This window comes from Bos mutus, chromosome 17 (assembly GCF_027580195.1).
Source record: "Bos mutus isolate GX-2022 chromosome 17, NWIPB_WYAK_1.1, whole genome shotgun sequence".
Classification (NCBI taxonomy): Eukaryota; Metazoa; Chordata; class Mammalia; order Artiodactyla; family Bovidae; genus Bos; species Bos mutus.
In genome coordinates, this window is record NC_091633.1 from 3,950,455 (window position 1) to 4,193,085 (window position 242,631).

General features: G+C 51.4%; 5 protein-coding genes, 1 long non-coding RNA gene and 1 other non-coding gene across 15 annotated transcripts; 5 read left to right on the forward strand and 2 right to left on the reverse strand.

Moving 5' to 3' along the window:
* Positions 1-4,390: 4,390 nt before the first annotated feature.
* NF2 (NF2, moesin-ezrin-radixin like (MERLIN) tumor suppressor) lies at positions 4,391-79,056 on the reverse strand. Of its 4 annotated transcripts, none has more exons than XM_070385892.1 (17): positions 78,460-79,055; positions 50,919-51,044; positions 48,902-49,024; positions 46,076-46,159; positions 36,913-36,981; positions 35,859-35,941; positions 33,958-34,033; positions 31,012-31,146; positions 26,989-27,063; positions 25,686-25,799; positions 22,791-22,913; positions 21,916-22,133; positions 21,266-21,371; positions 20,664-20,791; positions 18,480-18,645; positions 17,021-17,065; positions 4,391-7,066 (listed from the first exon to the last, which is right to left on the reverse strand). In XM_070385892.1, exons 1-16 carry the CDS (start codon positions 78,571-78,573, stop codon positions 17,030-17,032), a joined length of 1,776 nt encoding a protein of 591 aa, XP_070241993.1. In that variant the 5' UTR covers positions 78,574-79,055; the 3' UTR covers positions 4,391-7,066; positions 17,021-17,029. The 4 variants fall into 4 exon arrangements, with proteins under 4 accessions (XP_070241993.1, XP_070241992.1, XP_014333718.2 ...); XM_070385891.1 differs by having other exon boundaries at positions 17,006-17,065; XM_014478232.2 differs by lacking the exon at positions 17,021-17,065.
* Positions 79,057-79,320: 264 nt separating this feature from the next.
* Positions 79,321-87,616, forward strand: LOC138991468 (uncharacterized). The gene is made up of 3 exons (XR_011467411.1): positions 79,321-79,694; positions 81,844-82,087; positions 85,777-87,616. It is a non-coding gene; the product is annotated as an uncharacterized lncRNA (long non-coding RNA).
* Positions 87,617-89,148: 1,532 nt separating this feature from the next.
* Positions 89,149-104,798, forward strand: NIPSNAP1 (nipsnap homolog 1). Its single transcript, XM_005887499.3, has 10 exons — positions 89,149-89,306; positions 96,436-96,563; positions 96,747-96,792; positions 97,015-97,109; positions 99,207-99,277; positions 99,434-99,574; positions 99,848-99,879; positions 100,217-100,311; positions 101,464-101,547; positions 103,121-104,798. The coding sequence occupies exons 1-10, from the start codon at positions 89,209-89,211 to the stop codon at positions 103,183-103,185; spliced, it is 855 nt and encodes a 284-aa protein (XP_005887561.2). The 5' UTR covers positions 89,149-89,208; the 3' UTR covers positions 103,186-104,798.
* Positions 104,799-105,827: 1,029 nt separating this feature from the next.
* THOC5 (THO complex subunit 5) lies at positions 105,828-136,602 on the forward strand. Of its 6 annotated transcripts, none has more exons than XM_070385894.1 (22): positions 105,828-105,957; positions 106,617-106,729; positions 107,583-107,714; positions 111,992-112,135; positions 113,054-113,170; positions 113,305-113,402; positions 116,425-116,571; positions 117,971-118,085; positions 119,755-120,001; positions 120,604-120,636; positions 122,156-122,233; positions 122,903-122,943; positions 123,147-123,246; positions 124,689-124,797; positions 127,074-127,175; positions 127,761-127,857; positions 128,414-128,528; positions 129,919-130,022; positions 130,169-130,256; positions 132,740-132,855; positions 133,512-133,702; positions 136,405-136,602. In XM_070385894.1, the coding sequence occupies exons 3-22, from the start codon at positions 107,619-107,621 to the stop codon at positions 136,466-136,468; spliced, it is 2,202 nt and encodes a 733-aa protein (XP_070241995.1). In that variant the 5' UTR covers positions 105,828-105,957; positions 106,617-106,729; positions 107,583-107,618; the 3' UTR covers positions 136,469-136,602. The 6 variants fall into 6 exon arrangements, with proteins under 6 accessions (XP_070241995.1, XP_070241997.1, XP_070241996.1 ...); XM_070385896.1 differs by having other exon boundaries at positions 119,755-119,887; XM_070385895.1 differs by having other exon boundaries at positions 113,057-113,170.
* An 8,483-nt stretch (positions 136,603-145,085) lies between these two features.
* NEFH (neurofilament heavy chain) lies at positions 145,086-152,907 on the reverse strand. Its single transcript, XM_005887524.3, has 4 exons — positions 151,982-152,907; positions 149,943-150,142; positions 148,887-149,011; positions 145,086-147,753 (listed from the first exon to the last, which is right to left on the reverse strand). The coding sequence occupies exons 1-4, from the start codon at positions 152,841-152,843 to the stop codon at positions 145,677-145,679; spliced, it is 3,264 nt and encodes a 1,087-aa protein (XP_005887586.2). The 5' UTR covers positions 152,844-152,907; the 3' UTR covers positions 145,086-145,676.
* Positions 152,908-190,638: 37,731 nt separating this feature from the next.
* On the forward strand, positions 190,639-238,756 carry AP1B1 (adaptor related protein complex 1 subunit beta 1). Its single transcript, XM_070385898.1, has 22 exons — positions 190,639-190,793; positions 208,745-208,807; positions 211,809-211,914; positions 214,435-214,570; positions 215,527-215,772; positions 216,869-217,059; positions 217,813-218,034; positions 220,164-220,284; positions 220,640-220,735; positions 221,396-221,511; positions 221,783-221,948; positions 226,877-226,975; positions 227,327-227,586; positions 228,135-228,336; positions 229,081-229,106; positions 229,568-229,703; positions 233,377-233,522; positions 235,325-235,454; positions 235,732-235,816; positions 236,337-236,423; positions 236,520-236,674; positions 237,892-238,756. Exons 2-22 carry the CDS (start codon positions 208,771-208,773, stop codon positions 237,964-237,966), a joined length of 2,838 nt encoding a protein of 945 aa, XP_070241999.1. The 5' UTR covers positions 190,639-190,793; positions 208,745-208,770; the 3' UTR covers positions 237,967-238,756.
* Positions 233,951-234,047, forward strand: LOC138991524 (small nucleolar RNA SNORD125). Its single transcript, XR_011467504.1, has one exon. It is a non-coding gene; the product is annotated as a small nucleolar RNA SNORD125 (small nucleolar RNA).
* Positions 238,757-242,631: the final 3,875 nt, after the last annotated feature.

The window sequence follows — 242,631 nt, forward strand, 5'->3', positions numbered from 1 at the left end:
GCCCCTGGAGCCCGAGGGCCTCCTGGAGCAGGGAATGGGGTGAGGATGCGGCCCAGGGATGTCCCTGGTGGGGACATACATGCCCGCTCCATCTGAGAGCTGCTCCCCGCTCTCCCTTCTCGGCATTTCCGGGGACCTTCCTACGTGGGGCAGGGAGCCCTGTTATCCCCAGTTGCTCCCCCTCTATTCCATGGGGAAAGCGGGGAGGAGAGAAAAGCCGTATTAATAAAAGAATAGGACGCTGAGACGGCCGCCCAGCGTGTGCAGCTCAGAATAGCAATGTGCTTTCTCAAGGCAAACAGAACTCCCCAGGTGTTAATGCAAATTCACTCCAGTTAAGATGAAAGAGGGTTGTTTCCCCTTTGCCAGCTAATATGAAGGACTTAATAGATTCTGCTTGAGGGACTCGGCTGGAAGCGGAAGACTGGGGGAGGGACCCGGGCGTGGGCAAAGAAGCTGGGGGTTGTGGGGTCCCCAGGGGTTTTAGGGCAGAGCACCTGTCGCAGCAGGCCTGGCTGACGCGCCGCCCCGGCTGCCACTTGGGCTGTCAGGAGCCGGACACGTAGCCGGAGACAAGGCGGTGCCAGGCCCCCTGCCCTGTTGCCCACTGCCCTTCATGCCAGCGCGGGGGCTGGCACCAGAACTGCCCACTCCCCAGTTTGTGCCAGAGGAGGGTGGGGCTGGGAGAGAGGGTGGGGTGAGGCAGGCTGACCCTGCAGGGTGCCACCCCACAAGACCCCTCTCCCCAGCCCCACCCCATGGGACCCTGGGTCTGTCTTTATTCTGCTCCCCAGAGGCAAAAGGGAGGTAAAAGAGACCAGCCTGCGGAATTCTTTTAGAAACACCTGCATTCATAGATGCCTGCAACAGGAAGGGGCCCAGGTTCCTCTCATCCAAAATTGGACCTGCACTCGAGGACAAGGGAGCCTGGAGAATTGGGGAAGGGACCTTCTTGGCCGCACAGCTGCAAGCAGAGAGCTGTTCTCCGGAGGCACAGGCTGGACCCCGACAGGCCAGGGCAGGACCGTCCGTCTGAGTGGCTCTGCCAGTCATGGGCGCCTCCAGCCGAGACCACCCCAGACTACTCTGCACACGTCTCCCTGAGTCACCCTCCCCTGGGAACCATGCAAGACCAGGCTGAGCCACTGCTGGGGAGGGTTGGGGCTTCAGAGGCCAGGCTGCCTGGTGGCCCAGGAAAGGCAGCTCTGGAGGAAGGGAGACTTCAGAGAGGTCCGAGGGGAGGGTGGACAGGAGAGAGGCTGTCCACTTCCCCCCAGTTCTGGGTTTAGCTCCATCTCCTGGGTAAATGGCACAGCAGGTGCCTACAAGGAGACACCTCCGCAGCCTTCTTCCCTTTTGTTTACTGACTTAATTCCTCCAGATCAAAGGCTGCCCCTTCCTCCCTGAGCAAGCAGGCAGGGGAATTACATTATTTATATTGAAAATGGGCAAGAACTCCACGGGGACTTCTTCCTCATGGCTGATAAGAGAAAATGAGGTCGCTGCGTGCCCGTCACCCCCCCCCACCGCCCCCACCCCAGCATCTGCAGTGGGTACCCACGGGCTCAGGATGGGCTGCTCCAGGTGCCGGGTGGGCCAAGGGCTGCCCACCCACCCACGCTTACCCTGAGCCTCCAGTAAATTATTGACCGGAGCAGCAGGTATTAATGTGACGAAGCCAGAACATCCTCTCCAGGCAGCCCCCAGCCTGGGTGATCCATCATCTCCCTGGGCTTTGCAGCTGGCACTGGGCAAACACAGCGAGGACAGAGAGGCCAGATGCAGATCATTAAGCTCGGGGTGCAGGTGGAGTGAGGGGCCCAGGTGGGGGCCACAGGTGGGCCTGGTCGCTCTTGGGCTGGGGTTTCCTCTGGGTCACCTACTGCCCTTTCCTCTGCTTCCTCCTGCAACTCCCCCCGCCCCATCCTCAAAGGAAGCCTCCAGAGACAGTCATTGGGCTTAGAGCTTCCCTGGGCACGATCAGCTCCCACAAACCCTGACAAAACTCCCTTATCGATGAGGAAACTGTTGTGCCCAAAATTTAGGTAACTTGTCTCGACCACATGGCTGCTAAGTGGCTGAAACCCGGGTCTTCTCTGAGTTCTAGGTCGGGGGCTTCGAGCCCTTCGGCCGTGTGATGTCCTTTGGCCCTCCCCACGGTTATGTGAACGGAAAAGATGCCACGTTTCTTCGTGTGTACAGCTCCTGGTACTTGTAAGGATACGGTGGTACCACTACACACCCGCAATCCCCTTTCCCTTAGAAATCTGAGTATTTTGGGGGGTCTCATCTTCATGTTAGCCTGACAGCACCTCAGAGGTGCCCAGAGGCGTCACTCCCAGCCCTCTTTGCAGAGGGGGAGCCAGGAGGCAGGGAGCGTGTATGCAGTGAGCGACCTCACTGGGAGGTGTCTCGATTTCTTCAGCTCAGAGGCAACGTACCAGGTGCTATTCTGGGGCTACTACTCCAGCAGGGAATAGGCATCACGTGGGAACCGGGAGGGGACACGGTGGGGGTTCCTCTGTGAAGGCTCAGGTCCTGGCACTGCTCAGTGGCCCTGAGCCGGCTCCAGCCTCCCTAGCGGTGCCAGGATTGCGGCCGCAGCATGCTGCCATAATGCAGTAATGACAGGCTGCCAGGGAGCCCCGCGTGGCCCGGGAGGGGAAAGGAGCCCTTGGCCTCCCTCTCAGCTGCCTGGGCTGTCTGAGAGGGAGACGAAGGAGAAATGCGGACGGCTCGACTGTCTCTTCCCCAGACGCGCAAGAGAAATTGGATTAGACACAGTTGCAGCAACCGTCTCACCAGTACCTTTCCCCCTGGAGTCCTGCTGCCAACTCGTCGTTACATCTGTGGGTGGCTCCCGACCCACTCCTCCAACGCGAAGGCTTCTGGGGTGGCCAGCCCTGGGGATGGCTGGAAGGCACTCAGCTCAGGCGAGGACCACAGAGAAGGACGAAGTGCTGGCAGGGATGCCAGGAGCCACTCAGGGACCCTCATGGGGCCGGGCTGCAAATACCACAGGGAAACATCCGGATCCTGTGGCAGCTTTGGGTTTATAGCGTGGTCAAAGCAAATGAAAAACGACACCGAAAAAAAAGCAGAGGAGATTTCAACCTGTCTCCCTGGTTAATTCCAACCCCACTGAATGGTGATCTTGACATCTGTGAGAGCATATTGTTATCTTTTTGGGATCAGGGATTGGCTTAAAAAAAAAAAAAGGTAAAAATATTGTCTGAACAACTTCAGATGACTGGTATTTATAAGGTTCTTTCTCTAGCTTGGGACTAGGTAGGAAATCAGACTATTTCCAATCACTGCAAATGAAATGTGGCAGTTTCTGCACACCCGAAACTAATACAACGTTGTAAGTCAATTATACATCAATTAAAAAAAAAAAACAGCAATTTCTTATTATTTATTGAACACAAATAGTTGAATTAGTTACTGACTCTATACATTTAAAATGAACAAAATAGTGAAGTGTTTAAAAACTTCATAATTCTCTAGCTTTACAACTTCATATGTATCTTTCCAATACATATATATAAAGCTGGTTTTTTATATATATATATATGTATGTATGGCTTCCTTGGTAGCTCAGCTGGTAAAAAGTTCACCTGCAATGCAGGAGATCCTGGTTCAATTCCTGCATCGGGAAGATCCTCTGGAGAAGGGATATGCTACCCACTCCAGTATCCTTGGGCTTCCCTGGTGGCTCAGATGGTAAAGAATCTGCCTGCAATGCGGGAGACCTGGGTTCAGTCCCTGGGTTGGGAAGATTCCTTGGAGAAGGGAACAGCTACCGACTTCAGTAATCTGGCCTGGAGAATTCCACAGACTGTATAGTCCACGGGGTTGCAAAGAGTCCAAAAACATGACTGAGTGACTTTAAACAAAACCCCCTAAGCTCAGAAGGGTAGTTCTCAACCCCAGGGGTGAATGGCACACGGCCCTGTGACCACACGGGGCCACCTCTGTCCCGTAGGCAGCACCTGGGCTCCCGGGGACTCCACATGCTGCCCACCACCCCGCTTCCAGAGCCAGAAACGGGGACCCCGGAAGCAGAAGTGCCTGGAGCGACCGTCTAGTATGGCACCCTTGTTTCCAGGTCTGGAACTGAGGGCAGGTGAGGGGTGTGGGAAGGTCACTGGGCGATGGAGACCCAGTACACAGCCTGCTTCATGGGAAGCACGAGGGGGGTGCCCAGATGAAGGTGCAGTCAGGGGTGCTGCCATCAGCCCGGAAAAGGGGGATCCTTTCCCCTCCGACATAGGGATAGGGCTGAGGTCCTAGACATCAGCGGGGGCAGAGGCCCATTTCCTCTGGGGCACCCGGCGCCCACCACTGCGGGGGCTGGAGCGACAAGCAAACTGAGGCCCGAGACCAACTTTTTACAGTTTAGAATTTTTATTAAAACAAACATTTAAATTACAACAGTCCGCCAGAATAGAAAATAGCCTTCCCTGGTCCGGCTCTGACAGGAGGCCCCATGGGATGGGGGAGGGTGGTTTGATGTCTTTGAAAACTGAGGGAGCTTCCCTGGAAGCCCAGAGGGGCCGGCCTGGCCCTGGGGCAGCGGCTGTCTCCCCACCAAGGCCGCCGGGTCTCAGCCCTGTCAGCGGGCGACGCTCAGTTGCTGTGGCCGGTTGTCAGCCTCAGAACGTGCTGTTTGGATTCGAAAGAGAAAAGAGAGGGAGAGAGAGAAGCCTGTCCCCAAGACTCAGAAGGCAGTCGCTCAGGAAGCGTTACGTAAGGCCGCGGGGGCCGTCCATCAGGGACCGCACACGGCAGAGGCCCCGGGGCCCAGCAGGGGCGGGGAGCAAGTCAGCGAGGTGGTCTGCGTGTGCCCACCAAGAGCCGCCGGTGCAGCCCCGCCGAGGCTCACTAGCCCAGTGCTTCCGCCCAGTGACCATCAGGGGCGCTTCTAACCCGACGATCCCAGGCAGGGCCCTGCTCTTGGTGGAGGTCAGGGGCTTCCTTAACTGGACAAGCCCTCAGCTCGCCCACTGGCACATCACAGTCGCCTCCGCTGTGGGCATGCGCCCTGAGAACGGAGCTCCTCTTTCAAAGTCCTTCTTCCACTCGGGCTCAAGACCCTTAGGAGGGCCCCGTCCTCTCCGTCTGTCCATCTCCGGGAGGTACCCACCCACTCTTGTCCCCAAGGAAAACTGAGGTGTTCCAGCCGGCCCACTCCCACCCCGAGGCAGCTCCCCTACACGGCTCGGATGCCAGCCCGCTCCCCTGTGGCCACAGACTTCAGACACACAAGCAGCAGTTAAATAATAATAATAATAATAAAAACCCCACAACGTTTTTATAAATGACCACCATGCTCTGGGCCCACAGCCACTGTTACAGACTAAATCTACAGGTCAGGGGTGGGTGGTGAGCCTGAGGAGACAGCCAGGCAGACGCTAGAGGACCCCCACCGGGAACCTTGTCTCAGGGTAAGAGGCCTTGGAGGGACAGGGGAGACGGAGGGGAACCTCCCAGCAACAGCCGTTCGTGCCTAGTGTTCAGAGTCCCACCCTGCACGTCCCGAGGGGCTGGCTGCCTGCGGGCAGGGTGGCCCAAGGCAGTGGCGGCCAGCCCAGGACAACCGCTGGGGCAGCTTGACCGTGGAATCTGGCAGGATCTCTGTGAGCGTCTCAGTCTCTCAAAACCACTTAGGATGGCCAGAGACCACCTCTGCCCCCGGGAAATCTCTGGGCCCTCACAGGTCTTCACGTGGGAAGCGTCTTCTCACTGGATGAGACTTCCCTCCTGCCACTCTGCGCAAGAGCCCCGTGGGAAGGATGTAAACAGGCTGGGGGGTCCAGCAGGCCATGGAGGAAGGGCGGGAGAGTGGCCCCAGACCGAGGAGTGAGTGTGGGTCCTGGGTGGGCGCATGGTGGGGGGGGCCACGTGCCAGCAGGCGCCAAGCACTGACTATGCCTCCCCGCCCCCACCCGGCCCAGGGGTCACCTGCACCCCTCCCCCCACGGCCCAGGGAGAAGGTAAAGTGAAGGCTCTAGGGAGACAAGGGCAGCAGGAAAGGAGGCCCCGGCACCGTCAAGGGTGGGGGGCTGTGCCGGCGCGTGGCCAGGAGGAAGGATGGTTCAGATCGACAAGACGGGCCGCGGCCAGTGAGACATCCCTGTGGGGCCTCAAGAGCCCTGCGGAGACCCTGGTCATGGCTGGGCTGACCACAGCGATGGGGATCCCCCTCACACCCCTGCCACCTGCAGGAGAGCCTCCAGCTGGAGAGGCCCACCCCACCTACGCCTGCCTCTCAGACCTGGGTCTGAGCGGGCAGAAGAGAGGCAGTGAGAGCTTCGTAGGGTGCAAGTTCCAGGTGCAGGCTTGGCTGGCCTCCCAGGCCCTCTGCCAGCAGCCAGTCCTTCACCACAGCTTGGGCCGGGTTTTCCCCGGGCACAGCTGCGTTTCCACTCCCCACCACGGGCAGCCAGAGCGCTGCCCCCTGGGGGTGCCTGGGCCGGGTGCCCATCTCCTCCCGGCTCATCATGGCCGAGCTCTCCGACGACGTGGAGCAGGCGGGCCACTCTGGGCCACCTTCTCCCCACACTAGCTCCTCACCAGGGAAGGAGATGAACGTTCTGGAACCCTGGGGGCAGGGGTGGGGGATGGCACCAGCCTCCGGGTCTCCAGGGGGTTTGTGTACTCCCCTCCCCGCAGCCACTTCCCAGCCAGGGGACCGGGGCGGTCAGCCGGGGCCGGGGAGGGGGGGACAGTAAGACACACACTCCAGGGTGCTTTGGACGAAGGAAGCATAGGACCCCACATCAGACAAGGAGAGACAAATACTTCTTGAAAAAGACCTAAAGACTCAGGTCAGGAGAACTAGAACCCCACCAGAGAACCCTCTGCGGGGTCATAGTTCAAGGCAATTGCACATGAAAGGCCTGGGCTCTCCGCTCGGCCTGCCTTTGGACGGCTCCCGTGGTGTAAGGCCCGTCCCGTCGGTGCCAGGGCAGGCGGGCAGAAGCAGCCGATCCTGGGGCGGCCGGGTCACCTGCTAGAGCTCTTCAAAGAAGGCCACTCGGGACTTGGCGCTCTGCAGGGTGAGCTGCAAGGAAGCAGAGAAGATGGTGAAGGCGGGGCTGGCTTCCTGCCCTTTCACGACAGGACACCCTCCTGCCTCGGGGACTAAGCTCGAAGCGGGTTTGGAATGAAAGGGAAGACGGAAGCCGGTGGTCAGCCCCAAGCAAGTTTCCAGAGTCCTCCAAGGACTCAGATTGGGAGGTGGCCAGTGAGGACACGCCAGGAGGGAGGGATGGCTGGCGGGCAGAAGAGCCCGGGGCATTTGAAGAGACTCCTCCATCCCCATCCACAGGGCGTGCTGTCCACACCAGGGCTCGAGGGTCAGCTCGGCAGAACCGACGTCTCAGTCCTCAGGCCCTGGGCATGCCGCTGGGGCAAGGTGATGGGCCTCGGGCGGGGCAGGCCTGCGTCACGTGAAGACCAGCTCGTCTCTTCTGCTCCCAGTTCCCCAGGGGACCCCAGAGCCGACTTGCCCGTGACCTGGCAGCTGAGAGGGCATTTCCATCCACAAACTGGGATGGAGGGCTCGGGCTTTCTAGGTGGGGCTGGTTCAGGCAGGGAGGGGGCAGCACGTGGTGGTGGTGGGGTGCTCTGGGCCTGAGGCCTTTCCTAAGAGGCAGGAGCTCGGGGAAGAGGCGGAAGGGAAGGGGAGGGCCGGGGGAGGAGCTCTTGGCTGGCAGATAAGGCCCGAACTAGGGTTTGCGACCTCTCGGGGCTGCCAAACCTCAATTCCCCAACCCAGCAGGCCCCTTGCCAGGAGCTCCCCAAGCAGAAGCATCTGGCGTGGGCATCCTCCCAGCGCCCAGCTCTGCTCCTGAAAGCAACCACGCCGGCGAGACTGCGCGCCACGTCCAGCTCTGGGACTTTGCTAAGGAGAGTTTCCGGGGATGCAGACACAGAGCACGCACAGTCCGTCCACCTTCATACCCTCGAGCCTCTTGGCTTAGTGCTGTGCATACAGTGGGAGCTCCGCTTGTCGAGTGAGCAAAATGCAGGTGGTAATTGCAACGAATGGTGAGATGCAGGGGGAAATTCGAGAGTTCCCCACCAGGCTGGAGAGGCCCAGGTGCTAATTCTCCATCACCAGCTCACCGTTCGGCCTCAAGAGACATGCTTGACCTCTCTGAGCCCCTTTTTTCTGGAGTTCAACCACAGGGGCAGGCTAGATGGCCTGGCCCATTCCCTCATTCAGAGACCTCTGGCAGCCTCTGAATCCAAAGAGCTTGGCTCTGTGAAGGGCGGGGGAGGAAGGCTCCAACCCAACCACTTCACCATCAAAGATGCACAGCATCAGTGCACTCGAAATGAGACAGCTTGAGAGCCGGCTCTTTAAATCCTGCCAAATCTTTTGGCCTTGAAGTTCCCGACTAACAAGCTAAATGCAGGGAGGCATCTGAGCTGTTTCCTTCAGTGGAACCAATTTCTGAAGCCCTTTGGAAAGCCCAGCTCTAACGGGAATGCAGAGAGCTTTCATTTCTTTGCTGAGACGGAACTCCCTCTAGAAGGACGGGCTTCTCCCTAAACATAACAGAAGAGAAGGACTGGGAAGGACACGCTCGGTGATAATGGGAACCAGGATGCGGAAGAGAGAGCCAGAGAGCCGCTGGGACAAAAATCATCCTGGGAGAGAATGAACCGAAAGGGGTGGAAGCCCGTGTACCACTCTGGTTCCTCCAACATGCCTGGGGGACCTCAGGTCAGCTCCTCCGGGGACAGGGGACCCGCAGGAGACACATTTGCCACAGCCCTTCTTTTCATGCACCCACTCACTCACAGGCACAGCCAGACCGCCTGACCCAAAGCCCACCTGGCTGCTGAGCTGCAGGGTGGTCCTGACGGTCCCTTCCTCACAGCGTGATCAGAAATGCCCGATGACACGCTACGGCTGGTAATACTAAGAGATCACGTCCCTCCTCCCGCAGCTGTGGCTCCTGGCCTTCCAGGGATCAGGAAGCAGGGCACAGCACAGGTTAGAAGGGATGCAGGCGAAGGGGGAAGGCTCACGGCCACTGAGGTGGGGCAAGCAGAGGCCCCCGAGGAGGGGGGCCTGGCACTTCCCTGGGCAGGGAGCCCAGCCTGTGCAGGCCTCCGAGAGCCTGCTGCCCGTTTGTACGATGGTGGCGCCAAGAATTCCTGGATTGTCTACGTGAGCTGTGTGCCGTCTGTCCCCTCGAGGTGCCAGCACCAGACTCCAGCTACCCACTCCAGCGTGAGCTTGTCAGGAGGTGAAGCCCTCTTCGGGTGGGCAGCACGCATCCCTGGACCCCAGCCCACACTGACCTCTTATCTCGCAAGAGCAGCTGTTGAGCCCCAGTCCAAGGAGAGGTGCGGGGACAGACCCAATGCCCTGGCCAAGCAGAAGCAGGGAGGCACCCCGGACGCACGGCCTCGGCAAGAAGACAGTACTGTGGTCTCCGGGCTGCTGGATGGACGGGTGGGGCCACCAGACTGAGGTGGCCGACGTGGCTGCTGACACCAAGGGCCCTGGGATTTCAGCCCTGGCCCACAGGCAGACCTGCCCCCATCGCTCACTCTTTCTGCACAGTTCGTGTAAATGTAAATCCTGTGTGAGTCGCTTAGTAGCTCTTTGTGAACCCATGGACTGTAGCCCGCCAGGCTCCTCTGTCCACGGGATTTCCCAGGCAAGAACACTGGAGTGGTTTGCCATTTCCTTCTCCAGGATCTTCCCCAACCAGGGATGGAACCTGGCTCTCCCACATTGCAGGGAAGATTCTTTACCATCTGAGCCACCAGGGAAGCCATGGCAGTTCCAATTTCCACAGGAAGCCCGTCATCAGAGGAAAATCCCACACGAACCGACTGGCGCCACTGGAACCCTCCCAGTGGCCACGGCGGCCCCCGCCTGCCCCAACTCAGCAGCATCCTTCATCCCAGGCATCACGCTGTGATCGTAGTCATGCTGGAGAGCAAGCTGGGGAGGCGGGTGGGGGGCGGGTCTGCAGGGAGAAGCCTGAGCTTCTTTCCTTCATGTGGGGACTCAAGCCCAGGGCCTGGGAGATGCGCCCTCGGGGTCTGCCAGCCATGCTCCCGGCCCCTGGGCTTGAGATCATTCCCCTCATCTGTGGGATCCCTGACCGCCAGCTCTTTCTAGAAAGCTCCCTGACTGTCACACTGACCGTGCAGCCTCAGGCAGGATGCATTCCTAACCAAGGAGGGGAAGCCCTAGCAGAAACAGCACAGAGCTGGCCCTTCGTAGCGTGAACTGCCCCCGTGGTCGTCTCCATAGACTCTGGAAGATGGGCTCACAGAGGCTGGGATCCCGGCCACCGTCTCACCTTCTAAGGTGTACAAGCCACTCAGTGTTCCGTCCACCTTCCTGGCTCTCCGCCTAGCAGGCAAGGGACCACAGGGGCGATGATCCGACCGAGGCCTTGCATCCTGCTGTGTCGCACAGGAGAGCCGAAGCTTGTCCCGTGAGCCCACCCCCCACCCTGCAGCCCCTTGGTGATCCAGCAACATGTGTCATCACCCCCAGAAGGACTGCTCGGGGCGGGGGGGCAGTGCCTCCAGGACTGGGGCTGGGGGAGGACCCCACCATTTCAGTAGATGGAGGAGCAGAAAGGCCTGGGGACATGGACGGAGAAGTGGTGCCTCGCGCACACAGGCTACCCCATCCAGGACCCACGGGGTCCGCTCCACCTTCTCTGAAGCCTTCTGAGGACGCGCAGCCTCAGCGGGTCCGCTCTCCGGCGCCCTGAGGATGACAGAAGACCATGAACATCTCCTCACCAGGCTCAGGGCTGACCGCGCCTCCCTTCCAGCTGTCTCCTAATACCTGATTCAGATCAGCCGTGTGAATAATACAGGAGGAATTAAGTTCTCTCTCTCTCTCGACTGAACCGGCTGTTCAAGTCTGTCACTAATCCAAGCTCCATTCCGAGCAGACAAACTTCCTTTTCTCTGCCAGCTGCAGAGCTGGACAGCGCGGTTTTCATCTTCGGGGTGTGTGTGTGTGTGTGTGTTGGGGGGGACGGGCGTCTGGTCCACCTGTGGCCTGGCCCCTTCTTCCTGCCCAGCCTTGACACACACAAGCCCGGCAGAGTCGCCTCCCGTCCCACCCACCTCCCCATGGCACTGCCCGTTGTCTGTGACTGCCACCAGGCTAGGCAAGGGCAGGACAGGGTGGGGGGTCACCTGGGGGGGGTCACCTGGCAGGGCCAAGACCTCTTCACACCACCCAAGCTGTGTGCAGTGCGACCGGACAGATACCTCCAACCAGCTAACACACGAGTTCAGACTCGGGAGCCGCATCTGTGCCCTTAAAAAGATGGGAGGCTGGCTCCCCCGGCCCTGGGAAGGACCTAGTAGCTAGCCGCCTCTCCCGGACTCAGGCACGGTCCTGAGACAGACTCAGGGGCCTCCAGCTCACTGGATGAGGACTTCAGGCAGCCCCTGCTGCTGGCCACTCCTGAGAGAGGGCCCCTGGGGATCTAGAGACAGCAAGCCCGGAGGCCTCAGACAAGCACCAGGCTCAGCGGGGGGCCCTCCCACCCTGCAGGGAAGGCTTCCAGCTCCCAGGCTCCTCCAGCCTCATTCATTCCCAGGACTGCCCCCTGCTGGAGGAACACAGCCCCCCACGCTGGTGGCTGCCAGCTCCCTCCTCCCCGGCTCTCCTCTAAAAGTCCTTTTGGGGGGTGGGGGGTGGGGGTGGGGGGGGAGGACTGCTTCCCAAAGTGAAGGGAGAAGAACTAGATGTATTCCGGCACGGGGCCTGCAGCGGCAAGGCTGCCTGATTAAGGATGAATTACACTTTCATCAGCGCATAGAGAAAATTGATTCACAAGGCCACACTGTGATAATCTGGCTCCTAAAGAAAAGGGGGTGGCGTTGGGGGTGGGGGTGGGCAGGACACAGAGCCACTTCGGCGATCAGTGACGAGACAGCAAGAAGAAGCTCTACAATTAAGCTGGGAGAACAAAACTAATCAGAGAGCCAGGAGTCCTCCAACTAGTCTCTGGGGGCCTCGCCTCAATCCACTCATCCCTGGTGGGGTAAGAGAGAAAGGCGGTGGGGGTGGGTAGTGGGGGAGTCTTATTCATTTTAGACAAGGAGACCCACAAGGCTGAACCTGTTTCAGACACTACCCTAAGAACTCCAGGGGCCGAGACCCTACTCTTCCCATAAAAATGCAGGGGAATTGAAATGCAAGCCCTAAAATCATGTTACACTTTCTCTCCGCCACTACATATTGAGAACAGAGGAGCTGGGAGGGGAGCGGGGGTGGCGGGCGTAGCACAGATACAAAAGGACAAGCAGCTTCTCCACCACTGGGAGCAGGAAGGTGAACGCCAAATTCAGAAGCAGCAGCCAATTCCCACATAATCTCTGGTTTGGGGTGTGATCAACATTCCCTTTCCGGAAGAGAAGCTGAGGGGGCAGGGCCGGTGGAGGGGGACGGCGGCTGGGAGCTGGCCGGATTAAGCGATTCTGTCATCTTGCTAGCTGACAACTTGCACCCGAATGTCATCTGGTGATGTGTACAGGGGCAGAGAGCTTGTCTACATGCTTATCCCGAAACGGAGGTGGGACGAGGGGCCGAGTCCACCGTCATGAACAAATCCAGTTTGGCATCAGCTACTTTATCTGCTTCTGGGAGAAATCTGCCTGGGAAAACCCGGAGGGTGCCTTTGGTTTATGCATCCTTTAGGCTGAATGGCGCCTGGAAACCGGTGTTTGCTGGCATCTCCGGCTGCCCAGGTGATGCTCGGCTCCTCCACCTGGAAAATGGACTAATCGGCCCGCTTCACCTCGCTGGCCACGGAGAGGCTGACGGATGGGCACGGAGCGCGCGGCACGGGCACCTGGGGGAAACGGTGCAGACAGACCCATGTCTTTTCAAATCGCCAACATCAGAAGGGAAATCACAGCAGGGATCGTCAGAACAGAACCTTGCGCCCGCAGAATGAGTTTACAGCCGGATTCGTCCCTCCCGTGGTTGCGGTGATAGATCAGGTGCTGCAGGAAAGCAGCATGGACACGTATGGTCCGTGCGGAGGGACCAGATGAGATGTTTGACTCAAACATCAAATAAATCCCACTGGTGCCCTTGGGCACTTCCAAACGGGGGCAAGATATCCTTGGAGGGCAAGGCAGGCTTTGTAGGCTCCTCAACACCTCCCACAGGGAATGGGCTCACCCAGGTAAAGCCCACCCACCCAAGGGAGGGGCTGGATCGCAGTCTTTTGGCAAAGAGGCTGAGCCAAGTGGGTCCCCGAGCTGGGTCTGGGGGCACTGAGCGTGTCAACCACACCAGCAGCACAGCCTGTGAAGGGTCCCAGGTCCCGGCAGGCAATGCAGATGGAGGTCACTCAGGAGGGAGGCCGGGCCGGTGGCTTTAACCAGGAGGGACGCCTCTCACGCGAGTCCACCCTCACACTGGGGTTGATCATGTCCCTGATGTTGTAAGTGCTGTACTTGACTCCCAGCCCTGCAGCTCCAGAGGGAGTCCCCGCAAATTGAAGATGTCATTGGTCTTTTATGTCTTCCTGATCTGAGAGCGGCAGCTGGGCTTCAGAGACATGCTGAGGCTCCTCACTGACGCCTCCCCACCAGCAGAAACCACAGCAGGGCCTCGGTGGTTCACACCACTTACGAAGGAAATAAGCTTTCTAAGCTCTCTGACCTCCAGGATTTCTCATCTGTCGACTGCCTTTGAGATCCTGTGCTTCTTCAGAGACCACGGGTACGAGACACGAGGACAAGCTTGCTGGCGCTCAGACCAGCCCAGAATGACGCTGCCCCTCGAGAAGGGGCGGGGGTGAAGGGTGTGACCACAGTGTCACCTCCACAGTGCGCTGTGCAGCTAAATCCCACGCGGCCACTGCGCACCTCGTTGGCACGGTGGCTCTGAAGGCAAGAAGCGCGAGCCCTGGACACCGTTTCCCCCTCCCCCAGCCTCACTGCCAGACCCCACGCCCTTGTTCAGAAGACCCAGAGGCCAGGAACGCCACTGTCGCTCTCCTCCCCACCTCCCCCCCGCCACCCCGAGAATGCCATGGGTCTACGTTCCCAAGGGCAGCCTTTGATCGCTAGTGCCGCTCAGACTCGGATGCAAATGTCAAACCAGTTGTGCTGATTATCGATCGGGAGAAGATGGAAATGTGCAGCGAAGATCCGTGGAAGCAGAAAAATACACCCTTGCAAATCCAGATCACACAGCACCAATGGTGTGGTTCATTCTGGCTTTTTAAAAGCTTTTACCTCCAAACACGTGGAAGCTAAAACACCACTGAATACGCGTGTCTCGAGCTGCGCACGCAAGTGTGGCGCTTCCCAGGCCAGGCTCCCAAGCAGGTTTGTTTCTTTATACAAGTTCAAGCCCTCGCTGAGCTTTTACACGGAACTGCTTGCCAAGCTGCGCTCAGTCGTAGCCGACTCTTTGCGACTCTGTGGACTGTAGCCCACCAGGCTCCTCTGTCCATGGGATTTCCCAGGCAAGAATACTGGAGGGGGTTGCCATGTCCTTCTCCAGGGGATCTTCCCGACTCAGGGATCGAACCCGTGTCTCCTGTGTGCGTGTCTCCTGCACCAGCAGGCGGATTCTTTACCACTGCACCACTTGGGAAGCCCACGGGGAACTCACTGAAACCTCATAAAAATCCTGAGGGGCACGAACTGTTTTATTCCCCTTTTATAGGAGAGGACACTGACCCTTAGCAGGAGGTAAGAATTATAGAGGAAGGAAGTGGCACAGCAGCTGGCCCCTGTGAGGCAGACTGGACTGCTTCTCGGCATTGCCGCAGGAACATGGTAACCCCTGCCCTGGGTAAACCCGTGGAATTTAGCCTAAGTGTCACCAGCCCCAGAGGGTCCTGCTGAGGCGGGTCAGACACAGGCCTCGAGGGGGAAGCTGGAGAGCAAAGGGGGAGGAAGACACCCGGACGGCCAGAGGGAGGGAAACCAGTCTTTCCTCGAAGGAATCTGTGGTCAGAAGACACGAAACATGAAACAAAACAAAACCAATGCAGGCGGGTTTGAACCAAGATTAATGACGAGCTTCAGGACAATGGAAACTCCTTGGTTCACCACCGATCTGCATTTCTCACCCTGGACTTTCTAGATGGAGCTGTGCCCTTGACAGTCTGGGTGCCCACATCTCAGAGCCTGCGGTGGTATTTCTCGTCATCTAGGCTCACTCTGGCCCAGACCACAGCCCAGGCACAAGGCCAGAGCCACCCCGGCATAGCAGGTGGCTGGCCGGCAGGCTTGGTTACTGGCTGCTGGAACCACCAAAGTCCAGAATGTGCCTCCCCTCCAACTTCATATGTAGCAAAAGCTACCACTGCTTGATCTGTGATGCTGAGATTAAGTCCAGCTGTGTTGAGAGCCAACTCCATTTTATTAACCCTCGATTAATCTGAATTCTGGGTTAACTGGAGCTTGCAGCCAGCCTACTTTGAAAACAAGTTCACATCAAGACATTAAAAAAAAAAAAAGAAGGCATCTGTGCATGTCCTAGGAGCAGCACACGTTTGACTACAAACGAAACCTCATTTGTCTGTAATCACAGCTCAGTGAGGGCTGACGGTCAGAACCGGGCCCCCGAAGAACTGAAACGTTCTGAATCATTACAGAAAGAAGAGAGATGAAATCATCCCGAGGTAGAAGAGTACGGTCACAGAGAATATCTGCCAGCACAGACTGAAACACAAAATGGGCTTTCTGTGGGCCCCTGTGCTCGCCACGGGGCCCGGGAAGCCTCAGTGGGCCCACCCTGGGTGCCGTGCTGCCTGGCCCACTCATTTCATGGTTCTCACTCCTGCCCAGCACAGAGCATGCACCGCTTGGTGACGGGGTGTTCAATGCCAGCACGTGGCGTGAAAGCTTGAGCAACAGGAGCCCGCTAAATAAAAGTGTCACACACAAATTGTGGTTCACGCCAGGGGTTCCTGGAGCCACTGACAGACCGAATCCATCTTATAATGAGACCCATCTGGGACTTTAATAGCTAACCTCTCCCGCTTGGATGGCAACCACAAATAGGATCCATCCTGTGCCAGATCGCACTTTTGGATACAAAGCTTCCAATGGGCTTGTTTTATTTTGGGAGCAAAAACCATGGTGAGGATAGCAAAGAACATGTCCACACGTGACCGCGGGTGTCGGCGGGCTCACTGGCGTGGGTGCTGCTGGGGCTTGGGTGAGGAGCAGGGGGAGAGTGTCATTTTATTATTGTGTGTAATAAATTCTCTCCACTGCCTAGGCCTGTGGGGAGAATAATGAACTGTCGCAGAAGGAAAGCAGCAATCATTCAATTAATTCACTTGGCGAGCGCTGACTGCCCGTCAGCCAGGACTGCGCTGTCCCGACGGGAGTTCCCGCCGAGGCGGCCGTCAGCACGCTCGCTGGTGGACAGACGGTCCGCTGAGCCTGACCGCGGCTGAGACCCCTGTGCTAGCGGGTTGCTTTACTTGAAAAGAGAATAGATGCGGACAGAAAGTGGGGGTTGGGGGCCGGCTCTAGAGGAAGGCAAAGCAGCACGGGCAGCTCTCTCCACCCCACCCTGGTCCCACGACCAGGAGCTGCCAGGTGTCACCGCGGACGGGTCTTCAGAGGCTGTCACCACGCGAAAGGTCATGACCTCGAGTTAAAAAGACACCCAAACAGACCCCGTTCCCATGCTAGGGTTATTTATCGGAGGGGGACGCCACCAAGACGAAGGACTTGAGACACACCTGACCGGACAAGAAGCCATGACCTTCCCCAGCCCAACAACGACACACGTGAAGGAAGGACGCCTGGTCCGACGGCCCCGGGACACGCCCTGGAGGTCGGCCTGGCCCCGTGGGGGGGACGCCTGCTCTCAGACTCAAGCATGCTGCGGCCAGGCCCCAGGTGCCGCCTGACCCCCCGGGAGGGCTGGGCGCGGCCCCGGGGACACAGACAGGCAAGCTCATGCAGGGGTTAGTACCACAGAGGGCGGTCCCATCACCACATAGAGTACCTGGGCATAACCTACTGTGAGGGCTCAAATGCAGATAGGTCTTCTGCCTTGGGCTTGAGGCTAAACCAGCAAGATAAAAATGAAGAAAAACAGAAAACACACCCTGTGATATCAACAACGTCACGGGTCATTGTGCCACTTGCAAAATGCTTTCAGACCAGGTCTGAAACTGTGACTGGCGACTTTACTTGTTTTGTTTTTTACGGCTTGGAGTCGGGGATCTCTACAGCTTTTAGCACCCCGGGGGCTGTGAGGCAGCTACATACAGCCTGTGCCTGGGGCTGGGGGGAGAGACAGTGGAGTGGGGAGGGGTCTGAGGCAGCTCCTTGGAGGCCCAGCCAGCTCCCTGGCCAGCTGGTCCTTCCTCCTCTCTGCCCACAGGCTGAGGCCTCGCTCTAGCTCCCCTCTCTGCTCAGAGTTTCAGACGTGGGTCCAGGAGGGAAACCCGTTAAGTTACAGAAGCTGGGGGAAAGAGGAACGTGGATGGTGGCGAGGTCTCTTCCTCCACGCTATTAAAAGGGATTCTCTACTTGGTGCCAATGCTAACTGGAGTCAGGAGGAAGGATTCGGGACTCCCGATTGTCCCCCTCAGTGATGGCAGGCACACACATCTCTCAGGGTTTTCAGATACGGCTTAACCACTGAAAACAGTCCTCGCACTGGGAGACTAATTTTAAAGACTCGGGTACAGAGTACAAAATTAAACACATCTATCACCATCTAAGTTCACTGAAGAGCCTTGTCGTTCTGACCCCCGTGTGACAGGTGTTCCTGGCTCTAGGGCAAAGTGTCAGGAGCTGATATCACCTAGCGAGAGAGGACCTTTCTGCTCTGCCCAGCGGAAGACAAGTATACTCTTGGGCTGACAGTATGGGACTTAACTTCCTCCCAAAGGCTGAAAGCTCAAAACATCCATGGAGAAAAAGACATGAAACTTGTTAGCAACATAAATGGGAAGTCTCCTCTTTTAAAACATTAAGGTTCTTCCAGACATTTCTTTTCAAGTCTGGACGAAAGCTTAACATTCAGAATTTGGTTTTGAATCAAGAATGGAATTTTACAGTCCTACGCCGCTTAGACACACAAAAAGCCGAGAGGGAGAGGCCAGTCTCGACAGCCTCCCTTTCATTTTGCTTTCTCATTAAGTAAGGCAGCTCCCTGGGCAGAACTCCCCTCGGCTTGAAAGACAGAACTGCTTTACCGCTAAATGATGGATCAAAACCCGTCCTGGAACCATGATTCATTTCATCAGAGCTCTTAACACAAGCTCCCCTTCCATCAAGCCAGTGGGTTCACAGTCATCGGCAGAGTAACTTCCCTTCCCGGCGTGAGTCAAAAAAAAAATTCCCTCAACTAAGTACATGTTAAAAAAAAAAACGACACCAGTGTGACGACTCGGCTGCCGAGGGAGCATATGCCGACCTCACACTTGGCGAGCGGCCGTCCTAAGCACAGAAGACGGGCGAGCCGGTACCTTTTTGATGGTGTTGTGCTTGCTGCCGCCGCCACCCCGATCAGAGTTCTCATTGTGCAGCATGTCCAAGGCCGTCTCCCGTTCTTTGAGTCTCAGGGCCTCGATCTCGGTCTTGAGCTCGTTGAGCTGCTCCTGCAGGTGCTTGCTCTTCTCCATGTACTCCACTCTGCCGGTGAGAGGACAAGCGTGTTGCGGGGCTGGCAGAGGGCGAGACCCGCTGTGGCTCAGAGGCCACAGACCCACGAGCGGCTCGGCCCGGGGATCCGGAGCCTGAGCTAGGGGGGGTTCAGGTCTCTGCTCAGCCTTTCATGGGCCGGGGGATCTTGGGCCAGTCCCTTAACTGCTCCACATCTGTTTCTCGTCCATGAAGTAGGGATGACGATCACAGAGCCGAGGTCAGGATTAAGCAGAAGGGAGCAGAAGAAAGCCTCAGTAAGCTATCCTACCAGTAGTAACGGCTAACAGAGAGCTTCTAATTTCTGTCCAAGAAACAACACGAGAAGCTAGCCTCCCAGAACCCAGAACAATGTCCTCGTCTCAAAATGGAAGTTGCATAGTCACATCCGACTCTTTGTGACCCCATGGACTGTATAACCTGCCAGGTTCCTCTGTCCGTGGGATTTTCCAGGCAAGAACACTGGAGTGGGTTGCCTTTTCCTTCTCCAGGGGATCTCCCAGACCCAGGGATCCAACCTGGGTCTCCTGCATTGCAGGCAGACGCTTTACCGTCTGAGCCACCAGGGAAGCCACGCCCTTCTTGGAGAAGTGACTCCATTCCGGTGGACCTCTCGGACAGGCCATGGCCCCATCCCTACTTGCTCTGGGCCATCATCTCCTAACGACGACAGATGCTCACACAGCCAACACCGGGAAGAGAAAGACGCCCGCCACCATCTGCAGGCAGGCACGCTGCTTGGGGTGTCTGACTGCTTGGGCGCAGCCAGGCAGACTGGGCCCAAGGCTGGTTATGGACTCTGCCTAGATGCTCATGGGGACTGAGTAAGGAAACATAAACTGTAAAAGAGCAGGGAATGGACAGGACGCAGCTCACCCCGATTATGACCAGGATCAACGCTGAACATGCCTAGGATGTGGGGAAGGGGGAGGGGAACTCACACCACGGGCACCATAGTCAGAGACGCTGGGGCCTTCTGTCCCCAGGACACACTGCCCAGCCTGGGGCTGCCCATGCTGGGCACCAAGCCGGGTACCTGAGGACACCGAGCAAGGTGAAGGCACCTGCCCTACAGATTCAGATGGGCGAGGGGCTGAACCCCCGATTTGTCCCTCATCCACAGTGCGGTGCTGGGGGGGACTTCCTAGGCACTCCAAGTCTGGGCTCCTGTTGATAACAGGAACACTAGGCCTGCCTCTGAAGTCAGTTGGTGGTAATGAAATGAACGCTAAAGATCTGTGTCACCAGGCGCCCCATGCCAGGTAGCTGCCATGACAGTCCCCTGGCCGGGGTGGCGGCTGGCTGATTCACCTACGGCTCAGAGCAGGGGACCCCGGTTAGATGTCCTTTGTAGGGGGGAGGCTCCCTTCCATCTCAGGGCCACAGCCCCCAATCATAAAGTAAACAAGGAGGTCAGCTCAGGGCGGGCTGAGCTCGGCCGCCAGAGAACACACTAGGAAACATGTTCCACCACCAGGTCAGAGCATGACCACCACCTGAACAGGGTCTGACTGGCTGGGAGACCCCCAACAACCAGTCCTAGACTGTGGGTGAGCTCTGAAGCCACTGTAAACTCCGGGTCACCCGTCAGGTGTCATTTTTATCCTGGAAGACAGAATGCTGGTCTACCGCTCTTCATTTCCAATCAGGAAGCTCCTCTCGGTGGACAATTGTGAAAGCGTTCGTCACTCAGTCATGTCCGCCTCTTTGCGACCCCGTGGACTGTAGCCCGTCGGGCTCCTCTATCCACGGGATTCTCCAGGCCAGAATATTGGAGTGGGTGCCCTTCTCCAGGGGGTCTTCCCGACCCAGGGATGGAACCCAGGTCTCCTGCACTGCAGGTGGATTCTTTACCGCCTGAGCCACCAGGCAAGCCCACAAAGAGGGGAGCAGCCGGGAGAGACAGGCAAGAGTGCTTGAATGTCTGGTGGGCAAGGACAGAGCAAACCCTCATGGGGTTAGGGACAGGCTGCCCACGTGGGGCCCCAGGGAGGCCAGGGACTCCGTACTTCTCTTTCTCTATCTCCATGGAAAGCCGCTTCATGTCGGTGTCCTTGAAGTCGAAAGACAGGCTGTCGCCAGTGAGGCTGAAGCTTGCCATGTCGGGAGGCAGCGGTGCTGGGAGTGGGTTCATGGGCTGTGAAGGAGAAACCTGATCATCAGAAGGGTTGGTTCCCCAGAACGGAGGGCACTGCCATGTCGGCCATTGACCCTCCAGAGGCCACAGAGGCCCTGGGCCCAGCGCGCCCACCCCTAAAGCGGATGGAGGCGAGGCAACGAGACTGGATGACTTTCTCCTCCCAGATCAGATGGTCACCTGAAATACGGCCCCAACAGACCTCTCCCACCACCTGCCCTACAAGGCTGTAAACAGTATTGTTTGTTAGTCTTTTGGACCACTATTTTGTACTTCCTGCTCTGTTCCTCTGCTTAAACCATGTTGCCTCCCTACACCCCATCTCACTTTCGAGGCCCTAGAATGTTCTGCACTGCTCACTCTGCCATGCATTTGCTTAACAGTAGCCCTGAGGGCCCCGCAAGGGAACCTGAGGGCTGGGAGGGCAGGGAATCTATGAGGCTAGAAGCAGGGTGGCTGGCAGCCCAGGCTCACCGGGTACGTGGGCTTGGTGGTGATTTCCAGCAGCTTCTGCTTGGCTCTTCGCTCTGCCTCGCGGGCTTCCTGCAGGTCCTGCTTCAGCTGATCGGCCTCCTTGGCCCTGCAAGGAGAGGAGGGGCCGTCAACTCCACAGAAGACACAGGAGGAGCTGGAGGTACATGAAAGTGGAACCCCTCTAGGAAGTTCAGACTAGGAACGAGCCAGTGTTCATCTGATGGCTGCGGGACAAGGACAACTGAGAGCCTCGAACTGTCTTTGCAAAGCACAGACCAGAGTCCCATCCTTGGACCTGGCCATGAGCCAGGGTGGCCTGTCCAGCCCCACTCCCCCGTGTAGGGCATGGTGAATACTGCTGTCTTCCCACGTGCCCCTCAAAAAAAAAGGGAAAAGAAGTGTATTGCGTAAATGTAAGAAAAGTCTCATGTCTCCTCAGCTAAAAGCAGCCTGTGGATAAGCTCAGCAGTTTTCCTGCAAACATGACCATCCGAGGCACAGGGGCTCAGTGCAAAGGCATGGCCGGGCTGCGGTCTGTGGAACCAGAGAACTGCATCCCTGTGCTCGCCCGGCTCCAGCCCCTCTGGCCACGCGGGAAGGGGCCTCTGGCCAGCCCGGGAGATGGACCGGTGGTGGGGGGACCCGCTCACCTCCTCTCCGACTCCTCAGCCATCTTCAGCGCCAGTACCTCAGCCTCCAGCACCTTCTGCTCCATCAGGCGCTTCTCCTCCTCCGTCCGGATGGCTGTGGCCTTGATGCGCTGCATCTCCTGTTCAGCCTCTGCCGCCTTCTGGGCCAGGAGCTTCGCCTCCTCCTCCGTGATCTGGGCCTTTTCGGCCAACAGGTCGGCCGTCTCCTCCGACCGCATCTGCAGAGAGGAGCGCGGTTCAGCGGGAATGGGGGGGGGGGGTCCCGATCCTGTCCTCCCACCCTGCTCAGGCCTCAGATGCCCAGGTCAGCAAGAACCAGTGTCTTGGACACCCTGGGGCCCTGCTGGTCCCCAAGCCACACCCTTCAACTGCTGAGAAGGCCCTTCAGGGGGTCCATCCACAGGGTCCCATTTGAGCTGAGGGCACACTTTATGAGGGAGAAAACCAGCTTAACTCTGTCCTTCTCTCTCTTTAAATAAGTGGTTCGAAAGTGGGGCGACTGTCCCCTCATGGGACACGTCACAGTGTCTAGAAATGACTTTGATTGTCACAAATGGGGAATCCAGCGGGCAGAGGCCAGGGACACGGCCAACCAGCCCTCAGTGGACAGGACGGCCCCCACCAGGGGACCACCTGGCCCGATGAGCGGGGGGCCGAGGCTGAGACTCCCCCGGGGAAAGGTGACCCACGGTGAGTGAAGTTTGCCTGCCCTGGGAGGCTGAACTCAGCCTAAATCTGCTCCTGCAAACACAGGTGGAAAGAAAGCAATTTTTTTTTTAAGCCAAAACGTCAAAGCAAGTGGCTACTCCATGGTCTTCGGGGCCTAACCCTGAGCCCGAGGGAGGCCTCCCGGGACCCAGCCCCGCGGACGTCACCAGGGCTTCGTTGGCCATCGTCGCCTCTTCCTTCATCTGCAGCAGCCGCCTCTCCAGCTCATCCCGCGTGCGTTCAGCCTCCTCTCGCATCTGCTTCTCCCGAGCGAGGCGCTGCCGCTCCATCTGGGGGGGAGGTGCGGCCACTGGTCACGGGGGCCCGCAACCTGCGGCACGCCAGTGCCAGGGTCTCCCTCTGAGAACCCTTTTCCTCCCTGCACTTTAGGGACCCAGGGTGACTCCCCTTGCCCACCACCCTCCATCCTTCTGAACCAGCTTGTTGAGTGGCAAGCCGTGCTCCTTGAAAAATCATCAAGCGGTAAATGAACAAACAGTGGAACGCTGAGCCAGCCTCCACCGGGATGGACAGGCGCGTTCGTGCATGGTGGGTGCAGAAGCAGCTACTTGGCCAACACAGTGCTTGTGCAGGGAGACCCTGGTGGCCCTGCTCTGCGGCTCAAAGGATGCAATGCAGGCTCCTCCTCCCAAGGGGCAGCTGCAGAGACAGACTGCCTTCTCCCCTGCACCCACGGACCCCTCCCATACCCCTAGTCTCATCGGCAACGGCTCCACTCTCGCCTCTGACCCTCGGAGATGAAGTTGTCCGTGTGAGGCATCAACAGCTCAAACGCTGTACTTTCCAGGGGAGGTGGCAGCAGCCGAGGTACAGACCCCACAGCCTCATGCGGAGGCAACTCCCGAGCCAGGCCTGGGACAGGAAGGAGCCGGGAGGGGACGGGGCCCGCTCCTCGCAGCACCAGCGCTAAGCCACCACCACTGGCCTTCTGGATCGCTGAATTAATTGGGCCACATGCCGAGCTTAATAAGGGGAACAAGTAGAGGACAAGCGGTATTCTCTGTGATCTTAGGGCCCTAGCTGTGTTCAGAAAGCAGGAGCCAGAAGTGACCACTGCACCATTTTCTTTCTTAAATAATTAAAGCACATCTAACAACTTATTTCTTGCTTTAACCTTCTCCCCAACTCAAGATTTCTAAGACTGATGCTTTTTCTAAATACTAAGCAAAAAAAAAAAAAAAGGCATTGGGCATCGAAGGAATAATGCAAAGACAAGCAATAAAATCCTGTAAATTCTTCTTCAGTTTTCCTCTTCCAGGTCAATGAAAAACTTGGCCAATTTGTTCTCGATTTCTACCATGTTAGAATCTCCATTACGTGGATGACTAGATCCCCGTTATCATCTGCTTGAAAAACGCCTACAATCCCTTCTGCTCCCAGCACTGCGCCTTCCCTGAGACCTCCACCCCAATCTTAAGGAATGTCCCCGTTTGCAAAGCGGTTTTGGCCGCAAAGACCCACAGGTACAGCGTATCCTTTGATCTGAGACGCAGAAGACAGATTCTCAGCTCCACTTGACAGATGAGAAAATGGAGGCCTGGCAGGTTAAGTCATTCACCGGGGTCTCAGACTAAGTCCCATGTGTGGCACCAAGGTCAATGTCTGTCCTGCTGGGCCACGGAGCCCCTGACCTGCGGCTGCCAGATGTCAGGAACGTGCATCTGCCGTCTTCCCAGCAGCGTGGGTCAGGGGTGTGTTCATGTTACTCTCTGCACAGCCTGGAGGCTTATACGCTTCCTTGCCCTGTTCAGGTCTCTCGCTTCTAAGCTCTGCTCTGCTGATAAGGAGGGCAGAGGGCTCTTTTTGAAGTTGCCTCTATGACCCTGCGCTGACCCACGAGCATTTCTTGTCCAACACAACCCATTCCACTGCCCTCCCCCACCCCACCTCACACACACACAAAGCATCCCAGTGAGTATGTCTGTGGCCTGACGTCTCAAGAGAGCGTCTCAAGAGACGGAGAGCTGGGAGCACAGTGGATCCAACTGGGCATTTCATCCTAAATCCCGGGGCCGGGAGCCAGCGTCTTTGGAGGATTCGAAGTAGAGAGCTGCACACAGACCGATCATCACCCTCCGAGCCTGCACATCCGAGGGCAGCTGATCGCAGCTGCTGCTCCTGTCTGGTGGTTCACCCACAACCTCGACTGACATTTGCAGCAGTGAGGCTCACATAGGCCGTGTGGGTTTCGGTGAGTCGGAAAGGTCTATGAGCGGAAAACAATGATGCGGGTGGTCCGGGCTGATGATAACGGATGCTAACGGAGGCTCCCGGCGCCTCCCAGTGCGGCCCCTGCGCCGCCCGGCCTGACCTGCAGCGGGGAAGTGCGGCCAGGGTCTAATTAGCATTCTGTCAGCGGGCTGCTGGGTGTGCCCTGTATTCCATCACCAGCTAATTAGAAAAGAACAAGGCTGGGCACAGGAGACGGGCAGGCAGAAAGAATGAAAGCTTAGCTGCACGGACCAGAGATGGATGGATGCGTGGATGGATGGATAGAAAGATGGACGGATAGATGCGTGTAGGTTTGGCTGTCTCTGCCCGAACCTGCGCTGACCACACTTCACTCGCTTCACTGGAGAAATAACCAGGGACGTGTCTTTGAGATACCTGTTACAGTTTATTCCTCATTTCCAGAGCTGACTCCCACCATCATTTATTCATCGGCCAGAAAGATCCAACAGGGATAGTATGAGATACCACTCCAGTACTTTTGCCTGGAAAATCCCATGGATGGAGGAGCCTGGTAGGCTGCAATCCATGGGGTCGCTAAGAGTCGGACACAACTGAGCGACTTCGCTTTCACTTTTCACTTTCATGCATTGGAGAAGGAAATGGCAACCCACTCCAGTGTTCTTGCCTGGAGAATCCCAGGGACGGGGGAGCCTGGTGGCTGCCGTCTATGGGGTTACACAGAGTCGGACACGACTGAAGTGACTTAGCATAGCATAGCATAGGCACTTTCACGATCAGAGGACGGCCACCCCTTACCTCCAGGCAGAGGCCCCCACGGGGCAACAGCAGCAGCTCCAACACCTGCTCACCTGCTTTCTGGCCTTCTCCTCCCTGGCCTGGGCTTTCATCTGTTGGACTTCCAAAGAATCGGCCTTCCTTCTCCTCATAAACAGGTCGTGATTCCCAATACACAGCTGGAGAATCTGCGGCCAGGAAAGCAGGGGATGTGTGAACACCCGTGGACACGGGCTGCGTGCAGAGCTACACGGAGACGTACTCTGAACTCCGGGGCAGCGACTGCCTGTGCACACCAGTGGGCAGACACAAGACGCAGAAAGCACTTGACTGTCTACTAACAGGAGCGTGGAGGAAAAAAAAATATACGTTTCATATAATACACAATGGAATACTATACAGCAGTGAAGTGTGTGTGTGCTCAGTCACTCAGGACCATATTTTTAAGCATCAACATGGATAAATCACACACACACAAAAAAGAAAAGGTAAAAAAGGCAAGTAACAGAGGAATACAGTTGACAGCACATATATACATTTTAAGAACATACAAAATTTGCTAGTATCCTTGTTTTGCCCTACTTGAAATAAAAGTTCTTGAATATCAGGCGGGGATACTTAGCACACAGCTGAGAACACTGGTCACCCTTGGGAAGCAGGGGGCTGGCAGGGTGCCAGTGTGGGAGGGGGTTCCCACAGTGATGGGAGTGTGCTGTTTCTTTTTTCCTTTTTGTTCTGCCAGACTGCATGGTGGGTGGAACTTCTCCAACCAGAGACTGAACCCATGTCTCCTGCAGTGTGAGCACAGAGCCTCAGTCAAGCACTGGGCCACCAGGGAGGTCCGGGAGTGTGGCATTTCTTAAAGCTGGGTGGTGGCTAAGGAGTTGTTTATTCCTGTCATTCTTTACACCTCACAGATACATTATACTTATCCTTTCATAGGTATGAAGTACTTTAATAAAAATAACTTAAAAAAAAAAGTTCCTCATCACAAAATGTAGATTTGACTCTTTGCTGTGGTGGTTTAGTGGCTAAGTCATGTTCAACTCTGGCTCTTCTGTCCATGGGATTTTCCAGGCAAGAATACTTGGATGGGTTGCCATTTCCTTCTCCACGGGATCTTTCCGACCCACGGATAGAATCCAAATCTCCTGCATCACAGGCAGATTCTTTACCAACTGAGCCACCAGGGAAGCCCGTAAGTGTGCCTCTTCTGGTGAAGCTAAAGAGAAGTCTTTCAAGGCTGATCAGGAGAGCACATGCCACGCGGGTTATCATTTTACACCTCACAACATGTTGCTCTGATACTGGTTGAAAAAGGCTTTCAGTTTCACAGAAAAACTACAATCCATAATAAAAACCAGGATCTTAACTTACCAGCTTATTGACACGAAGCTTTGAGGAGTTAAATTTGAAGACATCGATTTTCTTATCCAAAGGCTTAATGGTAAACTGAAAGGAAAAAGCAGAAAACAGCTTCGGTTTCCGACAGCCTAGAGCCCTACCACCAACTGGGCAATTCCACAAAGGTGGTGACCCCCTGGCAAAGATCCTCATCCCAGGAGGTTCAGGATCCTGGAAGCTGGGTTCTTAGCACCATCTTGGGCTTGGAAACCTGAAGTTAAACCTTAGGTGGGCCCGACCTTGAGGCCAATGCTGGACGGGCCACCCCGCAGTCTAAGGCAGCCTTAAGGAGGCTCTCAACCTGGCCAGAACTAAACCAACCACCATCAACAGCTCGACAGGTCACATCAATCATCACTACCTCGCTGGGTGGCACAGATCTCAAATCCTCAGAGTAGGAGGGACATGCTGGTCAAAGAACATGACAGAGAAGCTAAAAGGTAGGTGGGAAGGGCATTCTGGACAGGGCAAGCAACAGAAATAAAGCAGAGATGGGGAAATGAGCACCGTATGGGAATGTGTGTGCATGTGTGTGTTTGTATGTGCGTGTGAGAGAGAGAGACACACAGCATTAGCTCTTTGATGACTAAGAGAAAACCATGGGAGGGGCTTCCCTGGTGGCTCAGTGGTAGAGAATCCGCCTGCCAATGCAGGAGACACAGGTTCAATCCCTGATCCGGGAAGATCGCACATGCCTTGAAGCAACTAAACCCACGCGTCACAAACATTGAGCCTGTGTTCTAGAGCCTGGGAGCCATAAGTACTGAGCCCACATGGCGTGACTACTGAAGCTGGCGTGCCCTAAAGCCTGTGCTCCCCAACAAGAAAAAAAATGCCGCTGCAATGAGAAGCCTGCGCACCTCAACTGGAGAGCAGCACCTGCTCCCAGAAACTAGAGAAAAGCCTGTCTGCGATGACGACCCAGCACACCCAAATAGATAAATAAATAAAGTTATAGGTATATATATATAAGAGAAAACCAGGGGCCTAAACTGGGAGGAAGGCAAGAGCTGGGGGTGGTGAGGTGGGCTGGGGACGGACAATCAGCAAGGCTTAGATTCGATGTGACAGCGGTCAGGGAGTCACCCCAGACCTCCCAACACAGGGATGGCTTGATGATGCTGTTAAGAGAAGGAATGCAGTCACGAGCGATGAAGAATGGACTGGAGTAGAGAAGGAAGACATAACCCTCACAATGAAAGGGGAGAGGAAGATGAATAAGGATGGGGATGGGGGAGAAATCAGGAGGAGACCCGAGGGCCAGACTGGGGGCTGGGCCGCATAAAAAGAAAACACCAGCTGGTGCTCTCACCTCTTCCTGATGAGATCGGACAGAGCCCAGATTCCAAAGCTGCACTTCGGATGTGAAAAGCCCACTCCCACGAAAGACTTGCCAAGCAGATAAAGGCATTGGGGAAGCTCGATTCTTAGATATTTCCTTCCCACGCTATGCTGTCCAACAAGGGGGGAGCACACGGAGGACAGAGGAACGACCCTTTGTGTGGCTTTCGGTCAGGTGAGCTGAGAAGCAGTGCTGCTCTTGTGCAGGCTGCTATTTATGAATTTCGAGAGCTTATTTTTGGCCTGGCTGCCAAACCCCAGGGCTGCCAGTGGGAGACCTCAAAGAGCGGGGAATCCACGGGCTCTGTGCCACTCTGGGGCACGTGTGCGGCATCCATGGGTCACCCGGAATAAACCAGGACTTGTGTTGTCACAGCACGCGGGATAACGCCCCAGGCTCCTTCCCATCACATCCCACCCGCGCTGCGTGAGTTCCTGACGTGATGGCAGGTGATGGCGCCCGGCCCCAGGAGAGGGAACATTAGAGTTTCGTGTCGGGCTGTACAAGGGGAGCCTTCACTGCCTGGCTTCTGTGAAGGACGAGCATCTCGGGACCTTTTAGCACGCCAAGTGTGCGGATGCGCCGTAAGCAGACTTATGAAATTAGAGATGAAAAACTACCGGCGTACCTACTGCTGCTTCGAGTCACGTGCAACTTTCCATTTCAGGGCCTTAAAAAAAAAGAAATACCTCAAATGCTCATTTCTTGGGCTACGTGCAAAAAATCTGAAAGCCAGAATGTTTTGAGTTAAGAGGCTCAATCTGTCTCGTCAAGCGTGGCCGAGGGGAGCTCAGCCACGTATTGGCAACCGGGGGCCCGGTGTTCCTCTCCTCAGAGCTGCTACACGAGGGAAGGGCAAAAACAGGAAACCGGCTTGGAGGTGGGGGCCCTGCAGGCGACCACGTGAGCCGTCTCTTACTCACTCCCTCCGCGCTCGGGCCTGGCTGTGCGGGTACCAGCCCATCGCGGGGCACTGCCCGGGCCTGCATTCCTGGGCCCTGTGTCCTGAGTCTTGGAGCTCGTCCTCTGTGTCTCCCGGGAAACCGCAGGGGACGTGGCTTCTGCTGGTGTCCCCCGTGCCAGACACAGCTCCCCTGCTCCCTCTGGGTCCCCACTTCCCGAGGGGGTGCGGAGCAGCCAGAACACAGCCCCTCCTCCCGCGGCGGTGTTCCTGTGAGGGCTGAATCAGAGCCGGGGCGAAGCTGCTGGCTGGCAGGGACGCGCCGGATCGCCACCCTCTTTGTCACCGGCCCTTTGCGCTGCAGTTATGTGTCATGACAGCTGAGTCACTGCTTGACTAGAACTTCCTTGAGGGCTGAGATTGCATTCGCTCCATCTTTGTTTCCCTCACGAAGCCTGACACCAAGCAGATGCTCAAAAATTCCTTGAAAATTAACCAGGGAGGGGGACTTCCCTGCTGGCCCAGTGGTTAAGAATCTGCCTGCCAAGGCAGGGGACACAAGTTTGACCCCTGGTCCAGGAACTAAAATTCCTCATGTCTTGGGGCAATTAAGCCAGAGCGCTATTGAGCCCATGCTCTAGAGCCTGGGAGTCGCAACTGCTGAGGCCTGAGCGCCCTAAAGCCTGTGCTCCCCAACAAGAGAAGCCACTGCAATGAGAAGCCCTCACACCGCTGCTAGAGAGAGCCCACACACTGCAACGAAGACCCAGCACAGCCACAAATAAATCAATTAATTAAATAAAACGATTTTAAAAACTTAACCATGAATGCATGAATGAGTGAATGAACACAGGATTACAGCTTTTGGGAAAAGTCACCATCCTGTGTCAGTCAGCTCAGTCACTCACTCTTTGCAACCCCATGGACTCCTTATTACTATATAGGACCATCCTATACAGTAATACTTGAATTCTACGTTAGGGTGTTCATCCAAGTTATCTGAAATTCCTTATTCTTGAATTCTTATAAGCAAGTTAGTCTGATATCCTTGTTTATATCATTGCTGGTATGTATATATTATTTGTATAGTATATATAATATGCACAATTCATGTATATATCATGGAGATTTGAGTGAATGAGTACAAGTCTCTCTCAGTCGTGTCTAACTCTTTGCAAGGCCATTAACTATATAATCCATGGAATTCTCCAGGCAAGAATACTGGAGTGGGTAGCCCTTCCCTTTTCCAGGAGATCTTCCCAACCCAGGGGTCGAACCCAGGTCTCCCGCATTGCAGGTGGATTCTTTACCAGCTGAGCCACAAGGGAAGCCCTACGAAGATTTATGTATATATAAATATCTGCATCACATTGAATCAAGCTCTGGACACAGAGAGAGTTTAATAAACACCACACTTAAGAGACAAACAGAATTCTCACCAGAAATAGAAAGCCAAGGAATAAGAAAGGGTTACTTTCTGGTTTGTTTACAGTTCTCTGGGGCTTAGTCCTGACAAGTTGATCTTCCCGGTCTCTTGTTAGTCAGCAGGGAGGGTTTAGTGATACTATTTGAAAACAGGATGCCAATATTGTTCTGTAAATGCAATAAAAATCAACAACCAAAAACCCAAAGCCTGGGAATTAAAGGATCTTGCTGCTAACAAGGAGCAGGCTGGCCTGGGCTGCTCCGGAAGGAGGAGAGACAGAGAAGGTTCCGTTGGGCTGCCGGGGTGTCTGCTGTGTACTCATCCTACCTCCTTGTCGCTATAGGAGATGTTCCGGATTTCGTTCCACGGGAAGGAGATCTTGGGGGTCAGCTTGTTCTCAGGGTCATAAATGTGAAGCCCCAAAGCATCCACTCCAAGCAGCAGCTCTGTGCCCTTTTTATTCTGTAGATTCGACAGAGAATAGCCACTGTCAGCTCCGGCTGAGGCTCGAGGTCTTGCTCAGCATTGACATAGACCATTACATGTGACAAGTTTCAACAGCTCCTGACAGAAATCACCACTGTCCTCGAACCTGGAGGGGCCTCCAGCCTTCTGCTCTGGGGCAAGGGAGGCCACATGAGACGGTTCTTACGACTGGTGTGTCCCATGGACGGGTCACTGGGGGCACCCGTCACCACCTCAGGTACCTTGCACCTTTGCCAGCAAGAGACAAAGTGTGAGTGTGCATGCTCAGTCCTAAGATGTGTCCAGCTCTTTGCAACCCCATGGATAGGAGCCCACCAGGCTCCTTTGTCCATGTTATTTTCCAGGCAAGAATACTCAAGTGGGTTGCCATTTCCTTCTCCAGGGGATCTTTCAACCCAGGGATCAAATCCACGACTCCTGCATTGGCAGGCGAGTCTATATCACTGAGCCACCTGGGAAGTGTCAGAGGCTAAAACAGCGGTAATGGAAGTGTTGTTACTGCTAATTATATAGCCGGCTTATCACAGATGTAGAATAAAAACCTGTAGGGTTAAACACCCCTCATGTTAAAAGGAGAGGTGGTTGTACTACCAGAAAGAAAGTTCTACGAGCTGTGATCAGGTGGCCTTATTTTACTTGAAAATGCAGTTTCAATGTGATAAAGCAAGTTTGCTATAGTAAACTGTCCACTGGAATCCAGGCAGCGGGTGCACACAGGTCCTTACTCCAAAGTCTTCCAACTTCCCTGTATGTTGGAAATTTTTTATTGTAAGATACTGGGGAGAAAAAAATATCAAAATGAATTGAAAGTAAATTACACTCCAATAAAGCTGTTTGAAAATTGACAGGTTGCATGCAGGCTATGCCTCTAATGGTGGTCCAGCCAGCACCCAGCACCCCGGAGGGCGATGCCCTGGGCCCTCACGTTGCGGACCAGTGCGCACCTCCTCGGGTGCGGGTGTGGGCCCCTGCCCTGTGCAGTCTGGCCCTCGAACAGCGGTGGTGGCCAGCTCCCTGCGTCTGACTCCCTTGCTGACAACAAGCAATAGGAACCAAGACTCCAGGGCAGGAAAACAGGTCGGCAAGCAAAGGACATGCCCCGACTGTGAGGAGAAGTACCAAGTAACAGCAGGTGGAGGAGAAAATCTTTTTACTCCATCTAACACCCTGGAGTCAGGTGCGATCACCAAAGCGTGAGGGAGTCGTGAGCTCGTCTGCAGGGCTCTTAAAACCACTGCATTAACACAAGTGAGGCTTTGTGCTTTCAAAATCTACATTTTGGAAAACAAGATATTTCATTATGTTTCTAACTTAAATTTTTAGAGGGGAAAAAAAATGGATCCCACCCTCTTGTCTCCTATCATGATGATTCCAAGACTTTTAGAGAATAAACAGAGAGAGGCGAGGACTGAAGAGGCCCCTTTTAAATTGTTTCAAGCACACAGCTTCCGTAGATGATGGAGAAATTTTAGGAACGTTAATGCTAAGACACTAAAATACTCCTTACCCTCATCTGTCATGCAATATGAGACATACACGCACACGATAGTATAATGTAGTCTGACTGCTGCTGTAGAATTAGTGCCCCCAAAGAAACTGTTTTTGTTTTTTTTTTTAAAGAATTATAAAGATCCAGTTCTCTACAATGTAGGTGGTGGGGCAAGAGAAGCTGTATGGACAAAACCACAGAAATGTGTCAAATGAGTCTGCCCTTAAAGAAACCAAATGATCAGCAAATATGAATTGATAACATTTTACAAAACAACCTTCAGCATTATCATGGAAAACCTTTTAGGCATTTGTACACTGTACAAAATGACATGATTTGTCAGTGCACCTTATTTTATGCAAATGATCCATTAAAGATATGTATTTAGAAAACAAAGTAGAAAGCTATCCCGAGGGTATTTTAAATGTGTTTCAATTTACCTAAACGTAATACAAAATTTTGGAGAAGGAAATGGCAACCCACTCCAGTATTCTTGCCTGGGAAATTACATGCACAGAGGAGCCTGGCAGGCTACAGTCCATGGGGTCTCAAAGAGTAGGACATGACTTAGTGATTAAACAACAACAAATACAAAATTTATGGACACTCCAAAAAGGAAAGCAAGCCTTAACTGTAATGACTAAGGTGGCCCAGTGCGGATGGTTTTTTTTAACTGTCTGCTCATTTACAGTTTGGAACTGGCTATGAAATAGGTCAGCAAATCGCATGAATTCTTTGGAAGGCACTGCATCCAGCAACAGAACCTTGGGAGAAAAATGCTCAGGGTGCTAAAACAAAAATTAAAAAAGATGCTCTGAGGGATGGACGGGGGGTTGAAAACAAACGCTTCTCCAGTGTACAAGCCACAGGTTCCCAGAGGACAGCGGAGTATTAATGGTCTGAGTAGAAAACCAATTAGCCTGCCAGGGAGAGTTCCCACCCAAACAAATCAGTAATCTGTAAAAGCAGCTTTACTCTCCTCGTGTCCTGAGGGGAGAAAGTATTTACAGGTGATCCCCGTGGGCCCGGATCTCACAGAGCCAGAAATAATCGAATGTTCCACCAGAGCATTCAGACGGGCCCCCCCGAGGCTCCACCAACACTTCATTACCTAGCATCTAATTGAAGGCCCGGAATAGAAACGGGGGCGCTCGGACCCTCTTCCCTGCCTCTTCCCGTGTTGGCCACTGAGCCGGCCAAGTGTCTGCACCCTGGGACCAGGAAGGACCCGTTTTAGCAGTCTGCCCCTGACTCCGCCTCCCTCTACGCCCCGGGAACTCGCAGGGGCTTCCACATACCCGGATTGTGAAGTAGTTCACGCCATACATCTCCAGGTCCTGAGCTATCTTTAAATACTCCATCTCCGCTTCGTCCCTGCGAAGAGAAGGAAAGACTCCGTCACTGGAGGGTGGCGGGCGCCAAGCTGAGCCTCGAACCCACGTGAAGACGTGAGCCCGCCAGCTCCCAGCCCGGCTCTGCCCAACCCTGAGTCTATTAACCACACTGAGGTCAGGCAGAACTTCCCATCCCCGTGAAAACCAGAGAACAGATTCATTAGCGTGTCTCTTGGCTTCAATTTCACGCTTTGCCCTTGGTAAACAGTGACACCCATCTCAAGTAATTAGAGATGAGCACGTGGTGTATCTGTTCCCTCAAATGGATCTGGATGTTCACAATTTTATTTCAGCTGTTGCTTTATCCAACTGCGTGATTTCTTCACCTAGAAGGTTTTGGTAACAAAGCATCTCTGTCTGCAAGCAACCTGAGAGCTCCCTTCCTGATCTCATTCCTTTGGGTGTTGCTGGAGGTCGGGGTGAGAGCAATCCAGGCTGTAGAACCCCAGCCAGGACGCCCATTTCTAAGTTATGAGTCAGACTTAAAGGCAGCTCCTGAAGTAGTGATGACTTGCAAAAAACTCTCAGACAGGTAGAGTGTTGAAACATCTTAAGTCTATGATCTGCCTTCTTCTCTTCTCCAATCTGAAAATGGCCTCAAATGAATTTTAAAAATTCAACCCCGAGGGGACACCGTGGTGACAAACTGAAGTAACTTGAAATCACACATGTATTGTTGATGTACCATTGTTCGGAAGATTGTTTAATGTTATTCATAACAACAAAAACCAGGAAACAACCCAGCAATCTAAATGCCTGTCAACAGCGGGGTGGATAAATGGTGTGTGGGCTATTAACACAGTGGAATACTACATAGCAATGAAAAAGAAAGGGGGGCCACCGCTACAGGCCACAAGCCCAAATCATACAACACCCTGAGTAAAAGAAGTGAGGCCCAGATAACAGAAACTGATCGAACTTACATAATCTTTAAAACTGACCACACTAACCCATGGAGTCGGGTGTAGGAGAGTGGTCAGCTCTGGGGAGGAATGAAGGGGGATCATCTGGTGTTTTCACTTGGTAGGAGTCCATCAAGTGTTACATTTATGACTTGTCCACTTTCTGGTACACTTTTTTTAAGAGTTAAAAAAAATGTCATAGGAAGTTGGTTTGAAAAACAGGAAAAAAAATATGTTAAAGGCTAAGGAGAAGATGATTAATTTCCAAAGTGATTGGGGAAAAGCTAATGATACTTGAGATACAAAATTTCACCTTTGAGATCACAAAAGTTAGATTGGTAATTGTTGGGGATTGGATGGGGGAGGGAGGTGGGGCCCTTTCACACTCTGCCCACGGGCATGTAAAAAGGTACAGTCTTTTTGCAGGACGATTTGGGAGGCACCTTTTGAGACACAAAACGCTCACCTCCTTTGACTCAGCAACTCTTTTTCTTCTGAAGGATGTCTCCTCAGAACGACTCATACAAGTATATCATGATGTAAGATTGTATACTGCAGAACATTCTGTGAAACTGAGACCTACAGCTACTCCAAACGCCATCAGTCAAGGAATGGACGCAAAAGCTACGGGGCACGCACACAACAGGAATCTTAAAAGGGACCTAAATGAGCTCTGGATGCGGCAGGTCTGCACATCCCGACAGGCGGGAGTGCCCACGCCTCCACGCGATAGCAAATGGACACACACAATGCCGGAGCCCAGAGCGGCTGCCAGCGCTCCCTTTTCCTTTTGTGTACTCCGGTACTGCATTTTGTTCAACAAGCACGTCCCAGTTTTGCAGTTCCTTAAAAAAGGAAAAAGAGGCCCACGGGGAAACGTCCATCAGCGAGGAGCAGCCTCACCTGGCTCGGCCTCGGTGCTCCGCGTACCAGGCTGTGATCCTCTCCTCCCACATTTCCGGAGTCATCTGATACAGATTTATTACCTGGCGGGGAAGAGAGCAAAACAGAAAACCCACACACAAAGGAAGTTTGAGTACTGTGTGCCTTTTTGATAATTACGCATCATTTTTACAAAATAGCAAGGCATGTGTACGTGTGTGTGTGTGTTAGCCGCTCAGTTGTGTCTGACCCCTTGTGACCCCATGGACTGTAGCCCTCCAGGCTCCTCTGTCCATGAAATTCTCCAGGCAAGGATACTGGAGTGGGTAGCTATTCCCTTCTCCTGGGGATCTTCCCCACTCAGAGACTGAACCTGGGTTTCCCACATCACAGGCAGATTCTTTACCATCTGGGCCACGAGGGGAGCCCCAGAAGCAGCATACAGGGGGCCAGTCACAAGCAGAGGTGGGTGAGTAAATGAGCATCGTTCAACTTGAGTCACAACTCAGAAGGCTGCACCATTCCTTGGGCTGGCAGTGGCCCCTCTCTCCTGGGCCGTCCAGCCCAGAGGCAGGACCTTGCTCATTAGCAGGACTCCCTGGCCTGAGAGCTGCCTTTGACTCTTACAGAAGCCATCAGGGGCGCAGGTCAAACCAGGGGAAAGGGGGGAGCAGGCCTTTATCACACACGACAGCTGAGTGGAGCTAGAGAATCAGAAGTGGCTAAAGAGAGGGCAGGCCTGCTTCTGTGGATAATCAGCCAGACCAAAGACACCAGGGATTAAAAGCTACAGCACCCACCCATCCACCTGCCCCCTGCAGCTACAAACAGCTCACTTTGCTGGGCTGAACTCAGGTTGCTCCATACCGCTCCCTGGGAACCAGTGTTGCTCACCCACCTCTAAACAAAGGACCAACTACAGGCCAAGCCTGTCCTGACAACCCCAAAGGAATTCCACAAATCTTTACTCAAGACTGATAACAAAACATTCATGAAAACGTTCTCGATACAGCCATCGTGTATTCCTGCAGGTCCTTCGGTTATGTCTTCCCAAACAGGAAATTTGACATCTTACCCTTTTTGGAAGCAATTCCTCTTGGGCCAGAAATCCCCGCTTGTGAACAGAGGGGTCATAGTCGCCGTACTGGAAGGAGAAGAGAAGGTGAACGAGAGATTGAGATTCTAGAGACAACTGCATTTCTGAACAGGTCGACTCGGCCTCCGTCCCCCCAGCTCCCGGGAAGCAATGCAATTCCGATGACACGTCAAGATTTCAACCCTGCTAGTTTGTTATCCTCGGATGAAGATACGAAGCTGATTATATCTGTGAACAGAGTTGCATAATCCCATACGGGATGGATGGGTGATGTGCTAATAAGAATGTGACATTTGTAGAGAAATGTGGCTACATTTTCTAACTCCTGAAGGAAGCCACTGCTACCAAAACATTAGGTTTTGAAAAGAGACAACACAACTGGGTGTGAGATATGATTAGCATCGGGTGGTAAGAGTCTTACCTACACATACTTCTAAGTGGCTGGTAATTGGAGCCAAGTGCTAGGTGGGAGCTGGGGACAGTGCTGGCAATATTTTTAACAGCTTTCATTCAAGGCTCTGAAAATGCTTTGGAAAAATCTGATGCCAACACTGTCATCCTTACTGTACAGACAAAAACAAAACAAAACAAAAAAACAAATAAAAGGTTAACTGATTTTCCTAAATTTGCAGAGAGAATCAGTACTGCTACTGCTAAGTCGCTTCAGTCGTGTCCGACTCTGTGCGACCCCATAGACGACAGCCCACCAGGCTCCCCCGTCCCTGGGATTCTCCAGGCAAGAACACTGGAGTGGGTTGCCATGTCGTTCTCCAATGCATGAAAGTGAAAAGTGAAAGTGAAGCCGCTCAGTCGTGTCTCTTAGCGACCCCATTGACTGCAGCCTACCAGGCTCCTCCATCCATGGGATTTTCCAGGCAAGAGTACTGGAGTAGGGTGCCATTGCCTTCTCCGAGAGAATCACTAGGAGGGCCAGAAATAGGCCCTGCATTTTCATGTACCCACAGGGGACAATAACTTGGAACTTCCTGATTTCAAACAATTATCTCTTTCTTTCCTAGAAAGTTAGTCTGACCAGGAAATAATCAGAAATGAAGGAGTTTTTTAAAAAAAGAAACTAACCATAAAATATATAGAACATCAAACCCTGTCTCTTGTCAATTAGTATTCAGTGGTTTACCTCTTGATCCAAAACAACAAAGCTCAGTGTTTTAGTATATTCTTCTATAAACATTTATGCTTTTCACTACCAACACTGGCAAAAAAAAAAAAGTTTGGCTCTTGGTTCTACATCCCACCAAATTGGATCAGGACATGGTCCACCCCTCTCTTTCCAAGAATCTCAAGTTTAGATTTCTGGTGTGTTTTTCAATGGACACTCATGGGATTGAAAAAAGATGTTTCTCATCAACTGGAAAACATGTCTTCGTCCCATATCACTCTTCTGTAGAAGCCCCAAGGATCAATATCTCTTAGGAATCTGATAATTATTGTGCAAATAGCAGAATTGTACTATATTGTTTTTTCAGTTAAAAAAAATTCAATCTCAGCTTCTTCCCTTCTTAGCAGTGACCTTGGACATTTTGTGCTCCAGTTTTCTCATCTGTAAAATGGGGATAAAACCAGTACATATCTTACAGGACTCCCCCGGGGGATCAAATGGAATACCCATACATTTTTTTTTTAAACTATAACTAACACACAGCATTCAATACAATCTGATGTCAAAAGATAAAAACTCAGCTCATGCCACCTCTCCAAGCCTGCTTCCAAATTGTCAAAGGAGAGCGTTTGTCTTGGAGGGTTCTGAAGGGGCGCTCTGGACTGTCCCGAGGCCTTGAGTGGGGAACCCTGTCTCTAAAGCTCAGCTTCCCTGTCTGGAAAGCAAGGGTCGGAATAGTGCCTGCCTCCTGGGGTGTGTGTGCATGTGAGTGCGTGCGTGTGCGTGTGTGTGTGCATGTGAGTGCGTGCGTGTGTGCGTGCGTGTGTGTGTGTGTGCGTGTGTGTGACAGGGATGAAGAGCCAGGGAAGCATTCTGCACGGTGCCCGGCTCATAAGGCGTCAGGTGTCACTGTCGTGCCCTGTGTTATTTATAAAGACGCTGGTCACTCTTGGCTTCTCTAATTTTTGGAGGGACAGAATGATAAACAAAGCCCTCGCTGCACTTGCATGCCTCTCTGAGTGCTTCTGCAAACAGATATGCAAAGTGAGAGCTGTAAATTCAGGTTCCAAAGGCTTGCGAGAGTAATGACCCACATTATCATACTGAGCTCCCAGCTACGGCACTGATCAAATGATCAAACGTTACATCCGAGCACCAGGGAGGTGGCAGGGACGCTGCTGAAGGAACTTCTCCCCTGGACTAATTCCACTTCGGACATTAAAGCCACTTTGAGGTATGGGTCTGCTCTTAAATGTCTTTAAAACAAACCAAAAGAAGAAGATCCTCAAGTTGTGGTAGCTGGTGAACATAAAGGAGAGTCACACCACCCCATGGATGCAGACGGCTGTTCCCCTGTCTTTCATGTACAGAGGCTCCCTGATAAAACAAGGAGTGAATCTGCTGGGAAGCTATAATGAGGCTTGGGTTTCAGGCCTCTGCACCTGCATGGGCCTTGACCTAATTTTATATTCATAATATGGTGTTCTTGCATTAAAAGAACCCCCTAAATTATAGAAACTTCTGGCCCCACAAAACCTGGGTCCACCCCTGATATAAACCAATGGAATTTAAATTCAAGAAGGGAGTTCACCGGCCTCCTGGGAGGAAAAGCAAGCAGAGCAGCAGAGGTATTCTAGGCTCCAAGGGGAGATGATGGGTGGCTGGCCGTTCAGTGAATTTTAAAGACATGTCAAGAGGTGGTGTCAGGTGGGCGTAAAAACCTAAGCGCAGGGTAGACAGCACACACGGGGAAGACCCAGGACGCCCGGGGTGATGTTGTCCATGCTTAGGGCAGGGAGAGAAGGATTGGTTCACGTTGAGACCAAATTAAACTTTAAGAAACCAATTTGCCAGTGAATGATGAGGGAAGTCAAGAGTTTAATGATATGTGGATCTTTGCATCTTAAACTTCTCTCTCAGAAGCTCTCCGTTTTCATTAGTTTTACTTTACCACTTCTGGCCACTTGTGAGAAGTTTAGAGGTTTGAGGTAGCCTCCTGGCCCCCATCCCCGACTTCAGAGTTTAAAAAGAAAATGTCTCTGTTGCTATAAATAGCATGTTTCCATCCCTAATATATGGTTTAAAGAGAGTCTGAAGGTATCCGCTTTTCACTGGGGTAAATTGCGACACGTTTATTCACAATAAAAGAAATGAGAAAAAAAGAAAGCAGTCTACTTTTATAGGACTCTCAGAGTCACTTGTTGAACAGAAACCCATACTTTCCTCTGCTTCTATATGTGAAAAATGAGACCAAGCGCTCTGAACAGGATTTCACAAAACACAAAGGTCTAATCGATACATATATAGAATAAGTAGTCAGATCCCTACAACACACCAGTCACTAAATTCTGGATGGATTAAAGACTTAAACTTATAAACAAAAATCCATAAAAACATCAGGATAAAATATTGAAGAACATGTGTATATTAAGGTTGATGAAATCATTTGAAATCAAAAGTCACTTAAAACATAAAAAGAAAAGGACTGACAAGACTGACATGTAAAAAAAGACAAAAGATTAATATTCATAATATATGGAGCTCCTGTAAATCACCTGCTGTTCAGTTGCTCAGTCGTGTCTGACTCTTCGCCACCCCATAGACTGCAGCACACCAGGCTTCCCTGTCCTTCACTATCTCCTGGAGTTTGCTCAAAGTCATGTCCATCGAGTTGATGACTTAGAAACCAAACAACAACAAATCCCTGTGCTATATGGTACAACCTTGTTGTTTCAGCTCAGTCCAGTCGCTCAGTCGTGTCCGACTCTTTGCGACCCCATGGACTGCAGCATGTCAGGCTTCCCTGTCCATCACCAACTCCTGGACCTTGCTCAAACTCATCTCCATCAATTCAGTGATGCCATCCAACCATCTCATCCTCTGTTGTCTCCTTCTCCTCGTGCTTTCAATCTTTCCCAGCATCACGGTCTTTTTCAATGAGTCAGTTCTTCGCATCAGGTGGCCAAAGTATTGGAGCTTCAGCATCAGTCCTTCCAATGAATATTCAGGACTGATTTCCTTTAGGATTGACTGATTTGATATCCTTGCAGTCCAAGGGACTCACAAGAGTCATCTCCAACATCACAGTTCAAAAGCATCAATTCTTTGGCAACTTCACGGGTTTGAAATATTTCCATGTGTGTGTGCCTGCTAAGTCACTTTGGTCATGTCTGACTCTTTGCGACCCTATGGACCATGGCCTGCCAGGCTCCTCTGTCCATGGGATTCTCCAGGCAAAAATATTGAAGTGGGTTGCCATGCTCTCCTTCAGGGAATCTTCCTGACCCAGAGATCAAACCCTGGGTTTTTAAGTCTTCTGTATTCCCAGGCGGGTTCTTTACCACCAGCGCCACATTTAATTCTTATTTTTCTTGGTTACTGGTGAGACTGAGCGTCTTTTTGTATTTACAGATTCTTCTCATGTTCTATAAACTGCCTGTTATTCATACCCTCTGCTCCCATTTTCCTGCTATCTTTTTTCTTAGAACCTTATGAGTTCTTTATATTCAAGGATGTGTCTGCAATTCTACTTCTAGAGATGTACCTTAAGGGGAAAAAGCTTTAGCACATGTACACAAGGAAGCATGTAAAGAGTTTTCAGTAAAACACTACTTATAATAGGGCAACAGCAGAAACTAAACCTACCTCATCCTCAGGAGGATGGAAAAATAAATTAGGCTTACTCATCAATGGCTACCATACAGCAGTTAGAATCAACCAACTACATCTACACATCCAACATGACATATCTCAAAATCAACACTGAGAGAGAGAAAATACCCATTTGTAAAATGATAAGTCCCTCCAAAAGGGAGATATGCAGAGGACAGCACCACTTACATCAAGTTTTGCCTTCTGAATATTTTTTTTCCTAGATATTATATTTCTTTCCTGGATATTTTTTATTTTTTTTAAATTTTACTATTATTTTGGCTGTGCTGGGTCTTCATTGCTGCCCACAGGCTTTCTCATGTGTCATGCTCAGTCATGTCCAACTCTTTGCGACGCTGTGAACTGTAGCCCACCAGGCTCCTCCGTCCATGGGATTCTCCAGGCAAGAATACTGGAGTGGGTTGCCATTTCCTTCTCTAGGGGATCTTCCCAACCCAGGGATCGAACCCAGGTCTCCCACATTGCAGGCAGACACTTTAACCTCTGAGCCACCAGGGAAGCCTAGTTGCAGCAAATGGGGGCTACTCTCCAGTTGTGACACACGGGCTTCTCGTTGCGGTGGCTTCTCTTGTTGAGAAGCACAGGTTCTAGGCAGGTTCTAGGCATAAGGGCTTCATTAGTTGTGGCCTGAAGGGCTCGAGAGCTCAGGCTCAGTAACTGTGGCACACCCGCCCAACTGCTCCTTGGTATGTGGAATCCTGCTGGACCACAGATTGAACCCGTGTTCCCTGTACTGGCAGATGGACTCTCCGCCACTGGGCCACCAAGGAAGTCCTTTTTACCTGGATATTTTAAAGTCAGTCTCCTCCCATCCAGCTGACCACTGCCCAAGGTGTGAATCCCACAGTCTTGTCTGGATGACCACCGCAGCCTTCTACCAGGTCTCCTTGCTTCCAGACTGGTATTCCTCCATTCTGTCCTTCACACAGCCACCAAAGGATCTGTCTAAAATATAAACCCTTCCCTGGCTCTGCATCACCCACAGGATGAAGTTAAGACTCTTTATGATCTGCTCCCAGCAGACCTCTCCAGCCTCAACTCTTACACTCGCTCTCCCTACACTTTACAGACACCCAACTTCTGAGTTGCTTTTGGTGCTCTGCCCGACTGGCATCGGAGCGCACTAAGAAACAACAAGCCTCCTCTCCCTCCCACCAGCCCTTCCTCTCTCCGAGCACTAGGAATCTGCTGGCCAGCCCTGCAAGACTGGGGAATTATATACCATTCCCTCTCCAAGTCATTTTTAATAAGAACACATTTTCAAACTGTCAATATGAAATCCAACAGGTGGCTTAAAACATTGCAAGATGGTTTGGTATGTCACATGACTAGGCCAAAAGAAAAAAAAACAGCCCATATTTTTAATTGAAATATAACCTAAACTTCAACTATGAAATATGGTTCTTGTTAACTGAACCATGTGATTAATATTTGTACTTATGCTTTAAGGGTAGTTGTTTATGCTTTAGAATGAACTGTGTCGATATCAGCTGAACAGCTGAAACACTGTAATGAATACACTGGTGCGTAATTACGTCCCAAGTGTTAACGCACTCAAATTCACTTTCCGCACCACACTTCTACAGTTCCTGTCTGTCTCAGAAAGGTTGTGAAGAGAAGAAATGGAATATAATGGAAGAAACGGGTACAATTTATTGAAAAGTTTGCAGGGGTGTGACCATATAAATGAACCTGGGATTTAGTGAAAGGGGTGGTACCAGTGTGGTACCCAGAGACCCCTCTCATGGTATGAGCAAAAGCTAAGTGAGGCAATCAGACTCTAGGGTTCTCATCCTGGCTCCATTCTCTAGCTCCCTTTTCCTTCAAATCCTGTCCATCAGGCAGTGAGCTGTAGAGGGACTTCCCTGGTGGACCAGTGGTAAGATTGCCTTCCAATGCAGGGGGCACGGGTTTGATCCCTGGTCAGCGAGCTAAGATACCACATGCCTCTTGGGCAAAAATAAATAAATAAAAAACAGAACATAAACAACAGAAGCAGTACTGTAACAAATTCAATAAAGACTTTAAAAATGGTACACACATTAAAAAAAAAAATTCAAAAAAATAGTGGGCTATAAATTCCAATTAAAACAGAATTAAGATCAAGTATTGTGAGACAAATTATTAACCTTTCTTGATCCTTAGCTTCCGGAAAAGACTCCTCTGAGGAACCTCAAGAAATATTCATGTTATAACACTGTGACGTATAAGACCAGATCAGTGTTACAACCAGAGGCACCCTATTCATATCAACAGCTGTCCTAGAAACTGGAAGTATGGTCCAATAATCCTTAGCTTCCCAGACGCAGACTCCAAGCCATAGATCACCTTTGTTTGGACGATTGTGACAATTTACACCGGGAAAAACAGCTAGAACACGCTTCTCCATATGAACCACACATGCTGTCTGTGAATCACTTTCATCTCTAAATTAGGAGGATCCAAATCAGGAGGGCTTTCCTAGAGTGAAACCTGTTTAAGCAAACATCTGCTGGCTCCCTGAAAAGTTATTTTTTTTCCACAAGTGGCCTTTGAATCTGGGGCTCCCCCAATTTGTACAAAGACAGTGTGGCCTTTGAGAACTGAAGTCCTTCAGAGGGAGGTGGTATCCTTGGGAGCCTGGGCATCCTCTTGGCTGGGGAGAAAGCAGGCGGGAGAGGAGCTCGGTTCCGGGCCAGGAAGTGCTCGGATTTAATGAAAGTGACAGCAACTGCTTCATCACTGTCAGGGCGCTACTGATTGAAAGGACACGTTTTTTCCCCTGTTATTAATATTCTTAATCAAAGCAGAAAAGGAAGCATATGTTTTAGTTGAATCCAGGCCCATTCTGTTTTCTCAATTACTCATTTGTCAGGGCAGCGGGACAGGCAAGGCACAAGATGTAATCCCAAGGCTGTGGGTTCTGCCCTGAGCTTTACCCAAGGTTGCCCGAACGACCTTGAACAAACCGCTGAGGGCAGAGATGCTCGCTTCGTGTCTGTATCCATGACAGAGTCAACAGCCTCCTCTCCGGCCGGCAAATACTCAGCAAATACTAGACGAGTCATCCAGCGACCCGGATGCTTCTGTTGGTGTGACGAACATGTACAGACCCTTTTCTCCTCCAAATGGTGAGCCAGTTTTTTTCCTTCCTGGCTTTGATCTGAAATTATCTTAAGCTCCCCTTAAAAAGTGGGCTAAGAAGTTGAGGGTCTTATTAATTTCTGGAACGTTTCAGGGAAATGGCTTTATGGAGACCTCTAATTAAAAAAGAAAAATGATAACCGAAAAGACCGTGCAAAATTACAAAGCTAACGAAAGTGACCCCGTTCTGAGGTCATCTTCCCACGCTGCAGTGAAAGGGGCAGCGAAGGGGCCAAGGGCAAAAGGCAGGTAGGGGGGAACGATGGGGAAGGGACAGGGCGTTTGGGATGGACGTGCATCCACGATCCGCTGCATTTTAAATGGATAACCAAGAAGGTCCTGGTGTGCACAGCAAGGAACTCTACTCAGTGTCAACAGGCAGCCTCGATGGAGGGGAGTTTGGGGGAGAATGGACACATGTGTATGCATGCCTGAGTCCCTTTGCGTTTCAGGTATCCACCTGAAACTATCACAATGTTGTTAATTAGCTATACTCCAAGGTAAGTTAAAAAGCGAAAAAACAAAAGAGCAAGTGGCATGTGACTAAAGCAGGAAACCTGAGGGGCATGAAGCATCCTGGGTAGACCCTACGGTTCATCTTACAAAAACAGAGCGGATAGGAACACTGCTCCCTGCCCCACCATTCCCAAACTGCAGCCATTTCTCTGAAAGACTCTCAGGTCACCAGACAGCTCCGCTGGGCTCAGTGGGCCCGAGGGCCTGCAGTGCCCACCATAAGCAGAGCCAGCACACCCGTTGGGGGGCATGAAACAGAACATTCTCTAGGGTGTGGTCCTGTCACACAGGGTTGCTGGTCCTCAGAAGATGAGTTTGCAGTGAGGACCTGAGCCTTTCTGACCTCAAGGCCACGTCTGGCCAAAACTGGAGATGATAAACTCATTTTTCCCAGTTAATGAAAAGAGAGGTTGGCGCGGTGAATATAATTAACCACATGTGCAAACAGGATTACATAGAAAATCCATCAAGCTGTACACTTATCATTGGTAGGCGCGCGAGCACACACACACACACACACACACACACACGCTAAGATGGTACCGAAGCGGGACAGAGAGAGTGGTCCCCAAGCCCACACGTCCCAGAGCATCCCACTTTCCGGGGCAAGTCTCTCTGAAGCCCACAGAGTCCAGAGAAGTGGATGTCTGGCATGATCCCGTGACATGCATTAACACTCAGAAAGAATGCCTGTGTCTTCTCTGAGCCTACCTTGGCCTGGACGGCGTAAGAAGCCAGGAGCACAGACGCCTCCGGAGGGCAGTATATCTTTTCATCCAAGATCTGCTTCTTCACCTGCAGGGGGTGAAAGGGGAGGTGCGACAATGTGCGAGCGGAGGGGAGCCGTGAGGGCGGCTCGCAGCCAGTGCCGCAGAGTGTTCTAATGAGCCCTGCCACACCTGCCTGCTAATGATTTTCTGACAAAGGGTATGATTTTTTAATTTTTTTTAATGCTGCTGACAAGTTGGGAGTTCAGCCCTGAGAAGTTACTGGTAAGATGGCTAGGCATTAAAAAAAAAAAAATCCATATCTTATCTCTTCTGTTCATGATCAAATGCTGAAGAAGAAAACAATCTTTGTGGTGGTTAAGAAAGAGACTGACTGGGCTGTGACAGAGGAGAGCTGTGAACTTGAAGGGGTGTCAGGAACAGGCCAAGACTGCAGCCTTGGCCCCTGCTGAGCACACGCACAACCAGACCAATGGAGTCTGTTTTTTGAAGTCTTAACACGAGCCCAAAGTCAGGGAGGCCACTGAGTTATGACTGCAGGGAGAAAACCATCGTTTTCAATATGCCTGCTCTAAGGAAAAAAGGAAGCAATAAAAGCTTGATCGATTAAACCTTTAAGTCCACGTGAGGTCCAGGAAATATAATTCTTAAGCCATAATGTTGAATTAACATATCTCATGGCATCTAATTTCTTAGCCTGGTGGAGTGGGGGGATGTTCCAGACAGAGAGGCAGGAGGGCCTCCTCAAGTGGGAGCAGGCTGAAATAAACACAACAGGAAAGCCAATTCTCCTTCACAGACGTCAACAGTCACCAGATTCATAAAAGTAGTAAATTTTGCCTTGCTCAGCCATGAGAGCGCTCCAGCATTTCAGTGGAAGGGGAAATTGAGCCAAAGTCAAATGGAGAGTAGGCACTGCTTCCAAGAAAGCCATCTCTATAAGGCCGGGACGTTCTGGGGCCCAGAAGGTCATTGTGTGGCTTCATTTAAAGCATGGCAACTCTCTAACCCTCGGGTTTTTAAGCCACACTATAGAAAAGCTGGAGAAGGCAATGGCACCCCACTCCAGTACTCTTGCCTGGAAAATCCCATGGACGGAGGAGCCTGGTAGGCTGCAGTTCATGGGGTCATGGAGGGTCGGACATGACTGAGCGACTTCACTTTCACTTTTCACTTTCATGCATTGGAGAAGGAAATGGCAACCCACTCGTGTTCTTGCCTGGAGAATCCCAGGGATGGGGGAGCCTGGTGGGCTGCCGTCTATGGGGTTGCACAGAGTCAAACACGACTGAAGCGACTTAGCAGCAGCAGCAGCACAGAAAAGCTGAAAGGGCTTCCGTCTGGCATGAGAATGTTGTACAGGGAATGTATATACATGTGTATATACACACACTCTTTTTTGGGGGGGTAAACTTTGTTGTTTTGTTATTCAGTTGCTAAACCATGTCTGACTCTTTGCGACCCCATGGACTGTAGCCCGCCAGGCTCCTCTGTCCCTGGGATTTCCCAGGCAAGAATACTGGAGTGGGTGGCCATTTCCTTCTCCAGGGGATCTTGCCCACCCAGGAATCAAACAAGCATCTCCTCCACCGGCAGGTGGATTCTTTACCACTGAGCCACCCAGAAAGCCCCGTAGGAGGACTGGGTGATAGCCTATATGCCTGCTTCTGGGAAAAGTTAGAGTGAAGTCGCTCAGCCGTGTCCGACTCTTTACGACCCCATGGACTGCAGCCTACCAGCCTCCTCTGTCCACGGGATTTTCCAGGCAACACTGCAGTGGGCTGCCATTTCCCTCTCCAGATCTCCCGGACCCAGCGACTGAACCTGGTCTCCTGCACTGCAGGCAGACGCTTCACTGTCCGAGCCCCCAGGGACTCATATAGCTAATGCCCCTGCAGGGTTTTTTCTGTCGCTGATCTCCCAGCGCCCGGCACCAACCACGAGGGACTTCCCTGGTGGTCTAGCAGTTAAGACTCTGAGCTTCCACTGCAGGGGGTATGGGTTCGACCCCTGGTTGGGGAACTAAGATGCTAAAGACCTCAAGATACAGCAAAAAACAAACAAAAACTAACCCTGGAACTGGGGAAGCACTCTGCCCAAGCAGCAGGAACACAAACAAAACTAAGCGTTCTCACCCTCGCTCCTGTCCCCTGGCTGCCCCTCCAGGGGGCCAGCTCCAGCGGTCTCTGAACCTCCAATTATGGATCTCCTGATTTCTTCAATTCAGTGGAACAGCAACTTACGGAATGGCCACTGTGCACTCAGTGAGCCTTGCCTTAAAGAGGCTCACAATCTTGGAGTGGAAAATAAATGGAAAATAAGACAACCCTGGACAAACAGTGGCTTGAAGCCTGATGACTCTCAAGTGTCGGTGGAATGCTGAAGTCCCACCTTCATGAGAGTGAATTTTGAACTTTTGGTAGAACTCCTTTTTGCAAGACTCTCTGTTCAGACTTCCAGGGCAACTACCTAGTACTTTTAAGTTAGTGGGGAAGAAAACGGGATCCCTCTCCAAAGAGATGGATCTAGTGAGGGAGCTGCTATCGGCATGGGTTCTTTCGCCATCACACTTCCGCAATTTCATCTGATATCAATTCTCATCGCTCAAGCAGAGTTCTGTCCTGAAGCTTGTTTTTTCATTACAGAACCAGAGGGACTGGCTTTCCAGAGGGAGAAAGAGTTTTCAGGACGTGGAGGCATGTGTGGTCAACACAGAGGGGTCAGTCCAGACTGCCTCTGTGGCCACGCCTCTGGGGGGGTGGGTGGAGTGGGTACTTTTAGGATCGGTGGGTAGCATGGAAAGGGGTACCTGCAGGAAGAATAAGTGTTGCGTGATCTCCTGAACCAGCTCTTCCTCGGCATTCTCAGGGTAAAATTTGGCCAGAAAGTGAAAGGTGACCGGCTCTTCCTTTGAGACATCATGATCCAGCACCTGTGGGATCACAGAGCGAAAGGAAAACAAGCTAGGTTGGCCCCTGTCCCTCCCGGGGCCACCATCAAAGAACCTTCTGCAGGGAGTGTATAAACATTGTTCTCCCTTCTAAATTCGTCACATTCCCCAAGGGTTGTGATTCTACAGTCTGAAGCATTCACAGAGCCACCTATAACAGGAGGTGATGTTCACTCACATGGCGTCTCTGAACCAAATGAATCAATACCCCCAAGTGGTGAGTGGAGCTAAGAATATTAAGGCACCAATGTTTTCAAGGCTGCAGAGATAGCTAACAACTAGAAATTTATAACCTGAGGGTCTTAGGCACTATCCTTTACGGTAGGCTGAAGGTTTTTTAATTTTCTCAAGTCGTGGAATCTTCCTTTACTGTTTGGTCTGGCTGCCTACCTCCAGCATTTAAGTCCACAGTGGAGTGGAGCTTAGAGATGATAAACTAGACCTCTGTCGAATCATCTCATCATTAACTGAGCAACAAGAGGTGAAACCTGTCCATTGGGGCAACCCTGTGTTTCAAGGAACCTCTAGAGAGGCCCCCATGAGCTACTTGAGCACAGCCAGTAAACCACGCGGCCTTTAATCTTCTAACAATTCCATCCACCCACTGGAAAGCTTGAGCCATCTGCTCTCCAGAATGAATTTCATCTCAGGACATAAACATGCCATGTGACAGGCTACAAGGCTCCATTAACATGTGTCATAATTTATTTCTTTTGAGCAGCAAGCTCCATGGCTCCTGAGGCCCCCCAGTCTAATATCCATTTGGCCGACACTCAGGTACGACTGCAAATTTACTTTGCCGAGAGCCATAAAATGATACCAGTGGTTCTGCTGCCTTTGGTGGGTAACCCTCCAGGCTCCTGCCCAAATTCCTGGCCTTGGTGCCTGAGAAATTAAAAATAAACCTGATCAGGGACGTTCATGATCGTTGGGAATTTCCACGTGAAATTTATAACCGGCAGCCATCCCAATGAGAAAATTCGGATTTACGTGCGTAAACACAATTTGAACACTTGGGTTCAGCGTCAAACTGGTGAAAGACAGAAGGCCTGCACTGTTTATCATGCCAAGCAGCAGATAATAAGATGGGGTAAGCAACTGCAGGGAGTAATCTGGGCTAAGAATTCGACACTGACTCACTCTGAGATTTGGGGGTCTTTTAGGAGTTACTGACAAATACGTATGGCCCTGCTCTCAGCATCTTGGCGGTTAGGTAGACAGGTAAGTAGGTGACAGTGTCTCTGTGCGCATATAAGAACCCACGCAGAGGGTAGTTCCCCGAGGCAATATCCATTTCTCAGCCACATTAGAACTGCTGGGAGCCCAGACTTGTCCACCAGGCCTCAGAGGCCCCAGGAAGCACGAGAACAAAAGAGACATTCTTCCTTCACTGTGGGGACCAGGGCACTCTTTATTCCTTAGATCATGGTAATGAGTAAATTGAGTTGGGCCATGGTGTTTCTCAAAAAGACTTGAAAAAAATTCCCTAAAGAACATGAGCCCTGAGAAAATCTTTCAAAGACATAAATTGGGTGGGGGGGGAGGGAGAGAGATAATACAATAGTAATTTTTATTCACAAAGCCTGACTCCAGGCTCAGTCTACTGAACAGCATAAAGCCTGGAGCAATCAGGTGACATCCAATGACAAACGAAGAAGCCAGGAGTGGTGGCAGGTCAGTCCTGGGGGATTCTTCGGGCCTGGAGAGCAGAGGAGGGGCCTCCCCAGACCCACGTCCCACGTGACTTCCTCTGCCACCCGCCCCCTCTCTACTGTGCACCTGTAATGTTCCATGATGAGCAACAGGCTAGACACACACTCAGGGGAAATTCGGAGCCCACGCCAGCCCCACTAGTGTCCTCGGGGTCCAGGCCCACCTTCTTGTCCATCTTGAGCCAGGCCACGGTGTCCTTGATTGTGTACTGCAGGCCGAAAAACCAGGTTTCGCGAAGCCCCAGGGTCCGGCACACCAAGTCAAACAGGTCCTTCCCCTTCCACTTCATCTGCAAGGGAAGAACCCACAGGGAAGCTGGCTGAGCCGGAGTCGCAGTCCGCTCACAGGAAAAACCCTTTCCTCTGTGCCCCCCGCTCTCGGGTTCCGAAAGGTGGGGACGATGCTAGATGGCTGGTGAGCACAGAATTCCTAAATAATTGTGAAGCTTCCTGCACAAAACCATGAGTGGGAAAATACCAATTAGAGCTTAATGGCTTAATCGCTGCAAAGCATACACAATACCTCCCTTGGACAGTTCCTTTCAGATCTTAATATCCCCAAAGCTGCTAATTTTAGAAAGCTGGTAAACAGCATCCTCATTTAGGAGAGTCGAGCTTCTCCAGTTAACCCGGGGTGAGCTCCCAGGGACATCCATTTCCTCGATATTTTACTGTCGATCTTCTTTTTAATCACGACTCTGCCCTTCGATACAAGGCTAGCTTTTTAAAATGTAAAGACAAGTTTTACTAGATATTTTTAAAAGCAATATAGGGGAGGAAGTTATAATCAAAGTCACAAATCAGGAGGAAAAGGCACCATCAGAGACCAGCCAGCAAAATCACAGTCTCCCCCCGTAACGATGTATAACGGAGGCTGTAGGGGAAAGGGTCCCACCTATACTCACACAGCAATTTCACAGGAAACCCAGGGGACAAACAGACAGGAATACACTGCTGTGTGCTAATTCCACAGTGTTCCCTTAGAAGGACCTGAAGCAATGGCTGCTAAACCCTTTTTCTCTGCTCTTCAATCTTATGGCTGGAAAAGTAGGTTCAATATCGTAATAGGGGAAGAAAATGCCCAGCAGCTTAGTAAATGTTGCCACCTTGTGGCTCTCCAGTTATATCACCCAGGATGTTCCCACATTACTCCTTAGCAGCCCCTCGCCCAGACCCCAGCGGCCCCCAAGTATCAGGTGGACATTCAAATGGACACCCGGGTACATGGATGAGTGTAAGCCATATCATGGAGATCAATGGTCACAGATGGTGGATTCAAATACTACGAGGTCACCAAACATCAGAAGAGCAAGGACACAGGACTTCAGAGGGGCGTCTGTTCTTCTCCTGCCCTCATGAAAGAAATCTCCACCCAAGGTCCTGGCATATTCCAGATGTATGATGAAAAAGCACTGGGGAAAATTTCAGGTTCAGAGACTTCTTATAAAAGAAGGAAAAAAAGAAAAAAACAAGCAAGACCTCTAAGATTCAATTCGTTTCTGCTAAGACCTGACTCTAACAGAGGGATTTTTCAAGCAGGGTTTTTCTATTTTTAATGTATGTGAGTGGACAGTGTGTTCCCTACAAGGAACTCAACGGTACATTCTGGTCTGTACTGTCAACATCAATAGAGCAAAGGAGCAGCCTACACGAAAGCACACCAAAGGCAGCACAGGGACTTTCCTGGTGGTCCAGTGGTTAAGAACCCACCTTCAAATGCAGGGGAAGTGCGTTCGAACCCTGGTCCGGGAACTAAGATCCCACGTGCCACAGAGCAACTGAGCCCTGTCGCCATAACAAAAGATCCCGCTTTCCGCAACTACAACCTGATGCAGCCGGATAAATACTCAGCAGACAAGGGGTGGAGATGCGGGTTGGCTTCTGTCCCTCACGGGGGCCGTTTCTCCAAATGTCCCTCTAGCTCTGCCCCTGTGCCCACTCTGGGAACTCAGTGGGGCCCCAGCGCCACCCCAGAGGTGGAGGTCTTTACCAGTAATGCTTGTTGGCACATCTGTGTCCCAGCCTGACTTCAGGACAAAGGGCTTTTTAATTCACGGCAGGTTTTTCTAATTCCCACCGGCAGACTTCACCGAAGAAATGTTATTTTGGAAAACTAGGAGCTTCAGAACGCCGATGATCCTCTTGTCTCTATTTTAAGCCGGCACATAGTATATAAATTATAAATGACTACCTTGCTACCAGATAACGTAACGCTTAAGAGCAGACATTAACTTGGAGCAGTGGAACACCCGGCGGCCCAGAAGATCAAGGTGAAGGCGCCCCGTCCGCCATAGCTCACAGCCGCGGCAGGGAGGGCTCTGGCAGGCACGGGCTGTCTGCTGAGGGGTGTGCGCTGCCCCCGAGAGGATGCTGACTGGATCTCCTGACTTGGGAGCTTAAATCCTCAAACACAATCTCCTATCAAGGTATTCCTTTCTACCTCTTTGTTTCCGAAATGCAAAACTATCTCTGCTGAAGGCAGAGACAATGTCTTTGTTCCCATGGGGCTTGCAATGAGAGGTGTGTGTGTGGGGAGGGGTGGCTCTCACAATGACTCAGAATGCCTGTCTTGAATTTTCAACTTTGACTCTAAGAACTAAATGTAGGATGTCAAATTGGAAACGAGTCTGAGTCATTAATTACCTACTGCAGACCTGTCCCCTTCTTGTATAAATAAGGAGACCTTCCTTGGCAGCCTGCTACAGCAGACATGGGCTGTTTTCTTAATGGTCTAAGGTAGGCAAACCATCCCCAGATCACCTCTTTTTCTGCTCTGTGGGGTTTCCTTTTGGCTTGCTCTCTTACCAGCACTCCCCAGCCATCTTTTCCAGTAAATGACTGGGGTCTTAACACTCTTCTCCCACCTTAAAATAAAACCTGTTCTTGGAAGGGCCAGATATTATTCCTTTATAGCTCAAGGTAAATTAAAGTCTCTGCTTCCTCTTATCTAATCTTTTTTTTTTTTTTTGGCGGCACCACGTGGCTCATGGTTTCTCAGCTCTTGGACCTGGGATCGAACCTAGGCCATGGCAGTGAAAGCCCAGAATCCTAACCTAACTAGGCCAGCAGCGAACCCCCCGCCCCGTCCTCTGAGCTGATCTTTCAGCAGGCACCACAGAGCATTCTATGTGTCCAGCAACATTAGACACTCAAAATGCTGGAGGCATGTTCCCCGCCAGAGACTCAAGCAGGGACCCACGTGGGGAAAAGCGTTAAAGAACCCAGGAGAATTAGTTAAAGGAGGAAAGGCGATACATCTCAAAACAAACAAATGTCCTGATCTCTACAAAGAAATGCAGGTCATCTGGCAGAGGTGAGACAAGACAGCCTGAACTTGGGGGGGTGTGGAGGGGACCACCCAAAGACCCTCAGGCAGACGGATAATGGGATCGGACTTGCATTCTAGAATGCACACTGACAATATGGTGGAGAATGGGTTGGAGCAAGTGTGAGTCTCTCAGTCGTGTCTGATTCTTTTCAGACCCCATAGACTATAGCCCAGCAGGCTCCTCTGTCCATGGGATTCTCTAGGCAAGAATATTGGAGTGGATGGCCATTCCCTCTCCAGGGGATCTTCCCGACCCAGGGATTGAGCCTGGGTTTCCTGCATTTGCAGGCAGAGTCTTTACTGTCTGAGCCACCAGGGAAACCCAAAGGAGACTGGAATCAAGAAAGCCAGAAGGGAGGACAACTCCCACCTAGAGGAAGGCAAGTGGGAAGGAGAGGAAGGCTGAGAACTGGAGAAGCGTTGAGAGAAACACCTGAATTTCTGGGTTTGAGCGTCAGGTGGTCCCAGGAAAGGAGGGCTGGAAGATGGGAGAAGCAGGAGCAGCCAATTTTGAGCGAAACAGATGAGTAATTAAGTTCTAAACAAAGTAAAGCTCAACTAAGATGCCCAAGGAAACCAGGTGGAGGTGTCCTAAATACATCCGATTTTGTCTCCGCTCTATTTATAAAATAAAGTGTTCTATTCTTAAGTCATTAAGAGTCTCTCTTGGGTTACACCTGACCTCCAGCGTGCTGTTACCTACATGAGGTTGCACTTTTCAACATGCCTTCCCCCAAAGTTGGCGGGCAGCCTGCTGAGTCCTCCTAATGTGGGTTTCTACTTCTTCACAGACAAGAATCATTGCTCACAGTTGCTCCCAGCGGTTCTCAGGACACCCTGCAGAAGGGAGGTCTTGGGTTGTGATGGGGCGTCCTTGGACTCACCAGCACGTGACCACACCTGCCTCTAGTTCTGTTGCTGGTCCACAGAGCCGGTGGGCGCCTCAGAACAGGAGCGACACAGGTCATCTCTCCACTCCCCATGGCGCCCGCCGAGTGTGTACACACAAGACGTGGCTGTGCGACAGGACACACTTGACCACTTAAAAAACCCTTGGCTCCAAAAAAAAGGAAAAGCCCTTGACTCTGGACTTCTCTGGTGGTTAAGACTCCATGTTTCTAAGGCAGTGGATGTGGGTTTGATCCCTGGTTGGGAAACTAAGATCCCACACGCCCTATGGTGTGGCCAAAAAAACCCTTGAGGCTCAAAAGTGTAAAGCAAAAATGAACTGTTCATCCACTCCTTCAACAAACACTTAGAGAACACAAGTTGTGTCCAAGCACCAGATGAGGTACAGGAGGTTAATGAGGAACAGAAGACAGTCTCTGCTCTCAGAGAACGGGCCCGGAGCGGGAACCTGTCAGGAACAGGTGATCATTCCTCTCACCCTGCACACAGGTCAGCTCCCGGTGTAGCTGTCAGCGCTACCGCACTGTGAGGGCCCATGACAGGGACATTGGGGGCAGGAAGGGACACTCTACCTGGGAGGGCTGAGAAACTGCATCTGAGCAGGTGGAAAAGGGAAGCCAAGTGAGGACCAGACTTGGGGAAGGAGGAGTGAGCAGCGAAGTGTGTGACAGGCAGAGGGAAGAGCACTTGGGAAGGTCTAGAGGCCAAACAGCTTAGATGGTCCTTGCAGGAAACGACAGTATTGTAGTTCAGTGTGGCTGGGGAACACTTGCGATGCCAAACTTTCAACCACCGTCTAAAACCAATTCTTCAGGGACTTCCCTGGTGGGCCAGTGGTTAAGACTTCCCCTTCCAGTGCAGAGGGTGTGGGTTTGATCCCTGGTTGGGGAGGTAAGATCCCACACGGCTCGAGGCCGAAACATTGGAACATGATATTGTAATATAAGTAATATTGTCACAAATTCGATGAAGACTTTAATAAATAAACAAACCAATTCTTTGTCACCTAACCCTGCCTGTCTTGTGAACCACAGAAAGTTATCCGAGAGGCTGTTTTCTGGTTTCTCCCTGCAATGGAACATGACTTGTACCCATTCTTCATGCACAGGAGAGAAATTAAACCATTACACAAGATGGATGCCTCTGGAGATTCGAGCTTAATTCTTTCCAGGAACCAGCCTCCAAGGCAGAGAGAAACCATGGTTATCTAACCTCGGTATGAATCTCTTCGCTGCCACCGTGTAACCTTCGGCAAGTTATTGAACTTCCCTGTGCTCTGCAATGGGGATAATGAACAGAACCTGTCTTAGCAGATTGATCTCAGGATTAAATGCACTGATACATTTTAAAAGCCTGAGAAGGCGCTGCAGTAAATACTCAATAAAAGGGGGTGATTACTCATTCTAACCCCGCCTCTTCTCCTTACATTCGCAAGTGGCATCGTTTAAAGCCTCCCAGTCGTGTTCCACTCCACGGGTGATGGATGGCAGATCAGGAAGGGCACCATCAATTCTCATCGCACTAACCACGCCATCACTCACTTGACAAACATTTATTGAGCACCCACTACGTCCTCGTCACTGCGCTCGGCCCCAGGGATAAATGAGGGATCCGGGACAAGACGCTGTCCCTGCTCACGGCTGATGGGGAAGACAGGTGAATGGAGGAGGAAAGTGCAACCTGGCAAATGCTCACAGAACCGAGGACTCGAGGGGACATAGCTCAGGCCTGGGGGTCTGGTGGGGAGAGAGGGGCCTTCCGGGGAAGATGCTGGGTCTGAGCTGGGTCTCCAAAGCCAGGAGGTAGTTGGTCCTCTGATACAGGAATGGGGGGGGAGGGGGTCGTGCCAGCCGGAGGGAACAGCACATCTGCGGCTCGGGTCCAAGCTGTTGCAAAGGGAAGGAATGTTCTCTGCGCTCTTCTGGTGTCTGAGAGGCAACGTGGCTGTCCTGTCTGCAGTACTGAATGTTCAGTGCGGTACCGAGCACGCGGCTGCAGCTCCGCCTGTGACGGCTCACGCCCTCCTCGGCCCACCGGGGCTTGGGTCGTTCGGTCACTGTTTCCCAGCCTCCCCCCAGCAAGACCTGCCAGGTCTCTAAGGAGCCATGACCAGTTGGATGAGTCTCTTATTTATTCATTTATTTTAATATTTATTTGGCTGCAGCATGCAAACTCTTAGTTGTGGCATGTAGGGTCTAGTTCTCCGACCAGGGATCAAACCCAGGCCCCCTGCCTTGGGAGTGCCAAGTCTTAGCCACTGGGCCATCAGGGAAGTCCCCCCCTTTTTTTTTTTTTTTAATTAAAACATTTCCTCTTCTGACACCTGCTAGAACATAAGTCTTTCAGGCTTTGCACTTATGGGCCCTTCTTTTGGGAGGGTTTGCCATTTTTCCCAGATTGCCAGAAAGAGAACAGCTCCTTGGGCTGATGGATGGATTTGCTTGAATCCATCTCTTCCTCCTGAAGGGACGTGTCCCACTGCCTCCCCTCAGCCTAGGGAAGAGGAGGCAGGGGCTCACTTGCAGAAAGAAGAGGGGTGGTGGAGGGAGTGAGAAAGGCCGTTTGTGGGAAGGAGAAGGGCTCTGGACTCCATGGCGTGTGGGCTCCAGCCTCATCCTTCAGATGCCTGTGGTGAGCAGGGCAGCTGGCAGGGAGCCAGGGTGCCCGGTGCGTCGTGCTGCGTCCTGGCCGTGCGCTCACATTACTTTAACGGGCTGCAGTGCTATTTCCCAGATCCACCCCGCACCTCCATCAGAGATGGATATGTATGAACTTTATAAACAGGACTAAGTGCTGTCAGCTTGTTATTTTTGGTAGGGGCTGAATTTATGAGCTCTACCCAGAGTGAAGTGCTTGTCATTTATCAACCTCGAATGGTTTAAGGAAATAGCGCTAAGCACTTACGGCTCCGTGGCGGAGGACGTAGCGGGAATGCAGCACATTTCCTGCTGTTGGAAGCAACTGGCACCAATAACCTATGGGGCTGATCGGGGTCTATTAACTGGGGAAACGTTAACACAAATCCACAACCTCTTCTTACAACGGGCCAGGTTCAGACTGACAGTCCCAAAACGACGACTTGGTTTCTGGGCTTTGGCAGACATGGAGTCGTCTTTCTCCCACTGCTCTCTTTATCCCTTGTGCCTGCTGCAGACAACCACGCAGGGTGCGTGGAAAGCCAGACACGACACAGGAAGAGGCCACAGACAGAAAAGGGCAGACTTTCCCGAAGAAACAGAACTGAGTTTGACTGCCGTGGGTGAGATGTCTGAGAATTAGAAGACACTTCAGCTTTACAGAAAAGACTCAAGCCTGGAGAAGCTGGCAGAGAGGTGACACCCCGTTTCATAGATGTCAGGGGACAGAGTGATCAGCCACCCAAGGGAGGCTATTCGACTGGCTGTCTACTGCACAGAAGACGACAGAGAACCAAGGGACCTGGCATTCACTTATCAGGGTTTCTCCTAATTAGCTCACGAGCTGCCCCAGCATTTGCTGGAAAAACTGTCAAAAGGTTGGATCCTTTACAGACAGAGCAACAGAAGGAACGGCACCTCCCAGGGCTCAGGACACGTGCCACATGTTTGCCATGGTTTCGGGAACACAGAGCCAGAAGGGCTGTGACCTCTCTCAATGCTCATCCCTAAATGACCTCTGCCCTAAATGACAGCTGCCCTACAAGAACCGAGGCAGAGAACAGTTGACAATTTAAGACACTGCCGTACCAGATCCAAACCTAAGTATGACTTTTATTTGTCTGTTTTGCAAAAAAAAAAAAACAAACAGATGCCAGGGACTTCCCTGCTGGTCTAGTGGTTAAGACTCTGAGCTCCCAATGCAGAAGGCTTGGGTTCGATCCCTGGTCATGGAACTAGATCCCACACGCTGCAACCAAGAGTTCGCATGGAGCAACTAGGACCCAGCATCGCCAAATAAATAAATATTAAAATTTAAAAAGCCCAACACCTCCGTTTAGCAGATGTACACAGTGGGGAGAGCTGTAAAGATGATATTGCTGCGCAGTAGTGAATAATGAGTTCCAGTAAAATCTATTCTGGTTTGCAGACTTCCCTGATGGTCCAGTGGTTAAGACTCCATGCTCCCAATGCAGGGGGCATAGGGTTAATCCCTGGTCAGGGAACCAAGACCCCACATGCCATATGGTCTGGCAAAACAAAAAAAAAAAAAAAAAAAAACCCACCAGGCTGGTGTCTCATGTCTGTGTTCCCTATCATGGTGAGGACACATCACTCCCCCTTTTTTCTGAGATGTCTTAAAAAACACTTTATTTTTAAAGAGATGATTTTGCTCAACTGTAGACTAATGCGTTTTGAGCAGATCTAAGCTGGGCTTTCCTAGTGGCTCAGTGGTAAAGAATCCACCTGCCAATGCAGGAGACTCAAGAGACCTGGGTTCAGTCCCAGGGTCAGGAAGATCCCCTGGAGGAAGAAATGGCAACCCACTCCAGTATTCTTGGCTGGAAAATCCCATGGACAGAGGAGCCTGGCAGGCTATATAGTACATGGTGTCACGAAAGAGTCAGACATGACTTAGTGATAAACAACAACAAAGCTAGGCCAGGCTAAGCTACGATTCCCTGGGCTAGGTTAATTAAATGCATCCTCAACTCTGATATTTTCCACTTGTTGTTCAGTCACTGAGTCACGTCTGACTCTTTCCAACCCCAGGGACTATAGCACGCCAAATTCCTTTGTCCTCCACTACCTCCCAGAGTTTGCTGAACTTCATGTCCTTTGAGTTAGTGATGCTATCTAACCATCTCATCCTCTGCTGTCCCCTTCTCCTTTTGCCTTTCATCTTTCCAAGCAGCAGGGTCTTTTCCAATGAGTTGGCTAGGACACACCACTCCTACTCAGCCATTATTTCTGAGGGAAAAGGGGAAACAGGATTTTAGCCAAAAAAGAATCGTATCTCTGCTCCGTACCAATCATGACCCCCGAATCCCTTACCTTGATCTGTGCAAAATTACACAAACCTGAAACCGCCCTTATGCAAAACAAACGTTTCAGCTGTCATCTTGCCCTGTCGGTTTCTGCCACAATCAACCACAGCAAGTAATCTTCCTCTCCCGGTCCTCCGATCATTGCTGTTAATATGCCCAATCTATCTAAATTATTGGTTTCAAGGCCTTCCACCAATTACCTCCTCTCTCTTCCAACCAACTGCCCCGCCTTGTGACAAGGCAGCCTGTGTTCTCCCAGCTCAGCACAACCTATATGCTTCCATTTTCCCACAGTCAGACCTTTCTCAGGTCCCTTCCTTATCTCATCAGTCTCCTTCCCCAGCATATAACACCAGATACGTGAGTTAATATGCAGTTTTGTTGCTTTAGTTGCGAAGTTGTGTCCAACTCTTTTGAGACTGCGTGGACTGTAGCCCGCCATGCTCCTCTGTCCGTGGTGTAGAATAAAAAAAAAAGAATACCGGGATGGGTTGCCATTTCCTTCTCCAGGGTATCTTCCTGGATCAGGGATGGAACCTGTGTCTCCTACATTGCAGGTGGATTCTTTACCACTAAGCCACTCGGGAAATCCAATATGCACTTCAGATCAGATCAGATCAGTCGCTCAGTCATGTCCGACTCTTTGCGACCCCATGAATCACAGCACGCCAGGCCTCCCTGTCCATCACCAACTCCCGGAGTTCACTCAGACTCACGTCCATCGATTCAGTGATGCCATCCAGCCATCTCATCCTCTGTCGCCCCCTTCTCTTCCTGCCCCCAGTCCCTCCCACATCAGGGTCTTTTCCAATGAGTCAGCTCTTCGCATCAGGTGGCCAAAGTACTGGAGTTTCAGCTTTAGCATCATTCCTTCCAAAGAAATCCCATGGCTGATCTCCTTCAGATTGGACTGGTTGGATCTCCTTGCAGTCCAAGGGACTCTCAAGAGTCTTCTCCAACACCACAGTTCAAAAGCATCAATTCTTTGGTACTCAGCCTTCTTCACAGTCCAACTCTCACATCCATACATGACCACTGGAAAAACCATAGCCTTGACTAGACGGACCTTTGTTGGCAAAGTAATGTCTCTGCTTTTGAATATGCTATCTAGGTTGGTCATAACTTTCCTTCCAAGGAGTAAGCGTCTTTTAATTTCATGGCTGCAGTCACCATCTGCAGTGATTTTGGAGCCCAAAAAAATAAAGTCTGACACTGTTTCCACTGTTTCCCCATCTATTTCCCATGAAGTGATGGGACTGGATGCCATGATCTTCGTTTTCTGAAAGTTGAGCTTTAAGCCAACTTTTTCACTCTCCACTTTCACTTTCATCAAGAGACTTTTGAGTTCCTCTTCATTTTCTGCCATAAGGGTGGTGTCATCTGCATATCTGAGGTTATTGATATTTCTCCCGGGCAATCTTGATTCCAGCTTGTGTTTCTTCCAGTCCAGCGTTTCTCATGATGTACTCTGCATATAAGTTAAATAAGCAGGGTGATAATATACAGCCTTGACGTGCTCCTTTTCCTATTTGGAACCAGTCTGTTGTTCCATGTCCAGTTCTTTTTTTTTTTTCTTTTATTATTATTTTTTTTTAATTTTATTTTTAAACTTTACAATATTGTATTGGTTTTGCCAATTATTGAAATGAATCCTCCACAGGTATACATGTGTTCCCCATCCTGAACCCTCCTCCCTCCTACCTCCCCATACCATCCCTCTGGGTCATCCCAGTGCACCAGCCCCAAGCATCCAGTATCCTGCATCGAACCTGGACTGGCGACTCATTCCATATATGATATTATACGTATTTCAATGCCATTCTCCCAAATCATCCCACCCTCTCCCTCTCCCAAAGAGGCCAAAAGACTGTTCTATACATCAGTGTCTCTTTTGCTGTCTTGTATACAGGGTTATTGTTACCATCTTTCTAAATTCCATATATGTGCGTTAGTATACTGTATTGGTGTTTTTCTTTCTGGCTTACTTCACTTTGTATATTTGGCTCCAGTTTCATCCACCTCATTAGAACTGATTCAAATGTATTCTTTTTAATGGCTGAGTAATACTCCATGTGTATATGTACCACAGCTTTCTTATCCATTCGTCTGCTGATGGACATCTAGGTTGCTTCCATGTCCTGGCTATTATAAACAGTGCTGCGATGAACACTGGGGTACATGTGTCTCTTTCAATTCTGGTTTCCTTGGTGTGTATGCCCAGCAGTGGGATTGCTGGATCATAAGGAAGTTCTATATCCAGTTTTTTAAGGAATCTCCACACTGTTCTCCATAGTGGCTGTACTAGTTTGCATTCCCACCAACAGTGTAAGAGGGTTCCCTTTTCTCCACACCCTCTCCAGCATTTATTGCTTGTAGACTTTTGGACCGCAGCCATTCTGACTGGCCCATGTCCAGTTCTAACTGTTGCTTCCTGACCTACATATAGGTTTCTCAAGAGACAGGTCAGCTGGTCTGGTATTCCCATCTCTTTCACAATTTTCCACAGTTTATTGTGATCCACACAGTCAAAGGCTTTGGCATAGTCAATAAAGCAGAAATAGATGTTTTTCTGGAACTCTCTTGCTTTTTTCCATGATCCAGCGGATGTTGGCAATTTGATCTCTGGTTCCTCTGCCTTTTCTAAAACCAGCTGGAACATCAGGAAGTTCACGGTTCACGTATTGCTGAAGCCTGGCTTGGAGAATTTTGAGCATTACTTTACTAGTGTGTGAGATGAGTGCAATTGTGCAGTAGTTTGAGCATTCTTTGGCATTGCCTTTCTTTGGGATTGGAATGAAAACTGACCTTTTCCAGTCCTGTGGCCACTGCTGAGTTTTCCAAATTTGCTGGCATATTGAGTGCAGCACTTTCACAGCATCATCTTTCAGGATTTGAAATAGCTCAACTGGAATTCCATCAGCTCCACTAGCTTTGTTCATAGTGATGCTTTCTAAGGCCCACTTGACTTCACATTCCAGGATGTCTGGCTCTAGGTCAGTGGTCACACCATCGTGATTATCTGGGTCGTGAAGATCTTTTCTGTACAGTTCTTCTGTGTATTCTTGCCACCTCTTCTTAATATCTTCTGCTTCTGTTAGGTCCATAGCATTTCTGTCCTTTATTGAGCCCATCTTTGCATGAAATGTTCCTTTGGTATCTCTAATCTTCTTGAAGAGATCTCTAGTCTTTCCCATTCTGTTGTTTTCCTCTATTTCTTTGCATTGATCGCTGAAGAAGGCTTTCTTATCTCTTCTTGCACTTACATACATGGAAAAATTGGGTTATATGTCTTTCCCCAAGATTCCTGCTTTTCCTGTAGTTCTGCAGATCATAAACTCCTTGAAGGCAACAGCTAACACACACACATACACATTCTCTCTCTCTCTCTCCTCTCTCTCTCTCTCTCTCTTTTTCTCTAAATCTCCTGGGACCCAAGCAAGTACTGCATAATCGATTTGTGGCCACTTCACAAACGCTTGTGGTTGCCTGATGATGTTGATATAATGGTGATGACACCTGGGTCAGGCTTCTGAGCAGAACAATCTCCTAGGTAATGACTGCAATGAAGCAAGAATTTATGATGCTCCTTATTAAAATTCTAATTGCATAATTGGGCCTGAAGGTATATATCCCTCCGCCCGCCTTTGGTGACATGTACTGATCTCCTCTCTCTAAAAATACCTTGCCAAGGAAATCTAAATCTCAAAGAGCCAACCAAGAAAAATTTCCTCAGAACAAGAGATCAGTAGGAAACAGATCGCATCACCTTAGGGAGCCACAAAAAGGAGGCTTTAAACTCTAAGGACTCTTTCAAAACAAAATGAATTGTAGTCGTCGTTTTTTTTTGTGGGGGTGGAGGGTGGGGGGTGGGGTGCAGGGAGAACAGTCCTTAAGTTTGCAGCTTCTGGCATGCTTCCTGCTTTAGTGGAGACAGGTTCTGGCAGCAACCATGAGCCCAGAAAGGGAAGCCAAGTCCTAAACTGCCCTCTCTGGGAGACCTCCTAGCGGTCCAGTGGTTAAGACTCTGAGCTGCTAATGCAGTGGGTACAGGTTCGATCCTTGGTCAGGGAACTAGGATCCCACACGCTGTGCGACCCAACCAAAAGATATTTAAAACAAAACAAACCCAAACTCCACCCTCAACCACCCACAACCATGGGTGAGCCACTCGGCTCAACTGGGCCTTGATTTCTTCATCTGTCAATCTCTCATGGCCCCCATGCAAGGCTTAGATTTCATGACACCATGAAAAAAGAGGGCTTGAAGCTTTGAAAGCCAGCTGACAGATGACAAAGCAAAAAGAATCAGTAGTTTATATGCTATAAAAGCAGTACAGTCCTCCCAAAGCAAAGAAGACCGTCTCTGTCTTTGGAATTTAGCTCACAACATGAGGGCAATCACAGCCTTGTCAAACAACTATAAAACTCCCAACCTGCTGTGCTGGGAAGGTCACTTAAACTCTCTGGGTCTCGGCTTCCACAATCGTCAAGTGGGCTTTCAGGATTAACACCCCCCGAGTCTATGAGATTCAGATGGTTTTGTATAAACCATGGAGTACTTTTTTTGCTACTATAATAAATTTTCTTTTAATCCTTTAACTTTCCATTCTGTATCTTAAAATCATTTTCGGAAATGTCAATGACACTTAACAGTTAATTTCTGTGCTGTTGCTACATTCTTTTCCCTTACTCAGGTTCTGTCATTGCGATCATGTTCTTTACTCCTAATAATCAGGAGCTGTCTTATAATAATGAACTCGCTAGTGTAACAAAAATTGTCATTTATCATGCTAATGAAAAATAGAAGCTTTTTAGCACCAAGCTTGCCGTTGATATTCAGCAGTTATCAATGATTACAAACGCTTCCAACAACCGAGAATAAGAACTCTATGGAGAGCTACGGAGAAGGCAATGGCACCCCACTCCAGTGTTCTTGCCTGGAGAATCCCAGGGACAGGGGAGCCTGGTGGGCTGCCGTCTATGGGGTCGCACAGAGTCGGGCACGGCAAGCGACTTAGCAGCAGCATGGAGAGCTACGAATAGGAAACAACAGGAAATCCAATGCCAGTGGCACAAAGCTCAATTTCAAATGCCTGAACATGAAGTGAGATGAACAGACTTAGACATCGCCCATTACCAAGTGTTACTCAACTCATGCCCTGGTCTCTGCAAAAACTGTAGTTTATATTTAACAGTGCGCTTCTTCAAAAAAAAAAAAAAGCTATCAACACAAGAGAGCTAAAGCATTATGCGTTTATGCAAACCATCTCAAGTAGAACCCAGACCCTAGCCTGGAAAGAACATTTAAACATTCTGTTTCTGGCTTGACCTTTTGATTAAGGTTCACAGTCATCAATCCTGGAGAAGGAAATGGCAACCCACCCCAGTATTCTTGCCTGGAGAATTCCATGGACAGAGGAGCCTGGAGGGCTATAGTCCATGGGGTTGCAAAGAGTCAGACACGACTGAAGGGACTTAGCACGCTCGCACAGTCATCAAGGAGAATGACACTGATTTTAACAAGGTTGGGAGGCATAGGTGCGAGTGAGTAGGACTGTTTAAAAAAACTCTGCAGGTAGATGAGAACTACTGTAGGCTGAAGTCTTTTTAAACTTATTTATGAGACTGATTTAATCACAGATCAATAGGAGTAGGATACTAGATAGATACACGATTGGTGAATTTAAAACCACAGATCAATTCAGATAAGTTTAGTAATGATTCCAGGCTTCAGTTTGAAATTTTACTTGAAAGTCAAATTTCGAACTGTGGTGCTGGAGAAGCCTCTGGAGAATCTCTCGGACAGGAAGGAGATCAAACCAGTCAGTCCTAAAGAATCAACCCTGAATAGTCATTGGAAGGACTGATGCTGAAGCTCTAATACTTTGGCCACCTGATGGGAAGAACTGACTCACTGGAAAAGACCCTGATGCTGGGAAAGACTGAAGGCAGGAGAAGGGGACAGAGGATGAGATGGTTGGATGTCATCACCGACTCAACAGACATGAGTTTGAGCAAACTCTGAGAGATACTGGAGGACAGGGAAACTGGGGTGCTGCAGTCCATGGGGTTGCAAAGAGCCAGACATGCCTTAGTGACTGAACAAAATAACAACAAATTATCAAAACTACTAAAACCAGGAGACTAAAGCTGGCAAAGTGGATGGGAAAGCCAAAAGTAATGTAACTCACTAACGGAAAGTTGTGAATTTTCCAAGTGAGGTTCAAATTTGGCAAAGCAGCAGAAAAGAACAGTAGGGAGACTCGGGAAGAGGAAAAAGGCCCCACTCCTTTGGAAATGATGTGCTCTGACTCCACCTAGTGGGGCCCAAGGATTCCTGAACTAGATTCCTAAGCGCCTCAATGCGGCACAGGTGACTGAAGATCTGATTAAAAGCTTTTTTTCCCCCTGGTCAGCACTAAATTGGTAATAAATTTTTGCTTGCTAAAAATGTACTAAAACATGTGGACTCAGAATCTAAATCAGACAAAGCACAGACAGGAAGATGGAACACATCATTCTGTAACAAACCAGAGAAGCCTCGTCACCAGCTGGCTAAAAAAATGATTAGCAGCTCGCAGAAAACTCAATTCTGGGTTTTTAAGAGAGCAAATACGTTAATTTATGAAATTAGGAATAAACAAGTACCAAAAATGTTCTTGGGTAAGAATGCAAAACTAGCATGAATAACTGGAGAAAAACAAAAGAGAAAAATTCCAAGATGACACACGGGGAACAAAGGAATGGGGGATAATTAAGCATGGCAGAAAAGAGCCTGCTGTCATCGCGGACATCAAGCTAAACAGAGGCCAATCATAGAGCACACTACAAAAAAAGATCCTTAAGTACATGGCATAAAGCTCACTATATTTAGACTAACTGTAGAGTCTAGAAGGTCTACAATTACCAAGGCATGGCTAACCTGAAGAAGATTCAGAGAAAATGAAGGAGGTGATTCAAGGAGAAAATTCACAGTGCCTCTAGCATGAGGCCTTTCCTCTTTATTCCCACTCTCCTGACTCAAGATAACAGAAAAAGCTAATGTTTGGGCTTCCCTGGTGGCTCAGTGGTAAAGAATCCGCCAGCCAATGCAGGAGACACGGGTTTGATCCCTGATCCGGGAAGACCCCACATGCCTCAGAAAACTTGGTGCCCATGCACCACTACTGAGCCTGCGCTCTAGAGCTGCAACTACTGAAGCCCGTGCACCTAGAGCCCAGCTCTGCAACAAGAGGAGTCACCTCAACTAGAGTGCAACTAGAGAGCAGCCCCTGTTCACCACACCTGGAGAAAAGCCAGAGCGCCAATGATGACCCTGCACAGCCAAAAAATACGTAAAATAAAAACTACATATATGTATGAAAGTTATATTTAAAAAAAAAAAGCCGAAGAAGCTAATGGTTACCAAGTACTTACTATGGTCAGTGCCTGGGCTGAATGCCCATGAAGGTCTACCTTATTCATGCCTTAAAACAATCCTATAAGAAAACACTATTATTCTCATCTTACAACTGAGGTTTAGAGCGGTAAATCCAAGATCACTCAGGGAGTAGGGGGCAGTGGCAGGGCTTCCTTCCACCCGAGCCGACTTGCCACTTCTACCAGGATGCTGGCTCTTTTCCCTGAGCAGTATCTGTCCGGCCCTCTGGCAGATTTTTCTCATACCTGCATGCTCAAATCCTGACATGACTTCCTACCTAAGAAGGAAATATGAAACAGAGAGTTGTGTGATAAGCTGCTTCTGCCCACATCACCTAAAATAGGATGTGCAGCTGAGGGCCTTGGAAATTGAGTTCCTCCCTGTTTTATAGCTGAAGAACTGAAGCCTGGGAGAAAAAAAAGAGAGAGAGAGAGAGATGTACCCAAGGTCACAGAAGAGCTCCGCAGAGAAGCCAGGGTTCAGACACCAGTTTGAACTCCCTCCTGGAAGACAATCACTGGCCTCAATCTAGGGGTGTCTAGGATTTAACCTCTTACTGGACTCACCAGAGTTGTTTTTTTGCTTTCCCCTTTTGAAAGTTCCACCTGTCAGGTGTATGTCCACTTGTATGCTGGGATGATCTGTAATGTTGGTATCTAACCCAAATGTAATTTCACATGGGTATGTGAAAACGTTCGGGAAGCCAATCAACAGGAGAAGGAAGCTTTGTCTTCGATATAAGATATTAGGCTCTCTCACAACTCAATTTCGAGAAATTTTTCATATTTGACTCTTCTTACTGATAGATTGAATTACTAGAGTAAAATTCCAGTCTAGATAAGAAATAACAGAACCGTTTAGCCTCCTGGAAAACTACGTTCAGCACCCACTTTTTCAAAATGACAAATATCAAGTCTTTCAAGTGGAAAAATTCTCCAAAGCATCAAGCCAATTGTGCAATGCAGCAAGTGGTGCAAGAAAGAGATTTTTGCCCCCCATCTCTGCTGCAAAAATATCTGAACTGATTAGCAGAAGGCATCGCAATTCATATGTTAACTACCAACTGGTTGTGACATTGAGTCCTTCTTAGAAAGCCACCTACATCTGACCTCAGTGAAGCCAAGAACTCAAGTACCATCTCTCCTCTGTTTCAAAATGCATCTACAGGCTTCCTGCATTAGCATAAAAATAGAGTAGGAGAGTAAGACCAGACACTTCTGAGTTCTCGGTGTCACCATAAATCAAACAATTGTTACTTTCAACAGAATATTGCTTTTTTTTTTTTAAGCATTTAAAAGAAATGTTTCTGGCTGCACCAAGTCTTCCTTGCAGCACGCAGGATCTTTAGCTGTAGCCTGTGAACTCTTAGTTGTGGCCAAGTTAGGATCTAGTTCCCTGAAAAAGGATCGAACCCCGGGCCCCCTGCATCAGGAGTCACGGCAGTCGGTGCCCACGGTGACCCAAGCCTCCTGTTTTAGGCTGACTAGAGTCCTGTCCTTCCTGCCCAGCACTAAGCATTTCATGAGTCCTTATAACAATCTCACGGGGTCAGTAATATTAGTTCCATTGTACCGATGTGCAAACTGAGGTTTGGCGAGCTCGAGTATCTTATCCAAGCTATAAGCAGTTTAGCTGGAGTTAAAGTCCGTGTGTGTCTTATTTCAAAGTCCGCGCGCTTTCTATGGCTGCGTTGTTCATTTGGTGTGGCTTCCCTGGTGGCTCAGACAGTAAAGAATCTGCCTGCAATGCGGGAACCCAGGTTTGATCCCAGGGTCGGGAAGATCCCCTGGAGAAGGAAATGGCAATTCACTCCAGTATTCTTGCCTGAAGAATTCCCTGGACAGAGGAGCCTGGCGGGCTGGACAGTCCATGGGGTCACAAAGAGTTAGACGTGACTGAGTGACTAACACTAATTGGACCGGTAGCATTGGCATCGCTTGACAGTTTGTTAAAAATGCATAATTCTCAGGACTTCCCCGGTGGTCCAATGGCTAAAACTCTGCAGGCTTCTCATTGTCGTGGCTTCTCTTATTGCACAGCACGGGTTCTAGCGCTCGCAGGCCCAGTAACTGTGGTGCTTGGACTCAGTTACCCGGTGCCATGTGGGATCTTAGTTCCAAGGCCAGGATTCGAACCTGTGTCCCCCGTACTGGACGGTGGATTCTTAACCACCGGACCACCAGGAAGTCCCTGAAGATTTTATGTTGTCACAACTGGGGCAGGCAGGTGTGCTGCTGTCATCTGGTGGGTAGAAGCCAGAGATGCTCCCGATACACCTTGCAGTGCACGGGGCAGGCCCCACCAAAGAACTCTCCAGCCAAAATGCCAATAGTGACAAGGTTGAGAAACCCTGATATTGCTGACAGTATTGTCCATGCTCTGTGGGGCTGGGGTCTGTTTAAAGAAGAAAAACTAACAGCTTTTCACTGCAAAATTATGGCTGAAGGAATGTCACTAAAAATTTCTGTCCCTGTGGGTCAGTCTCTCATCAGTTCAGTTCAGTCGCTCAGTCCTGTCTGACTCTTTGCGACCCCATGAATCGCAGCACACCAGGCCTCCCTGTCCATCACCAACTCCCGGAGTTCACTCAGACTCACGTCCATCGAGTCAGTGATGCCATCCAGCCATCTCATCCTCTGTCGTCCCCTTCTCCTCCTGCCCCCAATCCCTCCCAGCATCAGAGTCCTTTCCAATGAGTCAACTCTTCGCATGAGGTGGCCAAAGTACTGGAGTTTCAGCTTCAGCATCATTTCCTCCAAAGAAATCCCAGGGCTGATCTCCTTCAGATTGGACTGGTTGGATCTCCTTGCAGTCCAAGGGACTCTCAAGAGTCTTCTCCATCTAACTAGCAATGCTCAAAATATACCTTTAGGAGGAGAGCTAATATTGAATCATGTTTCCATACAAATAAAATGAACTGAGCCAAAAAAAAAAAAAAAGTCTTCTCCAACACCACAGTTCAAAAGCATCAATTCTTCGGCCCTCAGCCTTCTTCACAGTCCAACTCTCACATCCATACATGACCACTGGAAAAACCATAGCCTTGACTAGACGGACCTTTATTGGCAAAGTAATGTCTCTGCTTTTGAATATGCTATCTAGGTTGGTCATAACTTTCCTTCCAAGGAGTAAGCATCTTTTAATTTCATGGCTGCTATCACCATCTGCAGTGATTTTGGAGCCCCCAAAAATAAAGTCTGACACTGTTTCCACTGTTTCCCCATCTATTTCCCATGAAGTGATGGGACCGGATGCCATGATCTTCGTTTTCTGAATGTTGAGCTTTAAGCCAACTTTTTCACTCTCCTCTTTCACTTTCATCAAGAGGCTCTTTAGTTCCTCTTCACTTTCTGCCATAAGGGTGGTGTCATCTGCATATCTGAGGTTATTGATATTTCTCCCAGAATATCAAAATCAATCTTGATTCCAGCTTGTGTTTCTTCCAGTCCAGCGTTTCTCATGATGTACTCTGCATATAAGTTAAATAAGCAGGGTGATAATATACAGCCTGGATGTACTCCTTTTCCTATTTGGAACCAGTCTGTTGTTCCGTGTCCACTTCTAACTGTTGCTTCCTGACCTGCTTATAGGTTTCTCAAGAGGCAGGTCAGGTGGTCTGGTATTCCCATCTCTTTCAGAATTTTCCACAGTTTATTGTGATCCACACAGTCAAAAAGGCTTTGGCATAGTCAATAAAGCAGAAATAGATGTTTTTCTGGAACTCTCTTGCTTTTTCCATGATCCAGTGGATGTTGGCAATTTGATCTCTGGTTCCTCTGCCTTTTCTAAAACCAGCTGAAACATCAGGAAGTTCACGATTCACATATTGCTGAAGCCTGGCTTGGAGAATTTTGAGCATTACTTTACTAGCGTGTGAGATGAGTGCAATTGTGCGGTAGTTTGAGCATTCTTTGGCATTGCCTTTCTTTGGGATTGGAATGAAAACTGACCTTTTCCAGTCCTGTGGCCACTGCTGAGTCTTCCAAATTTGCTGGCATATTGAGTGCAGCACTTTCACAGCATTATCTTTCAGGATTTAACTTCAATCAGGGGTCAGTAAACTATGGCTCATATGACAAGTCCAACTCACTGCCTGTTTCTGTGCAGTCTGAGAGCTAAGAATGAGTTTTACATTTTTAAGTGACTGAAAAAAAAAGTAAACATTTCTTCACTTGTGAAAATTATATGAAACGAAAATCTCAATGTCCATAAAGAAAATTTTACTGGAAAAAAGCCATATTCATTATTTTTCATTTCAAGAAAGGCTGCTTTTTTTCTTTCTTCCCCCACCACGCTGCTCAGCATGGCACGCAGGATCTTAGTTCCCCAACCAGGGATCAAACCTGTGTCCCCTGCAGTGGAAGCTGGGAGTCTTAACCACTGGACCACCAGGGAAGTCCCAGAGTATCAGTTTTACACTTCTTTTGTTATACTTATTCCTAAATATTTTATACTTAAAAATATATATTTATTTATTTGGCTGTACCTAGTCTTTGCCGTGGCATGTAGGATCTAGTTCCCTGACCATGGATGGAATCCGGGCCCCCTACACTGGGAGCATGATGTCTTAGCCACTGGACCACCAGGCAAGTCCCTATTTTATACTTTTTGATGCTATTATAAATAGCATTTCTTAATTTCATTTTCAGATTGTTCATTGCAGACATACAGAATTACATTTAATTTTTCAAATGCAGACTTCCCATATCATTTTTACTTTATTTTTCAATTAATTAATTTATTTGGCTACATTGGGTCTTAGTTGCAGCACATGGGATCTTGTTGTGCCATGCATTTCTATGTTATAGGTTCAACAGTACATTATACACAAATAGCATTGTATATCATATACAACATTATACGATTGCATCTTACATCACTTAAAAGTAGAAAGGAGAAAAATATATTTATGCTGTCTTTTATAATTCTTTAATTACCTTTAGGGGTGTTCCTTGATTTCTTTCATTTGGATTTGAATTACTATCTGGGGTCACTTGCTTTCATCCTGAAAAACTTCCTTTAATATTTCTTGTAAGGTGGGTCTCAAAACAACAAATTCTGGTTTTGTTTATCTGGAAAAGTCTTTATTTTAACTTTATTTTTGAAAGGTCCATTTCATTTATAGCCAGCTATGTTGGATATAGAATTCCTAGTTTATAAGCTTTTTTCTTTGAGTGCTTGGAACGTTATACCACTGCCTCTGCCCTCCCTAGCTTCTGCTGAGAAGTTAGCTGTTAATCTTACTGGGTTCCCTTAAGATTGCCACGTCATTTTTCTCTTGCTGCTTTCAGGATCTTCTCCTTGTCTGACTTTCAGCATTTTTACCATGATGTGTCTGTGAATCTCTGTGTTTGTCCTTGGAAGTCACTGAGCTTCCTGAATATACTGGTTATTCTTTTTCAATTAATTTAGGAAGTTTCGGCCAATTTGGGGGGGATATTTTTTCTCACTCCTCTCCTGGTAGTTGCATTACATATATGTTGATGCACTGAATGATCCTCACGTTTCTCTGAGGCTCAGGACATTTTTCTTCGTTCTTTTTCTCTTTACTCTTCAGCTTCCATAATCTCCATCAATCAATCTTCAAGTATACTAATTATTTCCTCTGCCAGTTGGAATGTACTTTGAGCCCCTCTAATTAATTTATTCCAGTCATTATATTTCCCAACTCCAGAATCTTAATTTGGCTCTTTTCATAATTCTTATCTCTTTTATTGGGCTTCCCTAGTGGCTCAGTGGTAAAGAATCTGCCTGCAATGCAGGAGACCTGGGTTTGATCCCTGGGCTGGGAAGATCCCCTGGAGAAGGAAATGGCAACCCACTCCAGTATTCTTGCCTGGGAAATCCCATGGACAGAGGAGCCTGGTGGGCTACAGTCCACGGGGTCGCAAAAAGAGTCAGTCACAAATGAGCCACTAAACAAGAACAACAATCTATTAATATTCTCTAGTTGATGCAAAAATATCATTATACCTTTAATCATGTTTTCCTTTAGTTCTGTGAACATATTTATAGCAACTCTAGGGAGTGGTTCTCCACCCTCACCCTGGGCATGTTGTTATTTGCTTGCTGTTGAGTAACAGTCTGGACTGTTCTAGTGAAATCTATTTCCCTCTCATGGTGTTAAGGCCTATGTTGTTGCTCCTAAGGGAGCCATATCTTTGGGTTTGCCCAAAGTCACCAAAAACAAGACGGGGAGCTGACTGTGGCTCAGATCATGAACTCCTTATTGCCAAATTCAGACTGAAATTGAAGAAAGTAGGGAAAACCACTAGACCATTCAGGTATGACCTAAATCAAATCCCTTATGATTATACAGTGGAAGTGAGAAATAGATTTAAGGGACTAGATCTGATAGATAGAGTGCCTGGTGAACTATGGACAGAGGTTCGAGACATTGTACAGGAGACAGGGATCAAGACCATCCCCAAGGAAAAGAAATACAAAAAAGCAAAATGGCTGTCTGAAGGGGCCTTACAAAGAGCTGTGAAAAGAAGAGAAGCGAAAAGCAAAGGAGAAAAGGAAAGATATAAGCATCTGAATACAGGGTTCCAAAGAATATCAAGGAGAGATAAGAAAGCCTTCCTCAGCGATCAATGCAAAGAAATAGAGGAAAACAACAGAATGGGAAAGACTAGAGATCTCTTCAAGAAAATTAGAGCTACCAAGGGGACATTTCATGCAAAGATGGGCTCGATAAAGGACAGAAATAGTATGGACCTAACAGAAGCAGAAGATATCAAGAAGAGGTGGCAAGAATACACAGAAGAACTGTACAGAAAAGATCTTCACGACCCAGATAATCACGATGGTGTGATCACTCATCTAGAGCCAGACATCCTGGAATGTGAAGTCAAGTGGGCCTTAGAGAGCATCACTAGAACAAAGCTAGTGGAGCTGATGGAATTCCAGTTGAACTATTTCAAATCCTGAAAGATGATGCTGTGAAAGTGCTGCACTCAATATGCCAGCAAATTTGGAAGACTCAGCAGTGGCCACAGGACTGGAAAAGGTCAGTTTTCATTCCAATCCCAAAGAAAGGCAATGCCAAAGAATGCTCAACTATCACACAATTGCACTCATCTCACACGCTAGTAAAGTAATGCTCAAAATTCTCCAGGCCAGGCTTCAGCAATATGTGAACCATGAACTTCCTGATGTTCAAGCTGGTTTTAGAAAAGGCAGAGGAACCAGAGATCAAATTGCCAACATCCACTGGATCATGGAAAAAGCAAGAGAGTTCCAGAAAAACATCTATTTCTGCTTTATTGACTATGCCAAAGCCTTTTTGACTGTGTGGATCACAATAAACTGTGGAAAATTCTGAAAGAGATGGGAATACCAGACCACCTGACCTGCCTCTTGAGAAACCTATAAGCAGGTCAGGAAGCAACAGTTAGAAGTGGACATGGAACAACAGACTGGTTCCAGATAGGAAAGGGAGTACGTCAAGGCTGTATATTGTCACCCTGCTTATTTAATTTATATGCAGAGTACATCATGAGAAATGCCGGACTGGAAGAAACACAAGCTGGAATCAAGATTGCCAGGAGAAATATCAATAACCTCAGATATGCAGATGACACCACCCTTATGGCAGAAAGTGAAGAGGAACTCAAAAGCCCCTTGATGAAAGTGAAAGAGGAGAGTGAAAAAGTTGGCTTAAAGCTCAACATTCAGAAAACAAAGATAATGGCATCTGGTCCCATCACTTCATGGGAAATAGGTGGGGAAACAGTGGAAACAGTGTCAGACTTTATTTTTGGGGGCTCCAAAATTACTGCAGATGGTGACTGCAGCCATGAAATTAAAAGATGCTTACTCCTTGGAAGCAAAGTTATGACCAACCTAGATAGCATATTGAAAAGCAGAGACATTACTTTGCCAACAAAGGTCCGTCTAGTCAAGGCTATGGTTTTTCCTGTGGTCATGTATGGATGTGAGAGGTGGACTGTGAAGAAGGCTGAGCACCAAAGAATTGATGCTTTTGCACTGTGGTGTTGGAGAAGACTCTTGAGAGTCCCTTGGACTGCAAGGAGATCCAACCAGTCCAATCTGAAGGAGATCAGCCCCGGGATTTCTTTGGAGGGAATGATTCTGAAGCTGAAACTCCAGTACTTTGGCCACCTCATGCGAAGAGTTGACTCATTGGAAAAGACTCTGATGCTGGGAGGGTTTGGGGGCAGGAGGAGAAGGGGACGACAGAGGATGAGATGGCTGGATGGCATCACTGACTCGATGGACGTGAGTCTGAGTGAACTCTGGGAGTTGGTGATGGACAGGGAGGCCTGGCTTGCTGAGATTCATAGGGTCACAAAGAGTCAGACACGACTGAGCGACTGAACTGAACTGAAAGCTCAACATTCAGAAAACGAAGATCATGGCATCTGGTCCCATCACTTCATGGGAAATAGGTGGGGAAACAGTGGAAACAGTGTCAGACTTTATTTTTTTGGGCTCCAAAATCACTGCAGATGGTGATAGCAGCCATGAAATTAAAAGACGCTTACTCCTTGGAAGCAAAGTTATGACCAACCTAGATAGCATATTCAAAAGCAGAGACATTACTTTGCCAACAAAGGTCCGTCTAGTCAAGGCTATGGTTTTTCCAGTGGTCATGTATGGATGTGAGAGTTGGACTGTGAAGAAAGCCAGTGCGGGTATTGATGCTTTTGAACTGTGGTGTTGGAGAAGACTCTTGAGAGTCCCTTGGACTGCAAGGAAATCCAACCAGTCCAACCTAAAGGAGATCAGCCCTGGGATTTCTTTGGAGGAAATGATGCTGAAGCTGAAACTCCAGTACTTTGGCCACCTCATGCGAAGAGTTGACTCATTGGAAAAGACCCTGATGTGGGAGGGACTGGGGGCAGGAAGAGAAGGGGGCGACAGAGGATGAGATGGCTGGATGGCATCACCGACTCGATGGACAAGAGTTTGGGTAAACTCCGGGAGTTGGTGATGGACAGGGAGGCCTGGCGTGCTGAGATTCATAGGGTCACAAAGAGACGGACACAACTGAGTGAATAAACTGAACTGAACTGAACTGAAAGTCACCCATGATGACATGGTCTTAGTAAGACACTCTTCCTCTCTTTCCCTGATCACACCCAACTGTTGAAAGTGAAAGTGTTAGTGGATGTGCAACTCTTTATGACCCCTAGGACCGCCAGGGTCCTCTGTTAATGAGATTCTCCAGGCAAGAATACTGGACTGGGTAGCCATTCCCTTCTCCAGGATACCTTCCAATCCTGGGATCAAATCCAGGTCTCACTCACTGCAAGCAGATTCTTTACCATCTGAGTCACCAGGGAAGCACCCAACTGTTACACTCCACTATTGTGATATATTGCTGTATTATTTCCAACAATATCCTAGAGCATAACTTGTTCTACAAAGTAATCCAATCAAAAAGTGGCTCTTCTGAAAGAACCATTACTGAGATATTTTTTTTTTCCTGACGAGGAGGGCTCTTTCCATCTGTCTTACTGTCCTGCAAACTAGCTGCCTACAGTAGTATCTTCATTAAATCCACAGATCTCCTTCCAATTGCCTTTCACCAAAACCTTCGCAGTTCTGGAGAGCACCCTTAGGTGTAAATTTCTCCAGTCTCTACTGCAAATAGGACTTCCCTGATGGCTCAGAGGGTAAAGCGTCTGTCTGCAATGCAGGAGACCCGGGTTCGATCCCTGGGTCAGGAAGATCCCCTGGAGAAGGAGATGGCACCCCACTCCAGTACTATTGCCTGGAAAATCCCATGGACGGAGGAGCCTGGTAGGCTACCATGGGGTCGCAGAGTCAGACCTGATTTTCACTACTGCAAATGAAGTCGATGCTTTTGGGAAGAGATTAGAAGCTAAGGGTTTTAAAGCCTGCTTCTCCCTCCAGGCAAAACTCTGAGCTCTAGATAGAAGTTGGGGTGGGGCTGGGGTGGGGTGTTGGGGGGGGGCAGGCAGGGGGGGGGCAGGCGGCGGGGGGTGGGGGTGGGGGTATTAGTTTGAAGTCGTCTCAGTCTGTCTCTCTGGGTTGGTACCACCCATCTCACAAACTGAGGGTGGGGATAGAACCACTGGGAATCCAGTATTCTTGGTAAGCAACGCCCAGAGTACACAGGACTGAGCCTCAGTATCAAGCAGCCTCGGGCAGGAGAAGCCCTAAAGTAATGCTCCTTCTCGGAAGAAAGCTGTCCGACCGGGAGCTAGGGAGGGGAGGGAGCCCAGTGTCCTGGGTTGCAGCTGTCCAGAGCTGAAAGCAGGAGGGTGGCAGTGGTCTTGGTTCAAATATTAATACCGCAAACTCCGGGGACTTTCCCTGTGATCCAATGGTTAAGACGGCTCTTCCACTGCGGGGGGCGTGGATTCCCGGTTGGGGAACTAAGATAAGGCGTGCCTCGCGGCCAAAACAAAAATAAATACCAAACTCTTGCCTTGCTTACCGAATTTTCATAGATTTTCTTGAGTAGATGTTTTTTCACCTGCTTGCCCTTAGGACAGTTTCCAGAGGGGTTAAACTGAGTTGTTTGGAGAATTAAGTGAATGAATGTCAGACACTTAAGTATTCAATAAATGATACCTATTACAGGACAGAAACTGTATGGAAAGTTTAAGATACCATCACTTTCCTCAAAGAATTTTCTCTAGAAAAGTTAGGCTGTGAAAAAGAGAAACAACATAGACTTTCCCAACGAGATGCAACTTTTAACACCTATGATTTATTATATCATCTTATAAAGTTGAAACTCTAAAGAGCCGGAGCTTAAGCGTGACACTGAGAACTAGAATTCGCTACCACGGATGCTTTAGACTTATGCAGTAACAATGAATGAAACCTTCAGGAAGTGCTTCCAAACCCGAAAGCCCCATTGAAAAAAAGCAGTAATTATCTTTAACGTGAGGATTTGGGCCTAGATGGCCCCTTCCGGACCTGGCCGACTCTATCTTTGCCCAGAGATGATATAAACAGAATCCCGAAGCTTCCACCTTGACTGTCACCGCGGCAAGGGCGCCCGAGTCGGTGCCGGACCCAAACCAGGGCCGGATCCCAAAGGGCTCCCCTTCGCCGCAGCCCGTCGGGGCTGCAGGAGACTTACCTCGCAATTGAACTCCATCTCCGCGTCCATGGTGACGATCCGCACGGTGAATGTCTTAGGCTGCTTCCTCTTGAGCGAGCTGAAGCTCATTCGGGAAGCGATGGCCCCGGCCATGGCGCGGGACTTAGGCGCAGGACCCTCGCGCCCCGAAGCCTGCGCTCGGGACCTTTTAGCCTCCCTGGAGGAGGCGCACAGGCCTCAGGGCCACCATGGTGGCCGGCCGGCCGGCCCGAGAGCTGTCTGAGCGGCGCGGGCCCCCAGCGGCCAGCATGGGCCGCGAGGACCCTGCCCAGGAACGGAAAGGGGAGTCCCGGAGGCGGACTCTGACGGCCCCGGGCAAGGATCGAGATTGGGGACCGACGGGGAGGGCACGGCCCGGCTCTCCGGGACTCGGGCCGGGGACGTTGGGAACGCCCGCGGACGGGGCCCCTAGACGGCGGCTGCCCAGAGCCCGCGCGCCTCTCAGCGGCCGACGGAGGTCTCAGGGCCGCGCTGCAGCCGGGCGCGCACGTGCGCGCGTGGCTGTCACCGTCCTCGCTCCGCGCGCCCGCGGGAAGCGTCCCCTCCCCGCAGCCCTCGGCCTGCTCCCCGCCCCGCCCTCGGGCCCCCAAGATCACTACACACGACGCAACCAAACCAGGCTGCTGCCGCCGGATACCGCGGTTGGCTGAGCGCTCCGAAGGAGACGGGACTTTCCTGCGGTGTCCCACCCTCTTCAGCATCACTTCACCAATCGGAAGTTCAGATCTAAACTGGAGGCACGGGCCTGGGCTCGCCGTTGAGTGGCTGCGGTGGCAGTCACTCCGAACGCTTTTGTTTTCTAAGGGGTACGCCTACTCTAGCAAGACTGGTTGAGGTGTCTGAGCCCCGCCGACCCTTTCCCGGGGAAACACGTAGAGGCTGGTACCCGGGCGCGGGAGACGCTCACCCCCTGTTCCCGTGAAGGACTGCCCTTCGGAACAAGTCGGCGCCAGGTGTGGCGCCCCAGGGGATCGTGTTTCGGACACCGGATGGATAAGCCTGTTGAACACTTAAAATTAGTTACGTGTGCTGACCTCTGTGATTCTCAAACTCAAATCACTTGTGGAGGCCGTTTAGGTAGCCAGCACTTACCGCCCTCCACCTCCACTTACCTTTTGCTTCTTTTTAGGGAGAAATTCTAATTATTACCGAGGGTTATTGTTGTTCTTCAGTCGCTAAGTCGTATCGGAGTCTTTGAGATCCCAAGGAGGGAGGTGGGTAATAATTGTACCTACCCCACGGGATTGTTGAGGCGTATAAAGCTTTAGGACGTGGCTGGTCATTTTAGGTCGAATCCTATGAAATTGCTCTTTTTGTAGATACTTTCCCCACCCCCTCCACCCCGCCCCATGAGAGTATTCTGGGGGAATTCCCTGGCAGTCTAGTGGTTAGGATTATGGGCTTTCACTGTGGGAGTTCAGTACCTGGTCAGGGAACTAATATCCTGCAGGCTGCTGGGGCGTAGCCAAACAAAAGGAAAGAAGAAAGCATTTTTCATTTTTTACTCTGTGATTTCCAGTTTTGGACCATAAACATGTTTTACTGTCATCAAGAGTTATATGGATGTGTGTGTGTGTGTGAGAGAGAGAGAGATGGGGGAATATAGTTTTCTTTATTTAAAACAGTGTTCAATTTTAAATGAGACTTAATGGTTGAATACCTGAATGGCTGAACGAAACACATTGCACAAATGGTAGCCGTTAGCATCACCCCCTCCTACAGGCGAAGAAACAGAAAGTCAGCATGACAGAGTTACTTGCTGGCTATTATACACATAGTGAGAGGCAAAGCTGAGCTGGGACCCACCAGAGGCTGCTGGTCTTTTACTCTGCTCTCCTCCCCTGGTTGTTCAGGCTCTAAATCGTGTCCAACTCTGCGACCCATGGACTGCAGCACACCAGGCTTCCCTGTCCTTCACCATGTCCTAGAATTTGCTCAAATTCACATCCCTTGAGTCAGTGATGCCATCCATCTCATCCTCTGCTGCCTCCTCCTCCTGCCCTCAACCTTTCCCAGCATCAGGGTCTTTTCCAATAAGTTGGCTGTTCGCATCAGATGGCCACAGTATTGGTGCTTCAGCATCAGTTTTCCTAATGACTATTCAGGGTCAATTTCTTTTAGGATTGACTGGTTTGATCTCCTTGCTGTCCAAGGGACTGACTCTCAGGAGTCTTCTCCAGCACCACAGCTCTAAAGCATCAGTTCTTCGGCACTCAGCTTTCTTTATGGTCCAAGTCTGACATCTGTGCGTGACTCCTGGAAAAACCATTGGTGGCTTCTAAATTGCCTGTTTCAGCCCTGAGATGGTGAACTACAGTTCTAGAGCACTTAGCGGAGGCTGTTGCTCTAACTATACTAATAGCATAAATTTGCTCTTCCCTGTGGGCCCCTGTGGTGCCTGTGAAGCACCCGCCAGGCCACAGGAATCATTGGCTGGCACACCCGGCAAGGCTGCCAGGCTGCTTTGGGGGAACTTTATGTCCTGCCAACTGCTAGCAAATTTTCCCCACCAAACTGATTGTTTAGGGCACTGTGGACTTAGCGTGGGAGTGTCTTTATTTTCATTGCTTTGGTTCATCCCTGTAGGTGGGAAAACCAGGCTGGATTCTCCTATAGGCTCCCCATAGGGACGACTAATCAGGGCTTTAACCCAGGGCCAAGATTGCTGGCAGAAAATAAGTGACTTTGGGAACCCACTGAGAAGTAGCATGAGGAGGTAGATCAGAGAGCAGGGACTAAAGATGACAGTAATGGCCAGTAATAGCTTATTTTTATGGAAGGCGTACTAGGAGCTAAGTGCTGGGCTAATTGGCCAAACATGTAGTTGAGATTCCTGGGGGACCTCCAGGCAGATGTGTGGGTCTGGACCTCAGAAGGGAGGCCAGGGCCATGAGTCAAAATAGATGTGGTAGAATATTATGCTGGCATTAAAAGTGCTGTTCACAAAGAATAAATAGAGACAGTAATAGCAGGTAGCAGATAAGGTTTTGAGAAGGAAAAACTTAGGTAGGGCTCACAAAGAAAGACCTGACATACAGACACCAGTTACTAAATATCTGTTGGATGAATAAGGGACGGACATGAGGAAATACAGTCTCAAACTATGGGAACAATGTTAATAGCTGCCATATATTTAAGTGCTTACATAAGGTACTTTGCAAAGTGCTATGAATTCTTTACTTCTGATCTTTATCAAAACCCAGCTTGGTAGGTATATGTCCCTTGTTTATATGTAGGGAAACTGCATAAGGGTGAAATGAAGTAATTTACCCCAAAGCATGACTGGTAGATTTGCAATGTGCATATAGGACTGTTTTAATCCAGATCTCACCTGACTTACATTTTGTTCCTTCATTCTTTCAGAAGATCAGTGGTGTTCCAAGTGACATCTTTTCCCTCCAAGAGGGCATTTGGCAGTGTCTGGAGATTTTTTTTTTCGGCTGTGACAACCAGGAGGTGCCGACTGTCCCCTATATGGGAAGGTCAAGGTTGTGTGACCTGGGACCTAAGACTTCTGAGGTCATAGCTGGGATGTTCCAACGTGCCTCCCTGAAGCACTGAGCCTGGATGAAAGCATCTGCAGATAACAGCTCCTACCTGAATAAGGGTGAGTAAGAGCCTATGAGGCCTCAGGACCCTTGTAGAGAGCTCAGTGGTGCTCTGTCTCTTCATTTTGGGCCTGGGCTTGAAGATCCTTGAATTTGCCCAGGCTGTCACCTGCAGTGTTGGAAGCAAGCCGACCTGAGTAGGAATTTCTACCTTACCTTGACCTTGGGCATAATTTAGCTTCTCTGAGCCTCAGTTACCCCATCTGTAAAAATGGGCATAATAATAATATGACATGTTTAAAAGCCCCTCTTAAATGCAAATTAATATGTATTGAGTGCCCTCTGTGTCTAACGTGCTGTGTAACCTTGAAAAGGTCTTTACCATTTCTGCACCTCCATTTTATCCACACTTAAAATGGGGAGAATAAGGGGACTTACCAGTGGTTCAGTGGTTAAGAATCTGCCTTGCAATGCAGGGGAAGTGGGTTCAATCCCTGGCTGGGCAACTAAGATCCCACAGGCCACGGGCAACTGAGCCCACACGCCACAACTATTGAGCCTGTGTGTCCTGGAGCCTACATCAGCTAAGACCCAACATAGCCAAATAAATAAATAATTTTTTATTTTTTAATGAGGAGAATAGGAAATGGGATTGCAAATAGCAAAGCCTCACAGCACACATAAGTGGAACTTTAACTGGGGTTCATTTTCGTATGCATGCATTTGGTTTAATTCTCATGATTATGTAGGTTATTATGCCCATTTGACTGTTAAGAAAACAGAGGGACCCAAAGCTGAGTGATTGGCCAAAGACTACACAACCAAATAGAGAAACAACCTGGATCCCAAACCCAGGTTTTTAGCCTGGGCCCATAGACTTCCAAGGACAGCGTGCTGCAGGTTACAAGGGGTCCTGTCTACAGCAGGCGCTGAAAAGCGACCGCCTAAAATTCATGCTTCTGCTTATTCATACTTATGCATGTGAATGTGTTCACCAACCTGGAAGCCCCCTAAACCCCACCCATACTTTTGGGATTTTTATGGAGGCTTCCTCATGTAGGCATGATCCATTATCAGCTCAGTTTCCAGCTTTCTTCCCCTTCGAGGAGGATGTGGGCTGGAAAAGCTAAAAGCTTCATACTTCTAACGATGGCTTAATCTTTCTAGTCTAGCCCCCGTTCAGGGGGCTTCCTGGTGGCTCAGTGGTAAAGAATCTGCCTGCAATGCAGGAGACCCAGGTTCAATTCCTGGGTGAGGAAGATACCCTGGAGAAGGAAATGACAACCCACTCCAGTATTCTTGCCTGGAAAATCCCATGGACAGAGGAGACTGGTGGGCTGCAGTCCATGGGGTTGCAAAGAGTCGGACATGACTTAGCAACTAAACGACAGCAACCACCCCATGCAGGAGCCCACAAAGCATTACCTCATTAGAGCAAAAGATGTTCCCATCACCCAGGCAGTTCCCAGTGATTTAGAGGCTCTGTGTCAGAAACCAGGGTCCAAGACCAAATATGTGAACAGGAAGGGCTCCTGGTGCTTTTATCACTTAGGAAATTACAAGAGCTTTAGGAGCTCAGTGCTGGGAACTGGAGGCAGAGACTAAAGATTTTCTGTTATTTCACAGGACACAATTCAACCCATAACATTCCCCTTCTAGGGGTGGGCTCCAGGAGCTGTATATATGCCAGGATATCTGGGGAGGTCCAGGGAAGTCACATTTTTCAAGAAGGATGCCTTCTATAAGCTTCACATGATTCAAAATGTTGTATTCAAAAACTCATGTTTCCCCATAGGAATGAATGTGAAGGAGGCAATAAAACGCGCACACATACAGCTCGTGAATCAACAGCCCATCTTACCATATTTTTGCTTTTATAAAAAAATTTACTGTGTATTTGGCTGCACCAGGTCTTAGTTGTGGCACGTGGGATCTTCAGTTACAGCTTGTGAATTCTTAGTCGTGGCGTGTAGCATCCAGTTCCCTGACCAGGGATTGCGCACGGGGCCCCTGCATTGGGAGCTCAGAGTCTTAGCCACTGGACCACCAGGGAAGTCCCCCACGGTTTGCTTTGTATCTTTGCAGCATTATCTCTACCTGTGGACACTGTCCTACATTTACAGCAGCACCTGTCACAGAGCTGGTTCAGTCTTCTCTGTGCTGTTTTATTACATCCGATAGCTGCTCCAAACTATTGATTTGGGGGCGTGATTTTCAGCATTGGCGTACCTACTTTGTGAGTGATGTTGTCAAATGACATTTTGATAGCTTTTTAAAGTGGGTTTATAATGACAGTGAACGGCAGAATAATAGCTCAGTGCACAAAAAGCAGTCGCTGGAGTCCAAAGCACACTAACAATGGTGTGCTTTGCTCCGAATTGACACAGAATGTGGTTGCTTCTCAGCGCTGCCCGGTGGCAGCAGAGTGAACGCAGTTTATCATTCATTCCACACTAACAGCCTTGAAATGGTTTGGTATTTAACAAGTGAAAATGTTTTCTTTCTCTGGCATTTGTATGATTTCCAATATGTATACATGGAATGGCACTTTGATCGTGTTTTTATGTGGCACTATGTCAAAGTCCCATAATTCATGTCTGCATATGACTTATCCTGCAGAAAGGCTGGGACTTGGCAGTGGGGCTCATGCCCGAGCTGAGACATAAAAGCGTTCTTGTCCTGTCGCTCCTGTTTGGGGGTCTCATGGCTGGAGGATGCAATTCTCAGAGAGCAGTCGGGCCCGGGCATGAAAGCCCATCAATAAGGAGCTGGTGACACTGCCACAGCTGGCTGCTTTGTCTCTCTGCTCTTCTGCAGCCCGCTCCATGATGATCTATTTGTCCCAGGGAATAGACGATGGCAGGTTTGTCCATATTTTACACTTATGAACCTGCCTGCTCCTTTTTGCTCCATCTGTCTTTGTCCCTGGTTCCTGTCTTTTCATTTCACAGACTGGGCAGCAGGGCTTGGCAACGAGTTATGAAGGTAGATTCCATGAGGATGGCTTTGGGAAAGGAGGAGGGAGGGAGAAAAAATGGGTCAGCTCCCTGCCAAGAGGGGAGGAGGAACAGGTTCAGGAGAAAGAGATGTCACAGACTCTGGTGGGCGGGTGGGGACCTCGGAGAGGTAGGGGAGGGAAAGACCCTAGGACAGAAAAAACAGTGATGCTGGGGAAATGTGCTCATAGAAGATGGCTTGGACGTCTGAGTCCAATCCCAGTAATTAAGCTGGGCCCAGTGCACAACCTAACTGTAGGAGCCAGCTGCCAAGAATCTTTTTTTTCTTTAATTTCTGGATGCCCTGGGTCTTCATTGCTATGTGTGGGCTTTCTCTGCGTGCGGTGAGCGGGTGCTGCCCTCGAGTAGCAGACCGTGGGTTTCTCACTTCGGCGGCTTCTCTGTTGGCATGCAGGCCCTAGAGCACACGGGAGTCAGTGGTTGCAGTGCATGGGCTTATGCTCCTCTGCCTGTGGGATCTTCCCGTACCAGGAAGGGATCAAACCTCTCCATATCCCCCGCATTGCAAGACAGATTGATTCTTAACCACTGGACCACCAGGGAAGATTCCTCCCAAGAATCTTACATGTTGGTATTGACATCCTTGTAAGGCCCCCTCCCACACTGAGCAGGGCTGACCTGTGTCACCAAAGAGATATTCAGAAATGACAGGATATGATTTCGAAGGTCAATTCACAAAGTCCTTGAAGGTTCCCTCTTACTCTCTCCTGGATCACTCACTCTGGGGGAAGTCACCTGCCATGTGGTGAAGACACCCACGCAGCACTTGGAAAGGCCCATGTGGCAAAGAACTGAGGTCGCTGGCCAAGAGCCCCCAACAACCAGCGCTGACTTGCTAGGTGTGTGAGCGGCCCACCTCGGAAGCAGATCCCACAGCCTCCATCAGGCCTTCAGATGACCACAGCCTAAGCCAACATCTTGACTGCAATGTGGTGAAAGACCCTGAGCCAGAAGAAGCCCAGCCAGCCACTCATTCGTGAATTCCTGACCCATTTGGAACCGTGTGAGCTCATAAATGTTCATTGTTTCAAGGTGCTAAATTTTGGGATAATTTATTCCACAGTAATTGGAAATGGTCTAATTATATTACTCCTTACTTGCAGAATTGTCTTCCAACATCCATCTGGTTTACTGCCCAGAATGCACAGTCCATGGGGCAGGGACCCATTCCCACCAGGTGCCGAATTAACAGGCATTGCATGTCACTGAGTGCCATGCAGTCAGCTCCCCTGCCCTGCTCCTTCCAGCAGAGTCAATGGGGTTAGTTAAGTGAGGGAAAGATTCTGGGGGTGGAGTGGATGTGTGAGCCAGGGAGAGGGGAAGAGCCACGGTTAGGATGATCATACGTCCCAATTTGCCCAGGATAGAGGGGTTTCCTGGGATAGGGGACATTTAGTGTCCAAACGGGGACAGTCTGGGATAAACTGGAGTAAGCTGGTCTCCCTAGCTGGAGTGGGAATGGAGGTCTCAAAGCTGCACTTCCAGTGAGCCGGCCAGACTGGTTCCCTTGGCCTGGATATGGAGACTCATCCATCTGATCTGGTCAGGGGTGAGAACGTGCTCGTGGAGGGCCTAGTTTGATCTTCCTATCCCACTCAAACAGAGGGAGATGGGAAGATGGCCTTACAAATGCCTAGACTAGGACTTCCCTGGTGGTCCGATGGTTAAGAATCTGTATGCCAGTGCAGGGGATAAGGCTTCGATCCTTGTTCCGGGAGGATCCCACCTGCTTTGGGGCAACTGAGCCCTCTCCCCCTAGAGCCTCTGCTCGGAGTCAAGAGAAGTGCCGGCAGTGAGAAGCCCGTGCACCGCGACTAGAGAGTAGCACCCGCTCACTGCAGCTAGAGAAAGCCTGCGTGCAGCAACAAAGACCCAGTGCAGTCAAAAATGAGTGGACCAGCAGGAGGAGGCTTTGGGCCAGCCCTTCCTCATTGTCCCCAGCAGAGATGGCCAGGAACGCCAAGAGTTTGCTGAGGACTCTCACACTAGACCTGGAGGATAAGCCCTTCCCTGGCCAGGGGTCCTGGCTCCCCATGGCTTGATAACCAAATGACCAGTTAGTTGCTGTGCGGCCTCTGTTGTCACAGTCCAGTGATGGGTCACCAAGGCCATCCACTCCATTGTTAGAAAAGTGCTCCTTGTACTGAGTGAGAAGATGCCTCCACATCATCTCCAGCCTCTGATAACATCCGATCGTGCAGAACAGTCCGAACCCATTCCTTCCTGGAGGCCCTTTCACATACTGTGCACACACTGCTTCCTCTGCCCAAGGCTCTCCTTGCCCTGCTCCCTGCTGGCAGACTCTCTCTGCTGAACCTTTAAAGTGTTAGGCACTCAGTCATGTCTGACTCTTTGCGACCCCATGGACTGTAACCCTCCCAGCTCCTCTGTCCATGGGATTCTCCAGCAAGAATACTGGAATGGGTTGCCATTCCCTTCTCCAGGGGGTCTTCCCGACCCAGGAATCGAACCTGGTCTCCTGCATTGCAGGCAGAGCATTTAATGTCTGAGCCACCAGGGAAGCCCAGCCTAGGTCTAACACCAGGCCATCTGTGAGGCCCAGTGAGCTGTCACGCCCACCTCTCCACACCTGCCACACTTGGTTCCTCCACCGCAGGACACCAGTGACATGTTACTTGCTGCACCTCCATCTCCCCATCTGAGCTTTTCCTGAGTGACTGACTGTGTCTGGGAACACTTCAGTCATGGTCGCTTTTGGTTCTTCTGATAACCCAAGGAGCAACTGGGCTCAGCTGTGTGTTAACATAGAGTAACCTTCGGCCTTAGCTATAAAGCACCAGCGATACAATATCTTCCTTGCATTTATTCTGATGGTTCTGCCTGTGTATCACAGTTGATTTAGGTTTTTTGTTTATCATGATGATATACAGTATCCTTTTAAAATAAATCCTGCAAGGAATACATATTCATTGTAGCAGCTTCAGAAAACACAAGGGGAAAAAAAATAGTACAGGCCTCACTTCCTTATAGAAATTGTCATTGACCCTCAAAGTCTATATAGAACCTCACATTTTCTCTTTCCCCCTCCCCAATATAAGCCCTCATACCTCTCCATATTTTTTCATAGCCTGTATCACAATTGGCAAAAAATATTTTTGTGTATATTTTTCACTTTTTCAGCCAATATTTTTAGCATGTCAGGCAAGAGAGGGGAGAGGGGTTAGGTCTAAGGTCTCTGCCCCAGGGGGGTCAATACCAGTTTGATTTTGTCTCCCCAGCCAGGCCAGGCCTTAAATTCCAAGAGGGCTGCGGGCTTGTCGTTCTGGCCACGTTTGGCGTCTCAGGGCTCAGCACATGGTCTAGCCACGTGGATTCAACATTTGCTGAAGGAATCACAAAATTAAAGCCTGCCAGGGCACTCCTCCACCCCAAGCATATCGGGAGGGCACTACCATCAGCCTCAGCCTCAGTGAGTGGACAGTCTTTTGGGGGGGGGGTGTATGCACATATTCTCTGGAAGTTATTAGGCTCCTGCTGCCCCCCCCATAGGGTCTGCAGGCCCTCTGCTCCCACTGAGGTCTGTGACCTGGGGGACCGTGGGCTGGGAGAGGACTAGTTTGGAAGTTAGGCACAAGACCTGGGCAGAGCAGGAGAAGGGCATGGAGCTCCAGGAGGCCCAGGCAGAGATGGTAGAGGGGGATGGAAAGGGAAAAGGAGATGATGGAGAGAAAGTGTCCCTGCAACCCAGAGCCTTGTCCATCTGTCTTGTTAGGGGGTTTGTTCCTTTCAGACTATGATAAACGGTACCTGTGCCCCAGCCCCGCAGGAAGGCACAGGCGCACAGAACTGTATACCATTTCAAGCGGGGTTACTGACCCTCTGCCACTCACCCTGGAGGGCCCCTTTAAGAACCCCTGGTGTTATTGTTCAATGCTCCCATTTTACGGGGTGGAAACTGAGGCCCAGACTGGGCGAAGGGTTTGCTCCAGGCCACAGAGCAAGTCTGTAGCAGAGCTGCAGAGGCTCAAGGACAAGAAACCGGACCTCTGCCCTGCATCTGCGTTGCGGGAAGAGAGGGGACAACGCCCACCTGCCCGGCTGGCGAGGGAGGCGGGCGGCCCGGTGGGGCGGGGCTTACCCGAGTCCCGCCTCCGCTGCCGGGTTCGGGGGCGGGGCCTCCCTCCAACCTGCACCGCTCCAACATGGCTCCGCGTCTATGCAGCATCTCTGCGGCGGCGCGGCGGCTGCTGGGGGGCCCGGGCTCGGGCCCCCGGGACGTTGTGGCTGTGGCTGCGGCGCGGTAAGAACCGGGCTGGGCCTGGGGCGGAGCGGTGCGCCTGGGGGCTGCAAGAGTGAGAGCCAGGGTCTGGGCCTGGGGGATGGGCAGAGACTCGGGCTTGCAGTCTAATGGTTAGAGGCCGAGGGCGAATCTCTAAGCCTGAGGAGGAGGTCTGGGCAAAGAATGGGGGAAGTGGGAAAGGTGGGCGCAGGGTCTTTGCCCTGCTAGGTACTTGGCTCTGGGCAGAGACTGAAGGACTGGGTGAATGGGAGGGGCAGGCCGTGGGGCGTGGGGAGTGGGAACTGGCAGAGGGCGGGAGCAGTGGCCCTTTCCCTGGCCTTTGCGGTGGTTGTGAGATGGGCACCCCGGGGGACTTCTACGACAGGCAGCTCCTCCCTCGGTTAGTTCTGGGGGTCAGAGGTATGGGGAGCAATGGAGATTCCCAAGGGCCATGGCTGCACAGATCCTTGGCTTCCCAACCATAAACAGCACAAGGGAAGCAAAGGAAGCCTGAGAAAGGGTGGGAGTTCCCAAGGTCACTCCCCCTGCCGTCCTGAGGCAGCACCGAGTCTGGACCCGGGCTTCCTGACACCCCTGTGGTCCTTGCGCCACAACTGGTGGCCTTCTGGGGGAGGGAGGCTGGTTGGACCCGGCCCAGAGCCTGGTCTTTTGTTTGGTCCCTCCTCTGGGCCTCCCTGACTGGCCCTGGGCGGCCCCGCCCTCCTCCCTCTGGCGCCCTGTTCTTCCCCCATCTCTGCTCTTCCCACCCTCTAAACAGTTGCCTGTCCCTCCCACTGGACCATCACCTCATCTTTCTGTTTCCCCAGCCCTTGGCTCAGGGCTCAGGACAGTGTGTGCTCAGGAAGATTTGCCAAAGAAGTGAGGACACCTGTCCCCCCACCTGTGGAAAGGAGGCAGGGGTCTGTCCTGCCCAGCAGCCTAGGTGTGAAGCTGTGAGTTCTGTTAGACCTTGTTGTGAGACGATACAGAGTGTTGTGCCATGGAGTCGGGGAGGCTGGAGAAGAGGAGCCAGCCGTGTGCCTTCACCCCGGTGTTTAGTTCCTAAGTTGTGTCCAGCTCTGTTGCGACTCCTTGGATTGTAGCCCACCAGGCTCCTCTGTTCATGGGGTTATCCAGGCAAGAATACTGGAGTGGGTTGCCATTTCCTTCTCCAGCTTCCCCACCCACCCTGCTGTTATCGTTCAGTTGCTAAGTTGTGCGCGACTCTGAGACCCCATGGACTGCGAGATGCCAGGCCTCCCTGTCCTTCACTATCTCCCAGAGTTTGCTCAAACTCATATTCATTGAGTAAGTGATGCCATCCAACCATCTCATTCTCTGTCACCCCCTTCTCCTCCTGCCCTCAGTTCTTCCCAGCATCAGGGTCTTTTCCAGTGAGTCAGCTCTTCACATCAGACGGCCAAAGTATTGGAGCTTCAGCTTTAGCATCAGTCCTTCCAGTGAATATTCAGGGTTGATTGACTGGTTTGACGGCTCAGTAACTGGGGAGAAAGCTCACGACATGGAGAGAACCTAGAGTTTGCCTGGCACCTACACAGCCAACTCAGCCGTTTTCAGTGAGGTGACCTTGCGTGAATTATTTGGCCTCTTCAAGTCTCAGATTCCTCATCTGTAAAATGGGGGTGAGAAAGTAGAATGATTTCACAGAGTTGTTGAGGATTAGCAGTCATGTGTGTAAGGTACCCAGCGCTTGGTGAACTTGTAACAAATGTTGCCCCTTGCCCAAGCCTATGTCTCAAGCAATGTCTTCATGAGTCCCTTATAATGTCAGGGCTGAAGGGGCTTTGGGAAGGTCATGTTCTGTGATCCCCTCATTTTCCAGATGAGGAAATCCAACCTGGGGGCAGGACCTCACTTCCCTAGCCTTACAGAACTGGTTGGTGGTAGAGCCAGAACATCAGGAGGCCACAGGAGGAACATAAGCCGTGTAGGCAGCCTGCTGCTCTGTCATCTTGGACGAGGTGCTGAACCTCTAGGGCCCTTGGTCTCCTTCTCTCTGAAGTAGGACTGGAGGTCTCTGCCAGGTGTTTTTTGCAGGATTGCTGTGACGGTGCTTGGATTCATACTTGCAGTGTCTCAAGGACTGCTGCGAAGTTACCTGTGCCCTGGTTCCCACCTTGGATACCTGTCTGCCCCATCTCTCTGGAGTCCCTTAGAGGGGCCCTCTGGCCTCTTGAGCTCAGAGTGGGGCTTTGAAGTCAGATGGACCTGGATTGGAATCCTCTTGGCCATTGGTTAATTGTCCTTGAATAAGGCCTGGTACATCTCTGGGCCTCATTTTTCTCTATTTTGTTTTTGGTTTTGTTTGTTTTTGAGCCTCATTTTTCTCAAAAACATATTGTGAAGATCAGTTCTCAGCACATAGTAAGTGCTCAATATGCAGCAGTTGTTACTGCTACATCAGTAGTCCTGTTGTTAAAAGGACTTTAGTTCTTCCTGTATGTCTTCTAAAGACATAATTGTGTGTGTGTGTGTGTGTGTGTGTGTGTGTGAGTTACTCAGTCGTCTCCAACTCTTTGTGACCCCATGGACTGTAGCCCACCAGGCTCCCCTGTCCATGGAATTTCCAGGCAAGAATACTGGAATGGGTAGTCATTCCCTTCTCAGGGATCTTCCCGACCCAGGGATCGAACCCAGGTCTCCTGCATTGCAGGCAGACTCTTCACTGCCTGAGCCCCCAGGGAAGCCCGAAAACATGCTTGTGGAGCAGTAAACTGAAACGTGGCCCCTTTCTAAAGTCAGCCGACTCCAGACAGAAGAGTGTTTGAGAGTGTGCGTAGAGCCAAACTTGCTAGCATATCAATCCAGGACATTCCGGAGCAGTTTCATGTGGGGTGGCACCAGACCACTATCCCTGTTGAGAGTGCCAGTGTGTCTCCAAAGTTCTCATCTGGGGCAGACATTTGTTGAACAGCTCCCAGGCTAAAAGCGTTGTGCTGGGTACCCTAGGGGGTAGAGAATGTCCGCTCCAGGCTGAGGGGGAAATAGGAGAGGTGGGCTTTTTGTTTGTTTTTTGGCCACGCAGCATGTGGGAACTTAGTTACCCAGGGATCTAATCCGCACCCCCTGCACTGCTGGAAGTCCCAGGAGAAGTGTTTTTATGGAAGGGGTTGAACTGGTTTTTCTGGGCCTAAGGGGCATTCTTAGTATAGTTTAGATAGCAGAATCGTTGGTGTTTCTGGGATAATTTACTGAGATTACATGAAAAAAGAAAGAAATTGGGACTACCTTAGAGCAGTGATCCTTAAGCCTGAGCATGCGTCAGAATCCCCTGGCAGACTTGTTAAAACCCAGATTGCTATGCCTGCCCCCGGAAGTTTCTGTTGCAGTGGTTCTGGGTGGAGCTGGAAAAGCTTTAACAAGTTCTTGCTGCTGCTGCTGCTGCTAAGTCACTTCAGTCATGTCTGACTCTGTGCGACCCCATAGATGGCTAACAAGTTCTTAGGTGATGCTAATGATAGGGAATCTTGGATTGGTGGTCACCAAATTTAGAAGGGAAGTGGGGACTTCCTGACGGTCCAGTGATGAAGACTCCACACATCCACTGCTGGAGGCTTGGGTTCAATCCTTGGCTGGGGATCTAAGAACCCACAAGCTGAGTGGGGCAGCCAAAAACAAATAAAAAAGAAAAATGTTTTTTAAAAAAGGAAATTGACTTGAAAGCTTGGCAAAATAGATTAGAGTAAGTGGAGACATCTAGCCTTGGTTTACGGGCATTAGGGAGCAATAGAAGATTTTCAAGTGGACAGATAGCATCACAACCGTGGTACTTCACAAAACCAACGGGCAGGTTAGGAAAAAAGAGGACAAGTGGGAGCTAGGAGATCAGTTAGGTAGGAACAGTGATACTAGCTGCACTGCTGTGTCTGCCCTTTTCTCTGCAAGGCACATGAGGCTCAGAGAGGTGATGCTGAGCTGGGACTAGTCCTGGGTTTGTCCAGAACCTGTGCTCTTAAGCAGTAACTCTGCTGGTGGTGGTGGGGATACAAAGGGGCCCTGCATCCCGAGTCCACACGGAGCCCGGGTCCACCCTCTCTCTGCTTTCCTACCTCCCAGATGTCATCATTTTCATGCAGCTCTGTCTTAGCTCCCCCACACTCCTTTACTCTTTCCCCCGGCGTGGGCTGAGCGTGTGCCGCGTGCCCAGCGCTCTTCCAGGCCCTGGGGAGACAGCAGGGATGCACAGGAGAGAGAGCATCGCAGGCTACATGGGGCTGCTGCCAGTGGGAGACGGCAGACGGCACATACTGAACCCCCAAATTCTACAGTGTGTTAGAAGGAGCTGTGGAAAAAGTAGGGAGCAGTGTGAGAAGGGTTGGGGAGCTCAAGGACAGGAGGATGTTGTGATTTCATTGAAAAAGTGAAATTTGAACTCTTGAAATGTGAACCTACAGATGCTAGCTTCAAGTTCAGACCCTGCTCTGGGATCTTCTTGGGACCTGCAGAAAAGATCTTTGGACATAGGCTGCACCGCCCTGCTCTTTTGACACGTGGGGAAACCGAGATGTGGAGGCAGGAAAGAGGAGGTGGGAAGAGTTGGGAGCTCCCGGACACTCCCCAGCACCCAGGTTCCAGGCTCTCTCTCCAGGGCTGGCCACTTGGCTGTTTATCCTGGTCAATGCTGATGTTAATAAATTACTCAAGGCCCAGTCCTGGAGCAAAGGTCTTGATTGACAAAGAGTAGGAGTTGCTGTCCTCTCTGTCACCACCCCTTCCAGGGGACACAGCCTCTCTACATTCAAACCAAAGGTCAGGTCCCTCTACCAGTGGCTTTGCTAAAAAACACCTGCTTCTTTATAGTATCTCCCTGATGCTAGTTCCCCCGGTTGGTACCTGACCTGAGGGTGGAGCTGGCTTTAGAGGAAAGAGCTCTGGGCTCTTGCCAGAGCTCTCTGCCCCAATTTGCTGTGTGGTCTGGGACAAGTTTCTTAACCCTCCCACCCAGGACCTTCTATTTTCTTATCTCAAAAATGGGGATATGAATAGTATTAACGTTATACTCTCGTTGTATAGATTCAGCGGGATCCTGGTACTGACAAGCTGATCACGGGTCCCTGGCAGAGGCTATCCTCAGCCAGTGTGAGCCACAGTGAGGCTCCCTTATTCTGGTCCCCAGTTTCCGCAGACCACATTGGCCATCTGATGACAACTGTCTTTTTTTTTTAATTAAAAATTTTAAAACATTCAAGTGTAGAGTTTGCCTGGTGGCTCAGATGGTAAAGAATCTGCCTGCAATGCATGAGACCCAGGTTCAATCACTGGGTCAGGAAGATCCCCTGGAAAAAGGAATGGCTTTATTTTTATATATATATATACTGTTAATGGCTTTATATATATATACTTTTAATATTTTATATATATATATATACACACTTAATGGCTTTATATATATATATATATTCTTTTCAGATTTTTTTTGTTTTTTTGACTGCCTGGTATGCGGGATCTTAGTTCCCTGACCAGGGATCAAACCCTAGCCCCCTGAAGTGGAAGTTCAGAGTCTTAACCACTGGACTGCCAGGGAAGTTCGTGTCTTTTTGTTTTTGATGAAGCAGTACACACAACAATAGAAAGCCTATGAATTCAGAAATATTTAAAAGTTTTTTCTTTTAGCTTTAAAAAAATTATCATGAATAACGAAAAGTTTAACCATCTTCCTCTTCCCTCTCCCAGGTAAGCAGTATTAACGGCGTGGGGCTGAGAGTTCCCCAGTGGCCTGGTTAGGACTCGATGCTTTCACTGCTGTGACCCAGGTTCATTCCCTGGTCAAGGAACTAGGATCCTGCAGGCCGCCTGGCATGGCCAAAACCAAACAAACCAACAAAAAAACAGTTTGGAACAAATCCTTAATTATCTTTCCTCTGTGCTCATACAAATATATCGTCATTTTTAAGATGCTGTTCAGATTTTATCAGTCCCAGTGCTCAATTCATATTTTGCAGAAAAGCAATACTTTGATTTGCAAGACATTTATTCTAGCCACAAAAAAGGCTCAAAAAGAAGAGAATTTGCTGATGGGACCCCCACAGCCAGGCTCCTGGGCTGGAACTCATCTAGCAGGAGGCTGGTGTTTCAGGCCTGGCTACAAGCCTCACCACTGCTGCTAAGTAAGATGATTTATCACCTCTGGCAGCCTAAACATAAGCCCACCCCCGCTGGGACCTTGTGTGGGGGAGTGCAGTTATAATCTGGCAGGACCTGGTGATTGGTCCCCCTGCTCTGAACAAGGCATGTCATTCATTCAATCAGCAACGTGCACAGGGCAGGAATTTGTCAATTAAGTGTTGGCCGAATGAATGAATGAATCTTGCCTTCTGATGCCTTTGACCCCCCTCTATCTGCCTTTATCTGCCAAACCAGCCCTGGAGATTTGGAAACTGTCCAGATCACCTCCATTGGAGAGCTCACCCAGACTTCCAGGGGCCAAGTTCAGGCTCACTCATCTGGGCTCTCCCAGAGACCTCTGGCTGTAACTGTGTTCCAAGGTCCCCTTCTTTCAGCGGACTGTGACCTCCTCAAGGACAGGGCGTGCATGTCTCGGGCGCTCCATCTGTGGGGGCCGGCATCAGGCCCGGGCCAGGTGTAGTGTGAGCACTGGGGAGGACCGTGGGTGCAGGCTTCTCGTCAGAGGGGACAGAAATTGCAAAGAAAGCACAGAGTGAAAGCATCTGGTGCACAGAGTGAAAGCATCTGGTGTGTTCAGGGAGAGGCACACTTGGAGAGCAGGATACACAGGTACGGGTGGACCAGAGGGGAGGCTGCCAGGGTAGGTTGGGCTGTCCCAGGTTTTGGACACCAGGCAAGATGTGTTTGGGGTTCACCCTTTTGGCAAGGGATACAGTTGCAGGGTCCAAGTGGAGGACCTCTTGGAAGGGGGTGAAGGGGAGGCAGGGAGGCTGGAGAGAGGCGGGAGTGGGGCTGCCTCCCCTGGCCTCCTGAGGCTCTGCAGAGTTTCAAGAAGCGAACTGGGCAGCCAGGATCCCCGTGGCTGGCTCCAATGACATGAAATCCGCTGGAGCTGCCATGGGATTCCATGGCCCCATTCCCAGAAAAGTGGGTCACCAGCCTCGGGGAGCAAGGCTTCTGGGCAGATGGAAGCAGGTCCCCCTTGAACTCTTCTGTCCCGCAGCTTCTATTCCAAGGACAACGAAGGCAGCTGGTTCCGGTCCCTCTTCGTACACAAGGTGGACCCCCGGAAGGACGCCCACTCCACGCTGCTGTCCAAGAAGGAGACCAGCAACCTCTATAAGATCCAGTGTGAGTGGCTGCGGAGTCGGCCGACCTGCCTTCCCGGGGGCCTGCGAGGCTCCTGCTGGGGACTTGAAGAGGAGCCTCTTCAAGTGCTGGGAGCCCAGGCCCTGTGGGGCTACCCCCATCCCAGCTTCCCACAGACACCCCCTCCCCGTCACTTCACCTCCCGTTCTCTGTCCTCTGTCTCAGTTCACAATGTGAAGCCCGAGTGTCTGGACGCCTACAACAGCCTGACGTGAGTGAGCCTAACCCTCCCGTCCCCGCCCCTGCCTGGATGGGGGACTCTGTCCCAGCCCTGTTCTCTGTGCACAAATCCGGGGGCTGTAGACTTCAGAGCCACACGTCCTGTGCGGCCTCTGCATGTTAGTGTCCTGAGGGCCTGAGTCGGAAGCCTTAACCCAGGGGCTCTGGGGGCTGGTGTGAGCCCTCCCCCTCTCTGTGCCCGCACCACCCACAGGGAGGCTGTGCTGCCCAAGCTGCACCTGGATGAGGACTACCCCTGCTCGCTCGTGGGCAACTGGAACACGTGGTACGGGGAGCAGGACCAGGCAGGTGAGCTGCCCACGCCCCAGCACAGATGGCTGCCCTCCACACCCCCCGCACAGTGGTGCCCAGGGGGGTCCTTCTCAGTGCAGTCCTCATGGGCTTTCTCCCCTGCTCATATCTGTGATGGCTCCCTCTGCCCTTGGGGTGGCCCACGAGGCTCTTGAGCCCTTCCTTGCCCTGCCTCGGGTCTCCTCTCACCACGTCTTCCTGCTCACTGCATCATCCCACCCCGGACTCCTTTCCGTTCTTCAAGTGGACAGGTTTTCCCTCTAGTTCCAGGCTGTTGTTCCCCGTTTCATCAGCCTGAAGCTCTTTCTCCCTGGCCTCCTTTTCTTGGCTCACTCCTCTACTCACCTTTTATTTTGGTGTAGATATCACCTCCTCCTGGAGGCCTCCCCTGATTCCCTCCACCCGAGCTGGGTGAGGCAGCTCTCCCGTCTCCCCAGCCCCCAGGACTTGCCTCTCCACAGCCTTGACCATGTGCCCTGTTGTGTCTGCCTCCCAGCGGACAGGGCCCCTGCCTGTCTGTCTTCACCACAGAATCCCCAGGATGCCATGCATATTTATGGAATGAACAGGGCCTCTTGTCTGAGCTGGTTCCGTGCAGCTTCAGGAATACCCCAGCAGGCTCCATCCCATGTCGGTTGGCACCAGCTGTGAGGACCCACACATGAATTTGGTTCACTCACAGTGTCCCAGCCACTCCAAGGGGCCTTGGCGTTTAGATCTGTGCTGTCCCGGGAGGTAACCACTAACCACATGCAGCTATTTAAGTTTAAATTGGGTAAAGTTAAATAAGAAAAATTCAGTTCCCCAGTCAACAGAAGCCACATTTCAAGTGCCCATTGATAGAAATATGTGACTCATGGCTACCACCTTGGTCGGCACAGCTGTGGAACTTTTCCATCATAGTCGAGAGTCCTTTCAGACAGTGCTGATTAGACTGCAGGTAGCACAGGGAGCTCCTCTGGCCCTGACAGAAGGTCCTCTATGCTTCCCTTGAATGCTCCCAGCAATGGGGAGCTCACTGTCTCACAAACCAACCTATCTCATCCTTCAATTGCCCTGATAATAGAATTTTTTTTTAATCTGTGATCTGCAGTTAGGTAGATTCTCTTAATCATTTATTCTGTTTCAGTAATCATTGACACATTGATACTGGGGTAAGAAAAAGCCGACTGTCTTCCATCGCACCCCTTACAGCTTTCCCATCTTTAGGTACAATTTAATCAGTTTCTGCAGTACTTCTTGGATTCTCCTAAGTATTTGCTAATTGAGAAATGAACTTTGAGTAATGAGAGCTTGAATTTTAAAGCATGTCTATATTTTGGGTGTCTTGAAGGGTTGTGCACCTTGTAGAATCAGGTGGGGAGCAGACTCCCTGAGGAATCCACATTTTAATGAATTTGTAAGAACCAAGTACAGAGGCTGTGATAAAAAAAACTGCAAATGGCGCAAAGAATTTTCATTGGAACGTAAGCCTTCCTCCTGCTCGAGATCCCAAAGCCTCAGTTATCTGGCCCAAGGGCATCTCCTGTCACAATCTCTCGGGTCTCCACTGAGAGACGGTGCACAGCCCAGCATCTCTGGATATGTCCCTCCCTGCCTAAACACACATGGTAGCATACTGCACGGGCTGTTCTGTTCCTTGGTTTCACTTTCAATTCACTGTCCTGGAGTAATCCATCTCAGCCTACCTGCCCCTTCCTTTGACCCAGCCTACCCCTCACAGACCTGCTATGAGGTCAGCTTTCACATGCCGCAGCTCCTAGGGTATAAGTTCACTCTGATCCTCTTCTTGTTGCTCTTTAAGGAAGATTGGGTGGGTGCCTTATTCTCAAGATGAGGACATTGAGGCCTAGAGGGGTCAAAGGCCACTTGGCAGAGCTGCAGCTCAAACCCTAGTCTCCTAGGCTTGTGTCTGGGGTTTCCCCTACCCAGCACTGCCCCTGGCAAGGCAGAGGAACTCAGAGAGTCTTGATGCTACAGAGAACTGGCTGGAGGCTCCTCCTATCACATACACATGGAGCTTGGTGGGCGCAGAGCAGGGCAGGGTCTGCGCAGCCCCCTGACCTGTGCCTTCCTCCCTGTCCCCACAAACAGTACACCTATGGCGATTCTCAGGGGGCTACCCAGCCCTCATGGACTGCATGAACAAGCTCAAGAACAACAAGGTACGTGGGCATCCACTCGGCTCACCTCTCCGGGTGCTGGTTCTGACTCAGCCCTGTGTTGGGGGCTGCCTCCGCCACCCCCTGGGGCACACCGCTGGGGGGTGGGGCACTTCCTGGCTGCTGTGCCCAGCTCGCCTGGCCCCACCCCGCCCGCAGGAGTACCTGGAGTTCCGAAAGGAGCGGAGCCAGATGCTGCTGTCCAGGAGAAACCAGCTGCTCCTCGAGTTCAGCTTCTGGAATGAGCCACAGCCTAGAGCCGGCCCCAACATCTACGAGCTGAGGACGTACAAGCTCAAGGTGCCTCCCCCTCCCTGCAGCAGTGTGCTGTCCCGGGAGCCTGAGAGGTGGGGGGTGGGCCCAGTGCCCCAGCACCTGGACTGGGGCTTCTGGCCTCAGAAGAGGTGTGTATGCACGTGTGCATACATGCATGCTCAGGGGTGAGTCAGGGCCCCTGCAGGAGGCCAGGCGGCCCCTGGAGCTGGAGAGACAGTTTCCCAGCCCCACCCAACAGTGAGGATTGAAATCCCAGGTAGGGGCTCATTCCCACCCTCTGCTCTGGTTTTCTTTCAGCCAGGAACCATGATCGAGTGGGGGAACAACTGGTGAGTGGTCGTGCCAGGGGGTTGGGGGGACCCTGGTCACCTGGTGGGCCTCGTTTTCCGGGTGCTGTGGCAGAGAACACGGCATCCTCTGTGCCTCGTGGGTCCAGGAGCAGGCAACAATCCAACCAAGGGGATGAGGATCCTCTAGACGAATGGGGTAGAACACACAGCCAGCAGCCGCACCTCCGTCACCCAAGTCCCCGATCGTCTCTGAGAGCCGAGGGCTCTACCCTGGGCTCCTCCCTTGATGTGTGACTGAGAAACCAGCCTGGGATCCCCACAGAGGGCCCTCTGCACCCGCCCTGGCCTCGGCCCCACACTCTTCTGCCATCCCCAGGGCTCGGGCCATCAAGTACCGGCAGGAGAACCAGGAGGCGGTGGGCGGCTTCTTCTCGCAGATAGGAGAGCTCTACGTCGTGCACCATCTCTGGGGTAGGCTGGGGACCCCCCAGGAGCCCTCCGTGGCCCCCTCCTTTCTCCACTGTCACTCTGTGTTGACACTGCGAATACATTAGTGTCCTTGTGGAGCTTACGTTCTAGCAGGGGGAGACACCACCTCAGACATAAACTAACAAAAAGGATAATTTCGGATTTTTACAAATCATCAAGGGACAGGGAGAAATAAGGAAGACAAACATGGGAAGCTTCACTGGCTTGAATAGACTAGAACATCTTTCTAAGGAGGTGAATGTAAGCTTAGCTACAGAATGAGGAGTCAGCTGCGAGCTGTCAGAGAACGGTATTCCAAGTGGAACAACATGTGCAAAGGCCCTGTGGCAGAGAAAGGCCTTCAGGGTTTTGAGGCATGCATAGGAGCCCAGGGTGGAGGGAGTGGGGAAGAGTGGGAAGATGGGGATTGGCCGGATTGCACTGGGTCTTGCAGGCCATGAAGATGAGCTGGGATTTATTCTAAATGCAACAGGAGACTGCTACAGCATTTTAAGCAGTGTGATATGACCCAGTTTGCATTCTAATGATTGTTCTGGCTGCCATGTGCTATGTTGAGAGCACTTTGTAGGGGAGCAAAAGAGGATGTGGGGCACAAGGAGATGGTTACACTAGCTCAGGTGGGAGAGGAGGCTGGCCTGGACAGTGAAGATGCTGAGAGGTCCACAGACTCAGTGGTCTGGAGGTGGATCCACTGGGACCGGTGGATGAATTGTCTGCGTGGGGCGGGGAAAGACAGGAGACTCCAGGACTCCCGGACTCCTGCTTGAGCAGCTGTGTGTTGCTTAATGAGACCCCTGGAGGGGCAGGTTGGAAGGGTCAGGAGTGTACATTTGGTCCTTGGAAGGGTTACCTTTGAGACACTGACACATCTAAGTGGACAGCGGATACACTGTCAAGTGGATACATCAAGTGGACACTGGATATTTGAGTCCAGAACCTGAGGGAGAGTTCTGGGCTGGAGATATACATTTGGGAGTTGTCGGCAAATGTACTGATTGTCAAAGACGACAGCAGAAGCATCCGGGGAGGAAGAGACAGCAGGGTAGGGTTTGGGGCAATGGGAGGAGGGCCTCGTGCTGGGGACAGGCTCAGGTCCCCTGTGCCCCAGAAACGAGCCTAAGCCTTATCCCACAGCCTATAAAGACCTGCAGTCTCGGGAGGAGACCAGAAATGCTGCCTGGAGGAAGAGGGGCTGGGACGAAAATGTCTACTACACAGGTGAGCACCTCTTAGGAAGTCATCTGCCAAGAGCTCCATCTGAGGATGGAATCCCCTCTGTAAGGAGATCTAGCTTTACTTGATTACCTCTCCTGATGGGGAACTCACTTTCAGGACAGTGAGTTCATAGGTTCCTGTCCTGGTGGCATGCTCTACAGGATGCAGGCTGTCCTAGGTGAGTCCTCGAAGGGGCAGTAACCCAGCCAGGTGGTCTCTGCCTCAGAGAAATGTTGTGGTTGACCACACAGTGTGACCTTGGGCCTGGTTTTTCACCTCACTGATGCTTTTCCTGCCTCTAGGATGCCGATGGTGATGGTGCCTCCCTCGAAGGGTTCCAGGAGCTAATTTATAAAATTATAGCCCAGACTCCAGCACAGAGGAAGCACAATTTTTTTCAAGCAAGTTTTTTGCTTATGGCATTTGCCACTCTGCTGGGACTCTTGAGAACCACCTGGAACCAGTACATGCTGATTGAGCCCTCACTATGTGCCATGGTGGGAGGGGGTCAGGAAGTGCAGAAAGAACAGGAGCCTGTTTTCTCCTGAAGGAATTTACAGTTGAGCTTGCACACTGACCAGCTGGTAAATGCATCTCCTGATGAGTAAGCGGGAGCCTTGTTCTTCTCAGTGTGGTCCCGGATGACAGTGTCATCCTCCCCTGAAAGCTTGTTAAAAATGCCCAAGCTCAACCTGCCGCCTCCCCCCCTCCCCATACACACTGAATCAGGATCTGCACTTGAACGAGAACTGTAGGAAATTTGGAAGCATGGTCAAGTTTAACAGCACTGAGCAGGAAGAAAGAGTCTGACTACCTGGGTGACCTTGGCTGACCCTCTCTGGACTGCAGTGTCCCCTGTAACACCTGTAACATGAGTCAGTTGAACTAAATCAGTGTTTTTCAAACCTCAGCCCCTTGGGGGACACCCTCACAGCTTGTGTCCTGCCAGTTTCCTTCTGCTGAAATTATTTTCTTGATCTCTTCCTTTGAATCCCCCTACCCCGTTCTTTCGGAGAAGGCAATGGCACCCCACTCCAGTACTCTTGCCTGGAAAATCCCATGGACGGAGGAGCCTGGTGGGCTGCAGTCCATGGGGTCGCTAAGAGTCGGACACGACTGAGCGACTTCACTTTCACTTTCATGCATTGGAGAAAGAAATGGCAACCTGCTCCAGTGTTCTTGCCTGGAGAATCCCAGGGACGGTGGAGCCTGATGGGCTGCCGTCTATGGGGTCGCAAAGAGTCGGACACGACTTAAGCGACTTAGCAGCAGCAGCAGCAACCCTGTTCTTTGCCTGGCTTTGTGCTAAGCAATAATATCTGTGAAGTCACTTTTACTAATAAACAATGCTCGTTTTTTTTTTTCCTTCAAATTTTGAAAGCTGCATTTTGTCATAACTTCAGTCCCCTCATATCCTATAACTTGGGAGATGTGGCTCTCTCCATAGGCCACTCCAGGAGAGCGGGGGACTTTAGCTATCTCAGCATCCCAGGCTTCCTCCTCCTTCTTCAAGGCACAGTTTGGGGGGGTTGGCTCACCTCCAGCCCATTCATGATCTCTGCCTCTCTCTCTGCAGTCCCCCTGGTGCGACACATGGAGTCTCGGATCATGATCCCTTTGAAGATCTCACCTCTCCAGTGATGCTGCTGCTGCCTCCATCTCCTCCCCCACTCTCCCTCAGGGTAGCCATGGACAGAGGAGCTCCCAGTTCTGCTGTCTTGGTTTTCTCTCCTACCCTATGGACTCTAGGGGGTTAGTGCTCAGGTCAGACAAGGGGGAGCTGAAGGATGATGGGGTTATGAAAACTTGCAGCCCTGCCCAGACCCTTCCCACCTTTCCTGCCCACCCTTTCCCCTGTGCAGGAAGCAGTTTTTAATTTCTCTGAACGGAACAGCAACCTTTTATGTCTTCTCACATTTCCTCCTCAGTTCATTTCAGTTCAGTCACTCAGTCGTGTCCAACTCTTTGCAACCCCATGGACTGCAGCACACCAGGCCTCCCTGTCCATCACCAACTCCCGGAGTTTACCCAAACTCATGTCTCTTGATTCAGTGATGCCATCCAACCATCTCATCCTCTGTTGTCCCCTTCTCCTGCCCTCAATCCTTCCCAGCATCAGGGTCTTTTCAGATGAGTCAACCCTTCGCATCAGGTGGCCAAAGTATTGGAGTCTCAGCTTCAACATCAGTCCTTCCAATGAATACCAGGACTGATCTCCTTTAGGATGGACTGGTTGGGTCTCCTTGCAGTTCAAGGGACTCTCAAGTGTCTTCTCCAACACCACAGTTCAAAAGCATCAATTCATCAGCGCTCAGCTTTCTTTATAGTCCAACTCTCACATCCATACATGACTACTGGAAAAATCATAGCCTTGACTAGACAGACTTTTCTTGGTAAAGTAATGTCTCTGCTTTTTAATATGCTGTCTAGGTTCCTCCTAAGATTCCCCATCTCAAGGTCACCAGTTCATAATCATCACTCTGGAAATCCTTAGATTAGCTTAAGTTGCACAAAAGGTAGTGTGTCCAGTGATTAAAGGTGGTCTGGGAGGAGGTTAGGCTAGGCCAGGCTCTCAGGAATTCCCTGGTCTCCACTGGGCCACCCACTTGCTGGACAGTCTGAGCCAAGACCCTCCTGCTGGAAGAAAGCCTAGAACTGCCTCAAGAAGCAAAAGGGAAAGCCCTCAAATTAGCTAAGTTGGCAGGATGTCCACATATTCCACCCAGAAAGGCTGAGAAAAGGAATGGGAGCTGAGAAGAATCTGCGGGAGGGAAACAGAATGGAACAGGAACCCAGAAGGCAGAACTTAGAACTCAAAACTTGGGTTTGAACTGAAGAATTTGGAATACAGAATGGGGAAGATAGAACAGAGGTGACACATGACCACTTGGGGAGGGGCTTCTAATACAAGACTGCTGGAGAGGTGCACCTCATGCTCCCCACATAAAGAGGCTGAGATCTTGAATGAGTTGTTCCAGCCCTTCTGTGTAGGGAGAGCCTCCTGCTCTCCCAACTGCTCTCCTACTAGCAGAGCTATGGGCTAGGTCTTATACTTCCCTCACCCCGAATTCCTTTTCTCCTTCTTCACAGCCTATCAGCCCTACCCTCATTCTCCTGGGCCATCGGGTGTGTGGAGTGGGGTCAGTGACTTTGGAGGCCTTCTCAGTGATCCCACACCTCACAAACCTCTGGGTAGCTTGATTCTGCCTCCCTTTCAAGGAAAACTTGTGCTGGAGTTGCTGATGGAACCAATTAAATATTTACTATAAACCATGATGTCTTTTCTTCATCTACAAGGAAATTTGGCAGGTGACCCCTCAGGCAAGGTCAGCTTCTCAGGTCCACCTGGCTCATCTGTCCCACTGGTAGGTATTGTGTTTCCTGAGATACTGTTGGGGAGGGCCTCCCACTAGGGCAGAAGGAACTGCACTGCATAACCAGGGGTTCGGTTTCTACCTTAAGTAGAACGTACTGAACCCCATCTGTACGATTCATACCAGGAGTAGAAAATACTTGAAGCTGTCAAATGCTGCATTAGATTTGCCTTGGTCAAAAAATGGGGGGAAAGGGCAGGTTAAGATGGGGTTAATGCCCTCTCCGACTTGCTGCCCTCGCTATTGTGGGATGTTCTACTGTAACTATGACAGTAGTTAAGAATCCAGGTTGCTGCTGCTGCTGCTAAGTCGCTTAAGTCGTGTCCGACTCTATGCGACCCCCATAGACGGCAGCCCACCAGGCTCCCCCGTCCCTGGGATTCTCCAGGCAAGAACACTGGAGTGGGTTGCCATTCCTTTCTCCAACGCGTGAAAGTGAAGTCGCTCAGTCGTGTCCGACTCTTAGCGACCCCATGAACTGCAGCCTACCAGGCTCCTCCATCCATGGGATTTTCCAGGCAAGAGTACTGGAGTGGGGTGCCATTGCCTTCTCCGAAGAATCCAAGTTAGGGAAGCAAATTCACAAATGTTCAGATCATGGCACTACTACATTCTTGTGTTATCTTGGGCACACGACAAATTCATTTGACAGATACTTGGCAGAGCGCCTACTAGTTGCTGGGCATTGTTTTAGGCGCTGGGGACAGGATGAACGAGCCCTTATTTGAATTAAAAAAGTTCAAAGTGCAGGTCTGCCCTTAGAGCCTCGGTTTCCTGGTTTCAGTGGATAACGTGAGGCGGATAGCCGGCTGGGACCCGCCCAGACAACCCAGTTGCCGCCACCACGTTGTCCCCTTACAGCCCAGCAGCCGCCTGCACCGCCCGCCGGCGGTGTAGGGATCCTTCGCGCTCCGCTTCCGGCCTCCGCAGAAGACTTCCGGTCGGCCGCTCCTTCCTTCTGCTTCTCTATGGTGCTCAAGCCACAGAGTCCCGACGCCGGAAGTCGCACGCTCTCCGGGACGCGTCCGGGCGCCGTGTGGTGAGGAGGGGGCCGGGGCGGGGTGGGGCCAGGCGCGCTGGAACTGGGGAGTGGGCCGCGCGAGGACGTGCCCGGGCTCGGGTCTAACCCTGGTTCTCCGCCGTCATTCCCAGGGGACCCGGGCCGCTCGGCGCCGCGGTCTCAGTTTCCTCCTGTAGAGAATGTTGGCCGCAGCATCGTCAGGCCCCACAGTGCAGCCTCTAGAAAACGACCCCGAAGGTGGTGGTGGTAGCAGCTCACTTGTATTGTGCGCGTGCCTGTGCCAAGCACTCTTGACTGTGCTGTCAAAGTCAGGATTTCCCACACTTAACGCCGTTCGGGCCCCTTCTCTGTGGAAAATTAACTTATTTTTAACTGAGTCATTTTTTAAATTTAAATTTACTTTGAAAGAAAAATTTTAATCTCTATCACAAATAGAACACTTCTTTCACTGTCCTATGCAGGATGTAATGATAAAAAAAGATTAATCTATTGAACATGAAAAAGTTAGTGACTGTGATTAGATTTCAGGTATCTAAGGAGCTGAGATAGAGTCCTTTCTTTAATAAAGGGACATTGGCATTTGTAGATGTTAAAGGCCAACCAAAGAAATGAGACGTTCTCTGTGAGGCAGCTAGAAGTTTCTAAAGAGAACTGACAGGAATTAACTTTCTCCATAGGTATTCAACATTATTAACCACTCGGGTACCATCTGAAGCCCAGCTCCCAGATCATCTTCACTCCCTTCCCCAGTGCAACGCCTCCTGCTTTAATGTCCACTACCACCCTGGAGGTAGGGACTGCTGTTCTCATTTGATCTATGAGGAAACAGATGCAGAGAAAAAGGAAGTGACTTGTCCCAGAACTCACAGTCATGAGATAGAGGAGTTGAGACTCAACTTGGGGCTTCTGTGACCGGACTCTCGGGAGACTTGGCTCCCTCATTAAGTGTTGGTGACAGATTTACTGGGATTGGGGGGATAGGGCTTCCCACCTCAGGGGTCTCTGGTGACAGTCGATAGAGGTAGCAGAGTGAGGATGCTTTGTGCTAGAGCCCCATGAAATGTCCGTTCCGTTCTTTTAAATTTTCAAGCCAACCAGGGAGTTGAGGGCATCACCAGATGACACGGTAGCAAGACAACAAGACACAATAATGTAGTTACCCAGAGCACTGCTGTGGCGTGGGGTGGATCCAAGCTTTAGCATACTAGCTGTGTGATCTTGGGCAAGTCATTCACCTTCCTGACCCTCAGTGTTCTCACCTGTAAGTGAGATGCTTGTTCGTGTCTGAGAGAATGGCACTTGTTCGTCTCTCAGAGAATCCTTGTTTTAAGAACCACATGAGAACATACCCTTAAAGTGCTTAGCTGAAGGTCCAGAGCACAATGATCAGTCAGTAGTACTGGGAAGAGGCTTATGTGCCTGGCTGAGGAGTTTGGTCAGTGGGGTGGCAATGAGGAAGACGAGTTCATTTTGAACAGACTGAGGGATGATTCCCCCTTTTACAGAGCTTTAGAGGGTTGATGACTTTTCTTGATTTACCGAGAGTATAAGCGGCCAGAACTGCTAGACAGACTTCAGTATTCTGACTCCAGGAAAATCTCCAATTACAACTCCAGAAAAGCTTGAAAGCTTTCTCTTAACAGGTCTCTGCTGTTCCCTCCTGACTTCACCAAACAACCATGTCATCAGAGTCAAGCAAAAAACGAAAGCCCAAAGTGATCCGAAGTGATGGAGCTCCAGCCGAAGGGAAGCGTACTCGTTCTGACACTGAGCAGGTGAGATCAGCCGGGGCTGCTGTACTGCTGAGAAATTTGCAACTTGGGGCCAAGCACCTGGCTGTGGGTTTGCAGCAGCTGAGGGTCATGGGCACAACCTCCCAGGTGGCCTCTGCTTGACCATGTGCCTGGAATTCTGTTGGCTCTTCAAGACTTAAGTATCCATGTCAGATTTGGCTGCAGTATCCCAACAATCAACAAGCCTATATAAGACATGATTAGTGGTTGGACAGAGAATGAATATTCTAGTATAGTGTGCGTCTCCAGCTTTCCTAATGGTCAGATGAAGACAGTCCATCCACAGCATGCCCCTAAGGCTTGGGAGATGTGCAGTCCTAGTCTGTTCCTGAGATGGTACCAGAACCATGTCCCCAAAGAACCTCTTTTATGGCCTGAGTGCTCTTGTGGTCAGCAAGGTTCTTCTTTTGCTGTTTCTCTATCCTTGAATCTGTCAAGCTGATTTATGACTTAACTAATTTTTTCTTTTCCATTATGATTTATTACAGGATGTTAAATATAGTTTCCTGTGCTATACAGTAGCACCTTGTTGTTTCATCATTCTGTGTATAATAGTTTGTATCTGCTAATCCCAATCCATCTTTCGCCGTGGCAACACAAATGTGTTCTCTGTGTCTGTGAATTGTAAGTTCTTTTGTCTCATATTTTAGATTCCATACATAAGTGATATCATATGGTACTTGTCATTTTCTGACCTACTTCATTGGGCATAACAATCTCTAGGTCCATTCTGGTTGCTGCCGATCTACATTCTTTCTTAAGCTAGGTATTGTTCCATTGTGTGTAAGTATATGTATGTGTGTATATGTATGCATGCATGCTCACTTAGTCATGGCCAACTCTTTGCAACCATAGACTATATCCCGCCAGGCTCCTCTGTCCATGGGATTCTCCAGGCAAAAATACTGGAGTGGGTAGCCATTCCCTCTCCAAGGGATCTTCCCAGGTCTCCTGAATTACAGGGAGATTCTTTACTGTCTGAGCCACCAGGGAAGCCAGTGTATATGTGTATGTATGTATATATGTGTGTGTATGTGTATATAAACACACCCCACATCTTCTTTATCCATTCATCTGTTGAGGGACTCTTAGGTTGCCTCCATGTCTTGACTATTGTAAATAGTGCTGCTGTGAACATTAGTTCACAAAACTAGTTAAGAGTTTTGTCCCAATACATGCCCAGAAGTAGGGTTGCTGGATCATATGACAACCCTATTTTTAGTTTTCTGAGGAACCTCCATACTGTTTTCCATAGTGGCTGCACTAGATTACGTTCCATCAACAGTATAGGAGGAGTCACTTTTCTCCACACTCTGGCATCTCTTATTTGTAGACCTTTTAAGGATGTCTGTTACGACCCATGTGAGGTATGCCTCATTGTAGTTTTCATATGCATTTTTCTAATAATTAGCAGTGTTGAGCATCTTTTCACGTGCCTGTTGACCATCTGTATGTCTTCTTTGGAGAAATATCTGTGCAAGTCTTCTGCCCAGTTTTTGATTGGGTCTTTTGTTGTTGTTACTGAGTTGTATGAACTAATATATATTTTGGAAACTAAGCCTTTGTTGATTGCAATGTTTGCAAATATTTTCTCCCAGTCCATAAGTTCTGTGACTTAACTATATTGATTGATTGTGGGTTTTTTTTTAAACTAGAGTAAAACATACCAGCTTCAGTTTAAATAGAAGATGATGCTTTCTTCAGATTTAGGAAATTAAAATTAAGAACTTTTAGAGACACCAAGGGAATATTTCATGCAAAGATGGGGTCAATAAAGGACAGAAATGCTATGGACCTAATAAAAGCGGAAGATATTAAGAAGAGGTGGCAAGAATACACAGAAGAACTGTACAAAAAGTATCTTCACAACCAAGATAATCACGATGATGTGGTCACTTACCTAGAGCCAGACATCCTGGAATGTGAAGTCAAGTGGGCCTTAGAAAGCATCACTATGAACAAAGCTAGTGGAGCTGATGGAATTCCAGTTGAGCTATTTCAAATCCTGGAAGATGATGCTGTGAAAGTGCTGCACTCAGTATGCCAGCAAATATGGAAAACTCAGCAGTGGCCACAGGACTAGAAAAGGTCAGTTTTCATTCCACTCCCAAAAAAAGGCAGTGCCAAAGAATGCTCAAACTACTGCACAATTGCACTCATCTCACATGCTAGTAAAGTAATGCTCAAAATTCTCCAAGCCAGGCTTCAGTAACATGTGAACCGTGAACTTCCTGATGTTCCAGCTGGTTTTAGAAAAGGCAGAGGAACAAAGGCAGAGATCAAATTGCCAACATCTGCTGGATCATGGAAAAAGCAAGAGAGTTCCAGAAAAACATCTATTTCTGCTTTATTGACTATTCCAAAGCCTTTGACTGTGTGGATCACAATAAACTGTGGAAAATTCTGAAAGAGATGGGAATACCAGACCTCCTGACCTGCCTCTTGAGAAATCTGTATGCAGGTCAGGAAGCAACAGTTTGAACTGGACACGGAACAACAGACTGGTTCCGAATAGGAAAAGGAGTACGTCAAGGCTGTATATTATCACCCTGCTTATTTAACTTATATGCAGAGTACATCATGAGAAACGCTGGACTGGAAGAAACACAAGCTGGAATCAAGATTGATTTTGATATTCCGGGAGAAATATCAATAACCTCAGACATGCAGATGACACCACCCTTATGGCAGAAAGTGAAGAGGAACTCAAAAGCCCCTTGATGAAAGTGAAAGAGGAGAGTGAAAAAGTTGGCTTAAAGCTCAACATTCAGAAAACGAAGATCATGGCATCCGGTCCCATCACTTCATGGGAAATAGATGGGGAAACAGTGGAAACAGTGTCAGACTTTATGTTTTGGGGCTCCAAAATCACTGCAGATGGTGACTGCAGCCATGAAATTAAAAGACGCTTACTCCTTGGAAGGAAAGTTATGACCAACCTAGATAGCATATTCAAAAGCAGAGACATTACTTTGCCAACATAAGTCCGTCTAGTCAAGGCTGTGGTTTTTCCAGTGGTCATGTATGGATATAAGAGTTGGACTGTGAAGAAAGCTGAGCACCAAAGAATTGATGCTTTTGAACTGTGGTGTTGGAGAAGACTCTTGAGAGTCCCTTGGACTGCAAGGAGATCCAACCAGTCCATCCTAAAGGAGATCAGTCCTGGGTGTTCTTTGGAAGGACTGATGCTAAAGCTGAAACTCCAGTACTTTGGCCACCTCATGTGAAGAGTTGACTCATTGGAGAAGACTCTGATGCTGGGAGGGATTGGGGGCAGGAGGAGAGGGGGACGACAGAGGATGAAGTAGCTGGATGGCATCACCGACTTGATGGACATGAGTTTGGGTGAACTCCGAGAGTTGGTGATGGACAGGGAGGCCTGGCGTGCTGCAATTCATGGGGTTGCAAAGAGTCGGACACTACTGAGCGACTGAACTGAACTGAACTGAAGAACTTTATCCTTTGAGAGGCATTGATTCCGATTCACTCTTTTTTTTTTAATAATTAAATTGAAGTATAATTGACACTTAACATATCAATTTCAAGTGTACAACATAATGATATTAGTATATTTTGTGAAAATGATCACCAAAATGTCTAGTTAATATCCATCGTGTTACATAGTTACAGATTTTTTTTTCTTGTGATGAGAACTTTTAAGATCTATTCTCAGCAACTTTGAAACACACAGATGCAATATTTTTAACTGTTAACTGACTCTCTCTGAAAGAGATGTGTTTGTTTATTCCAAAGGCTAGGAGACCAATTAGGATATTTTAGTTTCTGCTAAAGCTTGTCTCAACCATCTAAACACCCATCAGAAGGAATTGGTTAAATGAATTTTGGTTCATCTGTGTGTAACCATTTTACTGGAGATCTGTATTTATTGTGATGAGAAATTATACTAAATAGCATGAACAGTATGATCCCATTTTATTTTATTTTGATGCATTTATCCACAGTATTAACAATGAGTTATTTCAGGCTGGGAGGTGAGATTATAGGCAATTATTCACTTTCGTTTTGATACTCTTCATTCTGAATCTCGGAATGTCTTCTGAATCTCTCAACACCAAGCATGCATTACTGTACAATGAGAAAGAGGAAAAGAAGAAAGAAAAGCATTTGATTTGAGGACCAGATTCTTTAGAGACCTGATTTGGGGGGCTTCATAATCACTGATCTCAGCTAAGTGTCCCTTGTTCCACCGGAGAGACTTTTACTCCCCACACCACAAGGCCTGATCCTTGCCTCCACAGGAAGGTAAATACTACAGTGAGGAGGCTGAGGTGGACCTACGGGACCCTGGCAGAGACTATGAGCTGTACAAGTACACGTGCCAGGAGCTGCAGAGGCTCATGGCCGAGATTCAGGACCTGAAGAGCAGGGGCGGCAAGGATGCGGTAAGGAGCGGGCGTGGGCGCACGTGGGTCTGCGTGGATGGATCTGTTTTGCACCTGTCACAGCCCTTCCTGATTTTGGTCTTGTGTCCTGCCATCATCAGGGGATTAGACCCTGAGGGCTCTAGAGATCTGCCTATTAGTTTATTGTAACATCACCGCACAGTCACCAACAACAGTCATGAAAGTATAGGATTAATCATTTTTTTCCATAACTGTAATTTGATAATTCATTGAAACAATATTTATTAAGTGCTGGGCATTTTGCTAGGTGTGGAGAAAATGAATAATACCATCAGTCACCCTTGCACATATAAGACCAGATGTACACAAGTAAGTCATAGAGACCAGAAACTGTTAATATTAAATTAAAAAACAAACAAACAGGTTTCAGGGCAGAGTAACAAAACAGTGTGACTGAAAACTCTATGGGTAAGAAGTTCAAAACAATCCATATTTTTTCAGGAATCTCACTTATTTGTGCTTATCCTGGCCAATATTGTGAAGATTATTACAGCTTATCTGTTTGACTGTAGTCAAATGTTACAGCTATAGTTCTACCATTTTTGTTCAAATTAATTCTGTAGCGTTTATAGAGGTCAAGTTACATGGCGTGCAGTGGCGCTATTTGGATTTCTGTGTACGTTACGTAGAGACAGCTTTGGTTTGTGCATTGGCTGCGTTTGTTCCATCTTTGATTCCTGTTACTTTGGTCCAAGCAGAAATTTTTTTTTTTGGCCTGGAAACTGTAAGCATTTCCCTTATACAGTCATTCTTCCATCTCCCCCTGACACTTCTCATGGTTCTGAGCTCCTTCCAGTGTCTGTTCTTAACCCTAGATGAGGTTGGATCAGCAGTGAGGGGCTGAAGGAAGCTGAGCCAGCTCCATTTGTCAAGGTCTTTATCAGTTTTCTCGGCCAGCAGGCAGTTGAGATAGAAGATCGGAGGATCCAGAGCTGTGTGCATTTCATGACTCTAAAGAAGCTTAATCGATTAGCCCACATCAGGTTGAAGAAAGGAAGAGATCAGACCCATGAGGTAGGAGCTGAGAGATTTACCCTCTCACCCCCTCCCTAATCCCCTTTCCCTTTTTCTGAGTTTGCAGCCTGCTGTGCTTTGCCCTGCCCCACCCCACCTTGTCCCACTCCGCTCTGACCTTGTCCTCCTTGCAGGCCAAGCAGAAAGTGGACGCCTATCACCTGCAGCTCCAGAACCTGCTGTATGAGGTGATGCACCTGCAGAAGGAGATCACCAAGTGTCTGGAGTTTAAGTGAGTTTTGGAGCACAGGGCTTTGGCACGGTGATCTGCTGGTAACTGCCTTTCCTTCGTAGCTCAGTGTGAGCCAGTTTTTTTAAAAAGGAGTCAGATGCACTTGGAGACTGCAGGATCTGGGGAAAGGATGAATAAATCACTTCTGAATGGGAAAATCGGAAGCAGCAGTTCCAGGCTGCACAAAGAACCTCAGAAGCCTGTCTGACCCTTTGGAGTTTTTAGCTCTGCTGCTGCTGCTGCTAAGTCGCTTCATTCGTGTCCGACTCTGTGCGACCCCATAGACGGCAGCCCACCAGGCTCCCCTGTCCCTGGGATTCTCCAGGCAAGAACACTGGAGTGGGTTGCCATTTCCTTCTCCAATGCATGAAGGTGAAAAGTGAAAGTGAAGTCGCTCAGTCATGTCCGACTCTTCACGACCCCATGGACTGCAGCCTACCAGGCTCCTCCGTCCATGGGATTTTCCAGGCAAGAGTACTGGAGTGGGGCACTCTGACCGTGGTGAAAAGCAGTTGTCTCTCCCCAGCAGGGAGAGTCTTCGCATTATCAGTTTGATTCCTGAGCACCTGTATGTGAGCAGCTCACTTCCAGTTACATCTTTTTAACCTTTTGGCCCAGCTTTTCCCTCTGAAGTTCCAGCAATTCATTTTTGCAAATGGATTTCATTCTTTGGAACCTGAACCCCTTGTTGCCTAGCTCCCTCTAGGTGAACAAACCACAGTTTGTCAGTGTCCTTAAACTGTGATGCCTCTTGGCAAGTCCAAGGTGAAAGATCAGAAAGAGGAAGGAACAGACAGAATAAGAGAGGGCAGCATGTTCTTGCTTGGTCAGACCTATTTGTGTAAACTGAAAGAAGTCAGGTTTTATTTGTAATAAACTTGAGATGAGGGAGACCACAATAGACGTTGTTGTTGTTCAGTCGCTAAGTTGTATCTGATTATCTCCAAACCTTTGGACTACAGCACACCAGGCTTCCCTGTTTGCTCAAACTCATGTCCCTTGAGTCATTGATGTCATCCAGCCATCTCACGTGAGACCTTGGGTCTGGTGTGCGCTGATTTTTGAGAGGCGTCTTTCTCTGCTTCACAAATTTATCACATAATTATGCTGAAATACAGAAGTAAAATCCACATCAGGTAACTGAGTTAACAGTGTTGAAAAGTTGACAGTTTCCTGGTTTTGACTATCATGCTTAGATATTAAGCTAACCTGGGAGAAGGGTACATGGAGGAAATAAACTCTTTAGTTCAAGATTCACAAGAAGTTTTAAAAATATTGCTATTTTTGTAAAGTTTAAAAAAAGAAAAAAAAATAAGACAGGTATAAAAACACCAAGGGTATGATGCTCCACTTGTTACTCTTGTTCAGATGAAGGCCAACAAGCGCAGAATGCAGCCGAATGCAATCTTGTGGCGAAGCAGCGGCCATGTGGAAGGACCAGGGACCCTGGACAGCCTGGGTTCAGCTCCCAGCTCTGCCCCTCCTTAGTTCTGTGGCCTTGGGCAAGCTGCTTACTGATGGTAGCCTCCGTTTCATTTGGAAAATGGAAGTAATGATCCCTGTCTCAGTTATTGTAAGAATTAAGTGAGATAAGAATGGTATTTCCAGTAGTCGTGCATGGATATGAGAGTTGGACTATAAAGAAACCTGAGCGCCGAAGAATTGATGCCTTTGAACTGTAGTGTTGGAGAAAAGTCTTGAGAGTCCCTTGAACTGCAAGGAGATCAAACCAGTACATCTTAAAGGACATCAGTCTTGAATATTCATTGGAAGGATGCCGAAGCTGAAATTTCAATACTTTGGCCACCTGATGCGAAGAACTGACTCCTTGGGAAAGATACTGATGCTGGGAAAGATTGAAGGCAGGAAGAGAAGGGGATGACAGAGGATAAGATAGTTGGGTGGCATCACCGACTCAATGGACATGAATTTGAACAAGCTCCGGGAGTTGGTGATGGACAGGGAAGCCTGGCGTGCTGCAGTCCATGGGGTCACAAAGAGTCGGACACGACTGAGCAGTTGAACTGAACTGAAGGATGGTGTACAGTGGGTACGTAATACATGGCAGCTCCTGTTATCACTGCTATACAACCTGAGCACTACTGTGTTCATGTAGCAAAAGGGATTGGGTTTCTTTTATACACATGTGCCACTATACATGTAATGGTTAAAGCCTCTAGATCTTTTCACATCAGTCCTACCATGTTGAATCTTCCTCATGTTAAGCTTAGATAGTTAATTTAAACTTAAATGTAGTCCCTTATGTTTATTCCTGCTAAATTGCATTTCTTGGTTTGAACCTGACATTCTAGGCCTAGACCATAACGGGTTGTTTTTTTTTTTTTTTAATTCATTTTCCTTATGACCGTGAATACATTGTTTGATAAGCAATTTTCTTTTTATTTATATAATTATGATTGTGCTGGGTCTTTGTTACTGCACAGGCTTTTCTCTAGTTGCAGCAAGTGGGGGCTACTCTGTAATTGCAGTAGGGGGGCTTCTCATTGTGGTGGCTTCTGTTGTTGCTGAGCATGGGTTTTGGGGTGCCCAGACTCAGTAATTCTAGCTCCCTGGCTCTAGAGAGCTTGGGCTTAGTTACCCCATAGCCTGTGGGATCTTCCCAAATCAGGGATTGCGCCCATGTCTCCTACATTGCCAGATGGATTCTTTACCACTGAGCCACCAGGGAAGCCCAACTATGATGTTTTTATTTGATTCTTTAATCTCTTAGCTCTCGTGCAGAGCTTGGAGAGGTCTGTACGTTTCATAAGCCTGCTTTCTAGGTCTTTAGTTAAATCATGGGTATAAAGCTTGGGCACCATGGGTAAGGATCCTGTGGCATGTCACCAACTACCTCTCTTCACACTGAAATACCAACTAATGAGCATTTGCTGAGAAGCCTGGATCCCAGGCTCCTGAGTGGCTGTAGACCAGGCCAGAGTACACATACCTGGGGAACTGGGGGCCCGCTTGAGCCAGTGTTTCTGAGAACAGCAGCTTGACGTTGAGTTTTTGACTATAGGTCAAAGCACGAAGAAATCGATCTGGTCAGCTTAGAGGAGTTCTATAAGGAGGCTCCTCCAGATATCAGCAAGGCAGAAGTCACCATGGGAGACCCTCACCAGCAAACCCTTGCACGTCTGGACTGGGAGCTGGAGCAGCGGAAAAGGTAGCGTTTCCTCCTTCCTGACCTGTTCACCTGTACAGACACGAACCTGTATTCACCAGGGCCAGTGCTTTGTCCTGTCCCAGGGTCAATAGCAAAGCACAGTGGGACCAGCAGAATGGCCTCTAAGACCAAATCGCGTTTTTTCATTAAGTCACACTTAGCATTTGACACTTGACGGCCTGAACTGTAAGTGGGGTTGGAATTGCTTAAGGTGGTTACAAGAAAGTTCAGGTAACCTTTCCCTGAAAATTTTAATGCCTAAGACTTAAATACCTTTTGTACTATAAATTCAATTTTTTTTGCCTTTTCCCCCACCCATAAGCATATTCATATGGTATTGCAAAGCTTTGCAAACGTTATTTCAGAAGGCTATACAGCATTCCATTGTAAATTGTCACATAATTGTTTCTGTAGTGGATTGGACTTTTAAGTTGTTTGCATTTTTTTGCTATTGTAAATAATGCATTGAGGCACCCTTTACATATAAAACTTTTTGTACTGATAAAGAGCTTTTCTTAATTAAGTGTGAATAGAATGTCTATACTTTGTAATTTAATCAAGATTTTTCTTAGGATATGGTATGTATATACATTTTTCACCCTAGACGTTTTATGGTTGTATCCCTTCCACCATGGTGACTTTTTCCTCTTTGCATGTGTACAGGAATTCTGGGGCTTTTTGCGTGGCACATTTGCTTTGTTTTCTGTCAGAAAAGGTGGTGTTTTTAATCCCTTGCATTTTTCTGTTGTTGAGTGTATTTTGTGCCTTTGGTCTACATTATAAATTTATTAAATACAGAGTCTAGATCTTAGGGAATTGGTTTCAGCTTTTTAGCACATGGGACTGGCCTGTCACACCCCTGTCCAATATGCAGCCTGCCCTTGGCTAAGCCACGAGAGTTCCATTCCTGTGGCTCTGGCCTGGAATCCATCCCCACTCAGGCCAGTCTGTGGGCCTCATTCAGGTTCTGTAGCTGCTGGGTCCGTATGTTTGTGAAAGTTTTGGATCTAGCCTCTGAGGCAAAAAATGGAGCAGGAGGTGACATGGGAGTATTCCCTAGTGGTTATGAGCATGGCCTCTGGAGCAGACAGGCCTGGATTCAGAGCCCAACTCTGTGCTTGCTCTTAGCTGGACGACCTTGGACAAGTTACCCACCTGCCTGAGCCTCGGTTTCCTTCTTCAGGGATAAGAAAAGTCCCCATCTTCCAGCGATTTTATAAAGGATTAAATGCCATAATGTTTATAAAGGTTCTCCATAGTGCCTGGCATGTAGTAAATGCTAGGTAAACATTAGCAGTTCATCATGACTGCGGTCGTTAGGTAGAGTCTGGCGGTGAACAGGTGTGTTGGGGTGTCCCTGGGGAGCATCCCTAGACAGTGCTCTGTCCTCCATCAACAGGCTGGCGGAGAAGTACCGAGAGTGCCTGTCCAACAAGGAGAAGATCCTCAAGGAGATTGAGGTGAAGAAGGAGTACCTGAGCAGCCTCCAGCCTCGTCTCAACAGCATCATGCAGGTGAGAGTCTCCCCACAGCCCGCCACCTCCTTGGCTTGTACTTGGCCTTCACCACCCAGTGACCTCAGGCCACCGGCAGCCGCATCGCCCTGTGGGTTTTGTCGGTCTGTGAGCCTAGAGCGCAGTGCGAGGATGGTCCCGTCTGCAGGTGCACAGCTGGCGTAGTAAGGCTGTGTCCTTTGTGGAGGAAATGCAGGATGGGCTCAGGAACGCATATACACATCTACCTGGGTGTTTTCACCAGCGCCTCTTCCGGGTAAAACACTGTCACAGACTGTAAGCAGAGTTTACCCTCGCGTGACCTCCACCAGCCTGGACCCACGCTTGGGGATGCTCGGTCCCCTGACTGCACCTCAGGGGCCAGCTGCTTAGTAGAGCTCTCACTCTGAAACGAACTTCGCTAGTACTGAAAGCTATCAGGTACCTCGGAGGGGAAAGTCCCCACTTTTTACCTGTAAAATGCAATGTCTTTCTTTATGGGTGACCTTATTTTTGTTTGTGAAGTCAGATTTGATTTAAATCTTTATAGTTTTATAAAGCAGGGTATATGGCTAATATGGAGGACTTTGTAAAAGGACCCTAGAGAAATTAAAAATTCAGTTTTGTAGGATTTGGCAAGATCTGTGTTTCCTCTCTTCAACCCTAGGTGTAGAATTAACAGATACTCATATAGGACAGAAGTCAGAAACTTAAGTTTTGGTTGTACTTAAATTTTTCCTGTTAACTGGAAGCACTCCAAATGCTCCTAAGTAAGGTGTAGGGTAAATAAATTCTTGTATGGTTCAGTCTTAACAGTTGTGATGGAAGTGTGGAACAGCCTATTACTGACTATAAAATTATGAAACAAATGCAAGTTGGAGAACATGTAGTATAATCTCTTTTACACGTGCCTTCATTTACAGAGTATTGAATGCATGCGTATGTGTGTTAAGTCATCTGTGTGCTTAGAAAAGTATGTTTTCACACCAGACCATTAATGGTTACCTTTGGTGGCTGGGAACTGGGAACTTTTGCCTTATAAACTTGAATACAACCTTTTAAAAAAGAAATACTTGTATTACTTTAAAAAAATAATTTTACATAAAACCATACAGCTTGTAAATGTACATGCAGGTCAGTGAATTTTCACTGTGTGCACATTTTTGAACATATCTGTGTAATCAACACTCAGAATTGAGAAGAACATTACCAGTTTTCCAGAAGTTACTTTATTCCTCTCACAGTCTGGGAGACAGTGACTGCCACTGTGTACACGTGGCTTATATCTCCATTCATTTAGACCTTTCATTTCTCAGGTGTTTGTGTAGAAGTTTACACACTTGATGCTTAGGTACTTGATATTTTCCTGAAGCTAGTGGAATTGGTATCTTTTTTTTTTTTTTCCTTTTAAAAAAAATTGGAATGTAATTGTTTTATAATATTGTGTCAGTTTCTGCCGTACAACGTGAATCAGCTATACGTATACATATATCCCTCCCTCACAAGTCTCCCTCCCACCCATCCCCCCATCCCACGCCTCTCGGTCATCACGGAGCGCTGAGCTGAACTCCTTTGGTATCTTTGTTTAAAGTGCATTTTCTTACTGTTTGCTGTTGCTGTCACCTTGATAAGGTTCCTGTGTGAACTGCGTACCAAAGAGAAACAAAATCCCTTCTTCTGTTGCTTGCAGGCCTCCCTCCCGGTGCAGGAGTACCTGTTCATGCCCTTCGACCAGGCTCACAAGCAGTACGAGACAGCCAGACACCTGCCGCCTCCCCTCTATGTGCTCTTTGTCCAGGCCACTGCGTACGGGCAGGCCTGTGGTGAGTGTGAGGCGGGCAGGGAAGAGGGGCTGTGGGAGCAGCGGCCGAGGCCAGGGGGCACTGGAAGCACCGCCTGCCGAGGAAAGCTCCCGGGCCCTGCCCAGAAGCCCTCAGGTGACAGACGCTGCCTCCCCTCTGCACTGCCCAGCATGGCTGCTTTGACCAGCTGGCCTAAGGCTGGACTAACCTGATGGGCACTCCAGGATGGATGGCTTTGAATCTCTGATGAGCCCGGCTGGTCGGCTGTTGGGTTCAGTGCCCAGGCGGCCTCTCCAGGCTCCCAAGTGCTTCCCCCATCAAGGCACGCTTGGCAGGTGGATCGGTGCCTTCTGCTCGCTTGAGGGAGAAGCTCAGTGAACACAGGTCCCAGCCAGCTCTCCCAGGCTTTCACCGCCGTGCCCTGGGACAGGCCGCATGTCATCACAGTGAATTACCAGGGGAAAGGAGGTGTCCTTATTAAGCTTGAAGGCAGCCCGTGACTCCAGTAGGATTTGGGGACGTTTCTGGAGATCCTACCTCTTGCCTTCCTGCAGCTTTCCCCCGGCACCTAAACTTCTCTCCCCTCCCCCACCCCATCACCTCAGACCCACGCTGCATCGGTGCATGCCTGTCCTCCCAGCCGCGGCATCCACACATTACTGTCTCTCTTCTTGTGTCTTCCCGGTCCCTTTGATCCTCTCCCTCCCCTCTGTTCTCCCTCCTGTTTTCATCATCAGCTCATAGGAAATCTTCCCAGCCCCCTAGACAGGGTGAGTAATTTTCTTTTCTTTTGTGTTTGAAATCCAGCCTGTTTTCATTCCTATTTTACTGTGGAATTCCAGGAGTAAACCAGTCAAAAGAACAGTCTGGCATTTGCCTGTGTTTGGTGGGGGAAGCCAGTTTCTTTGGGATGAGCTATGATGGTTCGTGCAGGGTTGTCAGTGATAAGCAGTGGTCAGCCACCTGGGAATACGTCAGTGGCCTGCCCCTTGGGGGAAGTCTGTCATCCTTCTTTACACTCTTGGGCAAACTCTTTTCGGCCCCCACGACTATGTGCATCTCTGTACACCCCTTTGAATGGAGCAAGAAGGGCTATAGCCTCTCTGACCTCCCAGTACTAGACGCACAGAGTTCCACAAAGGCAGGTCCAAGCATCACTCAGTGAGGTGTCAGGCCTGGTGCAGGGATCAGGCTGCTTAGCTCTGTGGTAGAGGGAAGAAAATCCCATGGATGGAGGAGCCTGGAAGGCTGCAGTCCATGGGATTGCTGAGGGTCGGACCCGACTGAGCGACTTCACTTTCACTTTTCACTCTCATGCATTGGAGAAGGAAATGGCAACCCACTCCAGTGTTCTTGCCTGGAGAACCCCAGGGATAGGGGAGCCTGGTGAGCTGCCGTCGATGGGGTCGCACAGAGTAGGACACAACTGAAGCGACTTAGCAGCAGCAGCAGCAGCAAAAGGACCAAGCTCAGGTTGAATAGACTTGGTCTTGAATCCTAGTTTGTCTACTTGGCTGTTGTAGCTAACATTCCTGAGCCTTAATTTTCTCAGCAGTAAATGGCTAGAGTAATAGTATTTCTCCTGTAGGGTTGTTGTGAGGATTCAAAGTGAATTTTTTTAAGTAATTTTAAAATTAAAGTTACAGGTATTAGTTCATTCAGTCCTCACCAGCCAGCCGGGCAGCTCCCATCTGTCAAATCCCCGTTTCACAGGTGCCAAAACTGAGGCTCTGAGCAGTGACATAACTTCCCAGGTTGTGAGTTTGGGAGTTGGTTGGGTAGAGACTGAGGCCTGAGAGTAGACTGCAGGTTCCATCTTCCTCCCCACTATCCTTCTTCCAATTAAATGTGACAGGCAGGTGCTGGGTGTTTGGTGTAGCACAGAAGAGAGAATAAGAACTGAGGGGAGAGCCGTCGTTCCTAAGATGTGGACAGTCACAGGGTCCAGATGAGAGCTTTTATGATAGTTGGCAGAATTGTGCCATATGGCTCTGGGCCATTGGTTTGGATTTCTTTGCCTTGGTGTAAACCTGAAAAGAGAATTCACACCTAGTCTCGGTTGATGCTTGGCCAGGAATCTGCACTCTGAGTCCTTGTTTTCAGTAAATGATGGGAAAAAGACTTGGGTTTCCTGCCTTGCCGCTCTGCATCTGGAGAAGGGCGTTTGGCCTCCCAGCCCCGGTCAGTAAGGAGCGGTGGCAGGTGCGGGCAGTGCGGCCCCAGGGCGGGCCTGCTTGTGTGGTGAGCTTCCCTCAGCAGCTGTCACAGGCGGCTCTTTCTTGCTCCCAGATAAGATGTTGTCTGTGGCGATTGAAGGCAGCGTGGATGAGGCCAAGGCTCTGTTCAAGCCTCCCGAGGACTCCCAGGGTAAGTGGTGCTCAGGGTCCTCCCCCACGTCCTCCTCTGCTGGTTCCGGGGGTGCCAGGTCCCCCCCCCCCAGGGCCGTCTCTGGTCTTGGTGGAAATGAGCCGTACTGGTTCTGAGGGGCAGGGAGCTTGGCTTCAGCGTCCCATTGCTCGGGGTAAACAGGGAAAAGCCCTTCCTTTGGATTCAGCCCTGCTTCTCACTAGCTCACAGTGCTGGGGAGACTCTTCAACGTTTGGAGCCTCAGTTCACTCACCTGTCAAAGCAAGATAGTGATAGCTCGTGTATCTGGGATTGTGATGTGGGTTAAAGGGGGTCGGGCATGTGGATCGCTCAGCGTCACCCTCACACATGGCATGTAATCGTCAGATGTATGAGCTGCTGCTGCTGTTTATGTCACTGTTATTGCTTCCATCACCAGCGGAGGACCTTAGGATGTCCCTGGGACGGCATTAAAAAGCACCGAAAGAACTCAGGAGTGATGGGATTATAGGTCATTATCCTTTTCCTTGCATCGCTGTACTGTACTGAGTGAGAAACAGCGATATATTATTTATTCTAAGGAAATTCATTGACAAAAGCCTAAGCCATTTTACACGCCCTCAGGAGGTGCTCTGGGGAGAATTGGGGGAGTCCCCTCATCCCCCAGCTGCCTTCTCTCTCTCACTGCAGACGATGAGAGTGACTCGGACGCCGAGGAGGAGCAGACCACGGTGAGAGCGTGGGGCCCGCTAGCTGCCAGGTGCCATCCTTCCTGGAAGCAGAAGAGAGAGATGTGAAAGAGAGGGCGGCCGGGATCCTGGCAGCCTGAGAGCTGAAGCACAGGTCCCAGTGCTGAAGCCCTGGGTGGCAGGGAGAGGGAAGTGGGGATTCCTGTGACGTGTGTGTAACCTGCTCAACTCCCTCCTTTGTCCAGAAACGCCGGCGACCCACACTGGGAGTTCAGCTGGACGACAAGCGCAAGGAGATGCTGAAGAGGCACCCGCTGTCTGTGCTGCTGGACCTGAAGTGCAAAGGTCTGTCTCTCCATGGTCTGGGGCATCTCCTAACACCAAGGAGTGCGGCCAGCTGCAGCCACGCGGGGTCTGGCAAGCCAGTGCCCCCTTGGCTACAGGAAGATTCTGGCTTCATATTTCTGTTTTCCTTTATTGTTCTTCATGGAGTTTGACTTTATTTTCCCTTCCTGAATCATAACCCTAAAAACATAGCAAAACCATTAGACACATCAGGGACACTTGATGGAGCTACCATCTTTCTGAATTTGACAGGTCAGATACACAGAGCAAGTTGCCAAGAGTGTGCAGCTTTTGACATACTCTTGACATACAACATAATCAACTTGCTTAATTTAATACATACAAGTAGAACTTTGTATTCTGCAGAGAATGTGGGTTTTGAAACTGGCTTCATATGGATACTGGAGCACATGATAAAGCATCCCAGTGTGATAAGAGTTAATGGTTAGACATAAGCTTCCTTCTCAGCCCAGCCTCCCAGACCCTGGGCCTAGGTCTGAGTTCCAAGGAGGGCCATTGTGATGGTTTTCTGTGTATTTTCAAGAAATAGTCTATGCAATAGTCAGTTCTTGCCATCAGATGGCCAAAGTGTTGGAGCTTCAGCTTTAGCATCAGTCCTTCCAATGAATATTCAGGGTTGATTTCCTTTAGGATGTCTGGTTTGATCTCCTTGCTGTCCAAGGGACTCTCAAGAGTCTTCTCCAGCACCACAATTTGAAAGCATCAGTTCTTCAGTGCTCAGCCATCTTTATGGTCCAGCTCTCACATCTGTACATGATTAGTTAACCGGAGTGCAGTTTTCAAAATCAGAGTTAGTTTCATTGGTACTATACCGTTAACTATAGAACTTACTCAGATGCCCCTGGTTTTTCCCCTAATGCCCTTTTCCTGTTCCCAGATTCAATCCAGGATCTCACGTGCATTTAATCATTGTGCCCCTTAATCTCCTCAAGTCTTTGCTTGTTTTTTGTGACCTTGACACTTTGGAAGATGAGGTTTATGTATCATGTAGAAAGACTCTCAGTTTGGTCTTGTCTGATGTTTTCTGATTAGACTGAGGTTGTGGGTTTTGGAGAAAGCTCACCACAGATTGGGTGTTCACCGTCCTGTATTACGAGGGATCCATGGAATCACTGCGTCTTGGTACTAGTGATGTTAACTCAGATTACTTGCTGACCTGGTGATCACTTGATCGCTTTTTTTCCTTGTTGTTTTAGTTGGAAGCAGTCTCTATGTCCAATCCACTCTCAAGGGAGGAAAATGAAGCTCCACCTCTTGGAGGGAGGAGTAGTAAAGAATTTGTAGAGACTTTTTTAAACTCAATATTAAGTTGCCGTTGTTTTTGTGTGAAAGATCTCAAATGTCGTTGATTTTCTCTGATTCTGTTGACTGGCTTCTAATGTTAGCTCATAAAGGATGTCTCTTTTCCTCCTCCCCTCCAGATGACAGTGTGCTGCACCTGACTTTCTACTACCTCATGAACCTCAACATCATGACGGTGAAAGCCAGAGTGACCACCGCCACGGAGCTGATCACCCCCATCAGTGCAGGGTATCGCTGTAGGGCTGCGGTGTGGGCGGGGCTGTGATGGGCGCCTGCCTGCTGGGCTGTTCCCGGATCCTCTCTCACCTGACTCGGAGGGGCTTCACGGCCGCACTGGCTTCTGCTGTCGCGTCCACAAGCCCAGAAGTCCTGGCGCACTAAGGGTATATTTAGAAAGCACTCACTGACTGGAATCTGTGCAGCCTTCTTACTACACAGCCGATGACAGAAACGGCTGCAGCCTGTTGCAAACTGAGTGGGTGGGCTCCAGCTTTTACACCAGTGGAAAGAGTGTGAACGTGAGCCTTGGCAGACTTTACCAGCTTGGCAGATCTAGGCCTCTCTTCCTCTTGTCTTTTTCTGTCCCAAGAGCCTGGGATTTTACTCTGCAGCTCAGCTCAATCCCAGGTTGTCCTTACCTGGCAGGGGCAGTGGGAAGAAGACTGGTGGGTGGGTTTTGAGGAGGGTGAGCAGAGGCACATAGAGGCAGCCACAGGGGCAGCATCCCCAGAAAGGCCCTGACCATGGCCGCTGGTCGTGGGAGGAAGGGAGGAGGACCAAGAGGGCCTGGGGGTGAAGGAGGCTCGCCTCCCAGCCCTGCCCCCACTGAGTCCTCACGTCAGGTGTAGATAGACCGGGAGGCGCAGGGCTGGTGCCTGGTGGGGCAGGGCCCTTCGCGGGGCTGCCCGAGGGTGGCTGCCATCCACCCTGCGCTTAGCGTCTGTGCCCGCTCCTGGCTGCATCCTTGTCCCTGTGCTTGAGAGGTGCTGGGTCATCCCGAGCACTGTGGGTGCTGTCGTCCTGTTCCCACCTCACGCCAGCAGGGGGAGCCCGGGGCTGGCTTCTCCAGACCACCCAGTCGCACTGCGCAGCCGGAGGGCCGGGTGGAGCTCCTTGTGGTGAGCATTCTGCCTGCTCCCTTCTCAGATGCCCACCTGCTAAGCCCTGGGGCTGCAGGCTGGCTCCACTGAACCCTGAAGTCCTCTCCTCACCAGCCTCTGCATGTGCAGTCGCCTGCTCTTTAATGTCCATTGTTTTCACCAAATTCAGTTGTCCTAAGCCACATGTTGTGGGTGGAAATTTGTCAGAATTTGATCATTCCATCAGGTTTTGTCAATTTCAAGTCCTAATCTTGTGCAGTTTTACTGTTTTATTTTGGTTGATTCAGTATATTAGTATCAGTCACTAAATATTGGCTACAAGAGTGACAGTTACTGATTTTATAGCTAGTTCTCTGTAGCAGCGAAGAGGACAGAGACCCTGGGGGTGGGGGTGATCCAGGGAGACTCTGGCAGGACAGAGCAGTGCAGAGCCGCAGACTGCCACTCTCCTGGGCCGAGTTCCCAGAGGCCTGCTGGGCTCAGAGCAGCAGGATCAGCCGTCTGCCTGAGTCACTCCTGATGCTGTCCCGGGAAGGTGAAGGGGAGCTCCCACGGATGAAGGGAAAGATTGGGCCCTGTTGGCCTTTGTGATCAAATTACTCCATTCTGCGCCTGTGCTGTCTCTTCTCTGATCGTCACTCTCAATTACATGTTTAACCGTTGTGAGTAGGTGGCATTGGCGTCACTGTGTCTTTCTGCTTACAGCACTGGGTCACCTTGTCTCCAGTCTGTGTGATGTATCTTTTCTGGGAATGTTCAAGGGGAGCTCTTTCTGTGGCAGCATGAGATGAGGTGAAGCGTGAGATAGGCAGAGCATCAGAGCTCACACTGGATCTCTCTGGAGTGGAAATCCGTTCTGCTCCTGTGAAAGTTCTGAGTGTTCCTATTTCTGGTGTCATAGGGTTTTGCTCCCTTGAGGAAAGGCTCTGGTCACTGTATACTTCTTGAAGGGATAGGTTTCTTTAGAAATTGCTGATTAAAGGACTGCCTTGGTGGTCCAGTGGTTAAGACTCCGTGCTTTCAAGGCAGGGGCCGCAGTTCCTCAACCAGAGATGGGATCTGCACCAAAAACAAACAAAAATGGTGATTAATAGTACTACTTTTTTGATGGAACAGTGTAAATCCTTGCTCCAGCGCTTACTAGCAGTGTCAGCTTGGGCTTGCTGTATCTTTCATAGCCTCCAGTTTCTCCTCCATAGAATGGAAATGCTAATCCTCCCTACTTCATAGGGTTGTGAGGATCTGATGACCTCAGGCATATACAGGGTCTGGACTGCAGGAAGCATTCAGTAAAAGGTGGCGTTTCTCATCAGTGGGAGAGGGCGTTACCACCCCAGATGGCCACATCTGCATCGAGCCAAGGGCTTGGCTGGTGTTCTCATTGCAGTCTTTTCCCTCCTCCAGTGACTTGCTGTCTCCTGACTCAGTCCTGAGCTGCTTGTACCCTGGGGATCATGGAAAGAAGACTCCAAATCCAGCCAATCAGTATCAATTCGATAAAGTTGGGTGAGTCAGCAGCATTTCCTCCTCTTCCAGCCTGTGCACTTCAGAGTTTCTCTGGTGACTCAACCCAAAGCAGGAGACCTGTTAGGACCAGAGGCCTTCCGGGGGTGGGGGTGGGGGGTGGAGAAATGGTGGAGCAAGAGGGAGTGCTCCATCCAGAGAAGGGGACACCTGTCCTTTCTTGCTTATGAGGCCCTGGAGAAGGATGGGGAAGGGTGGAAGGGTCAAAACTCTGGGAATGTGGTAAGAGATGTGTTTAACGTTTTAGTTCTCTTGAGGATTAAAATTTAGAAAATACTTTATAAATTGCCAGACTGATGAAAAGATAAGTACACTGCCTTTTCATTGAGATTTGCTAATGAGTTGAAGACTGCCAGGGAAAAAGAGAAAATTGGCTGTGGGAGAGAGAAAATTCACAGCAGGGAACTGATGAACTTGAGAGGCCTTGCTGGCGGCCTGGCTGTGAGTGCGCTGAGCCTGCAGGACCGTTCTGTTTAGGGGAGGTGAAAGGGTGGGATGAGGTTTATGCCCTGGGACCACTGCAGAAGTGACTTCTAAACTCATTCCATTCTTTGTTCTTCTGTGCAGCATCCTGACTTTGAGGGACTACGTACTTGACCTCGGTCACCCCTACTTGTGGGTGCAGAAGCTGGGTGGCCTTCACTTCCCCAAAGAGCAGCCTCAGGTGTGTCCACTGATTGAATCCCCTTGGCTGAGGAGCCCTGTTCCTCTCCTTCTCTGCAGACTCCAGAAGGGCTTCTGATGGCCTCTGGGACTTGAAACTAGCAGAATGCCAGCCCTCTGGGCTGTGACCTGTCCTCCCTTCACTCTAAAGTGTCCAAGGCCTCCAAGCGTTTAGGTATCTTTTGCTTTCACCCTGAGCCTATTACCCGCCCAGGTCAAAGTAACTTGGATCCTTGCCCTGCATGTCCCATGGCTCCCGGTGCTCCTTCCCCTTGGTCTTATGTACAAAGGTACCAGAAATGAACCCCAGGGCAACTGGCACCTCAGCAGAAGCCTTCCTTTCCCCCAGCCTCTTAAGATCCCAGCAGCTTGTATCATTCCTGCTGGGACTCGGTTTCTGGCTCCCACTTCAGGGAGACCCTGCTATCCCCAGAAGACATCTATGCCAGGACGTGGGTGGTCCTGGCCGCCACAGGCAGGCAAGCCCTGGGAGAGAGGGGTGGCAGGAGGAAGGCACAGGGAGCACTCACGAGTGTGCTGTGCTCTGTCACCCACAGCACACTGTGATCACAGACCACTCTCTGAGCGCCAGTCACATGGAGACCACCATGAAACTGCTGAAGACCAGGGTGCAGTCCCGCCTCGCCCTCCACAAGCAGTTTGCCTCCCTGGGTAAGCGGTGTTAGTCAGGGTTGTGGCCTGAGCCACTCAGCACAAGGACAAAGACCACGGAGCCCCGCGCTCAGACATCTCGAATCCTGATGACAGAGTCGGCTGGCTCCCTGGCTCTTGCTGAAAAGAGGTGTTAGCTGGGCCACTGGGGAGAGCTCTAGGCCACCAAGCAGAGGTGTGAGCTCCCCGCAGGGCTACAAGGCCGTCTCGGCCCGCCCAGAGCCTTTTGGGAGTCCATCTTATTGGATTGGTCTGGAGCACTGGTCGGGAGCACTCATGCTAGGTCAGCGCATGGCAGACTTTGCTGTGCATTTTAACGGAACCTCATTCATTCGGGGTCGCCAGTGTAGTGCTGGGGAAGGAGCCACGAGCACAAGACAGAGCTCTGCTTCTGCAGAGCTTGGGCTCGGCTTACTTGAATACAGCTGTTCCGTGACCCATGCCTCCTCCCTCCATTGACTCCTGAGCTGACATCCTCCAGGCCGGGGCTGAGCCCAGGGTTCACCATAAGCTCCCAAGTGATTCTGATCCTTGACCAAGATGGTGGCCATGTGGGGGCTTCTCGTTTATTCATTCTGTAAACGCTTGTCACAGCCTGTCAGGCAGGAGTGAAGGAGGGTTAAGATCTTTCCAATCTGAAAAAAGCCGCTCAGGGCTTCCCTGGTGGTCCAGTGGTTAAGACTTCACCTTCCATCGCAGAGGGTGCAGGTTCTATCTCTGACTGGGGAGCTAAGATCCCGCATGCCTTGCAGCCAAAAATCCAAAACAAAACAGAAGCCATAACAAATTCAATAAGAACCTTAAAAGTGGTCCACGTCAAAAAAAAGAGCCACTGTCAGGAAAGGCTTTGAGTTCCCAGCACCCGTCTGGAGGCCCCCCATGGACTCTGGTTTCTCTAGGCTCCCCATCAGCATTGTGGAGTTTGTTTTGTCCCAAGGTTGGATGATTGTCATCCTGGATAGCGTGGACCATGTTGGCATATTTGCTTATTGAAACACCAGCAGGAATTAGCCCTGGAGCAGCCCTCCTGCTCTTCTCTAGAGTGACCGGCAAGGAAGACTTAAATCCTTCCTCGTACAAGGTCAGCTGCGAGAACAGCCCTCTCGGCTATTTGATCTAATTAACACTCACTGCCACAGAGGCACCTCATTGGTTCTGGCTGCAGGGGGTTTTCCTTTGCATTGAGGATGAAGCGCTTCGAGCGGTGGGACCCACACAAGCACTGGGCGAAGGTCAGGCTGACGTGCCTCCGTTCCTGGCCCGTGTTGACCTGAGTACCGAGTGTACCTAGACAGCCAGCAGGGCCATCTGAGCCCTTCAGAGGGTGGCGGTTACCCAGCTGTGGCGGCCGATTTCCACCTGTGACGCCCCCTGTCCTGCTCTCTCTTAGAGCATGGCATTGTCCCGGTCACTAGCGACTGCCACTACCTCTTCCCTGCAAAGGTCGTCTCTCGCCTGGTGAAGTGGGTGACGATTGCCCATGAGGACTACACGGTAGGTGTTGGCGGGGGCGACAGGCCACCGTTACTGTCCTGGGGACAGCAGACCCGTGTCTCCTTTCTGTTGCTGCTCCTCCCGAAGGGCGGGGCAGTCTGACAGCAGGCACCAACAGCTCACCCCCCTGTCCTTGGTGACTTCAGGAGCTGCATTTCACCAAAGACATCGTAGAGGCGGGACTGGCCGGGGACACCAATCTCTACTACATGGCACTCGTGGAGAGGGGCACAGGTAACCACTCTGCTGATGACAGTGGCTCTAGGTGAGGGGAGCCGCTGAGAATCAAACCTTCCTGGGAGCTGGCCCAAGGAAGCTAAAGATCTGAACTCCTGCCTCAGGGACTTAGCAGTCTCGGCTGTGAGAGGCAGCGTTCAGCCAGGACTTGTTCTGCAACAGTCCCGCCTCAGCTAATCGTCACCACGGTCCCGGCGCTGGTGACGTTCCCGCTCTGTAGGTGATGCTCAGTCACACACCCAGTCAAATCTCTGAGCCTGAGTTCTGAGCCCCTTTGCTTCATCACCCTTTAGAATCAGAGACCTGCTCGTCCTCTCTTCAAGGTAGGGCTGTCACTCTCAGGCTGTGAAGCGCAGGACTCTCCTCCCTCTTTGCAGTCCCTGCACTCACTTGGGGAGGCATTGAGAGCTCTGACTCCTCACCTCTGTCCTGGCATCTGATCGGCCAAAGCTTCCAGCTGGACCCACCCCGATAGCGCCTGTGGGGCTGTCGTCCAGCCCCAGCCTCTGCGGGTCTGGCTCAGCCTGCTGGATCCCACCCCAGAGGCTCAGTGCTGAGGCTGCAGGGCGGAGGGAGTTGTCTGTAGTTCCAAGATAGTGTGAGAAATGAAAGGTTAAACACTCTTTGATGTTCATGTTTCTCTACCCCTGTTTCTTCACTTTGCATGTTTTTAGAAATATTCTGAGGAAATTAGATAACTTCAGATACAGTGGAGGCTCCTTGATCCCACTTCATTCTCACCCTCATGATGGGTGACTGCTGTTTGGAATTTTGCGTTTACTTTCTGTCTTCTCTCCTTTTAAAAAATACTCAAACCTCATCCCTAAACAACGCAGAGTGCTGTTTTGAAAGGGCACGGAAAACTATGCATCCAAGAAATTTCCAAAGCCCGAGAGTGGGAAATCATTGGAAGACATCGCTTTTGCTTCCTGGATGAGGGGAACAGAGCTTGGAAAAATAACAAATATCCTGTATTCATACAAAGGATGAATGTAATCATTTAAATTTTTATTAGGTGTGTTGTAATAGAATTTGAAAACTTAAGAGTGAACTTTAAATAAATAAGTGGACAATAATTTCATAGTATGGATTAAAAACAAAAAAATTGGTGGACGAGAGATAAACCCAGAAATACATTCAAAACTATTATGACAGAAACAACAGTAAAATGTCACTTTTCCATAAATGTTGTGACTGTCAGGGTAGAGTTATCTTAACCTACACTCTCTTGTTCTCTGTTAATTTATTCAAATTACTAGTGGATGAGAGTTCATTCCCTCCGCCCCCATAAATAATGAAAAAGGGTGACTAAGCACTTAGCTCATTGATGGAGAGGTTATCGTATTGAAAAAGACAAAGGCTGTCACCAGAGAAAAAATAAGTATGTTAAAAAATACAAATATCTCATTTAATGATTATGAACACAGCTTTGGTACCAGGTAGCTCTGGTTAAACTCAGCACTGCTGTTTTGCGGCTGTTTGATGATTTTTAGGAAGTTTCTGTCAGAGCCTCCGTTTCTTTAACTGAAATGGGATGAGAATCGTTATCAGAATGAAATAAAATGTGGGCAAAAGGGCTCAGCACTGTGCTCGGAAAACAGTAGGTGCTCGGTAAACGCTGGTTATCAAAAAGCTTCACGTAACAAGATAGATAAAGAACAGAGAAAATACATTTGACTATAATGTGACGTCTGGCATACAAGACTGTTGAAAACCAGATAGGGCGCCTTCACTGGGAAAATCCTTAACCTGCTGGCAAATAAATGCCAGTTAAAACAGACTTCTGTCAAAGTAGTAAATAGAACTGGGCAAACCAGACTCAGGATTCCCCACATCTCTGTGTCCTGAGGCCCAGTCACAGGACCTCCCCTTCTGCAGCCTGACAGTACCACTTTGGAGTTTCTAGGCGGAAAGTAACGGAGAAGGCAGTGGCACCCCACTCCAGTACTCTTGCCTGGAAAATCCCATGGACGGAGGAGCCTGGTGGGCTGCAGTCCATGGGGTCGCTAAGAGTTGGACACGACTGAGCGACTTCACTTTCACTTTTCACTTTCATGCACTGGAGAAGGAAATGGCAACCCACTCCAGTGTTCTTGCCTGGAGAATCCCATGGACGGGGAGCCTGGTGGGCTGCAGTCCATGGGGTCGCTAAGAGTTGGACACGAGTGAGTGACTTCACTTTCACTTTTCACTTTCATGCACTGGAGAAGGAAATGGCAACCCACTCCAGTGTTCTTGCCTGGAGAATCCCAGGGACGGGGGAGCCTGGTGGGCTGCTGTCTACGGGGTCGCACAGAGTTGGACACGACTGAAGCGACTTAGCAGCAGCAGGCGGAAAGTAAAAGTTGGTAGCAGAGTGTGCTCTGAGCACCTGGACTAATGTGAGACACAGAGCTGGCCTCAGGGTTCCAGCAGGGAGGTGGTCGTGGCTGGCAAGCTGGCTCTCAACTGCGTTTTCCTCCTCTCCCCACCTTTCCCAGCTAAGCTCCAGGCTGCTGTGGTGCTGAACCCTGGCTACTCCTCCATCCCACCCATTTTCCAGCTCTGTCTGAACTGGAAAGGGGAGAAAACCAACAACAACGATGACAATATTCGGGTAAGGTCCTCAGAGGGTGATGGGAGGAGCAGGGAGAGCCTCCTTAGGCCGGGGTGGGGGGCGGTGGGGCAGAACCAGTAGTAGCTGGGGTCTTGGGCACTGGCGCAGTTCCAGGGCAGATGCTGCTGGGATTGTAGAATGTGCTAGAGGCTGCAAGGTGTAGTGAAGTGCTCAGACCCCTGTCAGCCCCTTACTAGCCTGGGATCCACAGGTTCACCCTGCTTATAAAACAGGGCTAATACAAGACCAGCCTTGATAGGTCATTTCAGGCTTATGTGGAAATGTAAAACGAACAAGAACGAGACAGAGTATGAAATCGTTGCCCGTGTTAATTACTGTTATGGCCATGGATCTGACTCCATAGCCAAGGAGCACACTTTGAAACCTAACAGTTTCCCATTTGGATCTGATCTTGAGATTCTTCCTCTGTCCATCTTGCTCTTTTTGGCTGTGGACATGCAAGGCAGGAAATGTTCCAGGTCAGATCAGGAAGACTCCATTGTCTTGAGGAGCGGGCGCCTCAGGACAAGCCAGCCTGGCTTGATCTGCAGAGGCCCAGGCTCGGTTCTTGTGAAACCATGAGACCCAGCTGGCCTGCAAGTGGTGCTGAGTTTCTGGCTTCCCCTCCCTGCCCGCCCCCCCGCCACCCCCGCCAGGCCATGGAGAGCGAGGTCAACGTGTGCTACAAGGAGCTGTGCGGCCCGCGGCCCGGCCACCAGCTTCTGACCAACCAGCTGCAGCGCCTGTGCGTGCTGCTGGACGTCTACCTGGAGACAGAGAGCCATGACGACAGCGTGGAGGGGCCCAAGGAATTTCCCCAGGAGAAGATGTGTCTGCGGCTTTTCAGGTGAGGGACAGGGCCCCGGGACCTCCAGCCCTGCCTCTCACAGGGACGTGGGGCAGAGTGAGCCTGGCACAGAGGGCACATGTGTCCTCGGGTGCTCTGGTGTCCTTTCACTGTGGAAATTAACATCTTGCTGCCAGATTTCCCGGAGAGAGCTCACTTCCTCCTTCCTAAAACTTGCCTGTGGCCCCTGTCCTATCAGCCCAGCCCAGTCCAGTTAGTTCATCGCGCGTACACCCCAGAGGTGGGCCTCATGCTGCGTGAGCAAGAGGACTTGACTACACTTCCTTTTCTCTGCTTTCTGTGGGAGCCAGTAGGTTTTTTATGATTCAAATGAACTTTGTAAACTACAGAGAACACAGGGATGTCCTCAATAGATGCAGGCTGTAGCCCTGTATACAGACTAGACATGCCTTCCCCCCAGTCCCCAGAGTCTGCTGTACTCCCTGCGGCGCTCCCGCGTCCAGGAGGACCACAGCTGTAGGCAGGCAGGCGTCACAGAGGGGCCAGCCATGAAATCACACACACCGTGCGGCCTCCGCTGCCTGCTCACCAGCTGGGTGACTGAAGGAGCCACTTCAGCTCAGCTCTGAGCCTTTCCCAAAGGCTGAAATGGAAGCTTTACCTTCTAACTTGTGACGAAGCAGAGGTAGTTCACGTAGACCTTCCAGAATGGATCTTGGCACAGACGGAGCCTCAGAAAATGCCCGCAGGCCCTGGCGGCTTGGTATTTAGTGTGTCTGCAGGCCCCGCACTTCTGGCTGCTTTTCCTTCCGCTTTGGTGTTGGGTCCTTTCCTTCCCTTTCATCCCTTAATTCACGGTCTTGTTCTTCGAGTCCGTTTCAGAACCCCGGAGCCCACACTCCTCAGGCATCCCTTCCCTTTGGGGCAGGGGTCTGGGGAGGAATGGTGTCACAAAGGGCTATAGTCTGTATCCAGTGAGGACATCGCTGTGTTCTCTAACAGTCTGGAAGGTGCCTTGCCCGCCTTCACCTTCTCACACAGCCGGCCTCCGCCCCTGGAGGCTGTCCCACGTCCTCCCGCCTCCGTCTGGCGCCTCCACCTGGCCTGGCTTCTTGTGCTAGTTGATAATGGCCAGCTCCAGCCCCGCTGTGGCTGCGAGGTGGAGCTGACGGCTAGGTGGCGCTGTGTTCTGGGCTTGCTGTCCCTGGTCTGTCTTAAGTGAGACCTCAGCTCTTCCCCGCACCCGCCTGCTGTAGCTCGTTTCCAAGGTGGAAATTCTCACTCGGCCAGTGTCTGTTCTTTGCTGTCTGGTGGTTCCCATAGGACCCGTTTCCTGAACTGCTTTGTTCTCCAGGCTGTGCTGTCACTGTGTTCTGGGAAGGTGCTCCTTTGGCTACCCAGATCCAGTTAATTCCGTGACTGATGAGATGTGGGATGTGAGATTCTTGGTTGGAGTCTCCCTGACCACTGGGATCAGGTCAAGGGCCTGGGCTGCAAAGGGCTGGCCTGGGCCGCAGGACACTCGAGGTCTGGCACTGCCTGGGGCTGGCTACCTTCAGGCTGTGGGGTTTCCATCAGCTGTATGCCTCAATTTACCTGACTTGACTCTGTACCCTTCTAGTGTTGGGAAGGTTCATGACATCATTTTAAGAAAAGACTTTGGGGCCAGAAAAGCCTGGGTTGATTGCAGCTGCTGCCTGTGTGATCTGGGTCTGAAGCTCTTGAGCTTCAGATTCCTCATCAGTAAAACTATATCTACTCAGGTGGTGTTGGTAGCATGAAATTAAACCAGGGGAGCCTGTCAAGTGCCAAGCACGGTCCAGGCAGAATAAGCCCTCCTTTAAGTCCGTTCTGTGCAGTGTGGCAAAAATGATATACAATCTTCTCCCTCCGGCAGACACCCACACTACCTCTCACCCTCCCTCCCTCAGACCAAGATCCAAGGTGTCACCTTCTGGTTGCCACTGAAAGTCAGTCACAGGCAGAAGAATGAGAGAGGCCCTTTAGCGGGACATTGTTCACCGTGCAGTCGTGTGGAAAAGAACCCTGCGTGAAGTTTTTGCCCAGGGACCCAAGACTTGAGCTGAAGCACCTAAATGTCACAGGGTCCAGGCTTTGGCTGTGATTGTTAGCCTCTTGTGCCAGCAGGCTGTAGCATCAGACCTGGTTTTGAATTTGGTCTGTGAGACTCTGACTGTCTAATATCAGGTGGTTCACATCCCTAAGCCTGCATTCATTTAAAATCTTTGAAATGAAAGAAATAGCATCTCTGAAGTAGCAAGTATAAACACAAGGCCCTTGGCAGGCGCTTAGTACAGATTCTTTTCCCATGTAAACTCCTACCTGCATGGGAATCTCCCTACAAAGGAGGATTTTAAATTTATATTTTTTTAATCATAGATGTAAATAAAACATGTTTATTATTAAACATAAAAACAGCAACAAACTTGCATAAAAACACTGTAAACAGTGAGGGTGCCCACGCCCCCTGCCCCCTGAAGTGCCCGTCGTCAGTGGGCACTTCCAGGCTCATGTGGGCACTTCATGCCTTCGGGGGCACATGAAGACGTTTTTTCAGAACTGCTGTCATATCTTTCATACTGTTCTGTGGTCTGCTTTCCTTACACCAGTCTTTTATTTTTTTCCTTCACAGCTTCATAGTAGTCCCTTGTGTGGATACATTCGTTATATCAGCCCAAAGGTTATGGTGTTAACTGGCCTCCCTTCTCCTATTTCTCTAGGGGTCCCAGCAGGATAAAGCCATTTAAATATAACCACCCTCAAGGATTCTTCAGCCATCGTTGACGTCGCTCTCAGCCTGTTTCGCCGCAGACCCTAAGTGCTGCGCCTCTGCTTCCGGTTCAGGCGCACACGTGGCTCTTGATAGTCTCCCAGGACAGGTTTTCTATTTGTAGCCTATTAAAATGTCACCTGACTAAGTGGCCTTTGTCTGCGGCTCCTTGGGGAGAGGGGGTGGCTTTGCAGTCCGAGAGGGCAGGTGGGAGCGAGGCACGGCGTGAAAGCGCACATGGGGATAGCTTTCCTGGCTGGCCGAGAACAGAGAGAACCGTTCCAGCTCTGCAGCAGACCCTCACTGTCTTCACGTTTGTCATCCAAGTCCCCGCTGTTAGCGGGTGGCAGGGGAAGCCAAAGTCAGCCTAGTAGAAAAACCAAAAGCTCTTCTTCCCCCGTCCCCTCACTCTTTGACCCTGTCGGTGTCTCCAGCAGCCAAATTCCCCTGGCTGGTGGATGTTGCAAACATCTGACAGCACAACGAAAACAGACAAATATGTCCCAGAGAACAACCGTGGATCTTGCAGGTGCCGTGGAGTCGATGAGAGTGATGCCGGAGGGTCTCGGGCAGGGCTGCTGTCCAGTGATGCTCTGGCACCGTGAGAGCCGGGGACTCCAGAGGAGAGGCTTCAGGGTGACGGCACGCAGGAACCTCAGGAAATACTGGTTTGATGCTCAGAGGATTAGGAGAAGTCCTGAGGAAATAGATAACGCCCTCTAAAATGTTTTAAAAACTATCTCCTTTATAATTCTGTAAAAGTCAGACAGAAACAGAGGATAGCCTACAGTGCTCTTAAACAGTTTTGTCAGAAAAATTATGCCCCATCCCCCCACCAAAAAATCAAAACTCCTGGTTTATTTTAAGAAATAAGATACAAAGATGTAAAAAATATTGAAGCATTATTACAGAGTTGCAGGTATAAACTTCACTAATTAGAAAATGAAATAAAGTTTTATTTTTCCAGCTTTATTGAGATATAATTGACATATAACTGTGTAAGTTTAAGTTGTACAGAGGGATCATGATACATGATACATTGAGAAATGATTATTGCAATAAGGTTAACACATCCATCACCTTACATAGATGAGGCAGGGAGGAGATTGGTGTGGGGCTAAGAACTTTGGAGATCTATTCTTTTAGCAGTTTTCAACATACATAAATCTAACAACAAAAAAAATTGATGTACTTAAATCTTATTTACCATGATATTCCCAATCACATGGATTTTTTCCTTCCCATAACACACTTTGAAGTTTGGTTTGGTGAAGTTTGGTTTCCACTATAAATGGAATTTTTTTAGATTTTTTTTTTCCCATTATGGACCATTTTTAAAGTCTTTGTTGATTTTATTACAATCTTAACTTCTATTTTATGTTCTGGCTTTTTGGCCACAAGGCAAATGGGATCTTCGCTCCCAAACCAGGGGTTTGAACCCGCACCCCCTGCATTGGAAGGTGAAGTCTTAACCACTGGACCGCCAGGAAGGGCCCCTCTAAATGGGATTTTACCAGTTACCCTTGGATACTGTGGACCTCTGGTATAAGAGCTGTTTGCTCCTATCTTCTCAGCTGATTTCTGAGTATCCCTGTGACAAGGATTTTCTGAGGCAGAACCTAGGAGGTTCTTGGCCTCCCCAGGGCCCTGCTCTTTACTGACAGAAGCCTGAGCCCAGTGAGAAGAGAAGGCTCCTCCGGGGCTTCTCCCTCCCCTCGGCCTGGATCATTCCTTTAAATTCCAGAGGTAGATGCTCTCCAGCCCACGGTCCTCAAACTGTATTGTGTGTGAGAATCACCCACCCTGGGAGCGATTAGAAACACGTTCCCACGCCCCACTCTCATATTTGGACTCGGTCGACCTCGGATGGGCCAGGGAAGTGTATTTTTAACGAGCTCCCCAGGTACACTTTGTCCTAGTCTCTTTTTGGAAGTCACTGCACTTTCCGAATTTTTTCTCGTGACTCCTCCAGTGATACAGTAATGATTCCCTGTAAGAAGCACCCTCTTGTGTCTCTTGCCTGAACCTCCGGGCACTTCTTTCTCTCCTGTACTGAGATTTCTTTGTCTTTTCCCTGACCTACTTGCCTGAGACGATTTCTGCCGGCATCCCCCTCGGTCTGGCCACCTTCAGGCCTTGCATCTCACCGCCTGTGCTGAATAAGATTGAAATGGGGCCTAAAAATAGTTCCTTTGATGGCCCCTGCATTGCAGCCTCTAATCTGTTCTCGACTGGAAGGCGGCCAGACTGACTCAGCACACAAGCTCGGCTCTTGAGAGCTGGGACAAGGTTGTAGAGACAGCCTGTGAGGGCTGGGAGGAGGCTGTGCTTCCTGGGCAGAAGATGTCAGAGCCAGTCACCCTCTAGAAGAGGTTTTCCCCTCTGCAAGGGAGCAAACTGAACAAAAGAATCCTTTGGCCTTAAGAACTAGGGTTCTAAAACTAGCGAGAAGCCCAAGACAATCCAGCCCCTTTGAGCTACTGAACCAAGCCATTTGTATCTCCAGTGGGCAGATTAGGGGGAAGGGGCCTGGCTTGGGAGGACCTCAGAGCTTCCTTCTTGGCCTTGAGCTTCTCTGAACCACATCCCATACAGCAGCCCCTTTCTGTCATCCTCCTACACCTTGGTCTCAGCCCAGGGTCCTTGCCTTTTTAAAGCTGCTACCCATGTTCTTGCTTTCTCAGTATCTCCTAGTCTCTCTCGTCCCTTTTTCCAAGCTTGTTCCCTGCCAATTATTTTCTCAGCAAATACTCCAAAGACCCCTTCTGTTTTAAGAGCATTCCTGCTGATCACAAAGCTAAAAACCTTATCCATAGAATGAAGCAGAGCTGCCTAGGCTTCCAAAGGAACTTTCCTCCCTGTCTGCGTAGCCCCAGCTCTGGCCTTTCCATGGTATTAGCAGCCTCTCTGTTGAGATCAAAGAGGTGTCAGGCATCTACTTTGTGTCAGGCCCTGTGCTAATTATGATTTTACATTCACTGTCCTGTTTAATTACAACACATGGCCAAGGGTTCACATTCCCTACATGTTTACAAATGTTAGGAAACAGGCTCAGAGGGTTAAATGACTTGTCCGTTGCTCACAGGGTTCTTTAACTGCCCACCCAAGGTGCGAGCCCAGCAAGGTTTACCTGCCTCCAAGGCTTCCCTTTCCACAAGAATAGCTTCAGGCTAGCATAGCTTCAAGCCAGCACTCTCGCTGGGCCATTTGTTCATTTCAACGACACAAGTGCGCCAAGAGCACTGTGGTGGTCAAGAAGCGTAGCTTGGCGTCAGACTGTACGCCAAGAGCACTGTGGTGGTCGAGAGGCGTAGCTTGGTGTCAGACTGACCAGTGGGTCCATTTCTGCCACAGATATGCTATGTGCATCTTGGTTTTGTTTTTTTTTTCCATTTCCTTCATTTTGTTAAGGGGGTATATTAATTGATTTTCTTATATAGAACCGTCTCACTTGACCATTGTATATAATTTTTTAAATATGTGATTGGATTTGCCTTTTTGGCATTTGCTGAGGATTTTTATATCTACATTTTGCAAGGGATATTAGTTTGTGATTTTGCTGTGGTTCTTTGACTTTGGCATTAGGGTATCACAGACCTCCAAAGATGAGTTAGAAAGTGTTTCTTCCTCTTTTATTTTTTGAAAGGGTGAGAAGGATTGGTGTTAATTCTTCTCTAAATGTTTGGTAAATTCATCAGTGAAGCCATCAGCCTTAACCTTTCCTTGTGGGTAGTTTTCAAAATACTGCTGCTGCTGCTGCTAAGTCACGTCAGTCGTGTCCAACTCTGTGCAACCCCATAGACGGCAGCCCACCAGGCTCCTCCGTCCCTGGGATTCTCCAGGCAAGAATACTAGAGTGGGTTGCCGTTTCCTTCTCCAATGCATGCATGCATACTAAGTCGCTTCAGGTGTGTCCGACTCTGTGTGACCCCATGGACGGCAGCCCACCAGGCTCCTCTGTCCACGGAATTCTCCAGGCAAGAATACTGGAGTGGGTTGCCACTTCCCTCTCCCTTTCAAAGTGGTAATTTGTAATTAGTTATTTAATGCCTTACTCTACTTGTAAGGCATGTCTATTCAGATTTTCTGTTTCCTCTTGAGTCAGTTTTCAGTAATTTATGTCTTTTTTAGGAATTTGTTCATTTACTCTAAATTATCTAATGAGTAGACATACAGTTGCTCACAGCATTCCCTAATAATCCTTGTTGTGAAGTCAGTGTTAATGTTCTGTCTTTCAATACTGCCTTTAATAATTTGAGTCTTTTCTCTTTTTTTCTTCATTAGTCTAGCTACAGGTTTGTCAATATGGTTGATCTTTCAGAGAACAAATTTTTGGCTTCATTGATTTTTTTTTCTTATTTTTCAATTCTCTGTTTCATTCATTTCTACTCAAATCCCGCTTTCAGTTTAGTTCGATCTTTTTCCATTGTCTTAAGGTAGAAAATTAGATTATTGACTTGACATCTTTCTTCTCTTTAAATGGAGGCATTTACAACTATTAAGTTTCACTCTAAGCATTGCTTTAGCTCTGTCCAGCATGTTTTCATATGTTTTATCTTCATTTTCATTCATCTCAGAGCTTTTTCTAATTTCCCTGCCAATTTCTTTTTTGATCTTTTGGCTTTTTAGGAGTGTTTTATTTAACTTTCACATATTTGTGACTTTCCCAAATTTCTTTCTCTTATTAATTGCTAATTTTTCTCCATTGTGATTGGAAACATACTTTGTCCATTTTCAACCCTTTTAAATGTATCGAGGCTTGTTTATGGCCTAAGATACATGGTCTGTCCTGGAGAATGTTCCATGTGTACTGGAGAAGAAATGTGTATTCTGCTGTTGCATGGAGTGTTCTGTAGATAACCTGTTAGGTCTCATTGACATAAATTACTTTTTACAGTTTTTTTTTTTATTTATATGGGTCTTCACTGCTGCTCAGGCTTATCTCCAGTTGCACGGAGCAGGGACTACTCTCTAGTTCAGGCTTTTTGAGATGATTTCTCTTGTTGAGGAGCACAGGCTCTAGGGCGCACAGGCTTCAGGGTGGTGGCTCCCGGATTCTAGAGCGCAGCCTCAGTAGTTGTGGTGTGTGGGCTTAGTTACTTCTCAGCTTGTGAGATCTTTCCTGGACCAGGGATCAAAACCCTGTCTCCTGCATTGGCAAGCAGATTCTTTTCCACTGAGCCATCAGGGAAGCCCGATACAAATTATAAATTAAAAAGTTATTTTCTTTTTCTCTGCCACACATTTACTAACATAGATGTAATTTATTTAGCCAATCTCCTGTTATTGTATATTCAAATTATTTTTTCATTTTTCTAAAACATAAAGTGAATATATTTTGTATTTTTAGTATTTCTGTACCTGCTTATTTAGGGTACCTTCCTGAAAGCGGCATACTTTCATTATAGTATCTAACCTTTTAAGGTTTTTGATACATCTTATTAGGTTGCCTTCCCAGAAAGTTTTTTCAATTTCCTTTCCAACTGTTAGTTCCAGAAAGTTCAGGATTCTTTGCACACCCACGGACAACTGGGTATTGCTGCTTGTTTGGATCTCCTGCTACAAGCACTCAAGCCACTGTGGACGTTTATCGTTGTTGCTGCCCGACATCCACCCCTTTTCCTTCTGGTGAAGTGAAAAAGTGGAAGGTTCAGTCACTCAGTTGTGTCCCACTCTTTGCAACCCCATGGACTGTAGCCCGCCAGGCTCCTCTGTCCATGCGATTTCCCAGGCAAGAAGACTGGAGTGGGTAGCCATTCCCTTCTCCAGAGGATCTTCCCCACCCAGGTTTCTTCTGGTAACAGTCCTCTAATTTCCTTTCAGAACACACCTCCCAAACTCTTAAGTTTCAGTTTGAGGGACCCAATAAGAACAAACCCTGGACTTTTCCTGGAATGTTGAAAATGAGTTTTCCCCACCCCCAACCCTGACCTCCAGAGTTTACTAAGCAGATGGGATGTAAGCCTGAAGCTTCTAGAGATCACTTGGAGAAGTCCTGCCTGAGAATGAAGCCTCTATAGAGGAAGACAGCTGAGAGATGGAGAACGAGTAACAGCATCCTGGGGACATCACTTGAGAATCCCCCTTGGATCTAGCTGTATGTGAAACAAGTCAGCCTTCTTGAACTGCTTGGTTATGTAAGCTAATGTTATATGAATCATTATTAAATATCAGTAGCAAGTATTTTGCTTAAACTAGTTTGTTTTCCCCTAAAAGAATTCCCACTGTCCTCCACACTTGGTAGGACTCTTCCCACCCACTCTGATGTTGGATAAAAGCACGTGGATTGCTTTTAGCCTATGAAGTGTTGCCAGATGAGCCCTGTATCACTTGTGGGTAGATGCTTGAAGAGTGAGCCCGTGCCTGGTTTGCCACATCCACTCACCCCTGCCTCAGTGAACTTGGAAGCCTGCGTCTAGATGGATGCCCTGTTAGCTGGGTCTGTGAGCGACCTACCATGATCAGAGACCCCTGCCAGCCCACCCAGGGGTGCATAGCATGAGTGAATAAGATGCTTTCTTTTGTGTTAAGCCAGTGAGATGTAGTTTATCGTTACAGACAGAAGCTAACCTCTCCTTTCTGAAACAGTCTCCCTGGGGGAAAATGAAGGATGTTTTTCATCAACACAGCTGTATCTGCAGAGCTAACAGCTAGCCAGCAGGAAGGGCACATCCTCCCAAAGCAGTCGGCTCCTTCCACATTCCACCCGCGTCCCCCAGGCCTCTAACGTCTGACAAGCAATTCCATAGCAAATTGACTCTATTGGTTTTTCCTAAGGTTTGTTATCCTCCCAGAGGGAGGGTGATTTTGTTTGGCAGATGGTTAAAGTCAGTCTGGTTGGTGTCTGACCGGTGACTCCTGCCTACAGCACTGGGAGCATGTCCATGTAATTTCTGAGAGTAGATTACAAAAAGATGCTGGCTTCTGTTTCACTTGTTCTCCCTTGCTCTCTCACCTGGTCATTCTGCTGGAAGCCAGCTGCCATGTGGTAAGCTGCTCTGAGGATAAGCCTTCAAAAGGCCAGGAGTGGAAAGAGGCCTCTGGCCAACAGCAGAAGAGAGAGGGCATCCTGGTCAGATCCTTCTGCCCTGCCTGTGCCACTTGGGGCTACCATGAGAAGGAGATCATCTAAATACCTCCAGCACTTGGTTTAGGGGTGGCCACGTAACCCGTTCTGACAGAGGATGGCGGCAGGACCGCTGAGTAAGGACAAGCCTGGGTTCTACGGTCAAACAGGCGCAAATTTAAATCCATGCACCACCTCTTCCTGGACTTTGGGCAAGATCTGTTTCTCTAAGCCTCAGATTCCTCGACTGAGAAATGCAAGTTCAATAGCGCTTGCTCCATTGGGCTGTGTTATTAGGCAGTGGACATAAAATGTGTAATCCAGAGCCCAGTCCTGGGGATGCCCAGTAAGTGGTGACCGAAACTGATGACCTGGATTCTAGTCCGGACAAGTCCCTTCGTGTCTTCTGTAGACGTTGGCTGAGGCAATGATTCATGAGAGCCCTTGTAACTCTAATACGTATCATGTTTCCCTATGATGTCAAAGCCACATTATCTATGTAACACATTTTTCCAAAACTTAGTGGCTTAAAACAGCAGAAATCTATCATCCAGGTGCGGTTTAGCTGGGCACTTCTTCCTTAAGGCCTCTCAGAAAGCTACAATCAGGGTGTCGTCTGGGGCTCAGCAGGGGAGGATCTTTGTCCATGTTCGACAGCGTGGTTGTTGGCAGGATTCGGTTTCTTGTTCTGAGGACCCTTGTTCTTCACTGGCTGTTGGCTCTTTCCACTCCTGGCCTTTTGAAGCCTTATCCTCAGAGCAGCTTACCACATGGCAGCTGGCTTCCAGCAGAATGACCAAGTAAGAGAGCAATGGAGAACAAGCAAAACAGAAGCCAGAATCTGTTTGTAATCTACTCTCAGAAATGACATCCCATCACTTTGCCATATTCTAGTTACTAGAAGTTAAGTCATGAGGTCAAACTTTTACACTAAAGACCCCACATAAATCCACATGAGCACTGCAGGTTTCAAAAGCATGTCCAGAGAAGCATGTTGGAGTCCAATTAGGCAACTGTTAACAAATTGTTCCTAATAGTGGTGACTGTAGTCTTCAGTACAGGTGAATTAGCTACATACAGCCCCTCATTCAGAAAGCTCATCCCTCCTTACAAAACAAGGACATATGCAGAGCTCTTAAATAGATGGCTCCGTGTCCCCAGGACCTCACCTGTCCCCAGACTTCAGTGTGCGTTAGAACCAAGTGGGAGTCGGTGACGCCTGCAGTGTCCCAGGCCAACCCCTCAGATTCTAATTCAGAGGTTGGTGGAATGAAGGAGTCTGCATGTTTATAAGGTGCCCAGATGCTTATATAGGTGGTACATGGACCTTGTGGAGAAACCACACACCAGGCCACCTGTTTATAAGATTTCAAAGCACTGAGCACAGTGCCTGGGTTTGTGCCCAGGAAATAGCCTGAGGGCAGCCTCATAACCAGTCCCGCACAAGATTTCCTGTTCCCTCCCAGTCCCGCGCACTCTCAAGTGTAAAATTAAGACCTCCCTTGCCCATCCCCCAGCCCGTCCAGGGGAAAGGAAGAAATGACAACAGTCACATTTCTATTTTATAAGCACTTGGTTTTATTGCACAGAAGCAATTGAAAGTGGATTCCAGTGGAAAAGTGCGCCCTGGCGTGGTACAGTGGTCAGCGCCCAGCCCCACCTGCTGCAGCTCTTCTGGGACAGAGAGCTTTAGGCAAGGACTCGACCACCCCTTTGGAAAATAGAAGGCATTCAGGAATAGGTTAAGACATCTCAAGCATAATGTGTTTCTAACTGCTCATTCATTATTGCGGTCATCTGTCAGTTGCACATACAGGAAATAAATGCACTTATTTGGAGAGGAGGGGGCAGTCTGTATAGTCAAGTGTTTACGTGTGGCATTCGGCATATATCACATTCGGCTACATAAGCTATCATAACATAATTGCCCATCGCCTAGGGAGGGTTTGGGCCATGGGGCTGGGAGTTGGGAGGACCCTCTCTTGCTAACATATTGCTAATAGAAATTCCTGTTTGGTGAAGGAGGGCCTGTTGTCTAAGCAGAGTTTCTTCTTAAAGAAAAGAGAGAAAAAAGTGAAAATTTGTTATACTGATCCTTGAGCTCCCAGACCCCCCTGAGTTTCTTTGGCTGCTCTGAATGATCCCTTCTCCCTACCTTACTTCTCTCCCTTGGTGGCCTTATCTTCTGCGGCCTTCTCTGCAGGTCTGCTGTCTTTCTGGTCTGTGCTGGAGGATTTCTCAGCCTTGGCTTTCCCAGGTGTGGAGGCCTCCTTGCCAGGTTCCTTGGCTTGGGCCTCTGTTTTGGGTTTCTCCTCAGGCTTCTTGGCTTCTGCGGCCTTCCCCTCCTTGGCGTCTTTTTTCTCCGGTGCTGCCGGCGTCTCTTCCTTCTTTGGCTTTTCTGCTGCTTTGCTGGGTTCTTTGGGCTTGGCATCATCTGGTTCCTTCTTGGCCACCTCAGTCTTCTCTTTAGGCTTGGCCTCTTCCTTCCCCTTGGCAGGAGCCTCCTTCTCTGGGGTGGTTGCTTTTTTCTTATCTTCAGCCTCTTCCTTCTTGGCTTCAGCTTTGGGTTCTTTGGGCTTTTCCACAGCAGGCTCCTTCTTCTCCTCGGGCTTTGGAGCCTCCTTCTTGGGCACCTCATCTTTCTTGCTGTCCTTCTTCTCCTCAGCTTTGGGTATGGCTGGAGCTTTCTCTTCCTCTGCCTTCTTTGGGGGCTCTTTGGCTCTCACCTCCTGGGGTTTTTCTTCCTCCTTCACAGGGGACTTGGCCTCCTCCTTCTTTGGGACCTCCTTCCCAGGAGCCTTGGCCTTCTCTGGGGATTTGGCCTCCTCCTTGACAGGGCTTTTGGGCTTCTCTGGGGACTTGGCCTCCTCCTTCACAGGGCTTTTGGGCTTCTCTGGGGACTTGGCCTCCTCCTTCACAGGGCTTTTGGGCTTCTCTGGGGACTTGGCCTTCTCTGGGGACTTGGCCTCCTCCTTCGCAGGAGACTTGGCCTTCTCTGGGGACTTGGCCTCCTCCTTCGCAGGAGACTTGGCCTTCTCTGGGGACTTGGCCTCTACTGGGGACTTGGCCTTCTCTGGGGACTTGGCCTCCTCTTTCACAGGAGACTTGGTCTTCTCTGGGGACTTGGCCTCCTCTTTCACAGGAGACTTGGCCTTCTCTGGGGACTTGGCCTCCTCTTTCACAGGAGACTTGGCCTTCTCTGGGGACTTGGCCTCCTCTTTCACAGGAGACTTGGCCTTCTCTGGCGACTTGGCCTCCTCTTTCACAGGAGACTTGGCCTTCTCTGGCGACTTGGCCTCCTCTTTCACAGGAGACTTGGCCTTCTCTGGGGACTTGGCCTCCTCCTTCACAGGAGACTTGGCCTTCTCTGGGGACTTGGCCTCCTCTTTCACAGGAGACTTGGCCTTCTCTGGGGACTTGGCCTCCTCCTTCACAGGAGACTTGGCCTTCTCTGGCGACTTGGCCTCCACTGGAGACTTGGCCTTCTCTGGGGACTTGGCCTCCTCCTTCACAGGGGACTTGGCTTCCACTGGGGACTTGGCCTTCTCTGGGGACTTGGCCTCTTCCTTCACAGGGGACTTGGCTTTCTCTGGGGACTTGGCCTTCTCTGGGGACTTGGCCTCCTCCTTCTCTGGGGATTTGGCCTCCACTGGGGATTTGACCTTCTCTGGGGACTTGGCCTCTTCCTTCATGGGGGACTTGGCCTTTTCTGGAGACTTGGCCTCCACTGGGGACTTGGCCTTCTCTGGGGATTTGGCTTCTTCCTTCACAGGGGACTTGGCCTTCTCTGGGGACTTGGCCTCCACGGGGGACTTGGCCTTCTCAGGGGACTTCACCTCAGCTGGTGACTTGGCCTCTTCCTTCTGTGGGGACTTGGCCTCCTCCTTCACAGGGGACTTGGCCTTCTCTGGGGACTTGGCCTCGGCTGGTGACTTGGCCTCCTCCTTCTCTGGGGATGCAGCCTCTTCTGCTGGGGGAGACTTTACTGCTTCTCCTTCCTCCTCTTTGGCCTCTTTCTCTTCTTCTTCAGTCACTTCTTCAGTCACTTGGACCTCCTCTGTCTGTTCCTCCACAATCACAGTTTCCTTCTCTGACTTTTCTACCATCTTGATCTTCTCTTCACTTTTGACTTTGATGTGAGTGGACACGGAGGGGATCTTGGGGAGTCCTTCTGGAAGGAGGAAAGGACTCGGGCCAAAGCCAATTCGACATTCTTCACCCTCCAGGAGTTTTCTGCAGAATGGATAATGAAACATGTTACTATTAACTCAAAGTCGATCACTGAGGTAGGGGGCTTCCTGGGTTACTCCGAAGACCCCCTGTGTGTAGTGATACATAGTTTGGTGGAAGAAGGGATGTGAATGGTGGGCACTTAGACTGGAGGAGGTCACTAGCAGATCATCCCAAGGACTACCAGAATCTGTACCCCAATGGCATTGCTCTTGTTTTAATTCAACTAAGGCTACCACTTATTAAACTTTTTTTCCTCTGAAAAATGGCCCTCAAGAGAGAACGCCTATATTAACAAAATTTACATGTATTGTCCCTCAAAATGTTGTTTAAGAGAAAGGGGGGAGTATGAGCAAGAAATTCCACATTTATAAACCTGGGCTTTAAAGGTATTAGAATGTTCCCATTTGAATTTCAAGGCTCTGTTGTTATATTCTCATCCTTTGAATTTTAGGAATAGAGTAGGGACAGAGTTCCTACACTTTCCTACCCACTAGAAGTGTGACCTTATTAGCAAAGCCATTCAAACTCTTCAAGCCTCAGTCTCCTCATTGGTAAAAACAGGGTCATTAAGAGTTTCTACCTCAGAGGGTGGTTTCAATGAAATAATGAATGAAAAGAATCTCTTTAAGAGGTAGATTTGTAAAGGTCCTTGACAACTCAAGTTCCTCCTTTCTCTCCCAAGACAGGCCTCTGGCTGGCTGAATCTGAGAAGAGGGTGGGGAGCTTTAACCCTCTAAATCACTGTCAGACCCTCTAAGTCACGCTCAAGATATTTGCTTCTCAGAAGACAGAACAATGGTGGCCAGGACTCGGGGGAGGGAGGGGAAGGGATCAGGGAGTTCTTGTTTAATGAGCACCGAATTTCAGTGTGGGAAGACGAAAAGTGTTCTGGAGGTAGATGATAGTGATGACTGGACAGCAATGTAAATAGTTTTAATGCCACTGAACCGTAGGCTTTAAAATGGCTAAACGGTAAATTTTATGCTGTATACATTTCACAATAGTAAGAAAAAAAATTTTTTTTTTTGGTCTCTAAGACAGCAGGCTATCTCACTGCAGATCTTAAAATCCAAGGCTTCTCCTTCTAAGAACACAAGGGCTCCCACCACCCAAAGGCCCCCCGGCCCCCTCACCTGTAAGCAGCGATCTCAATGTCCAGAGCCATCTTGACATTGAGTAGATCCTGGTACTCTCGGAGCTGGGCTGCCATCTCCCACTTGGTGTTCCTCAGCTCTGCATCCAGCTGCTGGATGGCCTCCTGGGGAGGAGAAGTCACACATGCGTTGCTGTCAGTCACCATGGAGACCTCGGCACCAGCGAGGCTGGAGTGGGCTCTGCACACCCAAAGAGGCCCAGGCCAGCCCCACCTTGTGAAAGCTTCAGGACCTCATTCATGGACCCGGAACAAACATCCCACTGTGTGTATAACCTCAGCCTGGGGAGTGTTCTGGAATGGAACACGCCAGACACCGACCACGGCTACCACAGGTCATTGGGATGATGGGTGAATTTTTACAGATCTTAAGCTTAGAAAGGGCTCAGTGGGAACTTGTCTGCTTTGGCTCCCTGTTGTCTGCCCAGTGCTCCAAAGCACCTGCACAGTAAAGGCTCGGGAGGCAACTGCCGTTGATGGCTGAGACCATGCACAGAAGCACGCTAAGGACGAGCTGAGGCTTCTCCCCGACCCAAGCCCCCGAGCCACTGCTTAAAGGCAACCACCGTGGCTGATCAAAAAGCAGCCTCTTTTTCTACAACAACCACATACTGCTTGTATAATAAGTTCTCTAAAAGAATTTTTAGACACTTTCTTTCAGTCATTGTCTTTAGTGGGAGGTATCTGCTGAGGCCTTCCCAGGCTGTCCTCACTCAGACACTGGTTACTGTTTACTGAACACCCACCAGGACCAAGACTCTGCTGTCTCTCACTCATCTCATAAGAAGTTCATCTCTCTCTTTAATCTTCATAGCTCTGCAAAGGAGGCTTTTTTTTTTTTTAATTGCATTGAGAGAATTCAGTCACAGAGAGAGGCAGATAACTTTCTTAGGGTCACACAGCTAGAAAGACATACAGGTACCCCTGGTATGTCTGACTCTAAGGCCTATGCTCTCCACTCAAAGAGGGACAGTGACTTGTCCAGGGTCACCCAGCAAGGTTAGGTGGTCTGGCTTTCTGCCCCACCCCTGCCCACCTGGTAGGATGCGATGTCAGCCTGGTGACGGTCCTCCAGCTCAGAGCGCTGCCTCTCCAGTGAGTCCTTGGTGCTTTTGAGCGTCTCCAGCTCTGTGGTCCTGGCCTGCAGCTGGCGCCGGTACTCAGATATCTCCTCCTGTGCTGAGCGCATGGCGTCTGTGTTCACCTTGGCTGCCTCGGACAGTCGGTCCAGCCTCACTGTGGGGGAGAGAGGCAGGGCACAGGGTTAGACACAACTGGATTTGGAAGGGGCCACAAGTGGGTTAAGGACCTCCTGAGTGCCAGGGGCTATTGTGGATGCTTCACTCATCCTCTCCTGTGTGACAGGCAGATGACACTGCCCAAGGCCAGCAGGCCAGTTTGAGCAGCAGGACTGGGGTTCAAATCTAGTGTGTATCTGGCTCCAAAGATCACACCCTGACTCCCCAAACGCAGGCCTCAGGTCCTGCACAGCAAAGAAGCCCCTATTTCTTCTGGCCCTTCTGGTTCACCTCCCCAACAAAGGCTGGCAGTGCGGGGGGTTATGAAACCTGGCCCATGGAGCTTAACCTCAAGCTTGGGGTTGAACAAATCAATGAGCCTATGACCTTTAGAGGCATTAGGGCTCTGGGAGCCATGGAGCCATAGCAGAGCCCAAATCCCTGTGGAGTCTGAGGCCCGTGTGCCAGCTCCTCTGTCCCTTCCTCCCCCTGGCTGCGCGTTCTCTAGCACAGGAGCCCCTGTGCCCATGACAGCCACACCCTGGCTCCTGTGAGCAACAGGCTGCAGGTTCCCAGAAGGCTTCAGGGGCCAGAGTGGGTCTGGAGATCTAGTGTGAACCTCCTGACTGTGAGCATCCTGAATCCTGAGATAATGATACCCAGGACCTGAGTCTTAGGAGCTGAGGAGGAAGAGTGATCCAGAAGTCCTGGGATGGTCTGCCAGGGTGAAGAGCAAAGTCCAAGAGGGCAGCTTGCTCTGGGAGGAGCCTTGCTGCTGCAGAGATGGGGGAGGGGTGGTTCTGCAACCGCAGAGGAGAGGCAGGAACCAGAAAAGCCATGCACCCAAACCCCAGCTTTTCTGGTTTTCCCTCCTAGTGCTTCCAGAGACTTAGAGACCATCCAAATGGGTGAGGATTCTTACCCACTGTGTATCACAGGCTTCTCTGAAAATCACTGAAGCCTCTGTGCCCTCTCCCAAGAACAATGCAGAAGTTTTAAGGAGCGTGGAACGCCCCAGGGTAAGAAGCCCAGTTGGTCCATTCCCCTTCTAATCCCAAAAGGAATGAAAACCAGAGAGGGCAGAGTGTGGGTCAAAGTCACCCTGAGGGTGTTGGACACAGCTTCAGAGCTGCAGCAGCTGCACCCTAGCTGACTCAGGGTGGCGTGGAGGTGGGGGAGGGAGATAGATTTGGGAGGCTCCCAGCTTTCAGGAAGGGGAGAGAGGACATTCAAGGGCCCCCTGGCCCCTTCAGCCTCACACACCAATTGGTTGTAATGATGGCCTTCCTGGGGAGAGAGAATGTGAGAATGACTCACCCTCTCTGACTGTGGCGGGGAGGGGCCTGATAGGTGTCAGGAGAATGGGGTCCCCTGCAGTGTGCAGAAGAGGGGGATGGGCAGCATTGGACGGGGAAGGGATGTTACTTTGAGGGGCAATGAGGGACCTCCCCGGCCCCAACGACTAGAAGCCGGCGCCGCTTTGGAGCGGAAGAGGGAACCTGTTGGAAGTGGGGCTGACTCACAGTCGAGGGGTTACCCTGACTTGGGAGAAGGAGCAGAGAGGACTGAGAATTGAAGGACAGATACAAGGACCCTGGAGAAGGCCAAAGGAGAACCTAGAGTGGGGAGGAAGAGGCGGGGAGTGCCGCACAAAAGACCCAGAGTAAAACTGTTTTTTAGCTAAGGGGCGTGCCCTTTGCTGGGGGAACCTGAGCAACCGCACCATCCAACCAGCCCTCTAGGCCGACTCCACCGACCCCCTAGGTCACACCACCCTGCCTCTCGATGTCCGACCACCAGGGGGCGCCCCTCCTCCCTGCCCCCCGCGCCTGCAAACCTCGGAACCACTCCTCGGACTGAAGCGTGCTCTGCACCGTGTGGCCTTCAAGCTGCGCGCGGATCTCGCGCAGGGCCGACGTCACGTCGCACTTGAGGGCATCGCGCGCCTCGGCCTGCGTCTGCGCGGCGCTGCTGCTCTGGATCTGGCCGAGCAGCTCGCCCACCTCCTCCTGGTGGTGACGCCGCAGGTAGCCGCACTCTTCCTGCAGGGCTTGTGCCTTCTTCTGCAGCTCGACGCGCGCCGCCTCGGCCTCCTGCGCAAAGCGGGCCAGTGCGCGCGTCGCTGCCTCGGCCTCCTCGCGCTGCCGGGCCTCGTCGTCCAGGCGCTGGCGCACGTGCGCGATGTCCTCCAGCAGGTGCTCCTGCTCCAGGCGCAGCTGGCCGCGAGCCGCGCCCAAGCGCACCACTGCGCCGCGCATCTCGCGCACCTCGCGCTCGTACAGCTCGCCCATGGCTGCGCGGCCCGCCTGCTGCTGCCGCAGCGCCGCCGCCTCGCCCTCCAGGCTGCGGTTATGCGCCTCGAGCTGCCGCACCTTGTCGATGTAGCCCGCGAAGCGGTCGTTCAGCGCCTGCAGCTGCTCCTTCTCACTGCGCGCCACCACCACGCAGCCCTCCGGTCCGTTGCTCAGGGTGTCTAGCGAGTCGGTGCTGGAGGTAGTCCCGGCGCCTCGGAAGCGGCTCGGGGAGGCCGACACGGAGCTCACGGAGGTCCGCGCCCATGAGTGGAATCCGCTGGAGGAGCCGGCTGCAGAGCGCGCTCCGCCCGCGCCGCCTTTGCGAGCCAGTGCATAGTGCAAGCTGCCGCCTCCGTGAAGCGGCGCGAAGGCGCCCAGCAGCGCGTCGGCGCCGCTGAAGCTCATCGTGGCCGGAGCGGGTGCGGCCACCGGCGGAGAAGGAGCCCTGAGGCTAGGAGGAGGCGGGCGACACTGCGGCACCTCCGCACCGGCCGGCCCTTTTATAGCAGCCCGGCGGGGTCCAGCCCCTCAGCAGTTCGGGCGGGGGGGGCGGAGCGGGGGAGGAGGGCCCCGCCCTCTCCGCCTCCTCCCCCAGCGGCCTAGGCCGGCCGGCTCCGCCGCAGTGAGAGGGGCGGGGCAGGGGAACCTAGGAGTGAAGGGGAATCGACAACGCAGCGTCAGAGGAGACCCGCGCCCCCACCCCGCCGAGGGCGTCAGACGGTAGAGGACTCCCGGAGTGGACCGCCGGGGACCCCCCGGGTGCGGGTGGCGAGACCCTACTACTATGTTCGGAAAGAGAGAAGGCGTCCGAAATGGGGGAGCGAGGGCAAGGAGACCAGATGGGAATGGGACAGGATGCCCTCGGGATGGAGTGGTGGAAGGCGCAGTAGGATGAGGACCCCGAGTGATAGGGGGCACAGGAATTCCCTGATAGTTAGACCCTCAGGAGAGGGAGCTCAGAGTGTCTGCAGCCGGCCCGGAATAGGGGAGGAGAAAAGTACTCCTGAATGGAGGCATGGTGGGCGCTACAGAGTAGAGATAGAAGACCCTAGCTGCTAGAGAGGCCACCAAGAGAGGATTCAAGAACTCGGCAACCGGCCCGAAAAGGGGAGGGGGCCTGGAGTTGGGGAGGGGCGGCAAGGCTGCCCTGAATTGGGGGTGTGGGAGACACTGCAGAGGCTAGAGAAGGGAAGCCCGGATTGAGGGTGGGCACAGTGTTCTCCTCAGGATAGGAGGCAGGAGACCCCGAAACCGGCCCCAGCAAGAAGGACCCTCAGTGAAGTGTGCAGAGGGTTCCCTGTAAAGGCGGAGTGTGCAAGGGTCAAAGAACCAAGAATGGGGGTACTGCAGGGAACGGGGCATGGCGTTGGGAGAGCTGGTGTGAGTTGGGTGTGGGGTTTGGGGAGGTGGCAGGGGTGCCAGGAGTCCCTCGGGCCAGGGTCTGCACACCGAGGACAGCCCCACAGTTGCTGGCGAATGACCTTGAACACGTTGCCCCCACCCCCACTCGGTTCGCCCATCGGTACAAAGAACAGACCTTGCTCCAGGTCAGGCTGCAACTTGAGACCCCCAGAGACTTGGGAAGTCTCCAGCATCAGTAGAGGAGAGGAATCCTACTGCCCGTGGACATAGCAGCCACTTCCCCACAACTCAGAAGTCCTTTCTTCCTCTCCCCTCTCCATCTCCTCGGCTTCAACTTGTCGTTTCTCCCCACACCCACAAGAGACAAGTGGGTGTCATGACTGGGCTCCCTTCTCACACCCGGAGAAGCGGTGAGAAGCTTTCAGGGTATCAGAGCTTCTCACCCCCACAAGCCTTAATTCAGGTAGAAAAGAGGGCCTTTGTATTTGGGGGACCTACACTGCTGTTGATAGTTAGCTTTGTCTTGGGTTTGACTCCAGTCAAGAGCCTTGGGAGTGGGGGTGGTGCTGCAGCTGATGCTTCAGCACCAAGGACAGGGCCTACTCTTTGTTGGGGAGAAAGGGGTTAATTAACCTCTGCCTTCCCCTTGAGGGATGGGAGGGAGGAATTCTATCTCCCTGATGTCTGATCCCTGTGCTATGCAGATGGGGGACTGAGGAGGGGTGGATGGGTAATCCAGTGGGGTCACCCTGGCAGCCAGAGACCCAGCCCCTTGACCTTCTATTGGGGGTCCAGTTCCTCCATTCTGTGACTGTCTCCCACATACACACCTGTCTTGTCCTTCCATTGGAGCTGAAGGGACCTAGATGTCAGGTGTGGTGAGGCGGGGAGCCTTGAGACCCCCTAGGGAGTCACTGAAGACTTCCATCCCAGACCTGAGCCTCCCTCAGGCAGTTAATTCAACCTGCACTACATTTCCAGTCTGCATGGTTTTCCTTCTGTAGGCTCCCCAGGATGGGGACAGACAAATACCCTAGGGAAGACCTCTATCTGTCCTTTTCTCTCTGCACTCCACCTCACTCCCAGACCCCTGGTTCTAAGCAGGCCCTCAGAGATGGGGATGTGATTGTACTGTCCCTTTAACCAGGTTTTACTGGGAGGAGAGTGCACTGGGGAGGAGGAGGGAGGGGGAAGGGAGTTTCTGGTTTTGCATGAAGAAGCAGAACATGATGAAGCATTTTTCCCCTGTTTAAAGGTCCAGCTATGCTCCAGTTTGCAGGGGGCAGAGGGCAGGTGTGCAGTTGGTGCTGGGAGGATGGAGGTGAGTGTCTGGCCTGAGGCTTCTAAGAATGGCATTTGGGGGGCTTGCAGAGGGCTCCCCATTGACTTGTCATTCTGCTTGGAATCTTGCCATTAGCTCTGTTCCCTTGGGTCTTTTCAGTCATCTGCATAATGCAGATGCATCCTCTGGGTGTGGGGAGGCTGACAGGCAGCTGACAGCAAAGCGGAGTGGCAGCAGGGGCTGGGTAAAAGAGAGGAGGGGGCCAAGATGGATTCTGTCAAGGCTGGGGGCCCACAACCATGGGATTCTAAGCAAGAAGTCCCTAATGTGATTCATGTGGCTGGAAAATGACATGAGGGTGGGAATCCTGAGGTCAGTCCCCTCAAAGGGCCCTTTAGGCTCACCTCCTGGAAGTCATTCCCTTTTACCCCAACATGTAGTCAGTTATCCCCTCCATGGTCCCCAGTGCTAATCCACCACATCACACTTACCACCCTGAGTTGTCATTGGGTGAATGAATGGATGGATGAATAAATTCCAGCCGTTCCTCACCCAAACTTGTGGTCTAAAGGGGACTAAAAATGATTCTGCCCTGAGTCCTTGAGTCTCAAATCCCTTTGATCTTGCTGCCCCAGTTTTTACCATTTGAAACTGAGTAGAACAACAGTGTCATGTATCCATTCATTCATCCATTCTTCACATGTTTACTGAGTGCCTGCTATGTGATAGGTGTACAAAAAACACTGAGGTTCAGAACCCCAGAAACTTCTAAAATTGTCTCCCTGGGACAAGGATTCTCAAGTCGTTCCCAAATCCCAGTGCAGCGTTTCTCAGGGCAACTTCTTGAGGATTATGATAAGCACTCCTCCAAAAAGGAGGAGAAACAGGAGTTTGACAGCTGAAGGAAGTTATCAGGACTCTTGGTGCAACTCTTAGAGCCTGGACATGGTGATGAGCATTAGGAATCTCCCAGAGGTGCCAAGTTCCCCAAAACTTATTTGACCACAGTGGCTTCTGACCCCCCAAGTGTCACCCAAAGTGGCCCAGACTGCAGGACCCACCCAGGCATGGGCTTCAGGCCCTGTTCCCTCTGGGCTCTCCTTCAGGGTTAGTGCTCTTCAGGAACAGGGCTGCAGAGTGAAGGGTGAGGGTGGAACACAGTTTTCAGTGAACACTGGCCAAGCATTGCTGCCACTCCATTCATTCAGTGTCTAACAGGGTTAGACCCAGTGGTAAGCCCTGGGGACTCTGAAGTATGATACCTCAGTGAGGGGGAATACCCCATGTGTACAGCAGACAGAACTCAGCCACCACTTTCTCCTTGGTACCTCCTCAAACATGGCAAGAATCACTAGTCAAGGATCATTGTCCCTTTTATAGATGAGTAAACAAAGGCCAGAGTAAGGAGATGACTTGCCCAAGTTGACCCAGTGACAGGGTCTCAAATCATCCAACCTTAAGCTAGTTCTGTATACAGAAGGTGAAAACCTATTTCTCTGGCACTGAGGGGCCCAGATGACCTGAGGTTGGAGGAATGAGAGGCCCCCAGAGAGGGAACAAGCGGCTGGCTGGAACTGGAGTCTGGCCACTGACAGGTCATCCATCTGAGAGTCCCTGTGACCTGTGACCCAGTGTCAGTACATCCTTTACGTGGGGCTCACTCCCAGCCCTGGCATCCCACAGCACTGTGTCACCTCGCTGTGACCTCTGTTTGGGATGTATTTGCTAAGCTCATTCTCTTCCTACTTTATGTCTCTCCATAGAACTTGACCTTTTCTAACATGGACAGTTGTACTATCTTATCTCCTCCCATAGAATGTAAGCTTCATAAAATCAAGGACTTTTGCCTGTCTTATTCAGTGGTGCTTTCCTCAGCCCTTGGAACAGTGGTTGGCATACAGCAGAGCTGAACAAATAGTCGAATGGCTGAGCAAGTCCTCTTTGAGAAGCTGGTGAGTACCCGGGCATTTCAGCACCAGGCATCTGGATAACTCCCGGCTGGCTGAGCCCTTGGAGGGCGGCCACTGCCGGCTAAGAGCCTTCCAGCCAGCCTGAGCTGTGCGAGGTCACCTTCGCTAGGGCTCAGACCCTGCCTACTACATTGCTTGCAAACTCTCCTCAGTAATACCTTTTTCTTTTTTAATTCAGCGGTTATTTTTGTGTGTCTGTGAAGCGCAGAGTATTTCTCTTTCTCCTTATCTCTCTTTGGCGTTCATCATGCCTCATATACTCTCCTTCTCTTCCTCTCTCTGTTCCTTCTCCTTCTATCACACCCTTCCATCTCTCCTCCACCCCCAGTTTCTCTGTCCTCCTTTCCTTCCTCCCCTCTTCCTCCCCGCCGCTCCTTAGAGGTGTCCTATTTTTGCAGGCCTTGACTTATAGTAAAGGGGAGGCGGCCTCCCTCCCCCTACTCCCTTTATGAAGCAGACAGCAAAAAACTGAACTACATGCAGTTTTGCATAAGCCTTCCCCTCCTAGTATCCTCTCGTGGTTGTAACCACAGGGGACTGGCCCAAAACTGATGAAAGCCTGCAGTAGGTCTGCTTGCCTGCCCACCCGTCTGCCACCCTGGGAAGACAGTGGGTAGGAGGCTGAATTCTGCTGAAAAGGTCAGGAGCTGGTGGGTGGATTTACAGATCCGCCCCATCTCCCCCACTCTTACAGTTCTCTTTGCGAGCAATTACAGATGAATGATTCTCCGGCAGTGGTTCCTGAGCCTGAGAGTGAAATGGTTCATTGGTCTTTCCTAAGGGACCAGTTCTAGCAATTGGGTGAGGCTTGTGGACTCACACATGCTCTAGGACTGTTATATTCTTGTTACCCAGTGCAAGAGGCTAAGCAACAAGAGGACTCAAGGCTCTGCTAAGAAGAGGAAGAGGTACCTTTGTTTTCACACCTGGCCTCTCTCATTCTAGCAACTGTATGAGATTAAATACTCTGACTATTCCCATTTCGTGGTTTGGGAAATGGAGGCTCAGAGGAGGTCGGGTAACTTGCCCCAGGTCACAGGTAGTAAATGGCAGAGCTGGGATTCAAACCCAGGTCTGCTGGTCTCTATAGCATTTACGCTCAACTGTAAGGCTGTGCTACCACCTTTCATGTTCATGGGAAGGCCCAGCTGGGTCCCCATAGGACCACTGCTTTAGAACTGGACCCAGCCCTTTCCTGGTCCTGTCACACTGTCTGGAGCTTTGCTCCGGGAGTTCCCTCCAGCATCTGGTGGAAGCTAGGGAGGTGGAGAACCAGCGTTGTCTTGGGGAAGGTGGCATCCCAGGCCACCTTACAGTCAGGAAGTTGAAATGACGGCCGATGGCTCTCTGGATGGCCTAGCCTGAGGCAACAGATAAATAGACGGTAGCCATGGAACCATGCTTGATGTTCACAGGTAGATCTTGGGTCATCAAGAAAATGATTCTGGCAACCTCTGTGTGGTGCTCCCTGTGCAGGCCACCTAAGTATGTGGTGTCTGCAGCAGTCGCCCTAGGTCTGCAGGGCCCTTTCCCAATACGGGCTAGGCTGTCTAGGTCAGAGAGAGAAAGTGGCCTGCCAAGGTCGCAGAGCTCACAGCAGGGCCTGCTGCACTTCTCAAGATGCGCAGTCACTTTCAGAAGAATATATTTAAGTGATGCTTCCTCTCTTTATCCTGGCTGTCCATAGTACATTTGAGAAAGATTCTATACCAATCAGTTTAAAGTGGGGTATTGAGGCTTGGGGGAAGAACTATCAGTTGGATAAAAGTTCATTTCTGTTGGCAGGTAAATGCAGCATTACTGGGCATTAAAAGAGGCCCTGGCAAACGAGCTCAGAGGATGTGAAGTTTGCTTCTCTGAGGGGCAGCCGCATCCTAGCCCCTGTCCCTCTAAGGTCAGGTGGCATGAGGACTCATAGGGCCTGAAAGCAGCCTGGCGCCAACCAGAAACAAATGCCAGCAGAGGGGAGATGTGCCAGGAAAGTTTCTGAAACCTCTTCCCCGGCCCTGAGCCAGACGCCTGCCCTGGACAGAAGACTGTGGGAGCCCAGAGCAGACCTGGGTTGGGGACTCAGTCACACGTGCAGGAAAAAACTCTGCTGGGCACCTGAACTGCCTTCTGGCTTCCGGGGAGGTTAGCAGTGAAAGAAGAAAGAGACAAAGCTGTCCTTGAGGTCTTTACGGTCTTGGAGGGAGTTAGTGGAGAAAATGTGCTTTTCATTAAAATTTTAAAAAATCGTGCCTCAATGCTGGTCACCAAAGTGAATCTCTGTGCCCTCCCAGATCCTCTGAGTCAGAATCTCTTGTGGAGGGGCCTGGGGATGTACATCTGAGCCAGTGTCCCTACAGCAGAACAGCCTGTATTGATCTGGCCTTGACCAACCTTCTAAGTCCGCTGATTAAGCCCCTGCTGTTAAGTCTTTTGCATACGTTTTCTCATTTAGGCATCACATCCACTCCAAAAAGCTTTGGTGAGGAAATTGAGGCCTGGAAAGGTTAAATCACTTGCCAAGCACAAAACTTGGCTCTAGAACACAGCCACCCGGCCCCACCCCTGTGTTTGCTCAGGACATCCCTCTCTCCCAGAATCTCTTCTGCTTCCGACCCACCTCTGAGAAATTCTTGATTCTGCAATATTTTCTTGTACCCGTACCCAGAGCTTCTTGTCTGAAATCCTTTTCCCCTGCCCCCATTTTCACATAACTTCTCTTTATCCTTCACCTTCAAGGAGCCTTCCCTAACCCCCAAGGTGTGGGCTCTTACGACCCCCTGACTTGCCCTTGTTCTAGCCTAACCCTGTATTCTAAAGGGCTGTTTGTCACCTAACTCAACTTTGGGCAAGGGCAAGAGGCATCTCTTACTTAATGTTGCTCCCTAGGACCTGGTACCAGAATGTTAGCTCAGTGAAGTTTGTGGAAAGAGTAAATGTCCGTGGTGACTCCCTATAGGCCCTTGTCCACCCTATCCATCTGTAAGTAGAAGCTGTCTTGGACTGCATTTCACAACTCAGAGTTCAAGGAAGCAGGGCTAAAGGGCCTTAGGGGCCATCAGTTACACAGAGGAGAGAACTGAAGCCCACGTGGTCAGTGGCAGGTCTGACCCTCAGCCAGTCGTTTCAGTACATCTGGCACCTGCCTTGTCTCTGGCTCTGCAGCTGAAGGGGAAGCAGGAACTGACATGCGGACTTTATTTCCTGTCTTGGGGGGAGCCCTTCGCCCATTATCACAATCATTACCTTTTACTAGGTGCTTACAAGGTGCCAGGCTCTTTATTTTTTGATTTAATCTTATTTATTTGGCTGAGCCAGGTCTTAGTTGCAGCATATGGGATCTAGTTCCCTGACCAGGGATCGAACCCTGGTCCCTTGCATTGGAACTCGGAGTCTCAGCCACTGGACCACCAAGGAGGTCCCCCAGGCCCTTCCTATGTGTCTTACCCACAGTTTTCAATTCTCACAATTCATACAGGGATGGAAAGTGCAATGACCCCTAATTACAGATGAACAAACTGAGGCAAATAGCATGCATATCTATCAATGTGTCTTCCAGTTCCTCTCACAAACTTATTCGGGTCCCACTGGCGTCTCACAAGACTTGTCATCAAGCCTATTTTCCAGAGGAAGAAACCGGGGCTCCAAGGTTGCAGAACCTGTTTCTGCGCCTCCTAATACGTTGGCCGGCTCTCCGGCTTGACGGGCTCGCACTGGCAACAGCGCCCTCTACAGGCGGAGGCGGAGACGCCGGCATTACGGTCAGCCCCGCCCCTCGGCACCGGAAATGCCCGAGCTTTCCCTCCGGCTTCCGAAGATTGTCGAGCGCTCCTCCGAGCGCTCGGGCTCGGAATGCGGACAGCGAGCGCTACCTACAGCCGGAACCCAGCTTTCCGGCAGCCCTGGTCGCCACAGCTCCGGGTCAGAGGCATCCCTGGAGACTGCAGAAAGGTGGCAGCGACCTCGGTTGCCATCGCTTCCTTCGTCGTAACGGCAGGGCAGACGCCGAGATGCCACCGGGAGGACTGACCACACAGCCTTGAACCGAGGAGGCGGAACTCTGGGATGGGCGCTCTTCCTCGGGGACGGGGGCTCCTGGGGAAGGGGACCGTCCCTGGGCTACCGTGCCACAAGCGAGGACACCTGTGCATCAAACCCTGAACCTGAGACCGGGCGTCTGTGAGTCTGTGGACAGCAACCTTCCTTTCCCAGACCTCAGTTTCTGCACCTGAAATGGGGGCTCCTCCAGGACACTTCCACTTGCAAAAACCGGAATTTTGTCCAGCATTTTCAGAATCCCCGCCTCCAGGCAGGCGCCGAGAAAGCAGCCTTGTGCCTCCAGACAATCAACGATAACTAACGGTTCAGAATCCACCCCGAAGTCAGACCAACCCAAGAATGCCTACACTCCCTCTGGGGCATCTCGGACAAGTGACCTCTGCTTTCTGGGGCTCAGTTTCCACATCTGTAGAATGGTGTGGAACAGGGCCAGCTTCTTTTGAGGTTTGGTGGGAAAACATATGCAAAAGCCTAACACTATTTCTGGCTTAGAAAACCCTTAATAAGCACAACTGTGACCGGTTGTCACAGTTCTGGGCCCTGGGAGGGTTCCTGAGACGTGGACCCTGCCCGTCTTCTGCCCTCTGTGACCAAGATGGTGTTAGGGGCAGGGGAAGAGCGGCAAATGTGGGGTGCACGCAGTCCCTGCCCCGGAGGCAGGAGGCACAGGGCTCCGAGATCGCCTTGCCTTGCTGCATTGGCACTCCTAACGCTGGCAGGCGCCCTGCAGCCTGGGGTGGGACGGACATGCAACGTGGCCATGAAAGTGGTGAGAGTGGTGCTCAGATCCACTGAGCACTTCATTTAGGCCTGGCTTTGCATGAAGCCTATCACATGTATTATATCCATCCCCCCAAAGTCCTGTCTAGTAGGTCTGTTCCTGCCATCCCATTTTCTGATGAGACATTTGAAGCCCAGAGTCACAAACTAGTAACCAGTCCGAGGTCACCCAGCTACCAAGTGACTGAAGCAGCAGTCCACAGTCTTACCCACTGTTCTGTGCCCAGAAACATTTGGCGTGGAAGGCAGGTGGCAGAGGGGAAATGACAAGGGCCCACCAGTGTTAGTAATATACACTACAGATGGAGCCCTTAGTGAGTGTTGGGTGCTGGCCTAAGGGCCAGCATCATTTATATTCCTGAGAGTGAGCCTATACTATAGGTTCTGTTATTACTACTTTTGGAGAAGGCAATGGCACCCCACTCCAGTACTCTTGCCTGGAAAATCCCATGGACGGAGGAGCCTGGTGGGCTGCAGTCCATGGGGTCGCTAAGAGTCGGACACGACTGAGCGACTTCACTTTCACTTTTCACTTTCATGCGTTGGAGAAGGAAATGGCAACCCACTCCAGTGTTCCTGCCTGGAGAATCCCAGGGATAGGGGAGCCTGGTGGGCTGCCGTCTATGGGGTCGCACAGAGTCGGACACGACTGAAGCGACTTAGCAGCAGCAGCCGCACTGCCACTTCATCAGTGAAAGGTTATCTCATCTGTATGGTCACACTGCTAGTACAAAACTCGGTCTCTGGGGACCATCGGTGGAGCACTTTGCCTTAGGAAGACCCCGCTGTTCTCTGATTCTCAGTTTCCTCTTTTGTAAAATGAGAGGCTTGCACCGGAAGGCCCTGAGTGTGACTTCCTGAGCTTTCATTGTTTGATCTTAGGGAGCATTGACATGATGTCCCGAGTCCCGGATTTCTTCCTAATTATCTGTGACTTGGGGACGCCTGGGCTGAGACCATTGCACCTCTGGGCCTCAGTTTCCGCTTTCATAAAATGTGGAGACTAGACAATCCCACTGACCAGGGCACCTTCCAGCTTTAATATTTTATGAGTGCAAATGAAGAGACAAGCTGAAGTTCAGCAAACTCTGCATTCTCTGAGAAATTCTAATAAATGTGAATCTGCCACGTCACTCAGAACATTCGTTCCTAGGGCTGGGCTTCCAAGGACAGACACCTGCACAGCTGAAGGCGAGCCGCCACCTCCAGACAATCACCAGTAACTAATGGTTCAGGATCCACCACCCCTGAAGTCAGACCAACCCAAGAATGAATGCCTACACTCCCTCTGGGGCATCTCGGACAAGTGACCTCTGCTTCCTGGGGCTCAGTTCCCACATGTGTAGAATGGTGTGTAACAGGACCAGCTTCATTTGAGCTTTGGTGGAAAAACATGTGCAAAAAGCCTAACACTATTAGAAAACCCTTAATAAACACAACTGTGACCAGGTGTGTGCAGCGCCGTTCTGGGCACTGGGTGGGTTCCTGAGCCCTGGACCCTGCCCATCCCTGGCCCTCTGTGACCAAGATGGTGTTAGGGGTGGGGGAAGAGAGGCAGGGTCCCACTGAGTCAACCGGGGACCCGGATGTGGGGTGCAGGCAGTCCCTGCCCTGGAGGCCGTGGGTGCAGGCTGCCAGGGCTGATGGCGGCTGAAGAAGCATTAACGAGCATTCCAGCACGTCCCTGGCCAGCAGCAGCCCCTGGGGAGGGGCAGAGGGCCATGCAAGGACAGAGGAGGCGGAGGATCAGTGTCAGAACTGCCGTGTCATGTGCCAGGGGCTGCAGCTCGGTGCAGGATCGTGGTTGAGACAGCTGAAGTGCGTGCTGGGCTTCAGGCTCTGGTGAAGTGCATTCACGTCTGTCGTGTCCTCGGGACAGGGCTGTGTGACCTGTACGGGGTTCTCAACCTGCAGTACAGAGACTCGACTCCTGGGGAGCCTGTAGGTGAGCTGCAGGGGGCCAGAAGCCCTCAAAACTGGGTGCAGGATTGTGTGGGTGACTCCCCAAGAGGCATAAGACCTCCTAAAGGTCAAAAGAATTCTAGATTTAGGAGTCAGAAGAGTTGGTGTAAGACCCCGTAATTCTGGCAAATGGCATCCTGTGATTCTGAGCAGGTGGTTCAACTGCCCTTACCACCCCACCCACGCATTCCTCCCTTTTCTTGTTTCATCATTCATTCAACAAATGTTTCCTGAGACCTGGGCTTCCTTATTGGCTCAGACAGTAAAGAATCTGTCCCCAGTGCAGGAGACCAGGTTTGATTCCTGGGTTGAGAAGATCCCCTGGAGAAGGGAATGGCAACCCACTCTAGTATTCTTGCCTGGAGAATCCCATGGACAGAGGAGCCTGGCACGCTACAGTCCATGGGGTCACAGAGTCAGACATGACTGAGCGACTAACACTTTCTGTTTTCCTGAGACCTGTTCCTGGCTGGGGTCTACACCGTGGATACACACAGCCACGAAGAAGACAGGGATCCCAGCTCCCCTGGTCATCAACAAGTAAGGAGCCCATTTCATGAAGGTGGATAGAGGGGTAAATTGAGGAGCCATGGGAGCCACAAACTGGGGCTCCTGACCCAGCGCATCAGGTGGGGGAGCCTGGGAATCAGCAGGTGAGTCTTGGCTCAGCACCTGTGGCCTTGGGCAGATCGCTGGCTTTGCTGAGCCTCGATTTCCCCTCTTTCTTGAGGGCCTGAAGACAATGTCAGGATGGGATGGGAGTGGAGGAGATGAGGGCTTCCTGTCTAGAAATGGCCAGGAGGAGGAGCATTGGTGTGGGAGTTGGGGACCCGGCCCAGGTCCCCATTCTGCCTGGTCTCACTGGGTGACCCCAGACACCTCCCCACGGCCTCAGTTTCCCGACCACAGAGAGGGAGCCAGGCTGCCCCATCTTCCACGGGCAGTGGAAGTGCCGAGAAAGGGGAGCAGTCAGGAGGAGCTTTCCAGGGGGGCGGCAGAGCTGAGGCCTGAAGCACTGAGAGCAGGGGTCACGAGAGAATCGGGTGCAGTCCCAGGGCCTGGGGCTTCCCTGGCAGAAGCCCTGGGTGTGATGGAGGAACTGGGGGCTGAAGTCCTGGGCCCAGGTAGAAGGGAGGGGAGGAGTGGGTGGTTCAGTGAGCCCCCAGGCTTCCTCACTGGGGGCGTGGATGCCGCAGAGCAGGCCTCTGGGAGCGGGTGGCCTGGGCCCCGACCCTGCTCGTTCCTGCTTCACTGAGGGCCCTTGGTAAAGTTTCCACCTGTCCAAGCCTCAGTCACTTTCATGTGGGAAATGGGAGCAACATTAACACCCCATTCAAAAAGTTGTTGAATATTATGTGATTCCATCTATATGAAATATCCGCAATAGGTGTATCTATAGGAAGGAAAGTAGACTGGTGGTTGCCTGGAGCTGAAGGGATGAGGGGATTGAGGGATGATACAAGGGATTGAGGGATGATGTTAAAAGAATACAGGGTTGCTTTTTGGGGTAATGAAAATGGTATAAAATGCATTTTAATGTGGTGACGGTTACATAGCTCTGAAAACTCTAAAAACCATTGACTCGTACAGTTTTAATGGGTGAATTGTATGGTATGTGAATTCTATCTTAATAAACTGTCACCAAAACCCCAAAATGTTTTTGAGAGAATTAGATGAGATGCTAGATACCAGGCCCATTCTAAGCTGGCATCATTTACCCCTGGCAGCAAGTCCACCCTCCCTCAGAGAGAGCTGGCAGGCGCCAGGAGAAGGGAGAGGGGCTTGCCCACCGCTGCCGGCTCGACCAGGGACCTGAGCCAGGCACACAGCCTCCCTGAGGCTCTCATCAGTGAGTTGGAGGGGGTTTTCCAGGCCTTGGCCACCTCTTGAGTTAGTGTGAGGCTCAGCTCAGACCGTGGGTTTTGCCAAACATAGATGCAGGGTTGGATGTATGTCCACTTACATGGAGAAGGTGGGGAGAGGGTGTGCCGCCCGCCCCTCACGGATCTGCGTCCACTCGTCTTGTGTCCTGAGTGCAGAGTGGGTTGAAGGGTCAGCAGGGGCCACACAGACAGCCTCAGCCGCCTGCAGCTGAGGCCAGAAGGAGGGGCCCACGAGAGTCTCTGGGGCCAGGATGGAGTGAGCCAGCTGTGAAGGCATCCTGCTGGCATTCTGGGCCTCAGTTACTCATCTGTAAAAGGGGGAAAGTACTGTCTCGCTCACAGGGCTGTGCTCAGCCTCACGGTGACTGGTCCAGCATCTGCATTTAATATTCAGGAAGCATTGCTGCTTCCCTGGTGGCTCAGACGGTAAAGAATCTGCCTGCAGTGCCAGAGACCTGGGTTCGATCCCTGGGTCGGGAAGATCCCCTGGAGGAGGGCATGGCAACCCACTCCAGTATTCTTGCCTGGAGAATCCCCAGGGACAGAGGAGCCTGGCGGGCTACAGTCCATGGGGTCGCAAAGAGTCGGACACGACTGAGTGACTGAGCACAGCACAGCGCATTGCTATGATTAATGTCACTGTCACCCACCAAGTGCTTTTTTCCACCCCACCTCGGCTATCTCATCACACGGTGAACTGTCTCAGCGTTCCATCTCCCCTGTCCCTGCCCCAGACCATCACTCAACTCCCCAGGGCAGGGCCTGGCTGTCCCCGACCCTGGCCCTGCTCTTTTAGGACCCAGCCCACTCTGGGGCCTGGAGAGGCTTCTCTGCAGTCTCGGGCCCCCTTCCTGCCACCTCTCTTCAGAACCAGCCGCTAAAGGCAGGACCCCCTGGGCTTGTAGGCCTGACCAGGCAGGGAAAGGAAGCCCCTCTCCTGGCCCGACTTCTGCACAGCTGCAGGGTAGGGTCTCCAGGCCACCCCTCAGAGGGGCTTTCGGGATATTCTGCTTTCATTGCTTCTGGAGCTGGAGCAGAGAGCCCGCTCTGCGTCTCTTCCCACATCCCTCCCTCTGCAGAGCTGCAGGCCAGGCAGGGACTGAGCCAGGACTGCAGCAGCCCCGTTGTGGTGGTGGCAGAGGGCCCAGGTTCTTGAGGGGGGCGGTGCTTGCTCTGCTGGGCACTAGTCCTGCTCTGGACCAGCAGCTGCAGCTCCAGTTTTAGGGCTCCCCCAAGGCTCTCTGCAACAAAACTGCCTGCAAAGCACTACCTCTCTCCCCTTCTTTTCTGGTTCCCATTTGCAGACAGTCAGCTTGTTTCAGGCCACTGCCTGCCGGGCCTCCCTGGGCACCTGGGACCCGGCGGCCGGTCCTGTTCCAGCCTTGTGTGGATGGGCTGCTCAGCCGGATGTGGCTTGTGGCCTTTCTCTGGGCCTCAGTTTCCCCTTTTGTACAGTGTGAGTGATCCTGAAGTTGCCCTCACTGGCCTCCTGTTTCTTACTTTCCCTCACCTCCCCCGACACTGAATCTCTCCCCTTGGAACTGAGTCTCCTCTGTGTCTGAGCGGGGACCTCGGCAACCAGGCCGAGCAGACCGGAGAGAGAAAGGACGGGATGAGTGACCGGGTGGCGGGGAAGCCCAGCTTTGGGCAGGGCTCACCCTCCCTCCAGGCAAGAGCTTGTCACCCCCACCCCCACCCCCGGAGCCTCAGACTTCCTCATACACAGCACTGGGAGAGTCAGATCTGGAGGTGGATCCCTGTGCCAGACAAGGGCCTCCTTCCCCTTTAAGGCCCAGCCCAGCCCCCTCAGCCTGGGCTGCTCAAGTCCAGGCTCCTGTCAACGGTGGAGATGGGGGATGGGCTGGCAGTGGGCAAGTTCTTGCCAAGGTGGTTTCTGGGGGGACGAAGGGGCATCAGTGAGCCTCCAGGCGATCTGTGATCCTGCTCAGCGGTCAGGAAGTGGGGAGGCCAGAGCAGGCCCCCAGCCACGGGTGTGGGCAAGGGGGCCACGGGACTGTCCGACAGTTTGGCAACCTTGTTGCTCATTTGTTCGTCCACTCAGCAAATATTTAGGCAGCATCCTATCCTTGAGGCTGCTGCACGACTGGGCCTGCAGAAGACGCGGCAGAACGGGGCTGTGTGCCAGCCCCCGTCCTAAGCACCTCACACGAATCAACTCACTTTCATCCTTGCAACAACAGTGAGGGGTAAACACCGTTCCCCTAATTTGGCACAGAGAAGTTGAGGAATTTGCCCAAGGTCACACAGCTGACAGTGGTAGAGCTGGGCTCTGAAACCAGGTAGCCCTTGAAGTTCAGTGACGAAAGCCTTTCCTCTGCTGCCCGCTGCCCTCAGCACCAAGCCTTCTTCTTGCCTGTTCGGGAACAACCCACTGGGTCATCTACCCCCAGCCCTGTTCTTTCTGCTTCTCCTGCCTGTGGTGCCTTTTCTGACCCCCTTTCTCCTTGAACTGACTGGCCAACCCTGGTCATCCTTCAGTGCTCAGCAGTGACAATCCCTCCTCCAGGAAGGCTTCCTTGTCCTTGTTCCTCCCTGGCTCCAGGCTGGGTTAGGCCCCCTGGCAGGCCTCCCTTAGTCCTGTTTCCTTCACCCACCACTTCTGTCTCTCGTGAGCATCTGTTAATGTATCCGCCTTCCTCCCCCACCAGGCTGTGAGCCCCTCCCGCTTACCTTCACCCTGGCGCCCTGTGCTGGGCACCATGTGATGCAGTGGCCACTGGGAAATGAGAAATTGATGGCTAGCAGTCTTGTGGAGAGTGGGCGAGTTCTAGTGTCTCTGCTTCACAGAGGAGGGAACCAGAGTACAGGGAGGCGAGATGATCTACTCAAGTCACAGAGCTCGCGGTAACAGAGCTGGTGTTGGCTCGACTGGCCTCCAGACTGAGGATGAGATCCTGGAAGGTGACAGGACTGGAGCAGGAAGCCCTTGCCTGGTCTCTTGGGCAAATAGCTAATAATAATAATATTAGCAATCACATTCTAGGAACTCTTATTTTGTGTCAGGTGTCATGTCAAACACCGCATACTTTTATTTACGCTTTACCCTTACTTTATGGGGGCTTCCCTGGTGGCTTAGACAGTGAAGAATCTGCTTGCAATGCAGGAGACTCGGGTTCAGTCCCTGGGTCAGGAAGATCCTCTGGAGAAGGGAATGGCCACCCACTCCAGTATTCCTGCCTGGAGAATCTCATGGACTGAGGAGCCTGGCGGTCTACAGTCCATGGGGTCTCAAAGAGTCAGACACGACTGAGGGACTAACAATTCCTCTTACCCTATGGAGTAAGCTGTATAGATGGATGAGTGGCATGCACGTTCAGACTTGTCATTTTGTACTCCAGGAGATCTTCCCAACCCAGGGATCGAACCTGAGTCCGCTGTGTCTCATGCATTGACAAGTGGCTTCCACATGCTGCAATGATGAGTTCGCATGCTGTTACTAAGGATGCTGTGTGCTGCAAACTGAGTACAGCCAAATAGATAAATAAAAGTTTTTTAAACAAAATAAATAACTTAAATCCTGGATTGGTAAGTCACTGTGTGGCCCTGAGTAAGTCACCTGACCTCTCTGAGCCTCTATTTCCCCAACTGTACAACAGCATTAATTAATAGAGTAAGCGCCTTAGTTAACACTATTTTACAGTTGGGGAAATAGAGGCTCAGCGAGGTTAGGTGGCTTACTCAGGGTCACACAGCGATTTGCCAACCCAGGATTGAAATTATTTACTTATTTGGTGGCACCGACTCTTAGTTACAGCACACGGGGTCTTCAGCTGTGCCACGTGAGACTCTCAGTCGCAGCTAATGGGATCTAGTCCCCATTCAACCAGGGACTGAATCTGGGCCACCTGCATTGGGAGCATGGAGTCAACCACTGGATCGCCAGGGAAGTCCCTATAACTTTAAAAGTATTTACCAATGGTTTGAAAGTCCAAGGGCCAAAGGGTGGACAGTGGAAAGTCTGCCCCCCACGCCTCTGCCCGCCGTCTCCCAGGTCCTCCCCTGGAGGCCGTGAGGGTGATTCTCAGGGGTCCTTCAGGGCAGGAGTGTGTGTTCACAGACAAACCTGAAGTGTGTTATTCAGAGCCAGGTTTAGACCCAGGCTGGTGAGTGACTCAGCGCTTGACACAGAATGCCCACCACGCCCTGGTGGAGATGTGGAGCCCCTGGAGGCCTCTGTCCCCCGACCTGGCCCTTCTCGCCACGGTCACTGTGCCTGCCCTTCCCCGCCCCAGCAGTTGGCAGAGCCTCCTGCCTGGCTCTGCTCCTCTGGCTGCAGCCACGGCTACCCGGCTGGTCACTGGGAAGGCTGCAGCAGGCCTGGGGAGACCCCTTCACCCCAGTGGGACCCCTCATGGAGGTGGCCCAGTGTTGGGGAGCCGCCGGTGCAAAGAAGGGGAGGCCAAGTGAGCACATGGAGCGTGTCAGGATGGCCTCTTATGGGTCTTTGGGGACCAAACTGACTTGGGTGTGGGTCCCGGCTGCACCCCTTCCTGCTGTGGAACCGGGTGGGCCTGCCTCCCTAAGGAACCTCTGGGTTCTCAATCCTGAGGATTAAGAGACAAAGGACCTCAGACCCTAGGCTCTTGATGAGGAGTAGTCGGGTTTTTTTTTTTTTTTCAATTTTTAAATTATGAAAATAAGGTAAAAAAGAAGAAAACATTTTAAATTTATTTTTAATTGGAGGATAATTAGGTAGTTTTAATTATGGAAGCTTCTGCTCTGGGCTTTTCCACCACCCCTTGCTTCTGTCTGACCCCTGAGAAACACAGATGCGAGACCCTCAGAACTTTTACTTCCTGTCCACTTGCAGAAGGAATTGAGTGTGAATAAATATTCGGTGGTATTATTGTTGTTATTATTACTTACTCTTATTTGGTGCCCAGTTTTGCAGTGTCCTTGGGTATGCAGACCCCGAGGGCCCCCACGTCCACCCAACTCTGGGATGAGACTTCAAGGGGGAAGCTCAGTGGCAGGAATTTACACCTGGTGAGGAGGGGGAGCAGGGTGTGCGCACACAGGTTTCGAGAGTGGGGGGCGGGGTGCTAACAGGAAGCGGGGGGTGGGGTAGGGTGGGTACAGGACAGAGCACAGGGCTTGGAATCTGGGGTCTTGGTCAGGAGCCTTGACCTGCCTGAGCCCAGTTAGTTTGTCTGTGAAATGGGGGTCGTCTACCCTCCCCAGTTAACCGCGGGGACTTTGGGATGCTTAGGTGGCAGAATTCACCAGAGGGTATTTGCCACCTGGAAAGTGAAGGTCATACCGCTGATGTAGGCTGCAAACCAGCTTGGTTCAGCCCTCAGGATATTAAAAAAACTCTAATTTGGAAATGGATAATCAGCATGGTTGTCCAACTTTGTGAATGTAATTAAGGCCACTGAACTGTATGCTTAAAAATGATTAAAATGGTAAATTTTATGTCATGTATTTTTTTTTTACCACATTTTTGTTGAAGTAGGGGAAGAAAAGAGGATTTGAATTACCGTATCAGTCTGGAAAATACAGCCCAGTTTGGAGGTTCCATAGGACCAATTTGAAAAGTTAATCAGGACATGGGGTGAGTATGGCCTGGAATCATGGAGAATGGGTTGCCAGTGGGGGTGGGGGGTGGGTCAGGGGAGTTTCCAAGGAGACCCCGCAACTGCAGAGAGAGGGGAAACGGCCTGGCCTCGGCCCACCCCACCAGTCCCCATTCAGGCATCCCACTGGCTGAACCCAGTGAGGACCAGCTGGCAAAGGGACTTGGAAAACGCAGTTCACAGGGGTCTGCCCCCGGGATGCCAAGCAGAGCTGGGGAAGGGCAGGTTTGAGATCACATAGCAAAGGACCAGTCCTGTTGTCTACATTTAACAACCGGGTGATTTAGCATAAAAATCTGAATTCATAGCTTCTGAGACACCCTTGCTGGGCCCACTTTCCCAGTAATCACCCCAAAGAAAGTGGGTGAGGTAAGGAAGATGGGCTGGGGGGTGGTGAGGCCCACGTCTGCCTAGTCAGGGTGAGGCACTGGCCTTGGGGAATCCTGCTAAGGAGTCCCGAGAAGCCTGTGGGGCCCGTGTTCTGATTTGCATCTGATGAGCCCTGAGGGGATCCCAGGTCCTCTAGAGCGGAGTAGAAGCGGGGACAGCCTGAGGACCCTGACCCAGGGGACTAAGCGGACGGCTAGGGGCTGGGGTGGGGGCGGTGGGGCAGGACTGGCCCTAGGAAGGGCATATCAGATATCTTTCTTGGAGACTCTCTGGGCCGTGAGGATTCTCTTTTTCAATCTGGTTGCTGTTTATCTTTCTGAGGCTGTGAGGCTGTGTTCAGATCAAATCTTCCAGCAAAGCCCAACATGTAAATTCATGGCAGAACTAACCTGGAGGAAGAGGTTGGGTGGCCTGGGGTTTTCCTCTGAAAATCCGGAGGATTTGGGGTTGGTTACAGAAGCACCCAGGAAGGGTCTCAGACCTGCCCAAGGTTGCACAGGGTGTTTGAAGAGGGGTATGCGTAGCCCGGGGCTTCCCAGGTAACGCTAGTGGCAAAGAAGCCACCTGCCAATGCAGAAGACATAAGAGATGTGGGTTCAGTCCCTGGGTCGGGAAGATGCCCTGGAGGAGGGCAGGGCAACCCACTCCAGTATTCTTGCCTGGAGAATCCCATGGACAGAGGAACCTGATGGGCTACGGTCCATGGGGTTGCAAAAGAGTCAGACTCAACTGAACTGACTTAGCATGCGTGCATGGTCCTTAGGCCACGGGCCTCGTGGCTCCCAGGAAGAAGAGCCCACTGCCTAGGGAGTCAGTCAGACTCAGGGCAAACCCAGGGTGTAGCTCAGTGACTTCAGACAAGCCCCTTCACCTCTTATTTATAGTAGAGGCTCCCAGTTCCCCTTTTACACGGTGTGGGGAGGGGTAGAGGGGCTTATGCTTATCTGGTGCCCACATGATACCCAGGGGAAGAGTTGTCATGGTTACCAAGGGGCCAGTCCCAGAGCGGCCCCCTGACACCTCCCCCACCCCCCAGTTGGGGAGATCCCTTCCTCCGTTCTTCCTGCTCCCTCCCGGGCTGCGCAGCTGGCAGGAATTTATCCTCTGCGGGGATGTACAGGGAGAAAGTCTCCTTTTTTGATGAAACAGCGATGAGGTGATGTCTGGGTTTTTTATATCCCCATTCTGAATGGGTGCCAGACACGAGTCCAGACCAGTCCAGCCACATTTGTCCTTTGGGCTCCTGGGACCTTCTGGGGGTCTAGCCTGGGACCCAACACCTGGGAAGGAGTTGGGGGGGGACAATGAAAGTGGTACCAAGAGCTAGCACCTCCCTTGGGGACCCAGGCAGAGTCTAACAACCTGCCGCGACCAAGAATCTTTTATTTAAAATGTATTATTTTTAAATTTTATATATATATTATGTTATATATATTCATCATGTCTGACCCTTTGTGACCCCATGGGCTGTGGCCCACCAGGCTCCTCTGTCCATGGGATTCTCCAGGTAAGAATACTGGAGTAGGTAGCCATTCCCTTCTCCTGGGGATCTTCTCTATCCAGGGATCAAACCCAGGTCTCCTGCTTTGCAGGTGAATTCCTTACCATCTGAACCACCAGGGAAACCCATATATAATTTTTTAAATGTATATATTACTTTTCCTCCTTAGCAAAGTGAGAAACCCTTTGAGACATAAACTGAGGGTAAACCCTGTTTTGGAGGGTAAACTGGGGCCTGGATAGGTAAATTACCTTGCCCATTGATTCTTAGTAGCAATCCAGTGTTAGGTGTCTAGTCATGGTCCTAATCCTATTGATCCCTTGCCCGTCACACTTGAGAAGCCTCACTACCATCTGGATCTCTGGTTGATGCAATGAGCTCAACAAAAGAATCGATGGCCTGGTGAACTTGAGGTTGTGGGTGATACTATTGTATTACAGGATCATATTTTAGATATGAATAAAAGAAATCTCTACACATGGCACACACTCGTTACAAAAATATTCAGTGCCAAAAATGTCTGAGGTACACAGTAAAAGCCCCTGAATCCCCACCCGCTAGAGACAAACTCTGGAACCAATCATTTCTTTTTTTTTTAAACTATTTTTAATATATATTCCTCTGGATTTCCCGGTGCATTTACAAGTAAATGTTAGTATTTGTGTTTTTATAATTTTAGTTATTCGTTTATTCTTATACTTTTGGCTGCGCTGGGCCTTTCTTGCCGCACACGGGCTTTCTCTAGTTGCGGTGCATGGGGTCTACTCTGAACTTGTCCTTCGTGGGCTTCTCCTTGCAGTGACTTCTCTTGTAGATCATGGGCTGTAGAGTGTGGGCTCCAGTGGTTGCGATACACGGGTTTAGCGACCTCGAGACATGGGCGATCTTGGATTAGGGATCGAACCCGTGTCTCCGGCATTGGCAGGCGGATTCTTTACCACTGAGTCACCCAGGGAAACCCAGTATTTGTGCTTTTAAAAGATGACACGATACATTCTGTTTTGCAGCTTGCTTGTTGGAAGTAACAGTAGCTCTGGAGACACAGAGGTTCCTAAACAGGCAGAGTCATGGCCGATCTGGTGGGGGAGGCGGCTGCAAAGTTTGATGAGAAATTGCATGTCATGTGCGTGAGCAATTTTTAGAGACAGTGATTAGGACTCTCACCGGGATCTTGAAAGAAAAAAGATTCAGACCCGAGCCTCTTGTTTTTCAGATGGAGAAAGCGAGGCCCGAGGGGGCCGGATGAGGTGAGTGGGGAGCCCAGCCACCGCCCCCCTCCCCTGCCCTGGGGATGCCTGAAAGGATGCAGGCGAGAGAGCCGCAGTCGCCTGGCTCTGGGCATCATGCCCGGGCCCTGCAGAGCAGGGAGGAGTGGGGCGAGGAGTCAGTCCTGCCCCAGTGCCAGGCGGGAGGCGCCTCTGCAGTCCCTGCAGGGAGAAGATTTACAGCCCCCAGGAGCTGGGAGGTCACAGAGAAAAAGTGGTGCCTCACTTCCAAAGGACGCTGCCTGCGGCACCAGAGGTGGGCTGGCTTCTGGGCGGCCCGGCTCCTCCAGGCTAAAAAAAGCCCTCCAAGGGGCAGCTGCGGGGGCGGGTGAGGGGCAGGGGTCAGAGGGAGCTGTTGGGATCAGAAACACCCCTCTTCTCCCAGCACAGGCACAGAGCCGGTGCTGGGACCCAGGCCCTGGGGAGGGCTCGTTACTGCACTGTGTTATCCATGAGCTTGGGCTGCTCAGGGCTTGCCTAGCAGCCCCCCCGGGGGGTCTGATGTCACCAGTAAAGATGGCCATCATCCACGGAGCATGTCTCCTTTGCGGGCCCGTGTACTGCAGCCTTCAGCACCCCTGTGACCCCCTCCCAGGGCAGAGTCCTGTTATTCCCCCTTACTTCACAGTAGCTCAGGGAGGCCATGGGGTCAGTGGTGGCAGATTTGAGCCTTATATGCCTAAATGAGTGCCCGAGTCCCTGCCTTCCGCCAGAGCCACTTTCTCCCTGTGCGACTTGGGTTGGTTACTCAGCCTCTCTGAGCTACCATTTCTCGGCCATCAGCATTGTCTGGGGCCACGTGCCTTGTTTCAACTCCTTCCCTTGCTGTGTTTCAATCTTAGCCTCCCCACCGGATGTCAGCACCACCGCTATGATGAGCACAGCACCGGGGCCCAGCCCCAGACCTGTGATGAGCACAGCACCAGGGCCCGCCCCAGGCCTGTGGGGGCCTGTAGGCCACCCCTACAGCCCATGTGTCTGCTGGGCCCAGGTTGGACCCAGACTGCCCTGGCCTCTGGTTCCCACCCTCACCCAACCAAGATCAGGAGCAGCAAGAGGTTTGCTAGGCAGACCCCCAAGGAATGTATCCAGGGAGGCCTCCTCACGTTCTCTCGCTCAGTAGGCAAGCCCGGGTTCTCTAGAAGGATCTGCAAGGTGCCAGGGGGACTGGAGAACCAAATGGACATGGCGCTTGTACCCAGACGAGTGCCCGTCCTGAAGGTGAGAGGGACGTCCACACACAGCGGAGCAATGCTGAGAACGAGGTCCCCTAAGCGTGTCCAACAACGGAGCCCTGCTCAGACTCGAGGCTCAGAGTGGAGGCCCTGGGGGCCCCCGGAGGACAGGCCTGGAGCACAGGACGCGCTCGAGCCAGCGCGTCACCCGCAACAACGGAGCCCTGCTCAGACTCGAGGCTCAGAGTGGAGGCCCTGGGGGCCCCCGGAGGACAGGCCTGGAGCACAGGAATGCGCTCGAGCCAGCCCATCACCCGCAACAACGGAGCCCTGCTCAGACTCGAGGCTCAGAGTGGAGGCCCTGGGGGCCCCCGGAGGACAGGCCTGGAGCACAGGACGCGCTCGAGCCAGCCCATCACCCGCAACAACGGAGCCCTGCTCAGACTCGAGGCTCAGAGTGGAGGCCCTGGGGGCCCCCGGAGGACAGGCCTGGAGCACAGGAATGCGCTCGAGCCAGCCCATCACCCGCAACAACGGAGCCCTGCTCAGACTCGAGGCTCAGAGTGGAGGCCCTGGGGGCCCCCGGAGGACAGGCCTGGAGCACAGGACGCGCTCGAGCCAGCGCGTCACCCGGGGCCTCTTGTCACCTGTGAGCAGGTCCTGCCTCTTTACCGCTGTGTGACCCTGTTAGTCCCCTGCCCTCTCTGAGCCTCAGTTTCCCCTCTCCAAAATGGGGGAAAATCACGGCACCCACTCTGTAGGGTTGTTGAGGGCATCAGAAGAGGCAGTGTTTGCAAAAAGCTGAGCTCGGTGCCGGGCACACGCGGAGCCTCAGTGGCTGGTAGACGTTAAAGGCGCAGAGCGGCGGGGGAGCCCAGTGGAGCAGCGAGGGAGCGACGTTCCTGGAAGAGACACAAGTGAGCTGAGTATAGGGACTCAGGAGGTGTTACCAAGGAGCAGGACGGGCTGAGGACCGAGGGGCCAGCTCAGGTGGAAGGGCACGAGGGGTTCCACTGGTGGGCTCAGGGCAGGAGGGGGCGGGGCAGAGCCACAGAGGTCACAGGGGCAGGTGCCAGGTGGTGAGCTGGGCCGGGGAAGGTTCTGAGAGGGGCTCAGGCAGGGGCAGTATTTGAAGGCTCCTTCTGACCGGAGGCTGGATCGGGGGGAGCTGGGCATGGGAGGGTGGGGAGAGGCACGGCTGGTGGCTATGTGCTGCCCCTGATGGGATGCAGACAGGGCGGGGCCACAGGACAGGCTGAGGGGCTCACTCCTTTGGCTCCCGCCACGGGTCCTGAAGCCTCATCAATGAAGCCTCTTTGCCGAGGCTTCACGTCTGTACCCTGGAGAGCAGTTCAGCAACCCCCCTTCCCCTGGTGGTGGTCCCCATTGGCTCCGGAAGGCGGACGTTGGCCGGGTGGGTAATCACGATGGTCCCAGGCTCTGACCGCTTCCCTCTAGTGGCCCCAGGAGGTCGGGACTGTTACTTCACCCCTCCCCCATTTACGGAAAGCAAACTGAAGCTCGAAGAGGTCGCGAACCTTGGTGGAGGTCCCACAGCCACCAGATGGGGGCAGGCACAGCTGGGACCCAAACCCAGGGTCCCCGTTCCACTGGGTGCCCTGCAGTCTCCCAACCCCAAAGGCCAAAGGCAGCCCTGCCTCACTGCTTGGGCGTTCATTCACTCACCCTAGCTGAGAGAGGCTGCAGGGAGGAACACGGGCAGTGCACCTCCAGGGGTTACCCTGACTCCTTGTGCAAAGGAGAGCAGCTCCGGCAGCAGCCAAGTGGTGGGGCCGGGGCCGGGGTTGGGGGGCAGGGACAGCACCAGCCCCGCCCCTCGGAGGCATCCACCGCTCGCTCCTGCCAAGGGAGCAGCCAAGGATGCCCGCAGGGTCCTCTTTGCGAGCAGTGTCTGCTTGGTACCCAGGCAGGTAGGCCAGGTCGGGACGAGAGTGGTCCTTGGTGAGGAGTCAGGCAGGAGGCCAGGGCTGCGGGACACGAAAGCAGTGTCTTCCGAAGGGCCGCTCCTGAGACGGTATGAGGGGCTTCCATTATCTGTGGGTGTGGGAAACTGGAAACCGAGGCTCCAGCAGACAAATGCCTTCTCACCTTAGACCCACGACAAAGAAGTGGTGCCGTGGGCATAACCTTGCTGGCCTGAGTGCAGGGCACTCGGCCACGCTGGCGAGGCCTGGGGGACACTCTCCTACCCTGCTGTGCAGGCCTCTGGAGCATCCGAGGCGAGCCCCCCGTGCTGCTTGTCCACGTGCCCCACCCCCAGCAGACCCCATCGGGCTGGGGCTCTACCAGCAGAACCGGTGCCTGGGGGCGGAGCCCAGGGAGGCTGAGACCACGCAGGTGCAGGAGCAGGGGCGCGTGGGGCAGGGGCAGGGCTTGGCAAACAGGACCCACCAGCACGACCTTGCCCCTTCAGAGCTACTGTCAGTGTAGACGTCTATGCAGCACGCAGCTGCCCCACACCTGGGTTTTTGTCCACATCTTCTGCAGCAGGTGGGGCAGGCCCTGTGACCATCTCCACTGTGCAGCTGAGGAAACAGAGACTCAGAGAAGGCAAGGGACTTGCCCCAAATCACACAGGCGGGCCAAGTCATCTGGCCTCTGACATCCTGCTGCGCAGCGAGTGGCCCAGGAAAGCGCCCTCTTTCTGGCCGCCCTGCCGTGGCTTGGCACTCCACTGGCGCCACAGCGGCTGCGTCCGTTCCTGGGGGCCCGCCGAGCGAGGCCCTGTGCTGAGGCGCCACATTTGTTACAAGGCAAATCCTCTCAGCGGCTTCCAAGGGGACACAGTTTGCCCTCATTTTATAGGGGGCGGAAAGGAGGCGCCCACCAGCAAGCTGAGACATTCACCCAAGGCCACGCGGCTGGAGCCAACACTACAGCCCAGGTCCTATTTCTCTTCTTAGAAAATTGAGATATAGTTCGCATACCGTAACAGTTACCATTTTTTTTTAAGTATGAGAGAAGCAATTTTATTAAATGAACTCATTTACCTGGCACTTTGAATTGGGCAGAGAAAAATATATGCACTGCATAAAAAGAATCACATCCTCCGACTTCCCTGGTGGTTCGGTGGTAAAGAATCTGTCTGCCAGTGCAAGGGACGCGGGTTTGATCCCGGGGCCGGGAAGATCGCATGTGCCGCGGGGCAGCTGAGCCCGAGAGCTCTAGAGCCCGTGCTCCTCAACGAGAGGAACCACTGCACAGCTTCAGGTCCCAACCTGACGATCCAGCACTAAACATCCTCCGTATGTCCCCCAGACATCTTCCAGGTCTTTTTCACTCTCTAAAAACCGCAGAAGAGTGACGGGTGCCACTGCCAACCCGCGCTGGCAACCCGGGAGCAGCAGCTCTGGGTGGTGGGTCTGCTCACAGAGCTCTCCCAGGACCTGGTGGAGATGTCCGTGCGAGCTGGGTCTGGCAGGGGGACTGAGAGTCAGGTGAGCTCCTGGGGGCGGAGGCTGGCTAGGAGCCTGTCAGGAAGCGGTGGCCCAGGCTGCTGCCCAGGTAAAGCAATGAACTTCAACCCAAGCACGGATGACGGGCATTCCGTCTGGAACGAGGGTCGATGTCCGCCGTGTGCTCCTTGGACGCCAGGCGTTGAGCGTGGCCTCCCCTGGTCCTCCTGGCTGCCCTGTGGAGAGGGTGTCAGAAGAGACAGGCAGAGAGGGCTAGGGACTCGCTCAGGGTCACACAGGCAGAAACGGCACTCAAGCCCAGGCCCGTGCGATTCTGGGCTGTGACAGCAACTGATTGATTGGCTATGTGCTGCTTGTGAAATGAACACGGTTTTTCTTAGGAAACAAACATATGGTCGCCAAAGGGGAACGGTGGGTAAAGGGGATAAATTACAAGGATGGGATTAATTTGTAACTACAAATACAGGAAAAATAAACAATCAGTAAGGACCTACTTTAGCAAGGGTGGTGTACTAAACACTCTGTAATAACTGATATGTGAAAAAAAAAGAAAAAAAAAAACGCAGAGATGAATAGATATATGTATAGGGATAACTGAATAAGATTCTGTACACCAAACATAACAAACACAACATTGTAAGTCAACTTTACTCCTAAAAAGATAAACCCTGGAGCTTCCCTGATGACTCAGGGGTAAAGAATCTGCCTGCCAATGCAGGAGACAGGGGTTCAGTCCCTGGTCCTGGAAGCTCCCACATGCGGTGGAGCAGTTAAGCCCTGCACCACAGCTACTGAGCCTGTGCTTTAGCACCCGGGAGCCGCAACTGCTGAGCCCACGAGCCGCAACTGCTGAAGTCCAAGTGCCCTAGAGTCCATGCTCCGCAACAGGAGAACTGCAAAATGAGAAACCCAAGACCCATCACTAGGGAGCAGCTCCTACTTGCCGGAGCTAGAGAAAAGCCCGGGCAGCACCGAAGACTCAGCAGAAACGAATAAATGCATTAAAAAAAAATAATTCAAAAAAAGAAAGACCAAGAAGTAACGAGACACTTTCCAAATTTCCACCCTTAATTTACAACCAGGGAACTAGGAGGACTAAGCTAAGGTTCCAGTTACCGTGAGTTAGACATGAGGATATCCTGCCATCTTGTGGCCATTTCCCACAATGGCACCCTTAAAAATATTCAATGAGCACCTCACATTCACAAGGACTGCTCGGGTGTAAATGATAACCTGCCCTTAGAAAATTGACGTGAGTAACTAATCACAAATAATTAGAAACTGGACAAACTATCAGGAACAAAATTTCAACAGTAAATTCTACTCACACTGTTTACAAAAAAAGGGCATGAAAAAATCACGAATTATAGATAAGCATATCAGAACCACAGTGAGGGGTCAACTCTGAATCAGTGCGAAAGGCATCATCAAAAATCAACAAGCAATAAGTGGTGGAAAAGGCATGAAGAAAAGGGAACCCTTTTATGATCTAGTGGCATGTGCATGTAGAATCAGTATAGAGAGGAGTATGGAACTGTCTTTAAGAGACAGAAAGAGAGCTACTCTGAGATCCTGCAGGCCCACTCTGAAGAGCATTTGAGGAGAAAAATAGACTTTGAAAAGGCACATGAAGCCAAGTGTTCACTGGACTAGAATTTCAATAGCCAACAGATAGAAGCCAACAAAATGTTTACAGAGAGATGAATGGATAAAGAAGAGACATGTGTACACAGTACAGTGTGACTCAGGTAGGAAAAACAGGTTTAAAAATGTGATTTTCAGGAATACAGATAAAACTATCAATAATCAAACTAAGTGAAGAAAGTCAGAATCAAAAAAAGACGAATATCATATCACTTATAAGTAAAATCTAAAAATGCACACCAGTGAATTAATTGAGAAAATGTAAGCAGACTCAGAGACTTAAAAAACAAACTTCCGGTTACTAAAGGAGAATGGAGGGGGCAAGGATAAATTCAAAAGTTTAGATTTAACATATATCATTCCATATAAAAGAGATAGTCAACAAGAACCTAGGTATACCAAGGGAGTTCAACGCTCTTGTAATAACCTATATAGGGAAAAACTTCGAATCTGAATAGATATATGTATATGTAAAATTGAAGACATATTTTCTACAACTACAACCACCACCATCTTGTATATCCATGTTACTACAATAAGGAATAAAAGTTAATTTAATTAAAAAAGAGGGATGCACACACAAGCTTTTGGGTATTTATTGTGGCACTGCTGCTGCTGCTAAGTCGCTTCAGTCGTGTCCGACTCTGTGCGACCCCAGAGATGGCAGCCCACAAGGCTCCCCATCCCTGGGATTCTCCAGGCAAGAACACTGGAGCGGGTTGCCATTTCCTTTTCCATTGCATGAAAGTGAAAAGTGAAAGTGAAGTCGCTCAGTCGTGTCCGACTCCTAGCGACCCCATGGACTGCAGCCTACCAGGCTCCTCCGTCCATGGGATTTTCCAGGCAAGAGTACTGGAGTGGGGTGCCATTGCCCTCTCCGTATTATGGCACATGCCACTTTAATTTTACAATCCCAAATCAGGACTTTAAGGCTCGCGATGCTGAAAGAACCGTAGTTGGGCACGAGGAAATTCTGCCACCTTGTGGCCATTCGTTGAAACAGCAACCTGAAAATTAATGCTTATGGGCTCTTGGTAATCACACTGTGTGGTGTTGGAAGAGAGGCTTGAGAGTCCCTAGGACTGCAAGGAAATCCAACCAGTCCATCCTAAAGGAAATCAGTCCTGAATATTCATTGGGAGGACTGATCCTGAAGTTGAAACTCCAATACTTTGGCCACCTGATGAGAAGAACTGACTCATTTGAAAAGACCCTGAGGCTGGGAAAGATTGAAGGCAGGAGGAGAAGGGGGTCACAGAGGATGAGACGGTAGGATGCCATTAAGGACTCAATGGGAGTTTCAGCAAGCTCAAGGTGTTGGTGATGGACAGGGAAGCCTGGTGTGCTGCAGTCCATGGGGTCTCAAAGAGTCAGACACGACTGAGCGACTGAATTGAACTGAATATTCACAAAAACTGCTGGGCTCCAAATTATACCTGCCTTCAAACAATTTCTAGGGTTAAGCAATAAAAAATAAAATACTGAAAATCAGCACAAACTGTCAAGAATAAGATATCCATAGGTAAATATGATTCATAATGTTTTTTTAAAGCACATACAAAGTTGCTCAATATAGACAATTATTAGAGATGTGAAAATCAAAAGTATAATGAGATATCACTTTCAAGAAGTCAAAAATGCCATTATCAAAATATCTATACACAAGAAAAGCTAGCGTGGGCTTAAGAAAAGGAACCCTTTCATGGTGCTGGTGGGATGTAATTGGTAACAGGTATAAGAGGGGCAAGAGACTCAGGTTCGATTCCTGGGTGGGGAAGTTCCCCTGGAGATGGAAATGGAAACCCACTCCAGTATTTTTGCTGGGAAATCCCATGGACAGAGAAGCCTGGCAGGCTGCAGTTCATGGGGTTGCAAAGAGTCAGACATGACTGAGCATGCACGCATTATCAGGACCAGTGAATTAATTCAGAAAACATAATCAGAGACTTAAAAAACAAGCTTCTGGTTACCAGTGAAGAAAGAAAGGGACAAAAGAGAAATAAGGAGGTCGGAATAAGCAAATGCAAACTGCTGCTGCTGGGCTGCTAAGTCGCTTCAGTCGTGTCCGACTCTGTGCCACACCATAGACGGCAGCCCACCAGGCTCCCCGTCCCTGGGATTCTCCAGGCAAGAACACTGGAGTGGGTTGCCATTTCCTTCTCCAATGCGTGAAAGTGAAAAGTGAAAGTGAAGTTGCTCAGTCGTGTCCGACTCCTACGGACTCCATGGACTGCAGCCTACTAGGCTCCTCCGTCCATGGGATTTTCCAGGCAAGAGTACTGGAGTGGGGTGCCACTGCCTTCTCCAAACTATTCCATGTTAAACAGACAAGGAACAGAGACCTACGTATACCAAGGAAGGTCTATCAACACCCTGCGATATCATACCTGGGACAAAAATCTGAAGAAGAATACATGCTTGTATATGTATAACTGAAAAAAGATTCTGTACACCTACAACACACACAACATTTTGTATTCTTGTTGCTACAATAAAAATTTAATATTAATTCAATAAAAGAAAGGAATAAGACAGAAGATTTTGGGTGGTGGTCCTGGCACATTCCACTCTACAACTCCAAAACAGGATTTCCAATCGGACTCCAGTTGCCAGAGTAGGGCTACCCTTGTGGTGAAGAATCTGCCTGCAATGCAGGAGACCTGGGTTCAGTCTCTGGGTTGGGAAGAACCCCTGGAGAAGGGAACAGCTACCCATGCCAGTATTCTGCTCTGGAGAATTCCATGGACTGTATAGTCCCTGTGGTCGCAAAGAGTCGGACACAACTGAGCGACTTGGCTCCTCCACGTTTCACTTTGCCAGAGTAGCCACAGTTGGTCACAAGGAAATCCTGCCACCTTGTGGCCATTCCCCTCAATAGCAACCTGAAAACTATTGCTTATGGGCACTTAATATTGACATAAACTGCGAAGTTCTAAATTATACTTGCTCTCAAAAAATTTCCATGAGCAACTCATATAGCTCCAATGCTTTGGCCACCTGATGCAAACAGTCAACTCATTGGAAAAGACCCTGATGCTGGGAAAGCAGAAGGAGAAGAGGGCGACAGAGGATGAGATGGTTCGATGGCATCACTGACTCAATGGACGTGAGTTTGAGCAAGCTCTGGGAGATGGTGAAGGACAGGGAAGCCTGGTGTCCTGCAGTCCATGGGGTCACGAAGAGTCGGACATGATTTGGCGATTGAACAACAACAACAACTAATCAAAAAAAAATACTGAAAAAACAGCGTGAACTACTAAGAATAAGATATCAACAGCTAAACACAATTCATAACGTATTTTAAAAAGCACATGAAAAGTCACTCAATATGGACATTTATCAGAGATGTGAAAATCACAAGTATAACAAGATATTACCTTCGAGAAGTCAAAAAGGCCATTATCAAAATACCTACACAGAAGAAGAGCTACAGTGAGCTTAAGAAAAAAGGAACCCTTTTATGGTGCTGGTGGATGCTATGATCAGGTCTCCCAGTTAGCGCATTGTTGCCTTGTGAAGTTGGGGAAGTTTTCCTCAGCCTCTCAGGGTTTCAGCGGGCTCATCTGTAAAGTGGGGGTTATGACCACCTGTTGAGTGCGTGCATGCGTGTGTGCTAAGTCACTTCAGTCATATTGGACTCTTTGCGACTCTATGGACTGTAGCCCACCAGGCTCCTCTGTCCACAGGATTTCCCAGGCAAGAATACTGGAGTGGGTTGCCATTTCCTTCTGCAGGAGATCTTCCCAACCCAGGGACTGAACTCCTGCCTCCTGCACTGGCAGGTGGGTTCTTTATCACGAGCCACCAGGGAAGCCCCACCTCCTCTTATCAGTAGCATATTCTTAGCTCTCCTGCCAGGCTTAGCTGCAGGAGAGAAGACCTAGGGCTCCAGGAAAGCAGGGAGAAATCCACTCTGTCCAGCGGTCTAGGTTTTCTCATCTTTCCTCGGGAACAGTCTTGGGATTGAACTGTTAGGAGAGTTCAGTGGGTTAATATGTGAAAACGCCTAGCACAGTGACTGGTCCCTGGTAACTGTTAGTAGCAGGAATATCATCCTTCACAGTTCAGGCTGGACATCACCTCCTCCAGGAAGCCATCCTGGTGTTATAACCGTCTCTGTTTATGTCTCTTCCGTGCTCCACCACAGCCCCAGGAAGGGATCGTGCTGCCTCTTGCTCACTGTTGTAGCCCCAGTGTGGCTGGCTTCATGTCAAATTTATTTTAGGTGAAAGAGTGGGACGGGTGAGAACACCTGTCCTGGGGCTTTGAGGCTGGTCCCTCAGCACTCCCACTCACACACTGGCTTGAACTCTTGGAGCTGCAACAACCCACCTCCCCGAGAAAGCGGGGCTGATGTAAGGAGGACATGAGAGCCTCTGCACGCCACCTGGCCCAGCACAGGTGTTCCATGAGCACCCACTGCTGCTCTGCAGTCTCCGCTCCAGCTACCCACAGCCCCAGCACAGCACCTGTCACGCTTGTGTCTGCTGCTCTGTCACCCTCGCCCGGCAAAACTGTAGAGTTAGCGAGCGCACAGCCTTTGCCTCAGCCCTGTGGCGGCCCCACACCCAGCCCAGGGCGTGCCTCAGAGCAGAGGCTTGGGCAAGGCTTCCCGAGGACTCAGACATCTGGCAGCTTTGCCATCCTGCTCCTCCATTGGCCCTGAATTACCTTTTCCTTCTGTCTTGGCCTGTGCAACTGTGTTCTTATTGGGCAAAACCTAGCATAAATGTCACCTTCCGCAGGGATGTCTTTCCTGAGCAAACTGACCCCGTGACTTCTGTCTCCTTGGAAATCTTCAAGCTCTGACTGCTTCCACTGAGAACCTGTCACTTTCACATAAGCTGTTCGTCTTGGTACCGTTAGGTTTCTCGGTTTGTGTCGTTGGCTAATTCTTCTCTTTCAATGGCACATACCCAGTGAAATTTCATTTTCCAAAGAGACTGATAGCATTTGCTAACATTTATCATCTGGAGAAGGTCTGATGGTTTCTCCAGACAGTCGTGCATAGTACACAGAATATGGCACATACATGTATGATTCTATTTGTTTCCTGCCTTCTCCAGAAAATTATTTAAAAATGGAATAAGCTCTGTAATGTAGTTAATGGTATTATTTCAATGCCAATTTCCTGGGTTTTAGAAAATATTTATTTGGCTTGGCAAGTGGGATCTTTCACTGTGGCACATACAGTTGCTCCAGGACATGTGGGATCTTAGTTTTCTGACCGAGGATGGAACCTGCATCCCCTGCATAGGAAGGCAAAATCTTAACCACTGGACCATTAGGGAAGCCCCCAATTTCCTGGTTTTGATATTGTACCACCAATGCGTAAAATGTCACTATGGAGGGAAGCTGGGTGAAGGGGCCATGATACACTTCATGTACTATTTTTGCAATTACCTGAAAGTCTATAATTACTTTAAAAATATCATTCTATAAAAATATGTGAGGCTGATTAAACATATAAAACTATGTTAAATATTAAAATAATAATATCTGGATTAGATGAGACACACAGACTTGGCTGTGTGTGATTATTTATTATACATTTTATAATATTTATTATACTTATACATACTGTATACTATATATACTATATTATATATATCGGAGAAGGCAATGGCACCCCACTCCAGTACTCTTGCCTGGAAAATCCCATGGACGGAGGAGCCTATTAGGCTGCAATCCATGGGGTCGCTAAGAGTCGGACATGACTGAGCGACCTCACTTTCACTTTTCACTTTCATGCATTGGAGAAGGAAATGGCAACCCACTCCAGTGTTCTTGCCTGGAGAATCCCAGGGACGGGGGAGCCTGGTGGGCTGCCATCTATGGGGTCGCACAGAGTCGGACATGACTGAAGTGACTTAGCATAGCATAGCATATATTACAATTGTACTCATCTCACACACTAGTAAAGTAATGCTCAAAATTCTCCAAGCCAGGCTTCAGCAATATGTGAACCGTGAACTTCCAGATGTTAAAGCTGGATTTAGAAAAGGCAGAGGAACAAAGGCAGAGATGAAATTGCCAACATCCGCTGGATCGTCGAAAAAGCAAGAGAGTTCCAGAAAAACATCTATTTCTGCTTTATTGACTATGCCAAAGCCTTTGACTGTGTGGATCACAATAAACTGTGGAAAATTCTGAAAGAGATGGGAATACCAGACCACCTGACCTGCCTCTTGAGAAATCTGTATGCAGGTCAGGAAGCAACAGTTAGAACTGGACATGGAACAACAGACTGGTTCCAAATAGGAAAAGGAGTACGTCAAGGCTGTATATTGTCACCCTGCTTATTTAACTTATATGCAGAGTACATCATGAGAAACGCTGGGCTGGAAGAAGCACAAGCTGGAATCAAGATTGCCAGGAGAAATATCAATAACCTGAGAAATGCAGACGACATCATCCTTATGGCAGAAAATGAAGAGGAACTAAAAGCCTCTTTATGAAAGTGAAAGAGGAGAGTGAAAAAGTTGGCTTAAAACTCAACATTCAGAAAATGAAGATCATGGCATCTGGTCCCATCACTTGATGGGAAATAGATGGGGAAACAGTGGAACCAGTGGCAGACTTTATTTTTTGGGCTCCACAATCACTGCAGATGGTGATTGCAGCCATGAAATTAAAAGACGCTTACTCCTTGGAAGGAAAGTTATGACCAACCTGCTGCTGCTGCTGCTAAGTTGCTTCAGTCGTGTCCGACTCTGTGAGACCCCATAGACGGCAGCCCACCAGGCCCCGCCGTCCCTGGGATTCTCCAGGCAAGAACACTGGAGTGGGTTGCCATTTCCCCCTCCAATGAGTGAAAGTGAAGTCGCTCAGTCGTGTCCGACTCTTAGCGACCCCATGGATTGCAGCCTACCAGGCTCCTCTGTCCATGGGATTTTCCAGGCAAGAGTACTGGAGTGGGTTGCCACTGCCTTCTCGGATGACCAACCTAGATAACATATTAAAAAGCAGAGATATTACTTTGCCAACAAAGGTCCGTCTAGTAAAGGCTATGGTTTTTCCAGTGGTCACGTATAGATGTGAGAGTTGGACTGTGAAGAAAGCTGAGTGCCGAAGAATTGATGCTTTTGAACTGTGGTGCTGGAGAAGACTCTTTCGAGTCCCTTGGACTGCAAGGAAATCCAACCAGTCCATCCTAAATGAGACCAGTCCTGGGTGTTCATTGGAAGGACTGATGCTGAGGCTGAAACTCCAATACTTTGGCCACCTCACACGAAAAGTTGACTTATTGGAAAAGACCCTGATGCTGGGAGGGATTGGGGGCAGGAGAAGAAGGGGATGACAGAGGATGAGATGGCTAGATGGCATCACCAACTCGATGCACATGAGTTTGGTTGAACTCCGGTAGTTGGTGATGGACAGGGAGGCCTGGCATGCTTCGATTCATGGGTTTGTAAAGAGTCCGACATGACTGAGCGACTGAACTGAACTGATACTTATACCCAATGTAAAATATATATACTATGTAAATATATATAACGCATACAATACGTATTATATATAATATATTTTTATAAATGTTTCATATATTATAAATCACATATAAATTATAATATATATAGTATATACATATTATATAATAATTATTCTATATTGTGTATATATTATATATATCATATTATATAATATATATTACACATCACATTATATATATAATATAATATATAATTTATACATGTGTAATATATAATAATATATATTATATGTAACATGATGTGTATTATATTATATATTATATAATTTTTAAAATATATAAATTAATATTCTATATATACATAGATATATATATACATATATAAATACATACAAATATACACACATATATAAAATACATATATTATATATTATATTATATATAATGTTATATATTTTATATATAATAACTATATTTTAATATATGATTATAATATATATATAAACATATATATACATACATGTGCATTAGTTCAGTTCAGTTCAGTCGCTCAGTCATGTCCGATTCTTTGTGACCCCATGAATTGCAGCATGCCAGGCCTCCCTGTCCATCACCAACTCCTGGAGTTCACTCAAACTCAGGTCCATCGAGTCTGTGATGCCATCCAGCCATCTCATCCTCTGTTGTCCCCTTCTTCTCCTGCCCCCAATCCCTCCCAGCATTAGTCTCTCCAATGAGTCAACTCTTCGCATGAGGTGGCCAAAGTACTAGTTTCAGCTTTAGCATCATTCTATACATAAAATATACATATTATATATAATATATATTATAAATATTATATTATATTATATATCATATATATATTTAAATATATAAGTATTTATGTATTTATATATTATATTATGTTTATTATATTATATAAATATATAAAATATATTGTTTATTTATATATTATATATAATTATAAAATATATAATATATATTTATAAATAAATAAGCCATTTAGCAGCAGCATATTATATTATTTAATTATAAATAATACATAATATAATGTATTATATAATTTTTATATATATTATATTGTACATGCTGCTGCTAAGTCGCTTCAGTCGTCTCCGACTCGGTGCGACCCCATAGACGGCAGCCCACCAGGCTCCCCTGTCCCTGGGATTCTCCAGGCAAGAACACTGGAGTGGGTTGCCATTTCCTTCCAATGCATGAAAGTGAAAAGTGAAAGTGAAGTCGCTCAGTCGTGTCTGACTCCTAGCAACCCCATGGACTGCAGCCTACCAGGCTCCTCCGTCCATGGGATTTTCCAGGCAAGAGTACTGGAGTGGGGTGCCATTGCCTTCTCCATATTATACATAATGTATAATATTTTATTATAAATAAATATATTATATATTTTATAATTATATATAATATATAAACAAATGTAACATATTTACATATACATATATATAATGTATAATATAATATTATACATTTTATAATATTAAAAGACTAATGATAAAGTGCACAACTGTAGGGGACTGTTTTGAACCGTGGTGCCATCCATACTGGGGAATTCCATGCAGATACTGAAAAACACCAAGTAGAAATGTATTTATTGTTTTGGGAAACTTTTACCAATATCTTGATGAATTAAAAATACTGAATGGATATATTGAGTCTGGAAGGATATTTACCAAAATGTTAAACATTATTGTCTCAGGGTGGCAGGATTGTAGGATTTTTTAAATTTCCTTTTGCTTACTTGTATATTTCCATAATGCAAATATTATTTTAAATGTTTTTAAGAGGATGATCAGAAATTATCCAGGAGGAGGAGAAAGTTAATAGTACCAGAATTGGGAGTGAGATACCTATAGCGATCCTGGCCTGGCCGACCCAGCAAAACGGGAAATGGAACACTATGAAGTTCTCCTTGGAGGTGTGAGGTTTTCCGGATGACGCGGAATTCCCCGAAGGGCTGCTTCAAGCGGTAGGTTAGACTTACAGCTCTAGTTTAACTCTTCTTTTCACAGGTAAGTGATCTTGGGCAACACCGGCGCCTCTCAGAGACTGAGTTTTCCTGTTCGTAACACAGAAGGGAAGCCGACCTCAAAACAAAGAAGAAAAATAGACCTCAAAGTCTCTATGATCTTCTCCATCTCCATCATGTTATATAGGCTCAGTTCAGCTCAGTTCAGTCGCTCAGTCGTGTCCGACTCTTTGCGACCCCATGGACTGCAGCACGCCAGGCCTCCCTGTCCATCACCAACTCCCGGAGCTTACTCAAACTCACGTCCATTGAGTCCGGGATGCTATCTAACCGTCTCGTGGTATTTTTTGCTCGGCGGAGCAGCAACGTGTCGAGGGCGGAGTTAACTCAGACGCCCCGCCCCCTTGGCCCCGCCTCACTGCCCCCGCCCCCGCCCGGGTTGTACCCTTGACCCCGCCCCCAGCCTGTGCGTCCACCGGAAGTGCCCGCACGCGGGCAGCTCACTTCCGCCTGGCAGGTGACAGCCTCGGGGCTCCGAGCGTCCAGCGGCGCGGGCGCACCGGGAGAGCGGGAGGACAAGGCCGCGGACATTTTCCTGCCGCGTCGAGCCGCACCGTGGCGTCAGGAGCCGTTCGGACCTGCGGGTGAGGAAGCGGGGAGCCTGGCGAGGCCAGAGAAGAAGTGGGGCGGGGAGTCGGGAGTCTGAGGTGAGGGGTTTCTGGGGTCAAAGGTCACGGAGAGGACGGGGCGCTGGAGGGTCTAGGGTGGCTTCCCAGGCCGGGAGGAGGCAGAAGGGCTGCGGGTTCATTCATTCGCGCCCCCTTGGCCGCCGGCGTGCACCCCAGCCGTCCCAGGTCCGCAGTCCCTGCCGGGGCGCCCTCCCGTAGAGACTCCTAGACTTAGGCCCAGGGGAGCTTGCGCCTGGCCTGACAGGAAACTTCTCTTCGGGTCTTGGTTCCCCCTGCACACTCACCGCCGTGGCTATCCTGAGGCCTCCTCGTCGTCGTTAAGGGCCTTATCTCTTTGCCAAGGTTCAAAAAAAGAAAAAAAAATTATGAAACGGCCTGGCGCCACCGCCTTTAGGGTGGGGTTGGACAGAGGATTGGTCTGTCCGTAGGCGCCTGACAGACGAGGTACCTGGGGACCCCTGTAATAACGCCAGAACTACTGATGGGAATGCTAGCTGCTGGTTATTGAGCTGTGTCCAGGCACCGTGCGTAGAATGCCGCATTTAAACTTCCCAGCAATCTTTGTGAGGCATCTACTATTATTATCCCCATTTTATCCATGAGGAAACTGAGGCGCAGAAAAGTTCAGTCACACCTGTAAGGTCAGTCGAGTAGTATGGATGAGTGCCAGGGTTCCTACCTGGGCTCGCAGGGCCCTGCAGCCTGCTGAGACTGAAGCAAGGTTGGCGTTTAGGGGCTGATTAATATCTTTAGCCGCCATTAAATTTATTTGCGTCTATAGAAAGATGTATTTCCCTGGAGAAGGAAATGGCAACCCACTCCAGTATTCTTGCCTGGAGAATCCCATGGACAGCGGAGCCTGGTGGGCTACAGTCCACAGGGTCGCAGAGTCGGACATGACTGAGCGACTGAACAACAGCCTCTACAGATGTAGCTTTCTTGCTTCTCATCTACCTTCCTAAGGAGCATTGATTCACTTTCTTTAGGATGAAATGGTCTTGCAGGCCATTGCTGTAACTGATTACTGTTCAGGCCGAGAAGGGACGTTTTTCCCAACTGTTGAGAACTGCGAGACATAAAACAGTCTAGCCACACAATGGATTTAAGAATATGCTGAACCTCTCTTGAGAGTGGTCGAGCTGCATTCTTTTTCAAGTAAGAGGAGGAACCACATGACCCCTAGGGTATCTTTTGGCCCTAGGTTCTTGAAGAGCATACCCAAGGCAAGGGCCTGAGTCTCTGAGAAAAGTGCAGGTCCCATGGCTTCATGACTGGAGAACACACATCTTGTCTGGGAGACAGTGAGGTGGCTTCATGGCCAGAGGACTAGGTCTTGTGAGTCTGAGCTTTACTCAGTTGCAGACATTCACTTGCTGCAGTTCTGCTTCAGTCTCCCTGACAGCAGCACAGACCTGCTGACTTCCTACCCACTCCTGGGTTTTACAAGCCTTAATGAACCTGTGAGGGTTTCCACACATGTATAAAGAAAGCTGGGGTATAAATATTACTGTGCAGTACCTGTTTTTAAACTCCACTGTCTGTTTTCCTAGTTCCATTGAATTCACAGAAACTTAATATTGTCACCTGATCCCCATCCCTCCAAGGCAGGATTTGAGCTGAAGTGACTCGTCACAGACGGTAGGAACAGGAGCAGCACTGAGTGTCTGGCTCCCTGCCCTGAGTTGAGCCCACCAGGCTCCTTTGACCCCTCAGGGCAGCTTCATGAAGAGTGGCTTCACGAATGTTCAAAGACTCAGATCCCTCAGACTTTGTATAAAGTTTAACTGTTGAGTGTGGTTTGAGTAGAGGCTTCACCTGAGCGACTTGAAGAGCTCAGTGGTGTGTGGAAAGAGCCTTCCTTGTCCCCCCATCTGTCAGCCGTGGATTCTCCTCCCAGTTCGGCAGCTTGTGGATTCTCCTCCCAGTTCGGCAGCTTCTTGGTAGTGTGACCCAGAGCCACCTTTACCTCAGCTCTACAGTAATCCGACCACCTTCCCCTCCGCCTCAGCACTGACTCGTGTGGAAGCTGGACAGGGACGTTTGTGCAGTCTGCTGTGGCGAGGGCCTTGACCCCAGGCAGTTGATGTTTCCTGGGGGCCTGGTTTCGGGGGGTGTTACTTCTCTCTGCAGACACCTTTGTGTACACAGGACTTCTCCCACCCTTCTTGTTTCACTTCCTTAAAGTGTTTAAGAACAAGTTCAGTCTGTTGGTCCTGCTAGCTCTGGGCTTGGACTTTCATCTTTTTCTAGTTATCCTCGAAGCCGTTGCATGACTTGCTTTGCTTACTTCCCGAAAACCCCCATTCTTGGCACCAAACTGTGATGTGCTAATGGTGAGCCAGCATGGCTTGGTTATGAGTTTTGAGCTCCAGTGTGTTTCCAAAAGCCAAAGGGGCTTCTGTTACTTGCAGGTATTTCTTTTTATGAATAGGTCTTTTTGCCTAAGATAGATCACTGATAAGTTTTCACAGCCCAGAAATGATTTTTGTGTTCTTTTTCTCTTCACACAGAGAGGAATGAATAGCTCCAGAGAGAAAATATTAATTAGGCAAGTGGGAAATCTTTTTAAAATAATTCTACTTGAGGGGACTTCCCTGGTGGCCTAGTGGTTAAGAATTTGCCTTGCAATGCAGGGGACTCCGGTTTGATCCCTGGTCAGGGAACTAAGATCCCACATGCCGCAGAGCAACTAAGCCCACACTCCACAACTAGAGAGTCCGTGGGTCGCAACAAAAGATCCCACGTGCTGCAGCTAAGACCCAGTACGACTGGATAAATACATATTTTTTAAACAGTTCTACTTGAATGTCCATCCGTGGACCCTCCTTGCTCTCGGCTGAAGCTCACATTTCGTGGCCTGGCCTGCTCGGCCTTTTGAGCTCTAGCCCCGCTGGGCTCTCCTGCCTCGTCTCTCCAGCTGCCCACTCCAGCCTCTCCCCGAGTGCAGGCAGATGCAGCTGCTCTCGGCTCCCGCCAGCCCAGCTGCTGGCCTGTGTGTCTCTGCTTTGTGCTGGCCCCGCCTCCTGGGCACAGGCTGCTGTCGCACACGCCCCTTTTTCCAGACCACTGCTTGGTGCTCCCCCTCTGATCTGCTCCCCCACCCCAACCACCTGCAAGCCTGAGCTGGATGTCTTGAGGCACTGGTCACAGTGTGTTGTCATTCTCTGTGTACTTGGCTGTCTTCTAAGTAAGCAGCTCTTAATCCTTGGAGAGGACTTGTGTGAACTGTCTGTGTCTCCAGCACCTAGTGAAATATCTGGTGCATAGTAGGTGCTCAGTAACTGAATGAGTAAGTGGATATTGAATGCACTGAACTCTTAGGATTCCTGGGGAACTCAAAAGCACTTCCCAGATGATCTCCCATCCTTCCTTATATCACCCCAGGAGAGTCGGGAGAAATCCGCCCTGTGGTGGGATTAACTGGTCTCCAACTGCTGCTGCTACCAGAGTGCTCCAGGGCCTTCAGAGACCTGGGGGCTGGGGAGCAGCAGGGGGAGCCAGTGGTGACGGCTCTCCCTGTGTAGGAATAAAAGTGGCTAACGTTCATCAAGCTCCTGGTGGGCTGGACACCGTTGAGGGCTTTGTACGTATTCACTTGCCTTAGCCTCACTTACCCCTTAAGCACGTGACGTAGTAATTCTCGTGAGCTGTGGTATGGTTGTGCCTGTTAGGCTATGCAGACCCCTCGAGTGCCTGGGTTGTACCTGCTGGGGCCGCCTTTCCTTTCCCAACCCCTTGTTCTTGAATTGTCTCCTGCTTTTAATAGAGCTGAGGGAGGGCTTGGCTGTGGTTCTTCTCCCAAGCCTCATGCTTTTTGGGTTCTTTAGCGTTGGGCTTGACCTCTGACCTCTACTAAGAGAGTCTCCCTGAAGTTGGGAGGCCTCCTCCAGTTAGAGGAACGGTATGGCTGGTTGACTGCAGAGTGCCCAGAGTTCATCAGCCAGGATGTCTTAGTCACTGACCCTCTGTCTCCTCTGTGGACTTGAGCCACAAGCTGGTAGATTTGGAATTCAGGTCTCTAAAGCTTTAAAACCAAGCCTTCAGTATTGGTTTTCAGCACTGAAGACATTTGTTACAGCTGAGCTCTGTAGAGTACTCAACTTGGGTGGCACATACTTTTTATCACACCCTAATAGCTTTTAGGGTCCTAAGCTTATTCAGAGTAGAAAGACAAAATTTCGTTATAGCCAGGTATAAGAGGAGTCTGTCTCTGCGGTCCTCACTCTCTGATCTCTAAGGGCTGGGTGGCTGGGTGTTGAGACACTGAGGTCAGAGCCTTTGTATGTCTTCACATTCACTCATTCATTCAGTATTTATTGAGCCCTGCTGTGTGCTTGGCACTGGGCTGAATGTGGTGGCAGGTAAACAAGCCACACAGTTTCTGCCCTTGGGTTGCTTACCACATTGCAATGGGGGAGAGACCAAGAAGAAATAGAGAACAGACGTAATAATTACAAAAATGGGCAAGTCACGAGGGAAACGAGGCACAGCTGCTTCCTCTGGTTAGAGCATAAGCCAGATCTCAGGACACTTGTTTAAAACTCTCCAGGGACTCAGCTCCTTCAGAGTAAAAGCCGGAGTCCTGACCTTGACCTGTAAGGCCCCATCCATCCTCCCCTGACCTCATGACCTGCTGCTACTTCATAGTACTCTGTTCAGGCCATACTGCCTCCCCGCTATTCCTCAAACAGGCCGGGCACACTCCCACCTTTGCAGTATTTTCTGTGCCTGGAAGGCTCTTCCCAGGCAGTACCACCTGTCACCTTCTCAGGAGGCCTTTTGTGGCCACCCTGGTTAAATCTCAACCTCGCACTCCCCCTCCCCCACACCGCCTGTCCTTGTTTTCCTTTTCTCCACAGCATTTTTCACGGTCTGAGATTCTATATGTATATTAGTCATTTATCTTGCTTATCGTTCCAGTCTGCCATTAGGATGTAATCTCTATGAGGGGAAGAGTTTTTGTCTGTTTAATTCACTGCTTCATCCCCAGCATACAGACCTGTGTATGACTCGGTGAATGTGTGACTAGGAGCACTGGGCTACGAGGACAGAAAAATACCTATTTAGTGCGTGCAGGGGTGGTGTCTTTGAAGTGACGTCACCTAAGCTGAGATTTGAAGGATGAGTCTAATCCAGGCAGAAGGATCAGCAAGTAGAAGGCAGTGAAGAGCTTGGCAACTAAAGGAACCAGGAAGAAGGCCCCTGGCCTCCGTGGGCCAGGAGGGTTGCAGGCAGAGGGGAGGGCCTCCCTGAGCTCGCATCATAGCCGGTGTCAGGGCCCCCTCCACCCACCTTCCCCAGCATTTGTACCCTAACTTCCTGCAGCTCTGGTCGCGCTCTGAGCTGGTGCCCAGGGCAGGGGATGGTGATCTGAGAGAAGTGGCCTGAAGATTTCTCCCGTTGGAGATGCTGCGACCTGATCTTCTACCCGTTGCCCTTTCTTCTCTCTCTTATCGCATATTTATTTACCTTCCATCGGAGAAGGCAATGGCACCCTACTCCAGTACTCTTGCCTGGAAAATCCCATGGATGGAGGAGCCTGGTGGGCTGCAGTCCATGGGGTCGCGAAGAGTCGGACATGACTGCGCGACTTCACTTTCACTTTTCACTTTCATGCATTGTAGAAGGAAATGGCAACCCACTCCAGTGTTCTTGCCTGGAGAATCCCAGGGACGGGGGAGCCTGGTGGGTTGCTGTCTATGGGGTCGCAGAGTTGGACACCACTGAAGTGATTTAACAGCAGCAGCAGCAGTGGCTGAAAATGAACCAGGGTGTTTGGCAGTCTCAATTTCAATTTTGTCAAAATAGCTTGACAATCAGAACAGATGGAGCTCCGACCCTGGCACACCCCATGAAATGAACATTGGGAGGCTGCCCTTTAGCTGAGGTTGGCTTACATAAAATTTCCCCAAGAGAAGTTAGCCCTAGTCTTTTGCATATTGACTGAGCACCTCCTGCTTGCCCTGCGCCCGTCCAGGAGCTAGGGACGTAGCAGGGAATGGAATGGACAAATCCTCGTCCATGGAATTTCATTATGGAGGGAGAAACAGGTAATATAAATGTGTTTCTATAACAAAGGCTAGACTGTGGGGTAGGAGGGAGAGCGGAGAGCATGGCCTCCTCGAACCCTGAGAAGAGAGTGTTTCACGGGGGAGGGAATGGTCAGTGGCGCCCAGTGCCTGTTAGCATGAGACTTGGCGTTTGATGAGATTACCACATCTGCTGGCAGGCCCAGCTCACCCTGGCATCCAGGGCTATCTTTGAATCTCATCCTTTCCCGCCCAGGCTCACCTGCTCCTTTCCCTGCCAAGACCCTGCCTTCAGACTCCTAAGCACGTGCACTTGTTTTGGCCCTGGATGTGTCACTCCTCTGTCAGCATCTCTCATCCTCATGTTTAAATGGGTTACTGGAGAATCAAATGACAGGGGCCATAGATTAGCACAGAGCCCATGTCCCAGCCAGTGTTTGTGTTGGTTTCAGGTCGCTCAGTCGTGTCCGACTCTTTGCGACCTCATGAATCACAGCACGCCAGGCCTCCCTGTCCATCACCAACTCCCGGAGTTCACTCAAACTCATGTCCATCAAGTCGGTGATGCCATCCAGCCGTCTCATCCTCTGTCGCCCCCTTCTCCTCCTGCCCCCAGTCCCTCCCAGCATCGGAGTCTTTTCCAATGAGTCAACTCTGCATGAGGTGGCCAAAGTACTGGAGTTTCAGCGTTAGCATCAGTCCTTCCAATGAACACCCAGGACTGATCTCCCGGCAGTCTTGATTCCAGCTTGTGCTTCTTCCAGTCCGGCATTTCTCATGACGTACTCTGCATATAAGTTAAATAAGCAGGGTGACAATATACAGCCTTGACGTACTCCTTTTCCTATTTGGAACCAGTCTGTTGTTCCATGTCCAGTTCTAATTGTTGCTTCCTGACCTGCATACAGATTTCTCAAGAGGCAGGTCAGGTGGTCTGGTATTCCCATCTCTTTCAGAATTTCCCTCAGTTTATTGTGATCCACACAGTCAAAGGCTTTGGCATAGTCAATAAAGCAGAAATAGATGTTTTTCTGGAACTCTCTTGCTTTTTCGACGATCCAGCGGATGTTGGCAATTTGATCTCTGGTTCCTCTGCCTTTTCTAAAACCAGCTTGAACATCAGGAAGTTCCTGGTTCACGTATTTCTGAAGCCTGGCTTGGAGAATTTTGAGCATTACTTTACTAGCGTGTGAGATGAATGCAATTGTGAGGTAGTTTGAGCATTCTTTGGCATTACTTTTCTTTGGGATTGGAATGAAAACTGACCTTTTCCAGTCCTGTGGCCACTGCTGAGTTTTCCAAATTTGCTGGCATATTGAGTGCAGCACTTTCACAGCATCATCTTTCAGGATTCGAAATAGCTCAACTGAAATTCCATCACCTCTACTAGCTTTGTTCATAGTGATGCTTTCTAAGGCCCACTTGACTTCACATTCCAGAATGTCTGGCTCTAGGTCAGTGATCACACCATCGTGATTATCTGGGTTGTGAAGATCTTTTTTGTACAGTTCTCCTGTGTATTCTTGCCATCTCTTCTTAATATCTTCTGCTTGTTAGGTCCATACCATTTCTGTCCTTTATCGAGCCCATCTTTGCATGAAATGTTCCCTTGGTATCTCTGATTTTCTTGAAGAGATCTCTAGTCTTTCCCATTCTGTTGTTTTCCTCTATCTCTTTGCATTGATCGCTGAGGAAGGCTTTCTTATCTCTCCTTGCTATTCTTTGGAACTCTGCATTCAGATGTTTATATCTTTCCTTTTCTCCTTTGCTTTTCGCTTCTCTTCTTTTCACAGCTATTTGTAAGGCCTCCCCAGACAGCCATTTTGCTTTTTTGCATTTCTTTTCCATGGGGATGGTCTTGATCCCTGTCTCCTGTATAATGTCACGAACCTCCGAACCTCCATCCATAGTTCATCAGGCACTCTATCTATCAGATCTAGTCCTAAAGGACTATTTAAATTTCTCACTTCCACTGTATAATCCTATTTCTTACTTCCACTGTATAATCATAAGGGATTTGATTTAGGTCATACCTGAATGGTCTAGTGGTTTTCCCTACTTTCTTCAATTTCAGCATGAATTTGGCAATAAGGAGTTAATGATCTGAGCCACAGTCAACTCCTGGTCTTGTTTTTGCTGACTGTATAGAGCTTCTCCATCTTTGGCTGCAAATAATATAATCAATCTGATTTCAGTGTTGACCATCTGGTAATGTCCATGTGTAGAGTCTTGTGTTGTTGGAAGAGGGTGTTTGCTATGACCAGTCATTCTCTTGGCAAAGCTCATTAGGCTTTGCCCTGCTTCATTCCGTATTCCAAGGCCAAATTTGCCTGTTACCCCAGGTGTTTCTTGACTTCCTACTTTTGCATTACAGTCCCCTATAATGAAAAGGACATTTTTTTGGGGTGTTAGTTCTAAAAGGTCTTGTAGGTCTTCATGGAACCGTTCAGCTTCTTCAGCGTTACTGGTTGGGGCATAGGCTTGGATTACTGTGATACTGAATGGTTTGCCTTGGAAATGAACAGAGATCATTCTGTCATTTTTGAGATTGCATCCAAGTACTGCATTTCGGACTCTTTTGTTGACCATGATGGCTACTCCATTTCTTCTAAGGAATTCCTGCCAGCAGTAGTAGATATAATGGTCATCTGAGTTAAATTCACCCATTCCAATCCATTTCTAGAATGTCAACATTCACTCTTGCCATCTCCTGTTTGACCACTTCCAATTAGCCTTGATTCATGGACCTAACATTCCAGGTTCCTATGCAATATTGCTCTTTACAGCATCGGACCTTGCTTCTATCACCAGTCACATCCACAACTGGGTATTGTTTTTGCTTTGGCTCCATCCCTTCATTCTTTCTGGAATTATTTCTCCACTGATCTCCAGTAGCATATTGGGCACCTACTGATCTGGGGAGTTTCTCTTTCAGTATCCTATCATTTTGCCTTTTCATACTGTTCATGGGGTTCTCAAGGCAAGAATACTGAAGTGGTTTACCATTCCCTTCTCCAGTGGACCACATTCTGTCAGACCTCTCCACCATGACCCGCCCATCTTGGGTGGCCCCACAGGGCATGGCTTAGTTTCTTTGAGTTAGACCAGGCTGTGGTCCGTGTGATCACATTGGCTAGTTTCTGTGATTATGGTTTCAGTGTGTCTGCCCTCTGATGCCCTCTTGCAACACCTACCGTCTTACTTGGGTTTCTCTTACCTTGGACGTGGGGTATCTCTTCACGGCTGCTCCAGTAAAGTGCAGCCGCTGCTCCTTACCTTGGACGAGGGGTATCTCCTCATGGCCGCCCCTCCTGACCTTGAACGTGGAGTAGCTCCTCTCAGCCCTCCTGCGCCCATGCAGCCACCGCTCCTTGGACGTAGTGTAGCTCCTCTCGGCCGCTCCTGCAGCATCGTGTTGGTTTAGTGATTCTGTATTCACTTTGTATTGCTGGCATCTTGTGGGTCTTCTCCATATCACCTTCACCCCTCCCTTTCCAAATCTGATACATCTTTTCACATCCCGCCAAGCCCCTGTGAATCCAGAAGGGCTTCCTTTGAGGCCCCACCCATTTCAAAGTCTGAGCTTTGGTGGGTGTTATCTGGAGGGCATGATTTCTTGGCTGTTCCTCTGAAGTCTGTCCCCTGCCCTTGGAACCTGAAAGAGCCAGCAGGGAAAGACTGCTTTGTCTGCTGTGTGTGTGTGTGTGCTCCTGTGTGGGGCAGAGCCCCAGGCTATATCCAAAATGAGACAGATTTTCAGAAGGTGTTCCCAATGTATAGGCAGGAAAACCAAGGTCTTGGGAGCCTAGTTCTGTAGTTTCTGATCCTGTCTTCTCATCTGCATTAATTTAAAGACTGTTTAGAAGAAATCCCTATTATTTTGTGTTTAAGGAACTTTTCTTTACTTCGCAGCAGATCTTGCCATGCATTGCTGTTTGCTTGGAGGTTAGTTGAGAACCAGCGCTTGTTGCTAGAATTCAGTCCTGGAGACTCAGTTGATAGCACGCTGCCCGTGCCGTTTGCCTGCTTGCGGTTCCTTTTCGTTTTGAGACTTCAGTTGTTAGTGGGTCTCAGAAGATGGACTTTGACTAATCAGTTTTCATCCAGATCCCAGGAGGCCCGTAATTCAGTGAGCTCACCCAGACGGGCTTTTGCTGGGCACGTTACCAAACTTGACGTTTAGGGCCCGCTGGATGGGCTGGCCCTAAAACAACCTGTAATTCAGCCTTCGAGGGACTCGGCAGGGATGTGTGGCAACATACTTCACGTACCATTTAGCCTGGAGTGTGTGTGTTTCTGCCAGGGCTTCATCAGAGAGGAGGAGTCGCCTCTCTGGACACGGTGGGACACATGTGGCTTCATTGTGGGGCTCGGGTAGAGAGTGTCAGTGCTACCAGTTTCCAGCTGTGTGACTCCAGACAAATGCCTTGACCCCTCTGGGCTGTAGTTTCCCCATCTGTAAACTTGGGATATTATCAGTACCTTCTCCACAGATCACTGTGAGGATTACGCGTAAAACTATGTTGTTTCTGGCCCACGGCGTGTGACAGATGGCTGTCATTGCCACAGCTACTGCCACCTGTGTTTCAAATCTTGTTCCAAACCCAAAGAAGAGTACGGCTTACTTTCTCGGAGCAATTGAGCTGGCTCGAAAGAGCCGATCTGAGTTGGGGGATTACATCGTCTCAGAGAGAAAGTCTGAAATCTGGTTTCTCTACCGCTGACTCACCTTTTAATCTTCAAGGTGGCCTTACCTGCCTCCCTGTCAGTAATGTGAACTTTAGTACTCACCCGTGAGGATCTTTTCCTTCTGCAAAGGGGACTGTCAGACAGGCGAGGAGCGATGAGTAGAATTACTGGGGCAAGTAGGATCATTGTCTCTGGTAAACACCGTCTGTGTTAAATGGGATAATGGACACAAACCTTTGTTGTTTGTGTCCAGACTTGACGTGGCATGGCAGGAGTGGGGGGATATCATGAAATGAATCAACTTCTGCCCTTGAGACAGAACTGAAACAGCAAAACGTGGTTTGGTTAAAGTTTGGGTTTTGTGTTCCAAGAGATGGTGGCACTCCCCTCGCCCCTTCTGTCCACTCCCCTACCTGAGTCTTGACTGTCCTTGAGCCAACACTTGCCTCAGAGCAGGCTTCTGAAAGCCATTCCTCAGGCAAGGTTAACAGTCACAGTTTCAGCACTGAAGCTGGAAGCTAGCAGCCCAGACTTCTGGGGATCGGTTTTCCCTGCCTGAATATCCTTGAACTCAGAGGTGGGTCTTGGAGCCGGCTCAGACCTCGTCAGATGCTCTTTCCCCGTCTCCTTTCCTGAATTTCTCTGGCTGCGCCCACTGACAGGCTCTGACTGTCTCCTGGCTCTGTCCCTGGGTGCTGACGGCGTGCTGCGCAGGCACTGCCAGCTTCACGCTTCTCGGCCGACTGCAGAGCGGGAGTTGCTCAGACATGAATCATTGCCCAAAACCAGGATAGCCCTCTCCCTGGCCGTCGGCCGGCCGTCTGGGGAGCTGCTCGGCCTGTTGGCACTCTCCCTCCTACTGAAGATGTAACGGGGCCTGCTGGCCCTGCTGCCTTCTGAGCTGGTTTTCTTTTTTGTCCCCTTGGAAATGTTTTCTGTTGTGTTCTGTGAACGATCGTGCTCCGTTTCTCTTGTTTGATGCCCAGGAAGACTGGTGAGGAAGTGGGTTTCTCCTCTAGCAGGGGATCCTAGAACGTGAGATGCCAGAGGGACTCGGTCATTTAAACTTTGTTTTCAAACTTTTCTGTGGAATGGTGGGGTATCCGAAGGGCCCCTGGTGAGGAGGGAGAGAAGTGGGCATAGTGGAACGAGCCAGCCTCTGTGCCCTCACCCTCCCTTCAGCCAGAGCAGGTCCACTTTTATTTTAAACAATTTCAAAATGGGATGGTGGCGGGATGGGATGCAGCTTGAAAGGCCAAGGATCTGGTTGAATTCTCCCTTGACAACTGGAGAAAGGAAGGCCTAGAGGTGGGGAATCTGCCCAGGGTCACTCAGCTGCTGGTAGCAAGGCTGGAGTTCCTGGCCAGCCGTCTCAGCTTTGGATCAGTCTTGCCATGTTTGCAGAACGTTAACTGCAAAGCCTTATGTTCCCAGTTCGCCCAGTCATCACCGTCTGGCACTCATCAAGGAGTCCTGTTGTTTTGATCTGTTATGAGCCCTTGGTTTTCTAGCTGCTCTGGGAACCTGTCTTTCATTTTGCCTGCAAACATTTGGTGAACTCCTGGAATGTGCCAGACGTCGTGCTGGTCACTGGGTTGACAGCATCAGACAGGACAGATCCTGAATAGAGCCGTGAGGAGGGCTGTGGAGCAGTGCGCAGGGTGGTTGAGCGAGCTGCCGAGCAGGCTGCTGCCCATCTGGCTCTGGAGGGGCTCGTCTGGGGCAGCCTGAAGGGGGAGCCTGGGGTGGGGGGCGGGGAGTGCTTTGGATTAGACACGGCATAGTTTTCTAAACTGCATTATATTGAAAAGAGACGATCCGTGCACAGGACATGAAGCTCCCAGGGTAGACAAGGTAAGCAGTGAGAGGCCAGTCTCTTGCTCGTCCAGCTTTCTTTCTCGAGGAAACCTCTGTCAACTTCTGGTTTTTATTTTTAATTGATGGTCACGGGCACTTAAACATTGTATTTGCTTATCATTCTGGCCGTCCCAGGCCCTCGTTGCTGTGCAGGCTTTGCTCTAGGCATGGTGAGTGGGCGCTGCTCTCTGGTTGCGACACGTGAGATCTCATCGTGGTGTCTTCTCCTCTCATGGAGCGTGGATTCTGGAGCGCTCAGGCTTCAGTAGTTGAGACGCTGGTGCTCAGTGGTTGCAGCCCGTGGGCCCTGGAGCGCAGGCTCAGTAGTTGTGGCACATGGACTTACTTGCTTCTCAGCATACGGGGTCTTCCTGCAGCAGGGATCGAACCCGTGTCCCCGGCATTTGCAGATGGATTCTTCACCACCAAGCCACCAGGGAAGCCCTCAACTTTTCTTATTTACCCTCAAGGATTGTCCATGCATTTGCAAACACTTGCGTATTTCTGTTTTATTAATATTTTAATTGTTAATAGAAATCCAGTTTTTCATCTTGCTCTTTTTCACCTAATAGCTTAGAGAGTATTGCACACAGGTATGTGCAGCACTGCCTCATTCTTTTTCATGATTGCACGGTATTCCCCAATTCTGTACCCAGTACTGTAATTTTTTAAACTAGCCACTTTCAACTAAAGTTAACCTCAAAAAAATAAATAAATAAATAAAGTTAACCTCAGCTCAGTTAATTCTAGTGTGAAGTCACTCAATCATGTCCAACTCTTTGTGACGCCGTGGACTGTAGCCCACCAGGCTCCTCTGTCCATGGGATTTTTTAGGCAAGAGTACTAGAGTGGGTTGCCATTTCCTTCTCCAGGGGATCTTTGCGACCCAGGGATTGAACCTGGGTCTCCCGAATTGCGGGCAGATGCTTTACCATCTGAGCCATCATGGAAGCCCCCGTTAACAGCTCAGTGAATTACTCTTAGTAAATTTGAGACCTTGGAGAAAAGTTGAAATACATTCAACATTTTCTTAAAAATTTTTTTTTGGCCATAGTAGTGGGATCTCAGAGAAGGCAATGGCACCCCACTCCAGTACTTTTGCCTGGAAAATCCCATGGACGGAGGAGCCTGGTAGGCTGCAGTCCATGGGGTCGCTAAGAGTCGGACACGACTGAGCGACTTCACTTTCACTTTTCACTTTCATGCATTGGAGAAGGAAAACCCACTTCAGTGTTCTTGCCTGGAGAATCCCAGGGACGGGGAAGGCTGGTGGGCTGCCGTCGATGGGGTCGCACAGAGTCGGACATGACTGAAACGACTTAGCAGCAGCAGCAGCAGCAGCAGTGGGATCTTAGTTCCCCGACTAGGAATCGAATCCATGCCCACTGCATTGGGAACTTGAAGTCTTAACTGCTGGACCACCAGGGAATTCCCATAATGTGGTCCAGGGAAGTCCCATAATGTATTAGCTTAAAACACAGAAAGATATTTTTAATCTCCTGTTCATAAAATTACATTTAGATTTGTGATGATGATTCAAAAATTTGAAAGGTGTTGAGGACTTTTTTTCTTAAACCCAGCCCTAACTCCAGTGGCTAAAATTCAGTCTTTAGCTAGTCTTTCCTTTTTCCACTCTTAAATTACATTACGTCTTTGTTCCTGGCCAGCGTGTCAGTGAGTCTCACCAAGAGCTTCTTTATAGTTTATGAAACGTAAGAGGAAACCACCGTGTTTGCGGCTTTCTCACTCCGCTCCTTTCGTTAAGAGCAGTGGCAGGAGAAGCAGCCCTGTCAATAGAATTCTAAAAGAAGAAGTGAAATGGGCAGGGCCCAGCCCCGGGATTGTGGCATCAAAGTCAGCCTCTGAGGGCTGTGGGCGGGAGGACAGAGTGGGGGCGAGCCGGTCCTCCCAGGCGCGCCCTGCTTTGAGTTTGGACCGCGCCGTCCCCTCGAGGCGTCCTGCGGCCTGTAAACACTGAAATTGAGGGGTATCCCGGCCTAGAACGCCGCATCCTTAGCAGAAGTGACTCATCACACTGGCCGTAGCAGGCTCTGAAACAGAAAGTCCCTCCAGTTGCTGCTTGTTCTAATGCGCCTTGCCACTTCCAAAGATGGAATCCAGACCCTCAGCATTTTCTTGCCTAAATTGACTGCTTGTGTTCAGTCGTGGCTCAGGTACACGGTCAGAGCCTTGGCCCCCATGGCCTGCATTCGTTAGGGACGCGGTGCCTGGTGACGGCTGAGCGGGGCCAAGAAAAGCACCAGCCTTCCCTGAGCTCAGACTCTGACTGAACCGTGGGGTTTTTTTCCACTCCTGCAGAGAGGATGAAAAATCTCTGTTGCGCCAACATCCTAGAGGCAGCTGCGGTGAGAGGACGCAAGCAGGTTGCCACCCTCAGTAGAGCCACCTGGAGGGTGCAGGGGGTCTTACCCGGTGAGGGGAGGGTTTTAATCGGAACTCTGTCACGGCTTTGCAACAGCATTTTCATTTCTTCCTGTCTTCCCCTTCCTCCTCCGCTTTAATTTCCTGTATGCGGAATGACTTCAGAGGGATACGGTTTCTGCATCCCCAGTCCCACCGGGCCCTCTGCAGAGGGATAGGCAAAGTAGATGCTGCGGAGGGAGGAGGCCGCCAGCGCCAGCAGGCGTGCGGCGTGGCGGTTAAGTTTGCGAGGAGTTGCTTAGCACCTGTGAGAGGACTCGTATCTCCGAGAGCTTCACTGGCCGACCCTGCAGCCTTCTTTAATTCCCCCGAAGAGAAGCTCTCCCTCCCTGCCCTCCACCTGGGTGCTTGCGTCCACCGCAGACCTGTCAGGGATTCCAGGGCCCCGGATGCTGTGTGGCGCCTGCGGATGAGGGGCCAGCCCCGACAGCCCCCTCTGCCAGAGAAGCACGTTTCTGGGCTGCGCCGAAGTGAGACGTCTCAGGTAGCTTTCGCTGTGTTCACTCTGACTTCCTTCTGGGTTTGATACTGGAGGCGATTGTGCCTTGGTTTCTGTGATTTTTAACCCCTCTTGCCTTCATTGTTCCCTCTTCTTGGACTGACTTGAACCTTGGGAAACAAGGTGGGCTCCTGTTCGGGATGCTTCTGCTGACGCACTCATCACCTGTGACTTCTGAAGCCAGGCAGCTTTTCTTGTGTGACAGAGACACCATTGTCTCCTTCACCTGCACATTCTTAGAGCTCCAGAAAGAGCTTCTAGACTGGGGAGGTTTCTCTGAGAAAATGGCTGTCTGTATGCTCAGAAGGGAATTATTTTTAACGTACGTCAACTCCTGTAGGAAACGGGTGCTTAAACAGTTACCTAATAGCTATTGGAGAGTAGGCCGAGGCTCCCTGGGCTAATTGAACAACCACTTTTCATTTCTTTCAACAACAATCGACTGAACACTGGCCACGCTTGTTCAGAGGACGGATGCGGCCGCGTTCCTGCCAACTAGGGTCCTGCTCGCGTGGGTCTGTCTGCAGCCCCAGCTCCTGCTGCCAGGACCGCAGGCACCAGCTGTGTCGTCTACTCTTTCCCGCAGCTCCCTCAGAAAAGTGCCATCATCCCTTTCAACCTGACAAAGCAAAAGGAATGTGGGGTTCAGTCTTTTTCTTTATACTTTTGTCAGCAAAGCCTTTATTGCTTTATCCTAACAGGATCCACAAAGGCTCTAAGGCAGCCCCGAGACACAGCATGTATTGATTCCCTGTCAGTTACTGAAACAAAACCTTTGGGCATTTCAGTTGGGGAACAGCCCCGTGGCCATCCTGCCACAAGTAGAAGCTTAAACTGGAAAAGTACAGTTGGGCTGGAGGGGAGCTATTGTTGGCTTTGCTTCCAGGGACTTTTGAAATGATCCTTGACTCTCACAGCCATCCCAACAGTAACCTTCATTTCACCCACATGGAGTAATGAATTGAAAGAAGGTGTTAACGGTTTACGTGTTTGAGCAATAGAAGGGACACAGTGAGTGAGTTTCCCCATTCACATGTCTGTTTTTGGGTCGTGTGGTTTTCTGTGCCATGTGAACTGTAGGCTGGACTGGAGGCTGAGAGTCTCACGGACTTTTGGACCGAGTCCCTAGGCCACTGTCCGGGTTTGGCCTTGCCCTCACCCGGGGGAGGAGATCTGCATCGTAGAGCACAGGAGCTGAGCTCAAAGGAGGCTGAAACGGCCTCCCAGTCCAGCCACTTACAAGCCACATAACCTTGGGCAGGTTACCTGACATCCCTGAGCCTTGGCTTCCTCATCTATAAAAGGGGGTAAAAGCAGTTACCTTATTGGTAGGATTAAATGAGATAATGGGTATAAAGCCCTTGGCTTTAATAGGACTTCAGTAAATGATAGCTTTTTATTTTTTGTCACATAACACGTCTTATGGGGTGTTAGTCCCCCAACCAGAGATCAGACTCATAGCCCTGCTTGGATGTGCAGAGCCTTAACCACTGGACCACCAGGGAGGTCCCCAGTGATAGCGTCTTAACAAATGTTAGAGCAACCCCAGAAGCCTCTGCCATGTACCCGGGGTACTTGGCTCCTTTGTGGCTCATCTCTCGTATGTTGACCAAGAAGAACTATCGAGGCTCCGTGGTCGGTGCTCAGTAAACGTTGAATGAACGAGAGGGCCTTGGTGCTCTCTTTGCCTTGTCGCCGCAGACCAGCCCTTCACACCATGAGTTTTATGCTAGGAGGTGTCCTGAGAGGCGCTTTGAGAAAACTAACCGGTTAGGTTGGGAGAGCGCTGTGGAGCTTGCAGGGTGTCGATTCCCACCCTCTCTAGAGAAGTTTAATGCCTGTCACTGTTAGAGAAGCCTGGAAACATCTGGGGAGAGAAGTCCCCCCTAGCTTTTTAAACTCGGCATTTTCCAAGCGCTTTTGACTCTGTAGGCAATGATAGTACCTTCCTGAGGCTGTGATGAGCTCACATGTGCAGAGCACTTAACACAGTGCTAGACAGAGTGAGCACCGCGTAGGAGTTGCTGTAACCATGATCGTTAAGTGCTTTTTCATCCTGGGACTCGTACAAAGTATGGCGCCATTCCCTTATCCATGGGCATTTATTTCCAGTGGCATGTTGTTACGGACGGTACTGTGCAGGTATTTCCATGGGAGAGATTCCTAGGAGTCAAACTGCTGGGCCAAAGGGTATGCACATTCGAAATTGTGATAGATCCTTCAGAGTTACCTTCCAGAACCCAGTCAGCTATTATCCAACAGTTCATTTGCCCAGTGAAGAGATGAGAAGCTCTCTTCCCTTGCCAGGCCTGCACTGGATCATCCTCCCGTCTTGTGAAATCAAAATCGAATGGAACACAGGGCAAGTCACCTTTTCTTCTGTCTTGCAGAGTCTGGCCACAGATAAGGGACCAAAATGACGGACTCCAAGTACTTCACCACGACTAAGAAAGGTACTGTGTGTTCCGTCGTGGGCTCGTCTCCTTGTTCTCTGCCCTTCATTTCTGCTTGCTCCCTGTAGCAGTTGGGGGTGAGGGTGGGTGGAGGCCTGGAAATGAGTGGCAAGAATCACACAGAGCATTTTTAACCTTGTGGATCCGGAAATTTGAACTGCTGATGGTGTAAGAAGTTGACCACTTCCTTCAGAATTCCAGAAGGAAAAGGCATTAGCTCCAAGTATAGGGAAAAAAAAGTCCTCTTTTGTTCCCCATGGCTTTGAGTTATCTACAGTGAGGGACTTTTTTCCACACCCTGGAAGACAGAAAGCACGCAGCCCTGTCAGCAGTTCCTCAGTGAGAACTGTGCTTATCTGGTCCTCACTTAGCCTTGGGCACTGGGTTTTACGTGCTTGAAGTCAGAGTTTATATCCTGTTTTTCGTCTGACATTATCGTAATCATTTCCCCACAGTTCTGAAGACTCAGTCTGTTGAGTTGCTGCATTGAAATTTGCTAAGCTAGACTTGGGTTGTTGGGTATTGGAGTTGTTTCTGCTTTTCAGGAAGTGGAGTTTGCTGTAGTGGCTGACAAGTGTGCTTTAACCCTGTAAGCATCTTTCTGTCTGGCCCTTCTTTCCTCCTTCCTTCTGTCCAAGTGAGACTAGCACTCGCCTGCTGAACAGATGAGGAGAGTCTGCCCTTGGGTCAGCGGAGCCAGGGCCTGCACATGAGGCACTCGTTTCTCTGGCCACTTTCCCCGAGTGTCTGCCGTGTGCAGTGAAGGAGACACATGGAGTCTCTGGCCTGGCTTTGCTTGCTGGTGGGCAGAGAGGACAGTTTATTAAGTAGTGATCACTCTAAATGGCTGTGGGTGCTGTGATATTGGTGGGGGGGTGGCCTGTGTGGGGCTAGCCAGGTGTAAAGAGGGGGAAGGGAGGGGGATGGGCGGGTGCTGGGCCCAGGGTCCATTTAGGGAAAGGGAAGCCTGGCCCAAGTTACTGAAGAGTGTGATGGAAGGAGAGGTGGAGAGGTATACAGGGCCTGATGAACCAGGCCAGAGCCGGGGAACAGTGCTGAGCGTACTGGGGTGTCAGTGTGGGGGTTTTGTGGGTTTCTTTTGAGGAAAAAGTCTAGGGAAATGTCTGGGACCAAACTTGACGTCAGTGATGGTTTTAGGCAAAAAGAGGTCTGGGTCAGATTCTAATCAAGGATCAAAGTAGGTGAGGCTTGGGGAGGCAGAACCACAGCTCGCATGGGAGATGGTGTTTCCTGAGCTGGGGAGGAAGGCTGCGGTGCTGCTGGGGGTGGAGCGGGTGCCTGGTATGTGACTGAGGAGGTGGGCTCAGTGCCTGACTGGATTCGGGCCCATGACAGGAAGGAGACATTTCAGAAGCAGGCCAATTCCGGGTTCAGTGCGCTGCCTTCTTGGGGCTGAGGAGACCTGGGCCTCAGCCCATCAGTTGACTCCCAGTTGTACTGAAGCTGGTTAATCATCTCAAACAAAGCAGGGGCAGCAGGGCTCAGGGTGGGTCATGGGGTCTGTTGGATCCCACGTCAGGGACATATAGTCCCCGGTCTCCTGGAGGAGAAGGGCATATGTCCCCTTAGCGCTCCAGAGCCTTGGGTTTGAACTGCAAGCTCTGCAGATTCCTCCTGGCTCTGTTGAGCAATTTCCTCAGTGTGGCCTTGCCCAGGCTGCGCTGCCTGATCGTTCTCGATTAACCTGTTTACTGCCTCTCCTCGCAGATACTTTGCTGAACGCCATATTGTTCAGTCATTTAAAAAAAAAAAAAGAACAACAATGGAAAAAATACCTGTTCTTTTTTTTTCCATGTAAATCTATCCAGAACTTCCTCTAGCACTTCCCCCTCTCCTGATAGTTTCTACTTCACCCCCACCCCAGGCAACTTAAGAGAGTAGTCGGGGACGCTCCTACAAAAAAGGGAGCCCAGACAAAGAGGGTCACGTGGCAAGTTAGTAATAATCACGGCCACCTTTCACGCTGGCCACTGAGCACCAGGCACTGAGCTGAGTGTTTCGCCACTGTTACAGGAGAAACTTCAAGGCCCAAGCGAGGCTGAGAGTGCAGACAAGGAAACGCGTTCAGAGAAGCAGGGCGAATGTCCTGGGTCGGCCAGAGCACGCAGACTCTGGAGCTGGCAAACCTGGTTTTGAATCTTGGCCTTCCTTCTCACGGCTGTGTCCCTTGTCTAGTTCCCGAACCTCTTCTGTTCTCCATTTGTTCATCTGCAAAGGAGGGGAAGTATGGCGCTATTGTGAGGGTGAAATGAGGAAAGGCATGGGAATAAGTTACGGAGGCTCCTGGCTTAGAAGAAGGCTCGGGAAGGCAGGCTGCAGCTGTCTTGAGGGCAGGAGGCCTGTCTCACTCCGCTGGCTGCCCCTTACCCTGTCCCTAGGGCTGTCAGGGGCCTGCCTCCCTGCCCACAACAGGGCCCTGAACCGGCCTGCTTCCTCGTCTGCTTTTTTCCGATCCTCAAGTTCTTAAGAACACTTTATCAAGCCCTGGAGCCCTTGTGGGCCAGCTGAATCCCCATTTTCAGATCTGAGCCACCACTTGTGGCTCAGGAAGTGAAACCCTGAGTGAGCTCTTTTAACTCAAGGCTCTAGGAAAACAGGAAAAGCCATGTGTGGGAATTGAGCAGATCCTGCCCTCCCCCCTCAAACCTCACGTCCCCAGGTTCCATCCATCCCGCGCTGGGTGCGGTGGCTGAGGAGAACCCTGCCTCCCTCTGTGTGTTTTTTAGCTGTCTAGCTGAACAGGACCTGTCCGTACTGTTCTTGTCTCCATAGCTTCCACAGTTCCTTTCCCCTCAGTTCAGCGTGACCTCCAGGCTTCCATCCTCTGCTGCCTGCCCCACCAAGCCCAGGACCCAGAACTGCCCTCAGCGGGCAGCACAGAGTGTCTTCCCTGCCTTCTTTCTGTTCTTCTGGCGGTTGGGGACTGGGCATCGCTGCCTGGCAGGTGGAAATGGGGCACTCACACTGCCTCCTTTTTTAGGAGAAATCTTTGAGCTGAAGGCAGAACTGAACAGTGACAAGAAGGAGAAGAAGAAGGAGGCGGTGAAGAAAGTGATCGCGTCCATGACCGTGGGCAAAGACGTCAGGTGTGCAGGGGCGGGCCGGCTGCGGCTGGGGGCACCGGAAGAGGGAGGTTGTCGAGCCTGGGCCCGGTTCAGATGCCCGCTTTTAGGCATCCCTAGGGACCCGTGTCTGCCCTCGTGTCGTTCCCTTCACAAACCTCCTTTCCAGACAGAAGGTTTTGTTTGCAGAGGGGTCACGTGCTCAGATGCTGACGGGGTCAGGCAGTCATGGAGTAAGTGAAGTGGGCTGGGTTGAGAAGGCAGCGGATAGCGAAGTGAATGTGGTGCGCCCCCGTCAGGAGCTCCGGAGGACACTGCTGCTGGGGAGAGGACCCCGGTGGGGCCAGGTCTTCTAAAAGAATGGGGAATCTGGATTTTTCATTTTACCTCCCCCTGTTTTAGATTGCCAGATGAGGAAGTTCCCTGGCAGCCCCGTGGTTAAGACTCAGGGCTTTCACTGCCACGGGTCCAGGTTCCACCCGTGGCCGGGGACCTCAGATCCTGCACCAACGAGATAAACACGGCGCAGGGAAAGCCCACCACAGGGCGGGCTTGTTCAGGTCCGCCCTGCCGTGTGCGTCTTGCCGGAGCAGGTCACATGTAGACTTGTGGCTGCGCCTCTGTTCACGGTCTTCCCAGCCTGGAATGTCCCTTCCTGTTTTCCATTTACCCTGCCACCGCCCTCATGACGCCAGCCCACTGCCCTGAATACGCAGCACTTGCTGTGTTCCCGTCACTAATTCTAAATTCTAGACGTTCTTCTTTTTATTACTGGTTTTTTGGCCTCACTGCCTGGTTTCCGGGATCTTGATTCCCTCACCAGGGATTGAACCCAGGCCCCTGGCAGTGAGAGCACGAGTCCTGACTCCTGGGCCTTGGTGGAGTTCCCTAGACTGCCCTCGCCTTACATGCGCTTGTGTGTCCCTTCCCGCCACGCTGGCAGGCCCTCAGGGGCGGGTGAGGCTTCATGACGCTTAGCATTGGAGAGCGTCTGAGGGTTGGAGAGCTTGCTCAGGTGTCTTCCTGGCAGTCCCTTGTATTCTGTAGGTAAGGAGGTTTTCCTGCCAAAGAAACCAGAAACAATGAGTGCCCAGTGGTCACGTGGGCAGCCTGGGTGATGGTGGAAGCAGACTCACATCCAGCCCTTCTAAGATCCAGAGCCAGGCGCTTTCCTCCATTTCCTCTCTGCTGTGCACTTGTGGTCTCCAGCCCATGCCTGGTAGGCCTGGATGCCAACAAGGAGCGGCTCCCCATTAAGATCCCTCAGCAGGACCCCACTGCTCCAGGCTTCTCCAGGGATTGCCCTGTCCCATCGCCACGCTCAGCACGGGACCTCCTGACAGTGTCTCAGGAGAAACAGTTCTGCAGAGAAACCTGTGGAGGACAGAGTGGCAGAGGGGTCCGTGTCTGCTGGGAAGTCAGGCCTCCTTCCAAGGCACATTCCTCCCAGGACCACATCTCTCCTTCAGTTAGAGCCCCTGCCTGCCACAGAGGAGGCACCTTTGTCCTCTGTCTCCGATGAGCCTCTGCTGGTGTGACAGCCCAGGAGAGCGAGGCGGGCTCTCAGCTCCCCCCTTCCTGGCCTGGCATCTTCCAGGGTGACGCATCAGTCCAGGCTCAGGAAACTCACTTTTGTTCCCATGTCTTTGCCCATTAAGTCACAAAAATTGAGAAGAGGAGGTGATAATTTCAGAGACAGAAAACCGACCACTAACTATGTTTCACATCTCAAGGAGCCTGTGACCCCGAGACTGTGGGTGCCATGTTGGGAAGGGTTCTGCCCAGTATATCAGCACTCATGAGCACAGGCTTTGGACTCAGACCTGGCACCTTAGGCAGTTCTTTGTCATTTGTGAGCCTCAGCTTTGTCTTCTATAAAATGGGGATAATCTACAGGCTTCTCAGGGCCCTTAAAGGAGATCATATGAAAAGCCCTGAGCACCAAGCCTGGCTTGCGGTGTGAGCCCTGTGCGTGAGTGCCCTGTAGTGTCCATGGTCCAGCCCCGCCCTGCTCCCCTAAGCCTTCTGCAGCCAGCAGCCTGATACAAGTGGCCACGTCAAGTATCAGAGAAGGAAAAACGACTGTTTCCATTTCTGTAGCGCCTTCTTAGTGCCGAGGACTAGACGCCCTTAAGTAAGTTGTCTCTTTCAGTTATAACAGGGCCCTGCAAAATGGGGTTTGTTATTTCTTTTTCTCGCAAATGAGAAAATCGAAACAGGGGATACAGAAAATTTCCCAGCTTGATACAGCCAGCAAGAGGCAGAGCTGGCTTTGAGCCAAGTCTGATGGACTCCAGAGCCCATCTATGAGCCTTGTGAAAAGAACAAGGACTTTTTGGCTTTTAAAATCGCCCTTTGTAATTCCGTTTCTACCAACAGATGCTCAGGGTGACGGAGCTGGTGCCCGGCCTTTACTGGGAAGTCCTGTTAACATTTCCTGCCCGCTTTGCACGCCCCCTCCTCCCCAGCCCCCATCAGCTGCCCGAAGAGTCCTCCTCTTCTTTTCTCTGGGCTTCCCCACACTGACGCGGCTTGACCTTCCAGTGCCCTCTTCCCCGACGTGGTGAACTGTATGCAGACGGACAACCTGGAGCTGAAGAAGCTGGTGTACCTGTACCTGATGAACTATGCCAAGAGTCAGCCCGACATGGCCATCATGGCCGTCAACACCTTCGTGAAGGTGCGGAGGAGCTGGGTGGGGCTGGGGGGCTGCTCACCGCGCAGGCTCCCTGGGTGTGGCGCCGCTGCCCTGGGTAGAAACACGGAGGCTCCTTTCCACCCATCTGACTCCCCGCCTGGGGTCTCTTCCTCCAGTGGAGGGCTCCCACTGTCTCCAGAAAATCAGATGCCATAGAGCCTGCTAACCCATTCCCCGTGAGGTCTCTCCGGGCCTGTGGGTCCCCCTGGCCCTGTGTCATTTGCAGGCTCAGAAGGCAGCATGTGTCTGAGGGCGTCTTGCTGCGCTTCTAGACTTCACGCCTTCCTGCATGTCCTGTCCTCCAAGTGGAGGATAAGCAGGGACTCACATTGTTAGCCCTGTGCACCTTTAAAACCTCAGCTCCCAGCCCGGTTGACACCCACACGTGGGTGAATGGGGTTCTTTGTCCCAGTAGGAAAACAGGGTTGTGGTGCTGGGTAGATGCAGCTCAGATTATGGCTCTGCTCTGTGACCAGCTGAGCTCCTGAGAGCCTCAGTTCCCTCACCTGTGAAAAGGGAACAGTATCGCCTGTCTGCTCTGAGTATCAGAGGGAGCCCTGCAAAGCCTGGTATCTGGCAAATGCGAGGCGCATCTGTGTGGGGGTGTGTTAGTCGCTCAGTTGTGGTCAACTCTTTGTGACCCCATAGACTGTGGCCTGGCAGCCTCCTCTGTCCATGGGGTTTCCCAGGCAAGAATACTCGAGTGGGTTGCCACTTCCTTCTCCAGGGGATTTTCCTGACCTAGGGATTGAACTGGTATCTCTTGTGTCTCCTGCATTGTCAGGTGGATTCTTTACCTAAGCCACCGGGGAAACCCAGGTGCCCACACATACGCTTTGTTTCGGTGCTGTTGGCCACAGTCAGGGGGAGACCCCACAGCAGCCATCTGGTGTTGCTCAACCCGCCCCTGCCCCTGGCCAATGGCCGGTTCCCCTCAGGACTGTGAGGACCCCAACCCCCTGATCCGGGCCCTGGCGGTACGGACCATGGGCTGCATCCGCGTTGACAAGATCACAGAGTACCTGTGCGAGCCACTCCGGAAGTGCCTGAAGGACGAGGACCCCTACGTGCGCAAGACGGCGGCCGTGTGCGTGGCCAAGCTCCACGACATCAATGCCCAGCTGGTAGAGGACCAGGGCTTCCTGGACACCCTCAAAGACCTCATCTCTGACTCTAACCCCATGGTGAGTCTCTACCGCCCACTGTGCCACCTTTGCCACCCTCAGGATTGCTTGGGAAACCCTGGGCTTTGGGCCTCCACCAGGCAGCTCCGGGTCTGGGCAGGCAGAGCCGTGCAGGTGGGCTAGCTGCTCTCCTACCCGCAGTGGTTTGGGCGCCATCTTTGGAGTGAGCTTCTCTGTGCAGCCTCTCTAAGGAGCTGTGTGGCTGCAGGCAAGCCGCCTGACCTTCCTGAGCCCTTTTCTTTCTCAGTAAGCCGGATCTAATTCTGCGCGGCTGCCGGGAGTGTGGAAGGCGGTGTGCCTGGCATAGCCCGGCGCACAGCGGCTGTGTCGTCATCACTGTCTTCTCACCAAGACATCAGAGCGCTCTGACCGGGAGGGGCGCCCCCTTCACCACTTCTCGCAGGGCTGTAGAGGCTCACCCTGGAAGTAGCGTAGCCTGGCGCACTGGGCATTGGGCACGTCTGGGAGGGGAGCTGGCTCCTCATGGCGACGGCAGCAGTTTGGAGAACAGTGGGGCCGTATCTAAAACGGAACGTACGACCTGCCCCCCCAGACATCTCGTTCTGTGTCCCTCTGAGATGCCCATCGCAGGTGGGTGCCCGGGGCCAGTACAGGGATGCCGTGGAGCACTGCGTGGTCAGGGGAGAGTTGAAAACCGCGCAGCCCCGCTGTGGGAACAGCTGCCCTCGTGGAGGAAAGGGTTACAGGCCTGGAGCTTCACCTGGACCCTGCTGTGCCCACCACCCCGAGGGGCTCCGCAGGAAGCTTCTGGCTCTGAGAGACATGGTTGTCAAGCCCCCAGCGAGCTGCTGTGGCTGGTAGAGGGTGACTCTGCTTTAGGTAGCTTTCTCTCGCCAGGAACTTGGAGCCGCTCTCTCTTGTCGTGGTTTTCTTTAATGGTGGGTACGCTTAGTTTCAGCTCACAGAGGAGTCAGTGGAGCGGGTGCCTGCAGTGGGTCTCGGTGCTCCTGACCCTGCCCTTCGGGTCATACCCCTTTCAGGATGTTTGCGCTCTGACTGGCCACCGTCATGAGCTGCCTGCTGCCCTGGCCTGTGGATAGCGCCCTAGCCTCTGCCTCCTCCACCCTCCCAACAGGTGGTGGCGAATGCGGTGGCCGCCCTCTCGGAGATCGCCGAGTCTCACCCCAGCAGCAACCTGCTCGACCTGAACCCACAGTCCATCAACAAGCTGCTCACAGCCCTGAACGAGTGCACCGAGTGGGGCCAGATCTTCATCCTGGACTGCCTGGCCAACTACACGCCCAAAGACGACCGGGAGGCCCAGAGGTGAGGGGTTCTGGGGCTGGGAGACCTCGCCAGGCCAGGTCCCTAGGGCGGGGGCTCCCAGAAGCCAGGCCACAGGCCTCCGGTGGGCCTCTCTCCAGGGCCTCACCCCACAGACCGTCCTCAGACACAGAGCCAGGCTGGAAGTGGTGTTGCTTCAGGCAGTCAGCGCACTGCCCACTGAGGGCACAGAACAGAACCCAGGGCCTGCTTAGACCGCTGACGAGACTTTGGTCACTGCAGGCTGAGGCAGGAGGTGGGTAGCGTGAGAGCCACCGTTCATTGACTCCCACTGGGAGCCTAGGGTTCTGCTGGGTGCTTCCCCCACGCGTGATCATCTTTAAAGCAGCTTCATCATTGTCTCTGGTTCCCAGGGAGGTGGAGGAGGTCACAGGTCTCCCAGCCAGATCTCCCCCAACTCTTGGTGCTAACCAGCATGGTCCCCTTCCCGCTTTGAGAGCCCTCACAACAGAAGGCAGGGAGTTGACATTTCTCTGGTATTTACTGACTGCCAGGCACTGTGCTCAGTGCTGGACACGCATGTCTCAGTTAAGCTTCCAGCAACCATGTGCTGCTGGCATCATCCTCTCCCATGTTTCAGATGAGGAAACTGAGGCTCCAAGTGGTTTTGACCTACAGGAAAGAGGACCGGCATCTAGATCTCCCTCCTACAGAAGACATGTTATCTTGATAACTAAAAACAGGGTGCTTCCCCCATTTGTCTCTCCTGTTTGCCCCCCTTGGAACGGACCACAGCATCTGTGAGCGGGTCACCCCCAGGCTGTCCCACGCCAACTCTGCCGTGGTGCTGTCGGCTGTGAAGGTGCTGATGAAGTTCATGGAGATGCTGTCCAAGGACCTAGACTACTACGGCACGCTGCTCAAGAAGCTGGCGCCGCCCCTGGTCACGCTGCTGTCGGCCGAGCCCGAGCTGCAGTATGTGGCCCTGCGAAACATCAACCTCATCGTGCAGAAAAGGTAGCGGTGCTGCTGCGCGCGGGCACTGCGTGCGCCAGGGCCGGGAGGGGTGGCCTCTGCTGAGAACAGGGCTCCGAAGGGAAACCGACCTGCCGCGGATAGGGCCTCGCAACAGCTTAAGCCAGGGATTCTTAGCCACTGGTATCTTTGTCCCACAGGGGACATTTGGCAGCGTCTGGAGACATTCTTGGTTGTCATCATGGGGGCTACTGCTGCTGGCATCTAGGGGTGGAAGCGGGGAGGCTGCTTCACAGCCTCTGGTGCACAGGAGTGCTCCCTCCGTCCCCCCAGAACGCCAGCAGTGAGAGGCTGAGAAGCCTTGGCTTAGCCTGGGCAGGTAGAGGCTAGCGCACTTCTTAACCATGGACAGTGGCTAGTCTGAGTCCCCACAGCCCTCCTGAAGCAGGGTGTAGGGTGGTGTGTGTGCGAGTGTTTTTCCCGGGGAAGGAGTCCAAGCTCTGGAGGCTGGAGGGCGACATGGACTCTACATCAGCCTCAGGGCCGCTCAGAGTGCAGAGCACCCGTTTCTCTCCACCCCGCAGGGATGACCACAGCAGTGAGCCGCTGCTCCTAAGGGAAGGCTCCGGGGTGGCTGGGGCGAGCAAACCATGAACCATCCTGGGAGGGGCCCGGCAGCTCCGTGCTGGGGGTGGGGCAGGGCAGACTCTGCAGTTCAGCTTCCAGCCTCTCTGGTCAAACAGGTCCATCAGCAGCTAATTCGCGGGCAGAACAAGCACCTCTCGTACACGTTCTCTCTCGGAAGACTGCACAGGCTCCCTGTCCTTGTAGCCTCAGTCTGGTTCTGAGCACGCGCCTCAGGTCCCAGAAGCGTCAGGGGAGTTGGGACATTTGTAGAGGTTTGGGAGGTAAATTTGGGAAAGCTGTCTGAGTGTCTAAGGAGAGAATGAGACGAGAGTCGTAGTTGCAGGGTGGGGCGGGTGAGGTGTCATGGCCTGTGCAGCCCGATCAGCAGGAGGGGCTCCCTGTGCGGGTTTTATTTAACAAGCCAAGCTCCCAAGGTGCTGAACCTGATACTGAGGCACCACCAGACCCAGGCCCCACGTGCGCTGGGCAGCTAGTGCCGAGTCCTGGTGGCGGAAACCACCTCTCCAGCCGTCCAGTGCAGGACCCCACTGCCCCCCACCCCCCAGCACGACCAAGGCCCCTGCTTCGCCAGGAGCCCTCCCACCCCACCACAGCCTGCCCAGCTCTCCCGCTGTGTCTTCTCCCCTCTTCACCGTTCTGTTCCTCCTCTCTGTTTTGGAAAGGCCGTGGAAGTGGGAGCCAGGGAGGGGTGGTGACTCTCATCTCGCTCGCTCCCCGATTAGCACTCGGTGTGTGGCCCAGGGCAGGCCGCTCCCCATCAGGTTCCCACAGCTGGGAAAAGGAGGTGGGGGGGCGCCGGTTGAGGGAGGGGCGTAGACACTTCTGACAACGAGTGCCTTCTCTGAGGCAGGCATGCATCATGCCAGGCGCTTGGCATCTACCTCTCTTGTAGGTATCCAGGTCGGGGTCCCCAGGACCCCCACACATGCATTCAGAGATTCACTAGAAGGACTCACAGGAGGTGGCGTATCGGCCCCATAGTTGTGGTTTATCGGCCTGGTGGGGCTCTACAGCTGGACCGTAGGGAGAAGGCCAGGCGGCGTCTGGAGGAGTCCTCGCGCTGGCCTCTTGAGCTCCCTCCCCTGTCAGTTAAGGCAGTCAACCCCCTGTGTCCTACTCGGGAACAGTGGGGGCACTCTCGAGAGCCAGGTTCCCAGACACCAGGCCTCTCTAGGACTAGCAGCGCAGGCCTGCGACGGTAACATTTCTGACAGAATGCACCCCGTCTCATGAGTGAGAAGGCGGGCCTGAGGTCACCAGCTAGAACTGAAACTGAGGCCTGACTTCCAAGCCCGTCGCTGGGTGCCTGTGACCTCCTGAATGTGAAGTGTTTCTTGCTTCCCTTCCTGGGATGTGGTTGGACACGCAGGCGCTGGGCAGGGCCCCTGCACAGGAGCGTGTGGCCACAGGAGTCACTGGCTTCATGGATGTCAGGCTCCACGTCTGACCCCAGAAATGTCCCAGCAGATGTGAGAGGCCCCTGACCCGCTGTTTGCTCTTTGGGCGCCCTCGCCCACCCCCAGGCCTGAGGTCCTGAAGCACGAGATGAAGGTGTTCTTCGTGAAGTACAACGACCCCATCTATGTGAAGCTGGAGAAGCTGGACATCATGATCCGCCTGGCCTCCCAGGCCAACATCGCCCAGGTCGGCAGAGGGTGGTGTCTGGGCCCTGGGCTTCATAAGAAAGCTCTCCATGAATGTTATCGGGCACTTTTGTGATTAAGGAGCCTGTTCTTTCTGTTGTCACTTATTATCTGTCCATCAAAGTGGATGCGTTAGCTAGATCACCCGAAACAAGGCTTGTCCAGCCCTGACAGGTCATCCTTCCTGGTTTCCTCTTGGGGCACCCGAGAGCTCCCTCCCTCCCTCAGGACTCACACCTTGAACGGGAGGCAGGATCCCATCGGGCTCGTGTCTGTGCGCACCCCAAGCCCAGGGGTGTTCCGGGACAGCGCCCTGCCAGATCCCCCCAACTCCATCTCCTCTGTCTGGGACCCAGGTGTTGGCGGAGCTGAAAGAGTACGCAACCGAGGTGGACGTGGACTTTGTACGGAAGGCTGTGCGAGCCATCGGCCGTTGTGCCATCAAGGTGGAGGTGAGCCTCTGAGACCGTCCTGGGTGGGAGGAGGGAGGAAGGAGGAAGGGCAAGGGGTCCGAAACCGGGAGACAAGTCTGATTCAAACAGGATCTGTCAGCTTTTCACGACCTGGCAGGGCCTGAGGGTCACAGCTGGAGCCCTGCAGGCCCCCGTGGTACAGATTTGGCTCCTCCTCATCTGTAATCTTCCTTGGGCCTCTGAGTTGCTGCAGGTGAAATCAGCCCATCATCATCATGGGATCTCCTGCAGCGTTAGCGCAGAGGGTGGGGCAGCCCAAGCTGATAGTGGCCCCAGCAGACTTAGCTTTCACTTCATGGACCTTGGGGCAGGGGGCTCTGCCTGCTGAATGTTTTGGCCAGTTTCACAATTCAACCGTCTGTGTGCCCTTTTTCCCATATTTTCAAGGGTCACTGAGACCGCTGTGTCCTGGCCCTTCATCCTCATGTTCTCTGCCTCTGGAGATGTTCTTGGGCCGCTGACCTGACTCTCCTTAAACGGGTCCCTGGAGGCCAAGGGGTCCCTTGAGCCCAGCCTCTCAAGACATTTCCCCTTTGATGCCTCTGATGGCAGTGAGGAGTCACTCCCACAGTCTAACATAGTGTGTTGGAGTTAGGGGGTGTGGGGAGGCCTGGCCCACGCTCTCCTCTCCCTACACAGCAATCCGCCGAGCGCTGCGTGAGCACGCTGCTCGACCTCATCCAGACCAAGGTCAACTACGTGGTTCAGGAGGCCATCGTGGTCATCAAGGACATCTTCCGCAAGTACCCCAACAAGTGCGTGGCCACTGCTCCTGCCTGTCAGGGTGCTGCAGTTCTGGGGCCGAGGGGGAGGGAGGAGGAGCACGGGGAGCGCTCCCTCTTCCTCACTTCCCTGCTGCTCTGCGCCCCAGGCCTAAACAGGAACCAAGGTGGAAAGGACAAAGCTCGGTATCCTCTTCCCACCAGCCTCTCGGGCTCTTCGTAGAGTAGCTGCCCGTGTCTCTTGCCCCTCACGGGCGGCCCGGGCACCCTCGGTGCTCACATACCACTGCGCCCTGATCTCCAGGTACGAGAGCGTGATTGCCACGCTGTGCGAGAACCTAGATTCCCTGGACGAGCCCGAGGCTCGAGCCGCCATGATCTGGATCGTGGGCGAGTACGCCGAGCGGATAGACAACGCGGATGAGCTACTGGAGAGCTTCCTGGAGGGCTTCCATGACGAGAGCACCCAGGTGAGGCGCCCCTACAGGCCTCAGGGCCCTGCCCTCCTGACACCACCCTCACCGTGTGGACATTCATGTGAGAGGTGAACGGGAGACAGGCGTGGTCCCTTTCGTCCCTCACTGTGGTGCCTAAGGGGCGCTCCTGAGGACAATCTGTGGCGGAGGACTCTGAAGGCTGCAGACGTTTCTGGTTTTGTTGTTGTTTTTAATTTATTTTTGGCTCTGCTGGATCTTCATGGCTGCATGCAGGTTTCTCTAGTGCAGTAGTCTGGGGCTACTTTCCAGCTGCGGTGTGTGGGCTCCCCATTGCACTGGCTTCTCTTGTTTTGGGGCATGGGCTCCCCATTGCGCTGGCTTCTCTTGTTGTGGGGTGCAGGCTCCCCATTGCACTGGCTTCTCTTGTTGTGAGGTGTGAGGTTGGTTGCCCCGGGGCTTTGGGATCTTCCTGGAGCAGGGATCAAACCTTTGTCTCCTGCGTCGGCAGGTGGATTCTTATCCACTGTACCACCACGGAAGTCCTGACTTTGTTTTACTTTAGTATTTATGGTTGGATAGGTGCTACATTGACTCAGGTCAAAACCTAAAAGACACGAAAGGATATGTAGTGAAAATCCTGTTTCCTGCCACTCTCCTGGCCTTGAGTTCTCCTCCCGGAAAGCACCATGTTACTCATTGGTTTCTGGGGGGAGGGTGGATGGGTTTGCTTCCAGAGAGAACGAGTTTAGGAACACACCAGCCAGTTCCTCTACAGAGACAAAAAATAGTCAATTTTTATCACTTGTGATACTTAACATTCCATAAAGTCAAATTCTGATTTAGTAAGCTAAACCCTTGCTCCCAGAAGAAATAGAATCGTGTTTCTACACGCCTTCAGTCACTGCACGTTTATCTACTGGTCAAGATAAACATCGTTTTACGTGTGTTTCTGTTTAAAGACACCTTGCTTAATATGTTCCATTGATTCATTAGCATTGAACTCATGGCCAGCAGCTGTAACTCACATCTGAACAAAGCTCATCTGACACATGTATTTTCTCCAAAGGCATATCTCAGCGTTCCTGCCCTTAGGAGCCCCAGACAGCTCTCCAGCTCTATATTGGGGTGGGGTGGGCCCCTTGTAAACAGCAAAATCACCAACAAAAGGCCCCAAGCTGTGGACAGTGTGGCACATTTACGATGAGAACCAAGCACCACCTCACTTGACCTCAGCCAGGAGCTTGTACGTCAGGCAACGCACACGTTCGCTGCTCTGCACATCTGTGAATGACTGTGAAGGTGCCATAAGCATGGGTTTCTGGGTCATGAGTAAGTGTTAGCAAGCAGACAGATTTGCAGGTGTGTCCTGTGTGAATCACAAGGACCAACTGTTTATATATTTCCTTCTCACTTATTTTTAAATATTACTTATAACAAACCATGCAAATTCAAACTGATCAGCAGGTTGTATTTTTTCCTTAAAAATACGTCTGAAAGCCATGACATTGTGAGAGCTTTTTACAGCTTCCTAGCTTCATGCAGAAGGACCCTGTTTAAGCAGGGTCCCTGACTGGTATTTAGGTGTCCAGCCTTCTGCTCTTTTAAACAGCTCTGCTGGGAGCAAGCTGTGGGAAGCTCGTCTGCAGGTACAGCTGGAGGACGGGTTCTTAGGAGCATGATGCTGGTAGGAGGGCCTGTGCATTGCCGGTCCGGACTGCCCTGGCACAGAGGCGGTTCTGGTTTACACTCCCATCGTAGGGGGCGGGGGGGCCCCTCTCCTTGTCTCCTGGCCAGCCTAGGGCATCCTCAGACTTGGTGTGTGTAAACTGCCTGCTTCCTTTGCCTCATGGGAAGCAAGTTCAGAGCTTTTATAAACTACTTAGTGCTTTGAGATTTGGGAACTTACTTTAGATTGTTTTTTGAGCCCCCTTGTCCTGGCTCCTAAGCCTCTCCAGCTGTGGGAAGGGGAGGGGCTGAGATCAAACTGCCAACATCTGTTGGATCATGGAGAAAACAAGGGACTTCCAGAAAAACATCTAATTCTGCTTCATTGACTATACTAAAGCCTTTGTGTGGATCACAACGAACTGTGGAAAATTCTTAAAGAGACGGAAATACCAGACCACCTTAGCTGTCTCCTGAGAAACCTGTATGTGAGTCAAGAAGTAACAGTTAGACCTAGATGTGGAACAACTGACTGGTTCAAAATTGGGAAAGGAGTATGACAAGGCTGTGTACTGTCACCCTGCTTATTTAACTTGTATGCAGAGTACATCATGCGAAATGCTAGTCTAGATGAATCACAAGCTGGAATCAAGACTGCCAGGAGAAATAATCAACAACCTCAGATATGCAGATGACACCACTCTAATGGCAGAAAGTGAAGAGGAGCTAAAGGGCCTCTTGGTGAGGGTGAAAAAGGAGAGTAAAAAAGCTGGCTTGAAACTCAACATTCAAAAAACTAAGATCATGGCATCTAGTCTCATCACTTCATGGCAAATAGAAGGGGAAAAAGTGGAAACAGTGACAGATTTTATTTTCTTGGGCTCCAAAATAACTGTAGATGGTGACTGTAGCCATGAAATTCAAAGACACTAGCTCCTTGGAAGAAAAGCTATGACAAACCTAGACAGCATATTAAAAAGCAGAGATATGACTTTGCCAATAAAGGTCCGTATAGTCAAAGCTATGGTTTTTCCAGTAGTCACATACTGATGTGAGAGTTGGACCATCATGAAGACTAAACGCCAAGGAATTGATGCTTTTGAACTGTGGCGTTGGAGAAGACTCTTGAGAGTCCCTTGGACAGCAAGGAGATCAAACTAGTCAATCCTAAAGGAAATCAGCCCTGAATATTCATTGGAAAGACTGATGCTGAAAATCCAATACTTTGCTGCTGCTGCTGCTAAGTCACTTCAGTCGTGTCCGACTCTGTGCGACCCCATAGACGGCAGCCCACCAGGCTTCCCCGTCCCTGGGATTCTCCAGGCAAGAACACTGGAGTGGGTTGCCGTTTCCTTCTCCAATGCATGAAAGTGAAAAGAAAGTGAAGTCTCTCAGTCGTGTCCGACTCTAGTGACCCCATGGACTGCAGCCTACCAGGCTCCTCCGTCCATGGGATTTTCTAGGCAAAAGTACTAGAGTGGGGTGCCATTGCCTTCTCCATACTTTGGCTACCTGATGCAGAGAGTCGACTCATTGGAAAAGACCCTGGTGCTAGGAAAGATTGAGGGCAAAAGAAGGGGACGACAGAGGATGAAATGGTTAGATAGCATCACTAACTCAATGGATTGTAATTTGAGCAAACTCTGGGAGATAGTGAAGGATGGAGGAGCCTGGTATGCTGCAGTCCATGGGGTCACAGAGAGTCAGACACGACTTAGCAGCTGAACAACAGCCCTGAGCTGCAGGCTGACTCGGGCCTCAGTGTGTTGTCGGGGGAGGGGAGCTAGGCAGGGAGCTGACTCAGCCTTGGTCCAGGGAGCACAGCAGACGGACAGGGGTGAATGAGCGCCAGCAGCCAGCAGCCCGGGGCTGGGGAGAACCTGGTGTGTGTGGCGGTTGTGGTGTTGACAACAGCCACGACCGCTGCTGTGCCTTGGGCAGAGGACACAGTTCTTTCCGTTTGTTGTCTCATTGACTTCCCGTCAACCCTGTGAGGCACTGCATCCATTTTATAGAGGAGGAAGCAGCCTCAGCAGTTAAGTGACTTGTCCAGGGTCACCGGCTGGGAAGTGATGAAGTCAGCATTCAGAGGAAGTGCTGTCTCGGTCTGGCTCCAAGTTGGCCGCCACGGCTTGTGTCTTCCGGGACCCCAGAACCCCTGAAGTGGGCCCAACTCTCCCTCACCAGCTGAGGGTGAGTGGCCTTCTGCCAGCTACCCGGCCAGGGACTTGAGCCAGGTCTGGAAGCCAGTGCCCAGCCACCTCTGGCCTTGGAGACAGCCAGCCTGCTCCTCCGCCATTGGCCGCTGTGTCCCCAGATCGTAGGGACTCTGGAGGGACTCCTCCCAGCATCCGCCCACCCTGCGCAGCAGCAGCTCTGCCGCTTGTTTCCATAAGTGCCAGCCTTTGGATGGGCCCAGAAGCTGCTGCCAGCCCCACCACCGCCCTTCTGCTGCAGGCCCGTCCCTGGCACCATCTGGGAGCCTCTGGTTGTCTTCCTGTGCCAGGGCTGACAAAATGGGATGGGGCTAAGGAAGGGCTGTGTGCGGAGAACTGTTCTTTCAGAGGTGTGCTTTTAGTCAGCAAATTTTGTTTTTTTTTCTGGCAAATTTCTCTTAAGTGCCTATATTTTGCCAGACTCTGGAGTGAACGATAGCCAGGGATGCAACAGGGACAGACTCGAACTCCGCCCTCAGGGGCGCTCCACAGAGCGGCCAGGGGGCTGCAAAGTGTTGCCAGCACTGTGGGGCGGCACCGGTGGGGGGGCTGGAACTGCGGAAGCGGGGAGGGGGTGCGGGAGGCATGCTCAGGTGCAGACAGGGCGGGCGGGAGGTGGGGCTGCTGGGGGCCGGGCAGGGTTCCACCTCGGGAGGAAGGCTCCACGGGCCCATTTGCCTCCGTCCGCTCAGCTTCTCTGGCACTTGGTCCACTCGTTGGCAGGTGGTCTCTGGTAAGCACACCAGGCACACGTGTTGCCCTCATGAGCTGAGTTCCTGAAGGTCGTGGACCCAGAGCCCTGATGGGTTTCTGGGGCCCTAGCGCTGGGCAGCAGTCCCCAGCCGGCCTGGGGCTCTGCAAAGCTCCACGGCCAGGTCCTCCTGACCATTCGGGCCAAGGTCCAGACTACTCAGCACAGCCACCCCACTGCGCCTGGCCTGTTTGCGTGGCCAGCCCAGACCCAGGAGAGCTGCTCTCGGCCTTTCAACGCCCCTTCGGTCTCTGAGGTCCTCCTCTGGTTCCCTGTGGTCCCCACCCGGAGCTCACCCTCCCCCCTCGCCTCCTCTCCGTTCTCCTCAGGTGCAGCTGCAGCTGCTGACGGCTATCGTGAAGCTCTTTCTGAAGAAGCCGACAGAGACCCAGGAGCTGGTGCAGCAGGTCCTCAGCTTGGCCACGCAGGTGGGTGTGGCCTCCCTGCAGTGCCCATCGCAGCCCTTGGTCCACCCAGGGAGCCAGACCGGGAGTCCTGCCCCTAATCCCCAGCTCAGGGAGCTCAGTCAGACAGATAGGGCAGGCGGGGATGGGGGCGATGCTGAGCCAGCCTCCCACAGAGGGCAGGGAGCAGAGGCAGGGGCAGGCTGGCCTGAGGGGAAACCAGGGGGCTGGGCTGTGTCTGCTCTGTGCCTAAAGGGGCAGGCTCCCACCAGCACTCAGGCAGTCAAGTTAGCAACCCTGTGACCCCCTGTTGTGGGCTTCCCCTCCCCATCACCCACGTGCACAGCATTTCACGCCCTTCTTGTCACCTCCCAGGACTCAGACAACCCGGACCTGCGGGACCGTGGCTACATCTACTGGCGCCTGCTCTCCACGGACCCCGTGGCTGCCAAGGAGGTGGTGCTGGCTGAGAAGCCGCTCATCTCCGAGGAGACAGACCTCATTGAGCCCACGCTGCTGGACGAGCTCATCTGCTACATTGGCACACTGGCCTCCGTCTACCACAAGCCGCCCAGTGCCTTCGTGGAGGGGGGCCGGGGCGTCGTGCACAAGAGCCTGCCACCCCGCACCGCCTCGTGAGTCCGGGGCCAGTCACTGGCCCACTTCCCTGGTTCAGTAGCACAGTGCTCTCACCTGAGTCTGAGCAGAATTACGATTCTAGCGACCCTAGTGAATGCTCACTGCATACATGGTGTGGCCTAGGTGACAACAGTTCTGAGGGACGTCCTCCCTGAAGAGACAGGGACCAGAGGCGGAGAGCGCTTAAGAGCCTGGTGAAGAGCGCAGGCAGCAGAGCTGGGCTCAACCCAATTCTGCCCGCTTCCAGAGCCCCGTTCTGCTCAGGTGCTCCCCCCGCGGCTCCCACGGCTTTCTGGCCTGGGTTGTCCTGTTCTCCGGGACTTTAAAGTGGACTGAGTTGGGGAATACAGACGGCCCTCCCTCCCCTTAGCCCAGAACAAGATGGATCAGGCATGGGAAGGGGAGGAAGTGGGGTGTAGACAGGCTCCCGGGACAGTGAGGAGGCCCGGTGCCTCTCCTGGGGGCGGATCCCGGAGATGGGGTCTGGCCTCCCCAAGACGGCACCGCTTCTGGCCCTGCTGAGCCTCTCCCCACGTCCTGGCAGGAGCGAGAGCACGGAGAGCCCAGAGACGGCCCCAGCTGGAGCGCCCCCCGGAGAGCAGCTGGATGCCGTCCCCACGCAGGGCGACCTGCTGGGTGACCTCCTCAACCTGGACCTCGGGCCTCCGGTCAGCGGCCCGCCCCTGGCCGCCTCCGCGGTGCAGATGGGCGCCGTGGACCTGCTTGGCGGTGGCCTTGACAGCCTGGTACGTCCTGGGCCCCCGGACGAGGTTGATGGTGGTCTTCAGGGAGGGATCAGGAACGCCTTCTCTGCCAGACGCCATCCAAGGATCATGTAGCTCCCGTATCAGTGAGAAGCTGGGGCGTAAAGCGGTCAGGTGGCCGTCCTGCCTAGCGCATACAGCTCCTAAGTGGCAGGCACGGGATTTAGCCCCTTGCCAGGCTGCTGAACCCCAAGAGTCCTGGGGGCTGTTCTCCCTTACCCTCTGAGTCACCTTGGCCCTGTAAGGCTGGGGGAGCCACCCTTGCATCCGCTCCCCCACACGTGGCACCGATTGGTGTAGCTGCCCAGCAGGCCTGAGAGAGGCCCATGAGAGGGTGGGACAGCCCCTCCCTTGTGAAGGCGGTGGTAAGAAGGACTGCTGTTTCCTTGGGATTCTTCAGGCAGCCGGAGAGCCAGGTGGAGGTGGCACCTGGGCCCTTGTCACTTGGCCATGCCCGGCTCAGGTCCCCAAGGCCACAGCACAGGGAAGGGTCAGAAGGACGAGGGTGTCGAGCGGGGCTGGGGGTGCGGGGGGGCTGCCCGTCATAGAGACCTGGGGCCCTCCTAGGCTGCTGCAGCCTCGCACAGGCCCCATAGGGTCGGGTGGAACAGCTGTGACTAACCTTCTGCCTCTTTCCTCCCTGTCTTGTCTCTCTGTGTCTTCTTCTTGGCTTTCCCTCTGCATGTGGCTGCCTGTTCTCTTCACCCTGCCTGCTTCTGCTGGGAGATGGGGGATGAGCCTGAAGGGGTACGGTTCAACCCTGTGCCACCAAGCCTTCTTCCTGCTGCTCCTCGATCACCCGCCCGGCGTCCCAGGGCGGGGGATGTCAGGGCCGTCGGCCCACCCTCACCACCCTCCGATGAAGTTACTTTGTCATCCGGAGGCCCCCACAAGCCCTCTTTGACACCCTGGGGTGTGCTCCGGTCTCTGAGCACGGCCCCCTCATAGCACTGTGTTGAGTACCCCTTTTATCCTTGGGCTGTCAGTTTGTGAGCGTGCCCAGCTCTTCCTCTCGGGGCTTGTAGGGCACGGGAGGGCTCGGCCTCTCCTCTCCACCCGCCTCACTCTGTCTTGTTTCTGCAACTTAGAGTTGACCTGAAGGCAGCCCTGCAGGACGCCCTCTTGCCCAACCCCCATCTTCTAAAGGGCCAGGCGGCCGTACTTCCCTTGGCGTGCCTGCCTCTGATCCCTTTCCCCTCCCTCTAGATCGGAGCCCCAGCTTCGTGGCACCCCCAGCAGCAGCAGTACCAGCTAACCTAGGAGCGCCCATGGGCAGTGGCCTGAGTGATCTCTTTGACCTGACCAGTGGCGTGGGCACCTTGTCAGGATCCTATGTGGCTCCCAAAGCAGTAAGTGCCGTGGCCCCGTGGGAGGCGGGAGGCGGACATGCAGGTTCCTTTCAGTGGCTAGCTGGGTTGCCCGGAGCAGCGGGAGCACAGGGCGCTGGGTCTGGTGTGGAGGCCTGGGGAAGGCTTCCCAGAGCGGGTGTCACTGGAGCTCAGTCCAAGTCAGAATCAGCAAGGCGAAAATGGGGAGCCTAGGGGGCGTGCTCACCTTCCAGAGAATGGCAGAAGCCCCGTCTAGTGACTGGTCAGTGGTTCTCAGTGCCACTCAACCCAGTGCCCCAGATTGATGACAGGCGCTTCATAGCATCCCCTCCTTTTCTAACGAATGAGGTCTACCTACTTGTAAAATTTCTGAAGTGGTAAGATGCTGTCATCACATAAGGAGACTTAAAAGGAGGAGAACAGAACGCTTCATTTTAGTGTGGTGAAGGCTTGGGCACGCCCGCCCCGGCAGATCTCATGGCGTTGCCAGGGGTTGGCAGCAGAGTCACTGTGGCACCACAGTGTGGGTGCCATGACTGATGGGCCGGAGGCACCTTTCGCTTCTGATACAGCGACTGACTCCCAGTAAGATTCCAGACGAAACAAAGAACAGGCTTCCGCTGATTTCACACCATTAAGTTCCTGGGGATTTCAAGGCGCACTGAAATCCTGCAGAAAATACTCAAGGTCTGTAGGACAGTGGCTCCTAGTGAAGCCTGTCACCTCCACAGCTGCCTCCCTGACCCCAATCAGCCTGGAGGTGCCCCAGACGCCCCCTGTGCCACCCAGGTAGTCCCACCCCACTCCAGACTCCTGGCTGGACTCGTGCTGAGGAGGCAGGGAGCTGGCGAGGTCATGGCCCCGGCTCTGAGACTTTGCTCTCCATCCTGGCACAGTGGTTTTTAAGCAGAAACGAAGCTTAAAGAGCCAGCGCTTTGGCCACTGTGTGGAGGCCAAACTTAAGGGCAGAGCAGAAGCCAGGAGCCCATGAGGAGTTGTCAACTGCTGATGGTGGCTGGACAGGAGAGCTTTGTAGGGGTGGAGACGCGCTGGGCTGGAAGGAGGCCTGGCAGGACGTGGGGGCGGTGGGGAGAAGGGTTCTGGCTGGCAGTGGCGAGGGCAGGCGAGGGAAGGAGAGCTGAGGACAGCGTGGTGTGGGCTGGGCCCTTGTCCTCAAGGAAACTGCCAGAGGGGACGGACGTGGCCTGAGCCTCCCAACTGTCAGCCAGCGCCCCTCTCTTCCAAGGTCCCCTCCCCAAACCAGGACCAGCAGGGCTTCGGGGCCCAGGGACATGTCCCTTATGATGAGGGGAGCTGCCAGCCAGCACCTGCCCTGCCCCAGCCTCCCTGGCTATGCCTGCCAAACTGCAGTGGCCAGAGCCCCCAGCCACGCCTTTTTGCAGGATCTGGGCCTAAGGGGCCCCCAGGAGGTGGCAAGTCTAGCGCCAGCGGCCTCCCACTTCCGTGGAGGGCTACATGAACGTGGCACAGCCCTAGCCCAGAGCCCTCCCAGCAGCCACGCGGCGCTGGCGCTCCCGTTTTCTGGTTGAGGAATCTGAGTGCTTTAAGGTCCTATAGCTGATGAGTGACGAGAGTCTGGAAGTGAATATGGGGCTGTGGCACCAAAGCCCCTGCCCACGACCCTTAGGTGATCCTAAAGTGTTTGAGAACCTCCGTGTACTTACTTCGGTGCCATGGTTGTCAGAATCAGCTTGCTTTCTGCATGTGTATCCGTTTTAACGTGTATTAGCGCTGCTTTGTCTTAGTGGAGGACCTGGTGACTGTATCAGCTGGAAGGAGAGGCGAAGGGATCACCGGATAGGAGTAATCAGGGCAGGCTGCCTGGAGGAGTCCTTTTCCACGTGGGCAGGACTTTCCCCTGCTACCTTAGTCACAGGGTGTGGGTGTGCTCTCCGTCCAGAAGTAGTGACTGTGTAGGCTACCTTTTTCTCACAGCACTGTGACCACCTCAAATCGTTCGTCCTGCCTGCAGTCCCAGCCCTTCCTGGTCAAGGAGGGTGAGGCTGTCATATGTACAAGAACTTGAAGTTCCTCAAATATTGTAGCCAGCAGGGGCTGACAGTTCTGGACTCCGTGAGCCTACAGTGACCAGGAGACACGATATCCCACTCAGGACGGTGATAGTGCCAGCTCTGAAGAACCTGGGAAGGAAGCCTGGGGGGTGGAGGGGTGGGGCAGGGCAGTCACCCTGGGGCCCTGAGTGCTCTCTGTGCTCCCAGTCACAGCTCACGACTAAAACCCTGAGATTCTGTCCACAGATTTGTCTGGTGGAGCAAAGGATGAGCAGGTTAGCAAGTAGGATGGGATGGAGGTGGGGAGTGCTGTCCAAGCAGAGGAGACAGTGTGTGTGTGTGTGTGAGGCCCGAGGAGCCATGCACACTGACCCAGGGAGGGCACCCCGATGGGGAGGCCATGGGCAGTGGAGGCATTGCACCACTGAGGGTTCCAGGGTGCCGTGACGAGATCTGCCTTCCTAAAGATGGCTCTGGCTGCTCTGGAAACTGGGAATAGAAGACTTGGGCAGACATGTGTACACCTATGGCTGATTCATGTTGATGTTTGACAGAAAACAAAATTCTGTAAAGCAGTTATTCTTCAATTTAAAAAATAAATTAATTTAAAAAAGAAAAAAGACTTGGGCAGCTACCTAGGTGGCTCCCATCTTACCTGGGGGCTCTGATGGTGACTTACCCCTGGGTGGTGCCTGTGGATAGGGGAGAGTGGAGGACGTGGTGTCGGGGGAGGAGGTGACCTTGACGGGACCTGGGCTGGGTGACCATGGCCATGTTCACTGACAGGGCCCCTGGGGAGGCTGGCCTCGGGTGGGCTGAGCCGTCCTGGTGAGAATGGCAGCCAGAGAGACGTTTGCACATCCACAGGATAGCATCCGTGGCTGTCCCTCCTGGGCAGGGCTTTGATCCATGCCATTCACTCAGCAAATGTTCCCCAAATACAAATCTCACACCAAGCTCCGAGCCAAGGATGCAAGACAGAAAAGCAGAGCCCTCCCCCTCGAAGCGCTGTCCGGGCACAGAGGAGATGGTTTATCTGCAAGACCGTCATTGCTGCAGAGCCCGGACAAGGACACTGGGGAAGGGTTTCCTGGAGGAGGTGGCTCTGGAGCTGAGCGTCTGAGGACAAGGGCAGCCAAGCAAGCAGGGAAGGCCTGCCAGGCGAGAGGTCCTCCCGGGTCCTGTCGCTGCTCAGGCCTGTTGGCGCAGTTAAAGGCCAGCCCTGCCGCCTGCGAGGAGGACAGGCCGTGACCACCCGGGGTCCTCTGGCTCTGGCCAGGCCCCGGGCACCCGTGGGCTCTCAGTCTCCTGGGCTCATCTGGAGGCTGGTGGGGCCTGCTTGTCTCTCCACCTTCCTCAGCCCTCCTCTGAGTATTCTTGCTTTGACCTCCAGAGACTCAGGTCAGGTTTTGGGCACACCGAGGCCTCCCTGTCCCGTGCTGCTCCAGCAGTCGGCCACCCCGAGGCGGGGACCCCGGGCAGGCCGGGCAGGGTCCTTCTTCTCATCCCGAGGCTCACATGGTCATCCCCTGGCGGTCCAGGCAGGTGTGGTCCATCTGAGAGCCCCCTTCAGGTGTGAGAGAAGGGGGCAGGGGAAGGAGCCTCAGGCGGGCTGTGGCGTGGGGGCTGTGGCAGCCCCCTCCCCATCGTTTTCCCCTCAGGTCTGGCTGCCAGCCATGAAGGCCAAAGGGTTGGAGATCTCGGGCACCTTCACCCGCCAAGCGGGCACCATCTCCATGGATCTGCAGCTGACCAACAAGGCCCTGCAGGTCATGACTGACTTCGCAATCCAGTTCAACCGCAACAGGTGAGCCCCCGAGGCCTGCCTGCCGAGGGCCCGCGCTGGGGCTTGCGGGCTGGCCCCGCTTTCTGCTGGAGGAGGGTCTTCCTCACAACTGCAGCTCCGGCCAGCTCTCTCTGAGGCAGTAATTTTCCTCACCGTGACCTCTCTTTGTGGGCACCAAAGTCCGAGGTCAGTGGTGGGGAGCTGGGGGGTAAGGCACCTCCCTTTAGTGTTACCTTTCCCCAGCACCCAGGGGGGGGTGTTTCCCTGACAAAATCTCCAGACCTCAGCAGCTCCCCTCTCAAGGTGTCTCGAAGAAGGCAAACAGGGAGTGGGTAGCACCTCTGGGAGCGACGTCCACTCCCAGTGCCTTGCCCTCAGGGTCCCCTGCACTGGGGATCAGTGGGGAAGGCCTCCTTGGACCCGGCCAGCTAGGCCAGGGCTCTCTGGGGAACGCAGGCAGCCTCTGCTGATGACCCTTCTTCCTGAGTGGCTCTGGTGATGAGCAAACTGAGCCTCTAAGAAGTTGACTGAAGGGGCTGCTTCCTCAAGGAGAGCCTGTGCGCCAGTTTTTCCCGGCCGTCTGTCAGACTAGGGAAGTGGGCACTCTGTTCCTTTCCCTCAGGGAGCCCTGCAGGCCCCCAGGAGTGCTCCTGATCATCGCTCACAGTGAACTTATGGTGTGTGGCCAGCTCCCTGGGTACCAGGCCTTGTGTCGAGAACTTTAGGAGTCTTTGTCTCTCTTGAGCCCCTTCACAGCCCAGTGAGGTTGATGCCATTAACCTTCTTTGGTAGAAGAGGAAATGGCAACCCACTCCGGTATTCTTGCCTAGAGAATCCCATGGACAGAGGAGCCTGGCAGGCTATAGTTTATGAGGTCGCAAGAGTCAGACAGGACTTGGTGACTAAACCACCAAAGCAGGTAATGATACCTGAGCTCAGAGAGGGTGAATGCCTCACCCACGGTCACGGTCGACAGAGGTTGGGCTCCCAGGAGAGCCAGGAGTGCTGAGGCACTGTGATGGCATTCGCGTCCCCACGGTGTCCCCTGCTGCGTCCCAGGTGGGTCTGAGACCACAGTGGGCAACGCATAGGCTGAGGTCAGGCAGCTCAGGCTCTGGGTCTCAGCAGCGCCACTCACCCAGGTCTGGGCGCGCCCCTCCCTGAGTCTCTGTGTCCTGGAAGACAGGAGGTTGTGTACCTGTCACTGTGTTTACAAGGACAGGACTTCAGGTGCCCCGCCTGGGCACAGGGAGTGCTCAGTCCGTGGTTCCAGTCGGTACCGTGGTGACTTACCTTCCAGTGGCCGGGCATCTCTCACGTTCTTGGTGCCCTCTGATTTGCCCACATGCCACTTTACCAAGAGGCAGGGCTTTCCGGAAGCTCTGTGGCCATTGTGTGATCCAGCCAGTTCTGGCCCAGACAGTAAACCCAGTGTCTCCCCTGGGATGGTCGCGTCCCTCCTGGGAGGCTGGGGTTGGTTACTGAGACGTGAGCAGTCACAGTTCTTAGGTTAGAAGCAGCTTTTAGGCCCCTGGTATGACATGGGGCTCCTGGAGGGCAGGGCAGGACGCACTGACCTGGGCCTGCCCGGTGCCTCTCCCAGAGGAGAAGGGGGAGCAGAGACGGGTTTTGGCTAGCCCAGGTTCTCTTCCATCTGCGGGGCCATTGAAGCCTGGGAGTGGGGTCAGGAGCTTGTCCCTCTGAGGCTGGCTCGCTGGAGAGCCTTCTCCCCCGCTGCTGCCAGGCCCCGGGGCCCCAGGAGCCTGCCTGCCCTGTGTCAGCGCCTGCTCCCCACCATCCCCACGGGGCTTCTCTCTCCCCAGCTTTGGCCTGGCCCCCGCCGCCCCACTCCAGGTCCACGCACCGCTTAGCCCCACCCAGACCGTGGAGATCTCCCTGCCTCTCAGCACGGCGGGCTCGGTCATGAAGACAGAGCCGCTGAACAGCCTGCAGGTGCGTCCCAGGGAGGACCAGGCACCCGGTCCTTGCCCACGTGCCCTGGGGAGGACCAGGGAAGCCCTTGGGGCCTGGCTGGCTCTGTCGCAGGGCTGTGTCTGTGGAGTCTTGTTCTTAGGCACAGACGGGTGGGGATGGGAAGGCCGGGGGCCGGTTAGGGGATGGACATGGCTTCTGGGGAACCTGCTCAGCTGCGCTCACAGGAGCAGAGGCTTCCTGGGGCCTCAGTGGGCATCAGGCATAGGGGACGACCTGGGGCCTCTCTTGTTCCCAGGTGGCCGTAAAGAACAACATAGACGTTTTCTACTTCAGCACCTTGTACCCGCTCCACATCCTCTTTGTGGAGGACGGGAAGATGGGTGAGTCCTGAGGGCACCCCTGGGGTCCCTAGAATGGATGGATGGAGTCCGTGAGGCACTGGCTCCCCTGCAGAGCTAGAGGGAGGGTCACACCTTCCCAGGGCCCGAGGGTCTTGCCTGGCCAGCTCTGCTGTCAGCCTGACCTTCAGCCTCTAGACAGTCATCCCACGGGCCCCCCGAGGCAGGGGCCCTAGGCCACGCATCACACCTGATGCCCACCCCTGGGCCCCAGCGGGAACCTTCGGGAAGGTACGTCCCGTGCCCAGAGGGTTTAGGCCCTCCTCAGCAGTCACCACAGGAGCCCATAACATCACTGGGACCAGTGAACGGGCTGCTTGGTGCCAGGGCCGGAGGCTGGACGTGGGCAGGAGCAGGGAAGGACCCCGCAGAACACTAGCTCAGAGTTTGCCGAGGGAAGCAGGAGGGGCTATGACGGAGCCACCCTGGTCTCGGGTGCAGGGCCTAACCGCCCCGCTTCCTGATGAGGGTGCTGAGCAGGGTCCCACCTGTGCCCCTGCAGACCGGCAGATGTTCCTGGCCACGTGGAAGGACATTCCCAATGAGAACGAGGCCCAGTTCCAGATCAGAGACTGCCCCCTCAACGCGGGTAGGGCTCCTGAGCCCTGTGCCTGTCCATGCTGCCCTGTGCCCTGACGCCAGCCCTGAGCGCCAGACCCCCCATCTCTGACCTTGTGACCCCCAGAGGCCGTGAGCAGCCGGCTGCAGAGCAGCAACATCTTCACTGTGGCCAGGAGGAACGTGGAGGGCCAGGACATGCTCTACCAGTCTCTCAAGCTGACCAACGGCATCTGGGTGCTGGCCGAGCTGCGCATCCAGCCAGGCAACCCCAGCTTCACGGTGAGGCGCCCGCTCCCGCCTAAAGCCCCGGGGCCTCTGCCTTCCTGCCCGCATGCCTGCCCGGGCTGGGGTCGGCCCTGGTGGGGTGGGGTGGGGTGGGGCATCCACCCTGGTGTGAAGAAGCACCAGGATTCTGACCTTAGAAAGCTTCAGCTCAGTCCCATCAAGTGTCTCAGATAAGGCACCAAATCCGGTCTCTGAACAGTGAAATGGACTAGAATCGGGCCCTGTGAGGCCCACCTGGTACTGGGAAGGAGCTCTCCTGGGCTCAGGGAGCCCTGGCCCCTGGGCTCCCCTCTCCCAGAGAAAGGACGAGGCTTCCCAGAGGCTGCGCCGTGTCCCGGCCCCTGAGAGCCCAGGCTTGGCTTCTCCCCGCACCCGAGCGGGCAGGCATGACCCCCGACGCTGCTCCCCGGCCCCCTGGCAGCGTGGGCGCCGCGGCCGGTGGTGGTAATTTCCGTCTCCCTGTGTCTGGTCGCTGCATGTCCACCTTCCCTGCCGGTGCCGGCGGTGCAGGACCTAGAGGTTAGCGGACTGCTTTTCTCTTCCTCTTCCCCCGTCCTCTCAGGCACTCCTGGCACACCCCACCTCCTGGCCTGGCCTCGCCCCCCTGCTCCCCAAAGCCGGGCAGACGCATGCAGGCTGCAGGCCGGAGGACAGACCACCCCGCTGCCACGCCCTGTGCTCTCCAGCCTGGCGCTGCACTCCCCACAGGCCGTGCGCGCAGAGCCCTCAGAGGAGACCGGGGCCCTCAGAGCAACGGCGTTGGCAGGAGGGGCAGCGAGCCTGTCTCTGCTACTGGGCTTGCCAGCCCTCCTCGCGGTTAGAGCTGAGCCAGATCTGACACAACTGCTTCCTGTGCAGGAAACCAGAAAGATCCCCCCACCCCCCAGCGCCCCCGCAGCCTCCCTCCTGGCCCCCAAACGTCCTCAGGGACCCCACCCTCCACGGATGGGGCTGGCCGCCTCGGGCTCTGACTCATGCTGCAGCGGCTGCGGGGGCCGGGACAGCAGGTCTGTGGGCTGCAGTCTGTTTGGTCCCCGCCTGGCTGGCTGCGGGGCCGCCCCCTCGCCGGCACCGCACAGCTGCTCCAGCCGCTGCTGCCGCCCCGCCGGGCCTCACGTGCACCCCACCCTCTGCCATCTGCTCCCCTCCCCGGCCTGGAGAGGAGCCCCAGGAATAAGGGGTCCCTGCCTCCCACCCTTGTCCCCCTACAGCTGTCCCTGAAGTGCCGAGCTCCGGAGGTGTCCCAGCACGTGTACCAGGCCTACGAGACCATCCTGAAGAACTGAGGCTGTCCAGCACCCACCCCAGCTTCCTTGGAGCCCCCTGCGAGGTGGCAGCACCTCCCCCGTGAGGGGCCAGCGAGGCTCCTGGCACCCCCCCGGCTTCTCAGGCCTGACTGCAGGGCCTGCTCAGGGCCTCGGGGTGCTCCTGTGCCCAGGACTCTCCTATTTCCATCGTGCTGACGTTTGGGGTCAGGTGAGGAGGGCACCAGAGGAGCCAGAGTGGCAGCAGGAGCTGCACGGGGTAACGAGGGCTCCTCTCCGGCTCTTCCTGACCTGAGGGCGAGCCCGCAGTGCCTCCTCAGGCTCCCAGCCCGGGATCCCTCTGCCCTGTCTCCCTCGGCTGGTGGCAAGGCCCTGCCAACTGCCCCCTCCTGGGACAGGCCCTGGCAGGCATCCTGGTGTGCGTGGGTTCCCCTGGGTGCCAGGAGAGCTGCTCTGTCAGGGCCGGGGCTCCCGGGGCCTGCCCGCCCCCCCAGCCGCTGAGCCGCTCAGGGAAGACCAGGAAGAAGCTCCCGAGCCCCTCACGGCTCCGGCCCCCAGCAGACCCCTGGCAGATGTGCACCCCGCCCCCCTGCCCGCGAGGACAGTCACTGCCTGTGATAACATTCCTGGTGTGCCCGGGGCTTCTGGAGTGAACGGAGCTGAGGGGTGGGGTGCCTGGGCAAGCGGGGTGCTTCCTCTCCGGGGTTCTTAGGGGCCCCCTCCTGGCCTCCCAGGGTCAGTTGTGTCTCACGGAGCATTAGGTTTTCCTGTTACTGCTGTTTAATAATAAAGAAAGATTCTGCTTTTGGCAGTCATGGACACTTCTTTCCCCTCCACCAAGTGTCAGAATTAAAAACTGCCTCCAAGTGGTCAAGGTTGGTTTTCTTGAGCTCTACAGTAAGGATGCCTAGTATATATAAATAGAAATTATATATTGTATGTTTACTCTTATTTTCAGAAACAGAAAGTGAATAAAAATGATGACATCAAGCGTGTCCCCGACCAGTGTTTCAGGTCCCGAGGCTGCTCTGGGCAGGGTCCAGGGCTCAGCTGTCAGCCCCCGCCAGGCCCTGTGGATAGCGCCTTTCCCTGCCTCTCTCCTGTCCTTCCCCGCCAGGCCCTGTGGATAGCGCCTTTCCCTGCCTCTCTCCTGTCCTTCCCCGCCAGGCCCTGTGGACAGCGCCTTTCCCTGTCTCTCTCTCCTGTCCTTCCCCGCCAGGCCCTGTGGACAGCGCCTTTCCCTGCCTCTCTCCTGTCCTTCCCCACCAGGCCCTGTGGACAGCGCCTTTCCCTGCCTCTCTCCTGTCCTTCCCCACCAGGCCCTGTGGACAGCGCCTTTCCCTGCCTCTCTCCTGTCCTTCCCGGCCAGGCCCTGTGGACAGCGCCTTTCCCTGCCTCTCTCCTGTCCTTCCCCGCCAGGCCCTGTGGATAGCGCCTTTCCCTGCCTCTCTCCTGTCCTTGGGCACTGCCTGCTGGTCTCCCAGCACCTCTGCCACCCTTGACCCCAGCTCCACCCCAGCCCACACCGTCATGCCTTTAGATGCTCGAGGGCTGAGTCCATTCTGGTTTTCCTTGGCTCCCAGGGTTGGCAGGAAGGCCCAGCACCGGGCATGTCCAGGCTGGCTGCAGCGGCTGCCCTGGCCCCCACCAGGGATACCCCTCATGTCCCCCCATCCTGGCAGTGGCCTGGCTACCGAGGGTGTTGGGGGGGACCCCGGGTAGGACTCCGTGGGCAGAGCTCCCAGTGGGTTCTCAGGGCCGTGTGGCTGCTGGGCCTTCGGCCCTCAGCAGCTTCCTGCCCCAGCCACTCCCTGCCCGCACCAGACACACTGCTGTCCCAGCTGCCGGGGCATCAGCAGGGGTGCCTGGCCCTCCACTGCCCCACCTCTGACCCCTGGGGTGTTACCACCATGCCCAGGGACCCCAGAGTCTAGAACCAGCCAAGACCCTTGACTGGACAACCCCAGTTCTCACCCTACCCAAAAGTCCCCAGCTCAGAAGGCGCCCACAACTGTGGCCATGGACGCACCCTGGCCTGCCCTGTCACCCACCATCCCGGACCTGCTGAGGCCCAGCTCCCACCAGGCTTGGGAGCACACCCCTGTCCCCAGGGCGGGCGAAGATGAGGCCCAGGACCCAGCCCGAGGTGAGGGGAAGTGCTGCTGAAACCTTCTGGCTGGCCTGGCCAGACAGAGGCCCGTGGACCCTCATGGGACACCTGAGGCTCGTGTGCTCGGGCCTCGGGCGGTTATGGGAGGAAACTCAGCGTGATCTCGGCCCCCCTCCCACTTCCCTGTCCCTCCCTCACCCCGGTGACACCCCTCACATGCACCCCTGGTCTGCATGTGCTCAGGCCTCCATATTCTCAGGTCTCGATGTTCCTCGGGGCTGAGGGAGGGGGCAATGTGGCATTTCGCAGAAGACTCTCCAGGGCACTGAGCCTTCGTGACCAGCTGGGGAATTCAACACAGCAACCAGTTACTCAGGAGGGTCTAGCAAGCACCCCGGGGGCTGCCGGGTTCTCTGACCTGACACCCTGCGCAGGCCTGCGACGTGACCTCATTGTACTTTTTTTTTTTTTAATCTTCACAAGTGTTTTGTTTCATAGAGTGTGATTCTGGACCAAGCTAAGTTCAGCCACACAGAGGATGAAGTTCTCCCTTCCACACTTCCTCTGTTCTTATTTTCCTCCCTAGAGGCAAAGTTCATTGCTACATTTTGGTCTTCCAGGAATGATTCTGTGCCTTTATAAAGCAAATCCTGGGAGGTACTAAGTAAATAGCAGCACACCCTGGAGCTACCAGCACTGGGCTCTATTCACCTATCAGTACAGGCACAGCCACGTTGGAATTCCTTATGCAGAGGGGCTGTTCTCTGGCTGTTCCCATCTCCGCGCCAAGCAGAGGTGCAGTGAGTATCTTCCTACAGACCTCCTTGGCCCTAGACCCAAGTGCAGCTGTTGGATCCAGCCCAGAATGGCTGGACCAGAGGGCATAAACATTTCACATCTTACATTTTAGTTCTAGTTTTGAAAAGGTAATGTATTCACATGGTTCAAAATCCAAAAGGCAGACAGATACAAGAGATACAGTATATATATCAGATATAGTCCTCCTCATACCCCTCCCTGAAAAGACTAGTGTTACCCTCCAGAGAGACTCAGTGACGTATAATACGACCTGCACCATACTCGTATCTTGCAGACTTCTCCATTATCAGTTCCATTGTAGAGAGCAGCCTCATGCCTTTTTATAGCAGCTGTGTGGTTTTGCATTGAACAGCGGCGCCGTGAGGAACCAGTCCTTGCTGTGAAGTCGTCTGAGTTGTGTCTTTGGTGGTGTTAGCGCAAGTGATAACTGCAAAGAACATTCACTTTCATGTCGGTAAATTCCTCAGACAGAAATTGCTGGGTTGAAGGTAGGTGTGTTCATCATCTTGTTAGCTGTTGCTAAAAGCTCTCTAGTTCACACCCCCACCAACCAGGAAGGAGCCGCCCGTCCCCCACACCCTCACACGCGTGGCGTCCTGCAGCGTGTTCAGGCGTCGGGTGAGAAATGGCGTCTCACTGTCTTTTAAACAGGCCTCCGTCCCTGTGTTTTTGAGCCTTTGTGTGTCCTTTTCTATGAGCTGTTTCCTGTTCCTTTGCCCTTTTTGATCCGGTTTTTGGTGCTTTTCTTCCTGGTCTGCCATTGTTCCTCCCGTCCTGTTTCTGGTTTTGCTGCTGTCTTGACTTCTCCATGCTGGAATTGCGTTGGGGGCGTCATCCTCCTTGCGTCCTTGTTCCCGGTCCCTGTCTCGTCTTCGTTTTTGCATTCTGAGCCTGTTCCTTCTGGGCTTTATGTGAGGAATGAGGTAGGGATCCAACTTTCTCTTTTCCCAGATGGTTACCTAGTTTTTTCCACACCATTTCCTGAATAATTCGTCTTTTCCACACAGATCTGAAATGTCATTTCTGTCATACACGAAATTTCCACATGTCTATGAGTGCTTTTCTGGGCCCTGTTCTGTACCAGAGAATTTGTCTATATGTTGGCCATTGTGGGTGTCTGTGTTTGTTTTGGGGTTTTTTGGGCCATACTGTATGGCTTGCGGGATCTTCCCTGACCAGGGATTGAACCCAGGTCATGGCAATGAAAGCCCTAACCTGACCACAATGTGTTTTTAAAACCACCTAACCTAACATACTGTTCCTTTATATTTTTATAATTTATAGCACCCTCTTATTCACCCTTTGGGGCCCATTTGATCTTTAGAACGAATCTTTTTTGAATGATGTATTATTTTTATTTGGATCATATCAAATGTTTATATTAACTTATGGAGAACTGACACCTTTATAATGATGTCAGTAATATTAGTCTTTATATCCAAATGTAGGAGTAGACGCCTTTCCATTTGTTCATACTTTATGTCTCTGTAACATTTTAAGTTTCCTTCATTTAAGTCTTCTTGCATGGGGAGCTCCCTGCGGGCCCAGTGGTTGGGACTCAGCACTTTCACTGGCAGAGCCCAGGTCTGATCCCTGGCTGGGGAACTAAGATCCTGCAAACCGCACAGCATGCCCAAAAAAAAAAAAAAAAAAAAGTTCTTGCATGTACATTACCCTCGCATAGATTCATGAGTATTTTCTATTTTTTGGTTCCTTTTGTGAATGGGATCTTTTCCATATGCATGTTTATGATGTAA

Bases quoted from the DNA above. Each gene is read 5' to 3' on its own strand.
- NIPSNAP1 (XM_005887499.3), top strand. From the start codon at position 89,209: ATGGCTCCGCGTCTATGCAGCATCTCTGCGGCGGCGCGGCGGCTGCTG. The intron at 99,880-100,216 runs GTGAGTGGTCGT...TGCCATCCCCAG, and splicing joins ATCGAGTGGGGGAACAACTG to GGCTCGGGCCATCAAGTACC. The intron at 101,548-103,120 runs GTGAGCACCTCT...CTCTCTCTGCAG, and splicing joins CGAAAATGTCTACTACACAG to TCCCCCTGGTGCGACACATG.
- NF2 (XM_014478232.2), bottom strand. From the start codon at position 78,573: ATGGCCGGGGCCATCGCTTCCCGAATGAGCTTCAGCTCGCTCAAGAGG. The intron at 27,064-31,011 runs GTAGGATGAGTA...TTTTCCTTTCAG, and splicing joins TCTCCTATAGCGACAAGGAG to TTTACCATTAAGCCTTTGGA. The intron at 22,134-22,790 runs GTGACGTCCGCG...TCCTCTCTGCAG, and splicing joins CGATGGCCAACGAAGCCCTG to ATGCGGTCGGAGGAGACGGC.
- THOC5 (XM_070385894.1), top strand. From the start codon at position 107,619: ATGTCATCAGAGTCAAGCAAAAAACGAAAGCCCAAAGTGATCCGAAGT. The intron at 112,136-113,053 runs GTAAGGAGCGGG...TTTCTCGGCCAG, and splicing joins GCAGGGGCGGCAAGGATGCG to CAGGCAGTTGAGATAGAAGA. The intron at 130,257-132,739 runs GTAACCACTCTG...CACCTTTCCCAG, and splicing joins ACTCGTGGAGAGGGGCACAG to CTAAGCTCCAGGCTGCTGTG.
- AP1B1 (XM_070385898.1), top strand. From the start codon at position 208,771: ATGACGGACTCCAAGTACTTCACCACGACTAAGAAAG. The intron at 227,587-228,134 runs GTGAGTCCGGGG...ACGTCCTGGCAG, and splicing joins CTGCCACCCCGCACCGCCTC to GAGCGAGAGCACGGAGAGCC. The intron at 236,424-236,519 runs GTAGGGCTCCTG...TGTGACCCCCAG, and splicing joins AGACTGCCCCCTCAACGCGG to AGGCCGTGAGCAGCCGGCTG.
- NEFH (XM_005887524.3), bottom strand. From the start codon at position 152,843: ATGAGCTTCAGCGGCGCCGACGCGCTGCTGGGCGCCTTCGCGCCGCTT. The intron at 150,143-151,981 runs GTTTGCAGGCGC...TCTCCCCCACAG, and splicing joins GTCCGAGGAGTGGTTCCGAG to TGAGGCTGGACCGACTGTCC. The intron at 149,012-149,942 runs GTGGGCAGGGGT...TCTCCTCCCCAG, and splicing joins CTGACATCGCATCCTACCAG to GAGGCCATCCAGCAGCTGGA.